The sequence below is a fragment of the Elephas maximus genome, chromosome 26 (assembly GCF_024166365.1).
Source record: "Elephas maximus indicus isolate mEleMax1 chromosome 26, mEleMax1 primary haplotype, whole genome shotgun sequence".
Classification (NCBI taxonomy): domain Eukaryota; kingdom Metazoa; phylum Chordata; class Mammalia; order Proboscidea; family Elephantidae; genus Elephas; species Elephas maximus.
The window spans coordinates 41,322,706-41,568,187 of NC_064844.1; the positions used below are offsets into that span (position 1 = coordinate 41,322,706).

The window sequence follows — 245,482 nt, forward strand, 5'->3', positions numbered from 1 at the left end:
AATTCGATTTTGATCTACCTCTCATCACAAGACTCAAAAATTTAGTTTAGATGTTGGAAGAGTTCATTTCAATTAAACAGGCTTCATCTGGGAAGCCCTTTCAGTGTGTTTACTGTGTATGGGAGGACACACAGGGGTCAGAGTTCCTGGGGTGTGAACTCCTCAAGCTAGAAACACATGATGATGTTTTGCTGACTTAGTTTTATACTGAGGTAACTTGGTTGAAGACTTGCTGGCATCTCCAAGAAATCTGGAGGCTTGTGGCCACTTGGTAGATGAGTGATTTTAAATATAGGAGCAAAATGTAGAAGTTACTGAGGTTTGTTCAGGTACTCGTTTTTCCAATAGCCAGGTTTTTTTTTAAGTAGTTTTTTAAAAATTTCCCAAAAGAGGTTGGTGGAGGGACCAGGGACATGTAAATCCTCTAAGGCGTGAGGGTTTGTACTTTTGCTCTTGAGGCTTTTTTATTATTATTATTATTATTATTATGGTGAAAATATACAGACCAAAACATTTGCCAGTATGTCCACATTTACAATTCAGTGACATTGATTATATTTGCATGTTGTGCCACCATTACCACTATCTTTTTCCAAAATATTCTACCACTATTAACATAAACTCCATGCCCCCAAACAAAAATCCCCTCTTTCCTCCTCCTTCCAAGCCCAGTAACCATTAACAATCTTTGGTTTCTATATATTCACTTATTTCATGTAAGTAAGATCATACAGTATTTGCCCTGTGAGTACTGACTTATTTCACTCAGTATAACGCTTTCAAGGTTCATCCACGTGGCATGTATCAGGACTTCATTTCTCTTTACAGCAGTAATATTTCAGTGTATGCATACAACACATTTGTTTTATCCATTGCTGTTGGGGCTTTTTGCAGGCACCTGGAAAGGCCCCTCTTCAGTTTTTCCTCCAAGGTCCTTGATGGGGTTTTACAACCTCTCCTGGACCAGATGGCTTCACTGGAGAATTCTACCAAATATTCAGAGCACAGTGTGCACCAGTACTACTCAAACTATTTCAGAACATAGAAAAAGAAGGAATACTTCCAAATTTGTTCTATGAAGCCAGCGTAATGCTGATACCAAATCCAGGCAAAGACTCCATATACCCAAAAAAGAAAATTGCAGACCAATATCTCTCCTGAATACAAATGCAAAAATTCTCAACAAAATTCTTGTTAATAGAATTCAGCATCATATCAAAAAGACAATATACCACAACCAAGTGGGATTCATACCAGGTATGCCAGTATATTTCAACATTAGAAAATCAATCAATGTATTCCAACACATAAATAAAACAGCAGAATCACATGATCATCTCGATCAATGTGGTAGAGGCATTTGATAAAGCCCAACACTCATTCCTGTTTAAAAAACCTCTCGATAAAATAGGAATAGAAGAGAAATTCCTCAACATAATAAACATCTATACCAAACCAGGAAACCCTGGTGGCATAGTGGTTAAGTGCCATGGCTGCTATCCAAAAAGGTGGGCAGTTCCACCAGGCCCTCCTTGAAAACTCTGTGGGGCAGTTCTACTCTGTCCTATTGGGTCGCTATGAGTCAGAATTGACTCGACGGCAATGGGTTTAGGTTTTTTTGGTATACAAAACCAACAGACAACATCATTCTCAATGGAGAGAGGCGCATAACATTCCCCCTGAGAACAGGAAAAAAACAAGGATGTCCTTTATCACTACTCCTATTTAACTTTGTGCTCAAGCCCTAGCTAGAGCAATAAAGTGAGAAAAAGAAACAGAGGGCATCCAAATTGTTAAGGAAGAAGTAAAACTATCCCTATTTGCAGATGAGAAGATACTATACAGAGAGAATGCAAAGGACTCCACAAGAAAACTACTGAAACTAATAGAAAGATTCATCAGAGCAGCAGGATACAAGATAAACATACAAATCTGTTGGATTCTTATACACCAATACAGAGAACTACAAAAAGGAAATCAGGAAAGCGATACCATTTATAAGAGCCCCTAAAAAAACTAATTACTTAGGAATAAATCTAACCAGGGAGATAAAAAAAAAAAAAAAAAAAACCTATAGAAAGAAAACTACAAAACACTACTGTAAGAAACCAAAAGAGATCTACATAAATGGAAAAACATACCATGCTTGTGGATCAGTAGACTCAACATTGTGAAATGTCAGTTCTACCCAAAGCAATCTACAAATACAACATAACCTCCACCCAAATACCAACAGCACTCTTTAAAGAGTTGGAAAAACTAATCATTAACTTTATATGGAAAGAAAAGAGGCCTGAGGGGAGGCGGAGCCAAGATGGCGGACTAGGCAGACGCTACCTCGGATCCCTCTTACAACAAAGACACGGAAAAACAAGTGAATCGATCACATACGTAAAAATCTACGAACCCTGAACAACAAACACAGATTTAGAGACGGAGAACGAACTAATACGGGGAAGCAGCGATTGTTTCCAGAGCCTGGAGCCAGCGTACCAGTCAGGTACGGCACAAGCACAGAGAGCGGCTCCACCCCCCTGAACTAACCCCGGGAGGGGGACCAGCCGGTTCCACGGGCGGCGTGGGACGCAGCCGGTAGGAGAAGTCCCTGGGAGGCAGTGACTGGTCTTGGAGCAGAAAGAGCAGCGTCCGAGCCGGGGTACCGTCCCGCAGGGATTTGGACTGGACGCAGGTACGGCATAAACACGGAGAGTTGCTCCACCCCCCTGAACTAACCCCGGGAAGGGGACCAGCCGGGTCGCGCCGGCGGCGTGGGACGCAGCCGGTAGGAGAAGTCCTTGGGAGGCAGCGGCTGGTATTGGAGCGGGGAGAACAGCGTCCCAGTCGGGACACTCGGTCACAGCACAAGCACAGGGACCTGCTCCACCCATCTGAACTAACCCCGGGAGGAGGCCCAACTGGTTCTCGGGGGCGGCAGGGCCACGTGGCTGGAGGGACGAGAAGTCCCCGGGAGTGCAGCGACTGATTTTGGAGTCGAGAGTGCACCGTCCCAGTAGGGGAGCCTCGACGCTGGGCGTGGGGCTGGAAGCAGAGGATCTGACCGTGACTCCAGCGGGCCAGACCCCCCGGGGGCAATCTCCACACAGCCAGCACACACAGGCGACACGCCCCGCGGGAGTCTCAGATATAATAGTCATTCCAAGCAAGACAAGCAACTCTGGCTATATTCTGAGGTCCTACTCTCCTATCTCTCTGTTCCCTCCCCCACCCTCCCCAGGCGGCTTCATTAACATCTGAATAGCCTGAGCCAGAGGAAGAACTCTGATAGGGATCTGACTGCATTTTTTTTTAGCGGATTTTCTGGAAAAACTAGTTTCCCAGTGATGGCTCGGAGACAACAATCCATATCAAACCACTTAAAGAAGCAGACCATGACAGCTTCTCCAACCCCCCAAACAAAAGAATCAAAATCTTTCCCAAATGAAGATGCAATCTTGGAATTATCAGATACAGAATATAAAAAACTAATTTACAGAATGCTTAATGATATCACAAATGAAATTAGGATAACTGCAGAAAAAGCCAAGGAACACACTGATAAAACTGTTGAAGAACTCAAAAAGATTATTCAAGAACATAGTGGAAAAATTAATAAGTTGCAAGAATCCATAGAGAGACAACATGTAGAAATCCAAAAGATTAACAATAAAATAACAGAATTAGACAATGCACTAGGAAGTCAGAGGAGCAGACTCGAGCAATTAGAATGCAGACTGGGACATCTGGAGGACCAGGGAATCGACACCAACATAGCTGAAAAAAAATCAGATAAAAGAATTTAAAAAAATGAAGAAACCCTAAGAATTATGTGGGACTCTATCAAGAAGGATCACCTGCGTGTGATTGGAGTCCCAGAACAGGGAGCGGGGACAGAAAACACAGAGAAAATAGTTGAAGAACTCCTGACACAAAACTTCCCTGACATCATGAAAGACGAAAGGATATCTATCCAAGATGCTCATCAAACCCCATTTAAGATTGATCCAAAAAGAAAAACACCAAGACATATTATCATCAAACTCACCAAAACCAAAGATAAACAGAAAATTTTAAAAGCAGCCAGGAAGAAAAGAAAGGTTTCCTTCAAGGGAGAATCAATAAGAATATGTTCTGACTACTCAGCAGAAACCATGCAGGCAAGAAGGGAAAGGGACGACATATACAGAACACTGAAGGAGAAAAACTGCCAGCCAAGGATCATATATCCAGCAAAACTCTCTCTGAAATATGAAGGCGAAATTAAGATATTTACAGACAAACACAAGTTTAGAGAATTTGCAAAAACCAAACCAAAGCTACAAGAAATACTAAAGGATATTGTTTGGTCAGAGAACCAATAATATCAGATATCAGCACAAAACAAGGTCACAAAACAGAACGTCCTGATATCAACTCAAATAGGGAAATCACAAAAACAAATTAAGATTAATTAAAAAAAAAATACACATAGCAGGGAATCATGGAAGTCAATAGGTAAAAGATCACAATAATCAAAAAGAGGGACTAAATACAGGAGGCATTGAACTGCCATATGGAGAGTGATACAAGGCGATATAGAACAATACAAGTTAGGTTTTTACTTAGAAAAATAGGGGTAAACAATAAGGTAACCACAAAAAGGTATAACAACTCTATAACTCAAGATAAAAACCAAGAAAAACGTTAACGACTCAACTAACATAAAGTCAAGCACTATGAAAATGAGGATCTCACAATTTACTAAGAAAAACGCCTCAGCACAAAAAAGTATGTGGAAAAATGAAATTGTCAACAACACACATAAAAAGGCATCAAAATGACAGCACTAAAAACTTATTTATCTATAATTACCCTGAATGTAAATAGACTAAATGCACCAATAAAGAGACAGAGAGTCACGGACTGGATAAAGAAACACGATCCATCTATATGCTGCCTACAAGAGACACACCTTAGACTTAGAGACACAAACAAACTAAAACTCAAAGGATGGAAAAAAGTATATCAAGCAAACAATAAGCAAAAAAGAAGAGGAGTAGCAATATTAATTTCTGACAAAATAGACTTTAGACTTAAATCCACCACAAAGGATAAAGAAGGACACTATATAATGATAAAAGGGACAATTGATCAGGAAGACATAACCATATTAAATATTTATGCACCCAATGACAGGGCTGCAAGATACATAAATCAAATTTTAACAGAATTGAAAAGCGAGATAGATACCTCCACAATTATAGTAGGAGACTTCAACACACCACTTTCGGAGAAGGACAGGACATCCAGTAAGAAGCTCAACAGAGACACGGAAGATCTAATTACAACAATCAACCAACTTGACCTCATTGACTTATACAGAACTCTCCACCCAACTGCTGCAAAATATACTTTTTTTTCTAGCGCACATGGAACATTCTCTAGAATAGACCACATATTAGGTCATAAAACAAATCTTTGCAGAGTCCAAAACATCGAAATATTACAAAGCATCTTCTCAGACCACAAGGCAATAAAACTAGAGATCAATAACAGAAAAACTAGGGAAAAGAAATCAAATACTTGGAAAATGAACAACACCCCTCTGAAAAAAGACTGGGTTATAGAAGACATTAAGGAGGGAATAAGGAAATTCATAGAAAGCAATGAGAATGAAAATACTTCCTATCAAAACCTCTGGGACACAGCAAAAGCAGTGCTCAGGGGCCAATTTATATCAATAAATGCACACATACAAAAAGAAGAAAGAGCCAAAATCAGAGAACTGTCCCTACAACTTGAACAAATAGAAAGTGAGCAACAAAAGAACCCATCAGGCACCAGAAGAAAACAAATAATAAAAATTAGAGCTGAACTAAATGAATTAGAGAACAAAAAAACAATTGAAAGAATTAACAAAGCCAAAAGCTGGTTCTTTGAAAAAATTAACAAAATTGATAAACCATTGGCTTGACTGACTAAAGAAAAACAGGAAAGGAAACAAATAACCGGAATAAGAAATGAGAAGGACCACATCACAACAGAACCAAATGAAATTAAAAGAATCATTTCAGATTATTATGAAAAATTGTACTCTAACAAATTTGAAAACCTAGAAAAAAATGGATGAATTCCTGGAAAAACACTACCTACCTAAACTAACACGTTCAGAAGTGAACAAATAAATAGACCCATAACAAAAAAAGAGATTGAAACGGTAATCAAAAACTCCCGACAAAAAAAAGCCCTGGCCCGGACGGCTTCACTGCAGAGTTCTACCAAACTTTCAGAGAAGAGTTAACACCACTACTACTAAAGGTATTCCAAAGCATAGAAAATGACGGAATACTACCCAACTCATTCTATGAAGGACCACCATCTCCCTGATACCAAAACCAGGTAAAGACATTACAAAAAAAGAAAATTATAGACCTATATCCCTCATGAACATTGATGCAAAAATCCTCAACAAAATTGTAGCCAATAGAATCCAACAACACATCAAAAGAATAATTCACCCTGATCAAGTGGGATTTATACCAGGTATGCAAGGCTGGTTTAATATCAGAAAAACCATTAATGTAATCCATCACATAAATAAAACAAAAGACAAAAACCACATGATCTTATCAATTGATGCAGAAAAGGCATTTGACAAAGTCCAACACCCATTTATGATAAAAACTCTTACCAAAATAGGAATTGAAGGAAAATTCCTCAACATAATAAAGGGCATCTATGCAAAGCCAACAGCCAATATCACTCTAAATGGAGAGAACCTGAAAGCATTTCCCTTGAGAACGGGAACCAGACAAGGATGCCCTTTATCACCGCTCTTATTCAACATCGTGTTGGAAGTCTTAGCCAGGGCAATTAGGCTAGACAAAGAAATAAAAGGTATCCGGATTGGCAAGGAAGAAGTAAAGTTATCACTATTTGCAGATGACATGATTATATACACAGAAAACCCTAAGGAATCCTCCAGAAAACTACTGAAACTAATAGAAGAGTTTGGCAGAGTCTCAGGTTATAAAATAAACATACAAAAATCACTTGGATTCCTCTACATCAACAAAAAGAACACCGAAGAGGAAATAACCAAATCAATACCATTCACAGTAGCCCCCAAGAAGATAAGATACTTAGGAATAAATCTTACCAAGGATGTAAAAGACCTATACAAAGAAAACTACAAAGCTCTACTACAAGAAATTCAAAAGGACATACTTAAGTGGAAAAACATACCCTGCTCATGGATAGGAAGACTTAACATAGTAAAAATGTCTATTCTACCAAAAGCCATCTATACATTTAACGCACTTCCGATCCAAATTCCAATGTCATATTTTAAGGGGATAGAGAAACAAATCACCAATTTCATATGGAAGGGAAAGAAGCCCCGGATAAGCAAAGCACTACTGAAAAAGAAGAAGAAAGTGGGAGGCCTCACCTTACCCGACTTCAGAACCTATTATACAGCCACAGTAGTCAAAACAGCCTGGTATTGGTACAACAACAGACACATAGACCAATGGAACAGAATTGAGAACCCAGACATAGATCCATCCACGTATGAGCAGCTGATATTTGACAAAGGACCAGTGTCAATTAACTGGGGAAAAGATAGCCTTTTTAACAAATGGTGCTGGCATAACTGGATATCCATTTGCAAAAAAATGAAACAGGACCCATACCTCACACCATGCACAAAAACTAACTCCAAGTGGATCAAAGACCTAAACATAAAGACTAAAACGATAAAGATCATGGAAGAAAAAATTGGGACAACCCTAGGAGCCCTAATACAAGGTATAAGCAGAATACAAAACATTACCAAAAATGATGAAGAGAAACCCGATAACTGGGAGCTCCTAAAAATCAAACACCTATGCTCATCTAAAGACTTCACCAAAAGAGTAAAAAGACCACCTACAGACTGGGAAAGAATATTCAGCTATGACATCTCCGACCAGCGCCTGATCTCTAAAATCTACATGATTCTGTCAAAACTCAACCACAAAAAGACAAACAACCCAATCAAGAAATGGGCAAAGGATATGAACACACATTTCACTAAAGAAGATATTCAGGCAGCCAACAGATACATGAGAAAATGCTCTCGATCATTAGCCATTAGAGAAATGCAAATTAAAACTACGATGAGATTCCATCTCACACCAGCAAGGCTGGCATTAATCCAAAAAACAGAAAATAATAAATGTTGGAGAGGCTGCGGAGAGATTGGAACTCTCATACACTGCTGGTGGGAATGTAAAATGGTACAACCACTTTGGAAATCTATCTGGCATTATCTTAAACAGTTAGAAATAGAACTACCATACAACCCAGAAATCCCACTCCTAGGAATATACCCTAGAGATACAAGAGCCTTCATACAAACAGATATATGCACACCCATGTTTATTGCAGCTCTGTTTACAATAGCAAAAAGTTGGAAGCAACCAAGGTGTCCATCAACGGATGAATGGGTAAATAAATTGTGGTATATTCACACAATGGAATACTACGCATCGATAAAGAACAGTGACGAATCTCTGAAACATTTCATAACATGGAGGAACCTGGAAGGCATTATGCTGAGTGAAATGAGTCAGAGGCAAAAGGACAAATATTGTATAAGACCACTATTATAAGATCTTGAGTAATAGTAAACCTGAGAAGAACACATACTTTTGTGGTTACGAGGGGGGGAGGGAGGGAGGGTGGGAGAGGGTTTTTTATTGATTAATCAGTAGACAAGAACTGCTTTAGGTGAAGGGAAAGACAACACTCAATACATGGAAGGTCAGCTCAATTGGACTGGACCAAAAGCAAAGAAGTTTCCAGGATAAAATGAATGCTTCAAAGGTCAGCGGAGCAAGCGCGGGGGTCTGGGGAACATGGTTTGCAGGGACTTCTAAGTCAATTGGCAAAATAATTCTATTATGAAATCATTCTGCATCCCACTTTGAAATGTGGCGTCTGGGGTCTTAAATGCTAACAAGCGGCCATCTAAGATGCATCAATTGGTCTCAACCCACCTGGAGCAAAGGAAAATGAAGAACACCAAGGCCACACGACAACTAAGAGCCCAAGAGACAGAAAGGGCCACATGAACCAGAGACCTACATCATCCTGAGACCAGAAGAACTAGTTGGTGCCCGGCCACAATCGATGACTGCCCTGACAGGGAGCACAGCAGAGAACCCCTGAGGGAGCAGGACATCAGTGGGATACAGACCCCAAATTCTCATAAAAAGACCAAACTTAATGGTCTGACTGAGACTGGAGGAATCCTGGCGGCCATGCTCCCCAGACCTTCAGTTGACACAGGACAGGAACCATCCCCGAAGGCAACTCATCAGAAATGAAAGGGACTGGTCAGCGGGTGGGAGAGAGACGCTGATGAAGAGTGAGCTAATTATATCAGGTGGACACTTGAGATTGTGTTGGCAACTCTTGTCTGGAGGGTGGATGGGAGGATAGAGAGAGAGGGAAGCCGGCAAAATTGTCAAGAAAGGAGAGACTGAAAGGGCTGACTCAAGAGGGGGAGAGCAAGTGGGAGTAGGGAGTGAGATGTATGTAAACTTATATGTGACAGACTGATTGGATTTGTAAACGTTCACTTGAAGCTTAATAAAAGTTATTAAAAAAAAAAAAGAGGCCTGAGATAAGTAAAGTATTATTGAAGAACAACAAAGTAGGTGGTCTCACACTACCTGACCTCAGAACCTACTGTACAGCTATTGTAGTCAAAACAGCCTGGTATTGATAAAATGATAGGCACACTCTCTAGTGGAAGAGAATAAAGAACCCAGATGTAAATCCATCCACTTACGGTCACCTGAACTGCCACAAAGGCCGTAAGTCCATTAAACAGGGAAAAGACAGTCTTTTTAACAAATGGTGCTGGCAAAACTGGATGTCTATCTGCAAAAAAAGAAACAGGACCCATACCTCACACCATATGCAAAAACTATTTCAAAATGGATTAAAGGCTAAATATAAAACCCAAAACTATAAAGACCATAGAAGAAAAAACAGGGTCAATGCTAGAGTCCCTAATACAGGGCATAAACACGATACAAACTGTAACTAACAATACATAAACAGCAGAAGATAAGCTAGATAACTGGGACCTTCTAAAAATTAAACACTTATGCTCATCAAAATAGTAAAAAGAGAACCTGCAGACTGGGAAAAAAAAGTTTTGGCGATAACAAATCCAACATAAGTCTAATCTTTAAAATATATAGGAAAATCTATCACCTCTACAGCAAAAAGGCAAATAATCCAATTAAAAGATAAGCAAAAGATGTGAACAGACCCTTCACCAAATAAGACATTCAGGTGGCTAACAGACAAATGCGGAAATGATCGAGATCACTAGTCATTAGAGAAATGCAAATCAAAACTACAATGAGATACCATCTCACGTTGACATTACTGGCAGGAACAAAACAAAACAGAAAATAACAACTGTTGGAGAGGCTGCAGGGAGCTTGGAACTCTTATGCACTGCTGGTAGGAATGTGTCATGGATTGAATTGTGTCCCCTCAAAATATGCATCAACTTGGTTAGGCCATGATTCCCAGTATTGTTTCGTTGTCCTCCATTTTGTGATTGTCATTTTATGTTAAAGAGGACTAGGGTGGCATTGTAACACCCTTACTAAAGTCATATCCCTGATCCAATGTAAAGGGAGTTTCCCTAGAGTGTGGCCTGCAACATCTTTTATGTTACAAGAGATAAAAGGAAAGTGAAGTGAGCAGAGAGTGGGGGACCTCAAACCACAAGGAAGCAGTGCCAGGAGCACAGCACATCCTTTGGACCAAGGGTTCCTGTGCAGAGAACCTCCTAGTCCACGGAAAAATTGACAAGAAGGACCTTCCTCCAGAGCTGACAGAGAGAGAAAGGCTTCTTCTGGAACCGAAACCCTGAATTTGGACTTCTAGCCTACTAGACTGTGAGAAAATTAATTTCTCTTTGTTAAAGCCACCCACTTGTGGTATTTCTGTTATAGCAGCACTACATAACTAAGACAGAATACAAAATGGTACAACCATTTTGGAAAACTATATGATGCTTCCTTAAAAAGCTAGAAATAGAAATACCATATGATCCAACAGTCCCACTCCTAGGAATGTATCCTAGAGAAATAAGAGCTGTCACGCAAATAGACATATCCACACCCATGTTCATTGCAGCATTATTCTCACTGGCAAAAAGATGGAAACAACTTAAGTGCCCATCAACAGATGAATGGATAAACAAACTATGGTACATACACACAATGGAATACTCTGCAAAAATAAAGAACAATGATGAATCTATGAAACATTTCACATCTTGGATGAAACTGGGGGGGAGGCGTTATACTGAGTGAAATAAGTCAATCACATAGGACAAATTCTATATGAAACCATTTTTATAAAAACTCATGAAAAGGTTTACACGCAGAAAGAAACAATCTTTGATGGTTACTAGGGAGAGGAGAGTGGGGAGGGAAAAACACTAACTAGACAATAGAAAAGTTGTAACTTTGGTGAAGAGTAAGACTGTACACAATACTGGGGAAATCAGCACAACTTGACCATGGAAGCTTCATAGACACATCCAAAGTCTCTAAGGGACCGAATTACTGGTCTAAGGGCTGCAGAGCATGGTTTCAGGGAATATCTAGCTCAATTGGCATAACATAGTTTATAAAGAAAATGTTCTACATCCTACTTTGGTGAGTAGCAGCTGGGGTCTCAAATGCTTGGGAGCAGCTGTCTAAGACACTCCATCTGGAGCAAGGGAGAATGAAGAAAACCAAAGACACAAGGGAAAGATTAGTCCAAAGGACTAATGGACCACAGCCTACTACAGCCTCCACCAGACTGAGTCCAGCACAACTAGATAGTGCCTGGCTACCATCACCAACTGCTCTGATGGGGATCACAATACAGGCTCCTGGACTGAGCTGAAGAAAAATGTAGAACAAAATTCATACTCACAAGAAAAGACCAGACTTACTGATCTGACACAGACTGGAGACACCCTGAGATTATGGCCCCCAGACACCCTCTTAACTCAGTACCGAAGTTACTCCTGAGGTTCATCCTTCAGGCAAAGATTAGACAGGCCCATAAAACAAAACCAGACTAAATGGGCACACCAGCTAAGGTGCAAGGACCACAAGGCAGGAGGGTATGGGAAAGATGGTAACAGGGAACTCAGGGTAGAGAAACTGAGAGCGTTGACATATGGTGCAGTCGGCAACCAATGTCACAAAACAATGTATTTTTTTTAATGAGAAACTAATTTGCTCTGTAAACCACCTAAAGTACAATAAAAAAAAGAGAAGTGGGATGACAGCAGGCTGCTCCCTGAACTCGAGGCAACCCAGGACTCAGGTAGTGGCATTCACCGCAAGGAGGGGAGCCCGAGGCTGCTGGATTCCCTTCTCGGCCCTCAAGGGCCAGTGAAGCCACAGACGTGCTGGGAACAGATGCAGCACGAGTGAGGAGATGGTGGCCGCTAAATTCTAATTCCGCTAACGATCGTGGAGGCCAGTTAGGGACCAGGCCCCTGGAAGTTTTTTGACTGAGCTCTATTTCTCGGAAACCCTGCTGAGCTTTCCTTTCTCTATCCAGGAAGCATCACTGTTGAGCGGGAGCAGGAGGCGAATTTTCTAGCAATTACCACAAGGTGGCACCAGACGCCCGTGAAAGTAATGAGGCGCTACTCTTGAGGTGGTCTCCTAAAGCTAGGAAAGGTTCAAACTCATCAAGTCAAGCCAGATTCAAAGGAGACTAGTTGAGAGATCTGCACCCACAGAAAGTTACTCTAGTGTAGGGATGAAAATAACGTGCGCAGAAAATCAGAAAAACATCTTTCTTTTTTTTTTTTTTAAGAGTTAAAGAAGTGTAGTGCAAAGGCTAACAGTCTGCAATCCCTCTCTAAAAAGAGCTGAAAGGACTTTGAAACAGAATCCCTTGTCAAGAAGGGATAAAAGCAAGTGTGGCAAGTCTGGAAGCGGAGTGGCTGGTGCGGAGGCTATTGCAGACGTTCAGATGGGAGAAAGTGGTGGTTTGTGCCAGGAAGGTAGTGGTGGTGGAGAACAGAGAGATTTTGAGCCAAGTACACATCTGACTGAGGAATTGCTGAGCTCCAAATGCAGATTTCCCTCACTCAAGGCTATGTATGGCCCCTGGACTAGATTGCCGGATAAAATACAAGAGGCCCAGTTAAATTTGAATTTCAGATAAACAACACAGAATGTTTTAGTGTAAGTACACCGCACACAATATTTGGGATATACTTATACTAAAAATTCATTCATTGTTTACCTGGGGTGTATTTTTACTTGATAATTTTGGCAACCCTATCCATGGAGGTTCAAATGCATAAAAGAGGGAAATGGAGAATATCCCAAGCCCCAGAGACCAGGAGTTCCAGCCATTTTGTGGCTCAGAACTCTTCCAAAGAAGCAGAAATGTACCTGTCTCTTTGCAGGAGGCCTAGGTTCAGGCATACTAGTTCCAGTGGGTTCATATGCACAAGACTGACTCCAAGCAGCTGTGGAGTTGCAGAGGAAGACCCCAATACATTGCTTCTCTTGCTGCATAGCCCACCAGCTACCCAAGAAGAGCCATGGACTACAAAAAAATTTACCAGGCTCTCCCTGCCCAATCTGCATCTGGTCTCTCTTATACCTTTTGAACATCTTTCTCTTTTCCTTCCTTGCACTTGGCACAATCTGTAGCTTTGTATTTTTTTGGATGACTATAGGATTAATCTCTTCCTCCCCTGCCAGTCAACTGTATGCTCTGGGAGGGCAAGGACTGTGTCCCTTGTATGACTGGTGCCTCACCTTAATACCAGAAAGATGTTCACCTATGTTGTACTGACTATGCAAAGACATTCGACTATGTGGAGCATAACAAATTATGGGTAATGTTGTGAAGAATGAGAATTCCAGAACACTTAATTACGTTCTTGAGGAATGTATACACAAATCAAGAGGCAGTCCCTCACACAGAGCAAGGGGATACTGCGTGGTTTAAAGTGAAAGGTGTGTGTCAGGGTTGTATCCTTTCACCATACCGATTCAATCTATATGCTGAGCAAATAATCTGAGAAACTGGTCTATATGAAGAAGAACTCGGCATCAGGATTGCAGGAAGGCTCAGTAACAACCTGCGATATGCAGATGACACAACCTTGCTTGCTGAAAGTGAAGAGGACTTGAAGCACTTACTGATGAAGATCAAAGACCACAGCCTTCAGGGATTACACCTCAACATAAAGAAAACAAAAATCCTCACAACTGGACCAATAAGCAACATCATGATAAATGGAGAAAACATTGAAGTTGACAAGGATTTCGTTTTACTTGGATCCACAATCAACACTCATGGAAGCAGCAATCAAGAAATCAAATGACTCGTTGCATTGGGCAAATCTGCTGCAAAAGACCTCTTTAAAGTGTTAAAAAGCAAAGATGTCACTTTAAGGACTAAGGTGCCCCTGACCCAAGCCGTGATGTTTTTAATCACCTCATATGCTATGAGTCGGAATCGACTCGACAGCACTGATTTTTTTGGGGGGTTTATGCCTGTGAAAGCTGGGCGATGAATAAGGAAGACTGAAGAAGAATTGATGCCTTTGAATTATGGTGTTGACAAAGAATATTGAATATATCAGGGACTGCCAAAAGAACTAACAAACCTGTCTTGGAAGAAGTATAGCCAGAGTGCTCCTTTGAAGCAAGGATGGTGAGACTTCATCTCACATACTTTGGACATGTTATCAGGACAGAGCAGTCCCTGAAGACAGTTATCAAGCTTCGTAGAGGGTCAGTGAAAAGAGGCAGACCTTCAATGGGACGGACTTACACAATGGCTGCAACAATGAACTCAAGCATAACAGTGATCATGAGGATGGTGCAAGACTGGGCTGTTTCATCCTGTTGTACACAGGGTCACTATGAGTCAGAAATGACTCAACGGCACCTAACAACAACCAACCCTGGCTCTTGGTAAGTATGAAAAATATACTGGTGGATGAATGAATTAAAAAAAAGGCCACAGAATACTAAGTGCATGCACTGTCCTGGCCACTCTTGCCAGGCTCAAATTCAAGTCCAACAGGCACAAGAAGACTGGCAGGCTGGTAGAACTTGGACCTTCTTTCGATTGGAGTACCTGGGCTGAACCAATGGAGATATCAAAAGAACTCTAAGAAGTGGAACTGTGTGAGGATATCTGGGAGGGCTACAGAGACAGAATTCTAAGGGCCATACCAGATATACACATCTTCCCACTCCCTTGACAACCAGCCAGGCTGGGGAAGGGAGGTAGATGACAGTGATGAGCCCAAGCCAACGCAATACAGGCAACACTTTTAAGATACCTCCATGTGTTTCCCCATCTCAACGGCTGTGTCTCTCAGTGGAACCTTCCCTGCACAGGTGCCTCCCAGTGTTTATGTACCTGAAGAAAGAGAGGAGAATCTGAGGAGGTGGCTGCTTCCAGGACTAGGATGAAATAAAGGAGAGTAACCTTAAATTTCTTTCAAAACGGTTTTATACCTTTCAGTTAGATTTATTCCTAGGCGTATGGTTTTTGCTGCTATTGTAAATTGCATTGCATTTTTTAAATTGTATTTTCTCAACGTGGCTCACACTGTCGCAGTGACTATTTTGGTGTTGTGGCTTGTTGTCCACGGGCTGCTGATTTGTAGTGCCAGGCCAACTTACCACAAGGTGTGTGTTTCAAAGCTAGGGGCAGGAGGATGGCAATTGTCTTTTGTTGTTTTCTTTTTTTTATTATTGTGCTTTAGGTGAAGGTTTACAGAGCAAATTAGTTTCTCCTTAAAAAATTAATACACATATTGTTTTGTGACATAAGTTGCCAATACCACATAGTGTCAACACACTCTCTTTCTCAACCTTGGGTTCCCCATTGCCATTAGACCAAGTTTCCTGTCTCCTCCTGCCTTCTTGTCCATGCCCCCGCACTGGTGTGCCATTTAATCTCATATAAATGGTTGAGCTATATGTATTATTGTTTGTTTTATGAGCCTGTATAATCTTTGGCTAAAGGGTGAACATCAGGAGTGACTTCAGTACTGAGTTAAAAGGATGTCCGGGGACCATACTCTCAGGGTTTCTTCAGTTTCTGTCAGACCAGTAATTCTGGTCATTTGTTATGAGTTAGAATTTTGTTCTATATTTTTCTTCAGTTCTGTTCAGGACCCTCTCTTGTGATCCCTATCAAAGCAGTAAGTGGCGGTAGCTGGGCACCAGCTGGTAGTGCTGGACTCTGTCTGGTAGAGGCTGTGGTAGTTGAGATCTGTCAGTCCTTTGGACTAATCTTTCTCTTGTGTCTTTGGTTTTCTTCATTCTCCCTGCTCCAGACAGGGTAGGACCAGTAGAGTATTTTAGATGGCTACTCGCAAGCTTCTGAGACCCCAGACACAGCACTACTTACCAAAGTAGGATGTAGAACATTTTCTTTATAAACTTTACAAATTATGTTATGCCAGATGAGCTAGATGTCCCCCAAGACCACAGTCCCCAGCCCTCAGTAACTCGGTCCCTCAGGGAGTTTGGATGTGTCCGTGATGCTGCTGCGATTTTGTCTTGGTCAAGCCATGCTGACTTCCCCACTATTGTGTGCTATCTCACCCTTCCCCAAAGTTTCCACTTATCTAACCCTGATGGCTTAGTGGCTAAGTGGCTAAGTGCTACAGCTGTTAACCAAGAGGTTGGCGGTTTGAATCCACCAGGCGCTCCTTGGAAACTCTATGGGGCAGTTCTACCCTGTCCTATTGGGTCACTATGAGTCGGAATCGACTCAATGGCAGTGGGTTTGGGTGGTTTGGTGCCATCTAGTTAGTGTTTTTCCTTCCCCTCTCCCCTCCTTGTAACCATCAAAGATTGTTTCTGTGTATAAACCTTTTCAAAGGTTTTTATATAAGTGGTTTCATACAGTATTTGTCCTTTTGTGATTGACTTACTTCACTCAGTATAATGCCATCCAGATTCATCCATGTTATGAGACTTTTCAAAGATTCATCATTGTTTTTTATCTTTGACTAGTGTTCCATTGTGTGTATGTACCGTAGTTTATCTATTCATCTGTTGATGGGCACTTAGGTTGTTTCCATCTTTTTGCATTTGTAAATAATGCTGCAGTGTATCTCTATTCATGTGATGGCTCTTATTTCTTTAGGATATATTCCTAGGAGTGGGGTTGCTGGATCATATGGTATCACTATTTCTAGCTTTTTAAGGAAGCACCTTATCATTTTCCAAATGGTTGTACCATTTTGCATTCCCACTAACAGTGCTTAAGAGATCCAATCTCTCCGTACCTTTCCAACATTTGTTATTTTCTGCTTTTTTGGTTTGTGCCAGTAATGTTGGGATGAGATGGTATCTCATTGTAGTTTTGATTTGCATTTCTCTAATGGCTAATGATCTCAAACATTTCAACATGTGTCTGTTAGCTCCCTGAATGTCTTCTTTGGTGAAGTGTCTGTTCACATCCTTTGCCCATTTTTTAATTGGATTATTTGTCTTTTTGTTGTAGAGGTGTTGGATTTAGATTTGAGAAATTAGACCTTTTTTGGATATGTCATAGCCAAAATTTTTTTCCCAGTCTGTAGGTTCTCTTTTCACTCTTTTGGTGCAATCTTTCAATGAGTGTTTACTTTTTAGAAGATCCCAGTTATCTAGCTTATCTTCTGGTGTTTATGCATTGTTATGGATTTTATCATTTTTATGCCGGGCATTAGGGCCCCTAGCATTGACCATATTTTTTCTTCTATGATCTTTATAGTTTTGGGTTTTATATTTAGGTCTTTGATCCATTTTTAATTAGTTTTTGCATATAGTGTGAGGTATGGGTTCTCTTTCATTTTTTTACAGGTGGACATCCAGTTTTGCCAGCACCATTTGTTAAAAAGACTGTCTTTTCCCCATTTAATGGACTTAGGGCCTTTGTGGGTGAATGGATTTGCATCTGGGTTCTCCATTCTGTTCCATTGGTCAGTATGTCTGTCATTGCACCAGTACCAGGCTGTTCTGACTACTATAGCTGTATAGTAGGTTTTGAGGTCAGGTAGTATGAGGCCACCTACTTTGTTGGTCTTCTTCAATAATACTTTACTTATCCCAGACCTATTTCCTTTCCATATAAAGTTAATGATTAGTTTTTCCATCTCTTTAAAGAATGCTGTTGGTATTTGGATCCAGATTACATTGTATTTGTAGATTGCTTGGATAGAATTGACATTTTCACAATGTTGAGTTTACCTATCCATGAACACGGTACGTTTTTCCATTTATATAGGTCTCTTTTGGATTCTTGCAGTAGTGTTTTGTAGTTTTCTTTCTATAGGTCTTTTATGTTCCTGGTTAGAATTATTCCTAAGTTGTTTTTTTTTTTTAGGGTTATTATAAGTGTTGTTGCTTTTCTGATTTCTTTTTCATAGTTCTCTCTATTGGTATATAGGAATCCAACTGATTTTTGTATGTTTATCCTGTATCCTGATATTCTGCTGAATTTTTCTATTAGTTCCAGTAGTTTTCTTGTGGAGTCTTTAGGATTCTCTATGTATAGTATCATATCATCTGCAAATAGGGATAGTTTTACTTCTTCCTTACCAGTTTGGATTCCCTTCATTTCTTTTTCTTACCTTATTGCTCTAGCTAGGACTTCCAGCACAATGCTAAACAGGAAAGGGCAACCTTGTCTTATTCCGGTTCTCAGGGGGAATGTTTTGAGCCTCTCTCCGTTAAGAATGATGTTGTCTGTTGGTTTTGTATAGGTACTCTTTATTATGTTGAGGAATTTCCCTTCTATACCTCTTTTATTGAGAGTTTTTATCAGGAATGAGTGTCAGATGTTATCAAATACCTTTTTAGTGTTGATTGAGATGATCATGTGATTATTTTCTTTTGTTTATGTCGTGTACTACATTGATTGATTTTCTAATGTTGAACCATCTTTGCATACCTGGTAGGAATCCTGCTTGGTTGTGGTGTATTATTTTTTTTTATATGATGCTACATTCTATTGGCTAGATTTTTGTTGAGACTTTTTTCATCTATATTCATGAAAGATATTGGTCTGTAATTTTCTTTTTTGTGTGATGTCTTTGCCTGGTTTTGGTATCAGGGTTATTCTGGCTTCATAGAATGAATTTGAAAGTATCTTTTCCTTTTCTGTGTTCTGAAACAGTTTGAGTAAGGAGTACTTGTGTAAGCTCTTCTCTGAATGTTTGGTAGAATTCTCCAGTGAATCCATTTGGGCCATAACTTTTTTTTAGCGGGGGTGGGGGAGGTTATTACCTTTTCAGTCTCTTCTTTTGGTATGGGTCTATTCAGATTTTCTACCTCAGTCTGTGTTAGTTTAGGTAGGTAGTGTGTTTCTAGGAATTTGTCCATTTCCTCTAGGTTTTCAAATTTTTTGGAGTATAATTTTTCATAGTACTCTGTTCTGATCCTTTTTATTTCAGTTGGACCTGTTGTAATGCCCCCCATTTTGTTTCTTATTTGGGTTATTTATTTCCCCTCCTATTTTTCCTTCATCAGTTTCACCAGTGGTTTTTTCGATTTTGTTGATTCTTTCAAAGAATCAGCTTTTGGTTTTGTTGATTCTTTCTGTTGTTTTCCATTCTCTGTTTCATTTATTTCTGCTCTGACCTTTATTATTTCCTTTCTTCTGTGTCTGTGGTCTTCTTCAGCTGTTCTCTTTCTATTTTTTCAAGCTGTAAAGCTGATGTTTTCATTTTGTCCCTTTCTTCTTTTTTTGACTATGAATGTATTACTATAAATTGACCTCTGAGCCCTACCTTTACTGTCCCAAATGTTTGGTTATGATGTGTTTTCATTCTTGCTTGATTCTAGGAACTTTTTTATTCTGTCTTCAATTTCTTCTATTACCCAGTGTTTTTTAAGCAAGATGTTTTTCAGTTTCCATGTATTTGTTTTGTTTTGTTTGTTTGTTTGTTTTCTTGCTCTTCCTGTTATTAATATCTACTTTTATGGTGTTGAAATCAGAGAAGATACTTTGTGTAATCTCAGCACTCTGGATTTTGTTGATAGTTGCTTTGTGGCCTAAGATGTGGTCTATTCTGGAGAATGTCCCATGTGCATTAGAAAAGAATGTACACTTTGCTGCTGTTTGGCTGAGTGTTCTATATATATCTATGAGGTCAATTTGGCTGATTGTGTCCTTTAGATCTTCTGTATCTTTGTTGAGTTTCTTTCTAAAAGTTCTCTCCTTTACCAAAAGTGGTGTGTTGAAGTCTCCTACTATTATTGCGGAACTGTGAATTTCTCTTTTCAGTGCTGTTAGAGTTTGTTTTATGTATTTTGGAACCCTGTCATTTGCTGCATACGTATTTGTTTTGGTTATGTCCTCACAGTGGATCACCCCTTTCATCGTTAGATAATGTCCTTCCTTGTCTTTTATGGTGGATTATGCCTTAAAGTCTATTTTATCTGAGATTAGTATTGTTACTCTTGCTCTTTTTTGGTTGCTGTTTGCTTGATATATTTTTTCTATCCTTTGATTTTTAATATATATATGTCTTTGTATCAAAGGTGTTTCTCTTGAGACAGCATATTGATGGATCCTGTTTTTTTATCCTTTCTTCCTTTCTGTCACTGTCTCTCTCTGTATGGGTGCATTCAAGCCATTTATGTTCAGTGTGATTATTGATAGACGTGTTTATTGCTGTCATTTTGTAGTGCTTTTTGTGTGGTACTGACGTTTTCTTTGTTCCTCTTACTCTTTTGCACTGAATTCTTTTTGTTTGTGGATTTTTTATTTTTGCTTCTTTCATTTTTGTAGATTTTGTGTTTACTGAGACTTTTTTTTTCTTCATTTCAGTGAGTAAGTTTTTTAACTTTCTTTGTGGTTACCTTGAAGTTTACCCCATCTTCCTAAGTTTAAACCAGTCTTTTATTACTTAATATTGCCTTGACTTCCTCTCCACTTGAAAGTGCTGTACCTGTATCATTTATTCCCTCTTTTGTTGTTCTGATGTTGTTGTCATTTATAGATTGATGTCTCTGGTTCCCTGTTGTAAATCTTTTAGTTTTGTTTTATCACTGAGTGTTCATTACCTAAGTTGGTATCTGGCTGATGCTGTCCTGTGTCCTACATTGAGGTTGTTGTCTGATATTGTTGGTTTTCTAACCAAAGGACTCCCTTTAATAATTCTTGTAAGTTTGGTTTGATTGTTCATTTCCCTTAATTTCTGTTTATCTGAAAATGTCCTAATTTTGCCATGATATCTGGGTGAAAGTTTTGCAAGATATATTATTCTTGGTTGGCAATTTTTTCTTTCAAGGTTTTATATATGTCATACCATTGCCTTCTTGCCTGTGTGGTTTCTGACTGATAATCAGAGCTTAGTCTCAGTGTTTCCCATTTGTATGTGACTTTTTGTTTTCCTTGAGCTGTTCTCAGGATTCTTTCTTTGTCTTTGATTTTGGGGAGTGTGATCGTGATATGTTCTGGTTACTTCTTTTGCAGTCTATCCTACATGGGGTTCATTGAGCTTCTTGGATGGTCAGCTTTTCAACTTTCATGATATGAAAGAAGTTTTCTGTCAGCAAACATTCAATGATCCTCTCTGTGTTTTCCATTTTTTCCCAGGAGGGGTGCAATTGTACCACACAGTTGTTGTGGTGATTAGGAAAATTTCACAGGTGCCCAGTACTTTCTTTTTTTTTTTTAATCTTTCTTTTTTATTATTATTTTACTTTAGATGAAGATTTACAGAACAGACTAGTTTCTCATCAAACAGTTAGTACACACATTGTTCTATGACATTGGTAAACAGCCCCATGGCATGTCAGCACTCTCCCTTCTCAGCCCTTGGTTCCCTATTACAAGCTTTCCTGTTCCCTCCTGACTTCCATTCCCTGCCCCAGCGCTGGTGCACCCTTTTATTCTTGTTTTGTTCCATGGGTCTGTTCAATCTTTGGCTGGAAGGTGAATCTCAGGAGAGACCTCATTTATTGAGCTGAAAGGGTGTCCGGGGGCCATACTCTCAGGGTTTCTCCAGTCTCTGTCTGGCCAGCAAGCCAGGTCTTCCTTTTTGAGTTAGAATTTTGTTCTACATTTTTCTTTAGCTCTCTCGAGGACCCTCTACTGTGATCCTTGTCAGAGCAGTCAGTGTGATAGTCAGGCACCATCTAGTTTTACTTGACTCAGTCTAGTGGAGGCTGTGGTGGATGTGGTTCATTAGTCCTTTGGACAAATCTTTCCTTGTATCTTTAGTTTTCTTCATTCTTCCTTGCTCCCGAAGGGGTGAGACCAGTGGAGTATCCTATATGGCCTCTCACAGGCTTTTAAGACCCCAGACACTACCCACCAAAGTAGAATGTAGAACATTTTCTTTATAAACTATGATATACCAATTTGCTAGATGTTCCCCAAGACCATGGTCCCCACAGCCCTTAGCCCAGCAATTGAGTCCCTCAGGGAGTTTAGATAAGTCTATGGAGCTACCATGACCTTGCCTTGTACAGGCTTTGCTGGCTTCCCCAGTATTGTGTACTGTCTTACTCTTTACCAAAAACCAAAAAACCCACTGCCATCGAGTCAATTCCAACTCATAGTGACCCTATAGGACAGAGTTTCCAAGGAGCTCCTGGCGGATTAGAACTGCCAACCTTTTGGTTAGCAGCCGTAGCACTTAACCTCTATGCCACCAGGGTTTCCCTCTTTACCGAAGTTTCCATTTATCTATGGTCTCTTACGTGTTTTTCCATCCCCATGACTCCCCTCTCTCGTAACCACCAAAGATTGTTTCTTTTTCTATGTAAACCTTTTCATGTGTTTTTACAGTAGTGGTCTCATACAATATTTGTCTTTTGTGATTGACTTATTTCACTCAGCATAATGCCCTCCAGATTCATCCATGTTATGTTTCACAAATTCATCATTGTTCTTTATCATTGTGTAATACTCCATTGTGTGTATGTACCACAGTTTGTTTATCCATTCAATTGTTGATGGGCATCTAGGTTGTCTCCATCTTTTTGCTGTTGTGAACAATGCTCCAGCGAACATGAGTGTGCATATGTCTATTCATGTGACAAATCTTATTTCTCTAGGATATATGCCTAGGAGTGGGATTGCTGGATCATATGGTATTTCTATTTCTAGCTTTCTAAGGAAGTGCCATATTGTTTTCCAAAATGGTTGCACTGTTTTGCATTCCCACCAGCAGTGCATAAGATCTGATCTCCCCGCAGCCTCTCCAATATTTGTTATTTCCTGTTTCATTGATTCGTGCCAGTAATGCCTGGGTGGATGGTATCTCATTGTGGTTTTGATTTGCATTTCTCTGATGGCTAGAGATCATGAGCATTTCTTCATGTGTCTTTTGGCTGCTTGAATGTCTTCTTTGGTGAAGTGTCTATTCATTTCCTTTGCCCATTTTTTAGTTGGATTACTTGTCTTTTTGTTGTAGAGGTGTTGGATTTTCTTGTCAATTTTAGAAATTAGACCTTTGTCTGATTTGTAGTAGCCAAAATTTTTTTCCCATTCTGTAGATTCTCTTTTTATTCTTTTGGTGAAGTCTTTTGATGAGCATAAGGTTTTACTTTTTAGAAGACCCCAGTTATCTAGCTTATCATCTGGAGCTTGTGTGTTGTTGATTGTGGTTTGTATCCTGTTAATGCCTTGTATTAGAACCTCTAGTGTTGATCCTATTTTTTCTTCTATGAACTTCATGGTTTGGGGCTTTATTTTAGGTCTTTGACCCATTTTGAGTTAGTTTTTGTATATGGTGTGAAGTATGGGTCCTGTTTCATTTTTTTCCACATGGACATCCAGTTTTGCCCTCACCAGTTGTTTAAAAAACTGTCTTTTCCCCATATGATGGGCTTTGGTCCCTTGTCAAAGACCAGGTGACGATAGGTGGATGGATTTACATCTGGGTTCTCGATTCTGTTCCATTGGTCAGTGTATCTGTCGTTGTACCAGTACCAGGCTGTTTTGACTACCATAGCTATATAGTAGGTTCTGAGATCAGGTAGTGTGAGTCTTACTACTTTATTTTTCTTCTTCAGTAGTGCTTTACTTATCCAGCACTTCTTCCGTTCTATATAAAGTCAGTGATAAGTTTTTCCATCTCTTTAAAGAATGTTGTTGGTATTTGAATAGGTACAGCATTTTATATGTAAATAGCTTTGGGTAGAATTGTCATTTTCACAATGTTGAGTCTACTGATCCATGAGCATGGTATGTGTCTCCATTTAAATAGATCTCTTGGTTTCTTGCAGTACTTTTTTCTAGTTTTCTTTGTATAGGTCTTTTAGGTCCCTGGTTAGATTTATTCCCAAGTATTTTATTTTTTTAGGGACTATTATAAATGGTATTGTTTTCCTGATTTCCTTTTCATCATTCTCTTTATTGGTGTATAGAAATCCAACTGATTTTTGTATGTTTACCTTGTATCCTGCTCCTCTGCTGAATTTATTAGTTCCAGTAGTTTTCTCGTGGAGTCTTTCAGGTTTTCTACTTATAGTATCATATCATTCACAAATAGGGAGAGTTTAACTTTTTCATTACCAGTTTGGATGCCCTTTATTTCTGTTCCTTGCCTTATTGCTCTCACTAGGACTTCCAACACAATGTTAAATAGGAGTGGTGATAAATGGCATCCTTGTCTTGTTTCTGCTCTCAAGGGGAATGTTTTCAGCCTCTCTCCAGTAAGAATGATGTTGGCCACTGGTTTTGCATATATGCCCTTTATTATGTTGAGAAGTTTTCCTTCTCTTCCTATTTTATTGAAAATTTTTATCAGGAATGGGTGTTAAACTTTGTAAAATGCTTTTTCTGTGTTGATTGAGACAATCGTGTGATTCTTTTCTTTCCTCTTTTCCTCTTACTTATGTGGTGGATTACACTGATTGATGTTCTAATGTTGAACCATCCTTGCATACCTTGTATGAATCCTACTTGGTCATGGTGTATTTTTTTTTATATGATGCTGAATTCTATTGGCTAGAATTTTGTTGAGAATTTTTGTATCTATATTCATAAGAGATATTGGTCTATAATTTTCTTTTTTTGTGGTGTAATTGCCTGGTTTTGGTATCACGCTTATGCTGGCCTCATAGAATGCATCACTTCCTTTTCTATGTTCTGAAATAGTTTGAGTAGTACTGGTGTAAGCTCTTCTCTGGATGTTTGGTAGAATTCTCCACTAAAGCCATCTGGGCCAGGGCTTTTTGTTGTTTGGTGTGTGTGTGTGTGTGTTTTATTGTGCTTTAAGTGAAAGTTTACAAACCAAGTCAGTCCATCATACAAAAGCTTATATATACCTTGCTTTATATACTCCTAGGCTTTCCCTCTAATGAGACAGCACACTCCTTCCCTCCACTCTTTGTTTTCATGTCTATTCGGCCAGCTTCTGACCTCCTCTGCCCTCTCATCTCTTCTCCCGACAGGAGCTGCCCACATAGTCTCATGTGTCTACTTGATCCCAGAAGCTCACTCTTCACCAGTATCATTTTCTATCCCATAGCCCAGTCCAATCCCGATCTGAAGATTTGGCTTTGGGAATGGTTCCTGTCTTGGGCTAACAGAAGGTCTGAGGACCATGACCTCTGGGGTCCTTCTAGTCTCAGTCAGACCATTAAGTCTGGCCTTTTTACGAGTGTTGGGTGTTTCTTTATATCTTTTCAATCTCTTCTCTTGTTATGGGTTTGTTCAGATTTTCAACATCACTTTGTGTTAGTTTGGGTCGGTAGTGTGTTTCTAGAGATTTGTCCATTTCGTCTAGGTTTTCAGCCCAGTACTTTCTTGAGGCAGTTCTTTTTCCAGAGACCAGGATGCCTGGCCAGAGTAAATGTGTTAGTGTGGAATGGAGTCCAGTGTTGGACTGATAGCTCACACTTCATACTGAAAGGGAACTTGGAATAGAAGTGAAAGTCTGAGAATGATCACTATGTGTCTTCAGGAAGAAACAGATCGAAAAGATTTAAAACCATTATACAGTAAAATCTGTGAAAGCCATAACCTGTGTAAGGCAGGAAACTGTCAGAGAAGGAAAACACAAATATTTTCCACTAATAGAGAGCAATACAAAAGTGGTAAGACTGCACCCTGTCAAAGGCAGAAGCTTGCAAGACCTGAAAAAACAAGACAGTCCTGAGGAGTTCCAGCTCTCACAGGTTTCACTGAATTAGTTTCCTGTGGCTGCCCTAACAAATTACCACAACATCATGACTTAAAGTGGAAAAGAGGAAGACCCGCAACAAGGTGGATTGACACAGTGGCTGCAACAATGAGCTCAAGCATAACAACGATTGTGAGGATGGCTCAGGACCGGGCAGTGTTTCATTCTGTTGTGCATAGGGTCGCTCTGAGTTGGAACTGACTCGACAGCATCGAATAACAACGTGACTGAAAACAACACAAATTTATTCTCTCACAGTTCTGAAAGTGAGATGGCTGAAATCAAGGTGTCAGCAGGGCTGAGCTCCCTCCAGAGGCTCTAGGGGAGCCTTCCTCCAGGGCCTCTCCAGCTTCTGGTGGCTGCTGGCATTCCTTGGCTTGTGACTGCATCACTTCCATCTCTGCCCCTGTGGTCATATCGACTTCTTTTCTCTGTCAAATCTTTCTGCCTCCATCTTATAAAGACCATTGTCATTGGATTTAGGCCCCACCTGCATAATACAGGATTATCTCCTCATCTCAAGGTCCTTAACTTGATCCTCTGCAAAGATCATTTTTTCCAAATAAGGTAACAGTCACAGGTTCTGGGGACGGGACATAGGCATATCATTTGGGACAATCATTCAGCCCACTACAACCATCTTAGGCTACCTCATGATGATTTCATACAATCCAAGCCCACAAGTTCCTTCGAACTGGAGCTTTTATGGTCTTCATGACAACTGGAGGGCCTCAGACCACATGTCATCTGCTGTTGCAACTGAGTGAGTCCATAAGCCCAACACAATTGAATAACAAGATCCAGCAGATAAACATTCTATTCAGCTTCTTTGAGGATTCGTTATCTTTTGCTCTTTTTGTGTACCATTAAGAAGTCATGACTTTCAGATTTATTTTATCAATTGATGTCAGCCAAAAGTCTCCTTTTGATGCTCACATTATCCCAGCTTTGGCCAGTGGAAATCCTTTTTAGATCGACTCTTATGTAATTTTTAAAGACCCAATTATTTAAAGCTTTCTTGCTTTCTGGCCCAACAAGGTGTTGGTGTTCCAGAATTATTCTATGCCTTTCAGCTACGCACATGAAATTAGCCATTGTCCCAAGAAATGTTGGCTCCTTTTGTGAGGAAAATAGCATTAGAAACCAAGATCTGGGTATTAAGTTCTATCATGGCTGTGACATCGCTACTGGGCCATTTCAGTGGAAAAAAGCCAAAAAGGAAATTACAATTTTTATTTAACATCTTATAGAGGCTTGACTTCATATTGGTATGTCCAATTGAGTTCTAAAAGTACATTGTTCCTACTCAGATTTTTTAGTCCAAAATTATCTCTCCTTTTCCCTAATCCTAAAATCTAAGTTCCTGTCTGTCATGGATTGAATTGTCCCCCCAAAATATGTCAACTTGGCTAGGTCCTTATTCCCAGTATTGTATGATTGTCTACCATTTTGTCATCTGATGTGATTTCCCTATGTGTTATAAATCCTATCACTGTGATGTAATGAGATGGATTATATTGACGAGATCTACAAGATTAGTGTCTTAAGCCAATCTCTTTTGAGATATGAAAGAGAGAAGCAAGCAGAGGGACATGGGAACATCATACCACCAAGAAAGCAGTGCCAGGAGCAGAGTGCATCCTTTGGACCTGTGCGGAGAAGCTCCCAGGCCAAGGGAAGATTGATGGCATGGGTCTTCCTCAAGAGCTGACGGAGAAAGCTGAGTGCCTTCTGGCCGAAGTTTACTGGCACAGTGGGGTGCCTCCAACTTTGGGACACTTGCCCCAGCTGGACAGAAGTGGGCAGCTTCTGGTGGCTGCCGGCATTCCTTGTCTTGTGGCTACATCACTCCATTTTCTACCTCTGTGGTTACATGAGGCCCAAGGGCCAAGAGGCCAAGGAACACAGGAAACTGAGCTGCCTCAGTCTTAAAAGGTATGGCCACGATTTCTGGGGTTTCAAAGGGGGGAGCCAGGGCCTCTGGTGTTTCTAAGGGTGGAGTTGCCACTCAGATGGTGTGCCTAAAGCCAAGGGAGCAGAGTTGTGGTCTCAGTGGGCCTGGAAGGTAGAGTTGAAGCCCAGGGCTGTGGGGTCTCCACTCAGAATTTGGAGAGTGTGGTCAATACCTAGTCTAGAGGGCAGGGCCACTGTGTAATTGGTCTCATAGAACAGAAGATTATTTGCAAAGTTTTGAGGGCTAATGTAACGCATTCTGTTGATTTGCTTGGTGCCTGTTATGCTTTCTTTCCCTCCCATTTCTCCCGTTTGTAGTGGCAATATCTACCTTGTGGCCATTGCACCATTGTATTTGGGAAGAGATGACTTGTATTCTAGATTTCACAGATGAAAAGGAATTTTTGGATTTTGGACTCGGAGTTGATTTAAGACTTTTGCTATGATATGATGGAGTGAATGTCATGCATTGAATTGTGTCCCCCCAAAATATCTGTCAGCTTGGATAAGTCATGATTCCCAGTATTGTATGATTGTCTACCATTTTGTCATCTGACATGACTTCCATATATGTTGTAAATCCTATCACTATGATGTAATGAGATGGATTAGTGTCAGTTACATTGATGAGATCTACAAGATTAGTGTCATGGATTGAAATGTGTCCCCCAAAATTATGTGTCGACTTGGTTAGGCCGTGATTCCCAGTATTGTGTGGTTGTTCTCCATTTTGTGATTGTAATTTTATGTTAAAGAGGATTGGGGTGGGATTGTAACAGCACCCTTACCCAGGTCACATCCCTGATCCATGTAAAGGGAATTTCCCTGGGTTGTGGTCTGCACCAACTTTTATCTCTCAAGAGATAAAAAGGAAAGGGACCTCATACCACCAAAGAAGCAGTGCCAGGAGCAAAGCACATCCTTTGGACCCAGGGTCCCTGCACAGAGAAACTCCTAGTCCAGGTGAAGATTGATGTGAAGGCTGACAGAGAAAGAAAGCCTTCCCCTGGAGCTGATGCACTGAATTTGGACTTTTAGCCTACTTTACTGTGAAGAAATAAATTTCTCTTTGTTAAAACCATTCACTTGTGGTATTTCTGTTATAGCAGCACTAGATGACTAAGACAATTAGTGTCTTAAGCCAATCTCTTTTCAGATATAAAAGAGAGAAGCAAGCAGAGAGATATGGGAATCTCGTACCACAAAGAAAATAGTGCTGGGAGCAGAGTATGTCCTTTGGACCTGAGGTTCCTGCGCAGAGAAGCTCCAAAGCCAAGGGAAGACTGATGACCCAGACCTTCCTGCAAAGCCAATAGAGAAAGATTTTTCCTGGCCTTGACGCCCTGAATTTGGACTGGTAGCCTACTAGACTCTAAGAATAAATTTCTCTTTGTTAAAGACATCCATTTGTGGTATTTCTATTATAGCAGCAAAAGATGACTAAGACACTATCAAAATAAACATAATTATTTCTTTGCTTTATCTGACCGTATAAGAGAATACTTCCAAAAAGGTATACACTGCCAATACAAGGAGTATAAATGCTGAATAAAGTTTTTATATTAGACTGCATACTTCTACGAATATGTAGGCAAATTCTTTGTTCTAGAGTCACTCATAGTCTCTCATACTGTGTGGCTATGTGAGAACTCATGACAGTTTCAGTTCACTTGTTTCCATTCACTTTCATTTTCAAAAGGCTGTGACCTGTCCCCATCCCACTTTCTCTGCTCTACCTTTTCATTTTTAATAGCACTTATGAACTCCCAATATGCCACAAAATTCACTTAATAATAGTAGAAAAATTGTTACTAATTATTATTATCATCTCTCCACCCTCTTCCCTGTTGGAATGTAAGCCTCATGAAAAAAATGTAAGCCTCATGAAGGCAGGAATATTTGTTCATTAAATTTTGGCAGTTGTTTTCTGAAGACAAGGCTAAGAAAGCTGGGCTTGATTTGGGGGCCAGGGGACCTCTTCCGGGTCAAGCAATAGCAAAGGCTACAAGAGATGGGCATCTCCAATGATGAGCAAAAAGGTTTCTATGTGCTCCCAGGCACCCATCCTCTCCAATACTTTCCTTCTGCCTCTCTCTTATAAGGACACTTGTCATTGGATCTAGGGCTCATTGCATTGAGTCCTGTGGGACTCAATTACAGGCTGTGAAAAAAAGCAAACCGTTAGCGCTGGATCTGGTCCCCTGGGCTTTGTAACTTATCATCTGGGAGGTTTCAAAATGCAGAGGGACGCAGGGAGCTGTATTTTGTGACTAGGGTGACCACACTCCTGATTTCCCCAGAACAGTCCCAGTTTAGAGCTATCATCCTGTCATAATTATTAATAATGCCCCTTTCACTCTTAAAAGTGTCCCAGTTTAAAGGACTGGGTGATACGGTTAAATTGATTGGAGGGGAAGAGAGGAGGTCTGGAAAGTCAGGATATAATTGCTCCAGGAGAGAGCTGATAAGCAGCTACTGAGGAGGTAGCACCTCTAATATTTGGGCTCCAGAAATGCATGTTGGGTACATGAACAGACAGTTGAATAATTGAGAGAAATTTTTATGTGCTATATGCCAGCCAGAATGGATGGGCACTGGGACCAAGTGTAATAGAGACCCAATGGGAGGAGAGCCAGGGGTCATTTCTGGGTTCTATGCCTGAGCAGTGTTTCCAGGGTGGAGAGGTAGGGAAGAAGGAAGAGGGAGAGTAATGGAGGGCATATGGTTTTTGTTTTTGCAAACCGAAAATATATATACAGTTTAGAAAAAAAATACAGTCTTCATAAAAAAGTTAAACAACACAGAAGCATACAAAATGGTGCAAAGTAAAAGATCTTCAGCAATGTGCCCACTGGAGAGAGCCCCATCCTCTGTCTGCTTGAAGCCCCACCAAGTGGAGATGGCATTGCAAGCAGTTAGATTATCCCCACTGCTGGGTTGGCTGGAAAGGGCCCCAAAGAGACAGACCAGCTCAAAGGCTTCAGAGCTGGGAGGAGGTGGGGCTAAGAAGGGAGGCAGAGGTCATGCCCACCAATCCCTTTACTCCTCAAGAAACTTCCTCCCTCTGCACCTTCCCTAACCTGGCTGTTTTCCTCACCTGATGGGAGAGGTGGGTGAATAGAGGCTTTTAGAGGTGGGTTCTGAGTTTACAGGCTGGAAGATGCCATGGACACCCTGAGTGAGCTGTCTTAAGGGAAAAAGTGTCCCAAAGGCATTTCCTATGGAGTGAGGCTCCCAGGAGAGATTCAGCAGCACCCTGACCAGGTGAGGATTTGGTCACTGCCTCAGTCAGCGGTTCTCATACAGACAGAGGCTACCCTCCAAACGCAGGCAGCCCCCAGCTGTGGAGTCCCAAGGACTCCAAGGAGAGGACTGTTACCACTCCTCCCCTGCTTGGGGTCATTCCAACTCCTCCTGACCACAGATGTCCTCCAGGGGCCTCTCTGGTTAACGTATAACACAAACCCTAAAGACCACTTTCTGGCAGGAAACAAAAAGATTACCAAGGGTGACCCCATTCCATTTTTTATTCTGCATGTTAACAATTCTACATGGGAAAGGAACACAGACAGCATCACACTTATAATTGGCATCATTTCATATTCTCATCTCATGACACACAGACATTTTACCTGCTGCCCTCAGTGTGTACACACTACTTACACTTTATAATATTTCTTGTACCCATAGTATTCGGGCATGTCTTATTTTCAGTGGGGTGTGGGCCCCCTCCAGGTCATGTACTATACAGTTTGTTGAACCAGTAACCTCTGCACAGGCACTTGACTTGAAGTGAAATCAACATCAACACCATCCTTCCTTTCCTCTTCAATGTTTCCTTGGGACAGTGGGATATCCAAGCCAACTGGTGTGTAGACTTTGATAAAAACCAACACATTGCCATCGAGTGGATCCTGTCTCACAGCAACCCTATAAGACAGAGTAGAACTGCCCCATAGGTTTTCCAAGGAGCAACTGGTGGACTCCAACTGCCGACCTTTTTGGTTAGCAGCCAAGCTCTTAACCAGGTAGTTCTTGTTAAATATTTATATCCCAGAAAAGTTGAACTAATCCTAACAGTTTCCCTACAATCCTACATGTGCTAGATTTATATATGTTTTATTTATATTTATTTTAAATATATAAATGTATTATTTATTTATTTAACAGATATGTAATTCATCCCCCATTTTACAGATAAGAAAACTGAGGACCAGAAAGATTAGGTCACTTTCCCCAGGGTTACTCAGCTAGTGAATGGCAGACCCAGGTCTAGCGGGCACATCTCCTCACCCTCAATCAGTGCTCTGTCCATCAAACCACTCTGCCTCAGATAGTTGGATCTAGAGATGGACAGGGCTGGCTCTTCTTTCTTCTGTTGCCTCTTGTCCATGAAGGAAAATAGAAATGTAGCCTTTCTCCTCATGGGTCCTGTGTTGTGCAGACCAGGTTCTCAGCTTCAACTGGGCCTTCCCCAAGCCTATTAGATCCAATCCCTGAGGAACTCCTCAGAAGACAGCACAGACATGGCACAGGGTTCTACCTCTTCCCTTCTGCAGCTGATTAACTTCTGGGGTGAATTGGTGATTTTCTGAAAAATAATTTTCATGAATATTCATTAGATGCTGGTAGCAGTAGTAAAAAAAAAAAAAATCACAACTATTTGATTAACTTTCAAGAAGTAAAAAAAGTCCAAAGACAATTCCAACCCCTAGATCATGGACTTCTGACATTTGTTGAGATTATTACCCAGTTCACTACCCAGCAGTTCCCTGGAGACCCTGCTTGGTCAGTATTCCCCTCTCTGGGACCATACCCACCAAAAGCCAAAAATATAATTCTTATAAAAAAAAAAAAATCTAAACTCCTTCCACAGGGAGCTCTGAAAACAATGCCCCGGTCTGAGATGCTCTATGTAAAGTACCTAGCACAGTCCGCATCCAGACAGTGTGCTCCTTAAGTCAGAATTCCTTCCTTACTCATATTTCATCTTCTCCCAGAGGCCCCAGTACATTGCTTTAATGTTGTAAACATGTAGACATCAACTTTTCAGAGGGACTCTCCCACCCATTGCTAGCATGCTCATCTCCACCAAGATGCTCTAGGTGTTCTACAATAGTCTCCTATGTCTTTTTCTGTCATCATTCCAAAGAGTAGCACATGGGCATAGACAAATTGGCATGATTTCCCTCCACGACAGTGCCCCAGGAGACATCAGCTTCATTAAGCCAGTCATCTTGATCCTTGTCCATTAAGAGGCAGTTGCAGGGGCTGACTTAGTGGTCATGGGCAATATCAACATGAAAAAACAACACAGCCATGGATGAGCAAGGCTCACTGAGTGGGGGTGTTAGTATGAAGCCAACTACAGTTCACTGCTGCTGGTCCAGGCAGAGTCTCAGGTCACTGACTACCTAAATCTGAACAGGTTATACCTGAATATTTTCTAAATTCTAGAGCTATGTTGTCCAATAGAAACATAATATGAACCACATATGCAACTTTAAATTTTCTAATAGCTACATTTAAGAAATAATTTTAAAGGTGAAATGAATTTAATAATATACTTTATTTAACACAATATATCCATAATGTTTTCATTTCAAGGTGCACTTAATATAAAAATATTAATAAGATATTTTACATTGCTTTTTATTTTTTTTAATTGAATCTTCGAAGTCTGTTGTGTATTTTACAGTTAAAAAGCACATCTCAGTTTGGACTAACCACATTTCAAATGCTTAATAGTCACTTAATAGTGGCTCCTGTATTGGACAGTGCATTTCTGGAGCATTAAAGTGAAGCAAACAGCGGAGTCTCAGAATTTCAAAGGCAAAAAACTGTTGTCTGACTTTTGAACAAATTTTCGAACAAGGCTCAGCTGATTTTTTTTTTTAATTGAACTTTAGATGAAGGTTTACAGAACAAGCTAGTTTCTCATCAGACAGTACACACACTGTTGTATGACATTCTCCCTTCTCAACCCTGGGTTCCCTGTTACCAGATTTCCTGTTCCCTCCTGACTCCCAGTCCCTGCCCCAGCACTGGTGTACCCCTTTAGTCTTGTTTTGTTCCATGGGCCTGTTCAATCTTTGGCTGAAGAGTGAACCTCAGAAGTGACCTCATTACTGAGCTGAAAGTGTGTCTGGGGGCCATACTCTCAGGGTTTCTCCAGTCTCTGTCACGCCATCAAGTCTGGTCTTTCCTTTTGAGTTAGAATTTTGTTCTACATTTTTCTCTAGCTCTGTCTGGGACCCTCTACTGTGATCCCTGTCAGAGCAGTCAGTGGTGGTAGCTGGGCACCATCTAGTTGTACTGGACTCAGTCTGGTGGAGGCCGTGGTAGATGTGGTCCATTAGTCCTTTGGACTAATCTTTCCCTTGTGTCTTTAGTTTTCTTCATTCTTCCTTGCTCCCAAAGGGGTGAGACCAGTGGAGTATCCTAGATGGCCACTCAAAGACTTTTAAGGCCCCAGATGCTACTTACCAAAGTAGAACGTAGAACATTTTCTTTATATACTCTGTTATGCCAATTGAGCTAGATGTTACCTGAGACCATGGTCCCCAAGGCCCCGGCCCAGCAATTTGGTCCCTCAGGGAGTTTGGATGAGTCTGTGGAGCCTCCGTGGCCATGCCTTGTACAGGTTGTGCTGGCTTCCCCAGTATTGTGTACTGTCTTACCTTTCACCAAAGTTACTGCTTATCTTTTGTCTATTAAGTGTTTTTCCATCCCCTCCCCTCCCCTCCCTCGTAATAATCAAATATTATTTCTTTTTGTATGTAAACTTTTTCATGAGTTTTTACAGTAGTGGTCTCATGCAATATTTGTCCTTTTGTGATTGACTTATTTCACTCAGCATAATGTCCTCCAGATGGATCCATATTATGAGACGCTTCACAGATCCATTGTTGTTTTTTATGGTTGAGTTTATTGCTGTCATTTGTAGTGCTTTGTGTGTGTCTGCGTGTGTGTGTGTGTGTGTGTTGCTAAAGTTTTCTTTGTTCCTCTTTCTCTCCTGTGCTGAGTTCCTTTTGTTTGTGGATTTCTTTTTCGTTTCTTTCATTTTTGTAGAATTTTTTTTCATTGAGACTTTATGTTTTTCTTCCTTATTTTGATCAGTAGGTTTATTAACTTCCTTTGTGCTTAACTTGAAATTTACCTTTGTCTTCCTAGGTAATATGTTCCTTTTATTACTTGGTATTGCCTTGCCTTCCTCTCCATTAGAAATTCTATACCTGTTTATTCTCTCTTTTATTGTTCTAGCATTGTTGTCGTTTACAGATTAACCTCTCTGGTTCCCTGTTGCAATTGTTTTGGTTTTGGATAGTCCTTGAGAGTTCATTTCCTAGGTTGGTATCTGGCTGGTACAATCTTGCATCCTAGATTCAGGCTGTGGTCTGATGTTGTTTGTTCTCAGACTGAAGGACTCCCTTTAATAATTCTTGTAAATTTGGTTTGGTTTTTACATATTCCCTTAATTTCTGTTTATCTGGAAATGTCCTAATTTCACCATCATATTTGAATGAAAGTTTTGCAGGATATATTATTCTTGGTTGGCAATTTTTTTCTTTCAAGGTTTTATAGATGTCATCCCATTGCTTTCCTGCCTGCATTGTTTCTTTGGACTAATTAGAGCTTAGTCTTATTGTTTCTCCTCTGTATGTGACTTTTTGTTTTTCTCAAGCAGCTCAAGGGATTTTTTCTTTGTCTTTGGTTTTAGCAAGTGTGATTATCATATGCCTTGGTGTTTTTCTTCTGGGGTCTATCCTATATGGGGTTCATTGAACTTCCTGGATGGTCAGCTTTTCATTATTCATGATATTAGGGAAGTTTTCTGTCAGCAATTTTTCAGTGATCCTCTCTGTGTTTTCTGTTTTCTCTCCCTGTTCTGGAACTCTGATCACTTGCAAATTTTTGCTTTTGATTGTATCTCATGTAATTCTCAGGGCTTCTTCATTTTTCTTCGTTCTTTTTCTGATTTTCCCTCCAACAGAGTTGTATCCAAGTGTTTGTCTTCAATTTTGCTGATTCTGTCTTTCATCATTTCAAACCTACTCCTCAGCCCTTCTATGACACTGTCCATTTCTGAAACCTTGTTGTTTATCTTTTGAATTTGTAATTGTTGTTTTTGTAAAATTTCTAGTTGTGAATTTATTTTTGGCGTTTTGTTCCTGTATTTTATTTATTTATTTATTTTTGGTCTATATTTTCCACGAATTTGTCTGCCTTTTCCAAAAGTTTGTCTATTTTTTCCTCATTTTTGTCTGCTTTTTGCCTCAACTCTCGGATTGCTCAGAATATTAAAGAATTGAATTCCCTGTCAGGTAGTTCTGGTTCCTTTTCTTCTACTGGAAAGTCATCTGGTGTTTTATTTTGGATCCCTACTGGACCCGTTCTGTCCTGTTTTTTTATGTTTTGATATTGTCTGCTGTCTTCAGGACATTTGGTAGTTATTTTCTTCATTTCTTGACTGTAGATTTGTTTCATCCTGCTTTTTTGTTTTATTTGGTTATGTCTAAGCAGGTGGGCTGTGCGCTCTTTGTTGTTTCCTTGTCTGTAGTCACTATAGTTTTCACCTCCTTGTCCAATGGGCACGGCCAGTTATTCAGCTATGGTGCAGCAGGGAAGGTCCAGCTGAAGGGGAGGGGCTGGGATGGGTTGTTTATGGCACATACTAGGGCTGACAGGGTGGGCCAGGAATCAGCATTGGGCTGGTTCCAGTAGGCCATACCTGTGCTGCTCGGAGGAGTGATGTTCAGTGCATGGTACAGGTAGGCAGGAAAGAGGGGGGAAGTTGTGATGTGTGGAGCTAATGGGGCATGGGAAAGAGGAGAGAGGGGAGAGAAAAACAGGAGCAAAAAACAAACAAGCAACCAAAGAGAAAAAAAAGAGTGCTAAGAGAGCTTGCCACTGGAGTGGAGAGATGAGAAACTGAGAAATGGAGAAAAGCAAAAAGTAAAGAAAAAGGGAAAAAGAAAGAAAAAAAAGTAACTAGATGAAAATTTGGAAAAGAAAAGGAAAGTCCCCAGGAGTCCTGGACTCCCACCAGTGGGGCTGCTAAGACCAGGGAAGTGGTTCCCAGGCTGCACACTATAGCCTGGCTAGAAGGGGTATAGCTGTCATACAGCACCAGGTATTCAGGAGACAGGAAAAGGAGATAAGTGTAGAGAGACAGGGACTGAGAAATGAAGACAGACGGAAAGGGAAAAAGAGAAAGAAAAGGAAAAAAAAAAAAGAAAGAAAGAAGAAAAGGAAAAAAAAAAAGAAAGAAATGCCCCCGGGGATCACACCTATGCAGCTGTGCATATTGAGGCAGTGGCTCCTAAGCCATGCAGTGCAGCCCGGTTAGAAGGGGCTCCCAAGCTGCAAACAGAAAAATAGAGCAAACAAACAAAACAGAACAAAGCAAAGCAAGGGGAAAAAAAGCCCCAGGTATCCCACCAGCATGGTGTCACAGGCCAGGGGAGTGATTCCCCAGTTGAGCGTGGCTTCACAGCCTTTCAAGAAGAAGCAAATATGGCACACGGAGCCAGGTGTTCCAGAGAAAGGATGGGGAGGAAGTAGGAGGCACAGAAGAAATCAAAAGAGATGAAGCCGTACCATCTCAGGGGCCCAACCAGTGTCGGCAGGGCGAATCCAAGCAGCCCGAGGTCAAAGCAGTTGCCTCCTGGCCAAGAGACTGTGGCTAGCTGGCAGGAAGTAGAGGAGGCCGAAGGGGTGGGGGAAGAAGAGATGGGACTAGGAAAGCATATATCACTTGTTACCAGCTAGGGCAAATCCAAACAGGATGCTGTACTTCCTAGCTGGCTGAGCCAGCACAGCCAGCCAGAAGCTTGGAGGTAGAGCAGCAGGGAGAGAATGTGGGGTGCGAAAGCATGTATTGCTGGTTACTGGGTGCTCTGTTTCCTGCTGGGAGTTCCACAAAGCTGCTGCCCGGTGCTCCCTGTCTGCCGATCCTGACCGGAGTCCAAGATGGCAGATCCGTGCTGCGTTAGCTGATGGGGCCCTCCCCACGTATCTCTCCTCGCTCTTCATCTTCTGTCAATTTCTTATTCCATTTGGTGCTTGGCTGAGTTCTCTGTCTCTTCATTTGGCACTTCAGGTTCCAGGAATGACGTTCGTCTGTGTTTTACGTAGTTTTTCGGGTCTTTGTTGCAGAGGGATGGCGTGGTGCTTCTGGTTTATGCTGCCATGTTGGCCAGGAGCCCCTCAGCTGATTTTTTTTTACATATTTGAATTAGCTTTTAACATTAAAAGCTCAGAGATTTCTCATTTAAAAAATTCTAAATTTATGGGTGTGCTTCTGAAATGGGAATATTTTGGAGCACTGGCTTACATTCTACTTAACATCATGCAACTGGGGCTGAGATACAATGGCCTTCTTTAGATGGGACATTTTTGCCAGAATCCCCACCTCTCCTCCCTATTGAATTACATTCTTTGCACTACACACTCATTGCAGGAGGGAGGAGATAGCTGCCTGCCCCCCAGAGACATCTTCACTCAAAAAACCCACTTTCTGTGAAGAACACAAGGTCATACTTGGGATGGTGCATTGAAAAATAACTTAGGACCACCTTTATGCTTGCAGTCTATTTTACAGTGGAATATGGCAAGAAGCAAGAAGAGATAGAATAAAATGAGTAACAGAAAGGAAGAAACAGTTCTGGATGAAAGTCAAGGAAGAGAAATTATATTTTAAAATGGGGAATATACACTGAGCACTATTAATATAATTTTTCTTATATACACACACATATTAAAAAACAAAAAACTGTCATCAAGTTGATTCTGACTCACAGTGACCCTATAGGACAGAGTAGAACTGCCCCACAGGGTTTCCAAGGAGCAGCTGGTGGAATTGAACTGCCAACTGTTTGGTTAGCAGCCAAGCTCTTAACAACTGCACCACCAGGGCTTCCACACAAATATATGTACTTATGTAGCACTCTGCTTCCATAAAGATTACAGCCTTAGGGAGGGAGGGAGAGGGGTATTCACTAATTAGATTGTAGGTAAGTTTTATTTTAGGTGAAGGGAAAGAAAATACACAATACAGGAGAGGTCAACACAACTAGTCTAAACCAAAAGCAAAGAAGTTTCCTGAATAAACTGAATGCTTGAAAGGCCAGCATAGCAGGGGCAGGGGGTTGAGGACCATGATTTCAGGGGACATCTAGTCAATTGGCATAATAAAATCTATTAAGAAAACATTCTGCGTCTCACTTTGAAGAGTGGTGTCTGGGGTCTTAAACACTAGCAAGCGGCCATCTAAGATGCATCAATTGGTCTCAACCCACCTGGAACAAGGAAGAATGAAGAACACCAAAGACACAAGGTAATTACGAGCCCAAGAGACAGAAAGGACCACATAAACCAGAGACTACATCAGCCTGAGACTAGAAGAACTAGATGGTGCCCAACCACAACTGATGACTGCCCTGACAGGGAACTCAACAGAGAAACCTGAGGCAGCAGGAAAGCAGTGGGATGTAGACCCCAAATTCTCATAAAAATACCTGACTTAATGGTCAGACTGGGACTGGAGGGACCCCAGAGGCCATGGTCCCCAGACCTTCTGTTAGCCCAGGACAGGAACCATTCCCAAAGCCAACTCTTCAGACAAGGATTGGGCTGGAATAGGGGATGGAAAATGATACTGGTGAAGAACGAGCTTCTTGGATCAAGGGGACACATGAGACTATGTTGGCATCTCCTGTCTGGAGGGGGGATGAGAGGGCAGAGGGGGCCAGAAGCTGCCTGAATGGACACGAGTAGTGAGAGTGGAGGGAAAAACTGTGCTGTCTCACTGGAGGGAGAGCAGTTAGGAATGTACGGCAAGGTGTATGTAAATTTTTGTATGAGAGACTGATCTGATTTGTAAACTTTCACTTAAAGCACAATAAAAATTAATTTAAAAAAAGAGAGAGATTGACTCAAGGTACACCCTACACTAATCCTGCCTCATCAACATAACAAAGATAACTCATTCACAAATGGGATTTAACCACAAGCGTAGAAATTTTTTGTAGAAGTTAGGATTTACAACACACATTTTTGAGGGACACAATTCAATCCATAACAGTGGCACATTATACAATAAGTCCTTGACATTCATAAGGGATAGGTAGGTCTCAAGACTTAAAAAAAATACAGACATTAACCTGCTATATCACCATTTTTTAAAATAATATGGTTAAACCTTTCTTAAAAGTCTATTCTAAGTCAAACTCTTTTTCATAGCCAACTATAATTTCATAGACTATCTTGTAGACATAAGGGGATAATTTAATTCTGGTATCAGGATATGCTTTGAGTCCACTGAGGGATTCTCTGAATAGTTTATCTATGTAACAAAAAGCCTTGAGCTGATAGTCACTGTACACACCACTCATGGTATTCATACATACAGTGTTTCCTTCAAAGTGGTGTTCCATGGATCTTTATTATATGAATATTTCTGGAAAAGAGATAAAATTGTTTACCTCAATAATGATTCACGAATACACATCCAGTTGTCAATGTATATGAAGAGTTAAGCCATTTTTTTTCTATTTTGTTTTACATCTTTTGAAAAATTTCAAACTCAAAGAAAAGTTGAAAGACCAGTGAAATGAATATATAAACGAATTATTAACCTACAGCCATACCAGTTCCATCTCTCTCTGTAAACACACACGTACACACCTCCCTTTTATCAAACCATCTGAAATTTGGCTGAGGACATCATGCTATTTCACCCCTAAATGTTGAGGAACAGACTTTTAATTCTGATGGAATTTCTGGATTCCATGGAGGTTGAGGTACCCACCCAAGCTATCTCCCTGAGATGATCTTTAAACCTTGAGGCTAGAGACTACTGGCCACCTTTAAGTGAAACAGTAGTCTGGCCTTGGGCATTGTGTGCTTTTATAGAATTATTAATGTGCAGTTAGTTTCGACAGATACTCCAGAGGTCAGACTAGAAAATCTGTCTTAGGGTCAATCAGTAATTACTTTAATTGTTCTTCATGACAATGCTGTATGAAATCCTTCTTGACCAAAAATTGTTTTATCAGTTCTATTCCAGTCCCCCTTCTGTAGCAATGTCAATAAGATGGGATATAAGAATCTCTGGAAATTCTTTTTTCTTTTGAATAGTTTTGATTCGTTAGTTGAAATATCATCCTGATTTGCAAACCATATATTAAATAAACTTCAACCAGCCTCTATTATAGGCTTAATATGATTTTTGTTTTAACAATTCTTCATTATGCCTCTCCCTATTATAAGGACAAGGACCCTGGTGTGCAAGGGGTTTGCAATTAGCTGCTAACATAAAGGATGTTATCCTCAGAAGAAAGGCCTGATGAACTACTCCCGTAGAGATAACAACCAAGAAAACCCTATGGAGCAGTTCTGCTCTGTAACACTTGGGGTCACCACGAGAAAGGGACTGATGGGACAACAGCCAACAATACAACCTTATCACCATTACCACACTTAAAAAATTAACACAACTTGACCAAGGCAAAGTCATAGAAGCTTTCTAGACACATCCAAATATCTTGCAGGACCGAGTTACTGTGGCTGAGGGCTGGGGACCATAGCCTTGGGGGGGACATCTAGGTCAGTTGGCATAACATAGTTCTACATCCTGTTTTGGTGAGTAGTGTCTGGGGTCTTTAAAGCTTGTGAGCAGACATCTAAGATGTATCTATTGGTCCCATCCCATCCAGAGCAAAGGAGCATTAAGAAAATCAAAGACACAAAGAAAATATTAGTCCAAAGGACTAATGGACCACATGAACAACAGCCTGAGCCCAGACGAACTAGATGGAGCCCAGGTACTACCAATGAATGCTCTGACAGGATCACGATAGAGGGTGCTGGACAGCATAGGAGAAAAATGTAGAACAAAATTCAAAGTCACAAAAAAAGACCAGACTTACTGGTCTGACAGACTGGAGGAACCCCCAAGACTACGGCCTCAGACATCCCACTAACTCAGAAGTGAAGCCACTCCCAAAGTCCACCTTTCAGCCAAAGATTAGACAGACCTATAAAACTATAACACACATGGGGAATGTGCTTCTTAGTTCAAGATGAGAGGGCAGGAAGTGAAAGGAAAACTGGAAAAATGGACATGGAGGACCCAGGGTGGAATGGGAAAGGGGGATAGTGTTGACACATTGTGGGGATTGCAACCCATGTCATGAAACAATTTGTGTATTAATTTGTGAATGAGAAACTAATCTGCTCTGTAAACTTTCACTTAAAGCACAATAAAATTAAAAAAAAAAAGATTACAGCCTTGAAAACCTTATGGGGCAATTCTATTCTGCCTTACAGGGTCGCTATGAGTCAGAATCAACTCTACTGCAACAGGTGTATACATACACACACACACATATATATATACATACACACACATATATATACACACGTGTGTGTGTATATGCCTGTTGCAGTGGAGTTGATTCTGACTCAATAGCAACCCTATAGGGCAGAATAGAATTGCCCCATATGGTTTCCAAGGCTATAATCTTTATGGAAGCAGACTACCACATCTTTCTCCTGCAGAATGGCTGGCTGGTGGATTCCAACCAATGACCTTTTGGTTTGCAACTAAGTGCTTTAACCGGTGTGCCACCAGTGCTCCACATATATGTAATTGTTGTTGTTTTTGGGTGTGATCCAGGCCATTCCGACCCATCGTGACTCTATGTACAACAGAATAAAATGCTGCCCAGTCCTGCACCATCCTCACAATCTTTGCTATATTGGAGCCCATTGTTTCAGCCACTGTCAATCCATCTTGTAACGCATCTTTCTCTTTATCACTGACCCTCTACTTTACCAAGCATGATGTCCTTCTCCAGGGACTGATCCCTCCTGAAAACATGTCCAAAGTACCTGAGACAAAGTCTCACCACCTTTGCTTCTAAGGAGCATTCTGGCTGTACTTCTCCCAAGATAGATTCGTTAGTTCTGGAATTCCATGGTATATTCAATATTCTTCGCCACCACCATAATTCAGATGCATCAATTCTTCTTCAGTCTTCCTTATTCATTGCCCAGCTTTCACATGCATATGAGGGGATTGAAAAGACCATGGCTTGGATCAGGTGCACCCTAGTCCTTAAAGTGACATTTTTGCTTTTTAACACTTTAAAAAGGTCTTTTGCAGCAGCTTTGCCCAATGCAATATGTCACCTGATTTCTTGGCTGCTGCTTCCATGGGTGTTGATTGTGGATACAAGTAAAATGAAATCCTTGACAATTTCAGGATTTTCTCCGTTTATCACTGTGTGGCTTATTGGTCCAGTTGTGAGGATTTTTGTTTTGTTTATGTCCATGTGTAATCCATAACGAAGGCTGTAGCCTTTGAACTTTATTAGCAAGTGCTTCAAGTCCTCTTCACTTGCAGCAAGCAAGGTTCTGTCATCTGCGAATCAAAAGTTGGCATCTGTCTCCAATCCAGACGCTGTATTTTTCTTCATGTACTCCAGCTTCTTGGATTATTTGCTCCACATACAGATTGAATAAGTATGTGAAAGGATACAACCCTGATGCACATCTTTCTTGATTTTAAACCATGCAGTACGCCCTTGCTCTGTTCTTGGTCTATGCACAGGTTCTGCATGAGCACAATTAAATGTTCTGGAATTTCCATTCTTCTCATAGTATCCATAATTTGTAATGATCCACACAGGCGAATGCTTTTGCATAGTCAATACAACACAAATAAACATCTTTCTGGTATTCTCTGCTTTGTGCTATAATTCATCTGACATCAGCAATGACATCCCTCATTCCACATCTTCTGAATTCAGCTTGAATTTCTAGCAGTTTCTTGTCAATGTACTGCTCCAATCACATCTGAATTATCTTCAGCAAAATTTTACTTGTGTGTGATATTAATGATATTAATTCGATAATTTCCACACTCTGCTGGATCACCTTTCTTTGGAATGGGCAGATATATGGCACTCTTCCGGTTGGTTGGCCAGGTAGCTGTCTTCCAAATTTCCTGGCGTAGATGAGTGAGCTCTTCCAGCGTTGCATTCGTTTGTTGAAACACTCAGTTGGTATTCCATCAATTCCTGGGGACTTGTTTTTCACCAATGCCTTCAGTGCAGCTTGGACTTCTTCCTTCAGAAGAAGGAAGTCAGTTCTTGATCATACGCTAACTCCTGAAGTGGTTGAACTTCGACCAACTCTTCTTTGTATAGTGACTCTGTGTATTACTTCCATCTTCTTTTGATGCTTCCTGCACTGTTCAATACTTTGCCCACGGAATCCTTCAATATTGCAACTTAAGGCTTGAATTTTTCTTCATTTCTTTCAGATTGAAAAATGTCAAGCATGTTCTTCCCTTTTGGTTTCCTAACTCCAGGTCTTTGCACATTGCATTATAAAACTTTACTTTGTCTTTTCAAGCTACCCTTTGAAATCTTCTGTTCAGCTCTTTTACTTCATCATTTTTTCCATTCACTTTAGCTACTCTACATTCAAGACTGAGTTTCAGAGTGTCTTCTGACATCTATTTTGGTCTTTTCTTTCCTTCCTGTCTTTTTAATGACTTTTTGCTTTCTTAATGTATGATGTCCTTGATGTCATCCCACAATTCATCTGGTTTTTAGTGCTCAATGTCTCAAATCTATTCTTGAGGTGGTCTCTAAATTCAGGTGGGATATACTCAAAGCAGTATTTTGGCCCTCACGGACTTGCTTTAATTTTCTTCAGCTTCAACTTGAAGTTGCACATGAGTAATTGATGGTCTGTTTCTCAGTCGGCCCTTAGCCTTGTTCTGACTGATGATATTGAGCCTCTCCACCAACTCTTTCCACAGATGTAGTTGATTTGATTTCTGTATTTCATTCGACAAGGTCCACGTATATAGTTGCCATTTATATTGTTGAAAAAGGTATTTGCAAAGAAGAAGTCATTGGTCTTGCAAAATTCTATCATGTGATCTCTGGTGTCATTTCTATCACCAAGGTCATATTTTCCAACTACCAATCCTTCTTTGTTTCCAACTTTTGATTTACAATCCCCAGTAATTATCACTGCACCTTGATTGAATGTTTGATCCATTTCAGACTGCATAAGTTGGTAAAAATCTTTAATTCCTTTATCTTTAACATTGAACAATATATATACATATATATTGTTTTCATTTACTACATACTTGGTGATAAAATCTTAAATGGAATGAAATTCTTAATGGTATATTTCAGAGTGCACCCATCACTGACTGTGAAATTGTAGATGTAGACACATGAAATGTCTAATCCATACGGATAAATTCAACACTTACAAATGCAATAGGGCTTTATGAAAAATTGTCAAGGATTTCCATTTAGCAATTTTCCATGGTTTAATTTGGAAAGATGCATAGATTTTGCAAGGATGACTGGAAATTGGCTTTCAATAGTTTGGAGGATTATCTGTAAGTAGTGCAAATGTTGAAGTACAGCTGGGAGTAGGGAGTAGGGAGATGGCAGTAGGGATGCACGGCTCCAGAAAGTGCTTGGGATTTAACGGGCACTAGTTTTTTTTTTTTTTTTTTTAGTGTCCTGGTTTTTTAGTGATTTGCTAATAGGCAGTAGAAACCTGTACATAGATCAAGACGCTGTTTTTCAGACAGAACAAGGGGATACTGCATGGCTTAAAGTCAGGAAAGGTGTGTGTCAGGGTTGTATCGTTTCATCATACTTATTCAAACTGTATGCTGAGCAAATAATCCAAGAAGATTGACTATATGAAGAAGAATGGGGCATCGGGATTGCAGGAAGATTCATTGCCAACCTGTGATATGCAGATGACACAATCTTGCTTGCTGAAAGTGAAGAGGACTTGAAGCACTTGCTGATGAAGATTAAGGACTGCAGCCTTCAGTATGGATTACACTTCAGCATAAAGAAAACAAAAGTCCTCACAACTGGACCAATAAGCAACATCATGATAAACGAAGAAAACATTGAAGTTGTCAAGGATTTTATTTTACTTGGATCTACAATCAACACCCATGCAAGCAGCAGCCAAGAAATCAAATGACACATTGGGCAAAGCTGCTGGAAAAGACCTCTTTAAAGTGTTAAAAAGCAAATATGTCACCTTGAAAACTAAGATGCACCTGATCCAAGCAATGTTGTTTTCAATCATCTCATAGGCATGGGTAAGCTGGACAATGAATAAGGAAGACCAAAGAAGAATTCACACCTTTGAACTGTGGTGTTGGCGAAGAGTACTGAATATACTATGGACTGCCAAAAGAACAAACAAATCTGTATTGGAAGAAGAACAGCCATAATGCTCCTTAGAAGCAGGATAATAACAAAACTTCATCTCACTTACTTTGGACATTGTCATGGATTGAATTATGCCCCCCCAAAAATGTGCGTATCAATTGGACTGGGCCATGATTCCGGTATTGTGTGATTTTCCTATATGTTGTAAACCCTGCCTCTATGATGTTAATGAGGGAGGTTGGGCAGCAGTTGTGTTAGTGAGGCAGGACTCAAACTACAAGACTGGGTTGTGTCTTGAGGCTATCTCCTGAGATATAAAAGAGAAAAGTGAGCTGAGAGATGGAGGGCCTCATACCACCAAGAAAGCAGTGCCAGGAGCAGAATGAGTCTTTTGGACCTGGAGTTCTTGCACAAAGAAGCTCCTAGTCTGGGGAAAGATTGATGAGAAGGCTGACAGAGAAAGAAAGCCTTCCCCTGGAGCTGACACCCTGAATTTGGACTTTTAGCCTACTTTACTGTGAAGAAATACATTTATCTTTATTAAAGCCATCCATTTGTGGTACTTCTGTTATAGCAGCACTAGATGACTAAGACAGACATGTTATCAGAAGGGACCAGTTCCTGGAGAAGGACATTAAGCTTGGTAAAGTAGAGGGTCAGCAAAAAAGAGGAAGACCCTCGAAGAGATGGATTGACACAGTGGCTGCAACAACAGGCTCAAGCATAACAATGATCATGAGGATGGCAAAGGACTGGGCTGTGTTTCATTCTGTTGTACATAGGATCACTATGAGTCGGAATCAACTCAATGACACCTAACAACAACAACAGTGATTTGCATCTCACACAGCACTGGAGAGACAGCATAGACTCAGAATAATTGTCCACTCTTAAAATCTGGGAGCAAAAACAAAACAAAAGTTAAAAGCCTTATGGAAAAGAATGCATGTAGGAACAGACACTGCAACAATGTGGAAAGGATAGTAAAAGAGAACACAGCATGAAAAGGTAGTCAAGAGTAACAGTACCTATCTGTCATGGATGAAAGTGGAGTCAGACTAAAAATTAATGAAAAGATTCACCATGCTATCATAGAATCTCTTTATCTCTGTCCTCATGTAAGCTTGGTGGTTTTCTCCAAAAGCTATTTTTAGGGTGTGGCTCCAATGCATCAGCATTTCTAAGAGTTCTCACTATTTGAAGACTCTTCGTGTGCACCTGAAATCCTATAAGGAACTCCCCTTTTACATGGTTCTTTCTTTGGCCCTTAACTGTTCTTCACTAACAAGGCGCCAGGCCTTGGGAGGATGCTAGTGCCCCTGATCCTGAGGCACAGCGGAGAACTCTGCAGAAGCTCTGAATGTGGGACAAGGAGAGGAAAAATGAAGATGTTAAGAATAGAATAGCCAGTGATTGGAGAGAAAACATGGACAACAGAGACAAGAGGGAAAATACCATACGAGAACAAAATTCCATTGCTGTCAAGTCAATCCCAATTCATGGTGACCCTGTGTGCTACAGAGTAGAACTGCTCCATAGGATTTTCTTGGCTGTAATCTTAAAAGAAGCAGATCACCAGGCCTTTCTTCTGTACTACCACTAAACTAAAAAACCAAAATCATTGCCTATGATTCTGACTTGTAGTGAAGCGACAGAGTTTCCAAGGAGTGACTGGTGGATTCAAACTGCCAACCTTTTGGTTAGCAGCCAAGGTCTTAACCACTGTACAACCAGGCTCCATAGTACCACTAGGTGGGTTCAAACCACCAGTCTTTAGGTTAGTAGTCAAATGCAAATCGTTCACACCACCTAGGGACCTACAAAGGGTAAACCCCAGATGGGGAACACTGGACTTTTCACCATGTGTGGAAAGGAAGAGATAGTGACACCCCTGAGCTAGAAATGCCTCCCTTCCATTATTATCATTTTGGATCAGTGCAGTGATTCCTCTTTTACTGCAGGGTTCCACTTCTACTTAGGGCAGAGGAGCACCTATCAGACCAGATTAAAAACTCTGACCAAAATATAAAATAAATTTGCTTAAGTCACTAGAGAGCAACCAAAAGTTGATGCTTAAAACATAGGAATGTCACTGGGTGAGTTTCCTATTTTTACAGCCCAAGCACAGGCCCCACTTGTGCCATGAGAGGTAGAAGTCTTACTGGCTTGAAGGACCAGAGGACAGAGGTTAGTGCAAACCCAGAAGTTGGAAAGTGATAGGAGAGAGCCAGAAAGGAGAATCCCCAAATTCTGCACATAAATTCTGCCCAAATCTCCATGTGACCTCTGAACTATGCAGGTGTGGGACAAACTCCAAGCAGCCCACTTAAGGTTAAAAGAACTAACAGATATCGACTGACTACTGCATGAACTATCAGAGTTTGGAATTTGTATCCATCCAAGTTAATTGCTTACTAAAACAAACGAGCAAACAAACAAAAAAATCAATATTCTTTAAAGGAGCATAACAGAATTCAAGATCTCTCCCATGTACTGATCAAAATATCCAGAACACAATCCGAAATTACCAGATATAAAAAGAATCAGGAAAATGTGATCTATACCAAAATAAAAAGTAATCAATGGAGACCAACCTTGTGATGACCTACAGGGTGAAATTTTCAAAGATTTTCAAATAGCAAACAAAGGTATAGATGAAAATTTTCTCATAATGAATGACCAAATAGAAAAATTCAGCAGTGAATATTAACTATAAAAAAGAACCAAATGGAAATTGTAGAACAGTAAAATACGATATCTGAAATCTAAAAACAAAATGCACTAGATGTCCCTAAAAGCAGATCGGTGATAACGGAAGAATCCATGAATGAGAACAGAGATTAACAGATATTATCCAATCTGAAGGATGAAAAGAAAAAAGTTTTAAAAAAATGAATAGAGCCTCAAGGATCTGTGGGGACGATATCAAAGGTCTAATATACCTGAAATTGGAGTCACAGAAAGCGAGAAGAGAATGGTACAGAAAAACTATTTGAAGAAATAATGACTGAAATTTTCCAAAATTTTGATGAAAAGTGTAGATTTATAGATTCAAGAAGCTCAACGAACCATAGCAGAATAAATGTAAAGAGAGCCACACCCAGGCACACAGTCAAACTGCTAAAAAAAAAAAAAAAGGTAATTTGAAAGCAGCAAAAGGACATATTTCACATAGGGGAACTATGTTAAAAAATGACACTGTTTTCTTAACAAAAACAACTGAGACCAGGAGATAGTTAAACAAAATTTTTTAAGTATTGAAAGAAAAAAAACTGTCAATCAAGAATTCTATATCTAGTAAAAATATCTTTCAAGGATGAAGGTAAAATAAAGACATTTTCAGATTTTAAAAATCTAAGAGAATTTGTTACCAGCAGACCCACACTACCTGACCTACTGTAAGAAGTTTTTTAGATGAAAGGGAAGCCATACCAAATGGAAACACAGATCTCAGGAAAGAAGGAAGAGCACTAGAGATAGTAGCTCTGTGGGTGACTATATTATCCATTACCCATTGCAGTCAAGTTGATTCCAACTCATAGCAACCCTGTAGGACAGAGTAGAACTGCCCCACAGGGTTTCCAAGGAGCGGCTGGTGGATTCGAACTGCCAACTTTTTAGTTAGCAGCTGAGCTCTTACCAACTATGCCCCCAGGGTCCTGGGTAACTCTATACTATCTTAAATACCTTAAAATATATATGACTATTTAAAGCAAAAATTATTGCAAGATTCTTACATTTCACCTGAAAAGATACAGTATTAGTTCTCAGTAGACTGAAAAGTTATGGACATACATGTATTCCTAGAATACCCATGAAAAAATAATATGAAGTATAATTAAAAGGTCAATAGAATAAATAAGTTTATTAGAATAAATAAAGGGTCATTAGATAAATTAAAGTGCAGTTTGAGAAAATATTTAATTAACCCAAAAAGAGGCAGAAAAGGAAGAAAAGGGGGGAAAAAAACAGATGAGAGAAATAGAAAATAAATAGTAAAATGATTAACCTAAGTCCAAATCAATCATTACATTACATGTTAATAGACTAAACACTCCAATTAAAAGGCAGACATTATGAGAATCTCTGAGAAATAAAAAAAAAAAGCATTGTTTACAGAAGGCACACTTCAAGTATAAAACACAGATTTTATATTTGAAAGATGGAAAAATACATGTCATATAAACAGTAAACAATATCAATGTCAGGACAAGGAATATTACCAGAAATAAAGAGGGACATTTTGTAATGATAAAAGACTCAGTTACTCAGGAAGACATAGCAATCATAAATGTTTATATACCTAAAACAGAGCTTCAAAATATATCAAGGAAAAATTAATATAAAGAAAAGGCAAACTAGACAAATAGTGGTGCTATAAAAAAAAAATGGTGCTATAGTTCTCAATAATTAATAGAACAACTATATAAGAAATCAGTAAGGACAAAGATGACCTGAACAACACTATCAAAATTTTTTACCTAATCAATATTTGTAAAACACTACCCTTGACAAGAAGCACTGGTGGCACAGTGGTTAAGAACTTGGCTGCTACCCAAAAAGTTGGCGATTCGAATCCACCAGCTGCTCCTTGGAAACCCTATGGGGCAGTTTCACTCTGTTCTACAAGGTTGCTATGAGCCGGAATCAACTCAACAGCTATGGGGTAAGGGGGACCTCCAACAAATGCACAATACACATACTTTAATGCTGTAGTGTGTATTGGTTCCCTGAAGTTCTTGCTGAAGGGGAATGAAGGTTCACCCTGTCCCCTGTATTTGATGCTTTTATGTTTAATGGTAAAACATTCAGACATTTAGAGTGGAACTGATTCGAGGGATGATAGTAAGCTTTATTAAAAGGGAAAACGAAATGTGTTATTAATACATGTAAAGCCTTAGAATAATATCTAGTGCTTAGAAACCTCTGCACTAGTGTTGACTAATGTTATTATGACTACCTGAAAGTACTAGAGAAAGGAGAGCTGGCTGGCATTAGGATAAGAGGGTGGAGGAATGTTCTGAAGACTGGATTACAGGGAGAATTGTTCCTCCTGTGTAAGGAGAGAAAGCAGGGCCATGCTGGTGCCACAAGAGTGATCCCCTCTGATATAAAACACCTGCAGGCTGATAAGGAACTATAAGGATGCATAGGTTGCAGGCACTTCCAGCCCTAGTTGCTTTTGAGCTGAATGCTAGTTCCCTTCTCCCAGGAGATAAATGCGATAACTGTCACACGCTGGGATGACTGGGACTTTTTTTGCGCCATTGTATGTTGTTAGGGCATGAGGGATTGGGGATGGGGAGGAGGAAAGAGGCAGCCAGATGGAACATGGAGGGAGCTGCTTTGTTTGGGGCACACAGAGCCTATGCCCATAGAGAGGGTCAGAACTGTGGTCCAGTGTCCTCAGGATTAAGATAAGAATTCTGTGCTTGGAGGAGCTGGGAAAACAGGTGGAGACAACTACCCTGGGTCCAGATTGCTCCTCCCACTCCACAGACCAAACCACAGTCCATGCCTCCCACATTCACACACACACATATACTCCTCACCTTGAGAACCAATGGGGCCATTGGCATGTGAATTGAATATACTGTGTTGGAGCATGTTATTGAATATAGCTGCTGTTAAAATTTTGGGAAGGGGCCAGGAAGGCTTGGCAGGCTGGTCCGGAAGGGTAAGACTGCACATGCCTCTTGAGATGGCAGGCATACAGGGCTGTGCAGCAGACCTGCTCTCTTGGCCAAGCTGGGTCCTGGGGACATGCAGAGGTGGCCTGCCTGGGGGTCCAGGGAGGTACTACTCCCTGGAGAAGGGAGGTTTCTCCCAGCCCTTCTGATTAGAAATGAAGTCCTATAAATGCTTTTCTCCCCTCCCTATAAATGCCTGTAAACCCACGAAACATGTGCCATGCCTGACGAAGGCCCAAACATCTGGCCGGTGTCATGCTGAAAAGAAAAAATAATGCTATTACCAAGGTGTCAGGGAGGACCACTGAGGGGCAGCAGGAGTACCGGAGCACCTGGCCCATTTTCCAGATGGAAAGCGGCACAACCACAAGGAGCAGCATGAAGCCAACAAATCCAAACAGGGCCAGTGCCAGGGGGAGGGCCTCTCCTGGAAACAGAGATAAGAAACACTTAGGAGATAACAGCAGAGACACAATCTCCAGTCCTGGGGCTCCTCAGTTTCCTGCAGTTAGCTCTACGTATTGGCCAAGAGTGCTGTTGCCAACATTGACATTTCATCTGTGCCCTAGTGATTAAAGTTACCACCATGAAAACCATTTGTCTAAAATCTAGATTAAAGGCTGTTTTCCAGAAAGCCCCAAGGAAGATTCAAATCCTTTTCTGAGGAAGGGAAGAGTATCACTTGTTAAGGAACCAGCCGTGTTAGCGTGTACCTTGGCACTGCTACCAGCAGGATGGCACAATGCCAGTCCCCAGGCAGAATGCGAGGGAGGTGCTGAAAGAGAACAGCAGGGAAGGGTGATAACCGAAAACAGAGCATACTTCACAGTTTGCTCCTGGCATTGATCCCTATTATGGAAGAAAATACTGAGTTCAGAAAACAGTCACACAATAACATATATCAAGCACCTACTGTGTGTACTGGGGCTACTAACTCCTACGGGCACTGTGCCAGGAGCTAGATGTGTATCCATCTGTTCTTCACAGCAGGAGGGAATATCCCTGCTTTCATAGGGGCAGAATCAATGTGCAGAATGGTTAAGTGACTTACCCAAGGTAGAGATGGCTTCAAAACCCATATCTGCATGGGCAAGAGCAGCGGAAAGGAGAGTTTTCAATGTGTGTCTTACACCTTTTTTTGGGGAACTATATGAATGTACTGCATATTCAAAATAATAATTAGAATTGTTAATGACTGAAAGATTATACAAAAATGTAAATAATGATGTTTGAGTAGCAGGATCATGGGGTGTGGGTGTTTTGTTCTGCTTCTTTTCAAAAGGTTTTCGAACATTGTAGACCATAAAGAATTCAAGGATTAAGTCAAACAAAAGAATTCTATAGACTCTCCATAAGGTCCCTTCCAGACAAAAGAAGCTGTGATATAAAATGGGGTGCCTCCTTACCAGGTCTGAATCTCTGGTGTCCCAGACTGCTCTCCTGCAACCCCCATTATTCACAGGCAGTAACCATCTGGTAAACCAGCCTTGGCACATCTAGCCCCAGGTCGAGAAAGCTTTCAGGGGAAAGTGCTCCAGAGGGCTGCTCAAGTGACACCCCACCCAACCCAGAGTGTACTCCTGCCTCAGGGGGAATTTTCCTCACCATGGGAGCCCACCCAGTCTTGGGGCAGGTCAGTGAGACTAAGGGAAGACCCAGAACCAAAGGAGTCCAGCAGACATCCATGCACCCACCTGGAGGGGCTGTCACCTGTTCAGGGCTCCAGGGAACCTACCTGTCCTTACCTTGCACCTCGATACATTCTGCCTGGCTGAAGGCACTGTGCCTCTCTATAGTCTTCACAAATGTCTGGGCCTTCACGCAGTACCTGGCCGCTGGCTCCATGGTTTCCAGGTGCACTGGAATGCCCCCACTCTTCACCACTTTAACATGTTCCTTTAGGAGACCAAGAAACACAGTGACTGAGGGAGGTGGGACTGGAAAGGGCAAGAAGCACCAGGCTGGAAAAGTTGCAGATCCATCCTTTCCAGGATGCATCCAGGAACATTCCTTCTCACTCTTTGGCTTATATTTATCAAGCACCTACCATGAGCCACACACTGTTCTAGGTACTGGGACACAGCAATGAACAAAACGGACAAAGTTCCTGCCCTCATGGAGCTCACATGCTGGGAGATAGACAATATATAAACACATATCAGGTGGTGATAAGTGCTATGAAGAAAATGAAGCAGGGCAAGGGGATAGAGAGTGATGGAGGGCATTATTTTAAACAGGGTGTTTAGGGAAGGCCTCTCTGACAGGGTAACATCTGGGCAGAAATCTAAAGGTCAAAACTCTGAGTCGGGGGCTTGTCATGGCCACACTGTCAAGGGAATAAGCACACAGGAGAGACTAAGTTGGTAGGCACAGTTCCCCCCTCCCTCATTCATCTGTCTACCCATCTGTCCACCCCTCCACCTCCACCCCACACCCCAAGGTTTGTGATCCAGGTCTGATCCTGTGAAGGCTTGTCTGGCCAGGCCCAGATGACTAAGGGTACATATTCCTTTCTCAGCATGAACCGTGCCAGTTGCCAAGGGTGGAGAATGGGCTCCATCCCAAAGAATCTGAGGGAGCTTCATGCACCCTGGTGCCTAGGCCCTGACCTGTCCGCACTCTACTCCATCTGCCTGGCTGGCAATGCATGTTCTACCCCTGGGCCCTGACCCAGCAGGGAAGGCACCAAATGGATGAATACTAGAAATCAGCATCAGTGACAGCCCCTGTCATATGGGCGATGGAGCACATGCTGGCACCCCAGACACTGCTATGAAATCAGGGTACCCCTGGCCCTGTCATGAAAAGGACCCAATCAGAGGCCAGCAACCTACAACCTGCAACCCGTGAGGCATGATAACATGAGCAGGACCAGTCAGATCCCTCTCCTAGGAATTCAGTCTTGGAAAGCTGAATACCTGGGGCTAGAATCAAGGACAAAAAAGAAAGAGCACGATGAAGGGAATCAGGCCTGAGAGGTCTTGAAGGCCGGGGAGCCATAGCCATAGATAAGTGAAGGAAGGAGTGATGAGGGAGCAGACCTGTGAGTGAGCAGGGCAGAGGGCCACAGAAAAAATCCAGCGGAGAGGACCCACCCACCAGAGGGAAGCAAGGCCTCCAGAGGTGAGGTCCCTGTGAAACGGGGGGTGTGCTGCAGCCTGGCTCTATGCCACCTCTGGTCATAGGTACTGTGGTAGCCCCTATTGATCCATATCAGTCCTTATAATAAAGCTTATTTGTCCTTGTGCTGACTGGAGTGGGTCTCTAGGCCTTGTCACCTTGAGCAGAAGCTCCACAGGTCTGACTGTCCCCTGGTCCCTGCTCAAGCTCCACCCCTCTGTGAGGGCTGATATCCCACCCCACCCCAGCCTGCAACAGCCTTCTCACAGGGGAGGACAGCGTCCCATTTAGGCATGTCAGGGTCCCGCCCGCTCATAATTAGACAGGTTCATTTATAAGCTGTCTCCTGGCCCACTGCCTCCACTTCTGCACCCTGTCCAGATACACACCCTCAACAGGCTTGTGCCAGCCTCACATGCTTTTGAAATTTTCTGGTTGATCTGGCACAACCTGGCCTACTGCTCCTAAACATGCCAGGGAGAGTGGCTAAGGAGATCAGTTGATGAGGGAGAAGAAATGTATTGAAAAGATGTTATAGATTCAACTAGGTTAGAGTTTAGGACAAGAAGGCAGCCCCCATACTTCAGCAGATCTGAAATGAAAAGGCTCCCAGCCAAGGCCTGAGATGGACCAAGGCAGTTCTTTGAAGAACCAGCTGGAATTGTTGACATATTCTCATTTCTCCTTTCTAGTAAGTCACCCACACCTGCTCATCCTCAGGCCACCCCAGGCAGTGAGCTTGCAGAGGCCAGCTTGCCTTGCCCACCCCTCAGAGCCTGTGCCCCCTCCTCCAAAAGCCTCAGAAAAACTGAAGCCTGGCTCAAAAGCCGGGGCAAGAAGTCTCACCTTGGTACCAGGCTCACTCTTCCAGTAGGCCACATAGAACTCAAACTGAGGCCCCAAGTCTTCCAGCAAAATAACCATGTGAAAGCCATCTTTGGTGACCTCTATCTTGGGTGGGGTAAGGATGGCTGTTGACAAGACAAGAGGAGAATCAAAGCCAGCCCCAGACAGGACTGATTTCCCTGGAACATGATGACAAAGTCATTGGTGGAAACACACCAGGCCCTGTGGAGAAGGGATAGTGTTGGTTGTACCTCCACAGCATGTGGAAACATGCACAGAAATACTATCCTGTACTCAGCAAGTACCCAGTAATTGCTTTTTTAATGATAGATGAATGAATGAAAAAAAAATGACAGACTTACTGTAATTCCCTTTTGCACCCCTTGTTTATAACAAGGAAAAGCTGGTGGCATAGTGGTTAAGAATTTTGCTGCTAACCAAAAGGTCGGCAGTTTGAAACCACGAGGTGCTCCTTGGAAACAGTTCAACTCTGTCCTATAGGATTGCTATGAGTCAGAATCAACTTGATGGCAACGGGCTTGGTTTTTTGGTTGGTCTACAATAAAGTCCTCTGTTCCTTCTCCTGGAGGCACATACACAGAAAAGTGACTGTTCAGGGAAACATTCTTTCTTTCAGTTTTAAAATTTTATAATCCAACCTCCTCTTTTTACTTTTCCTGCAGAAATTGCTCCTCACTTTGGCTCATCTAAGTGAACAGGTGCTGTTTCTTAATACTTGCCAAATACCTATGGGAACTGGGGTCTATACTGATCACAGCCATGGCCCCTTTGCCCCATTCTGTAGGGGGCATGTACATTCCTTTAGCTCACACAGATCAGTGACATGTTCTGGCTGCTGATGACTTTCAAAAATCGCAAATCAGCAGCCTATGAAGGGCCATTCTAGTCTCAGCCCAAAGATTCTTTATGTCATATTCTGACTAGGAGCTGTTGGCATGTCAGAGGGTTTTACAAATTCCAATAATCAACTCTGGAAATTACTGCACGAACATAAAGCACCATCTTTCACCTTCTTGATTCCAAACAGAGAGGCTAATAGCCCCTGTGGATACATTCCCATCAGCAGGCCAAGAACAAAAGGGCCTCCACCGGTGTTCTCTACACCCTGGTTACTGATGATGGATCCATGCTTGCCTTTCAGATTCAGATACCACAGAAGGGCCACCTTAGATTGCTGGCCTTGGCTTGGGAGGTAAGTGGGGTGTGTTTTGGGCTAGCTCCTGCTGCACTGGGGTCAGCAAACACTTGGAAGATAGGCAGTTCCTGGAGGGATTTTTCAGAGAGCAACATATTTCCCCCTTGCCTTCTTCATCAGGGGAAGAATGTGTGCCTAGGCCTTGTCACCTTAGACAGGAGCCTGGATAGGGAAAATAAGAACTTTGGAAGTCAGGGGACATCTGTGCAAAACATACTCAGTCCAGAAGTTTCATGTGACCACACAGCACCAGTAAAATTACCTCTGAAACACCTCCAGAAGGAAAAGAGATCATTGACTCCTCCATTTTTAAGTCAAGCATAGCTAGAATTGGGTCCTCTGATCTTAATCTTTACTAAGACTCCCACTGCCATCTAGGAAAATTATCTAAAGCTTCAGTTCAGAGACTATAAGACAGTGTTGGGGTAGGAACCTCTGTACTATGCACTCTACAGACTTATCTCATTTAATCCCCGCCCCCACCCCCAGCATGCTTAATGAGGTAAATGTCATTCCTGTTGTACACATGATGTAACTGAGCCTCAGAGAACGTTAAGGGACTCCCCAGAGTACACAGTTAATGGCCAGAATTTGAGCCCATTTACGTCTATGTTTCTAGCCTCCCCTGTGTGCGGCGTTTAATCCAGGGTTTTGAACCAATTCTTTCTGGTTTGATCCCCTGCTGATAATTTGCATTTCTAACAAATTCCCAGGAAGTTAAGGAACTTTTTAGAAATGCAAATTATAAGCAGGGAACTTGTTAGAAATGCTAATTCTCAGCAGGGAGTTGAACCTGAAAAGAACCAATTTGAAGTCCTGGTTTAGTCTCTGTAGTACTGGAACTCGACCACAGTTGTAGATGAGAATAACCTGGGAGATTTTTTTTAACTCCCAATAAGCAAGTCACACACCCCCCCCCAAAAAAAAATCACACACAGATTATTTAAATCAGACTGGGGGTGGGTACAAGACATCAGTGGAATTTAAAGCTCCTAAAAAAAAAAAAATTTTTTTTTTTTTTTAAGGTAACTGGGGAAACCCTGGTGGAGTAGTGGTTAAGTGCTATGGCTGCTAACCAAAGGGTTGGCAGTTCGAATCCACCAGGCACTCCTTGGAAACTCTATCGGGCAGTTCTACTCTGTCCTATAGGGTCGCTATGAGTCGGAATCGACTTGATGGCACTGGGTTTGGTTTTTGGTTTAAGGTAACTGGTGGCATAGTGGAAACCCTGGTGGTGTAGTGGCTAAGTGCTACAGCTGCTAACCCAAGGGTCGGCAGTTCAAATCCACCAGGCGCTCCTTGGAAACTCTATGGGGCAGTTCTACTCTGTCATATAGTGTCACTATGAGTTGGAATCGACTCAGCAGCAATGGGTTTTTAAGGTAACTCCAATGTACACTGAAGATTGAGAACCTCTGCTCTCAACACGGCTTCCTTTTAAGAGTAGGAAGTGCTTCTCGAGAGACACTTAAAACAGGATTTTTCACAGGTCTGGAGAGAAGTTGGGTGGCCTTTTCCAAATGCAAATGAACAGACTTAATGTCCTTAAGAATTTCTATCCCACCCAGTTGCTAACTCTACCTCCACATTTCCTGCCTTCTGATGCAGGTGCAGAGACTCCTGTTCCCCACTCCTCCTGCAGTCTTTTTAAGGTTTACGCAGTCCTTCTTATGCACAAGTTGTTACTGTGCACCTCTACCCACATAGACGCTCCCTCATCTCCATCTAGCCCAGGACTTCCTTTTCAGCAACAGCTGCCAGCCCCCAGCAATGGTCTTGACTGGGGTACCATGCTCCCTAGACCCAAAGGGTGGTGCTGGGTGCTGCATGGGCACTGCAGGCAGATCTTCAGTGCCCTCTCGTCCCCCTGAGGCTCTCCTGGTACCCAGCACTGGGATCCCACCACTTCATGGGCATTTCCCCAGCATCTGAGGGCCTGGGGAAAGGAGCCTGGGCAGAGGAGCCTGCATTCTGCACGATATTCTTTAATTGGTATCTGTCTTAGGTATCTAAAACCCACTGCCATCAAGTCAATTCTGACTCTTAGTGACTCTATAGGACATAGTAGAACTGCTCCATAGACTTTTCCAGGCTGTAAGTCTTTATGCAAGCAGACTGCCACATCCTCCTCCCATGGAGCTACTGGTTGACTCGAACCACTGTCCTTTCGGTTAGCAGCCAAGTGCTTTAACCACAGAAATACCACAAGTAGATGGCTTTAACAAAAAGAAATGTATTCTCTAATAATTTAGGAGGCTAGAAATCTGAATTCAGGATGCCAGCTCTAGGGGAAGGCTTTCTTACTCTGTCAGTTCTAGGGAAAAATCCTTGTCTCCTGTCCATTCAACATCTGTGGGCCTGGCATTCCTTGGAGATTTCCATGTGTCTTGGCATCAATCTTTCGCTGGGTCTAGGAGGTTCTCAGCACAGGGACTTCAGGTCCAAAGGACACCCTCCACTGCCAGCTCTTCTTTCTTGGTGGTCCCTAATCTCTCTGCTCACTTCTCTCTCCTTTTATCTCTTGTGAAAAAGAAAGTGTGACTCAAGCAAGGGTGTGACCTAAGTCAGGCAGTGACTTTAGTAAGGGTGTGACTCAAGATATACCCCATACTAATCCTGCCTCATTAACATATAGAGGCTTAGGATTTACAACACATAAAATGCAGGGTAATTATACAATACCACAAAATAAAGGACAATTACATCAGATCACAAAATGGAGGACAATTACACAATACTGGGAATCATGGCCTAGCCAAGTGGACACATACTTTTGGGGGACAATTGATCCTATTCCTACTTCCCCCCATCGCTCCTCATCTCTCAGGCTTTCAATTCTGGCATCCCTAAGGGCAATAATAATACCCACGAATAGTTTAGTGATTATGATAGGACAGCACTACCTTGATCATTTTCTGTATATCATCTCATGTAATTCTCACAGCCATCCAGTGAGGCAGGACCATTGCCCCTTTTACAGATGATGAGGCTGGGACCCAGCTCTCATATGGCTAAGCTGGGATTTGTACCAGATCTGTCTGCCTTCAGAGATGCCTACTTGCCCTTCAAGTCTACCTTCACCTTCCTCAGCCCCGTCCAGCTTGGGCCACCCCCAGTTTTCATCCAATCTCATATACTCCTCAGTAACCTTTTACTGATTTCATCATTGCAGATGCTGCCCAAAACCTTGCTCTACCTCCACTCCCAGGGGAGGATCTTCTCCTGCCACAATAAGAAAACAAAGGCCATCGAAGGTCCTGCCCTTGCCTTTCCTGAAGCTCCAAAGTGGTCGTGTTCTCACCCATGCCTGTCTCAGAGAAGGAACTGCCTTGCTTCTTTCCACCTCCACTCAATCCTCCACCCTGCAGCCTGAGCACCACCCCCACCATTCCGTGAAACTCCTTTCTCAAGGGCCCAATGAGGGGCCTCCTTCAGGCCCTTCCCCTTGGGCCTATTGGCAGTTCTTCTCCCCTCCATGTCCTCCTACCTGCCAAGCCTCCCACTGGTATCCTTCCTTCCACCTACTTTTTAAATCCTGAGGTTTTCCAGCACCTTGTCCTCGGTTCTCATTTTCCTCCATATCTTGTCCCTGAACAATCTCATCTGCTCCCAAGCCTTCAATTACTAACTTTGTGTTGTGTGTCTGGTCTTAATCTGAGTCCTAAGGCCTAATTTCCATATCCGTGACATGATATCTTGCAGGAACCTCAATCTCAAATAGCCCAAAGCCAAGGGCAGCTCCTTTTCCCCAAGACCTGTTGCTCCTCCTGGGTTCTCTGCCTTGAATGACATTCTCACCAACCCCAGTCAGAGGCTGGACATCATCATTAGCTATACTACTGCATCTCCTGATAGCTGGTCCCCAATCTCTCATCTTTCTAACTCAGCCACGTCTCTGAAATTTGTTCTCTCCTTTCTCTACCCTCACCAACTCCTGGGATCAGGGCCCATCTTGGCCCAGCTGGAGTGTTGCAATCCCCTCCTCACTCTTCCCCTGCCACCCAGGCTTGTCTTACTCCAGTTGACTTTCCAGATAGCAGCCAGGATGATTGCCCTGTGAAATAGACCTGGCCTAGACCCTCTCTCCTTCCATAGCTCCCCGGTATTGACTTGATCAAGCTTCACAGCATAGCTGTTCTCCACATGACTAGCTGCTTCCCTACCTCCTGCACACCCTGTTACACACTGGCCATTGCTCCTGCTCTGCCATATTTGACCATGTCTGCAGATTCTTCCTTACTTTTTTGTCAACCTTTTTCCAGATTCTATTGCAATAGAAAAGCTATTTATTTCCCAATGGCCATAGACGGACAACTGTTTTTGGTGGCTCTGTTAAATGTATAGATCATTTTGCACAAAGAGGCTGCTCATGTAGACAGTGAACATGGGGCTAATGAGGACCCCAGATGGGAGGCAGGATAAGATTCATTGAGTCTTATCAGGGTAGAAAGAAGCAGTCCTAGACCTGTTTCCCCACTTCAAGAGCATCTTTCCTTCCATGTTCCCAATGTCAGTGTCCCTGCTACAGACCCCGACAGAGACAGTCAGAAATGACTTCCAAAGTTGGAAGACATGAGGAAAGAAGTTGACAACTTTTAAAATGTACAAGTTAGGGTTATTTGTGTTCACTATACTCTGGCTTTGCAAGATTATTTTGAAGCTAAAGAGAGTCTGGAAAATCTGGGTCAACATGGTTCTGAAGGAGGGTTAGGGGGTGGAAGGAAGCGGGAAGAGTAAGAAGAAAAGTGACATACTTGAGTTTCGATTAAAGGGGTGCTCCAGGGTGCTCCAGGCTGAGGTCTGTGAGCCCAGTGTGGCTCTGACTCGGAGGTTGTACCACACAGTGGCAGTGATGTCATCAGTGATGTCACACTCAGTACTTTTGGTGGGTGAGCACCAGTGGCTGGGGATCCAGAGGTGGCTCAGGTACAAGCTCTCGTACTCCCTGACCAAGAAGAAGAAAACACAGCATCACATCAGCCCCTTCTACCCAGCCTCAATGATGGTTGTAAGAAACTGCCTTCATTCTCCTACTTTGGGAGATTCAGCAAAATAATCATTTACGCTGCACACCACTTCCTCCACTCTCTAACTATTCATTCTTCCTTATACTTACCATTACCAGACTAGGAAAACCTAGGTGTAAACATTAATCCATCCAGGTTTCTCCATCTCCATTGCCACCACCTTAATGTCGGCCACCATCATCCCTTGCCTTGCTGTGATGTCTGACCTGGCCTCCCAGCTTCCACACCTGTCATTTTTCAAACCATTCAGCACTCAGCAGATATGGCATTTCTCTCCTTAATGGCTTCCCACAGCAATTAGATTGGAGTCTGAACTCTTTCCCATGGCCTGCAAGGCTCTGGCCTCCTCTCCCACCTTTCCCCTAAGCACAATGTTCCTGTCACACTAGCCTCCTCACCATGCCTCCAACATGCTGGTCTTTTTTTGCCTTGGGACCTTTGCATTAGCTGTTCACTCTGTCTCAAATGCTCTGCTCTCACTGTTCACTAGGTTGTCTCCTCCTGTCCTTCAGATATCAGCTTAAATATAGCCTCTTCAGAGAGAACTTCCCTGACCACACAATGTTAAGGAGTCACAGAGTCAACTCTCTGTCACATCACCCTTTAGCTTCTTGCTAGCACTGATCACTATCAGAAATTAATCTAGAGCAGTGGTGCCCAAAAGAATTTTCTATGGTGACGGAAATGTTCTATACCTGCTTTGTCCAATATGGTAGCCACTAGCCATATGTAGCTACTGAGCACTTGAAATGTGGCAAATGTGTCTGGGAACAAAATTATTTTATTTTAATTAATTTACATTAGTTAAAGTGACTGCCACATAAGACAATGCAGATCTCGTGTATTTATTTCTGTATCTGTTTAGTGTTTGTCTCCTCCTTTAGATGTAAGCTCCCTGTATCCAGGAACCTTGTCTGCTGTACCTCTAAGCCCAGAAGAATGCCTACACACACAGATCCTCAGTTTGTATTTATCATTAATGAAATATACGGAGCATATTTTGTGTCCCTGTCACTCTCTAATAGCTTCAAGAACCTAGAAACCTGGAGAAGAATCAAGCCCACCTGGCCTTGGGACCAGCTGACTTTAGGGTCACATGGTTTGTTTTGGCTCCTAGGTGCAAACACATAGGAAAATGGACTTCCCCCCACTACAAAAGTATCTGAGTTTCCAATGATGCCGCCATCTCAAGTGAGAGCCAAACTCATCTCTTAAGATTTTCTTTAGCATTGGACAGCTGACTCACTGTTGAAAAGAATCTCCATCAAAATGTGTTTATAAACATTTCTGTTCCCGGAGAGGTCATTGTCAAATCTAGAGAACAATTTCCTATGCCTCTTCAACTCTCCCAATGCCCATAGAGAGGGTGCACATCATTGGAGATATTCTATCCCTGGGTTCGCAAAGCCTCCCTGAGCCCAGGGTGTGGGCTGTGCCTCCAGTAACCAACTGTTATCTAAGGGAGTGCAATTAAAAAAAATAAAACTTACCCCTGGTACTCAACAAAATAGTGTATTGTTTCTTCAGGCACAATCACAGGGCTCCATGTCAAGAGATGCTTCATGTTGGTTGAGTGTACAGAGAGGTCCTGAGGGGCAGGAAGAACAGCCACTCCATCTGTGATGGAGAGGCAGACAGGCTGACAGGTGAGCTCAGATTGAGGGAATGTCACAACTTCAGATTAGTGTCTAATGAAAGGCTTCACATGTTTATGAACCAGCAATAGCCCTAGCTCCAACACACGTGTGCTATGCTAAATTTTGTTACCATCCTCATTGTAATTCTGACTTTGGTGTGATAAAGCAATGGCGTATTAACATTAATAATTTAAGAAAAAAAAAACAATAGCTGCTAATATTTATCGAGCACTTACCATGTTCTATCTAGACGATGGGCTAAATCGTTACACAATTACCTCATTTCATCCTTTTAACCATGCTGGGAGGTAAGGGCTATTATTCTCTCTGTTGCACTAATGAGGAAACTGAGGCACATTGTTTATGACTCTTATGTTAGATGACCTGCACCCAGGCCTTGACTCTGCCACTTACTATGTGACTTTAAGCAAGTTGCATAAACCTGAGCCTCCCACCCCACGCAGGCTCCTGCCAGCTTCTCATCATCTCTCTCTCCTTCTACTGCCATCCTCAGGTACTAAAACACATTTCCTTCATGTCTCCCAACAAGGCTGAATGGGGCATCAGCTTCCAGCTGGGAGGTGCAGGCTCAGGCCTGCTGTGGAGGGAGCACAGTCAAAAAGGGCACCAAGCCATTTCAGAGACTCCACCCGGGAAGACTGCAGGCCCCTGAGCCAACCCGGAGCACAGGCATCTGCCTCATAGGTGCACACATTGTGTCCAGAGCATGCACGTAATAGGTCTACGGTTTGAACACAGAATGAAAGAGGCCTGTGAAGCCAAATCTACTCTCCCGAGGACTTTGGGTAGCCCTGGGGTCATCCTCCCAACCAGCCCCAGGGGGCAGTCTGGCCCCTCTCCATGGTTCTTCTCTTTCCTTGTTCACATGTTCCTCTTCTAATGCTCAACACCTGCCTCCCTTTGCTGTTACTGTCACAGCGATAACATCGACAGCACCCTGTGTTGTGGAGCTGGGGCCCTCGCCTAGGGCCTTTCATCTCCAAGTCTGTTTCCAAATTGGCACCTGCTGCTCATTATCAGGCCCTGCAACCTTGAGGGGATGAGGGGCTGCTGGAGATACCTTTTCTGACTCCCCTGCCTCTTCTTCAATGTAGGACCTTGGTGACTACCTCCATTTTTCCTTCAGCATCTGTAAGCCTGCATATGAGGAAACACCTGGGGCACCCACAAGGGAGGCTTCCTGCCTTCCCCACCCCTAACCTCACAATTACCCAAAGGATGGAAAGGAAAAGGGCCAGCTGAAAGGGTGGCGTAGCATGGGAGGATGGGGTATGGGCCTCCCTGACATCCTTCCTCTAGTAAACTATGCCAAACATTTCTCTCAAGCAGCTGTTTGGGAAGTGTGAAGCTATTAAAGCATGAGGGACCCTGGCTTCTGACCAGACACCAAGCCCAGTCAAGGCATGCAGAGCAACCAAAGAGCCCGGCCCTTTTTCTGATCCCACAGGCCTTGGCTGAGAGTCTTGAATCCTCTGTTTTTTTCTCTTCCAGCTCATTCCACACCTGGTTACAATCTCTCTACCCCTTTCCCTTTCAAGTCAGCTAAGGGAGCTGCTACAGCCAAATTGCTAGTTCCTTCCTCTCCCGCTCCCTCCTACCTGCAAACACCAAAGATTCTCTCCACTATCACTCCTCCGGGTACCAAACACGGTTTGCTTCCCCAGCTGCTCTCCTCCAGCCTTGAACTTGGCATCACGTCTCCCGAGTGGGGCCTGGAACACAGGACAATTTGCCTCCTTCCTTTCCATGAGTTATTTTTTATTTACTGAAACTTCCTTGGCCCCTAATTTCTTCAAGCTCTGTGGCATACTCTCTGCTCCCCCACTCTGCCACCTTCCCATCCCACTTCAGATATCTGATTCCTCCCTTGCAGGGCTGTGGTGAGGACCATCATAGCCATACATATAAAACAACAGGCACAAATCCTGTAAGAGAGACCTTGGTGCTATCCTACCTTTCCTCAAGCCACCCCAAATGGGTAACTGATCAGGGCCGTTACCCACAGTCTGCTACTTTAAGGAGTTCCATGCTATGGGGGCTGGGCTGAGACTGGGGAGGTAGACAGGGCAGTATATGTCCCTCTTTTTTTTTTTTTAACTTTGAATTATAAAAATTTCAAGCATATTCAAAAGTAAACAGGCTAATATAAGAATCTTTATGTGCTCTGGCGGCAAAGTGGTTAAGAGCTTGGCTCTTAACCAAAAGATCAGCAGTTCAGATCCACCAGCCACTCCTTGGAAACCCTATGGGGTGGCTATGAGTCGGAATTGACTCCACGGCAACAGGTATATGTGCCCATAGGAACCCTGGTAGCACAATGGTTAAGAGCTCAGCTGCTAACCAAAATGTCCGCAGTCTGGACTTTTTAAGAATTTGAGTTTTGTCCTACAATTTTCTCCCATTCTATCAGGATCCATCTATTGTGGCCCTGGTCAGAATGGTAGGTAGCGGTAGCCAGGGCACCATCTAATTCTTCTGGTTTCAGGGTAGATGAGGCTGTGGTGGGCATAGGTTAATAGCTGTGTAAACTAGGTTTTTTTTTCTGAGACTTTTATTTCCTTCTTTCTCTGTTGCTCCTAACGAGTAGAGACCCTGGATTGTTTTGAAGAAAATCCCTGTCATGTTGTTGTTGTTAGGTGCCCTCAAATCAGTTCTAATGCATAGTGACCCTATGTACCACAGAACGAAATGCTGCCCAGTCCTGCACCATTCTTACAATCATTGTTATGTTTGAGCCCATTTTTGTAGCCGCTGTGTCAATCCATCTCGCTGAGGGTCTTACTTTTTTCTGCTGACCTTGTACTTTACCAAGCATAATGTCCTTCTCCAGGGACTAATCCCTTCTGACAACATGTCCAAAGTACGTAAGACACAGTCTTGCCATCCTTGCTTCTAAGGAGCACGGTGGTTGTACTTCTCTTAAGACAGATCTGTTGGTTCTTTTGGCAGTCCGTGGTATATTCAATATTCTTCACCAACACAATTCAAAGGCATCAATTCTTCTTCAATCTTCCTTATTGATTGTCCAGGTTTCACATGCATATGCTGCTATTGAAAATATCATGGCTTGGGTCAGGTGTACCTTAGATTTCAAGGTGATGTCTTTGCTTTCGAACACTTTAAAGAGGTCCTTTGCAGCAGATTTGCCCAATGCAATGAGTCTTTTGATTTCTTGACTGCTGCTTCCATGGGTGTTGATTGTGAATCCAAATAAAATGAAATCCTTGACAACTTCAATCTTTTCTTCATTTATCATGATGTGGCTTATTGGCCCAGTTGTAATGATTTTTGTTTTCTTTATGTTGAGGTGTAATCCATACTAAAGGCTGTGGTCTTTGATCTTCATCACTAAGTGCTTCAAGTCCTCTTCACTTTCAGCAAGCAAGCATAAAGTAAGTTGATAATGAGTCTTCCTCCAATCCTGATTCCCTGTTCTTCTTCTAGAGTCCAACATTTCGGATTGTTTGCTCAGCACACAGATGAACAGATATGGTGAAAGGATAAAACCCTGATGCACACCTCTCCTGACTTTAAACCACTCAGTATCCCCTTGTTCCTTTGAACAACTGCCTCTTGGTCTATGTACAGGTTCTTCATGAGCACAATTAAGTGTTCTGGAGTTCCCATCCTTCACAGTGTTATCCATAATTTGTTATGATCCACACAGTCAAATGCCTTTGCATAGTCGGTAAAACACAGGTAAACATCTTTCTGGTATTCTCTGCTTTCAACCAGGATCCATCTGACATCAAATCTATCCCTGGTTCCACGTCCTCTTCTGAATCTGGCCTGAATTTCTGGCAGTTCCCTGTCTGTATACTGCTGCAGCCGCTTTTGAATGATCTTCAGCAAAATTTTACTTGCTTGTGATATTAATGGTATTGTTCGATAATTTCCACATTTATTTGGATCACCTTTCTTGGCAACAGGCATAAACATGGATCTCTTCCAGTCAGTTGGCCAGGTAGCTGTCTTCCAAATTTCTTGGCATAGATGAGCGAGCACTTTCAGCACTGCATCCATTTGCTGAAACATCTCAACTGATATTCCGTCAATTCCTGGAGCCTTGTTTTTCAGTGGTGCCTTCAGTGCAGCTTGGACTTCTTCCTTCAGTACCATCGGTTCCTGCTCATATGCTTCCTCTTGAAATGGTATAATGACTCTGTGTATTCCTTCCACCTTCACTGTTGCAACTCAAGGCTTGCATTTTTTCTTCAGTTCTTTCAGGTTGAGAGATGTTGAGCACGTTCTTCTCTTTGGGTTTTCTATCTCCAGCTCTTTGCACATGTCATAATAATACCCTACTTTGTCTTCTCGAGCTGCCCTTTGAAATCTTCTCTTCAGGTCTTTTACTTCATCATTTCTTCCCTTTGCTTTAGCTGCTCAACGTTCAAGAGCAAGTTTCAGAGTCTCCTCTGACATCCATCCTGGCCTTTTCTTTCTTTCCTGTCTTTTCAATGACCTCTTGCTTTCTTCATGTATGATGTCCTTGATGTCATTCCACAACTCATCTGGTCTTGAGTCATTAGTGTTCAACGCATCAACTCTATTCTTGAGATGGTCTCTAAATTCAGGTGACAGATACTCAAAGTTGTACTTTGGCTCTTGTGGGCTTGCTCTGATTTCCCTCAGTTTCAACTTGAACTTGCATATGAGCAATTGACGGTCTGTTGCACAGTCGGACCCTGGCATTGTTCTGACTGATGATATCGAGTTTTTCCATCGTCTCTTTCCATAGATGTAGTCAATTTGATTCCTGTGTGTTCCATCTGGCGAGGTCCATGTGTATAGTTGCCATTTATGTTGGTGAAAACAGGTATTTGCAATGAAGAAGTCATTGGTCTTGCAAAAGTCAATCGTGATCCCTGGCATCATTTTTATCACTAAGGCCGTATTTTCCAACTACTTGTCCTTCTTCTTTTTTTCCAACTTTCACATTCCAATCACCAGTAATTATCAATGCATCCTGATTGCATGTTCTATCAATTTCAGACTACAAAAGGTGGTAAAAATCTTCAGTTTCTTCATCTTTGGCCTTAGTGGTTGGTGCATAAATTTGAATAATAGTTGTATTAACTGGTTTTCCTTGTAGGCATATGGATATTGTCCTATCACTGACAGCTTTGTACTTCAGGATAGATCTTGAAATGTTCTTTTTGACGATGAATGCAATATCGTTCCTTTTCAAGTTGTCATTCCTAGCATAGCAGACTATATGATTGTCCAATTCAAAATGGCCAATACCAGTCCATTTCAGCTCAGTAATGCCTAGGATATTGATGTTTATGAGTCCCATTTCATTTTTGACTATTTCCAGTTTTCCTAGATTCATATTTTGTACATACCAGGTTCCGATTATTAATGGATGTTTGCAGCTGTTTCTTCTCATTTTGAGTCCTGCCACATCAGCAAATGAAGGTCTTGAAAGCTTAACCCCACCCACATCATTAAGGTCAACTCTACTTTGAGGAGGCAGTTCTTCCCCAGTCATCTTTTGAGTGCCTTCTAACCTGGGGAGCTCATCTTCTGGCACTATATCAGACAATGTCACACTACTTTTTATAAGGTTTTCATTGGCTAATTCTTTTCAGAAGTAGATCGCCAGATCATTCTTCCTAGTCTTAGTCTGGAAGCTCAGCTGAAACCTGTCCTCCTTGGGTGACCCTGCTGGTATCTGAATACCAGTGGCGTAGCTCCCAGCATCACAGCAACACATAAGCCTCCACAGTATGAGAAACTGACAGACACATGGGGGGACATATTATTAGACTTTTCAAAATAGAACCATAGCCATAAAACACATCTCAACAAATTTAGAATAGAAATCATATAGAGTATGTTCTTTGGCCATAATGGAATAAAACTAGAAATCAATAACAAAGACAATAGGAAAATCTCTAAATACATAAAAATTAAACACTACACATCTAAATAACCCATGGGTCAAAGAGGGTACCTCAAAGAAAATTTTAAAAAATACGTCAAGCTGAATGAAAATGAAAACATAACATGTCAAAAAACTATCTAAAGCAGTGCTGAAAGGGATATTTAAGGTACTAAATATCAACATTAGAAATGAGGAAAGGTCTCAAATCAGCAATCTAAGTTCATACCTCAAGAACCTAATAAAAGAAGAGCAAAATAAACCCAAACCAAACAGAAAGAATAAATCAGTGAAATAGGAAAACAATATAGAAAATTAATGAAACAAAGAACTAGTTCTTCAAAATAAAACTGATAAGCCTCTAGCAAGACTGACAAAAACAAAAAGAGAGAAGAAACAAATCAGTATCAGGAAGGAAATAGGGAATATCATCATAAATCCTTCAGCCATTAAAAAGATATAAAGAAAATCTAAGAATAACTTTATACTCATAAGCTGAATAACTTAGAAGAAGGGACCAATTCTTCAAAAACCACAAACTACCAAAATTCACCCATGATGAAATAGATAATCTGAATAGTCCTATAACCATTAAAGAAACTGAAAAGCTACCAAAAACAAATCTTCAGGCCAAGATGTTTTCATTGGTAAAATTTGGTTTCACCTTGTAGAATTCGGAGAATTCTACCAAACATTTAAAAAAGAATTAACACCAATTCACAATATCTTCCAGGAAGTGGAAGAGAGGGGAACACTTTTGAACTTATTTTATCACGTCATTATAAAATATAAAATAAAACTACAGACCGTTATCTCTCATTAACTTAGACACAAAAATCTTCAAAATATTAGCAAACCGGATCCAACAATGCATAAAAGGACTTATACACCATGACTGTCATGGACTGAATTATGTCTCCCCAAAAATGTGTGTATCAGTTTGGCTGGGCCATGATTCCCAGTATTGTGTGGTTGTCCTCCATTTTGTGATTGTAATTTTATGTTATAGAGGATTAGGGTGGAATTGTAATACCTTTTTTTTTTTTTACCCAGGTCACCTTCCTGATCCAATGTAAAGGGAGTTTCCCTGGGGTGTGGCCTGCACCATCTTTTACCTCTCAAGAGATAAAAAGGAAAATGAAGCAAGCAGAGAGGTGGAGACCTCATACCACCAAGAAAGCAGCACCAGGAGCAGAGCACGTCCTTTGGACCTGAGATTCCTGCGCTGAGATGCTCCTAAACTAAGGGAAGACTGATGACAAGGACCTTCCTCCAGAGTCAACAGAGAGAGAAAGCCTTCCCCTGGATTCAGACTTCTAGCCTAATGGACTGTGAGAGAATAATCTCTTTGTTAAAGCCATCCACTTGCAGTATTTCTGTTATAGCAGCACTAGATGACTAAGACAATGACCAAGTGAGATTTATTCCAGGTATGCAAAGCTGGTTCAACTTTTGAAAATCAATTAATATAACCCACCATATAAGCGAGTTAAAGAAAAAAATCATATGTTCAAATCAATTGACATGGAAAAAAATCATTTTACACAATCGACTCGGCAACAGGTTTTTTTTTTTTTTAAATCATTTTATGATTTAAAAAAACCCTCTGAGAAAGTTAAGAATAGAGGAGAATTACCTCAACTTGAGAAAACAAAACACATCTACAAAAATCCTATAGCTATCATCATACTTGATGGTGAAAAACTGAATGTTTTCCCTTTAAGATTGGGAATAAGGCAAGGATGTCCACTCTTACCATTCTTATTTCAACATAGTACTTGAAGTTCTAGTCAGTGCAGTAAGGCAAGAAAAAGAAGTAAAAAGGCACATAGATTGGGAAGGAAAAAATAAAACTGTCCCTATTTGCAGATGACATGTCTACAAACCATGGCACCAAGAAATCTACAAAAAACTCCTGGAAATGATTAAATGGGTTCAGCAAGATCACAGGACACAAGATAAATATAAAAAATTAATTGTATATCTATAAACTAGTAATAAACACATGTACACAAATCTAAAATACAATACCATTAACAATTACTGAAAAGAATAAAATACTTAAGTGTAAATCTAACAAAACATATACAGAACTTGTGTATTGACAACTACACAGTGCTGGTGAAAGAAATCAAATATCTAAATAAATAGGCATACTGTGTTCATGGATTGGAAGACTCAACACAGCAAAGATGTAAATTGTCCCCAAATTGATACAAAGGTTTAATGCAATTCCTTTCAAGATCCCAGCAAGGTTTTTTGTAGATACAGATAAGCTTTTTCTGAAATACATATGAAAAGATAAATAAACTAGAATAGCTAAAACAATTTTGAAAAAGAAGACTAACGTGGATGGAATCAGTCTTCTAAATTCCAAGACTGACATAATCAAGACTGTTATATTGGCAAAGTGATACACACAGAGATCAATGCAACATAACAGAGATCACAGAAATATACTACATGAACATGGTCAGCTGATTTTTATGCTAAAGTCAGTTCAGTGGAGGAAGGGTAGGTTTTTCAACAAATAATACTGGAGCAATTGGATATTAGTAGGCAAAAACAAACAAAAATGACCCTCAACCTAAACTCACACCGTATGCAAGCATTAACTCAAAATGGATCATAGACTTGATGTGGAATTAAAAAATATAAAACTTTAAGAAGGAAATATAGGGTGAAAATTTTCAGAGCTAGGCAGAGTTCTTAGAGTTAACATCAAAAGCAAGATTCATAAAAGGAAATATTGATAACCTGGACTTCATCAAAATTAGAAATTTTTGCTCTCTGAAAGACCCTATTAAGAGGATGAGAAGGTAAGCTATAGACTGGGAGAAAATGTTTGCACACCACGTTATCTGACAAAGGATTTGCATCTAAGATAAAAGTACTCTCCAAGCTCAACAGTAAAAAAGTGTAGAATCCAATTAGAAAATGCGCAAGACATAAAGAGACATTTCAATGAAGAGGATACACAGATGGCAAATGAGCACATGAAAACATGTTCAATATCTTTAGCTATTAGGAAAATGCAAAATTAAAACCAAAATGAGATGTCACTATACACTTAACAGAATGCCTTAAATAAGAGTGACAACACCAAATGTTGGCGAGGATGCAAAGAAATGGAATTACTCCATACATTGTTAATGGGAATATAAAATGGTATAGCCACTCTGGAAAACAGCTTGGCAGTTTCTCGTAAAATTAAACACACATTTTCCATACAATCCAGAAATTGCACTTTTGGGCTTTTATCCCAAAGAAATGAAAACTTATATCACACAAAATCTGCCCACGAATGTTCATAGCAGCTTTATTTATAATACCCAAACTGGAATCAGCTCGGATGTTCTTCAACAGGTGAATGGTTAAACAAAATCCATGCCGTGGAATACTATTACTCAGCAATAAAAATGGAGCGGCTTGCATGAATCTCCAAGAAATTATGCTGAGTAACAAAAGTTAATTAGCACTTGTGTGACCCTTATCTCCTACTATAGAGAAGTTTCAAATCTAACTCCATTATGAGTTAATCCCAAAAGGCTACATACCGTATGATTACGTTATACAACATTTTTTGAATGTGGTTGCCAGGGATTAGCAATGGGAGTGGGGTTGGGAAGCAGGAGGGAGATGTATGTGGTTATAAAAAGACAACAGGAGGGATAGTTGTACTGATGGATTTGTTTAGTATCTTAACTGTAGTAGATACATGAACACACACACACAAACACATATGAATACAAGTAAAATTGGGGAAATTTAAGATGGATATATTATATTAATGATGTCAATATCCTGGTTTTGATATTATACTATTCCCAACACCAGTTTTGGGGAAAATTGGGCAAAGTGTACAAGGGCTTTATTATTTCTTACAAACCACATGTGAATCTACAATTATCTCAATGAAAAGTTCAATTAAAATAATACAACCATATGTCATCACACCTAAAAAAACACTAATTTTGAATATTTGGATAGCAAGATGTATTTTAAAATATGATAGCATAAAACCAAACACAATGAAATACACCTCAGAAAAATGTAAAGCTTTACAATTAGATCCAGTCAATTGTGCAGATTAAGGGGGAACTGGCTCAGCAGCAGATCACAGGCCACAACTGAGGTCTTGGGACATGACGATCAGAGCAGACTAACCACTCACTAAGGCTTTAAGCCACACACTCTGAGACTGAGTTACTGGGTACATCTTTCTTCATGAGGGGGCACACAGGCAGGAAAACAGCAAAGGATGTTCCGTCATTTGGTTGGCTACAACACGTTAATGCAATAATTAGCACTTGTGTGACCCTCATCTCCTACTGTAGAGAAGTTTCAAATCTAACTCCATTATAAGCAAAATATTTAGTTTCACATCTGTATTGAAATGAAATGTGCTTCTTTCTGAGCTACAGGCAACACCTCTGATGTTTTAATGCTATTCGTCCAGTGTGTCCCAAATTTCATCTTTGCTTTGCTTATGTTTATGTAGCACACATGCTTTCAGTGTGAGACGGATAAACAACAATGACCATAAACTACTAGCGTAACACAGAAAGTGTCATGGCATTGTAAGATTGGTGGAGCGGGGCATTTTATGCCAGGATGCCAAATAGGAAATGACTCTTCAAGATAGAAAATGTATTTTCAGCTCAGATTACAGGCTGAAAGTGATTCTATCCACCCACAAAGGGTTTTTAAAAACCCTTCAGTTGTTAGAGCAGGCTGATTGTGGCCCTGAGAACACAAAGAGAAAGAACACCTTTGTTATCCACGCAGCATTCTCATTAACAAGAAATGTCATCAATCAGCCAGGAGCAAGGTGTATTGAAGTCAAATATCTGAAGAAACCGATTAATAAATACTCTACCTGAGGGTAAATGAAGGAACCCTGGTAGCACAGTGGTTAAAGGGCTCAGCTGCTAACTGAAAGTTTGGCAGTTCAAACCCACCAGTCATTCCGAGGAAGAACAATTTACAACTTCTATAACAATTTACAGCCATCCTTGGCAAGGTCAAGGAAGCGCCATAGACACATCCAAACCCCCTGAGGGAACTAAATGCTGGGCTGAAGGCTTTGGGGACCATGGTCTCAGAGAACATCTAGCTCTATTGGCATAACACAGTTTATAAAGAAAATGTTCTACCTTCTACTTTGGTGGGAAAATATGCTGGCGTAGTGGTTAACCAAAAGGTTGGCAGTTTGAATCCACCTGGCGCTCCTTGGAAACTATGGAGCAGTTCTACTCTGTCATATAGGGTCACAATGAGTCGGAATCGACTCAACGACAGTAGGTTTGGTTTGGTTTTGGTTTCTGCTTTGGTAAGTAACATCTGGGGTCTTAAATGCTTGTGAGTGGCCATCTAAGATACTCCACAGGTTTCAGCCCACTGGAACAAGGATAATGAAGAAAACCAAACATACAAGGGAAAGATTAGTCCAAAGGACTAATGGACCACAGCTACCACAGCCTCCACCAGACTGAGTCTAACACAAAGACGTGGTGTCCAGCTACCACCACTGACTGCTCAGGCAGGGATCAGAGTAGAGGGTCCTGGACAGAGCTGGAGAAAAACATAGAATGAAATTCTATCTCACAAAAAAGGCCAGACTTACTGGCCTAACAGAGTAGAAAAACCTGAGAGTATGGGCCCCAGACATTGCTTTTTTATTTTTTTTTAATTTTTTTTTGATTGTGCTTTAAGTGAAAGTTTACAAACCAAGTCAGTCTCTCGTACAAAAATTTATATTCACCTTGCTATGTACTCCTAGTTGCAATTCCCCTGATGAGACAGCACATTCCTTCACTCTGTATTCCCCGTGTCCATTCAGCCAGCTTCTGTCCCCCTCTACCTTCTCATCTCCCCTCCAGACAGGAGCTGCCCACATAGTCTCATGTGCCTACTTGAGCCAAGAAGCTCATGCCTCACCAGTATCATTTTCTATCTTATAGTCTAGTCCAATCTCTATCTGAAGAGTTGGTTTTGGGAATGGAACCAGCCTTGGGCTAACAGAAGGTCTGGGGACCATGACCTCCAGGGTCCTTCTACTCTCAGTTAGACCATTAAGTCTGGTCTTTTTACAAGAATTTGAGGTCTGCATCCCACTGCTCCCCTGCTCCCTCAGGGTTTCTCTGTTGTTTCCTGTCAGGGCAGCCATTGGGTTGTGGCCAGGCACCATCTAGTTCTTCTGAATTCAGGCTAATGTAGTCTCTGGTTTATGTGGCCCTTCTGCCTCTTGGGGTCATAATTACCTTGTGTCTTTGGTGTTCTTCATTCTCCTTTGCTACATATGGGCTGAGACCAATTGATGCATCTTAGACGGCCACTTGCTAGCGTTTAAGAACCCAGACACCACTCTCCAAAGTAGGAGGCAGAATGTTTTCTTAATAGATTTTATTATGCCAATTGATCTAGTTGTCCCCATGAACCATGGTGCCCAGGCCCCCATTCCTGCTACTCTGGCTTTCAAAGCATTTGATTTCTTCAGGAAATTTCTTAGCTTTTGGTTTAGTCCAGTTGTGATGACCTCTCCTGTATTGTGTTGTCTTTCCCTTCACCTAAAATAGTTCTTGTCTACTATCTAATTAGTGACTACTCCCTCCTTTTCTCCTTCCCAACCCTCGTAACCATCAAAGAATATTTCCTTCTCTGTTTAAACTATTTCTTGAGTTCTTATAATAGTGGTCTCATACAATATTTGTCCTTTTGCAACTGACTAATTTGACTCAGCAAAATGCCTTCCACATTCCTCCACGTTATGAAAAGTTTCACGGATTCATTGTTGTTCTTTATCAATGCGTAGTATTCCATTGTGTGAATATACCATAATTTATCTATTCATCCATTAATGGGCACCTTGATTGCTTACGTCTTTTTATTACTGTAAGCAGTGCTGCAATGAACATGGGTGTGCATATATCTGTTCATGTAAAGGCTCTTACTTGTCTAGGATATATTCCAAGGAGTTGGATTACTGGATCGCATGGTACTTCTATTTCTAGCTTTTTAAGAAAGCACCAAATTGATTTCCAAAGTGGTTGTACCATTTTACATTCCCACTAGCAGTGTATAAGTGTTCATCTCTCCACAACCTCTCCACCATTTATTATTTGGTGTTTTTTGGGTTAATGCCAGCCTTGTTGGAGTGAGTTGGAATCTCACTGTAGTTTTGAATTGCATTTCTCTAATGGCTAATGATTGTGAACATTTCCTCATGTATCTCTTATCTGCCTGAATGTCTTCTTTGATGAAGTGTCTGTTCACACCCTTTGCCAATTTTTTAATTGGGTTATTTCTCTTTTTGTTGTTGACTTCTTGCAGTATCATGTAGATTTTAGAGATCAGACGCTGATCGGGAATGTCATAGCTAAAAATTTTTGTCAGTCTGTAGGTAATCTTTTTACTCTTTTGGTTAAGCCTTTGGATGAGCATAGATGTTTGATTTTTAGGAGCTCCCAGTTATCTAGTTTCTCTTCTGATGTTTGTGCATTGTTAGTACTGTTTTGTATACTGTTTATGCCATGTATTAGGGCTCCTATCATTGTCACTATTTTTTCTTCCATGATCTTTATTATCATTTTAGATTGTATATTTAGGTCTTTGATCCATTTTCAGTTAGTTTTTGTGCATGGTGTGAGGTATGGGTCTTGTTTCATTTTTTTTTTCAGGTGGATATCCAATTATGCCAGCACCATTTGTTAGAGAGACTGTCTTTTCCCCCATTTAATGGAGTTTGGGCCTTTGTCAAATATCAGCTGCTCATATGTGGATGGATTTATTTCTGGATTTTCAATTCTGTTCCATTGGTCTATGTAACTGTTGTACCAGTACCAGAATGTCTTGACTACTGTGGCAGTATAATATGTTCTAAAATCAGGTAGTGTGAGGCCTCCCAGTTTGTTCTTCTTTTTCAGTAATGCTTTACTTATTGGGGCCTCTTTCCCTTCCATGTGAAGTTGGTGATTTGTTTCTCCATCTCATTTAAAAATGCCCTTGGAATTTGGATTGGAATTCCATTGTAACCATAGATCGCTTTTGGTAGAACAGACATTTTTACAATGTTGAGTCTTCCCACCCATGAGCAAGGTATGTTTTGACACTTATGTAGGTTTCTTTTGGTTTCTTGCGGTAGCGTCTTTAGGTTTCTTTCTATAGGTCTTTTGCATCTGTGGTGAGATTTATTCCTAAGTATTTTATATTCTCGGGGGCTACCGTAAACGTTATTGATTTGGTGATTTTGTCTTCATCGTTCTCTTTGTTGGTGTAGAGGAATCCAACTGATTTTAGTATGTTTATCTTGTACCCTAATACTTTGCTGAACTCTTCTATTAGTTTCAGTAGTTTTCCTGAGGATTCTTTAGGGTTTTCTGTGTATAAGATCATGTCATCTGCAAATAGAGATACTTTTACTTCTTCCTTACCAATCTGGATGACCTTTATTTCTTTATCTAGCCTAATAGCTCTGGCTAGGACCTCCAGCACAATGTTGAATAAGAGTGGTGAAAAAGGGCACCCTTGTCTGGTTCCCATTCTCAAGGGCAATGCTTTCAGACTCTCTCCATTTAGGGTGATGTTGGCTGTTGCCTTTTTATAAATGCCCTTTATTATTTTGAGGAATTTTCCTCCTATTCCTATTTTGCTGAGAGTTTTTTTTGTCATGAATGGTGTTGAACTTTGTAAAATCCTTTTGTGCATCCATTGATAAGATCATGTGGTCCTTTTGTTTTATTTATGTGATGGGTTACATTGATTGTTTTTCTAATGTTGACCCATCCCTGCACACCTGGTTGAATCCAGGTTGGTCATGGTGAATTTTTTTTTTTTATGTTGTTGAATTCTATTGGCTAGAATTTTGTTGAGAATTTTACATCTAAGTTCGTGAAGGATAATAATATAGGTCTGTAATTTTCTTTTTTTGTGGTGTCTTTTTTTTTTTTTTTTACCTGGTTTTGGTATCAGGGTTATGCTGGCTTTGTAGAATGAGTTTGTGAGTATTCCATCCTTTTCTATGCTCTGAAATACCTTTAGTAGTAGTGGTGTTAACTCCTCTCTAAAAGTTTGGTAGAACTCTCCAGTGAAGCCATTCAGGCCAGGGCTTTTTTTGTTGTTGTTGGGAGTTTTTTAATTGCCTTTTCTATCTCTTCTTTTGGTTTGGGTTTATTTAGTTGTTCTACTCTGTTTGTGTTTAATTTAGGTAGGTAGTGTGTTCTTAGGAATTCATCTATTTCTTCTAGGTTTTCAAATTTGTTAGAGTATAATTTTTCTCAGTAATCTGATATGATTCTTTTAATTTCAGTTGGGTCTGTTGTAATATCACCCATCTCATTTCTTTTTCAGGTTATTTGCTTCCTCTCCTGTTTTTCTTTTGTCAGTTTGGCCAATGGTTTATCAATTTTGTTAATTTTTTCAAAGAACCAGCTTTTGGTCTTGTTAAATCTTTCAATTATTTTTCTGTTCTCTATGTCATTTAATTCTGCTCTAATTTTTATTATTTGCTTTCTTCTGGAGCATGAGGGATTCTTTTGTTGCTCTGTCTCTGTTCAAGTTGTAAGGATAATTCTTTGACTTTGACCCTTCCTTCTATTTGTATGTGTGCATTTATTGCTATAAATTTTCCTCTGAGCACTGCTTTCACCGTGTCCCAAAGGTTCTGATAGGAAGTGTTTTCATTCTCATTGGACACTATGAATTTCTTTATCCCATCCTTAATTTCTTCTACAACCCAGTCATTTTTGAGCAGGGTGTTTTTCAGTTTCCAAGTATTTGATTTCTTTTCCCTGATTTTTCTGTTATTGATTTCTACTTCTATGGCTTTGTGGTCAGAGAAGATGCTTTGTAATATTCCGATGTTTTGGATTCTGTTAGGCTTGCTTTATGATCTAATATGTGGTCTATTCTAGAGAATGTTCCATGTGCACTAAAAGGAAAGTATACTTGGCTGCTGTTGGGTGGAGTGTTCTGTATATGTCTACGAGGTCAAGTTGGTTGATCGTGGCATTTAGATCTTCCGTGTCTTTATTGAGCGTCTTTCTGGATGTCCTGTCCTTCACCGAAAGTGGTGTGCTGAAGTCTCCTACTATTATTGCGGAGCTCTCTATCTCACTTTTCAGTGCTGTTAGAGTTTGTTTTATGTATCTTGAAGCCCTGTCATTGGGTGCGTAAATATTTAGAATGGTTATATCCTTCTGGTATTTTGTCCCTTTAATCATTTTATAGTGTCTTTCCTTATTCTTTGTGTTGGATATAACTTTAAAGTCTATCTTGGCAGAAATTAATATTGCCACTTCTCCTCTTTTTTGAGTGTTGTTTGCTTGACATATTTTTTCCCCCATTCTTTGACTTTTTGTTTGTTTGTGTCTGTAAGTCTAAGGTATGTCTCTTGGAGGCAGCATATAGATGGATCGTGTTTTTTTTTAATCCATTCTGCCACTCTCTGTCTCTTTATTGGTGCATTTAGTCCATTTACATTCAGCGTAATTATGGATAAGTATGTGTTTAATGCTGTCATTTTGTTGTCTTTTTTTGTGTTGTTGACAGTTTCTTTTTTCCACTTAATTTTTTGTGCTGACTAGTTTATCTTTATATATTGTCTTTTCCTCTTAGCTGTTGTTGATTTTATTTTTGCTCAGTCTTTATGTTTTTCTTGTATTTTATTTTGATGTGTAGGATTGTTAGTCTTTGTGCTTACCTTAATATTTACCCCTATTTTTCTGAGTTTATACCTTACTTTTATTTCTTTATGTCACTTTGACTTCATCTCTGTATGAAAGATATATGACTACATTAAAAAAAAAACAAAAACATTTTTTTAGTCCCTTTTTATTGATTTGATGTTGTCATCTTTTATGTAATGCCATCACTGTTTCTCTTTTTTGAGCATTTTTTTTATCTTGATTTGTTTTTGTGAGTTCCTTATCTGGGTTGACATCTGGTTGTTCTGTCCTGAGTTGTAGTCTTGGGTTGATATCGGATATTATTAATTTTCTAACCAGAGAACTCCGTTTAGTATTTCTTGTAGTTTTGGTTTGGTTTTTACAAATTCAGTAAACCTCTGTTTATCCGGAAATGTCCTACTTTCACCTTCATATTTGAGAGACAGTTTTGCTGGATATATAATTCTTGGCTGGCAATTTTTTTCCTTCAGTCCTCTGTATATGTCATCCCATTGCCTTCTTGCCTGCATGGCTTCTGCTGAGTTGACTGAGCTTATTCTTATTGACTCTCCTTTGTAGGTGACTTTTCGTTTAGCCCTAGCCACTCTTAAAATTCTCTCTTTATCTTTGGTTTTGGTATGTTTGATGATAATATGCCTTGGTATCTTTCTTTTGAGATCTACGTTATATGGGGTTTGATGGGCATCCTGAATAGATATCTTCTCATCTTTCATGATATCAGGGAAGTTTTCTAATGACAAATCTTCAACAATTCTCCCTATATTTTCTGTTATCCCTCCCTGTTCTGGTACTCCAGTCACTCATAGGTTATTTCTCTTGATAGAGTCCCACATGATTCTTACGGTTTCTTCATTTTTTTTTTTAATTCTTTTATCTGATTTTTCTTCAAATATATTGGTGCCAAGTGTTTTACCTTCAATCTCAGTAATTCTGCCCTCTATTTCCTCAATTCTGCTCCTCTGACTTTCTATTGAGTTGTCTAATTCTGTGATTTTATTGTTAATCTTCTGAATTTTTTATTACGGTCTCTCTATGGACTCTTGCAGCCTATAAATTTTTCATTATGTTCTTGAATAACCTTTTCAATTTCTTCAGCTGCTTTATCTTTGTGTTCCTTAGACTGTTTTGCATTTTGCCTGATCTCGTTTCTGGTCTCTTAAACAGTTCTGTGTACTAATCTTTTTTATTCTATATCTGGTAATTCCAGGAAGACATCTTCATACAGAAGATTCCTTGATTCTTTGTTATGAGAGCTTGTTGAAGCAATCGTGGTCTGCTTCTTTATGTGATTTGATATTGTTTTCTCAAAGCCATCTATAAGTTATTTATTAGTTTATTTTGTTTGCTTACTGTATCCTAGCTTTTTGCTTTGTTTTGTTTTGATATGCCCAAATAGGCTGCTTGAGTGAGCTATCTTGATCATTTGTGCCTTTGAAGCTCTAACAGCCTGTTACCAGATGCCTAGAGGTTTTACCAGGTATATGAGTCTAGGAGTTCATTCACTTTTATTGTATGGATTCAGCTCAGGTGTCCCAGTAGTTGGCCACCAAGTGTGTGGTATAGGCTCTGTCCTACAGTCTTAGAGGGGCAAGGGTGATCATTGTAGGCACAGGTATCTGGTTGCAGCAGGGGGTCACTCTCTGAATAAGGCAGGGGGCTGACAATAGTCCCCCAATTTTTGTGAGGAAAGTGTGTCCCTGTTCCCTAGAGTGCACAAGTGGTGTGTTCTGCAGCCTGACCATGGGCACCCAATGCTTTTGGTTTAGGGACTGGGAGGCACCACTTAACCCTGGAACCCTGTTGCAGGTGGCTAGGTGATGTGGGTGGAGCCACCAGTCCTCAGGCCCCTGATGTGGGTAGGTGAAGACCCTGTTTAATAGGCAAAGCGGTGTCAAACATCAAAAACCCACCTGTCCACCGCACAGCCGAAATGGTAGTATTCAGACCTCAAGCACATACACTGTTGCAGTCTGCCAACAAGCGCTTATTCTCCTGAAATGGGCCCACACTGGTCTATGCAGTGGTGAAAGGTATTCAACGTCCACAGACCATTTGTGCCTGGACAGAAGCCACTTCTGTCCTGAGTTCCCCAGCTTAGTTCAGCTGGCAGATTATCTTTTCCCCAAACTGTTAACTTATTCCTTCTCTAAGGCTGGGAAAATGGCTCAGGGCATGCAGCAGGACCTATCTCAGGCCCTGGGAAATCAACAGCCACTGAAGCCAGCTTGGGGGCTGGGGGCATGGTAAAATAAATGCAAGTACTTAGCTTTTGCCGAGTGCACTGTTCTTCTCTGGTTCTGGAGGTGTGAGTAGACTGTGCAGCTCACTGTCTCTCCCTGAGGAAACCACATCCCAAATGCTACCACCAGCCCCTCTGTGGGCACTCCAGGGGATAGTGCCTGAGGGTTCCCACTGAGTCAGATCTGGCAACTCCTCACCACTTCTGAACCATCTCTCCTTCTCCCTGCCACTCAGTCCAATTTCCTAACTTTGCCTTTGATGTTCAGGGATCCTAGTTTGTCACATATATAATCATTTCACTTGGTTTTTTTTTTGGGGGGGGAGTCTTTATTGTAAGAAGGATCACCAGAAGCATCCAACTACTCTGCCATCTTGGCTCAGCCTCCCCGGACACACTTTTAGCTCCGTAATGAAGTCACTCCTGAGGTTCACCCTTCAGCCAAAGATTGGACAGGCCCAGAAAAAAAAAGTGACTAAGTGGGCACACCAGCCCAGGGCAAAGACTAGAAGGCAGGAGGGGACAGAAAAGCTGGTAATAGGGAACCCAAGGTCAAGAAGGGAGAGTGTTGACATGTTGTGGGGTTGGTAACCAATGTCACAAAACAATACGTGTACTAATTGTTTAAGAAGAAGTTAGCTTGTTCTGTAAACCTTCATCGAGTACAATAATTAAAAAGAAAGAAAGATGAGAAGAACCTACCTTCTTAATTAAAAAAAAATGAGATCAGAGAATCAGTTTGGGAGGTGGAAGTCAAGTGGAACACAACTGTCACTTTTTAATGGAATTATGAGGATAAAAACCAGACTGAAAGGATCAAAGATAAACCTGGTTAAAAGAAATATGGAAATGGCAGTGTTGACTGATGTCAGAGAAAGTAGAACAAGAAAAGAAAAGACATGGGCATTAACTGTTATTACTCTATGTATTCTTCAGTGCAGGCTTAGATATAGACACATGAATAAAAGAAATATGACAGTTTTAAAAAATTTTACAGCCTTGGAAACCCTATGGGGTAGTTCTGCCCTGTCCTATAGGGTCACTATGAGTAGGAATTGATTCGATGGCAGCGGGTTTGCTTTGGTTTGGTATGAGGTAAATGTACAAATGCAAAAATAAAAAATATAGTGAGGGGAAAAGGAAAGCAAGCTGGAAGTATTTACAGGAAAGACATATGGGTCACAGTGAAAACCAAAATGAAACCAAACTGATTGTCATGGAGTTGATTCCGACTAATAGCAACCCCATAGGATAGAGTAGAACCTCTGCATAAGGTTTCCAAGGCTGTAGTCCTTATGGAAGCAGATTGCTACATCTTTCTCCTATGAAACCACTGGCCGTTTCCAACCACCAACCCTTCAGTTAGCAGCTGAGTACTTAAACCACTGTGCCGCCAAGGCTCCTTATGGGCACATGGACCAAAAAAAAAAAAAAAAAGCCAAACCCGTTGCCTTCAAGTCAATTCTGACTCATAGCGATCCTATGGGACACAGTAGAACTGCCCTGTAGGGTTTCCATGGAGTGGCTGGTGGATTCAAACTACTGACTTTTTGGTTAGCAGCTGCACCACCAGAACTCTGGCCACAGTGAGGAGGGTACAAAATCTGGAAGAATTATTTCCTCAGCCATACTGGTCGAGGGTTCTCACCAGAGCTAGAGAGAGATACTGGAATCCGCTGTATAATTTTTGGTTCCTTGTGAGGATTTATTCTTTTGTTACCACAGAGAATCATACTATCATTTTCATTCTAGGAGCCAACTCATGTACCTCAATAAGGCCCATGGGATAGAGCTAGTGATGGTTAAGATTGTGTGTCAACTGGGCTGGGCCATGATTCTCGGTGTTCATATGTGATCGCTCCCATGATGGGATCTTCTGTGAGTAGTCAATCAGTTGAAAGGGAATTTCCTTGGGGGTACAGCCTGCATCAGAATATAAGCATTTTGGCTTTTTGCCCTCTTTGGATCCTGTGGCTGCCTCCTGTTCATCTGACCTCCGGTTCTTGGGACTTGAGCTATCAGTTTATCTGCCATTCTTGGAATTCCTTGACCTTCATAGCCTGTGAGTAGATCACTGCTCTCCGATCTGCCGATCTTGGGTTCACCAGCCCCTGAAGCTATGTGAATCAGGAGAAGCCTTGCAGTCTTACCAATCTTGGGATTGGTCGATCTCCACAACCTGTGAGCAAGAGCCCTGCTCTCTGACCTACCAATCTTGGGCCCATCAGCCCCTGCGGCTACGTGAATTGAGAGAAGCCTCTATCTTGATCAACGGACTTGGGGCATTCTAGCCTCTATAATCGTGAGAGCCATTTCTTTGATATAAATCTCTCTTTATATGTATATTTATATGCTTTACAGGTTTTGCTTCTTTAGAAAGCCCAGCTTAAGACAGAACTCGTCCAATGGTGCTTCCAGCTGAGACTTGAGCTGGATTACGTGCCCTGACTATTAAGATTCTGATGCTTAGTGTGGGCAAAACTAGCTAAGCAATACCTTTTCCAGAGGACTGAACTGACAACCCTGATCTCTCTCTCAAGGTGTATTAGTTTTCTATTGCTGCTGTAACAAACTATCACAAATTTAGCAGCTTAAAACAGCATAAATTTATTCTCTTACAGTTCTGTAGGTCAGAAGTCTGACATGGATCTCACTGGCCTGGAATGAAGGTGTTAGCAGGGCTGTGTACCTACTCGAGGCTCTGATAATCTGTTTCTTTTCCATTTCCACCTTCTAGAGGCCACCAACCTTCCTTGCTCATAGCCATCTTCCTCCATCTTCAAAGGCAGCAATGGCTTCTAGAGTTCTTTCATACTTCGAATTTCTCCTGCTGCTTCTTCCGTCATTCCATTTCTCTTTCTCTCTCAAATGCAGCCAGGAAATATTCTCAGCTTTTAAGAACTTATGTGATAATCTAAGATAATTGCCCCATCTCAATGTCCCCCGACATCAATCACATATGCAAAGTGCCTTCCACCACGTAATGTAACATATTCATAGGTTCCAGGGATTAGGGGGTAGACATCTTTAATCCAAAAAACCCATTGCCATTGTGTCGATTCTGACTTATAGCAACCCTACAGGACAGAGTAGAACTGCCCCATAGGGTTTCCAAGGAGTGACTGGTGAATTCGAACTGCTAACCTTTTGGTTAGCAACTGAGCTCTTAACCACTGCACTACCAGGGCTCCAATCTTCAGGGGGCCATTATTTTGCCTACCACATGGGGTTCGCACTACAGGGGATATTTGTTGAACTTAACTATTCTTTCCAGGCTTTCTCTATAGCTGCTTCCCCCACAAGGTCAACTGTCACCACCCCTCATTTGGGTTCTCCCCCATCTTTGCCTCGACAGCCCTTACGGCAAATAGATCCGATAAGGCATTACCATCTTCTTTCTTACCTTTACTTTGTCCCTCCTCCCTCTTTCTGGTCTGATTTAATGTCTCAGTTTCTTCTGCAGAGAAGTACAAAGAGCACAGGCTCTGGAGTCAGGCAAACCAGAGTCAAACCCCAATTCCATCACACTAGCTGTGTGTACTTTGGGCAAATACTTAACCTCTCTAAGGCTCTGTTTTCTAGTGTGTAAAATGGGAATAATATCACCTAAGCTGCAGGACTGATGTGAGACATCAAGAGAACATTTTGTTAACCTAGAGTACAGTATGTACTCAGAAATGGCAGTTGTGATTGTTCTTGTTATATTATTATTATTATCAGTACTGGGAATCAGTTTCCTGAATCACACACTGATTGAAAGGGACAGGGCAAAGCAAATGATTTCTATAAAAGAGAGCAACACCTCTACCCATTTTTCCAGGACTATAGATGGAATTAAAAACTCCTAAGGTAACCCTGGTAGCTTAGTGGTTAAGGTAGGCAGTTTGAATTACACCAGGTGCTCCTTGGAAACTCTGTGGGGCAGTTCTACTCTGTCCTATAGGGTCACTATGAGTTGGAATCGACTAGAGGCAATGTTTTTTTTTTAATGGGTTATAGATTAATAGAAGTCCACTTAGGATTTGCAGGATTTTATTACAGGCACCTACACAATTAAGAGGAAATAGTCAAAATTGCATTTATCTACTGGCACTACCATCTGTTTAAGTTACCAACAGATAATAATAGCTAACACTTGGAGGAGCACATTGAAGTCTTCAAAGTGGTTTTGTTTACATCATCTCATTTAAACACCCACAGCCCTCAGAAAGGCTATTATGACCATTTCACGGATGAAGAAACTGAAGTTATATGACTTAGTCACTGAGCTAGTAAGTGATAAAGCCCAAACTCACACATAGGTCCTTCTGGCTCCAAAATCCTTGTGGTTTTTACTAAGTCACACTGGTTTTTTGTTTTGTTTTCTTTGCAAGATGCCAGAAGGGCACATTCACCTCCTGGTCTGTTTGGAATAGGAGTTTTCAGGAAAAAGCTTAAAAGTCTGGTCTGCCTAATTGAAGAAAATGTCAGGCTAAAAAATGCTGGCCTTTTTCCTTCTCATTCAGCCTCCCCATCTTTTCCCATTGGCTGAGTGGAGGAATCTTTCTGTGGTGACTTGTTTGCCTCACCAACTAATCAAACAACTAACTAATCAACCAACCAGCATGCTTAGCCAGAGTACATGGGGCCAACCATCTGGTCAGAGGTCTGAGAAGTGTCTTGTCATGGATTAAATTGTGTCCCCCAAAAATATCTGTCAACTTGGCTAGGTTATGATTCCCAGTATTGTATGATTGTCTACCATGATTGTCATCTGATGTGATTTCTCTATGTGTTGTAAATCCTATCACTATAATGTACTGAGATGGATTGGTAACAGTTATATTGATGAGATCTACAGCTTTAGATAGTGTCTTGAGCCAATCTCCTTTGAGATATGGGGGAAAGAGTCGAGCAGAGAGACAGGAGAGCTCTTATACCACCAACAAAGCAGTGCCAGGAACACAGCACATTCTTGGTGCCTGCACAGAGAAGCTCCTAGGCCCGGGCAGGGGGCGGGGGGGTGGAGATTGATGCCATAGACCTTCCTCCAGAGCTGACAGAGAAAAAGCCTTTCTACAGAGCTGATGCCCTAAATTTGGACTTGTAGCCTACTAGACTGTGAGAGAATAAATTTCTCTTTGTTAAAGCCATCCACTTGTGGTATTTCTAGTATAGCAGCACTAGATGATCAAGACAGGTCTGTAAGAGAAGAGACCCACTTGGAATGGTGATGGAGGATGGGCTTGTGACGGGGAAGGAAACTGAGAATGGGACATCCAGTGGGAAATTACCACAAAGGCCAAGAGAGGAAATGCAGGTGAAACATGCCAACTGTGAAGATAGCTGTTCCCTGCAGTTGATTTTTTTTTTTTTCCAAGAAGTAGTAAGAAGCTTCTTAGTTCAGTCAAATACATGAGACCAAATGGGCCGCTCCTGTCCGGAGGCAGGATAAGGGTGAAGGCACAAGTCTTGTGTTAACAACAATTTTAGGAAACTCGACAATAGTTTGGACAAAAGAATATCTAAATAGTTTTTTAAATTCTAAATTTGGGGTCTGAATTTGGGAGACAGAATTAAGAATAGTTGCTAGAGGGGACAAAATATGTTCTTAAGGATATAAAGACAAGAAATATTTACAGCAACTCTTATAAAATACAAAGTATTAAACAAATGATATTAGGAAATTAATTTTTTTAAAGTAAGGAATATTTTAGACAGGCGTGTCAAAAAAAGCATCAAGAGTTTACAGGATAATTTGATGACAAAAAGGAAGCTCTACTAATCTAAGTATGAAAAAAATATAGTCATTTTACATAAAATGACCAAGCTTTTAACTTCTTGTACTTTTAGAAACCCTGGTGGCATAGTGGTTAAGTGCTACGGCTGCTAACCAAGAGGTCGGCAGTTCGAATCTGCCAGGCGCTTCTTGGAAACTCTATCGGGCAGTTCTACTCTGTCCTATAGGGTCACTAGGAGTTGGAATTGACTCGACAGCAGTGGGTTTGGTTTGGTTTTTGGTTTCTTTTACTTACTATATGTTCATGTAACAATGTTCAGCATAGGATTTATTAATATTTTTTTACATGTATGTATTTAGGCATATACAGAGATATAAATTTGCAAATAATTCATATATATTTAAAGCTTATTTGTATATTTCTTTCAAATGTAATTAACTCATCAGCATATCAAATTAAACAATGCGTATATCATATTAAATTTACCATCTGCATAAACTGCAATACCTTTCTTAATGAGCAGAAAATTATAACCTTTATTTTTATATCTATTTGTATTTTCTCTAATTATTGTGCTTCATATAATTAACTATTTATGTTAATTATCATCTTTAACCAAAGTAGCCAAATTTTCTTTTCTCTAGACAAAAAGAAAACCAGATAATAGAAAAGCAAGAACTGTATAGCTTTTTTTTGCTATGAATACTTATTTTAATAATTTCAACGAGAAAAAAATGAATAGATAAGTAATATACAAATAAAAAAGTAAGTAGTAAGAAGTAGAGTTGAATAAACATAGGGTGGGGTCTGGGCAATGAGAAAGAAACAGCACAATTTGGACATCATGGGATAGGAATTTAGAGTCGTGAAGTTTTTTTGATTGTTTTTTTATCGTATTTAAGATAAAGGTTTACAGAGCAAACTAATTTCTCATAAAACAATTAACACACATATTGTTTTGTGACATTGGTTGCCAACCCCACGACATGTCAACACTCTCCCCTTCTCAACCTTGGGTTTCCCCATTACTAGCTTTCCTGTCCCCTCCTGCCTTCTCGTCCTTACCCCTGGGCTGGTGTGCCCCTTTAGTCTCGTTTTGTTTTATTGGCCTGTCTAATCTTTGGCTGAAGGGTGAACCTCAGGGTGACCTATAAGGGTGTCTGGCGGCCATACTCTCGGGGTTTCTCCAGTCTCTGTCAGACCAGTAAGTCTGGTCTTTTTTTCTTTTTTGTGAGTTAGAATTTTGTTCTACATTTTTCTCCAGCTCTGTCCAGGACCCTCGATTATGATCCCTGTCACAGCAGTCAGTGGTGGTAGCCAGGCACCATCTAGTTGTGTTGGACACAGTGTGGTGGAGGCTGTGGCAGTTATGGTTCATTAGTACTTTGGACTAATCTTTCCCTTGTGTCTTTGGTTTTCTTCATTCTGCCTTGTTCCAGATGGGGTGAGACCAGTGGAGTATCTTAGATGGTCACTCACAAGCTTTTAAGACCCGAGACACTACTCACCAAAGTAGAATGTAGAATATTTTCTTTATAAACTATATTATGCCAATTGTGCTAGACGTTCCCCAAGACCACAGTCCCCTGCGAAGTTTTTTGATCTAGGAAGGGGCACCATAAATTTGAAGTTGAAGCCAGTTTCAAGCATTTGCAATTGCCTCAGCACTAATATGTTGCCTGACTTAAACTAATTAGAATAATTAGTTCTCAGTATTTTTTTTTTTTTTAAAGGCAGAAAGCTGCCATGAGACCTGAGACTCCCATGAATGCCTGCACTCTGGAGTATTAAAATTAGAAATTTCTCTTAAACTTGATTTGACATAAAGAAACATCAAAGGCTAAAGAGCTGTGATTTTGGAATCATAAAATAGGCAGGTACAAGCAGCCTGGAGTGGAGTAAAGACAATTATGTAACTTCACCTACTGGGAAAGTGCCCCGAACTGATTATTTTAAAATGCTAGGGAAGGCCTGACTGCTACATTTTCTTCAGACCAGGAGAGGAGAGGAATCCAATTTTTACAAATTTTGTACCCAATATTAAGCCTGCAAATTATACCTTTATAAAAAAAAAATTTTTTTTTTAATGTGTATTTTGTTATAGTTTTTAATCATTTCATTTTAACCTGTCCTGCTTACAGTTAACATCTCCAAGGCACATACAGGAAGACCAAGATACCTACATTTCACCAGATAATGAGATAAATAACAAAATGCATGGAGCTGTGCTAACCTTTGAATATTCATTTTGATGCCTTACCTTTCTAGGTTTCAAAACAGAATACAGTCTTTTTCTTTTCTTTTGGAGGTAGGAATGGGGGTTTAGGAGCTGAGGAACACTTTTTTTAAAAAAACAGACTCACATGTTCTATACATATATTTCAACCCTAAACCCTAGGAAAGTATTTTCAGCTTTTTAACCTGTATTTGAATCCCGGGCTATTGGCTATCTTCTAATTTATCCTTACCTGTGAACAAAGACGGAATCAAGGCGTACAGAAACCATATGATGAGACTTGTTGAGATTTCTTCTAGAATCATCCTGAGGGTCTGTTTATGATGGACTCAGCTTGGCCCAGAACATTGTTTCCTGCTGGGATGAGGCATCCTGTCCATCCCAGCCATCCTTGCCTCAGAACACCAATATTGGGGCTGACCTGAGTCATAGTGGAGCCTGAATTGTTCCAGAAAGAGCAGCCAGCCCAAACAGCCCAGAAGGGGCGGGCAGTACAGCACTCTTCTCTGGACAAGCCCAGATGTTGCATCAGTGGGAGTGGCCTAACAGAGTTCCAGAGAAAAGGTAACTCAGGGAGCCTGAAAATCTGCCTGGGGGAGACACCCAGACCTCAGGCCCTGGGTGGAGGGAAGGATCCTGGATGCCCACAGAGATCCTGCTTGGCAGGGAGCAGGCAGGATTATCTTCCCAAGCCCTCGTGCTAGCTCTCCTCTTCCAAATCTTTCTCATACAAGTTCATTCAGGATGGCTACTGATTAACTCACTTTGATAATAGATAATCACTTCAGAAAAAAGTAGAGATATTAAAAAAAAAATTAATAGCTTTTAAGAAGTTGGGAAATGAGGAAGAATACATAGTTTTTCTTGAATTTGCAAGAAGAAAATCTGAAAGGAGATATAATAACAAGATTGGTTACCTCAAGGCAGAGGGAGTGTGAATTGGTAAGGTGGAGCAAAGGAATAAGAACAAGACTTTTCACTGAATATCTCAATTACTGAACCATGTAGATGTATTATTGAAAATTAACACCAATTAAAAAAAAATTAGAAAACCTTATGATAGAGTTTTGACCCTTGAAATGTTAGCTTTTTAAGGGTTCTAGATACTCAACATGTGTAAATGCAAGAGTGGAAATGTCATGGGATTTAGAGTGCAGAGTATTTTTTTCTGATTTTTTTTTAAATAGTGCTTTAGATGATTTTTTTTTTAGATGAAGGTTTAGAAAACAAATTAGTTTGTCATTAAACAATTAATACACATATTCTTTTGTGACATTAGTTGCAAACTCCACATCACGTCAACACTTTCCCCTTCTCAACCTTGGGTTCCCCATTTCCATTTGTCCAGCTTTTTTGTCCCCTCTTGAATTCTCATCCTTGCCCCTGGGCTGGCGTGCCTATTTAGTATTATTGTTTGTTTTATGGGCCTGTCTATTCTTTGGCTGAAGGGTGAACCTCAGGATTGATCTCAGTACTGAGTTAAAAGGGTGTCCGGTGGCCATACTCTCAGGGTTTCTCCAGTCTCTGACAGAGCAGTAAGTCTGTTTTCTTTTTGTTTTTTTTTTAGTTAGAATTTTGTTCTACATTTTTCTTCAGCTCTGTCCAGGACCGTATATAGTGATCACTATCAAAGCAGTCCGCAGTGGTAGCTGGGTACCATCTAGTTGTGCTGGATGGACTCAGTCTGGCGGAGGCTGCAGTAGTTGTGGTCCATTAGTCCTTTGGACTAATCTTTCCCTTCTGTCTTTGATTTTCTTCATTCTCCCTTGCTCCAGATGGGTGAGACCAGTGGAGTATCTTAGATGGCCACTCACAAGCTTTAAAGACTCCAGATGCTACTCACCAAAGTAGGATGTAGAACATTTTCTTTATAAACTATGTTATGCCAATTAAGCTAGATGTCCCCTGAGACCTCTGTCCCCAGCCCTCAGCCCAGTAATTTGGTCTCTCAGGGAGTTTAGATGTATATGAAGTTTCCATGTCCTTGCCTTAGTTCAAGTTGTGCTGATCTCTCCAGGGTTGTGTACTGTTTTACCCTTTACCAAAGTTACCACTTATCTATTGTCTATTTAGTGTTTTTCCCTCCCCAGTCCTCTCCTCCCTTGTAACCATCAGAGATTGTTTCTTTTTGTGTGAAAACCTTTTCAAAAGTCTTTATAATATGGTCTCAGATAATATTTATCCTTCTGTGATTGACTTATTTCATTCAGCGTAATGCCCTTCAAATTCATCTATGTTGTTAGATGTTTCACAGATTCATCATTGTTTATCATTGCATAGTATTCCGTTGTGTGTATGTTCCATAGTTGGTTTATCCATTCATCTGTTGGGCACTTAGGTCTTTTCCATCTTTTTGTTGTTGTGAATAATGCTGCGATTAATATGGGTGTGCATATCTCTATTCGTGTGACAGCTCTTATTTCTCTAGGATATATTCCTAGGGGTGGGGTTGCTGGATCGTATAATATTACTATTTTAGCTTTTAAGGAAGCACCATATCATTTTCCAAAATCGTTCTACCAATTTGCATTCCCACCAGTAGCACAAGTTCCAAACTCCTCGCAACCTCTCCAACATTTTCTATTTTCTGTTTTTTTGATTCATGCCAGTAATGTCGGGGTAAGATGGTATCTCATTGTAGTTTGATTTGCATCGCTCTAACGGCTAGTGATCACGAGCATTTCTTCATGTGTCTGTTAGGTGCCTGAATGTCTTCTTTGGTGAACTCTCTGTTCATATCCTTTGCCCATTTTTAATTGGATTACTCATCTTTTTGTTGTAGAGGTATTGGATTTTCCTACAGATTTTAGAGATTAGACCTTTGTTGGATTTGTCATAGCCAAAAATTTTTTCCCAGTCTGTAGGCTCTCTTTTTACTCTTTTGGTGAAGACTTTTGATGAGCATAAGTGTTTAATTTTTAGAAGATTCCAGTTATCTAGCTTATCTTCTGATGTTTATGTATTGTTAATTATGGTTTGAATCTTGTTCATCTTGTTCATGCCATAAGTTGGAATCAACTTGAAGGCAACGAGTTTTTTATTAGGGCCTCTAGCGTTAACCCTATTTTTACTTCTATGATCTTTATAGCTTTTGGTTTTATATTTTCATCTTTGATCCATTTTGAATTAGTTTTGTGTATAGTGTGAGGTTGCTATGAGTTGGAATCGACTCGACAGCACTGGGCTTGGTTTGGTGTTTTTATAGTGTGAGGTATGGGCCCTGTTTCATTTTTTTGCAGATGAACTTCCAGTTTTGCCAGCACCATTGGTTAGAGACTATCTTTACCCCATTTGATGGACTTTGGGCCTTTGTCAAAGATCAGGTGACTATAGGTGAATGGATTTACACCTGGGTTCTCAATTTTGTTCCATTTGTCAATGTGTCTGTCGTTGAACCAGTACCAGGCTGTTTTAACTATCATAGCTGTATAGTAGGTTCCGAGGTCAGGTAGTGCGAGTCCTCCTACTTTCTTCTTACTTATCCAGGGCTTCTTCCCTCCATATAAAGTTAAAGATTAGCTTTTCCATCTCTTTAAAGGATGCTGTTGGTGTCTGTATTGGGACTGCATTGTATTCATAGATTGCTTCGGGTAGAATTGACATTTTCACAATGTAGAGTCTACCTATCCATTAGTATAGTATGTTTTTCCATTTATATAAGTCTCTTTTGGTTTCTTGCAGTACTGTTTTGTAGTTTTCTTTGTACAGGTCTTCTACTTCCGTGGTTAGATTTATTCCTAAGTATTTTATTTTTTAAGGGCTATTATAAATGGCATTTCTTTCCTGATTTCCTTTTTGTAGTTCTCTTTATTGGCGTATAGGAATCCAACTGATTTTTGTATGTTTATTTTGTATCCTGCTATTCTGCTGAATCTATTAATTCCAGTAGTTTTCTCGTGGAGTACTTTGGATTTTCTCTGTATAGGATCTTATCATCTGCAAATAGGGACAGTTTTACTTCTTCATTATCATTTCAATGCCCTTTATTTCTTTTTCTTGCCTTATTGCTCTAGCTAGGACTTCCAGCACAATGTTAAATAGGAGTGGTGATAAAAGGCATCCTTGTCTTGTTCCTGTTCTCAAGGGGAATGTTTTCAGCCTCTTTCCATTAAGAATGATGTTGGCCGTTGTTGGTTTTGTATAGCTGCCCTTTATTATGCTGAGAAATTTCCCTTCTATACCTATTTGAGTTTTTTTTTTTTTTTAATCAGGAATGTGCATTGGACTTTGTAGAATCCCTTTTATATGTCAATGGAAATGATCATGTGATTCTTTGCTTTTATTTATGTGGTGGATTACGTTGACTGATTTTTCTAATGCTGAACCGTCCTTACATACCTGGTACGAATCCTACTTGGTCATGGTGTATTATTTTTTTGATACGATCCTGAATTCTATTGCCAAGAATTGTGTTGAGAATTTTTGCATCTATATTCGTGAAAGATATTGGTCTGTAATTTTCTTTTATTGTGGTGTGTTTGTCTGGTTTTAGTATCAGGGTTATGATGGCTTCATAGAATGAATTTGGAAGTGTCCTTTCTTTTTCTATGTTCTGAAATAGTTTGAGTAGTACTGGTGTAAGCTCTTCTCTGAATTTTTGGTAGAATTCTTCAGTGAAGCCATCTGGGCCAGAGCTTTTGTTGTTGTTGTTGGGAGTTTTTTTAATTACCTTTTCAATCTCTTCTTCTCTTATGGGTCTATTCAGATTTTCAACATCATTTTGTGTTAGTTTGGATAAGTAGTGTGTTTCTAAAATTTGCCCGTTTCTTCTGAGTTTTCAAATTTGTTGAAGTATAGTTTTTCATAATAGTGTTATGATCCTTTTTATTTTAGTTGGATCTGTTTTAATGCCCCCCATTTCATTTCTTATTGTGGTTATTTGCTTCCTCTCCTGTTTTTCTTTTGTCATTTTGCCCAGTGGTTTGTTGATTTTGTTGATCCTTTCAAAGAACGAACTTTTGGTTTTGATGATTCTTTCTACTGTTTTTCTAAACTCTATTTCCTTTATTTCTTCTCTGATCTTTAGTATTCCTTTTCTTCTGGTGGCTGTGGGCTTCTTTTGCTGTTCTATTTGTTTGAGTTGTGCAGCCAATGTGTTGATTTTTTCTCTTCTTTTTTGATGTATGCATCTGTTGCTATAAATTGACCTCTGAGCACTGCCTTGGCTGTGTCCCAAAGGTTTTGGTATGATGTATTTTCATTCTTGTTTGATTCTAGGAATTTTTTTTTTATTTCATCTTTGATTTCTTCTATTACCCAGTGATTTTTAAGCAGGATGTTATTCAGTTTCCATGTAATTGATTTTTTTCCTTGCTCTTCTTGGTGTTAATTTCTACTTTGAAGGCATTGTGTTCAGAAAAGATACTTTGTATTATCTCAAGGTTTTGGATTTTGTTCTGGGTTGCTTTGTGGCCAAAGATGTGGTCTATTCTGGAGAATGTTCCACGTGCATTGGAAAAGAATGTGTACTTTGTGGCTGTTGTTTGGAGTGTTCTATATATGTCTATGAGTTCAAGTTGGCTGATTGCGTCCTTTAGCTCTTCTGTATCTTGTTGAGTTTCTTTCTTGATCTTCTGTCTTTAACGAGAATGATGTGTTGAAGTCTCCTACTATTATTGTGGAACTGTCGATTTCTCTTTTCAGTGCTGTTAGAGTTTGTTTTATGTATTTCGGAACCCTGTCATGGGGTGCATAGATATTTATTATGGTTATGTCTTCATGATGGCCTGTCCCTTTAATCATTATGTAGTGCCCTTCTTTGTCTTTACGGTGGATTTTATTTTAAAGTCTATTTTATCTGAGATTAGTATTGCCACTCCTGCTTTTTCTTGGTAGTTATTTGCTTGATTTTTTTTTCCATCCTTTGATTTTTAATAAATTTACATCTTTGTTTCTAAGGTGTGTCTCTTGTAGACAGCATATTGATGACTCTTGTTTTTTATCCATTCTGTCACTGTCTGTTTATGGGTACATTTAAGCCATTTACATTCAGCATAATTATCAATAGGTGTGAGTTTACTGCTGTCATTTTGTGGTGCTGATGTTTTCCTTGTTGCTCCTGTTTTTGTGGATTCTTTTTTATTTCTTTTGTCTTTGTAGATTTTTTGTTTACTGAGACTTTGTTTTTCTTCTTTATTTTGATGAGTAGGTTTTTTAACTTTCTTTGTGGTTACCTTGAAATTTACCCTTATCTTCCTAGGTCTGAACAAGTCTATTATTACTTGGTGTCTTAGTCATCTAGTGCTGCTATAACAGAAATACCACAAGTAGGTGGCTTTAACAAAGAAAAATTTATTTTCTCACAGTCTAGTAGGCTAGATGTCCAAATTCAGGGCATCAGCTCCAGGGGAGAGCTTTCTCTCTGTTGGCTCCGGAGGAAGGTCCTTCTCATCAATCTTCCCCTGGATCAGAAGCTTCTCCGTGCAGGAATCCCAGGTCCAAAGGATGTGCTCTGCTCCCAGTGCTTCTTTCTTGGTGGTATGACTTCCCCAACTCTCTGCTTGCTTCCCTTTCCTTTTTAATCTCTTGTGAGATAAAAGGTGGTGCAGGCCACAACTCCCTTTACATTGGATCAGAAATGTGACCCGGGTAAGGGTGTTACAATCCCACCCTAATCCTCTTTAACATAAAATTACAGTCACAAAATGGAGGACAACCACACAATACTAGAAATCATTGCCCAGCCAAAGTGACACACACATTTTTGGGGGGACATAATTCAATCCATGACACTTGGTATCACTATGCCTTCCTCTCCATTAGAACGTTCTATACCTACACTGTTTATCCCCTCTTTTATTGTTCTGATGTTGTTGTCATTTACAGATTAACCTCTCTAGTTCTTTTTTGTAAATCTTTTGGTGTCAAATAGTCCTTGAGAGTTCATTTTCTAGGTTGGTATCTGGCTGGTGTGGTTTTGCATCCTAGATTCAGGCTGTCACCTGATGTTTGTTCTCAAACCGAAGGACTCCCTGTAATAATTCCTGTAAGTTTAGTTTGGTTTTTTACATATTCCCTTAATTTCTGTTTATCTGGAAATGTCCTAATTTCACCATCATATTCGAGTGAGAGTTTTGCAGGATATATTATTCTTGGTTGGCAATTTTTTTCTTTCAAGGCTTTATATGTGTCATCCCATTGACTACTTGCCTGCATGGTTTTTGCCAAGTAATCAGAGCTTAGTCTTTTTTCCCCTCTGTATGTGACTTTTTCTTTTTCTCGAGCTGCTGTCAGGATTCTTTCTTTGTCTTTGGTTTTAGCTAGTGTGATTAGTGATATGTTTTGGTTATTTTCTCTTGGGGTCTATCCTATATGGGGTTGGTTGAGCTTCTTGGATAGTCAGTTTTTCATCTTTCATGATACTAGAAAAATTTTCTGTCAGCAATTCTTCAGTGATCCTCTCTGTGTTTTCCATTTTCTCTCCTTGTTCTGGAACCCTGATCACTCACAAATTTTTGCTTCTGATTGTACTCCACGTCATTCTCAGGGTTTCTTCCTTCCTTTTTCTGATTTTTCCTCAAAAAAAAGTGGTAGCCATATATTTGTCTTCAATTCCACTGATCCTGTCTTCTGTTGTTTCAAACCTGCTCCTTAGACCTTCTATGACACTGCCCATTTCTGAAACCTTGTTGTTTATCTTTTGAATCTCTAATTGTTGTTTTTGTATGATTTCTTGTCGTTAATTTATTTTGGCATTTTGTTCCTGTATTATTTTCCTGAATTCTTCCACTGTTTTGTCTGTCTTGTCCATGATTTTGTCTCCCTTTTCCATGAATTTGTCTATTTTTTCCTCATTTTTTCTGAGTTTTGCTTCAACTGTTGGATAGCTCTGAATATTAGAGATTCAAAATCCCTATTAGGTATTTCCAGTGTCTTTTCTTCTACTGGACAGTCAACTGTTGCTTTATTTTGTACGCCTACTAAAACAACCTTGTCCTTTTTAAAATATTGTCTTGACATTGTTTTGATATTCTCTGTTTTCTCTGGGACATTCAGTAGTTATTTTCTCAGTTTATTTATTGTAGATTTGTTTGTTTCATCCTATTTTTTGTTTGTTTTATTTGGTTATGTCTGAGCAGACGGACTGGGCATTCTTTGTCATTTGCTCATCTGTGTGCACAATACTTTTCACCTTCTTGTTCAATGGACAGGGCCAGCTGCTCAGCTAAGGTGCAGCAGGGCAGGTCCAGCTAAAGGGGAGGGGCTGGAATGGGTTGTTTGTGGCACATACTGTGGCCAACAAGGTGGGCTAGGGGTCAGTGCAAGTCAGGTTATGGTAGGCCGTGGTTGTGCTGCTTGGGGATGCGATGTTCAGCTCACAGCGCAGATAGGCAGGAGGGAGGCAGGAGGTTGTGGTGAGTGGAGCTAAGTTGGGTATGGGAAAGAAGAGAAAGAGGGGCCAAAAAAAAAAAAAAAGTGGAGTCTGCCACAGGAGTGGAGAGACGAGAAACTGAGTAATGAAGAAAAACAAAAAGGAAAAATGAAAAAGAGAAAAACATAAATAAATAAAAATTAAAGAAAAAAAAAGAAAGAAATGCCTCTAGGGGTCCCACCAGTAACCAGGGAAGTGGCTCCCAGGCCTTGAGGCACAACCCATCTAGAAGGGGCAGAGATGGAACACAGCACCAGGTATTCAGGACAGGAAAAGAGGGAAAGTAAAGAGAAATGAGAAACTGAGAAATGAAGAAAAACAAAAGGAAAATTGAAAAATAAAAAGAGAGGAAAAAAAAGAAGAAAGGCCCCTAGGGAAGCTACCAATGCTGCTGTGCAGATCGGGGAAGTGGCTCCCAAGCCATGCAGTACAGCCTGGCTGAAAGGGGCAGAGATGACACACAGTGCCGTGTATTCAGGAGACAGGAAAGAAGGTAAGTAGAGAGAAATGAAGAAAAGGAAAAAAAAAATCATAATAAAAAGAGAGGCCCCAGGGATGCCACAGTATAGCTGCACAGACTGGGGAAGTGACTCCCAAGCCTCACAGTACAGCCTGGCTAGAAGGACAGAGATGGCACACAGTGCCAAGTATTCAGGAGACAGGAAAAGAAGGTAAGTAGAGAGAGATGAGAAACTGAGAAATGAAGAAAAACAAAAAGGAAAAGGAATCAAAATAAATGTCCCCAGGAATCCCAGCGGCATGGCTGTGCAGTCTGGGAAAATGGCTCCCCAGTTGTGCAGTACAGCCTGACTAGAAGGGGCAGAGATGGCATAAAGCATCAGGTATTCAGGAGACATGAAAAGAAGTTAAGAGTGATGAGAAACTGAGAAATAAAGAAAGACAAAAAGGGAAAAAAAGAAAAAATGTATGTATGTATATATATATATATATAAATTAAAAAGAAAAGAATGCCTCCAGGGATCCCACCAATGCAGCTGCACAGACCGGGGCAGTGGTTCCCAAGGCGTGCAGTACAGCCTGGTTAGAAGGGACGGAGATGACACACAGCACCAGGTATTCAGGAGACAGGAAAAGAAGGTAGAGAGAGACAACAAATCAAGAAATGAAGAAAAACAAAAAGGCAAAAAGAGAAAACAAACGAACATAAAAGGCCTCAGGGATCCCACCAGCATGGCAGCCAGACTGAGAAAGCAGTTCCCTAGCCGAATGGTGCTTCACAGCCTCTCAAGAAGAACCAAAGATGGCACATGGAGCTACGTGTTTGAGAGGAAGGAAGAGGAGGAGGTGAGAGGCAAGGAAGAATCCAAAAGAAGCCGAAAAATGCAACACAGGCAACAACAACAACAACAAATGGCATTGAACGAGCTGACCAGTGAGGTCGGGGCAAATCCAAGCAACACGGAACCAGCACCTCCCAGCCGAATGACAGCAGCTGATTGGGGAGTAGCAGAAGCTGAGCAGGGAGAATAAGGGTAGGGGATGGGAAAGCGTATATCGCTGGTGACTGGGTGCTCTGTCTACTGCTGGGAGTTCCGTGAAGCTCCTTTCCTGTACTTCCTGTCTGCTGATCTCCAACAGGAGTCCAAGATGGTGAATCTGTGCTGTTAGCTGATAGGGGACCTCCACTCCTATGTCTCCTCTCTCTCTGTTCTCTGTCAGCTTCTTATTCCATTCAGTGCATGGTTGACTTCTCCATCTCTTCATTTGACACTTAGGGTTCCAGGATTGATGTTTGTCTCTGTTTTACTGAGTTTTTTGAGTCTTTGCTGTGGGGGGATGGTGCGGTGCTTCTGTCTATAGTGCTATATTGGCTCTGCCTCTTCCTGCTTCAATTTCAGTTAGTGTCTCCCTTTAATAATTCTTGTAAGTTTGGTTTGGTTTTACATATTCCCTTAATGTCAGCCTAGCGGTACAGCAAAGCCTGCCAAAAATGGAGGTTGGTGCATAGGGCAAGGTGGGTGGAAGAAAAGAAAGGAAGGGAGGGAGAAGAAATAACAGCAACAAGAAAAAAACAAAAAATAAATTAAAAAAATGGTGGTGAGGTTGGTGCAGACCCCCAGAGGCCACATGCAGTGACTCTCCAGCTGAGTGGTGCAGCATAGCCCCTTGAGAATTGCAAGTGCAATGCACAGGGCTGTGTGCATGGGAGAAGGGAAAAGAAGGGAAGGAGACAGAAAAAAAAAAAGAAAAAAGAAAACAAACAAAAAAAATCAGCCCATCAAGAAGGAGAGGGGATGGCAAATGGGGCTAGCTGGGTGGGAGAAAGGAAAGGAAGGAAGAGAGAGAGAGAGAAGCAACAACAACAAAATGCCAAAACAAACAAAAAAATGGTGCTGAAGGGGCCAACTGGTGGCGGTGGGGCGGACCCTGGTACAGTGAGCTCGTGTCTCTCCAGCCAGGGTACCATGGTACATTGGAAATCAGTGGAGGCCACGTAGAGGGAAGGGTGAGGGTGAGAAAGGATGTATCCCTGGTTACCAGGTGCTCTGTCTCCTGTCAGGAGCTCTGTGAAGTTGCCTTCCCATACTCCCTGTTTGTGGTCTTTGGTGACAGGTCCAAGATGGTGAATCCAGGTGGCAGTGAGCTAATATCTCTCTGGTGGAGTGACTGAGGTCTGTTGGAAAGTGGCGGAGGCCTTGTACAGGTAAGAAGGGTGGGGGGTGGGAAAGCATGTATCCCTGGTTACTGGGTGCTCTGTCTCCTGTCGGTAACTTCGTGAAGCTGCCTTCCTGTACTCCCTGTCTGCGTTTTTTGTTAGCCATAGTCCAAGATGGTGAATCCATGCCATGTTAGCTGGTAGGGGACCTCGACTCCTTAGCTCTCCTCATTCTCTGTTCTCTGTCAGTTTCTTATTCCACTCAGTGCTTGATCAAGTTCTTTATTCCTTCATTTGATGCTTAGGGTTCCAGGATTGACATTTGTTATGTTTTATTCAGTTTTTTGGGGTCTTTGCTGAAGAGGGATGGCATGGTGCTTCCATCTATACTACCATGTTGGCTCTGCCACACACTTGCTGTATTAACAACTCTAAATAAATTACGGTAATTTTCTTTTTCCTCATTAAATATTACATGAATGCATAGGACATACCACATTGAGATGTAACATTAAAGATGAGGTCCTTCTCAGAATTTTTCAATATGACTGGAAGGGTTAAAACTAGACCTTAACTATGGCTTCATGGTACTCAATCCCTCTGTCACCTGACAGAGACTCATTTGCTCCAACTAGCCAGCCCTTTGCTGGCTGCCTCTCTTTGACTACTAAATGAGCAAAGAAAAGGTTTCCAGTGGAGGTACCTACTGGAGGGTGATAGTTAAAAGTATGGGCTCTGGAGTCAGACTTTGCATCCAGGCTCTGCTACTTAATATGTTTCTTTAGGCAAGTCTGTTTTTTAATTTATTTTGCTGGTTGAGAACAGACATAGCAAAACATACACCAATTCAACTATTTCTACTTGTACAATTTAGTGACACTGATTACATTCTCCGAGTTGTACAACCATTCTCATCCTCCTTTTCTGAGTAGTCCCTCCCCCATTAACATAAATTCACTGCTCCCTAAGGTTCCTATGTAATCTTTCAAGTTGCCATTGTCACTTTGATCTCATATAGTTTTTAAAAAAGCATAATGCTCAAACCAAAAACCCATCCAAACCATTGTTGTTGAGTCGATTCCAACTCATAGTGACCCTATAGGACAGAGTAGAACTGCCCTATAGGGTTTCCAAAGAGCAGCTGTTGGGTTCAAACTGCCAGCCTTTTGGTTAGCAGTCGAGTTCTTAACCACTGCGCCACCACGGCTCCAGGTAATCCTCAAAACACTTTTTTTTTTTTTTTACTAGTTAAACTAAACTATTGTTTGGTTTTAAGAATAATTCAGGAGATATATTTGGTTTAAGCTTTAAAGACTATCTCAGGGCAATAATTTCAGGGGTTCTTCCAGTCTCCATAGCTCCAGAAAGTTTGGAGTCCATGAGAATCTGAAATTATATTCTGTATTTTCCTGCATTTGATTCAGGATTCTTCTATAGAATCTTTGATCAAAATGTTCAGTAATGGTAACCAGACATCACCCAGCTCTGGTCTTATGGCAAAGGAGGCAGTTGTTCGTGGATATAATTTGCTGCATATTCCATATCCTCCTCCTATTCCTGACTCTTCTTCCTCTGTTGCTCCAGGCAAATAGAGACTTATTGTTGTGCCTTGGATGGCCTCTTGCAAGCTTTTAAGAGCCCAGGTCCTACATTGAACTAGAAGGTAGAACGAAAGCACTAAACAGGTTATTAGGCCAATTAACTGGGATGTCCCATGAAACCATGATCATAAACCTACAAACCAAGGAACCAAATCCCATGAGGTGTTTGGTTGTACATAAGCCTTAGGCAAGTCTTTTAAACTATCGGCCTAGGGTCCTCATCTGTAGATTAGGGACAATCATAATAGTACCTAACAGATAGGCTGTTGTGAAGACTAAATGAGATGTTACAATCAGAACAGGGCCTGGCATAAAGTATACAGTAAACCTTAGCTGTTTATCTTTTTACTACACCATTTGCAAGAATACTTGGTGCATAGTCTCCTTCAGCCTAACACTGAGTCAGTAGCCACAACTATGTCCAGACCTCTGGTCACAAGCTACTTGGACACAATCTCTCACTGCTCCCCTGGCTTCTGATCCTGGCTCACCTCACCTCTGGATCTGAGCACACCCCAATTTGTTAGTGTTTGACATGCCAGACTGCAGGCAGCAGTGGATTTAGGAGTGAGGAATCAAGAAGCCAACACTAAGACAACAAAGGAAGACTGGGGACAGATGTTGAGGCCAAGCATGTATGAAGCACTCCAAGTTGGGCCTTGCAAAGTAAGATTTAATTCCCTACTTTTCAGATGAGGACACAGGGCTCAGAGAAATTGAGAGCTTTGCTGTAGATCTCAGAGATGGAGACAGGAATTCCAACTGAGGTCTGCCTAACTGCAAATGCTTTCCACCCACCTTACTACCTTCCAGCTAGCATCAAAGGAGGACTCACAATGTGTTTAAGGGACACAGACTTGTGAGTGATCCATATTAGCAAAAGCTTTAAAAAACAGGCAAACAAGTTGGCATTCTAAGGATGTAAACATTTAGATTTGGGTTGGAGGAGGTGCCTTCATAGTTCAGCATTCCTTCTGGAAGAATGACATGAGCGCATCCAAGGATGTAAAGGTTGAGGGGAAGACAAATTGAACTAGAGGATGAAAACAAAAGGGTAAATAAAGAGAGAAAATGGAATAGAGAAAGGATAAGGCTCATTTAACTATGCTGTGGTGGAGGAAGGAGAGTTTTTCATGAGATCGGTGGTGAGTTCCACTGGGTGTGGGTCCCTGTCAAGATGCCCCTGTCCAGTGCTGCCATGCTCTGACAAGGGAGTACCACCTGCCAACCCTTCCCAAGCAAGGAATCTCTGTCCTCGGCTATGTACACCTCAAAGGACATTGATGGGTAATGCCACCTGCCTGTCATAGTTTTTGAGCAACAGTCCCTCTCAGGCCTGCTTCAAGACCTACTGAAGAACTCAGACCCATGCCCCTGGGTGAGGAATACTGGATGGCTGTCTCACCCTTGCCGGGACACCCCTGACTCTGATCTTGCTTTCCTTCTCTGGCTTTGAGGTACTTCTCTTTCTATACTATCTCATCAACTGGTTGTGATCTCTCGTCTATGCAATATACTTGATCTTTGAGGTTGTGCGTCAACTTGGCTGGGTCATGATTCTCAGTGGTTTGGCAGTTACGATGTATTTTGGCAATCATATAATGATGTAATCACCTCCATGATGGGATCTGATACGTGATCAACTCCATGATGCGATCTGCTGTGAGTAGCCAATGAGTTGAAAGGGAGTTGCCTTGGGAGTGTGGCCTGCATTCAATATATGTGGCCTTTCTAGCAAAGCTCGCTGGCTTTTTGCTGTGCTCTCTCGATCCTGCATTCAGCTCGTCGGCATCTGACCTCCAGCTCTTGGGACTTGGGCCAGCAGCTTGCTGTCTATCTGCCAGTCTCGGATTCATCAGCCTTTGCAGCTGTAAGCCAGTAGTCTGCCGTCTGACCTGTGGATCTTCGGTTTGTCAGTCCCTGTGGCTATGTGAGTTAGGAGATGCCTCCAGCCTAACACTTGACCCACAGACTTGGGACTTGCCAGCCTCTATAAACGTGTGAGTTATTTCCTTTAGATAAATCTCTATGTATATGTAACATATGCATAGAGATTTATCTATATGTATCACTTCACTGGTTTAGCTTCTCTAGAGTACCCAGCTTAAGACACATGCCAACCCTAAACTACCCTCCATTGTTCCAAAGAGTTGGAGGATTGTCCACGTCTGAAGACAAACTGCTGGTAGAATGGACCAATTTTCTATCACAAGCACAGTCTAGAAATTGAGTTTTTCTCCTATTACACTATTTGCCATTTGTCTTAGTCATCTAGTGCTGCAATAACAGAAATACCACAAGGGGACGGCTTTAACAAAGACAAATTTATTTCTTCACAGTAAAGTAGGCTAAAAGTCCAAATTCGGGGTGTCAACTTCAGGGGAAGACTTCCTCTCTGTGTCACCCTTCTCATCAATGTTCCCCCAGACTAGAAGCTTCTCCACACAGGGACCCCAAGTCCAAAGGATGTGCTCTGCTCCCAGCACTGCTTTCTTGGTGGTATGAGGTCCCCCTGTCTCTCTGCTTGCTTCTATCTTTTCTATCTCAAGAGATTGCCTCAAGACACAATCCAATCCTGTAGATTGAGTCCTTCCTCACTAACACAGCTGCCACCCATCCTCCCTCATTAATATCATAGAGGCAGGATTTACAACATATAGGAATATCATACAATACCAGGAATCAGAGTCCAGCCAAACTGATACGCACGTTTTTTGGGGGACATAATTTAATCCATGACACCATTTAAATAATTATGGAAGGAAAGGTATTAGCAAGCAAATACAAAGATCTTTACGGAAAGAAGATAGAGGCAGTAGGTAGTGATGGGGAGGTTGATAGTTAAAGAGACTTCTAAGCTCTGTGCCCTGCAGGGCCAGGACTAGAATAAGGAGTGCCGCCTAGGGTGCAAATGTGAGGAGTTAACTCTTAGGTTCATGCAAGTGTAGGGTACCCTGGTGACACTGCACAGACCACATAGTCAGCTGCTCCATTACAATACCTCTCCCTTGCCCTGTTAATCACAGAATAACTCCCTTCCCTTTGCATCAAGATTCCTAAATATCTATGTCCTGTGTTTTAGCATATCTGACATTTAGTTAAACAGTACTGTCCTAATGACCAAAAGTGTCACTTTGATTCGGAATTGACTTGACAGAAACAGGTTTGGGGTTTTTTGGGGCCTACTGTAACCTACTGTCTCAAGTTCCTATTTTTTTTTTCCTGGAAATAACACAGGGAATATAAATAGTGGAATTCCCCTTGTTCCTTAGACTCTTCTAACTCCTGCTTTCACTAGATCTGCTCTAAGTGTAATTTTAAACACTTTTCAATTGTCAGGGCTCCTACATCCCTTTCGCCTCCCATGAACATATTTTAGTTTGTCAACTTCCTCCCTAATGCTTGTCTGGCCACCAGTGCACAGCACAGGGAATTTAACCTTCCTTGACGTCAATTTTTTCCTTAGGGTGTGATCAATTAAAACCCTTTAAGCAGGCCAAACTATGCTCCTTCCAGTAGTTAGGAATTTTTTTCTATGTGACATCCCCCAACAACTCCTCTTATGATGGAGAATCAGGCTTTATTTAGAATATTGCTTTGTAGTTAAGAGTGCCATGTTTATATTAAATAAACACTATTTTATTCATTTTTAAAATCTGAAGACCAGAAGCAATTTTCTGTAATAGTGAAGATCTTGAACATAATTTTTAAAAGGATTTTGGTTGCTACATTTTCAATCACTAAAACCAAAACCAAACCCACTGCCGTCAAATTGATTCCAACTCATGGAGACCCTATAGGACAGTGTAGAACTGCCCCATAGGGTTTCCAAGGAGCACCTGGTGGATTTGAACTGCCAACATTTTGGTTAGCAGACCTAGCTCTTAATTATACCACCAGGGTTTCCTTTCAATCACCGGTAAGTAACTAATCCTAGTCATCAGTGACTAGGAGCACACAATATGCTTAAGGGTCAAATTTACCAGAGGCCCCTTGTGATCATCCTATATAAAATAATACCCTCTTCTCCATTTGGCATTGCATCACTAGAAATGTAAGTTCTATGAGAGTTCTGTCCATTTTGTCCACTGTTACATAGCTAGAGTAGAACAGTGACTGACACTTGGGCAATCAAATATTTGAAGTAAGTTGGTTGAAAGAATGGATGAACAAAAATCTCCAAAAGCTACTTAAATGTGCAGAGACATAATTATATATATAGCTATAACAGTTCAAGAAATATTTTTTTCATCTTGACACCAACCCATAATTTGACCTGATGAAATCAAGGTCTGTTTTCTGTAACTTCCCCTTATTTACAATCTAGAAATAACAAGTTTGTTTGGCACAACTTCCATTTAGAGAACACACGCTTATTCAGGTATCGCTATTTTTTTTCCCAAGGGCTCAAAAAATATATATTTAATAACCATTCCTGCATTTACCCTAAAATAGACAACACTTAACAATCTTGTTCTGAAATCCACGTTTTGTTCTCCATAATTTCCCAATGGTTATCTGCCAAGTTTTTTCATAGTTTAAGATGTAAACTGCCTGAGCTCAGAGATATATTTAAAGCAGCTAAATATCTCTACCTTAGATGTCTATCTTAAAATGTCTATTTATAATGTTTTTCCTGTTTAAAGGTCATTATCATTCCATGAGGTACAAGAAAACATGGCAAGAGGAAACTGAGTACCTTGGCTTTTTCTTTGTCTTCTGTTAATTCTGCAAGATCATTTCCAGATAATGAGACCAGCCTTCCCTGAGTTTTAAAAGTACTTGAATGCACTGAAACATTTAAAAATAATTCACTCAGTCCAGCAGGGAAATTAAATGTTTGTGCTAAGCCATTGCAGGCATTGTCAATTCTGAAAAATTTGAGATAATGAAAATGCTCTGGCCTGGCAAAACATATTCTCAAAAAGACACTTTAGCTTAAAACATCTGCCTCTGTAGACATAGCCAATGATAATAAACTCTCCTCCTCCTGCTCCTCAGAACTCTACCAAGTCTAATTTAGGTTCTCCTCATTAAACAAACAAGTGTACAGCATATGGTATATACTTTCAGATCAAAAGAACACTTCATTAACAAATTAGAAAAATATATTTCAGCTCCTCAGTCACTTAGATCATGTCACAGCAAGAAACTAGGCTGTGGAATATGCATAGTACACTAGTCAAGTGTTCAGATGATCAGAGTTGAGTCATGTAAACTTGCCAAACTGATAAAACCAGCTTATCAGAAGAAGGAAACCGTCATGTCGAGGACTAAGGTGAGCCTAACCCGGGCCATGATATTTTCAATAGCCTCACATGCATGTGAAAGCTGGACAATGAATAAGGAAGACTGAAGAATTGATGCCTTTGAATTATGGTGCTGGAGAAGAATACTGAATATACCATGGACTGCCAGAAGAACAAACAGGTCTGTCTTGGAAGACATACAGCCAGAGGGCTCCTTGGAAGCAAGGACACCGAGACTTCGTCTCACATACTTTAGATGGGTTATCAGCAGGGACCAGTCCCTGGAGAAGGACATCATGCTTAGTGGAGGGTCAGTGAAAAAGAGTATGACCCTCGACGAGATGGACTGACACAGTGGCTGCAACAATGGTCTCAAGCATAACCGCTGTGAGGTTGGTGCAGGACTAGGCAGTGTTTTGTTCTGTTGTACACAGGGTCGCTGAGTTGGGAGTGACTCGGCGGCACCTAACAACAAACAGCAGCAGCATCAGAAGGAATAAGCCAATATTTCCTACCTTGAAACAGAATCAAATGGTTTTCCTGAGAATCTGCAATTTGGCATTTTTGAAAGTCCACCTGATAACTGTTCAGAACATGAGGATATCATCTGTCTTGTATCAAATATCCTTTAAGGAAAAAATGACCTCAGCTGTGAAGCAACTTAGAAGCAGTTGAAAGCTCTATATAAATGCAAAATTACACAGGACCCCCTTATCTTCTAGCAAAGTACTAAAATGGAAAAGTTAAAAATATGCTGTAATGCTACACTCCTTATTTATTGATTTGGACATGCATCTGAAGTATTTCTGAAACGGTTTCCAGATTCCAAACTGTTACAGGAAAAGTACAGAGTAACAGTGACTGTATTTGGAGATATGAATTAGAAGGATAAGGGTTGGGAGACTTTTTTACACTGCTTGAAATTTTTTTCCATATGCACTGATAAAAATAAAGGGAACATCCAGCTGATTATGGCATTGTGGGAATTTAACTCCAGTATTGTTATCTTCTCACTTTTCAAGGGAAACCAGAAGTCTGAATTTTATGCGAAGTCCTCAATTTTAAAATGTTGACTAGACAACTAATTCCAACACCTGTCAGTTTGTCATACTGTGGTCGCTGCATGTTGCCATGATGCTGGAAGCTATACCACTGGTATTTCAAATATCAGCGGGATCCCCTGATATTTGGACAGGCTTCAGTGGAGCTTCTAGACTAAAACAGACTAGGAAGGCCTGGCAATCTACTTCCAAAAATTAGCCAATGAAAGCCTTATGGACCACAACAGAACACTGACTAACTCACTTGCTTTGGACACATCATCAGGAGGGATCACTCACTAAAAGAGAACATCATCTTTGGTAAAGAACAGGGCCAACAAAAGTGTGGGAGACCCTCGGTGAGATGGATTGGCACAAGAGCTGCCAACAATGGACATGAACATGCCAGCAAATGTAAGTATGACACAGGACCAGACAATGTTTGATTCTGTTTGTTGTACATAAGGTCGTCATGAGTCACAGTTGACAGCAGCTAATAGAAACAAAATTTTTAAAGCACTGTGTGGGTCAAACAATATTTCTATATATAAGGAATCTGGTTGTGCCCTGAATAAGGCACCTGGCCAAGAGATGGGGGTGAAATTCAGACTTCCCTAAAGAGGAAGGGGGATGGGTCTGCCTGTAGGAGACCTAATTCTCACAAAGGTACTAAACAGAAAGCAGTGGCCCTGCTTCTTTGCAACCTCTCATCCAAATGATAGAATTAGAGCTTTAAAGCTGAATATAATTTATGTACCACATACCTACAACCCATTGCCTTCAGGTCAATTCCAACTCAAAGAAACCCTACAGGACAGAGTAGGATTGCCCTATAGCATTTCCAAGATGGGGCTGGTAGATTCGAACTGCCAACCTTTTGGTTAGCAGCCAAGCTTTTAAACACTATGCCACCAGGGCTCCACATACCTAACAAGGATGAACACATTCTAACCACCCAAGTTGCTCATCTGCTAGGACTTATACTTCCAGTAATGGCAATGGATTGTACTCAGCCTTCCCATTTAGTGGAATTATCCATGAAACACTGTCTTTTAAGATTGCTAGGTGCCCATCTGCAAAAAAATAAAACGACCCATACCTCACACCATGCACAAAAACTAACTCAAAATGGATCAAACACCTAAATATAAAATCTAAAATGATAAAGATCATGGAAGAAAAAATAGGGACAACACTAGGAGCCCTAATACATGGCACAAACAGTATATAAAACATTACTAACAATGCAGAACAGAAACTAGATAACTGGGAGCTCCTAAAAATCAAAACACCTATGCTCATCCAAAGACTTCACCAAAAGAGTATACAGATTACCCACAGACTGAGAAAAAGTTTTTAGCTATGACGTTTCCAATCAGCATCTGATCTCTAAAATCTACATGATACTGCAAAAACTCAGCTACAAAAAGACAAATAACCCAATTAAAACATGGGCAAAGGATATGAACAGGAACTTCACTAAAGAAGACATTCACATAGCTAACAAATACATGAGGAAATGCTCACGATCAGTAGCAGTTAGAGAAATGCAAATCAAAACTACAGTTAGATTTCATCTCACCCCAACAAGGCTGGCATTAATCCAAAAAACACCAAATAATAAATGAAGAGGTTGTGGAGAGACACTTATACACTGCTGTTGGGAATGTAAAATTGTACAACCACTTTGGAAATTGATTTAGTGCTTCCTCAAAAAACTAGAAATAGAATTACTATATGATCCAACAATCTCCTTGGAATATATCCTAGAGAATTAAGAGCCTTTACATGAACAGATAAATGCACACCCATGTTCACTGCAGCACTGTTTACAACAGCAAAAAGATGGAAGCAACCAAGGTGCCCATCAACAGATGAATGGGTAAATATGGTATATTCACACAATGGAATACTACACATCAATAAAGAGCAATGACGAATCTGTGAAACATTTCATAACATGGAGGAATCTGGAAGGCATTACACTGAGTGAAATTAGTCAGCTGCAAAAGGACAAATATTGCGTAAGACCACTATTAGAGTAACTGGAGAAATAGTTTAAACGGAGAAAATATTCTTTGATGGTTACGAGAGTGGGGAGGGATGGAGGGAGGGGCAGGGGTTTTCACTAATTAGATAGCAGATGAGAATTATTTTAGGTGAAGGGAAAGACAACAAACAATACAGGAGAGGTCACCACAACCGGACTAAACTAAAAGCAAAGAAGTTTCCTAAATAAACAAAATGCTTCAAAGGCCAGCGTAGCAGGGGCGGGGGTTTGAGGACCACGGTTTCAGGGGACATCTAAGTCAACTGGCATAATAAAATCTATCAAGAAAACATTCTGCATCCCAATTTGGAGAGTGCCTTCTGGGGTCTTAAACGCTAACAAGGGGCCATCTAAGATGCATCAATTAGTCTCAACCCACCTAGAGTAAAGAAGAATGAAGAACACCAAAGACACAAGGTAATTATGAGCCCAAGAGACAGAAAGGACCACATGAACTAGAGACTACATCAGCCTGAGACCAAAAGAACTAGATGGTGCCTGGCTACAATCAATGACTGCCCTGACAGGGAACACAACAGACAACCCCTGAGGGAGCAGGAGAGCAGAGCAATGCAGACCCCAAATTCTCATAAAAAGACCAGACTGAGATTAGTCTGACTGAGACTAGAAGGACCTCAGTGGTCATGGCCCCTATACCTTCTGTTAGCCCAAGACAGGAACCATTCCCAAAGCCAACTCTTCAGACAGGGATTGAACTGGACTATGGGGTAGAAAATGATACTGGTGAAGAATGAGCTTCTTCGACACATGAGATTATGCTGGCATCTCCTGTCTGGAGGGGAGATGAGAGAGCAGTGGGGGTCAGAAGCTGGCCAAGCGGACATGTAAATAGCAAGTGGAGGGAAGGACTGTGCTGTCTCATTAGGTGGAGAGCAATTAGGAACATATAGAGAGGTTTACATAAATTTCTGTATGAGAGACTGACTTGATTTGTAAACTTTCACTTCAAGCACAATTAAAAAAAAAAAGTGCTAAGTGCACGTTACTGTGTTTAGTGATATATATGTGTGAGTATATATTCAGCTGAACCCTAAGAATTTATGACCAAATTAGATACAGCAGCAATTGCTTTTTTGTTATTAAGTTTACATAAAGTTCTAAAAAGCCTTCTTCCAGATTTTGAAGTTATTTGTAGAAGTGGGTTGTATGGGGGTTGTGTATGTGTGTTATATAAATTTAAATTGCTAGCTAATCATCTCTTCCTATGTGAAAGAAAACCTAATACTGCTCTTCCCCAGGACTCTCCAGTGTCATGATAAAGAGAGCTCTGGGCTGGGAAAAAAAGGGAATTTATTCTTTTGTTCTTATTCTAATGTTACCTAGCTATGCAGGTGTTTTCTAAGATTGTTCTAGTTCTTAAGAGAACTGCCTCAAGTAAAGTCTATGCTAATAAAAGCAGCCATGGGTGTAAGGATTGATTTAAGATTGTTAAAAATTGATAAAATCTTGCAGAAGTACAAAATTAAGTAGTTCCCAGTGAGGTTTTCATCTCATAAGAGCACACAATAGATATTGTCACACATGGGCTTTCTGGGAGTTCTCTAGCTATAATCTAATTATGACACAGAAATATGCATTCAGCTTCCAGTGGGTACTCTATTCCTAGCTACTTTCTCAAAATCATGCTCTATTAACATCAGGTCAGTAGGATTTGCTATAAATAACTCATGTCCGTGATACAAAGCAGTAATTGCTGGTTTTTTACAAGCCAGTCGTAAGTCTTCATATGGAAGGCTGGGGTGGGGGGGGGTACCATGAGGAGATGGCGCAAAAGAAACATCGTTAAAAGTTTGTTAAAACTTAAATAAAAAGACGTTTACTACCTAGTCTTTTACAACCACTTTAAAACTTCCTTCTCCAATTTATATTCATGTAATTTCACAGCAAAAAAAGGTAAGCATACAGGACTTTTTATTTCCATTTAACTTATCTATTAATAATTACCTTTATAAAAAAAGTGGCACTGAGTTAAAAAGGTAATGAGTATGAACTAAAAGGCTTTAAAAGCAGATGTAATGAAGATTTGTACATCAATGTCTTCACTGTATTTGCTGACTCCTGTTGCTTAATGCAAGAAACCAAGGCTGCCACCCAGTGGCAATGTAAATCTTTAAATGATTTTAAGATTTGAAGAATAAAAAAAAAAAAACTCATGAATTAGACAACTTCAATTTTAACATCAGTAATTCTGGGGTATTAAATGTTTTATAACATATCAAAGGACAGAAATATTACTATGTTTAGGTAACACTGGGAAAATTTTTAAGAGATCATATGACTTCCTACCATTTACTAAGTTTTATGGTTTTAGGAAGTATTTCCAAAAAAAAATTGGAAGTTACTTTGCTTAAATTTAAATCTTCAGAATTAAATTTCAAAATGAGGGAAAAAGTGAGCTGTAACCGTAAAATACGTGTTCTCTTCTGTGACCAACAGAAGTGGATTCAATACTTTACAGTGACTTCTCATTCATACACCCAAAATCCTGTTTCGTGAACAAAACATAATAGATAGACCTGTAAAAATAAGATTTAAAAAATAATATAATTTTTGCTAATCATGAGCACATCTCATCTTTCCCTCAGGTACCGGGGTATTTAAGAAAAATACATCAATTTTAATGTCCTAGCCAAGAAATCTGACAGTTGAATGGAGGACATGAAAATAGGAAATAGTAGGCCTGATACTTAAAATGATGTTTAAAAAGTAAAACAAGTATCACTTCACCTCCTATTTTCCCCCAAACTCGGTGATGGCTTATTTCACATTGGCACAAACATAGCATGTCCTAATACAAGATGCTTTGGTAAAGTAACACTAAAAAAGAAAGAAGAAAAAAACACACTAGAGCATCCACTTACAGTTTGAAAAGCTAAATATCTGAGACTGCTTTGTTCTCCTGAATAGCCAGATGAAACAGAAGCACCAAAAAAATTCTTAAGAATTCAGTGATTTTGTTTCCAACAGTTGTCAATTAAAATTGTACAAGATGTTTTCCAACCTACATCCAATCTGTTTTTACTTTACCTTGAAAACAATGAATGGATTTTTTAAAATAATGGCATATACAACATAATGTGGTATTTACAAAGATCTGTGACAAATACAATGCCTGAAAATAATTTCTATTTTTTCATTTATTATTGCTATTCAGTCACAGAAGAGATGAACACTCTCCAAGGTTTTTATTTTAGCGTATGTCATATATTGATATAAGAATTTTATATGAAGGAAAACCATGTGGAACAACCAATTAAAAGGATGCCCTTGCAAGGAAATAAAGGAAAGGCAATAAATTCTTCCATGTAAAGACTTCTGATTTGCATTTTTTGATTTTTTCAAAATACAAAACCTTAATATTAGAAGCAAAGAGAAAAACGGTAAAGAAGAAAACCCTAAAGCAGACTAAGTAATTGCTTTATGCAGTTGCTCTGCATACACAGTACATGTGCATGTGCTGAGTTATAATAAAAATATGTATGTATTATATAGTCAATTCTCATACAGCGTTAGAAACAGTAATATCCAATCAAGCATGACTGAACTGACATTTTCTCCGTCTTCAATTATATGACAAATTAAAGCTGTGTGGCAGTCATTTCTGGTCAGCAACATCATGATAAATGCTTGACAAGATATAATTTTTCTCCTTGTTCGCTTGTAAAAATTGGTGCTTTTTTGTAATGTTCTACAAGTTCTTCCATGGTGCTGAATTTTCGCTGCCCAATGCAGTAGACAGTCTCTTTCAGCTGGACTTTAAAATGCTTGTTTTTCCCCTGTGCTTTTAGTGAAACTGAGAAATCATTTGGCTAAAAGAGAAAAAACATCTACGGTAAGCATTTTGAAAGGTATCTATTAGCATTTTTATATTAAACTATTAATAAGAAGAGCTAAAATTTGACCACTTACTAAGTACTAAAAAAAAAAAAAAAATAGACACTGCTAAATTATTTACATAGATTATCTCTTTTACTCATCAAAACAAACACATTTTACAGGTAAGAAAACTGAGGCTCAGAGAAGATAACTTGCCCAAGATCATCCATCTAGTTAACAAGAGAGCTAGGATTCAAACCCAAGCAGTCGGACTCCAGAGTCTAACTAACATGCTCTACAAAACACTACAGCAAATCCTTTATTTTAACATTTGAAGGACAGAACTACCTGCTCCAGTTAAGATTGCTGGGAAAACAAGTGAGAAAATCCAAGATCCTTTTCAATTCATAGTGAGTAGTTGCTGTCTTAAAGATAATACTCTGAATTCTCATAAAGGACACACAGATGAGAATTAATCTAAATCCTAATGAGGAATCACAAACTCAAATGCCTACCAAAAAAAAAAAAAAAACCCCAAACCCCATTGCCGTTGAGTGGATTCTGACTCATATCATAGTGACCCTACAGGACAGAGTAGAACTGCCCCATAGGGTTTCCAAGGAGCACCTGGTAGATTTGAACTGCCAACCTTTTGGTAAGCAGCCGAGCTCTTAACCACTGTGTCACCAGGGCTCCCAAATGCCTATAAGGGTGAGAAAAATTAAATAAGTGAGAATAGGAGTCAGGCTGGATGGACATGGGGAACATCAGTGCATAGCTACCCTAAGGGAGGTGGTCACTTCTCAGCTGTGATTGTTGCCTTATGGGAATATAAGCTCAATGTTGCAGGTTCCTATTTTACAAAGAAGTCTGAATTTTTAATAATATTCCAATATTTCAGTGTTGCCAATGAATTCAAATGTTTAAAAAAAAATGTGCAAGACAAACAAAATATGCCCATGTGAGACCCCTACACTAAAGATTATAATGCTGAAAAGAATAGTATATTTTGGCTAATATCTATGCTTAACTACTCAAAAGAAATGATACTGTATTCAAGCTACTTTCTTAGGTGTTTTTGGTTTTTTTAACCTAACATTCTACTAAATAGTCTCTATCAACCCCAGAAGCCTCTTTCTATGCAGTTACTCTCAAAGTTTCAAACAGTGAGCTTTTTTTGGATAAACATCCCATATTTACATGGTTACTTTTTTACCACCCATTCTAAGGTCAGTCTGTTTCTAAACCCCTCTGCCCACTGCTTGCCCTGGAAAGTAAGGGCTACCTCAGGCATTTAGCAGAAAATGGATCTAATCACTTGTTCCTTCCATCAACCACTTGTTCTTCTGGGGGGTTAGGTACAGGCTCCATTTTCCTGACTTTCACATCTCAATCTCTCTCAAAGACTGTGACTGTCTGTCTCATACCCACACCACACGGAGACAGGTTTTCTTCTCTTTTTCAACCTTTTGTAAATTATACATTCACTTCTGTACACAAAACCAGTATTAATAATGATTTGGTAAGTGAAAAAGTAGTGATATTCTTTATGCAAAAAAAGGCCATACACAGTCCCCAGTCCCCAAAAGACCTCATATGGCTATACTGATATTCAATTTTTACGGTTTTATAGTTTTGTTTTACCTTTAATCTACCCATATAATTTACATTTTTTAAATTGAATTTTAGATGAAAGTTTACAGAGCAAACTAGCTTCTCATCCAACAGTTAGTACACATATTGTTTTATGACATGGGTTACCAAGCCCACAACATGTCAACACTCTCCCTGCTTGACCCTGGGTTCCCTATTACCAGCTTTCCTGTCCCCTCCTGTCTTCTAGTCCTTGCCCCTGGGTTGATGTGCCCCTTTAGTCTTGTTCTGTTTTATGGGCCTATCTAATCTTTGGCTGATGGATGAACCTCAGGAGTGACTTCGTTACTGAGCTAAAAGGGTGTCCAGGGGCCATACTCTTGGGATTTCTCCAGTCTTTGTCAGGCCAGTAAGTCTGATCTTTTTTTGTGAGTTAGAATTTTATTCTACATTTTCCAGCTCTGTCTGGGACCTTCTACTGTGATCCCTATCAGAGCAATCCCAATAATTTACCTTTTATTGCAAATTCGTTTCAAATATATTAAGTGTTAAGATAGGTTTTTGAGGCATATAATAAAAGTGCTTTCTAGTTTCCAAACAACCAATTTATGAAGAAATTTAAAGATCACTTTTTTTTTTAGGGACTTCCTGTATTATAAAAACTGTTGTTGTTAGCTGCTGTCAAGTCAGCTTCAACTCATGGGGCATTATATATAACAGAACACTGCCCTGTCCTTCACCATCTTCATGATTGCTGGTATATTAGAAGGACTAGAGTAATTACACTCTTACACGTCGCATACAATATGCAATTTAAGGATTGTTTTTCCAGTTTAGTTTACTGTACCATTCTACTCTCAATGAAGAATCGATGTCCAATTTTCTCCATTTTTCAGTTTAATGCAACAGAAAATATTTCAGGAATGCAAAACCAACAGAGCTAGACGAGGCCATATCTAGTGTAGAATGCCAGGACAAAATTTTATTCAAAATAAATACTTTTGGAAACAACATTGACTTTAGCTTACTAGCTGACTGACTTTAGAGAGGAGTCCCTACATGGCAAACAGAATGTGCTCAGCTGCTAACCAAAAGGGTGAAGGTTCAAGTCCACCCAGGGGCACCTTAGAAAAAGGGCCTGGCAATCTACTTCTGGAAAATCAGCCACTGAAAAGCCTATGGAGTGCTCTGATACGCATGGGGTTATCATGAGTCAGAATCAACTTGATGGCGACTGGTAACTTTAAGTACGCCACACTTAACCTCTCTAACCCTCTATTTTTTTTAATACTCAGAGCACTGTTTTCATTTACCTTTGTAAACCAACTTACCGAAGATTCACTATCACGAATGAGGAAATCCCCTTCGTGCCCTCTTTCATTCAATGCTATTTCTGCTTGATGCCTGGTGACTTTACCATAATACCATGGGTTGCCAGCAAACTTTCCGGTGAGTGAGGGCCTAATGTAGTCACACTGTGGAGGTGATGGTTCCAAACCTGAGGTTAATGGATTATTCTGCATAATGGTAACATAGTTTTTTGGCACCAGACCAATCATTCCATTGATCTTCCTGCATTTCCACCACTCGGGGTCATTTTCTGGTTTTTCAATAACATCCATTACATCTCCTTTTTCAAAATTAAGTTCTTCATCATTGGACGAGCTGAATGGGTAAAGAGCCTGTACCACATGCAACACTTGCCCAGTATTTAGGTTACTGACGACAGCTGCTAATTTCTCTGACAGGGAACCCACATGGTCACCCAAAGGACTATCACCTTCTTCAGTTACATAGTTTGAAGGGAACCATCCAACTTGTCCATTGTAGCTTCCTCTCCACCACCCATCACTACATTTCTCCATGACAATCACCTTCGTGCCTTTTATCAAAGATAACTCATCTTCTCTCTCAGCCATGTAGTTAAATTTCACATAAGCAGGCATGTTGAGGTCATAGAGACGTTCTCCTGCGTCAACAAAGCTGTCATCAGCAGGAGATGCAGAGTCTGGCACACTAGGTTTTCTTTTCACTTTTCCAATGCCTGTTTAAATAAAAAGGGGGAATGAGAAAAGAACATAAAACAATGATTACCAAAAAAAAAAAGTCATCATTAAAAAAGGATCTATGTGCATATTTTTTTAAGCCTTTGTACTTAACAAATTTTTATGTGGTATATTGCTTTGGAAATATGATGCAAATTCTCTTTTCATACTCAAATAAGGACTTAATTTCAGTTATTATATGACAGTTTACCTACTCATCTTTTCTCTTACTCAAGTCCCTGAAATAACTACATAATCATATAGTAACATTGTTCTAAATTAATGAATTTTCTCTTAAGTGAAATATAGATTATTTCTGCCATATTTACAATCTATGTATACAAAGGCACTCCTAACTCCATACTCCTGTCTTCATTTATTAACCTAGATTCTGCAATTAGCTATATGGAAATAAAACAATAACTTAAATTATAATTTGATGTACAATATTGTACTCATGTCTGGGTACTCTTTCCATTTGCCTTTTTAATTCTCAGATCTAGGCTTTGGAGTGCTCACACATCCCGATTTTAAAACCTACTACAAAGCTAAGCTACAGTAATCAATACAGTGTAATACCAGCATAAAGGTTAGACATACAGACCAATGGAATAGAACTGAGAGTTTCCTGAAATAAACCTATACATAGATGGTCAATTGATTTTCAACAAGGGTGCCATGACCATCATTCAATGGGGAAAGAATGGTCACTTCAACAAGTGGTGTTTGGATAATTTGATCTCTACATGCAAAAGAATGAAGTTGGACTCTTACCTCACACTGTAATACTAAAATCAACCCAAAATGGATCAAATACTAAATGTAAGAGCTAAAACCATGAATGTCTTACAAGAAAACATAGGAGTAAATCTTTTTTTTTAAAAATAATGAGTAAATCTTTATGACTTTGAGTTTGGCAATGGATTCTTACATATGACACCAAAAGCACAAGCAACAAAACAAAAAATAGATAAAACATCATCAAAATTAAAAACTTTTGTTTATCAATGGACACTATGAAAAAAGTAAAAAGACCATCTACAGAACTGGGAGAAGATCTTTGCAAATCGTATACCTCGTTAGGGTCTAGTATCCAGAAATAAAGAACTCTTAGAAGTCAACAACAAAAAGACAAACAACCCAATTTAAAAAATGGGCAAAGGACTTGAACAGACATTTCTCCAAAAAAAAGATACACAAATAGCCAACAAGCACATGAAAAGAGGTTCAACATCATTAGTCATCAGGGAAACGCTAATCAATGATATACCACTTCACAATGTTAAAATGGCCATTAAAAAAAAGGAAAATAACAAGTGTTGGTGAGGATACAGAGAAATTGAGACCCTCATTTAATGTTGGTAGTAATGTAAAATGGTGCTGTCGCTATGGAAAACAGACTGGCAGTTCCTCAAAAACATACAATTACTATATTACCCAGCAATCCACTCCTAGGTATATATCCAAAAGAACTAAAAACAGGGACTCCAACAAATGTTTGCACACAAATATTCATAGTAGGACTATTCACAAAAGCCAAAGGGTGGAAACGACCTAAATGTCCACCAACAGAGGAATGCATAAACAAATTGTGACTATATACATACAGTGGAATATTATTCAGCCATAAAAAGGATAAAGTATTGATACATGCTACAACATGGATGACCCTTGAAAACTTTATGCTAAGTGAAAAAAGCCAGACATAAAAGGTCACCTAATGTATGCTTCTATTTATATGAATATTCAGAATAGGTAAACCCATAAGGACAGCAGATTGGTGGCTGCCAGGGGCTGGAGGAAGGAGGAAATATAGAGTAACTGCTTAGTAGGCACGGGATTTCCTTTTGGGCTAATGAAAATGTTTTAGAACTAGATAATGATTACACAACATTGTTAAAGTACTAGATACCACTGAATTGTACACTTTAAAGTGGTTAATCTTATGTTACGTGAATTTTACCTCAATAAAAAGCTTTTTTTAAGTTCCACATCAAATCCTTAGAGTCATCTTACCATACCTGCTCACTGCCAACACTTTCATTCCCACTATTCCAGCTCTAGTTCAGGACTGTTATGTCATGCCGGAGTCTCCACTAACTTCCTAACTAGTCTCCTTATCAATCCAATCTCTCCTGGCTTCAAACCCTCATCACTATCAACCAGTCTAATCTTCCTATAAATACAACTTCAACCACATTTTTCCACTGCTCAAAAGCAACAGTGACTCTTCACTGCCTAAGAGATGAAGAGAAATATCTGCATAGAATCTAGGGCCCTATCTATATTGTCCTCAGCCTTCCTTTCCAGGATTATTACATGGAATATTGAAAAAAGCATAGGCCTTGGAATCGGGCCATTGTTATCACTTACTAGCTGTGTTATCTTGAGCAAGCTTTTTCACTTTTCTGAGCTCAGAAATGGAATTTACCTCATGAGAATTATGTGAATTAAAAAAAATAAAGCTCATAGTACATATCATAAATGTTTTTTAAAAAGCATCTTTCTACAATACCTGCATCAAATCTACCCTAGATTCTAATAAAAATGAGCTACTTGAAATTCCCAGAATGTGTCCACTTTCCTGACTCATTTTCCCCCCAAAACCATATCATGTCTTCCAAATCATAAATTCCACCTTTCAAAAATACCCATTCAAAAAGTACTATCACAAATAACAACTTATTTATTATCTTATTAATCTTCCTGATCCATGTTTCTCAACATTCTTAATTTCCCACCTCTATTTTTTTTTTTTATCCCTAGGGATAACGTAAGCTCTCCTTTCTTAAAAAATCCTATTATCATTTTGTACATCTGAGGTACTTGTCATTATAGCTTTTGCTGTATTTGTCTTCTAAGCCCACTTACTATAGCATAAGCTTCCAGAGGGGCATGTTCTACATCTCACTGAACTTTTGCATTTCCTATAGCACCTAGAACTGTGCACACAGCAGATACTCAATAAATGTTTGCTCAATTCACTAAAATTGAATATAAAAAGAAATTTAAACCTCAAAATAAAGACTTGTCCCACATTATTTTTAAATTCTGAAAAAGATAAAAACAAATTAAAAATTATGAATAAAAGGAAGAAAGAATTTTTGGACATCAAGTCCCGGAGGGCTGGCGGGGCTGGGGGGGGGAACACCCAAAACTATATGTTTTAATCCTAAAGCCCAGAAATATTTCAGGGAACAAACATAACCTTAGAAAATTTGTTGTCTATGCAACACAAAGCCCTCTCTGCTCTCTTTTAAACATTTCTTCAGCCTTACACCTACTTTTCCCTGACACATTGATGCGCAACTAAAGCTACAGCCGTATCAAGCTCCTTAGTCACCAAACACCCTGTGCCTTTACACATGATGCTCTTCTGCTTCAAACACTGCTCATCCTCACTGAAGACTCAGACCAGTATCTTGTCCTCACTGAAGATCTCTCTTCCTAAAACAGTTGATGAACGTATTTCTACTATAACACTCAACACTGTGTATAACATTGTTTCCTTGAGTTCAAACACCATTTTCTTAATCATCTATCTTCAGTGCCTGGCCCATTCGAAATGTTCCATTAATGTTTACCATGTTTGTGACTGAACAAATATATAGGTAAACAAATATTCCTAGTCAGAAGATTGTACTATTCTCCAGCTTACAATTCTTTGAGAAGGGCCAGTTTATTGCCCTTTGTTTCTATTCCTAGAAAATGGTCCTTCCAATCTCCTGCTATCAGTGAGATGCTGTTGTTGTTGTCAGCTGCCTACATGTCGGCCCCTTACTAGTGGTGACCCCACGCACAATGAAATGAAACATTGCCCAGTCTTGCGCCATCCCCATGATCAGTTGCAGATTGGACCATTGTGATCCATAGGGTTTTCACTGGCTAATTTTTGGAAGTAGGTCTCCAGACCTTTCTCCCTAGTCTGTTTTAGTCTGGATTTTCCACCAAAACTTTTTCAGCATTATAGCAACACATCCTGCTGATGGACAGGTAGTGACTGAACATAAGGTACACTGGCCAGGAGTTGAATCCAGGTCTTCTGCAATCAATGAGATAGCAGATGCAAAAGTACTTTACAAAGTTATACAAATGTAAAGTATTAGTATCTCTTAGTTTCTGAATTATGTTACAAACACCAACAATTAGCTCCACAATGGTCTCGCTCAGATCAAATTATTATCTTTTTAAAAATCTTTCCAACCTCACAGTTAGTTCACTACCATCTTCTTCATCCCAATTAGTCCCTCTGAATCAACTCCCTCTAATTCACTGCTCATCTGACTTTAACTTTTCTGCTCTTTAGTCATAAAGGGTCCAGTAGAAAAACTCTAACAAAAGAAATCCCAAGTCTGAATTTTAGTTCTGCTACTTACTGGTTGTGTGATTTTAGTAAAGTGATTTAATCTTCTCTGAACTCCAGTTTGTTTGTAAAATGGTGAGGTGTAGTACCTACCTCATAAAATTTTTGTACATTATTTTTAAAAGTGTATATGTAAAGCACTTAGCACAGTGCACATAGCAGGTATTCAATAAGTGATATTACTTTCCTAGCTCCTGGTGCACTTTTCAAAATTACTCAAACCTTTATTATTCCATTGCATACCTAGACCTGGCTGGCATTGGAAAGGGGTGGTAAATCCTCCCTCTGCTCTAAACACCACAGATAAGAGAAGGGGCACAACTTTGAGGCAGTCACTTTCATCTTTACCTTTTTTAAGAAATTGTTAATAAAGTTTCCAAACTCCCCATCATTCTTATCCATTAATCTTAGTTCTCTCTTAGCGCAGCACTGTTTCTTAAACAGAACAATACATTAAGACACCTCAAAAGCTTTTACAAACCTGGTTAAGCACTGTGAATATTCCATCTTGACAAGATAGTTGTTCTCTTCCTGAGGCAAATCTTTTTCCAACCCTGGTTGTACAGTGGTTAGGAGCTATGGCTGCTAACCAAAAGGCTGGCAGTTCAAATCCACCAGCTGCTCCTTGGAAATGCTATGGGGTAGTTCTATAGGAAACTGTCTTATAGGGTTGTTATAAATTGGAATCAACTCAATAGCAATGGGTCTAATTCCTTAATGAACTGTAATTCTGTTCATTGTTCTTTTTCTCCAAAACTAGTTTCTCCTTCATGGATTTTCCCTGATTTCTACGACACATGTAAGGCTGTTCAGTTGTTTACCAGGACTATAAGACTTTTAGGGTTAGAAGGGACTTTCCGGGACCATCTAGTCTTGCTCAACTCATTGCTTTACAAATAAGAAACAGGAAATCAGGAAAGTTTAGTTATATACCCTAGGAACTAAGGAATTCCAACTCAACAAACATATGTTCTTTCCATTTAAACTTTTGTATTTTCATCTATCTGAAATAAAATACATAATTGATTTTTATTATTGTTTTATAAAAAAAATTGTGTTCTTTTGCATTTAAGGCTATTCTTTTGGCTACCACACCAGGAGCAAATATGCTGTTTCTTCCACTTTCTATGTCCATTCAGGGAGTAGATGGTTGAGTAGCCTGTGTCTACTTGGACAAGATGACCAGCAAAATAAATATAAGTTTGGGGGGTGCTGTAGGAATTCAGGAAAGTGATAGTTTCATTACAAATCTCAAAATCCTGAGCTTCAGTCTACAGATGCAATTAAAATTAACTATCAACTTGCTAGAATTCAACAGAAAGAATGATAGTTTTATCACTGTATTGATAAGATGATATACTGAATCACTGTATCAATGATACAACATACTCTTTTTATACCATTTCTGGCTGATTTTTGGTCAACATCACTTATAACCAAACCTAGAAATGAAACTTACCGTTATTATTAATAATAACTAACACCTGTCCCCAGCCTTCTTACCATGAGAGTTAATGATGTGTGATGGCTTACAGTAAAAATATGTTAACAAATGAATAAAACAAATGTTAAAAAACAAATGAATATAATTAAGTTCTCTAAAAGGAAAACTAAGCAAACTTTCTGAAAATGGAAACACAAAACTCTGAAAAAATTAACAACTTCCAAAAAGAGATATTCCAGAGAGACCGACCTGGCCACCAAAGCTAACTAAAACAAAGGACAGTTTTCATATTACAATTACAACATTCTTTTTCAACAAAGTACTTGCTCCTTTTCCATTTTGCCCTATTCCCTGTAATCTTTCGAGAGGTTATTCTTTGCTTCCTTAGATTCCTTATGCATAAGGGACTTCTACAATTCCTCTGTTCATTTTTATAGAAATACCACGCAACTGCTCAAGGAGATCAAATCAAGTCCACTACCATAAGATCATAAAAAGGCTGTCAGCAGACACAGATTAAACCAAAACCAAACCAAACCCATTGCTGTCAAGTCAATTCCAACGCATGGCGACCCTACAGGGCAGAACAGAACTGCCCCATAGAGTTTCCAAGCAGTATCTGGCGGATTCGAACCTTTTGGTTAGCAGCCATAGCTCTTAACTGCTACGCTACCAGGGCTTCCAGACACAGATTAGTCTCTTGTAAATTAGTATTAATATTACTTTATGAATCCCAAGAATTCACTATTTTCTTTTAATGTTTTTATTTTCTATGTACATAACTGCTCTCAGAACTCACTTCAAATATCTAATCTCAGGCACACCAAAATAGCAGTTTCTAGCAATCTTACATTGATTAAATCCAAATTCTTTTTCCTACTGACACCTTTATTAAATCCTATCTTTTATATTGTTCTAAAATTTAAGTGATAAGTACTAAAACAATGTCATATGAATTCATAGGATGAAGATGAAGGAATGCATTCACTCAATCCTTTCCCTCCTAATGTTTTTAGTATGTTTATAATTCATTTAATTCACTTCATATGTCTGTGTTAAGTTGAAGTTAGTAAATTAAAACTAAAACTGCATCAAATCCAAACTGTTTCTATCTTTTTCCTATTTGTTAAGCATTCATACTAAAACATTTAAAAATTATTTTACTTATCAAAAGTCAAAACAAATATTATTTGACATATCACCTATTCATAAACAACATAAAACATCAGCTTATATAAAAAGCCACCAGGTTCTCTGCAATGGGATTTTTCCTTTAAATTCACAAAGGAAAAAATCTAATTCAAAAAGCACAGTAAGAAAACTATGGATTTAACAAATAGATTGACTTACTGAAAAAATCTTTAAAGATGTTTAACAAGTCCATTTTGAATAAAAATCCAGTGTTCTCTTTGTCAGTTTGTTACAAAGCTCTGGATAATTTTCAGTGAGCTTCCTGGTCTGTTCTACAACACTGAAACTTCCCACACCCAGTCCATGTGACTTGGCCCACACCCAGGCAATAAAAACTTTTTCTGTGGCTTCTCTCTTTTCAAAAAAGTATTCCAAACAAGTATAGCATGATGGTCACAAATGTGACCTATTATTATTCAGACTTATTTTGGAAGAAGCACTTGAAGCATACACTTTTTTAATAGTTAAAAATATATTTTAGCATTCATTCTTTTGTTTACTCCTTAACTTTCAAACAATGCTTCTACCAGCACAATCACTGCAAAACAAATTCATTAATTGCACGGGACATTTAAGTTACCAAAAAGGGGTACAGAAATTCTGAGAAAGAGAAGGCCGACTCATGCAAAAGTTAGATTAAAATCATCACTATAGAAACCCAGAGACTACAGCCCTAAGACACTCTTCTGACCTGGAACTAAAGCCATTCCTTCAGAACACCTTTCAGCCAAACAATAGACAGGCCCATAAAATAAACCCGAACACCCAAGAGGAATGTGTTCCTTAGAACAATCAATTATACAAGATCAAAAGGATACCTGCCTAAAAGTAAAGACAAAAAGGCAGGAAGGGGTAGAAAATCTGATGAAGGAAATGGGCAACCCAGTGCTAGAAAAGGGGAGAGTGCTGACACATGATGGGGAATACAACCAATGTCATGGAACACTTTATGTACAAACTATCAAACGGGAAACTAATTTGCTCTGTAAACTTTCACCTAAAGCACAATAAAAAAAATTTTTTAAATCGTCATTATACAGGTTAACCATATAATCCATAACTTAAAATAGAATGTTCCTAAACACCCTGGAGGTGTTTAGGAACAGTAGGTAGGTAGCAGTAACTGCAATACAGTAATAAAGTTAACAAAGATTTTCTAAAACTTGAATATATAAAAAGATGTGCTAAAACTGTCTCAATATCAGAAAATAGTAATTAAAGTTTGTTAAGAGTATTAACAAATAATTGTAATTTGGCTTTTTAAAAAGGTACATGCAATAGTATCTACAATTGGGATTATTTCTTCTTTGCTTGATAACGTTAGTTTTTTTTTTTTTTTTTTCTATCTTTTGTTAATAACTGTCACATTTGCTCCAGTCCTGGGATACAAGTATCCTTTTTAAAAGGAACAAACAAATCTAGATATGGCCCTAGTCCCTTCTATGCTTTTATCGCTATCATGAGACAGAGCCCCCACAGCGCTGTATTCTTCCTCCACTACAGTGTTGTACTGAAAAATCATTTCCTTTGTTGGGCTCCTCCAACCCCCAGCTTTGCTTATGCTTGGAGATTGTATGTAAATCCCATTGCACCTGTGTAGTATGATTAAGAAATTTGCTGACATAACTTAAAAGAACTCCTTACTTCTAATCTCCTTTAAAAGAGTAACTTGCCTGCCAGCCCTTACTGAGCAGTCTTGGTGGTGGTGGTGCCCGTGGCGGCGGCAGTGGCAGCGGCAGCGGCAGCAGCAGCGGCAGCAGCAGCGGCAGCAGCGACCGGCTCCATTTCCTTGTATAACAAAATAAAGGTGCCTTCCTTTCTCCCATCTTGATCTCTCGTTTATTGGCTAATATAAGTCATGCCAACCACAAACCTGGGGTTTCTACCTGGTAACATTTCTGACAAGCCAGCCAGGAGCCATCTGCTCGGTTCCTTAGATGGGAAAGACTGTCTCCAATGACTAGCGCCACCAGATTTCTCCTGGAGACCTTATACCAAAAAAAAAAAAAAAAAACCAAACCCAGTGCCGTGGAGTCAATTCCGACTCATAGCGACCCTACGGCAGCTCTCAAAGTGGATCCCCCCCAAGGATCCAAACGATGGCTCTGCGAGAGACACTAAACACACCTGGGTTATTTGGTAAGTGCCTAGGTAAGGCCTTAGAAGATGCCAAGAAGAGGGAGAAATTGACCATTGAGGGCATTAGGAATCTGAGGTTATTTGGTAAGTAACAGGGTAATTCTTAAGTAAGGCCTTAGCAGAGTTCCAAAAAGCGGGAGAAACTGACCACTGAGGGCATGAAGAATCTGAGGTTATTTGGTAAACAACAGGGTAATTCCTAGGTTAAGGCCTTAGAAGAGTCCCAAGAAGCAGGAGGAATTGACCACTGAGGGCATAAAATGCTAAGGTACCTGTTAAATTGGTGCACTAGATTAGGCTGTGTGAATGTGTAAGTCTGTGTACCCTGAGAATGGGGAACGTTCAAGGGATCCTGGAATGCAGCCTGCTAAGATGGATCCTTAAGAGGTGGGCACAGAGACTCGGACAGACATGGCTCTCGCAGCATGCCTATCCCTTTCCTACTTTTGCCTCTTTAAACATATACCAAATAAAACATTTCTTTTTGGTTTTACTAAAACTTTGTGGTGTTTCCACCCTACAAGAGTTAATGATGTAGCCGCTGCAGGGATTCTAAAACCAGGAATCCAGTCAATCTCGAGAAGACCTGGACTGCGGAGCAGAAGCAGGCAAAAAGAGAGGTCCTACCTTCTGGACCCAAGCATTGGCACTCCATGCCCCTTCAACACCAGTGGGATGAGTGCTCTCAGAAGACGAGCCTTTGCTTATTCTTTTTCTCATGTTTTCTTTGGCATATTTGTTTGAAAACCCAGTTGTTTGATTAAGGAGAATCTTAGGTTTTTGCTTCATCGTTTAAGACTGATATCTAATAATTCTTGGTGAGTGCAGTTTAGGTCCAGATTTGGGAGTTTAAAACCTCAAAGAGGTAATTCTATTTTCAAAGAGCTCTGAGCCACTATAAGCTGAAAAAATTCAGGCACGGGTCAACCAGTAAAACCCATTAGGATGGTCACTGGTACTCATCATGAGTGTTAAAGACTCCGGTGACTGGATATGATGGTTGCGAGACAGGCTAGAGCGCTAGGCTGCCTGCCACCCACAAGCAAACTCTCACGCAATGAAGGTACACATTGGTCTAAGCAAAACACTGTCGAAGCCCCACGGCATTCCTTGTTAGGTAGGGTTCTTTTTGTGACTCAGCCAAAACCTGGAAAATAGTGTTTTGTTTTGCCAAACTTGTGGGGTGGGGGAGGTAGCAGCTCCCAACCTCTTTTGCCAAATTCTCAGGGGTGGTGGCAGTTCCTGACCTGTGTTATGAAATTTACAGGGAGAAATGGCAGCACCATACCTGTTTTATGATACAGTTTCTCAATGAAGGATCACAATAGTATTCCTCCATCTGACGCTCTGGCAAGTTAATAAGTTTTATCTAAAACCTGTTATTTCCGTTGAATTGAGTCGATCTTAGTAAAAATTGCTATACTTACTTAAAGAAACTAGAATCCCCATATCCTTGTTTTGTATAGTATTCTTTGGTAAGTTTATGTGGTCCTTCTGTCTTGTTTTGATCTGAGAGCTTGCTTCTGGTCTAGAGCATTGTGTCTAAGTTTCTGTCTTGTATCAGGTTAGAGGCTATGGCTGAGAACTGCTGGTTTTTTTTTTTTTTTTTTTTTTAAGGCTTAGAACCTCAGTTCTTTCCTCATCAAGAAAAACTGTCTTGTGTCTGTCTTATGATTTAGATTTTTAGTTGCCACACTGAAGAACTTTATGTTTAAGTCACTCTTAAAAGTAAAACCTAAGTAACTTAAGCTAGATAGTATATGAAATGTGTTTTATATAAGGAAAAAAACATTTCTCTTAAAATAAAACTAGCAGTTCCAGAATGGGTAAAAGAAAAAAAAAAAAAAAAGACATAGGACAAGCCTGGAATAAAAAAAAAAAAGGCTAGCCAAGAACTGATGGATTCATTTACAAAACTGCTGAAGAGTTTTGGTATTTACTGGGTAGACAGCCTTTCAAATATCTAGATCAATTTAAACATATGTAAATAAATCAGAATGGCCTAATCTTGTCTTCTACCATGAGTCAAAATAGGGAGGGTGGAGCAACATCAAGATTCCCTGGTCCCCAGTCCCCAAGGTCATAATGCTTCAAGAAGTTTACTATAGTTATCAGAAATTGGGTGGATCTCAATCATAAAAAGAATTGTAAACAAGTTCTCTCTATTGTAGGGAAATTTTAAGAAGCCAGAAAAATAGAAATCACAATGAGACACACCTGAAATGGCCTGGGAAAATGTTTCCAACCCTAGTCAGACACTTAAGGTTATATCCATATGAATGAATTGGTCAACTGACCAGAGGCTGTGATTTCGAAAGCCAGTTGATAAAATTTTTAAGGGCTAAAATCTGGTTGGAAAACTATGAGAAATAGTAAAAGTTGAATGAAAACTTAAAATGTTTGAAAAGACTTTCTTTCAACAACAGTTATGTTTTATGGTATACAGGCAAATTCTAAAACCTTTTAGGTAACTTACTGACATTAAATTGTGTTGATAAATATTTGTCATAATTTAAGCTTATATGATCTTGCTTTTTATGCCACAAGAGAAAGGATATATATATATATGTGTGTGTGTGTATATCTGGGTATGATAATGAGTTCATTTTTGCCATTTAAAGGAATGCACTACAAGAGGTATGTTAACAAAGACAATGTTTAAGAGGTTTATTAAAAAGAAATTTACTTGACAGGGTCAAAACTTTATCTGACTAAAGTTAAATGGTTTAATTTATGAGATTTTTAGGAGCTTTAAAGTTAAAATATAAAGCAAAGAATTGGGTTTCTTCCTGTTAAAATAACCAAATTTTTTTTGATTGCTAAGTTTAAGGGTTAATTTATTCTTCGTGTAATCTGTCTCAAAGACAAAGGTTCAGTCTCTCGTTAGAATAAGATTCCTGAGCTGAAAACAAAGCCACATGGTTTTAGGGGGGAAAAAAAGCTAAGGATTTTACTTTAAAATCTTTGGTTAAATAACTTCAGTATTGTTCCACGGTCACCTACAATAAAACTCCTGACAACTCTGAAACTTCATGGAAAGCCACAAAAAACTTTTTTAAAGGAAAGCACTAAAAAGTTTTATTTAATAAATTATATTGAATGTGTTGTCAAAAAAAAAAAAAAGCAAAAAAGGCATGATTCTCTCTGGGTTAAAATTTGTGTGTATTTCCTCTTGTGTTTTTGCCAAATATTAGAGAGAAAACACATAATATTATGTCATAATTTTATTATTATTTCTAACTTGGTCGCAACTTTATCAAAGCCGATGGTTTTGTTTGGGAATTCACATCATTTACCTATGAAGTTTGTTTTTATTACTATGCAGGTATAGGAAACCAAAACCAAACCCAGTGCTGCTGAGTCGATTCCGACTCATAATACCACCAGGCTTTCCGATGATGAGATGATTATGAATCTTGGTATAGTCTTGCTATATCCTGACTATATGGTATTATGCCGCAAGATTATTATGTATTATATCTGAAGCTCTTTTAAAAATACGGTTAATGATTATACTTAGAAATATTTTTATCTAAAGTTTTTTTTTTTAAATGGTTTTATTTGGCCTTTACTCTTTGTAACTAATTTCTCTCAGGTCTTTCACTATAAAAGTATTATTCTTATAAATTAATCACGACCATATTAAGTTTTGTCATCTATAGTAAGTTTTTACTTTGCTGATTTGCTGAAAATGTTTGACCAAAATATCTCAAAAAGATGGACTATATTGTACTTGCAAAAAGGTCTGTGACGAGGCTGAATAAAATTTCCAGAACTCTAATGTAGAAGCTGGTGGATTCACAGACTATAGCCAATCCAGAATCACATGGAACAAAAATTAACTAAATACAACTGAGTAAAAAAATACTATGGGTTTTATGCAGGAACACTGCTGATGTTTTAATATCCTACTTTCTGGATATAAGAAGCTATTTTCCTTTCTCCTGAATTATTTAACAAATGGGTTTAGATATTTTAAGTCTTGAATTAGGTCTCTCATGAAAACAGTTTTGGGACACTTCTGCTTCTGCGAAAGTGACCCATGACTGTTAATAGAGTAGACCAAGGAGGGGCAGCTTGCTCTCGAGAACACTTAGCATGTTTTAAACAAATTAACTGAAGATCTCCAACAGGATAGGTCCATCCTATATCACCTTGTTAATCATGTGGTCTCTAATGAAAATCTGGTGGTCACATGTGAATTTTTTCTATAACTTCTGTTTCCTGTAGACAAACTTTGTGTGTGGTGAATTCAACTACACTGGTTTTAAACGATCCCTTTCCAACTGACAGTGAGTTTATGTGGGCAATCTCGTTTAGATTCCTGTTGAATGCAAAGGCAATGTACTTTGAGAATTTTAAGATTACCTTTAGATACCATAGTAATGATGCTCGTAAATACTGAAAAGGTAATGTTAAATTGTTACACACTATAAAACGAGAGTCAAAAAGAAACCCACTGGTTTAACACTCAGGGTATGGTTGGTAGCTGTAACTCCTAGTTATGGTATAGCTGAATTGGAGAAATCTTTAAGAAATTTATCAATCATTATGGGGCAAATAACAGATGAAGTTGCTAATGAGATAAAAACACAACAGTAATCTGACCTCATTAGCCAAGCTGACCTCATTAGCCAAGGTGACATAAGATAACAAAATAGCCTTGAATTTTTATAAGAGTATAAGGAAGTGTAGTCTGTGCTATAGCAAATACCTCTTGTTGCATTTGGACAAATAACACAGGAGAAGTACAACAGGATATACACAGAATTAAACAGCAAGCTACTTGGTTACATACTGTAACACCCTTACAAACACCAGATTTATTTGGTTGGTTACCATCAGGAATAAGTACGTAGGCTAGATCACTACTGCAAGGGATAGCAGTCTGCATTCTGACAGTATTAGGCATAATAAAATTCATCTTCTACTGTCTTACACACCTAAAAGGGCAAAAGAAGGCCTCGGACTAAAATGTTGATGTATATTGAGTCTGCTGACTTCAGCAACTGCGAATGACACATCACTCTTACTTAAGATCCTGGTGAAGAACCAGCACTGTGAGTTTAAACAGCCTGCCATAGCCGCCATCTCTAAAGGCTTGACTAAGTCCAGGTATTAATATCTCCAGTCTCCAATCAAATAAAAAAAAGAATGACTTAGGAGATAATATTGGAGCCATTATTCCCAGTCCTTGAGCATAAATAATGTGACCCAGCTGGAGCTGGACTCAAAAAGACTCATGAAGATATAACAACTGGGCCCTGAGGTCTAAAGACAATAGCTAAGACAATCTGGGAAAAAAAAGAGTCTCTTTTAGGGAGACAATCACATAAACAGGGCATAAAAGCTACTCTTTTTCTTTTTAGTCAGTTATAAACCAACAAGAAGTCAGTAGCCACAATGAAAGGCCCAGGTCCAATATTTGCCCCTCCATGAAAATATGCCAAACAATTCTGAGTCTGGCTATTGTTCACAATGGACACGGGTCTCGAATGACCAATGTCCAAAAAGAAATGGGAGGAGTGAGACAGAGCCTCCACAGTACTGTATTCTTTACCTGGCTTCCTCCCCTAAGGTGTTGTATTACAAAATTATTTCCTTTGCTGGGCTTCTCTGATCCCTAGCTTTGTATTTGAATCCTGCTTTTACTTGGAGGTTATATGTAAACCCCTTTGTGCTGTGTAGTATGATTAAGAATGTTGTTGAGGTAACTTGTATGAACTCCCTATTTGTAAACCTCTTTAAGTAACTTGCCTACCTGCCCTTGGTGAGCAGTCTTGGTGGCAGCAGCTCCAACTGACTCCATTTACTTGTACAATGAAATAAAGGTGCTTTTCCTGTTCTCCCACCTTGGTCTCTCGTTTATTGGCCAATGTGAGTCATGCCAGCACGAGCCTGGGGTTTCCACCCAGTCACAATCAGACATATTTTCTTGATAAAAGTCACCTTAATTTTCCCCAATACCACTAACCAACATGTTTTGAACAAATATCCAATATTTATAAATCAGAAGTCTTCCTGATTCTAACTCTGATCTCTTCAACTGTTCAAGGAAAACTTTTTTGATTTGTCTTCCATTCAAGAACCATTAAAAATAATGGTCTTATTTAAAAAACCTTAAAATCTAAAGAGGAAAAAAAAAAAAACAGTTACCCTGATACAGTGGTCAAACGTCACGGCGAAAATTTATATTGACAACTCTCTACCATATCACCTTTAGAATACTGGAAAATGTTTTTAGCTTGGAAACCAATATTCTAGTATTTAAATTCTGGCATTCTTACTTTTTGAATTGTATTTTAGCTTTTGCTGTTTAAAATTGGTGAAAACCATTAAATATTTGTCTTCTACTGCTGGCAATTAAAATGACAGTCTAGAATAACAGTCATGTTGAGTAAGAAATAAGAATTAATGTAAAGCAGTTAGTCAATAATATTTCATATCTGTCACATTGTTCCCAAATTATTTTTGCAAGGAGAAGTTTTACTTTCTTTTCTACATATATGTAAAGTACCAGTAAGTTGAAATTCTGTTCCTCCCAATTCCTTCCTGTTAGCTAAAAAGGACTTTAATTAAAAAAAAAGAGGCCAGTCTTCCCGTGTGCATTTCCTTCCTTCCTATCAGCTCAGCCAAACCCATGGGGAAGCAGGCTTCACTGTTTTTGGCCCTAATACAGGGCCTCTAAAAAAAACAATGCTTTCTATGTACTTAGAGAAAGAACCAAACCCACTGCCATCAAGTCGATTCTGCCTCATAGCAACCCTACAGGACAGAGTAGGCCTGCCACATAAGGTTTCCAAGGCTGTAAACTTTACGGAAGGAAACAGACTGCCACATTGTTTTCCCATGAAGTGGTTGGTGGGTTTGAACCACTAACCACCACAGCTCCTCTACAAGAAGAAAGAAGGTAAAAAAAGAGAAACAAAGTGGGAAAGAGATCAGCTCTGCACATGCTGATCTATAGTTATGATCCACGGTTTAAAACTCTTATCAAATAAAAGAACAAAATGATGGTTTGTTTTTAAAAACTGAAATTCAGAATGTAACCTGTTAGATGTTAAAATACAGCAATATGCCATTATAAATAAGCTGCCTTGATGCCAAGGAGGCAATAGTGTATCTCTCTTATGCATCCTTGCCTCAAGTAGAGGCAGAATTTGCCTATAAGTCTCTGTCTTAGTTATCAAATGCCTCAATAACACAAATATCACAAGTGGGTGGCTTTAACCAACAGAAATTTACTTTCTCACAGTTTAGGCCAGAAGTCTGAACTCGGAGCATGCGCTCTAGGGGAAGATTCCCTCTGTCTGCTCTGTGGAAAAAATCTTTGTCCCAGCTTCTGCAACTAGCCATCCTTTGAGTACCTGGGCTTGTAGACTCTTCACATAGTGTTGGTCTTACCCATGTCTACTTCCTTCTTTGCCTAATCTGTTCTTCTACATCTCGGAAGTGAAGGGTTTAAGACACACCCTACACTGATATGGCCTCACTAACATAATTAAGAAAGCCCTATTCCCAAATGGGATTATATCCATAATTATAGGGATTAGGATTTACAACACATCTTTTGGTGGGATGTAACTCAATCCATAACAGCCTCTAAACTCTAATAGGCAGTCATAGTTCTAACAGTCCCTGCTAGAAGGTTAATTAGTTCTGCTAATTAACACCACTCTGGCTTGACCCTTGAACTCAGGCCAGATTTGCCTGCCTAGACTTACAGAAACTGCCATGACCTTCACCGGTTTCTTGGCTTCAACATCCACCATGGGACAAACCTACCTTGCCTTGCTAGAACCCCAATTCCTGATCTTTTCAAACCAATTTTGACCCACTGCTACCAAAATTTTATACAAAGAACTAAGCTCTGGAATCCATTTACAAGAAAGCTGTTTTTGTTTTTTGTTTTTAATACAAAAACAACTTACCTAACGTATCCTTTAGATTTTTTACAATAGATGCTTTCCGAGCACTGTTTTTCCTTTCCACATAGTTAGAAGGCACAAAACCTGTTTTATTCATGGAATTTCGGACTCGCCACCAGGACTTAGAATCATCCAGAAGCCACAATCTTTCATTCTTCTTAATGTCCAGCTCTTGTTCTTGTTGGGCCACATAATCAAATTTGGCTACTACCACCACTTCTTCTGCCATCTTTCAGCAGCTTCAGCACTGTAAACATACAGAAAATATTTTCACTTAAGATTATAGTAGCAGTCTACTTGTTTTTCATGAGACATACCTAAAAATCTTAGGACATTAAATGAATGAAAGCAAAAATACAGAAGAAAAAAATAAGGGAAGGAAAACCTAAACGGAGCCCAGACTTTGGGAAAGCTGAGGAAGATAGAACTTGCAGGCCACAGTACAAGAGAAGAGGAAGCTACATGAAGGAAGAGTTTCAGAAATCTGCATGAGGCTCCTTGAGTCTTTGGCTGAATACTGATTTGTTAATGCATAAAGTCAAATCTTATGGAGCTGGGCTAAGAACAACTTCCAGGGAAAGAATAACTGCTAGAGAACTACAAAGTGAACAATTATAGGAGCTAACAGAAGGCCCCCCAACGTGTCTGTCAGTTTGTCGTCCTGTGGGGGCTTGCGTGTTGCTGTGATGCTGGAAGCTATACCGGCGGTATTCAGATACCAGCAGGGTCACCCGTGGAGGACAGGTTTCAGCTAAGCTTCCAGACTAAGATAGCAGACTAGGAAGAAGGACTCAGCAGTATAATTCTGAAAACTATTAGCCAGTAAAAACCTTATGAATAGCAGCAGAACACTGTCTGATATAGTGCTGGGAGATGAGCCCCCCAGGTTGGAAGGCACTCGAAAGATGACTGGGGAAGAACTGCCTCCTCAAAGTAGAGTTGACCTTAATGACATGGATGGAGTTAAGTTTTCGGGACCTTCATTTGCTGATGTGGCACAACTCAAAATGAGAAGAAACAGCTGCAAACATCCATTAATAATCATAACCTGGAATATACGAAGTACGAATCTTGGAAAACTAGAAATTGTCAAAAATGAAATGGAACGCATAAACATCGATATCCTAGGCATTAGTGAACTAAAATGGACTGGTATTGGCCATTTTGAATCAGACAATCATATAGTCTACTATGTTGGGAATGACAAGTTGAAGAGGAATGGTGTTGCATTCATCGTCAAAAAGAACATTTCAAGATCTATCCTGAAGTACAATGCTGTCAGTGATAGAATAATATCCATATGCCTACAAGGAAGACCAGTTAATACGACTATTATTCAAATATACGCACCAACCACTAGGGCCAAAGATGAAGAAATAGAAGATTTTTATCAGCTGCTGCAGTCTAAAATTGATCGAATATGCAATCAAGATGCATTGATAATTACTGGCGATTTTAATGCGGAAGTTGGAAACAAAGAAGGATCAATAGTTGGAAAATATGGCCTTGGTGACAGAAACAATGCTGGAGATTGAATGATAGAATTTTGTAAGACCAACGACTTCTTCATTGCAAATACCTTCTTTCACCAACATAAACAGTGACTATACACATGGACCTCGCCAGATGGAGCACACAGAAATCAAATTGACTACATCTGTGGAAAGAGAGGATGGAAAAGCTCATTATCATCAGTCAGAACAAGGCTAGGGGGCTGACTGTGGAATAAACCATCATCAATTGCTCATATGCAAGTTCAAGTTGAAACTGAAGAAAATCAGAGCAAGTCCACGAGAGCCAAAATATGACCTTGAGTATATCCCACCTGAATTTAGAGACCATCTGAAGAACAGATTTGATGCATTGAACATTGATGACCGAAAACTGGACAAGTTGTGGAAACACATCAAGGACATCATCCATGAAGAAAGCAAGAGGTCATTGAAAAGAGAGGAAAGAAAGAAAAGACCAAGATGAACGTCAGAGGAGACTCTGAAACTTGCTCTTGAACATCGAGCAGCTAAAGCAAAAGGAAGAATCAACGAAGTAAAAGAACTGAACAGAGGATTTCAAAGGGCAGCTCGAGAAGACAAAGTAAAGTATTATAATGACGTGCAAAGAGCTGGAAATGGAAAACCAAAAGGGAAGAACATGCTCGGCGTTTCTCAAGCTGAAAGAATTGAAGAAAAAATTCAAGCCTCGAGTTGCAAAAGTGAAGGATTCTATGGGGGGAACTATTAAACGATGCAGGAGGCATCAAAAGAAGATGGAAGGAATATACAGAGTCTTTATACCAAAAAGAATTAGTCGATGCTCAACCATTTCAAGAGGTAGCATATGATCAGGAACCGATGGTACTGAAGGAAGAAGTCCAAGCTGCCCTGAAGGCATTGGTGAAAAACAAGGCTCCAGGAATTGATGGAATATCAACTGAGATGTTTCAACAAACAGATGCAGCACTGGAGGTGCTCACTCGTCTATGCCAAGAAATATGGAAGACAGCTTCCTGGCCAACTGACTGGAAGAGATCCATGTTTATGCCTATTCCCAAGAAAGGTGATCCAACCGAATATGGAAATTATAGAACGATATCGTTAATATCACACGCAAGCAAAATTTCACTGAAGATCATTGAAAAACTGCTGCAGCAATATATAAACAGGGAACTGCCAGAAACAGGAATATCATTGCTGATGTCAGATGGATCCTGGCTGAAAGCAGAAAATACCAGAAGGATGTTTACCTGTGTTTTATTGACTATGCAAAGGCATTCGACTGTGTGGATCATAACAAATTATGGATAACATTGTGAAGAATGGGAATTCCAGAACACTTACCTGTGCTCACAAGGAACCTGTCCACAGATCAAGAGGCAGTTGTTCAGACAAAACAAGGGGATACTGATTCATTTAAAGTCAGGAAAGGTGTGCGTCAGGGTTGTATTCTTTCACCATACCTATTTAATCTGTATGCTGAGCAAATAATCCGAGAAGCTGGACTATATGAAGATGAACAGGGCATCACGTTTGGAGGAAGACTCATTAACAACCTGCATTATGCAGATGACACAACCTTGCTTGCTGAAAGTGAAGAGGGCTTGAACACTTACTCATGAAGATCCAAGATCATAGCCTTCAGTATGGACTGTACCTCAACATAGAAAAAAAACAAAAATCCTCACAACTGGACCAATGAGCAACATCATGATTAACATAGAAAAGACTGAAGTTGTCAAGGATTTCATTTTACTTGGATTCACAATCAACACCCATGGTAGCAGCAGTCAAAAAATCAAAAGACCGATTGCATTGGGTAAATCTGCTGCAAAGGACCTCTTTAAAGTGTTGAAGAGCAAAGATGTCACCTTGAAGACTAAGGTGCGCCTGACCCAAGCCATGGTATTTTCGATCGCATCATACACATGTGAAAGCTGGACAATGAATAAGGAAGATTGAAGAAGAACTGATGCCTTTGAATTTTGGTTTTGGCGGAGAATATTGACTATACTATGGATTGCCAGAAGAACGAATAAATCTGTCTTAGAAGAAGTAAAACTAGAATGCTCCTTAGAAGCGGGGATGGCAAGACTGCGTCTTACATACTTTGAACATGTCAGGAAGTATCAGTGTCTGGAGAGGGACATCATGCTTGGGAAAGTACAGGGTCAGGGGAAAAGAGGAAGACCCTCAACAAGGTGGATTGACACAGTGACTGCCACAATGGGCTCAAGCATAACAACAATTGTGAGGATGGCGCAGGACCTGGCAGTGTTTTGTTCTGTTGTGCACTGGGTCGCTATGAGTCGGAGCTGACTCGATGGCATCTAACAACAACAACAGAAGGCCATGAATTGTTTGACTTCTCATCAGCCAGAATAGAGAAGCCACTGTGAACACACAGAGCATTCAGCAGAGACCTCAAAAAAGACATGGCTTAATGGGGCTGAAGAGCCCCACAGAGCCCTAGTACTATAAACAAGTTTAAAAAAATTCTTGAAAGGACCAAACTGACCCACACATAATTTAACTGTCTACTAGAACAAACTCCAACACTCTTTAAAGGGAGACAACAAAATTCAGACACACAACACAAAATTCTCCATGCTCTCTCTCCCCTAAAATAACCAAAACCATTGCCGTCGAGTTGATTCTGACTCATGGTGACTCTATATGCCCAGGCTCCAATAAAAAACTAGTAGATATGCCAATAAGCAGGAAAACATGGCCCAAAAAGGGAGGGTGGGGAGGAGATTAAAACAATTATGTGCTCAATGATATAAGGGAAAGCATGAAGACAGAGACACGGAAGATTCAGAAAAAGAAGCAAATTGAACAAAATGAACAAATATCCCATGCAGAAGAATTCCAAACAATTTATGTAGGAACTCCCCTACAAAAAGATGGCACATAATTCCTTCCCCTTTAAGGGAAGACTGTGCAGTGATATCCTTCAAAGAGTACAATATGGAAAGGGAGGTGGTAACTTTCCAGTGGAAAAATCTGATGAACACTATCTCAGCCAGGTAATCAATGTTAACATTAACAGTGACACATCATGTTGACCGTATATACCCTTAATATGACGTGATGAGAATAACACTATATCTCCATGGTCTTCCTCTACAAAACTTACATAATCCCTCTAATCATTGGAAAAAAAAAAAAAAAATCAGATGAATAAAAACTGAGGTAAAAAAAAAATTTTTTTTTTTTTTTACCTAACCAATATTCCTCAAAACAGTCAAGGTCACTAACAACAAGTAAAATGTGAGAGGCTGTCCTGGCCAAAAGTTGCCTAAGGAGACATGATGACTAAATTTAATATACTTTTCTGGATGGGCTGCTGAACAGAAAAAGGATACTAGATAAAATTAAGGAAATCTGCATAATGTATGAACTTTAGTTAATCAAAACACAAAACCAAAAAACAGACAAACACTAATGAAAAGAATGTTGGTATAGCTATATTAACATCATACAAAATGACTTTAAGACAAAAACCATTACTAGCAAGAAAAAACTTCACTACACAATGATAAAAGGTTCTATTCAATAGTCTAAGCTTATATTACCTAATAGCATAGTTTCAAAATAAACAGATGAATAGAACCACATGGAGAAATTAGCAAATCCGTTGTTACAGATGATAAGTTTTAACATACCTCTGTAATAAGAAGATCAAGGAGGCAAAAAACATTAGTAAGGATACAGAAGAACTGACACCAAAAACGGTAAGTTGAATCTAATAAATATATAAAAACATTACTTCCAACAATTAGAGAATATAAATGGCACGTATACAAAAATCGATCCAATGCTAGGCCATAAAGAAAGTGTTAACCTTGCATGTAATTGGTAACCTAGAACCATATTCTCTGACAACAAAATAGCTTTTAAAAATATATTTTTTATTGTGGTAAAATATATATAACACAAAATTTGCCGTTTTAACTACTTTTAAGTGTACAATTCAGTGGCACTAACTGCATTCACAGTTATAGTACAACCATCACCAATACCATTTACAAACCTTTTTTTAATTAGTATTTATTGTGCTTTTGGTTAAAGCCTACACAGCAAAATAGGTTCACGTTTAACAATTTCTATATATATTGTTCAGTGATACTGGTTACGTTTTTCATAATATATCAGCATTCTCATTATTTCTATCCTGGTTGTTCTGTTTCCATTTATCTACCTTCCCTGACTCTCAAACTTGCTCTTGAACGTAGAGCAGCTAAAGCAAATGGAAGAAATTATGAAGTAAAAGAGCTAAGCAGAAGATTTCAAAGGCCATGAGATAATGTAGAATATTATAATGAGCGAAGATCTGGAGTTAGAAAACCAAAAGGGAAGAACACACTTGACCTTTCTCAAGCTGAAAGAAGTGAAGAAAAAATTTTAGTCTCCAGTTACAATTCTGAAGGATTCTATGGGCAAAATATTGAATGATAGAGGAAGCATCAAAAGAAAATGGAAGGAATTCAGTCACTGTACCAAAGATAAGTGGTCAACATTCAACCTTTTCAGGAGGTAGCATATGATCAAGAACCAACGATACTGTAGGAAGAGGTCCTAGCTGCACTGAAGGCACTGGTGAAAAAACAAAGCTCCAGGAACTGATGGAGTATCAACTGAGACGTTTCAACAAATGCAACGCTGAAGGTGCTCACTTGTCTATGCCAAGAAATCTGGAAGACAGCTACCTGGCCAATTGACTGAAAGAGATTCATATTTATGCCTATTCCCAAGAAAAGTGATCCAACAGAATGTGGAAATTATCGAACATTTATCATTAACTCCCCCACGTGTCTTTGGGCAAATCTGCTGCAGAAGATCTCTTTAAAGTGTTGAAAAGCAAAGACATCACCTTGAAGAATAAGGTGCATCTGACCCAAGCTATGGTATTTTCAATAGCATCACACACATACAAAAGCCAGACAATGAATAAGCAAGACAGAAAAAGAATTGACGTCTTTGAATTATGGTGTTGGCAAAGACTGCCAAAAGAACGAACAAATCTGTCTTAGAAGAAGTACAACCAGAATGCTCCTTAGAAGCAAGGCTGGAGAGACTACGTCTTAAATACTTTGGACATGTTGTCAGGAGAGATCAGTCAGTCCCTAAAGAAGGACATCATGCTTGGTAAACTACAGGATCAACGAAAAAGAGCAAGACCTTCAAAGACACGGATTGACACAGTGGCTGCAACAACGAGCTCGAGTATAAGTGGGCATGGCACGGGACCAAGCGGTGTTTCATTCTGTTGTACACAGGGTAGCTATGAGTCAGAACCAATTCGACAGCACCTTACAACAACATCCTTAATTATCACATGCAAGTAAAACTTTGCTAAAAATTATTCAAAAGCAGTTGCAGCAGTACATCGACAGGGAACTGCTAGTAATTCAAGCCAGATTCAGAAGAGGACGTGCAACAAGGGATATCACTGCTGATGTCACATAGATCTTGGCTGAAAGCAGAGTATCCCATTGACTAGTTTATGGAGTCTTTGGTTTCCTTCTTTCTCCTTTATTCTGGACAAGCAGAGACTAATAGTTGTATCTTAGATGACCATTAACCATTTCCAAAACTTTTTCATCACCCAAACAGAAGCTCTACACTCGTTAATTCCCTCCCCACTGTCTCCTCCCCTCGGCCCCCAGTAACCTCTAATCTACTTTCTGTCTCTATGTATTTACCTATACTATTAGATATTTGATATGAGTAGAATCCTATGTGTCTGGCTTATTTAGATTATTGTTTTAAATGCTCATCCATATTGAAGTAGTATGCATCAGGACTTCATTATTTTTTATGAATGAATAACAATTCATTGTATGTATATGCCACATTTTGTTATTCATTCAACTACTGACAGACACTTAAGTTGCTTCTATCTTTTCGCTACTGGGGATATTGAACATTGGCACACAAGTATGCGTTTAAGTCCCTGCTTTCAATTGTTTGGGAAATACAATTAGGAGTGGAATTGCTGGGGAATATGGTTAATAGTATGTTTAATTTTCTGAGGAGCCACCAGACTGTTTTAACACAGTGGCTAAACCATTTTATACTGCCATGAGCAATGTATAAGTAATTCCTCCACATTCTCACCAGTTCTTGTTTTCTGTTTTGTTTTTTAAATAGCCATCTAGTATGGACTGAACTGTATCCCCCAAAAATATGTGTCAACTTGGCTAGGCCATGGTTCCCAGTACTGTGTGACTGTCCACCATTTTGTAATCTGATGTGGTTTTCCTATGTATTGTAAATCCTACCTCTCTGATGTTGATGAGGCAGGATTAAAGGTAGTTATGTTATAAGGCAAGACTCGATCTGTTAAGATTAGGTTGTATTTTGAGACATAAAAGAGAGAAGTGAGCAGAGAGACAGAGAGAACTCATGCCACCAAGAATGAAGAACCAGGAGGGAAGTGTGGTTTTTGGACCCGGGGTTCCTGCACTGAGAAGTTCTTAGTCCAGGGGAAGATTCATGATAAGCATCTTCCCCTGGAGCCCACAGAGACAGAAAGCCTTCCTCTGGAGCTGGCATCCTGAATTTGGACTTCTAGGCTCTAGGCTGTGAGAGAATAAATTTCTTTGTTAAAGTTGCCCACTTGTGATATTTCTGTTACAGCAGCACTAGATAACTGAGACAGATTTGGTACCGAAGAGAGTAAGGTGCTGTTTTAACAGATACCTAAAGTGTGGAAGCAGTTTTGAAAGTGTGAATGGATGGAGGCTGGACAAGTTTTAAAGTGCCTAAAAGCCTAGATTGCCTTGAAGACGTTATTGGCGGAATTATGGCAGACGATTCTGGTGAGGACTCAGAAGGAAGTGAGGAGAGGACAGTTGTTACACTAGAGATGCCACAGACAGTGAGCGGCAGCAGCAGAACCAGGAGACGAGCACAAGACAGCGATGGAGCTGACCCAAGGAGAGAGTGAGCTGAGTGTCTTTGCGCAGGAGGCTTGCTGGAAGAGTGGGGTGACCCAGGGCACTTATTGATGGAGCAAGGCTTGCTGACACATGGAGCAAGAGAGCTGAGTGCCTTCCTGCTAAAGTTAACTGGTAGAGTGGGGTACCTCTAGGCACTTATCTAGGGATCTAAAGAGCTTTGGAACTCTTAGCCCAGCAGGGCAAATGCAGGCTGCCCAAAAGGCCGAAAGGCCAAAGAACCAGGAAGCAGAAGCTGAAGGGACCAGGAACACAAGAAGCAGAGCTGCCTCAGTCTCAAAGCATGTGGTCATTACCTCTGGGGTCTCAAAGGGTGGAGCCATGACCTCTGGGGCTTCAAAGGGTGAGGCCACAGCCTCCTAGGTTTCAAAGAGTCAGATATTCACCAACTTGGTTCTAGAGTGTGGAGCTGCCTTCCCCAAGTGTCAGTTGGATGGGGCTGGATCCACTGTCCAAAGCTGAGTAGGTGGGGCTGCCATGCCCAATGGGCAGAGGAATGGGGCCTGTCAGGGCTGAGGGTGTAGAGTCACCACTCAGATGGACTAGGAAAATGGGGCCGCCCAAATTCAGGGAAGCAGAGTCACCGTTCCAGTGGACCTAGAAGGCAAAGCTGAAGCCCAGAGCCAAGGTGCCTCCACTCAGGATGCAGAGGGTGTGGCCAATACCTGCAGTCTGGGGGGAAGGGCCATTGTCTGAAGGGTCTCAGAGAACACAGGATTATTTTCAACCCTTGAAGGACAATGTAATGTGTTCTGCTGACTTGTTTGGTGCCTGTTGTTCCTTCTTTCCCTCCAATTTCTCCCATTTTTACGGAAATGTCTAGCTTGTGCCTACCTGTTGCACCATTGTACTTTGGAAGCAGATAACTTGTATTCTAGATTTCACAGATGAAGAGGAATTTTTGGATTTTGGACTTGGAGCTGATTTAAGGCTTTTGTATGATGAGGTGAATGTATTTTACATGTAGAAAGGACATGAATTTGGGGGGGCCAAAAGGTAGAATGTCATGAATTGTGTCCAAACAAAATGTGTGTCAACTTGGCTAAGCCATGATTCCCAGTACTGTTTGATCATCCACCATTTTGTCATCTGATATGATTTTCCTATGTTTGTAAATCCTACCTCTGTGATGCTGATGAGGTAGGATTAGAGGCAGTTATGTTAATGAGGCAGACTCAATCTACAAGATTAGGTTGTATTTTCAGTCAATTTCTTTTGACATATGAAAGAAAAAATGAGCAAACAGATAGGGGGACCTTATGCAACCAAAAATGAAGAATCGGGGGAAGGATGCCCTTTGGACTCAGGGTCTCTACACTGAAAGGCTCCTAGATCAAGGGAAGATTGATGACAAGGACCTTCCTTCAGAGCTGACAGAAAGAGAAAGCCTTCCCCTGGAGCTGGCATTCTGAATTCGAACTTTTAGCCTCCTAGGCTGTGAGAAAATAATTGCTCTTTGCTAAAGCCATCTACCCAGAAAACCCAGTGCCGTCGAGTCGTTGTGGTATTTCTGTTATAGCAAACCAAAAAAAACAAACCCACTGCCGTCCAATCGATTCCGACTCATAGTGACCCTATAGGACAGAGTAGAACGGCCTGATAGAGTTTCCAAAGAGCGCCTGGCAGATTTGAACCGCCAACCTCTTGGTTAGCAGCCATAGCACTTAACCACTACACCATCAGCGTTTCTTCTGTTACAGCAGCACTACATAACTGAGACGCCATCCTAGTGGGTATAAACTGGCATCTGATTATGGTTTTGAATAGCATTTCCCCAATGACTAACGAGGTTAAGCATCTTTTTCATACCACTGTTGGCCATTTGGGTATCTTCTGTAATGTCTATTCAAGTCTATCTTACGATAGGCTCTCTAGGGAAGTAAAACCAGTAAAGCATACAAATACATACATAGAGAGAGATTTACATCAAGGAAACACCTCACGTGATTGTAGAGTCTGGAACGTACCAAGTCCGTGGATCAGGATAGAGATTTCTCCTGATTCACGAAGTCACAGGGGCTGGTGAACCTGCGATCAGCAGGTCAGAGAGCAGGGCTCTTGCTCACAGGCTGTGAAGGTTGATGAATCCCGTGATCGGCAGGCAAGGCCCCAAGGCTTCTCCTGATTCACACAGCTGCAGGGGCTGGTAAACCCAAGATCAGCAGATCGGAGAGTACGACTCTTGCTCACAGGCTGTGAATATCGACGAATCCCAAGATCAACAGGAAAGCTGCTAGCTAGAGTCCCAAGAACCAGAGGTTAGACAAACGAGAGGCAGCTGAGAGATCCAGAACCAGCTAAAAGCCTTGGCAAGGCAAGCAGGAAGGAAGTAGGCAGCAGAGGGCAGAGGGATGAAGGCTGAAGGGGCAATGAGCCGCCACAGGCCCTGCCCCTGCCAGTACCACACAGCAGATTCCATCATGGGGGTGGATCACATATCATATTTCAACAGGGAAAATCATCACAACATTATACAACTGCCAAAACACTGAGAATCATGGCCCAGCCAAGTTGACACACAATCCTAACCATCCCAGTCCACCTCTTGTCAACTTGGCACCCGTAAACATCTCCCCAAACCATACATAATCTCTGAATAAAGGCAATTACAAAGTCATACGTACGCCTAACATGATACAACTAACACACATACAACCAAAAACACACTAACCCTGTTTACATCTTATATTTTCGAAGTGAACAAAAATATCTGATGCACACATACAAAGCAGAAATACTCGTGACAATTACCGTCCTAGTTTCTGCAACTGCTCATGTGGCCATAATTGGTATTTAGAGCTACCTTCTTCCACAACAAATTCCATCTTCCCTTTGCCTTCAGCAAGCACCTCAGTTGGCCATGGTACTCTGCCTGGTGGGGTGACCCAAACCTTCATTCCTGAAGGGTCTGGGCCATTTGTAGTCATGTCAGAATTGGGTTGCTCTAGTTTCCCGTTGACTTTAATCACAGGGCATGGTTGTACTAAGAGATGCCCAAAGGGATCTCCTGCATTCCATACTCTTCTTTACCTCTGTTATGTAATATCAATCTGATTTCCTCTTGGTAATCAGGATTAACCACGCCAGCCAGTATGGTAACTCCCTTCTTTGTCTGTTGCTCCAGAGGCATAAGGCACCCAAAGTGGCCAGGTGGCATTCTTAGCTTCCAGTTCAATGGACTCAATGATGTGTCTCCAGGTGGGAGCATTCCTCCCTTTGGAACTAAGACCTCTAGACCTACAGAGCATGAGGTGGCAGGGACAGGAAGCAAAAATCTTGTGAGTGGGTCACTAGGGATAACAGTGACTGGTGCCACTCCCATTTCTACCTCTTCATTCCTGGAATCATGAATCCTGGCTACAGTAGCAACAGCACCATATACTGGACGCTGGTTTAGAGCATACACAACCTCCTGAAGAACACTGCTCCAATCCTGCAAGGCACTACGACCTAGCTGGCACTGTAGTTGTGTCTTTGAGAGACCACTCCATCATATCAAGCCAGCTGCTTCAGCATGATAGGGAACACGGTAATACCAGTGAATTCCATAAGCATGGGCTCACTGCCACACTTCATTTGCTGTGAAGTGAGTCCCTTGATATGAGGCAATGCTGTGTGAGATACTGTGATGGTGGATAAGACATTCTGTAAGTCCACAGATGCTAGTTTTGGCAGAAGCACTGCATGCAGGGAAGGCAAATCCATATGCAGAGTAAGTATCTACTCCAGTAAGGACAAAACGCTGCCCTTTCCTTGATGGAAGTGGTCCAATGTAATCAACTTGCTACGAGATTGCTAGCTGATCACCTCGAGGGATGGTGCCATATCAGGGACTTTCTCTGCTGCTGGCAGATTGGGCACTCAGCAGTGGCTATAGCCAAGGCGGCCTAGGTGAGTGGAAGTCCATGTTGCTGGGCCCATGCATAACCTCCACCCCTGCCACTGTGGCCACTTTGCTCATGAGCCCATTAAGCAATGATGGGAGTAGCTGGGGAAAGAGGATCACTAGTTTCCACAGAACGCATCCTATCCACTTGATTATTAAAATCTTCCTGTGCTGAGGTCACCCTTTGGTGAGCATTCACGAGACAAATATCTTCACTTCTTTGGCCCATTCAGAGAGGTCTGTTCACATATCTCTTCCCCATAAATCCTTGTCTCCAATTTTCCAATCATGTTTCTTCCAAGTCCCTGACCATCTAGCCAAACCAATGGCCACAGCCCATGAATCTGTATGTAATCGCACATCTGGCCATTTCTCCTTCCAAGCAAAGTGAACAACCAGGTGCGCTGCTCAAAGTTCTGTGCATTGGGAGAATTTCCATTCACCACTGTCCTTCAGGGAGGTCTCAGAAAGGGGCTGTAGTGCTGCTGCTGTCCACTTTTGAGTGGTGCCTGCATATCACGCAGAACCATCTGTAAACCAGGCACGGGTTTTCTCTTCTTCAATCAACTGATCATAAGGAACTCCCCATGAGGCTGCAGGTGCAGACTGGCAGATGGGTGGTAATGTGACAGGAGTGGAGATCATGGGCATTTGGGCCACTTCCTCATGAAACTTACTTGTGCCTTCAAGTCTGGCTCAGGCCCAATCTCATACATACCACTTCCATCTCATGATGGAATGCTGCTGTGCACATCCAACTTTATGACTCTGTGGGTCAGATAACACCCAGTTCACGATGGAAAGCTCAGGCCGCGTGGTGACTTGGTGTCCCATAGTTGAGCATTCAGTTTCTACTTAGGCCCAGTAACAAGCCAAAATCTGTTTCTCAAAAGGAGAGTAGTTATCTGCAGAAAATGGCAGGGCTTTGCTCCAAAATCCTAAGGGACTGCATTGTGATTCACCAGTAGGGGCCTGCCAAAGACTCTAAACAGCATCTCTATCTGCCACAGATACTTCAAGCACCATAGGATCAGCTGGATCGTATGGCCCCAGTGGCAGGGCAGCTTGTACAGCAGCCTGAACCTGTTGTAGAGCCTTCTCTTGTTCTGGGCCCCACTCAAAATTAGCAGCTTTTTTAGTCACTTCATAAACAGGCTGGAGTAGCACACCCAAATGAGGAATATGTTGCCTCTAAAATCCGAAGAGGCTGACTAGGCACTGTGCTTCCTTTTTAGTTGTGGAAGCAGCCAGATGGAATAACTTATCCTTCACTTTAGAAGGAGTGTCTTGACATGCTCCACACCACTGGACCCCTAGGAATTTCACTGAGGTGGAGGGTGCCTGAATTTTTGTGGGATTAATACCCTACTGTCTAGCATGCAAATGTTTTACCAATAAGTCCAGAATCATTGACACTTCTCCCTTACTAGGTCAAATCAGCATAATGTCATCAATTTAATGGACCAGTGTGACATCTTGTGGAACAGAAAGGCAATCAAGGTCCCTGGGGACTAAACTATAACATACAGCGAGAGCTGTTGTAGCCCTGAGGTAAAAAAGTTAAGGTGTACTGCTGGCCTTGCCAGCGAAGGCAAACTGTTTCTGGTGAACCTCTGAAACAGGTATGGAAACAGGCTGTGAAAATCAATGAAACCCAAGATCGGCAAGTAAGCCGCCAGCTCAAGTCCCAAGAACCAGAGGTCAGACGAACAAGAGGCAGAATCCAGAACCAGCCAAAGGCTTGGCAAGGCTGGTACCACTCAGCATATTCCATTATAGGGGTGATCACAACATTATACAACTGCCAAAACACTGAGAATCATGGCCCAGCCAAGTTAACACACAATCATAACTACCACAAGGTCCTCTGCCCATTTTTTAATAGGGTTGTCGTTTTGCTGTTGAAAAAAATCTATATATTCTGGATGTTGTTGTTGTTAGGTGCTGCAGAGTTGGTTCTGACTCATAGCTACCCTATGCACAACAAAATGAAACACTGCCCGGTCCTGTGCCATCATTATAATTGTTGTTATGTTTGAGCTCATTGTTGCAGCCATTGTATCAATCCACATTGTTGAGGGTCTTCCTCTTTTCCACTGACCCTGTACTCTGCCAAGCATGACATCCTTCTCCAGGGACTGTTCCCTCCTGACAACATGTCCAAAGTATGTAAGACACAGTCTCACCATCCTTGCTCCTAAGGAGTATTCTGGTTGTACTTCTTCCAAGACAGATTCGTTCGTTCTTTTGGCAGTCCATAGTATATCCAATATTCTTTGCCAACACCACAATTCAAAGGCATCAATTCTTCCTCGGTCTTCCTTACTCATTGTCCAGCTTTCACATGCATATGATGCAACTGAAAATACCATGGCTTGGGTCAGGCGCACCTTAGTCTTCAGGGTGACATCTTTGCTCTTCAACACTTTAGGGAGGTCCTATTTGTATTTCTTCCTACTGTGTAGGCTGTCACTTCACTTTACTGGTAATATTCTTTGATACACAGAAGTTTTAAATTTGTTGAAGTCCAATGTATCTATTTTTTTGTTTTGATGCTCATCATTTGTTGTCATATCTAAGAATACATTGCCAAATCCAAGGTCATGAATATTCACCCCCATACTTTCTTTTAAGAGTTTTATAGTTTTACCTCTTACATTTAGGTCATTGATCTATTTTGAGGTAGTTTTTGTGTATGATGTAGGGTAAGGGCCAACTTCATTCTTTTGCATGTGGAAATCCAATTGTCCCAGCACCACTTGTTGAAAAGACTATTTTTTCCACACTGAATGAACTTGGCACCCTTGTCAAAAATCAGCTGGCCAAAGATGCAGGGGTTTATTTCAGGACTCTCAATTAATTCTGTTCTATTAGTCTTTGTGTCTATCCTTATGCCAGTACCACACCGTTTTGATTACTGTAGCTTTGTAGTAAGTTTTGAAATCAGGAAATTTAAGTCTTCCAGTTTTGTTTTCTTTTTTTCAAGATTGTTTTGGCTATTCAAGGCCTCTTGCAATTCCACATGAATTTTAGTAGCAGCTTCTCCATTTATGGGGGAAAAAAAAAGGTCTGTTGGAATTTTGGTACACACTGTGTTGAATCTGCATCACTTTGGAAAGTGCTGACATCTTAACAAAAATAAATCTTCCTAGCTAAGGGAAGCAAGAGGAAGTCTCACCACTCTAGTTTCTAAGGAACATTCCATTTTTATTTCTTCAAGGCTGATTTGTTCGTTCTTCTGGCAGTCCACAGTACATTCAATATTCTTCTCCAGCACCACCATTCAAATGCGTCAATTCTTCCTCTGTCTTCCTTTTTCATAGTCCAGGTTTCACATGCATATGAAGCAGTGGAAAATTTAAAGGGAAGACTTTTGCATCAGATTTGCCCAATGTAATATCTTATTTAATTTCTTGACCAGTGCTTCCATGTACATCGATTGTGGATCCAAGCAGAATGAAATCATTGTAAACTTCATATTCTTTTGCAGTTATCATGTTATTTTTATTAGTCTGGTTGTGTGAATTTTTGTTTTCTTCACGTTCAGGCATAATCCATACTGACAGCTGCTGACTTATCAGTAAGTGCTTTAAGTAGTCTTTGTTTTTGGCAAGCAAGGTTGTGTCATTTGCATATTGTGGGCTGTTAACACGTCTTCCTCCAATCTTGATGCCACGTTCTTCTTCATATAGTCCAGCTCCTCAGATCAACTCTACTGTACGCCTTTTCAATTTTGAAGCACGTACTATCCCCTTGTTCTGTTCAAACTGCCTCTTGATCCATGTACAGGTTCCGCATGAACACAACTATGTGTTATGCAATTTCTATTCTTCATAATGTTATCCTTAATTTGTCATAAATGCCTTTTTGTAGTCAGTAAACCACAGGTAAATATCTTCATGGTATTCTCAACTTTCAGCCAAGATCCATCTGACAACAGCAATAATACCACATCCCCTTCTGAATCCAGCTTGAACTTCTGGCAGTTCCCATCAATGTATGCCTGCAGTCATTCTTTAATTTTCTTCAGAAGAATTCTGCTCTCATGTGATATTGTTAAATAATTTCTGCATTCCGTTTGATCATCTTTCTTTGGAATGGGCACCAACATGGATCTCTTCCATTCAGTCGGCTAGGTAGAGGTCTTCCAAATTTTTTCACATACATCAATAAACGCTTCCAGTGTAACTTTGTTTTTCATCAGTGCTTTCAGTTCTGCTTCAACTTCTTTAGTTCCAGGAGTTCTTGATCATATGCTACCTCCTGAAATGGTTGAGCATCAATTATTTTCGGTATAGTATTCTGTGCATTCAACTTCTTTTGATGAGTCCCATGTCATTCAACTTTTTGCTCACAGAATCCTTCAGTAGTGCAACTCAATGTTTAAGTTTTCTCTTCAGTTCTTTTGGCTTGAGAAATGCCCATTGTGTTCTTCCCTTTTGGTTTTCTAACTCCAAGTTTTTGCACATTTCATCATCACACTGCTTCACCTTGTCTTCTCAAGACATCCTTTGGAATCTCCTGTTCAGTTCTTTTCATCGTTTCTTCTGTTCACTTTAGCTGTTTTGTGCTTGAGGGCAAGTTTCAGAGTCTCTTCTGACATCCATTTTGGTCTTTTCCTTCCTCCCTGTCTTTTTAATAATAACCTTTTTTTACTTTCTTCATCTATGATGTCCCACAACTCTTCTGGTCTTTGGGTCATTAGTGTTCAGTGCATCAAATATATTCTTGAAATCGTCTCTAAATTCAGGCAGGATGTACTCAGGGTCATACTTTGGCTCTTGTGGACTTGCTTTTTGTCTAGTTTCAACTTGAACTAGTATATAAGCAATTGATAGCCTGTTCTGCAGTTGGCTCCTGGCTTTGTCTTGACTGATGCTGAGCTTCTCCATCATCTTTCTACAGGTACAATTGATTTGACTCCTGTCTAATGTGTATACTCATCAACTGTGTTGTTGGAAAAAAAAAAAAAAAAGTACAGCAAAACCTGCAAAAGCGGGAACCTCTGTGAGGCAGAAACCTGTCAGAGAAGGAAAACTCAAATATCTTCCACTAATAGGGTTTTAGTCATCTAGTACTGCTATAACAGAAATACCACAAGTGGACAGTTTTAACAAAGAGAACTTTATTTCCTTACACCAGTAGGCGAAAAGTCCAAGTGCAGGGAGTCAGCTCCAGGGGAAGGCTTTCTCTGTCAGCCTTCTAATCAATCTTCCCCCAGACTAGGAGTTTCTCCACGCAGGGACCCCAGGTCCAAATGAAACACTCTGCTCCCAGCACTGATTTCTTGGTGGTGTGAGGTCCCCCACTCTCTGCTCACTTCCTTTTTATCTCTTGTAAGATAAAAGGTGGTGCAGGCCACACCCCACGGAAACTCCCTTGGCACTAGATCAGGGATATGACTTTAGTAAGGCACAACCTAATCCTCTTTAACATAAAATTACAATCACAAAATGGAGGGCAACCACACAATACTAGGAATCATGGCCTAACCAAGAGGACACATATTTTCGGGGGACACAATTCAATCCACGACAAATAGTGAAAGAAAACTGGCAAGACTCACCCTGACAAAGGTGGAAAACCTGCAAGACCTGGAAAAGCAGGGCAGTCCCACTGAATACTGATTCTCACAAATTTCACTGTATTTCCAAAAAAGTACTCTCATGTGATCTCCAATGTCACTTCCCTCACCAAGGCTGTATTTTCCAACTACTGATAATTCTTCTTTGTTTCCAACTTTAGCATTCCAGTTACCAGTAATTATCAATGCATCTTGATTGCACAATTAATTTCAGACTGCAGCAAGTTATAAAAAATCTTCTGTTTCTTCATCACATTCATGTTGGTGCATAAATCTGAATAACCGTCGTATTAACTGGTCTTTGTAGGTGTATGGTTATTAACCTATCACTAGCGACAGTGTTGTAATTCTGCTGGCACACACAGTGGAATGTTGGCTTTATTTAAACAGCCCATTGTTCCTTGCTTCCTTTTAGCCAAACGGACTCAATTTAATTTATATAAATTAAAGAAGAAGCGATTCCACTATACTTTGATTCTGCCCAGAACCTTGGTTGTAAAGGTTGTCAATTACTATGTTTCCAACTATATTCATGGTACCTGCACTTGAATGTTCCCAGGCCCTACTCCTCCCTTCAGTAACTAGATTCCTGTCCTATCGTCTCTGAGTCCTTGTATCTGGCAATTGAACCCTAAAAGCCTCCCAAACCAGCGAACCATTCCTACCTGACATCAAGTGTTGATTCCCTTTACAGCACCTGAGCTATTTCGATCCCCACTGACTGCCTGTCCTTGATTATACCAACATCATGGACCTTGAACTTGACATCAATCCCAGTCTACAGAATTCACATCCTGCTTGCCTTTTCCTCCTGGGCTTATTTCCTGATCGCAGATTTGTTTTTCAAATACAGCTCCACTCCCATTCCCAAACTGAACCTAAACACATTCATTGATCATACTCCTACTGGCCTTTCCTAATCTGGTTATCACAAGAATCGTACCCAAATCAAAGTTAAACAGCTCAATCACTTCAATGTGTCACTAAGGACAACATGGAATTTACTGTTCTAGAGATCTTTATAAATTACACCCATTCTTCACTTATTGACATGGTTAGGTTCCAAAGACCAGGTCATTATAAGAAAATGGGCATTATCCAAAAATGGAGGATGATCACAACAGATTACAAAATGGAGGATGACTATATCATTACATAACTGCCAAATTACATCACACATAACTGCCAAACCACTGAGAATCATGGCCCAGCCAAGTTGACACATAAACCTTAACCATCACAGCCAGCATTACTCTCGCGTCAGCATTCATCACTGTTGGATGTACGTTGTTAATGTGCAAAATAGTTGGATATCTTACTACCGTTGTAAATCGAAATGTTGGATGACAAGTGTGATGGTTAAGGTTGTGTATCAACTTGGCTGGATCATGAGTCTCAGTGGTTTGGCAGTTATATACTGATGTAGTTTGGCAGTTATGAAATGATAAAATTTGGCAGTTATGTAATGCCGTAGGCATCCTACATTTTGTGATCTGATGTAGTTATTTCTCCATTTTGTAATCTGATGTGAGCAGTCAATCAATTGAAAAGGAAGTTTCCTTGGGGGTATGGCCTGCACCCAATATATATGGATTTCTGACAAAGCTCACTCGCTTGCTCTGGATCCTGCATCCAGCTCATCATCATCTGACCTCCGGTTCTTGGGACATAAGCCAGCAGCCTGCCGTATTGCCTGCCAATCTTGGGTTTGTCAGCCTCTGCAGCTATGTGAGTCAAGTGAAGCCTACAGCCTGATGCCTCAAAAATGGACTTGGGCAATTGGCAAAATAATTCTATTATGAAAACACTCTGCATCCCACTTTGAAATGTGGCGTCTGGGGTCTTAAATGCTAACAAGCGGCCACCTAAGATGCATCAATTGGTCTCAACCCACCTGGAGCAAAGGAGAATGAAGAACACCAAGGTCACACGACAACTAAGAGCCCAAGAGACAGAAAGGGCCACATGAACCAGAGACCTACATCATCCTGAGACCAGAAGAACTAGTTGGCGCCCAGCCACAATCGATGACTGACCTGACAGGGAGCACAACAGAGAACCCCTGAGGGAGCAGGAGATCAGTAGGATGCAGACCCCAAACTCTCATAAAAAGACCATACTTAATGGTCTGACTGAGACTAGAGGAATCCCGGCGGGCATGGTCCCCAAACTTTCTGTTGGCACAGGACGGGAACCATCCCCGAAGACAACTCATCAGACATGAAAGGGACTGGACAGTGGGTGGGAGAGAGATGCTGATGAAGAGTAAGCTAATAATATCAGGTGGACACTTGAGACTGTGTTGGCATCTCCTGCCTGGAAGGGGATGGGAGGACAGAGAGTGGGAAGCTGGCAAAATTGTCACGAAAGGAGAGACTGGAAGGGCTGACTCATTAGAGGGAGAGCAAGTGGGAGTACGGAGTAAGATGTATGTAAACTTATAAGTGACAGACTGACTTGAATTGTAAACGTTCACTTGAAGCTCAATAAAAGTTAATAAAAAAAAAAATGGACTTGGGACTTGCCAGCCTTTACAACCACATGAACCATTTCCTTGAGATAAATATATACATACACGTGTGCGCGCGCACACACACACACACACACACACACACACACACTTCACACACACTGGTTTTGCTTTTCTAGAGAATCCAGCATAAGAAAATAAGATAGTTAATAGGTGAGGAGTCAGTGTATACCACTCACCATGATTGGAAAAGGATCAGCAGTTTAACTGGAGAACATTTGATACCTTAAGATCAGAGCTCTTCACACCCTCACAAAGGTTGGGAGTTGTCTATACACAGGAATATTTACTGAATGCCCATTATTTAGGTATTATCCTAAGCATTCCTCTCACGATAATCCTTTGAAGTATTATCCTCACTTTACAAAGTATGAGGCAAAACCTAAGAAATTAAATAACTTTTAAATTTTGAAAAATATGTGTGGACACTAACACACAAATGCATGTACTTTTCCCTTCCCCAGAGTTCATGTACTTTCTAATACCATGCTGTCTCTTAAAGACCAGAGAAGAGTACATGTGTCATAAAAAGCATGGAAACCATCAGTGACTGTCAAACTTATTGGTCTCAAGACCCTTTACATCCTTAAAAACTATTGAGGACCTCAGAAAGATTTAGTTTATGTGGGTTATATCTATAAATACTTATCACGTTAGAAATTAAAACAAAAATTTTTGAACATTCATCATTTATTATATCATATTAATTCAGGAAACCCTGGTAGCATAGCAGTTAAGAGCTATGGCTGCTAACCAAAAGGTCGGCAGTTCGAATCCACCAGGCGCTGCTGGAAACCGTATGGGGCAGTTCTACTCTGTCCTATAGGGTTCCTATGAGTCAGAATTGACTCGACGGTAATGGGATTGGGTTTGGGTGTGGGTTATTAATTCAACATATTTTAACACAATGCATTTTTATGAAAATAATTATATTGTCCAAAACAAAAAAATGAGGGAAAAGAGTAGCATTATTTTACATTTTTGTGGATGTTTTTAATGTCTGACTTAATAGAAAACAGGTAAATTCTCATATCTGTTTCTTCATTTAAATGTGTTGCAATACATTGTTTTAGTTGAAGTACATGAAAACTCGGCCTCACACAGATACGTAGCTGGAAAAAGGAAGAGTACTTTAAGAGTCTTTTCAGAAACTGTGGATATTCTTTTTTGATACTACACCAAAACTTAACAAGTGATAATTAATTAAATATTAGTTGTAATGTGGAATCTGAAAAACCGTATGAATATACTTTTCGTACTGTTAGGTTATAATTAATTGGACTAAGAACTTTTAATTCCAAGGCTGATAGAAGTAAGCCGACTGCAGCCTTTCTCTCCTACTGTTTACAACTAAAATCTCTGGGGAGAGGGGAGGGATATGGATATATATCCGTTCTATATATATATATATAAACAACTGCCTGCAAACTCTGAAAAGCAAATAATAGCAGAAAACTGGGGAGAATATCAAAATTTGAAAAAAAGACCAATGCAATAGTGATAATTTATCTTCTGTTCCCCCCGACTCCACCACCATGTTTTATTCTTGGCTTTGACAAAAAGGCAGGCAGAATAGAGAACTGTGTGACAGGCACAGTCATGAAAAAAAAAAAACTTCTAGAAAAGTTCACCCAGCCAAAAAACCAGGAAAAAGGGCTCTTGAAAGCCAGAGAGTATAAGTTAAATCCCTGTTCCCCGCCCCCACCCTATTCCAAGGCCAGCCCCCCAGTTGTGGATCTGCACTTTTCGCCACAATGGCGAAGGGGCACGTGCATTTTCGAAAATGATATGGCATTTCCTTAAAAAACTGGAAATAGAAATACCTTATGATCCAGCAATCCCACTCCTAAGAATATATGCTAGAGAAATAAGAGCCATCACACGAATAGACATATGCACAACCATATTCATTTGCAGCAGTGTTTACAAGAGCAAAAAGATGGAAAAAACCTAGGTGCAAATCAACAGCTAAATGGATAAACAAACTATGGTACATACACACAATGGCAAAGATTAAGAACAACGATGACTCTCTGAAACATCTCACAACATGGATGAATCTTGAGGGCATTATGCTGAGTGAAATAAGTCAATCACAAAATGACAAATATTGTATGAGACCACTACTGTAAAAACTCTTGAAAAGGTTTACGCACAAAAAGAAATAATCTTTGATGGTTATGAGGGAGTGGAAAGGTGGGAGAGAAAAACAAACAGACAAGTGGTAACTTTGGTGAAGGGTAAGACACTATATAACACCGGGGAAGCAAGAACAACTTGTCCAAGGCAAGGTCATGGAAGCTCCACAGACACATCCAAGCCTCCCTGAGGGACCAAATTACTGGGCTGAGGGCTGTGGGGATCATGGTCTTGGGGAACATCCCGCACAACTGGCTTAACAGAAAACTGGCATTAACACAAGAAAACATTCTACATTCTACTTTGGTGAGTAGCATATGGGGTCTTAAAAGCTTGTGAGCAGCCATCTAAGATGCTCTACTGCTCTCACCCCATCTGGAGCAAGGGAGAATCAAGAAAACCAAAGACACAAGGGAAAAATTAGTCCAAAGGACTAATGGACCACAACTACCACAGCCTCCACCAGACTGAGTCCACCACAACTACATGGTGCCTGGCTACCACCACTGACTACTATGACAGAGACCACTATACGGGGTCCTGGACAGAGCCGGAGAAACCCTGAGTATATGGATCCTGGACACCCTTACAGCTCAGAAATGAAATCACACTTGAGGTTCACCCTTCAGTCTGATGCATAAAACAAAACAAGACTAAATGGGCAGAGCAGCCCAGGAACAAAGACAAGAAGGCAAGACGGGACAGAAAAGCTGGTAATGGGGAACCCAAGGGCGAGAAGGGAGACTGCTGACATGTCGTGGGGCTGGCAACCAATGTCACAAAACAATATGTATACTAATTATTTAATGAGAAACTAGTTTGCTCTGTAAACATCATCTAAAGCGCAATTAAAAAAATAAAAGTTAAAAAAAAAAAAAGACCCATACACTGGAATTATCAAAGAGCAGTTATAATAACCATGGTAAACTGAACACTCTTAAAACAAGCGGAAAGGTAAATCTCATCCGAGAAAGCTATGAAATAGAATCAAATGGAAATTTTAGAACTAAAAACCATAATCTATATTTGAAATAAAAACTGGAAAGGCTGAATAGCCAAATCAAGTTAATATATGTACTAGTTTCCTATGGTTGCTGTAACAAATTACTACAAAATAGGTGGCTTAAAACAACGAAAGTTTATTCTCTCAGAGTTCCGGAGACCAGAAGTAGGAAATCAAGGTGTCAGCAGGACCATACTACTTCTGAAGGCTCTAGGGAGAATTCATACTTTGACTATTTCAGCTTTTGGTGTCTAACAGCATTCCTTAATTTTTGGCTACAACTCTCCAGTCTGTCATCATTGGTCATATTGCATCCTCCCCTCTCTATCAAATTTTCCTTTGACACACTCATAAAAGAACACTGTTATTGGATTTAGGGTCCACTCAGATAATAGGAAAGTGCCTCCTCTCAAAAATCCTTACTGATCTTAATCACATCTTTTGTCACATATGGTAATGTTCACTCTTCTACCATGTAAGATAATGTTCACAGCTTTGAGGGATTAGGACATAGTTGTGTCTGTTTGGGGACCACCATTCAGCACACTATAATAAAGGAAAGACTGAGAAAATGTGAACAGAGATCAGTAAAAATTACCCAATCTGAAGAACTCAGAAGATAAATTTGGGGGACAAGGGGAAGAACAGAGCTTACAACTAATGGGACAATATCAAAAAGGCTACTATTTATGTCTTTGAAATTACCAAACAAGAGAAAGAGATTGGTGTGGAAGAAAGATATTTCAAGAAATAATGGAGGCAGGGCCAAGATGGCAGAGTAGTCAGACGCTTCCTGTGGACCCTCTTAGGACAAAGACCCCCAAAAACAAGTCAATTGATTATATAACAATCTAGGACCCCTGAACATCAAAAGCAAAGTTAAAGAATCGGACTCAGCAAGAGGGGGAGAGAGAGAGATGGTTCAGAAGCAGCAAGGAGTTTCCAGATCTGACAGGAGCAGGCACCCCGAAGGCTAAATCCACTGGCGCAAGCAGAGTGAGATAAGCGGTGGTGTTTTGGAAGCGTTTTCTACATCGGGAGAGACCAAGAAGCAGAGAGTCTGCTCACGCCTCCAGAATCAGCGAAAAGTGACCCTCAATCGACAGTAGGTAAGTACATGCATCTAACCTACCGCATCAATTAAAAATACCCCTTTGGGTCTTAAATGCTAGCAAGCAGCCATCTAAGATGCATCCATTGGTCTCAACCCACCTAGAGCAAAGGAGAATGAAGAACACCAAAGACACAAGGTAATTATGAGCCAAAGAGACAGAAAGGGCCACATAAACCAGAGACTACATCAGCCTGAGCCCAGAAGAACTAGATGGTGCCCAGCTACAACCAATGACTGCCCTGACAGGGAATACAACAGACAACCCCTGAGGGAGCAGGAGAGCAGTGGGATGCAGATCCCAATTTCTCATAAAAAGACCAGGCTTAATGGTCTGACTGAGACTAGAAGGACCCCAAAGGTAATGGTCCCCAGACCTTCTGTTAGCTCAAGACAGGAACCATTCCCAAAGCCAACTCTTCAGACAGATTGGACTGGACAACGAGACAGAAAATGATACTGGTGAAGAATGAGCTTCTTGGATCAAGTAGACACATGAGACTAAGGCAGCATCTTCTCTCTGGAGAGATGAGATGGCAGAGGGGATCAGAAGCTGGCCAAATGGACACGAAAAGGGAGTGTGGAGGGAAGGAGTGTGCTGTCTCATTAGGGGGAGAGCAACTAGGAGTATACAGCAAGGTGTACATAAGTTTTTGTATGAGAGACTGACTTGATTTGTGAACTTTCACTTACACAATAAGCACAATAAAAAAAAAAAATCACCAAAGACGTTCATTAAAAATACAGATATGTGTAGCCGTTGTGGAAAAGTCTAGCAGGTTTTCAAAAAGTTAAACATAGAATTACCATATGACCCAGCAATTCCATCCTAGGCATATACCCAAAAGAAGTGAAAATAGGAACTCAAACAGACACCTGTACACTAATTATATTAGTTATAATTGCTCAAAGGTGGAAACAACTCCAGTGTCATCAGCAGATGAATGGATAAACAAAATGTGGTATATCCATACAATGGAATATTACTAAACCAAAAAGAGAAATGAAGATCTGATACATACTATGACACAGATGAACCTTGAAAACATTATGCTGAGTGAAATAAGTCAAACAGAATAGGACAAATATTGTAATGACCCCAGTTTTACGGAATAGCTTGAATAGGCAAATGCATATAAATCAAAGTTTATTAGTGGTTACCACATAATAATGGTTGAAATGGAAAATGTTTTGTTAAATGAATTACACCACAATAAAAATGAAGAAGAAAAAAAAAAAACCCTTTGGGAAAAACCTCTCTATCACATACCTGCTTCCTTCCCGCTCTGCACTGGGTCCCAGCCGGTTTCATCCCTGGGCTGGAATTAGGACCTGTCATATGCCCAGAGCCATTCTCCCAGCCTTGAAGAGGGAACATATTAACAAACAGGGAAAAAATGATCTGCTGGCTCCCATAAGCCAGAAACTCAGGGCAGAAACAGCTCCTTTGCCTACTCACAGGCGTAAGGGGTCCACAAATTTTGAATGCCTTTAGCCCCTGCATAGACCTGTGTGGGCCCATTTCAACAGCATAGGCCTTCATTAGCACAATACAACAGGGTATATACCCGAACTCTAACTTCAGCTATTTCAGCTATACAGTGGAGAGACAGGTTTGTGACATCTGACACTGCTCTGCCTATTAAGTAGGGTCCTTACCTATCCACATCAGAGGTCTGAGAACCAGTGGCTTAACCCACTGCACCTAGCCACCTGCAACAGGGATCCAAGAATAACTGACACCTCCCAGTCCTTACAGCCAACAGCACTGGGTGCCCACAGTCCAGCTGCAAAACCCATCCATTTAAATGCTCTAGGTTTTTTAGGGAACAGGGACAAGCTTTCCTCACAGACACATGGCAGCTGTCAGCTCGCTGCCTTGCTCAGCATGTGACGGCCTACTGTAGCCAGAAACCTATGAATACACCAATCATCCCTGCTGCTCTAGGATCATAGGTGAGAGCCTGCACCACACACTTGAAGACCAACTACCTGGACACCTGAGCTGAATCCATACAAGAAAACTTAACGGACTCCTGGGCTCACATACCTAGTAATAACTCTAATCACCTGATCAGAGGACGGTAGACCTCCAAAGGTGCCAATAATTAGAACAGCTCACTCAAACAGCCTATTTCAGTAAATCAGAACAAGAAGCTACAAAACAGCAAGCATAAAATAAATACAATAACTTACTGATGCCTCAGAAACAACAGTCAATACCAATCACATAAAGAGGCAGATCAGGATGGCTTCAACAAGCTCCCAAAACAAAGAATCAAGAAATCTTCCAGATGAAGAGCATTTCCTAGAATTACCAGAGGTAGAATACAAAAGATTAATATACAGAACTCTTCAAGATATCAGGAAGATCAGGCAAAATGCACAACGAGCCAAGCAGAACAAAGACAAAGCAAGTGAAGAGCTTAAGATTAGAGAAAAGCATAATGACAGATTTAATAGGCTGCAAGGATCCACAGAGAGACAGCAAACAGAAATCCAGAAGATTAAAGATAAAATTTCAGAGTTAAACAACTTAATAGAAAGTCATAGGACAGAACTGAGGCAACGGAAGTCAGAATTAGTAAGGCTGAAGATAAAACATTTGACACCAACATATTTGAGAAAAAATCAGATAAAACAATTTAAAAAATGAAGAAACTCTAAGAATTACGTGGGACTCTATCAAGAGGAATAACCTATGAGTGATTGGAGTACCAGAACAGGGGGGGATAACAGAAAATACAGAGAGAATTGTTGAAGATTTGCTGGCAGAAAACTTCCTGATACTGTGAAAGATGAGAAGATATCTATCCAAGATGCTCATCAAACCCCACACAATGTAGATCTCAAAAGAAAATCATCAAGACATAATCAACTTGCCAAAACCAAAAATAAAGACAGAATTTTAAGAGCAGCTAGGGATAAACAAAAAGTCACCTACAAAATAGAGTCAGTAAGACTAAGCTCAGATTACACAACAGAAACCACATAGGCAAGGCAACGGGATGACATATACAATGACTTGAAAGATAAAAATTGCCAGCCAAGAATTACATACCCAGCAAAACTGTCTCTCAAATGTGAAGGCAAAATTATGACATTTCCAGATAAATGGAAGTTTAGGGAACTTGCAAAAATCAAATCAAAATTACAAGAAATACTAAAGGGAGTCTCCTGGTTAGAAAATTAATAACATCAGATAGCAACCCAAGACTAGAACACAACCAGATATCAACCCAGATAGGGAAATCACAAAAATAAATCAAAGCTTACTTGCTGAAAACAGGGAAAAAGAGACATCATTATGTAAAAGATGACAACGTTAAAACAAAAGAGAGGGACTAAAAAATGTAGTCACAGATCTCTCATATGGAGAAGTCAAGGCAATATAAAGAAATAAAAGGTTTGTTTAAACTGAGAAAAAGGGGGGTAAATATTAAGGTAACCGCAAAGGAAAGTAACAATCCTACACATTGAAATAAAAAACAAGAAAAACATAAAGAGTTGCCAAAAACAAAATCAACAACAATGAAAAAGAGGAAAAGAAAAACAACTCTGCACAGAAAATTAAGTGGAACAAACTGTCAACAACACACACACACACACACAAAATCACATCAAAATGACAGCACTAAATTCATACCTATCAATAATTGTGCTGAATGTAAATGAACTAAATGCACCAATAAAGAGACAGAGTGGCAGAACGGATTAAAAAAAAAAACAGGATTCGTCTAAATGCTGCCTACAAGAGACACATCTTAAAGACACAAACTAGAACTTAAAGAATGGAAAAAAAAAAATACCAAGCAAACAACAGGAGTGACAATATTAATTTCTGACAAAACAGACTTCAAAGTAAAATCCACCACAAAGGATAATGAAGGATACTATATAATTATGAAAGAGTCAATATGCCAGGAGGATATAACTATAATAAATATTTATGCATCCAACGACAGGGCTCAAATACATAAAACAAACACTAACAGCATTGAAAAGAGAGATAGACAGCTCCACATAACAGTAGGAGACTTCAACACACCACTTTAGGTAAAGGACAGAACATCCAGAAAGAATCTCAATGAAGACATGGAAGATATAAATGCCACAATCAACCAACCTGCCCTCACAGACATATGCAGACATATGCAGAATGCTCCACCCAACAGCAGCCAACTATGCTTCCTTTTCCAACACACACGGACCATGAATTAGGCCACAAAGCAAGTCTTAACAGAATCCAAACCATCAAAACATTACAAAGCATCTTTTCCAACCATAAAGACATTAAAAGTAGAAATCAATAACAGAAAAAGCAAAGAAAAAAAATCAAACACATGGAAACTGAACAACACCTTTATCAAAAAACTACTGTGTTACAGAAGAAATTAAGAACGGAATAGAGAAATTCATACACCTAAATGAGAATGAAAACGCATCCTACCAAACCTTTTAGGGCACAGCAAAAGCAGCACTGAGGAGCAGATTTACAGTAATAAATGCACACATCCAAAAAGAAGTGCCAAAATCAAAGAATTTTCCCTACAACTCGAACAAACAGAAAAAGAAAAGCAAAAGAAGCCCTGGGGCACCAGAAGAAAGCAAGTAACAAAAATTGAAACAGAATTAAATGAAATAGAGAATACAAAACAACTGAAAGAGTTAGCAAGACTAAGAGCTGGTTCTTTGAAAAGATCAACACAATGGATAAACCACTGGGCAAACCGAAGAAAGAAAAATAGGAGAGGAAGCAAATAACCCGAACAAGAAATGAGAGGGGCGATATCAAAACAGACCCAACTGAAATTAAAAGAATCATAACAGAATACTATGAAAAACATAACTCTAACAAATACAAAAACCCGGAGGAAATGGACAAATTTCTAGAAACACAGTACCTACCTAAACTAACACAAACAGAGGTAGAACAACTAAATAAACCTGTAACAAAAGAAAACATTGAAAAGGTAATTAAAAAACACCCAACAAAAAAAGTTGTGGCCCTGATGACTTCACTGGAGAATTCTACCAAGCTTTCATTTTTTTTTTTTTTTTTTTTCAGAGAAGAGCTAACACCACTACAAGTATTTAAGAATACAGGAAAAGATGGAACACTCCCAAATTCATTCTATGAAGCCAGCATAACCCTGATACCAAAACCAGGTAAAGACACCACAAAAAAAAGAAAATTACAGACCTATATCCCTCATGAACTTAGACTCAAAAATTCTCAACAAAATTCTAGCCAACAGAATTCAACAATATATCAAAAAAAAATTCAAAATGACCAAGTGGGATTCATACCATGTATGCAGGGATGGTTCAATGTTAGAAAAACAATTAATGTAACCCATCGTATAAATAAAAGACAAGAACCACATGGCCTTATCAACTGATGCGGAAAAGGCATTTGACAAAGTCCAATACCTTTTCATGACAAAAACTCTCGGCAAAATAGGAATAGAAGGAAAATTCCTCAACATAATAAAGGGCATTTATACAAAGCCAACAGCCAACATCATCCTAAATGGAGAGAGTCTGAAAGTATTAGCCTTGGGAATGGGAACCAGACAAGGATGTCCCTTATCACCACCCTTATTCAATATTGTGCTGGAGGTCCTAGCCAGAGCAATTAGGCTAGATAAAGAAAGGGCATCCAAATTGGTAAGGAAAAAAAAAAAAAATCTCTAGTTGCAGGTGATGTGATCTTATACACAGAAAACCAAAAGGAATCCATAAGAAAACTACTGAAACTAATAGAAGAGTTCAGCAGAGTATTAGGATACAAGACAAACATAAAATAATCAGTTGGATTCCTCTACACCAACAAAAAGAATGTCAAAGAGGAAATCGCCAAATCAATACCATTTACAATAGCCCTGAAGAAGATAAAATACTTAGAAATAAATCTAACCAGGAACGTAAAAGACCTATACAAATAAAACTACAAGACACTAAGTGGAAAAACATACCTTGCTCATGGATAGGAAGACTCAACATTGTGAAAATGTCTATTCTTCCCAAAGCAATCTACAGATACAATGCAATCCAGATCCAAATTCCAATGGCACTTTTTAATGAGATGGAGAAACAAATCACCAACTTCAAATGAGAAGGGAAGAGGTCCCAGATAAGTAAAGCATTACTGAAAAAGAACAAAGTGGGAGGCCTCACACTACCTGATTTTACAACATATTATGCTGCCAAGGTAGTCAAAATAGCCTGGTACTGGTGGTACAACAACAGATACATAGACCAATGGAACAGAATTGAGAATCCAGACATAAATCTATCCACGTATGAGCAGCCGATATTTGACAAAGGCCCAAAGCCTGTTAAATGGGGAAAAGGCAGTCTTTTAACAAATGGCGCTGGCATATCCATCTGCAAAAAAATGAAATGAGACCCATACCTCATACCATGCACAAAAACAAACTCAAAATGGATCAAAGGCCTAAACATAAAGTTTAAAACAATAAAGATCATGGAAGAAAAAATAAGGACAATGCTAGGAGCCCTAAAACATGGCATAAACAGTATACAAAACATTACTAACAATGTACAAACACCAGAAGAGAAACTAGGTAGCTGTGAGCTCCTAAAAATCAAAACACTTATGCTCATCCACAAACCTCACCGAAAGAGTAAAAAGGCAACCTACAGACTGGGAAAAATTTTTTGGCTATGACAAACCTGATCAGCATCTAATCTCTAAAATCTACAAAATACTGCAAAACCTCAACAAGAAAAAGACAAATAACTCAGGTAAAAAGTGGGCAAAGGATATGAACAGGCACTTCAATGAAGAAGACATTCAGGCAGCTAACAGATACATGAGGCCATTAGAGAAACGCAAATCAAAACTACAATGAGGTATCATCTCACCCCAACGAGGCTGGCAGTAATCCAAAAATCACAAAATAATAAATGCTGGAGAGGTTGTTTAGAGACTGGAACACTTATACACTGCTGGTGGGAATGTGAAATGGTACAACCACTTTGGAAATCAATTTGACGTTTTCTTCAAAAGCTAGAAATAGAACTACCATCTGATCCAGCAATCTCAATCTTTGCAGTATATCCTGAGAAATAAGAGCCCTCACACGAATACATACTTGCACACCCATGTTCACTGCAGCACTGTTCACAATAGCAAAAAGATGGAAACAACCTAGGTGCCCATCAACGGATGACCAGATAAACAAATTACGGTATATTCGCACAATGGAATACTATGAAACAATAAACAATGATGAATTCATGAAATATCTCAACAGGAATGAATCTGGAAGGCATTACGCTCAGCGAAATTAGTCGCAAAAGGACTAACTATTGTATGAGACTACTATTACAAGAACTCACGAAAATGTTTAAACACAGAAGAAAACATTCTTTGATGGTTATGAGGGTGGAGAGGGGTATTCACCAATTAGATAGTAGATGAGAATTATTTTAGGTGGAGAGAAAGACAACACTCAATAGAGGGAAAGTCAGCATAAATGGACTAATTCAAAAGCTAAGAAGTTTCCTGAACACAACCAAACACTTTGAGGGATACAGTAGCAGAGGCAAGTATCTGGGGACCATGGTTTCAGGGGACATCTAGGTCAACTGGCATAACAAAATGTATTAAGAAAATGTTCTGCATCCCACTTTGGTGAGTGGCAGCTAGGTCTTAAAAGCTAGGAAGCAGCCATCTAAGATGCATCAACTGGTCCCAACCTACCTGGAGTAAGGAGAATGAAGAACACTAAAGACACGAAAATATGAGCTCAAGAAACAGAAAGGGCCACATAAACCAGAGGCTCCATCAGCCTGAGACCAGAAGAACCAGATGGTGACTGACTACCACCAATGACTGCCCTGACAGGGATCAGAAAGTCCCTGATGAAGCAGGAGATAAGTAGGGCAGACTTAATGGTCTGAGACTGGCGGGGCCCCAGAGAATATGGGTTCCAGGCTCTTGTTAGCCCAAAACTAAAAACATTCCTGAAGCCAACTTTTCAGACAAAAATTAGACTGGACTATAAGACATAAAATGATACTGGTGAGGAGTGTGCATCTTAGGTCAAGTAGACGCATGAAACTAAGTGGACAACAACTGTATGGAGGTGAGATAAGAAGGCAGAGGGGGACACAAGCCGGTTAATGGACACAGGAAATACAGGGTGGAAAGGAGGAATGTGCTGTCTCATTATAGAGAGAGCAACTAGGGTCACATAACCATGTGTGCATAAGTTTTCATATGAGAAACTGACAAGAATTGTAAGCTTTCACTTAAAGCACAATAAAAAATAAGTACATAACTAAAAGAAAGAATGGCTGAAATTTTCTTAAGGTTGGTGAAAGACATTAATTTATAGATTCAAGTAACAAGTGTGGAAGTAGAATAAGAATAAATACATAAGCTAATGAAACAGAAACTAGAATCCAGAAATAAACATACATCCCTGGTCAATTATTTACATTTGAAAAGAAGAATCTCAAATTAATAATGTAATTCCACATTAAGAAACTATAAAAGAAGAGCACGTTAAACTCAAAACAAGCAGAAATATATAATAAAGACTGGAAATCAATGAAATCAAACACAGAACAGTAATGGAAAAATCAGTGACACCAAAAGATATTCCTTGAAAAGATCAATAAAATTATAATTCACTAGCCAGAATGACCAAGAAAAGACAAATTACTAATGTCAGAAATAAAAGAATTTACTATAGACCCAATGACATTAAAAGGATAATAATGAAAAACTAAAAAAGCCCTGGGGTACAGTGGTTAAGCACTAGGCTGCTAAACTACTGCTAACCAAAAGGTCAGTTAGCGGTAGAAGGATGTGGCAGTCAGCTTCCGTAAAGATTACAGCCTTGGAAACCCTATGGGGCAGTTCTACTCTGTCCTAAAGCATTACTATGGGACAGAATCGACTCGAGGGCAATGGGTTTGGGCTTTTTTGGACGGGAGGGGGGTTATGAAAAACTCTATAATTGTAAATTCAAAAACTTAATTGAAATGTAACAATTTCTTGAAAAACAGAAACTACCACAATTCACTCAAGATGAAATATATAACCAGGATAATCCTATACCTGAGAAAATCTCTCATCAAACTGGGCAAAGAAGAAAAATTTCTTTAAAAGGATCTCCAAAACACAGCTTCAGCTTAACAGCATATATAATGGTGAAAGACGATGCTTCCCCTAAGGCTGTAAAGAATAAAAGGATGTTTGCCCTTTCTATTCCTATTTAGCTTCAAACTTGAAGTCATAGCAAGTGCAATAAAGCCAGAAAAGATAAAATAGAAGGTATATAAATTGGAAAAAACAAAGTAAAGCTTTCTCTATTCACAAACAACATTATTGTCTACATAAAAAATTCTATGCAATCTACAAAAAAAGTTTTTAATACTAATAAATGATTTTAGCTAGGTAGCAGAATACAAGTTTATAAAAACCTATTTTACTTCCATATGCTAGCAATACACAAGTAAAAAAAATTCTTTTCATTCCAGTGCCATTTACAACGATCCCCCCCCCCAAAATGAATGTTTCTAAGATACAGCTAACAAAATACCTGTAGGACTTATATGCTAAAAACTACAAAACACTGATTAAAGAAATATATCTTATGGTGAGAGAGAGAAACTCTGCCCATAGACTGGAACACTCAGTATTGTTAAGATGGCAATTCTCCCAAAAATGGCCTATAAATACAACACAATTCCAATCAAAATCCCAGCAGAATATTTTCTAGAAATCAACAAGTTGACTCTCAAGTTTATATGGAAAGGAAAGGAACCACAACAGCCAAAACAATTTTTAAAAACAGAGTTGGAGGACTTACATTACCTGATACCTTAATATAAAGTTATTAATAACTGACACAGTGCAGTACTGGCAAAAGGCTAGACGCCCAGGCCAATGAGACAGAATATGGTCAACTGATTTCTGTCAGATGTGTGATGACAATTCAATGCAGGACAGCCCTTTCAACAAATGGTACTGAAACAATTCACTATCCATATGCAAAAAAAGGAAACTAAACCTTATGTCTTATACAAAATCTAACTCTCAACAGTTGACAGACTTACATGTAAAATGTTAAACTATAAAACTTTTAAGAGAAAATCTTTGTCCTTGGCTGGACAAAAAGTTCTTAGATATAACACCAAAAGCACTCTTCATGAAAGAAAAAAAAAATTGATAAATTAGACTTTATCAAAGTTAAACATTTTCCCCTGAGAAAGAGACTGATGAGGACTAAAAGGCAAGTCGGACTGGGTGAAAGTAATTGCAAATCACACATCAGACACAGGACTTGTATCAAGAATATAAAACCAAAACCAAAGCCATTGCCGTCGAATCAATTCCGACTCATAGCGACCCTATAGAAAAGAGTAGGAATGCCTGGTGGACTCGAACTGATGACCTTTTGGGTAGCAGCCATAGCACTTAACCACTACACCACCAGGGTTTCCATCAAGAACATATGTATCAAAAACATAAACTACTCCCAAAATTCAACAATTAGAAAACAAGCAACCCAACTAAAAAATGGGTAAAATATCAGAACAGATATTTCTCCAAAGAAGATAAACTGACGGCATACAACCACATGAAAAGACCCTTAACATTAGTGAAATGCAAACTTAAACGACCAAATGATACCACTACAGGGAGGCAGAGCAAAGATGGCGGAATAGACAGACATTTCCAGCGAGTCCTCTATACAACAAAGACCCGAAAAAAAACAAGTGAAACGAGTATATTTGTGAGAAGCTGGGAGCCCTGAGCATCAAAGGCAAGTTTAGACAAGGAACTGAGGGGCAGGGGGAGGAAGAGATCGTTCAGAAGTGGAGAAGAGTTACTGGACCTGATCACGAGGAACCCTAAGACACCATTCCCGAAGCGGTAGAGACGGCGGCAGGCTGGTACTAGCGTTTGGCTGCAGTTTCCTCAGGGAGAAGCAGCCAACCACACGGCCTACTCACACCTCTGGAACCTAAGGAGAAGGGTGCTCTCGGCAAAAGCTAAGTACTTGCATATATTTTACTACTCCCCACCCCCCAACCCCCAAGCCGGCTTCTGCAGCTGAATCCCTGGGCCTGAGATAGACCCTGGTGAGCACCTAAAGACGTCCTCCCAGCCCTGGGAAAGGAGGAAATTTCCAATTCGGGAGAAAAGAGAATTCGCTAGCTCCATTAACTGGGGAAGCTCAGGACAGAAGCGGCTCCTGTCCAAGCATAAACTGTCCGTGGACCTTAAGCACCTTTCGCTTCCGCGTGGACCTGTGTGGGCCTATTTCGGGAGAATAGGCCCTTGTTGGCAAACTCCAACCATTTCAGCAGTGCGGTGGAAAGGTGGGTATTTGATGTTTGACATTGCTTTGCCTATTAAACAAGGTCCTCACCTACTCACATCAGGGACCTAAGGACGGGTAGCTCCACTCAGGTCAACCAGCCACCCGTGACAGGGATCCAAAGGTAACTGGTACCTCCCAGTCCTTATAACCAAAAAATCTGGATGCCCATGGTCCCTCCGCAGAACCCATCCACCAGCAGAGTATAGGGAACAGAGACCCCTGTTCCTCAAAGACACTTGAGGGTTGGTTCTGAGCTCCCTGCCTTGTTCAGAGCATGACCCCCTGCTGCAATCAGATACTGGTATATACACCAATTACCCCTGCCCTCTAAGACTGTAGGACAGAGCCTATACCATGCACTTGATGATCAGCTACCTGGAAACCTGAGCTGAATTCATACAAGAAAACTGAATGGACTCCTAGACTGATATACCTCATAACAGCTCTAGCCAGCTGGGGACAAGACACCAGAGCTCCAAAGGTGAAAATAAACAAGCTAGCTCATTCAAGCAACCCACAGGGGTATACCAAAACAAAGCAGCTACGACACAGTAAGCAAGCATAAACTAATACAATAACTTATACATGGCTTGGAGACAACAGTCAATATCAAGTCACATGAAGAAACACACCATGATCACCTCAACAGGCTCTCAAAACAAAGAATCCAGGGATCTTCTAGATGAAAGAGCATTCATGGAATTACCAGAGCCAGAATACAGAAGTTTAATATACAGAACCCTTCAAGACATCAGGAAGGAAATGAGGCAATACGCAGAACAAGCCAAGGAACACACAGATAAAGCAACTGAAGAAATTAGAAAGATTATTCAGGAACATAATGGAAAGTTTAATAAGCTGGAAAAATCTGTAGACAGACAGCAATCAGAAACTCAGACAATTAAGAATGAAATTACAGAAGGAGACAACTAAATAGAAAGTCAGAGGAGCAGAATTGAGCAAGTAGAAGCTAGAATTTCTGCACTAGAAGATAAATCACTTCGCAGTAATACATTTGAAAAAAAATCAGATAAAAGAATTTTAAAAAATGAAGAAACTTTAAGAATCGTGTGGGACACTATCAAGAGAAATAACCTACGAGTGGTTGGAGTACCACAACAGGGAGGGATAACAGAAAATACAGAGAAAATTGTTCAAGATTTGTTGGCAGAAAACTTCCCTGGTAATGTAAAAGATGAGAAGATATCTATCCAATATGCTCATCAAACTCCACAAAAGGTAGATGTTAAAACAAAGTCAACAAGACATACTATAATCAAACTTGCCAAAACCAAAGATAAAGAGAGAATTATAAGAGCAGCGAGGGAGAAACGAAAAGTCACCTACAAAGGAGAGCCAATAAGAAGAAGCTCAGACTACTTGGCAGAAATCATGCAGGCAAGAAGGCAATGGGATGACATATTTAAAACACTGAAGAAAAAAAACTGCCTGCCAAGAATCATATATCCAGCAAAACTGTCTCTTAAATATGAAGGTGAAATTAAGACATTTCCAGATAAACACAAGTTTAGGGAATTTGTAAAAACAAAACCAAAACTACAAGAAATGCTAAAGGGAGTCCTTTGGTTAGAAAATCAATAATATCAGGTATTAATGCAAGACTAGAACACTGCGCAGGGCAACCAAAAGTCAACCCAGACAAGGAAATCCAAAAACACAAAGCATGAGATAATACACTTATTTAGTACATATTTTAAAAGTATAAACAAGAGATTTGGTGGAAAGCCTCACCATTACTAATTATATTTCTCCAGCTATCCAGTTTTTTACACAAGTGGTACTGTTCTGTCCACATTTGCTTACGTTGTTTTCTTCTGTATAATATCTTAGCTTTTCACAATTAATACATAAAAATACATATTTTATGCTTGTAAAGTTTTCCGTTACAGAGGGAATATAATTTTATTTATCCAATTTTATTTTGATGGACATTTAGGCCAGTCTTTTACAGTTCACCAACAATGCGTCGGTTTATAACCTGACACATACCTCATATAATTTCACGCATATCTGAATATCAGTAGGATAAATTCCTAGAAGTAAAATTGCATAGGGGAAGTTATAAACTAAATTCATTTTAACATTTATTTCTCCCTTGTAAATCTTTTGTCTTTCAAGTCCATTGTTCGGTCTCCCTGTTAAGAATGTCCCTTATTATTTTGTTCATATATTCTGTAGGCCTTTTAAATAGTAGGTCCCCAGCTTTTTCCCAGTTGTAATCCCTGTGCCTGGAGGTCATCTTGTGTGAGCATCTCTGATGATTTTCTTCACACTTTCTTTCTCCTTTAAACCTAGGCTGTGTTCATAATTTAGCAATATTAGTAAGATTATTGATTGCTTTCACTTCCATGATAATATAACGGCTTCTTGCTTTTTAGACAATATAAAATGTAATATCCTTCAGATTATAGAATGGTGATATATTCTTCATATGATCGTGGATTAGTTTATTGTAATTCAAAGAGTAATAGTAAGTAAAATTTTGTTATACTTGACAATAATAGGATAAGGAGTAATGCTTTGTAATGCCTTGCATTAAATGTTTTTGAAGAAATATAATTTTACTTGAAATTTTTTTGAGAACAGAATTCTTCCTTCTTTTTGCACTCAGTCCTTGGTTTAGTGCCTTCTTACACTAACAAGTACTTAGTAAGCATTTGTTGAATGAATAAAGTGCATGAATTTTGTCATGCACAGAACTTTGTGCCTTTGTAGTTATTTTATGTTTTCCCATATTGGTGGTGTATCCTATCCAGCATTGGATAGGATAAGATGGCATTTTATTTGACTTATACTTTCAAGAAAAATCTTGATTTTAAGTAGCCTTTATTTCTGACTAATATGTAATTTTTTATTTTCTGAAGGTTGGATTTTTATCCGTGTTGTTTCATTAATAAGAGTATTCAGCAATTAAAATTACTTTTAATGATAGCAGTAGAGTTTAAGAAATTGAATAAAACAAAATTATGAATTGCCTTGTTATTTTGTTTTACTTAAAGCATACTGAAGCCTGGCTAGTTGGGGATTTTGTTCTCCTGTCCTTGTTTACTGAGATTTATACGTCTCACCCAAACTTCCGGAGTTAGTCACTTGGGTATTGTCACCTTGCTGATTTTTATCAGAAACAGGAAACTGTTAAGTTCTGTGTTAAAGTACAGCAGATACTATAATTGTGTGAGAGATTTCCCTTAAGAAATTTGTTTCTATCACTAGCTAATTCCATAATATTTCCTCCAAATATAACTACTGGCTTGCCCAAAGGAGTCATGTTTACCATGACCAATATACATAGCAAAGAGTACCCTCCTGTAGAATTCACAGATCAGGCACAATATGGTTGATAAAGTGATTTGACAAAGTTAGTCTCATTATTCTATAGCTAAACCTAATGAATTCATAAAAGTAGTTTGGGAAAATTTGTTTTAGGTGTTCAGCTTAGTATTATTCATTTACTTAAAAAAAAAAGAAAAATTTTCTTTTTTTCTAAAGATTCCTAAAGTAGACCTTTTTGGGGATCCATAAGGCCAAAGAAGAGCCCTGGTGTCACAGTGGTTAAAGCGATTGACTGCTAACTGAAAGGGAGAAGGATGTGGCCGTCTGCTTCCATAGAGATTTACAGCCCTGGAAGCCCTATGGGGTAACTATGAGTCGGAATCGACTCGAAGGCAGTGGGTGGTTTATAAGGCCAAAACTATTCATAGTATTGAGATGTTATTTTCCTTTTTCATTTTGGAGTTTCTAATAGATACATGAAATGTGATGATATAATCTACCAGCATTTGGAAGATCTGCAGAACTCACTGAATGTATGTTATGTAATGATACAAAATCACGCCTGGGTAGAAAAGGTCCATTTACTGTATTTAAGACAGATCAATGAATGCTTTTGTACTCTCTGACTCTCTCAAAGCTATTTAATGGATGTGTAGTGGTATCATTTTTTTTTTAAATAATTTTTATTGTGCTTTAAGTGAAACTTTACAAATCAAGTTAGTCTCTCACACAAAAACCCATATACACCTTGCTACACCCTCCCAATTACTTCCCCCCTAACGAGACAGCCCACTCTCTGTCTCCACTCTCTCTTTTCGTGTCCATTTCGCCAGCTTCTAACCCCCTCCACCCTTCTCATCTCCCCTCCAGGCAAGAGATGTCAACATAGTCTCAAGTGTCCACCTGATCCAAGAAGCTCACTCCTCACCAGCATGCCTCTCTAACCCATTGTCCAGTCCAATCCATGTCTGAAGAGTTGGCTTCGGGAATGGTTCCTGTCCTGGGCTAACAGAAGGTCTGGGGGCCATGACCACTGGGGTCCTTCCGGCCTCAGTCAGACCATTAAGTCTGATCTTATGAAAATTTGGGGTCTGCATCCCACTGCTCTCCTGCTCCCTAAGGGGTTCTCTGTTTTGTTTCCTGTCGGGGCAGTCATCACTTGTAGCTGGGCACCATCTAGTTCTTCTGGCCTCAGGATGATGTAGTCTCTGGTTCATATAGCCCTTTCTGTCTCTTGGGGTCATAATTGCCTTGTGTCCTTGGTGTTCTTCATTCTCCTTTGATCCAGGTGGGTTGAGACCAATTGATGCATCTTAGATGGCTGCTTGCTAGCATTTAAGACCCCAGACACCACACTTCAAAGTGGGATGCAGAATGTTTTCGTAATAGATTTTATTATGCCAGTTGACTTAGATGTCCCCTGAAACCATGGTCCCCAGACCCCTGCCCCTGCTACTCTGGCCTTGGAAACATTCAGTTTATTCAGGAAATTTCTTTCTTTTGGTTTAGTCCAATTGTGCTGACCTCCCCTGTATTGTGTGCTGTCTTTCCCTTCACCTAAAGTAATTCTTACCTATATCTAATTAGTGGATGCGCCTCTCCCACCCTCCCTCCTCTCGTAACCACAAAAGAATGTTTTCTTCTCAGTTTAAACTATTTCTTGAGTTCTTATAATAATGGTCTTATACAATATTTGTCCTTTTGCAGCTGACTAATTTCACTCAGCAGGATGCCTTCCAGGTTCCTCCATGTTATGAAATGTTTCACAGATTCCTCACTGTTCTTTATTGATGTGTAGCATTCCATTGTGTGAATTTACCATAATTTATTTATCCATTCATCCATTGATGGGCACCTTGGTTGCTTCCATATTTCTGCTATTATAAATAGTGCTGCAGTAAACATGGGTGTGCATGTATCTGTTCCTGTAAAGGCTCTTATTTCTCTAGGATATATATTCCAAGGAGTGGGATTGCTGGATCGTATGGAGCTCTATTTCTAGCTTTTTAAGGAAGCGACAAATCAATTTCCAAAGTGGTGGTACCATTTGAAATTCCCACCAGCAGTGTAGAAGTGTTCCAATCTCTCCACAGCCTCTCCACCATTTATTATTTTGTGTTTTTTGGATTAATGCCAGCCTCGTTGGAGTGAGATGAAATGTCATTGTAGTTTTGATCTGCATTTCTCTAATGGCTAGTGATCGTGAACATTTCTCCATATATGTTAGCTACATGAACGTCTTCTTTAGTGAAGTGTCTATTTATATATTTTGCCCATTTTTTAATTGGGTTATTTGTCTTTTTGCAGTTGAGTTTTTGCAGTATCATGTAGATTTTAGAGATCAGGCACTGATCAGAAGTGTCATAGCTAAAAACTTTTTCCTAGTCTGTAGGTAATCTTTTGGGGAAGTCTTTGGATGAGCATAGGTGTTCGATTCTTAGGAGCTCCCAGTTATCTAGTTTTTCTTCTGCATTCTTTATAATGTTTTGTATACTGTTTATGCCATGTATTAGGGCTCCTAACATTGTTCCTATTTTTTCTTCCATGATCTTTATCATTTAAAATTTTATGTTTAGGTCTTTCATCCATTTTGAGTTAGATTTTGTGCATGGAGTGAGGTGTGGGTCTTGTTTCCTTTTTTTTGCAGATGGATATCCAGTTTTGCCAGCACCATTTGTTAAAAAGACTGTCTTTTCCCCATTTAACTGTTTTGGGACCTTTGTCAAATATCGGTTGCTCGTATGTGCATGGATTTTTGTTTGGATTCTCAGTTCTGTTCTATTGGTCCACATATCTGTTGTTGTACCAGATGTTATTTTCCTGCCTGGAGGGGAGATGAGAGGGTGGAGGGGGTCAGAAGCTGGTGAAATGGACACGAAAAGAGACAGTAGAGGGAGGGAGCGTGCTGAGTAATTGAGAGTATGTAGCAAGGTGTATAGAAGTTTCTATGTGAGAGACTGACTTGATTTGTGAACTTTCACTTAAAGCACAATAAAAATATAAAGAATGAGAAATCATGACTGCCCTGGAAGCTAAAACAATGGAGCCATGCCTTAAAATTTTAAGTGAAAATCATTTTCTACCTAGAATTTCACATATATCCAAACTACCAATCAAGTATGAGAATAGAATGAAGTCATTTTTGGACATGCATTCTCAAAAAGTTACTTCCTATATCTTTGTTCAGGAAACAACTGGAAGACCCAAGACACACTCCACCAAAACAAAGAAAGGAAGACACGGATCCAGGAGCAACAGAACCAATGACGAGCAGCAAGAGAGAATTTCCAGGATGCCAGCAAAGAGAAATCTATCTCTGAAGCAGGTCTCGAAAAAATAGTCCAAGTTGGAGTAGGATTCCAGGAAAAAGGGAGAAAAATTGATAAGAATATCTGACAGATATGACCATCTGAAAAATTAAACAAAAAATTAAAATTGCCAGAGGCGTAGGAAGGCTTATCCATTTGTTCAAAGAAAGTAAAAAATAAGGCCTTTATAAAGTTTAAGAAAAATTAAGAAGTTACACAGGAAAGAAAGTCTAATCATAGGATGTAGGTCAGCGATAAATAACACTTACATGGTTACATGGCCATAATGATGAAAACACTGACTCAAGAGAATGGGACCAAGAAAGATAGGCTAAGAAAATGAATGTCCTCATTTATCTTACCAGTAAATAGATAATGCCTAAATTTAATGAATCAAGGGAGACTATAGACATATTATTCATATACATATATAAGAAAACACAAAGAAGAAACTGCTAAAAAAGTTTAAAGTAATTACCCTTTGAGGTAAGGGGGAGAAAAGCAGAGGAGGGGGAGAGCAAAGGACTGCTATTTTTGTTATAAGCCTCTTAGCATTATTAGACATTTTTAACTATGTTCATATATTTTTTTCATATATGTTATTTTGATGAATTTTTGAAAATCTCAACAACCCCTTAAAAAACAAAAGTAAGTCAGTTAAAATATTGAGTAGCAGACATTTAAGCTATATCAGCATTCCTTCTCTCTTCTTTTAGTAATAGTATTTCAATTTCCTTCAGAGGAACAATCCCTGCCATCCTCAATCCTCCCCTCCCCTCCCAATTCTATTTCTACATTCTTCAAGTGGAGTTCCACCAATTCAGGGGTAGAATATGCAATTGTCCATGACCAGTCAGAGTATTAAATTTCCTTCCTTCTTATAACTAATTCAAGAATGAGCTTAAAATTAAAATCTAAGTTGTTCATTCAGAGTGACTCCTGGGATGTATATAACAGCTACTAGGAAGACATCCTCTTTTTTCCCACTGCACTTGAACCTGAGAGCACGTAGACTTAGACTAGACGTCACTATGCAGAATTTGACAAAGAAGCTGAAAGACCGGATTCCACCTTTTCATTCCTCCAAATCCAAAAAATATCATTTTGATAAGATCAAAACTTATCTTTTTGGTAAAACAAAACAAAAAAGACAGGCTCAACATATAAGATAATAGGTACCTGGACTGACTAAAAGGTACTGAGTTTAAAAGACAAAAGAAAAAAAAAAAAACACCTTACCAGAAACAAGACTTCAAATGGGAAAAAATGAACAAAAACAAGGATAAATGAGACAGAGATTAAGGAAACCTTAAACGCTGGCAATTACAGACTTTCCCAAATTTAACGACTGTGTGTGTGTTTATATATTTAGCTACCTCTGCTGGGCCAACAAAACCACCTAGATTTTCACTTTATAAGCTCTTAGTTCCCAGAATCCTCTATAATAACAACCAATTTTTAAATTAATATAAAAGCAAATGGCATGCCTTGAACTCAAAGGCTTAAGAAACAAAAACTATACAGAGGTGGGGCCAAAACAGTGCAGCAGTCAGATGCTTCCTGCGGTCCCTCTTACAACAAAGACCTGAAAAAACAAGTGAATAGATTATATATGACAATCTAGAAGCCTTGAACATCAAATGCAAAGTTGAGGAATCAGACTGAGTAGCACAGGGAGGGAGAAATGGTTCAGAAGCAGTGAGGAATTGCCAGACCTGACCTGGCAGGAACCAGCACCCTCCAGGCTGGATCACCTAGCATGCACAGTGAGGCAAGCAGTGGTGCTCGGAATGCATTTTCAACACTGGGAGAGACCCAGCAGCAGATACTCTACTAAAGCCTCCAAAACCAGTGAAAAGCAGCACTCAATTTGCACAAGATAAGTACATGCACAGTTCTGGGGAAGCCAGCACAACTCCTACAAGGCAAGGTCATGGAAGCTCCACAGATAATCCAAACTCCCTAAGGGACCTAACTGCTGGGTTGGGAAATGTGGGGACCATGGCCCAGGGAATATCTAGCTCAAATGGCATAGCATAGTTTATAAAGAAAATGGTCTACATTCTTCTTTGGTGAGTAGCGTCTGGGGTCTTAAAAGCCTGTGAGAGGCCATCTAGGATACTCCACTGGTCTAACTCACCTCTTTGGGAGCGAGGGAAAATGATGAAAACTGAAGACACAAGGCAAAGATTAGTCCAAAGGACTAATGGACCACAACTGCCACGGCATCCACCACACTGAGTCCAGCATAACCAGATGGTGCCCAGCTACCACCACTGGCTGTTCTGATAGGGATCATAAAAGAGGGTCCTGGACAGAGCTGGAGAAAAACAGGACAAAACTCTAACTCACACACAAAAAAAAGACCAGACTTACTGGCCTTACAGACACTGGATAAACCCTGAGCATATGGCCCCAGAACACCCTTTTGGCTCAATAATGAAGTCAGTCCCAATGTTCACCTTTCTATCAAAGATTAGACAGGCTCATAAAATGAGACTAAAGGGGTACACTAGCCTACAGGCAAGGACTAAAAGGCAGGAAAGTTTGTAATAGGGAACCGAAGGTCAAGAAGGAAGAGTGTTTAAGTGTCACGGGGCTGTTAACCAATGTCATAAAACAGTATGTGTACGATTTAATAAGAAACTAGTTTTGTTCTATAAACCTCCATCTAAAGTACTATAAATTGAAAAAAACAAAAAGACAAGCAAATGTGTCTAACCTATTGCAGAGATCAAAAAACACCCCTTTTGGGAAGAACCTCTCTCCCATTTAACGTCCCCTCCCCGCTCTGCACCAGGTCTGGGACGGCTTCATCGACTATGGATCCCTTGGACCAGAAAGACCTGTCATGCACCATGAGCCATTCTCCCAGCTTTGGAGAGGGAACAAATTAACAGACAGGAAAAATAATCTGCCAGCTCCCCTAGCTGGAAACTCAGGGAATACACACAGTCCCTTTGCCTAGGCACAGGCACAAAGGGTCCACGGACTTTGAATGCCTTTCACCACTGCACAGGCCTGTGTGGGCCCACTTCAACAGTGCAGGCCCTCATTAGCAAAGTACAACAGGATATATACCTGAAGCCTATTTTCAACTGTATCAACTATAAGGTGGAGTAGCGGATTCATGATATCTGACACCTCTATGCCCATTAAGCAGGGACCTAACCTACCCACATCAGGGGCCTGAGGACTGGTGGCTTGACCCACTCCACCTAGCCACCCACAGCTGGGGTCCAAGAATAATTGGTGCCTCTTAGTCCTTACAGCCAATAGCATTGAATGTCCATAGTCCAGCTGCAAAACCTACCCACCTACACGCTCTAGGGAACAGGGACACGCTTTCCTCAGAAACACTCAGCAGCAGCCATGAGCCCCCTGCCTTGCTCAGCATGTGACCTCCTACTCCAGCCAGGTACCTGTGCCTACTCCTATCACCTCTGTCGGTCTAGGACTGTAGGCGAGAGCCTGCACCGCACACCTGGTGACCAACTTCCCTGGACACCTAAGCTGAATCCATACAAAAAAAGTAAACAGACTCCTGGGCTCACATACCTAGTAACAGCTCTAACCACCTGATGAACAGGACGTGAGAGCTTCAAAGGTGCCAAAAATCAAACTAGCTCACATGACTAGCCTATTTGGGCATATCAAAACGAAACAAGAAGCTAGGACACAGTAAGAAAAAATAAAATAAATAAATATAACAACTTACTGATGGCTTGCAGACAAGTCAGTATCAAATCACATAAAGAGGCAGCCCATGATGGCTTCAGCAAGTAACCAAAACAAAGAATCAAGAAACCTTCTGGAGGAAGATAACTTCTTTGAGTTACCAGAGGTAGAATTCAAAAGATTAATATACAGAGCTCTCCAACAAGAGATCAGGAAGGAGATCTGGCAAAACGCAGAACAAGCCAAGGAACACACAGATAAGACAACAGAGGAACGCTAAAAAAGTTATATAAAAGCATACTGACAAATTTAACAGGCTGCAAGAATCCACAGAGAGACAGCAAACAGAAACCCAGATTAACAATAAACTTTCAGAATTAGACAACTCAATAGGAAGTCATAAAAGCACAACTGAGGCAGTGGAAATCAGAATTAGTGAGATTGAAGATAAAGCACTTGGCACCAATACATCTGAAGAAAAATCCGATAAAAGAATTTTTAAAAAATGAAGAAACCCTAAGAATCATGTGGGACTCTGTCAAGAGAAATAACCTACGAGTGACTGGAGTACCAGAACAGAGAAGGAGAACAGAAAATACAGAGAGAATTGTTGAAGATTTCTTGGCAGAAAACTTGCCTAATATCGTGAAAGATGAGAAGATATCTATCAAAGAAGCTCATCAAATTCCACACAAGGTAAATCCCAAAAGAAAGTCACCAACACGTATTATTATCAAACTTGCCAAAACCAAAGATAAAGAGAGAATTTTAAGAGTGGTTAGGGATAAACAAAAAGTCACCTACAAAGGAGAGTCAATAAGACTACCCTCGGACTACTCAGTAGAAACCATGCAGGCAAGAACACAATGGGATGACATACATAAAATTTTGAAGGAAAAAAATTGCCAGCCAAGATTATACATCCAGCAAAACTGTCGCTCAAATATGATGGCAAAATTAGGGCATCTCCAGATAAAGAAGAAAAAGTATAATCATTCCTAGAAAGGTAGGCCAGGTATCGGGTATAAAACAGGCAGATCCAGAGACACAACAGAACAAGTTTACACCCCCTAGTTCTGAGACAGAGGCTGTGCATTCTGGTTTAACTCCTCTAGCATAGGGTATGCCAAAAATGGAAACCATTAATATTTGGGGAAGAGCTTAATGATACATGTGTCAACCATTCTGGAGGTTCTGGGAAATAAAAATTATCATCCTGACACATGAAAGCACGGCCTTTATTCAGTCTACAGTGATTCTAATCCCTAAGTGCTGGGGAAAAAGAACCCTCATAAAGAAAGAAACCAGTTCTGACCTAAGGGAAAACCCCAAAATCAAACCCATTGCCATGCAGTCAATTCCAACTTAAAGCAACCCTACAGGACAAGGCAGAACGATCCCTTAAGGTTTCCAAGGTGTGCGTAGTAGATTCGAACTGCCGATCTTTTGCTTAGCAGCCAAGCTCTTAACTACTGTGCCACTAAGGTTCCCAGGGAAGTGATGAATCCATGCTCATAGATAAAAAGGCAGTCAGAAACTAGAGATTAGAGACCATGACAGTAAAAGATTTAGGTTATCCCTTACTTACCTGTCACTATACCTCGAAGGGTGGTTAAGAGCTACAGCTGCTTCTAATATTTTTTTAAAAACTAATTTGAAAAATATTTAGTGATTCAATTATTAAATCAATTATACAGTCAGCACTGACGCAAGGGCAACTGTTTTTGTTTTGTTTTATGGATACTTGCAGAGATAGGTCAAGAAATGTACATATGAAAAGTCCGTAAGGTTGTATACAATATATGTATCTTTTGGCAAAAAAAACCTTTTGCTATTATAAACAAGCACATGTGTGGGGTAAAGGATTTAACTTTACCCAAAGTAAGATAGACCTTGCCCTTGGTTCCTGAGAAATAATCCTTGGAATAACCAGGGTGCCTTGGTCTGAGATTTCTAGGGCACACCTGAGGATTGATACTGGTGAGTGGTAGCTGGCCAAACCAGAAAAAACACATTCACCTGGGAGGCCAGTATCAACTAGTCACAAGAGGCATAATTTAGCTTATCATTCAGGACTGACCAATAAAAGCCCTGAACACGGAGGCTGAGAGAGCTTCTTGGTTGGTGAAGGGAGGAGGATGCACAACTCTTTGAGACACAGGAGCTCCATATCAGGAACTGTCTGAGGCCCTGCCATTGCATGCCGGGAGGAACAACATCATTATTAAGATAGGAACAATATTCTAGAAGAGTCTACATTATAAACTGTTGTCTTTCTTGTTTACCACTGAATCACCAGTTCTAACATATTACTCACACAAAGATCTGAAGACTTACACAAATGCCACACAGGGATGTGATACCTGTGACAATGAAGATAATATTTCTACTTTGTTACAAGACATAAGGCTGAGTTATGCGCAGGAAGAGAAGTAAAGAAAAAATATATAAAAAACAAAAACCTAGAAGTCTGGATACCAGTAGCTCCAAATATAGGACAATAATCAAAACAGATAAAAATAAATTTAGCTCATTTATATTAAGACAGAGATTTCTAGTACAGCTGCTTACAACAGACAACTAACACATTAACAGAAAAATACTGAAAACAGATGAACAAAAAGTATTTTGGCCAACATTAACATTAAAAAGGTGATACAGCAATTTTATAACCACAGAAAACAATTATAAGGCAATAGTCACAGGTATGGAGAGGTGTAATATATAGTAACAAAAGCAATAATACACTAGGAAAATAGATAAAGACCTTAAACATACCCCACTCTGAAGATGAATAAAGTGTACAATTAAAATAAAAAATTATTCTTCAACGACTACATGACACAATAATTTACTTATATGAGAAACAGATCAGAAATGCAAACATCAGTAAGGATATATAAACCTTGAGTCACAAAATTAAGTATTACTAATTTAAAAAAAAACAAATTTATTTTCAACTACACATTTTCAAATACTGATCATCTATTCTTTGTATCACAAAGGAAGATGCCCCCTTCCAAAAAAAGTAATATACCTAAGACCAAATTCTCTGACCACGATATAATGTTGAAATCATTAAGAAAACGTTTTTTAAAAACTTTGGAAACCGAAAAATGCACTCTTCAATGATAGATTGAAAAGAAAATTCACAATAGGAAATCATGAAAATAAAAACTAATGATAAAATTACTACCAAAATATGGGATTCCAGCAATGGAAAAATTTAGGAAAAAAAATGTTGTTGTTGTTAAGTGCCGCCGAGTCGGTTCCTACTCATAGCGACCCTATGCACAACAGAACAAAACACTGCCCAGTCTTAGCCATCCTTACAATCATTGTTATGCTTGAGCTCACTGTTGCAGCCACTGTGTCAATCCACCTCCTTGAGGGTCTTCCTCTTCTCTGCTGACCCTGTACTCTGTCAAGCATGATGTCCTTCTCCAGGGACTGATCCCTCCTGACAACATGTCCAAAGTATGTAAGACGCAGTCTCGCCATCCTTGCTTCTAAGGAGCATTCTGGTTGTACTTCTAAGACAGATTCGTTCTTTTGACAGTCCATGCTATATTCAATATTCTTCGCCAACACTACAATTCAAAGCCGTCAATTCTTCTTTGGTCTTCCATATTAATTGTGCAGCTTTCACATGCGTATGATACGATTGAAAATACCATGGCTTCGGTCAGACGCACCTTAGTCTTCAAGGTGATATCTTTGCTCTTTAACACTTTAAAGAGGTCCTTTGCAGCAGATTTACCCAATGCAATGTGTCTTTTGATTTCTTGACTGCTGCTTCCATGGGTGTTCATTGTAGATCTAGGTAAAATGAAATCCTTGACAACTTCAATCTTTTCTCCGTTTATCATGATGTTGCTCACTGGTCCAGTTGTGAGGACTTTTGTTTTCTTTACGTTGAGGTGCAATCCATATTGAAGGCTATGGTCTTTGATTGTCATTAGCAAGTGCTTCAAGTTCTCTTCACTTTCAGCGAGCAAGGCTGTGTCATCTGCATAACGCAGGTTGTTAATAAGTCTTCCTCCAATCCTGATGCCCTGTTCCTCTTCATATAGTCCAGCTTCTCGGATTATTTGCTCAGCATACAGATTGACTAGATACGGTGAAAGAACACAACCCTGACACACACCTCTCCTGACTTTAAAACAATCAGTGTCCCCTTGTTCTGTCCGAACAGCTGCCTCTTGATCTATGTAAAGGTTCCTCATGAGCACAATTAAGTGTTCTGGAATTCCCATTCTTCACAATGTTATCCATAATTTGGTATGACCCACACAGTTGAATGCCTTCGCATAGTCAATAAAACACAGGTAAATATCCTTCTAGTGCTCTCTGCTTTCATCCAGGATCCATCTGACATCAGCAGTGATATTCCTGGTTCCACATCCTCTTCTGAAACTGGCCTGAATTTCTGGCAGCTCCCTGTCAATATACTGCTGCAGCCATTTTTGAATGATCTTCAGTGAAATTTTGCTTACATGTAATATTAATGACATTGTTCTATAACTCCCACATTCAGTTGGATCACCTTTCTTGGGAATAGGCATAAATATGGCTCTCTTCCAGTCAGTTGGCCAGGAAGCTGTCTTCCATTATTTCTTGGTATAGACAAGTGAGCACCTCCAGCGCTGCATCTGTTTGTTGAAACATCTCAATTGATATTCCATCAATTCCTGGAGCCTTGTTTTTCGCCAATGCCTTCAGAGCACCTTGGACTTCCTCCTTCAGTACCATCGGTTCCTGATCATATGCCACCTCTTGAAATGGCTGAATATCGACTAATTCTTTTTGGTATAATGACTCTGTATATTCTTTCCATCTTCTTTTGATGCTTCCTGTGCCGTTTAATATTTTCCCCATGGAATCCTTCAGTATCGCAACTTGAGGCTTGAATTTTTTCTTCAGTTCTTTCAGCTTGAGAAACGCCAAGCATGTTCTTCCCTTTTGGTTTTCCATCTCCAGCTCTTTGCATGTGTCATTATAATACTTTGTCTTCTCGAGCCGCCCTTTGAAATCTTCTGTTTAGTTCTTTTACTTCATCAATTCTTCCTTTTGCTTTAGCTGCTCGATGTTCGAGAGCAAGTTTCAGAGTCTCCTCTGACATCCATCTTGGTCTTTTCTTTCTTTTCTGTCTTTTCAATGACCTCTTGCTTTCTTCATGTATGATGTCCTTGATGTCATTCTACAACTTGTCTAGTCTTCGGTCACTAGTTCTCAATGCGTCAAATCTATTCTTTAGATGGTCTCTAAATTCAGGTGGGATATTCTCAAGGTCATATTTTGGTTCTCTTGGGCTTCCTCAGATTTTCTTCAGTTTCAGCTTGAACTTGCATATGAGCATTGTTCCACAGTTGGCTCCTGGCCTTGTTCTGACTGATGATATGAGCAATTGATGGTTTGTTCCACAGTTGGCTCCTGGCCTTGTTCTGACTGATGATATTGAGCTTTTCCATTGTCTCTTTCCACAGATGTAGTCAGTTTGATTTCTGTGTGTTCCATCTGGTGAGGTCAATGTGTACAGTCGCCGTTTATGTCGGTGAAAGTAGGTCTTCGCAATGAAGAAGTTGTTGGTCTTGCAAAGTTCTATCACTCGATCTCCGACATTGTCTATTGCCAAGACCATATTTTCAAACTACTGATCCTTTTTTGTTTCCAGCTTTCACACTCCAATCACCAGTAATTACCAATGCATCTTGACTGCATGTTCGATCAATTTCAGACTGCAGCAGTTGATAAAAATCTTCTATTTCTTCATCTCTGGCCCTAGTGGTTGGTGCATAAATTTGAATAATAGTCATATTAACTGGTCTTCCTTGTAGGCATGTGGATATTATCCCATCACTGATAGCACTGTACTTCAGGATAGATCTTGAAATGTTCCTTTTGATGATGAATGCAACGCCATTCCTCTTCAAGTTGTCATTCTCAGCATAGTGGACTATACGATTGTCTGATCTGAAATGGCCAGTACCAGTCCATTTCAGCTCACTAATGCATAGGATAGGAAAAAAAGAAAATACAACAAAATACCAAAATGAACAATTAGAAATCATACAAAAACAGCAATTAGGAATCCAAAAGATAACCAACAAAACTTCAGAAAGGAACGTCGCAATAGAAGGTTGTTAAGAGTAAATTTGAAACAATGGAAGACAGGATCAGCAAAATTGAAGACAAATTCTTGGATACAACTTTAAGAACTACTTGGGATAAAATGAATAGCAAAAATTTGCGTGTGACCGGAGTTCCAGAACACGGGGTAAAAACGGAAAACACAGAGAGGATCATCGACTTGTTGACAGAAATATGTTCTAATATCACAAATGATGAAAAGCTGACCATCCAAGAAGCTCAACAAACCCCATATAAAACAGAAACTAAGGGAGTCACCAAGTCATATCATAATCACACTCAACCAAAACCAAAGAATAAAGAATCCTGAAAGCTGTTCAAGAAAAGTGAAAAATCACTTACAAAGGGAAAACAGTAAGACAAAGCTCTCATTACTTGGCAGACGCTATGTGAGCAAGAACGAAAAAGGATGACATCTATAAAACCTTGAAAGAAAAAAAATGCCAACCAAGAATAATAAATCCTGCAAAACCCTCACTCAAACATCATGGCAAAATTGGGACAGTTTCAGATAGACAGAAATTAAGGGATTACATGAAAACCAAACTTAAAGAATCCTTAAAGGGAGTCCTATGATTAGAGAGGAAACCCTGGTGGTGTAGTGGTTAAGGGTTATGTCTGCTAACCAAAATGTGGGCAGTTCAAATTCATCAGGCACTCCTTGTAAACCCTATGGGGCAGTTCTACTCTGTCCTCTAGGGTCGCTACAAATAGGAATCAACTCGAAGGCAATGGGTTTGGTTTAGTTTTGGGTTGTCATTAGACAACCTGAATCTGGGAAACATGACAGTGGTGTCAGCCAGATACCATCCTAGGTAATGTAGCATCAAGAATAAAAAAACTAAAAGATTTACAACAAGGAACCACAGACATCAGTCTGTAAAAGACAACAATGTCAGAACAATAAAAGAGGGAATAAACAGTGTAGGAACTTTCAAACGGAGAGGAAGTCACAGTGATATCAAGTAATAAACGTCTGGTTCAAACTTAAGAAGTTGGAGGTAAAGTTCAAGGTAACCACAAAGGAAAGTAACAAACCTACTCATCAAAATAAAGAAGAAAAACAAAGTCTCAGTAAACACAAAATCTACAAAAAAAAAAATTCCACAAACAAAAGAAACTCAGCACAGAAGAGTAAGAGGAACAAAGAAAATGTGAGCACCACACACACACAAAAGGCACTACAACATGAGCGCAAAGAACTCACACCTATTGATAAACGCGCTGAACGTAAGTAGTTTACATAGACCCGTAAAGAGACAGAGACTAACAGGATGGATTAAAAAACAGGACCCATTGATATGCTGTCTACAAGAGATGCACCTTAAAACAAAGGCAAAAATATAATAAAAATCAAAGAATGGAAAAAATATACACCAAGCAAACAGCAACCAGAAAAGGGCAGGAGTGGATATGAATCTCAGATAAAATAGACTTTAAAGGAAAAATCCAACATAAATGACACGGAAGGACACATAATGATAAAAAGGACAATGCACCATGAGGACATAACCGTAATAAATATCTACTCACCCAAGGACAGGGCTCCAAAATACATAAAACAAACTCCAACAGCACTGAAAAGCAAAACTGACAGTTCCACAATAATAGTAGGAGACTTCAACACACCATTCTCAGTAAAGGACAGAACATCTAGAAAGAAACTCAACAAAAGATACAGATCTAAGGCCCACAATCAACCAACTTGACCTCACAGGTATATACAGAACGCTCCACCCAATGGCAGCAAAGTATACATTCTTTCCCAACGCACATGAAACATTCTATAGAATACACCACATCTTAGGCCACAGAGCAATCCTCAAAAAAATCCAAAACACTGAGATAATATAAAGCATCTTCTCTGATCACAACACCATAAAAGTAGAAATTAAGAACCAGAATGGCAACGGAAAAAAATCAAATACATGGAAACTAAGTAACACCCTGCTTAAAAATCAATGGTAAATAGAAGAAATCAAAGATGGAATTAAAAAAATTCCTAGAATCAAATGAGAAGGAAAACACATCATGCTAAAACCTTTGGGACACAAAAAAGGCAGTGCTCAATAGCAATAAACGCACACATCAAAAAAGAAGAAAGGAATAAAATCAAAACATTAGATTTGCAACTCAGACAACAGCAGAAGAAGCCCACAGCCACCAGAAGAAAGGAAATAATAAAATCAGAGCAGAAATAAATGAAATAGAGAATAGAAAAACGATAGAATCAACAAAACCAAAAGTTGGTTCTTTGAAAGGATCAACAAAATCAACAAACATTACAACAGACTCAACCGAACTAAAAAGAATTATAAGAGAGCACGATGAAAAACAGTACTCCAACAAATCTGAAAACCTAGAGGAATGGGCAAATTTCTACGAACACACTACCTACCCAAACTAACAAAAACTAAGGTAGAAAATCTAAAAGACCATAACGAGAGAAGTGATTGAAAAGATAATTTAAAAAAACAAAAACCTCCCAACAAATAAAAGTCCTGGCTCAAACGGCTTCACTGAAGAATTCTACCAAACGTTCAGAGAAAAGCCTGCACAGTACTTCTCAAACTACTTTAGAACATAGAAAAGGAAGGGACACTTACTTCCAAATTCATTCTATGAAGCCAGAATAACCCTGAAACCAAAACCAGGCAAAGATGCCACAAAAAAAGAGAAAATTACAGGCCAGTATCTCTCATGATTATAGATGCAAAAATTCTCAACAAAATTCTAGCCAACAGAACTCAGCATCATATCAAAAAAATAATACACCACGACCAAGTGGGACTCATAACAGGTATGCGTGGATGGTTCACCTTTAAAAAATCAACGAAATCTACCACAGAAATAAAAGAAAGGAATTGCATGATCATCTCAATCAATGTAAAAAAGGCAGTTGATAGAGTCCAACACCCATTCTTGACAGAAGCTCTCAATAAAATAGGAATAGAAAGGAAATTCCTCAACATAATAAACAGCGTCTATACAACACCTTATACACCAACAGCCAACATCATTTTCAATGGAGAGAGGCTGAAAACATTCCCCTGAGAACAGGAACAAGACATGGATGCCCTTTATCACTCCTCCTATTTAACATTGTGAGGGAAGTCCTAGCTAGAGCAACAAGGCAATAAAAGAAATAAAGGGCATCGAAATTTGAAATGAAGAAGTAAAACTATCCCTATTTATGGATAATATGACATTATATGTAGAAAACCCAAAAGACGCCACAAGAAAACTACTGGAACTAATAGAAAGATTCAGCAGAGCACCACAATACAAGGTGTTGTTACATGCCACTGAGTGGCTTCTGATTCATAGCTACCCTATGTACGACAGAACGAAACCCTGGCTGGACCTGTGCCATTCTCATGATCACTGTTCTGTTTGAGCCCATTGTTGCAGCCACTGTGTCAAGCTTCAATGCTAATGTCATGTTCTTCTTCACATAGTCCAGCTTCTTGGATTATCTGCTCAGCATACAGATTGAATAAATATGGTGAAAGGATACAACCTTGACACACATCCTTCCTGACTTTAAACCACACAGTATCCCCCTGTTATGTTCAAACGACTGTCTCCTGATCTATATACAGGTTCCTGATGAGTACAATCAAGCATTCTGGGATTCCCATTCTTTACAATGTTATCCATAATTTGTTATGATACACACGGTCAAATGCCACAGTCAATAAACCACATATAAACATCCTTCTGGTATTCTCTGCTTTCAGCCAGGATCCATCTGACACTAGCAATGACATCCCCAGTTCTAGGTCCTCTTCCAAATCCAGCTTGAATTTCTTGCAGTTCCCTGTCGATGTACTGATGCAACCACTTCTGAATAATCTTCAGCAAAGTTTTACTTGCATGTGATAATTAATGATACTGTTCGATAATTTCCACCTTTGGTTAGATCACCTTTCTTTGGAAGAGGCATAAATATGGGTCTCTTCCAGTCCATTGACTAGGTAGCCATCTTCCAAACTTCTTGGCATAGATAAGTGAGCACTTCCAGCACTACATCCATTTATTGAAACATCTCAATTGGTATTCCGTCAATTCCCGGGGCCTTGTTTTTCACCAATGTCTTCAGTGAAGCCTGGACTTCTTCCTTCAGTACCATCGGCTCTTGACCATATACTACCTCCTAAAATGGTTGATTGTCGACCAATTCTTTTTGGTACCAAAAAAAAAAAAAAAACCAAACCCACTGCCATCAAGTCGATTCCGACTCATAGCGACCCTGTAGGACAGAGTAGAACCCCCCCATAGAGTTCCCAAGGAGCGCCTGGTGGATTCAAATTGCCAGTGCTTTGGTTAGCAGCTGTAGCATTTAACCACTACGCCACCAGGGTTTCCCTTTTTGGTACAGTGACTCTATACTCCTCCAATCTACTTTTGATCCTTCCTGCATTGTTCAGTATTTTGCAAATAGAATCCTTCACTACGGCAACTCGAGACTTGAAATTCTTCTTTAGTTCCTTTAAGCTTGACAAATTCTGAGCGAGTTCTTCCCTTTTAGTTTTCTCACTCCGGGTCTTTGCACATGTCACTAAAATAATTTACTTTGTCTTCCTGAGCTGCCCTTTGTTCTGCCGACTGCAGAACAGACCATCAATTGCTCATATGAAAACTGAAGCTGAAGAAAATCAGAACAAGTCCACAATAGCCATAGTACGACCTTGACTATAACCCACCCAATAGCCATAGTAAGACCTTGAGTATATTCCGCCTAAATTTAGAGACCATCTCAAGAACAGATTTGACACAGTGAACACCAATCACTGAAGAACAGACGAGTTGTGGAATAACATCAAGGACATCATACATGAAGAAAGCAAAAGGTCATTAAAAAGACAGGAAAGAAAGAAAAGACCAAAATGGATGTGTGAAGAGACTCTGAAACTTGATCTTTAACTTAGAGTAGCTAAAGTGAATAGAAGAAATGATGAAGTAAAAAAGCTGAAGAGAAGGATACAAGATAAACATACAAAAATCCGATTCCTATACACCAATAAAAAGAATTACAAAAACAAAGTCAGAAAACCAATACCATTTATAATAGCCCCTAAAAAAGTAAAATACTTAGGAATAAATCTAACCAGGGACATAACAGACCTACACAAAGAAAACTACAAAACTCTACTGCAAAAAACCAAAAGTGGCCTACATAAATGGAAAAACATACCATACTCGTGGATAGGTAGACTCAACATCGTGAAAATTTCAGTTCTACCCAAAGCAATCTACAAATACAATGCAATCCTGCTCCAAATACTACCAGTATTCTTTAATGATGGTAAAACTATTCATTAACTTAATATGCAAGAGAAAGAGGCCTCAAACAAGTAAAGCGTTACTGAAGAACAGCAAAGTAGGAGACCTCGCACTCCCTGACCTCAGAACCCACTGTACCGCTACAGTAGTCAAAACGGCATGGGTACTGGTACAACAACAGACACACTGACCAATGGAACAGAATCAAGAACCCAGATGTAAACCTACCGACCTTCAGTCACCTGATCTTTGACAAAGCCCTAAGTCAATTAAAAGGAGAAAAACCTAAACCAAACCAAACCCACTGCCATTGAGTCAATTCCAACTCACAGCAACCCTTTTGGATAGAGAGTAGAACTGCCCCACAGGCTTTTCAAGGAGCAGCTGATGGATTCGATCTGCTGACCTTTGGGTCAGCGGCCACCAGGGCTCCAAATGGGTAAAAGACAGTCTTTTTAACAAATGTTGCTGTAAAACTGGATGTCCATCTGTTAAAAAAAAAAAAAAATTAAACAGGACCCATACCTCATACTGTACACAAAAACTAATTCAAAATCTATCAAAGGTCTAAATATGAAATCCAAAACTAGAAAAAATAGGGTCAATGCTAGGGGCCCTAATACACAGTATAAATAGGATACAAATCATAATTAATACACAAACACCAGAAGACAAGCAAGATAACTGGGATATTCACAAAATTAAATGCTTATGCTCATCAAAAGACTTCACCAAAAGAGTAAAAAGAAAACAGACTGAGAAAAAAAATTTGGCTATGACATCTGATAAAGGTCTAATCTCTAAAATCTACAGGAAAATCCAACACCTCTACAGCAAAAAGACAAATAATCCAATAAAAAATGGGCAAAGGAAGTGAACAGACACTTGACCAAAGAAGACATTTTTTTTAACAGACACATGAGGAAATGCTCGAGATCATTAGGCATTAGAGAAATGCAAATCAAAACTGTAATGAGATACCACCTCACCCCAACATTACCAGCACAAATAAAATTAAAACATAAAAAAATAACAAATGTTGGAGAGGCTGCTGGAAGACTACAACTCTTCTGCACTGCTGGTGGGAATGCAAAATGGTACAATCATTTTGGAAAACAATATGGCACTTCCTTTTAAAGCTAGAAACAGAAATACCATACAATCCAGCAACCCCACTCCTGAGAACATATCCTACAGAAACAAGATTCATCACGCAAATAGACATATGCACAACCACGTTCGCTGCAGCATTTTTCACAATGGCAAAAAGATGGAAACAACCTAAGTGTCCACCAACAGAAAAATGGATAAACTATGGTACACAGTGGAATAAATATTATGCAATGATAAAGAACAATGATGAATCTGTGAGACATCTCACAACATGGATGAATCTGGAGGGCATTATGTCGAGTGAAATAAGCCAATTACAAAATGAAAAATATTGTACGAAACCACTATTATAAAAACTCCTGAAAAGTTTTACGTAGTGAATGAAACAATCTTTGATGGTTATGAGAGAGGGGAAGGGTAGGGAGGGAAAAACACTAACAAGACAATAGATTAAGTGTTAAGTTTCGTGAAAGGTAAGACAGTATACCATACTGGGGAAGTCAGTACAACTTGCCCAAGGAAAAGCCGTAAAAGCATCACAGACACATCCAAACTCCCTGAGGGAGCCAGTTACTGGGCTAAGGGCTGGGGGCCATGGTCCTGGGGGACATCTAGCTCAAATGACATTAACATAGTTTATAAAGAAAATGTTCTACATCCTACTTTGGTGAGTAGCTATAGCTTTTGGCTCAGAAGGCTTGATCACTTCTGGCTCCTCATGCTGATGGACCAGCAGGCAAACTGCACTAGCAGTGATAACTGACCCTGATAATCATTAGGAGTTATTGTACACAATGGGGGTAAAGAGTACTCTGTCTGGAGCTCAGGGAATTTGTTTGGTATTTTCATGCTTGGTGATATGGTAAACGGAAAACATGGCAACCATGGCCTAAAAACAGTAAAGAAATTAAGCACTCAGATCCTTTAAGGATGAAAGTCTAGAGATCACAAGTACCTAGACTAGTTGAAGTGCTAGCCAAGGATACGGAAATGTACAATGAGTGATAAAAGAGGAAAATGATGAATATCGATTCCAGCCTCAACACCAATTGTACGAGCAAGGATTCCAGCTTGTATCACTAACCCTTTTTATATTTTCACTGAAGAGAGTGCAGCTTTCAATCTGAAAGATTCAGTGATGGATTAGATTGAACACAGAGTCCAAGGAGATCTGAGCAGAGCAAGAGATACATCATATTGGAAGTCTTTTATACCTCATCTTCATGTTCTCGGCCTCTCCTTTGATTCTCCTTCGGTATAAAAAATTACCACAAGCTTAGTGACTAAAAACAACCCAAATTTATTACCTTACAGTTCTAGAGATCCAAAGTCTGAAATGAGTCTTAACAGGGAGGGTTTAGCCCTCAAAGCCAGCATTCCTTCTGGAGGCTCTAGGGGAGAGTCTGTGCCTGCATCATTTTGACCTCTGCTTCTACTGTCATACTTTTCTTGAATTGACACTCCTGCCTCCCTCCTGTAGGAATGCTTGTGACTACACTGGGCCTATCCAGGTAATCCAGGATAACCTCCCTATCTAAAGGCCCAGTAACCTTAATCAAAAGTCCCTTTTGCCACATGAAGTATTATAGTCACAAGTTTTGGGGATTAGGGCATGGGCATCTTTGATGGGTCCACTATTCTGCCTATAATTCTAGCTATTAAAAAAAAAACAAACTCATTACTGTCGAGTCAATTCTGATTCACAGTGACCCTACAGGAGAGAGCAGAACTGCCTCATAAGGTTTCTAAGATTGTAAGTCTTTACAGAAGCAGACTGCCACATCTTTCTCCTCAAGAGCGGCTATAACTATAACCCAGACTGGATAGCTAAGGCTCATAGTTCCAAGTAGGCTTTGACTCACAAGTATTCACTGTTACTTCTCTTGCTTTCTGCCCTGGGGCTTCTTTGAGGCCATGAAGTGGGACACCCCTGGGAGGTCACTTGGTACGCTCCTGTGTAGTCCAAAAGTTGAAGAGGGAAGAAGAAAGAATTTACATCCCGCTGGGGCAACCCTCTGTAAAGGAGATCTGCTGGTACAGTGGTTAAAGTATTCAGCTGCTAACCGAAAGGTCGGCGATCGGAATCCACCAGTCGAATCAACTCAACGGCAGCGGGTTTGGGGGCAACCCTCAACTGATGGAGAACAAGAGCTGATATATGAAGGTTATCTGTCCGTCTATGAGTAGACAGTTCCAAGAAGCATCTAGATCCTCAGAAATTCCCGTTGGAATTGAGTCTTCATTGCCACAGCAATGAATAACTCGATAACACGTTCTTGTATTGGGTTTTGCTTCTTTTCTTCTTTCATTCCTCCTAGTCCCTTGCTAAGGATACCTGGTGGCACAGTGCTTAAAGTACTCAGCTACTAACCAGGTTGGTGGCTGGAACCCACCAGCCACTCTTCAGGAGAAAGATGTGGCAGTCTGCTTCAGTAAGGATTACAACTTTGGAAAACATATGGGGCAGTTCCACTCTCAATCTATTGCAATCAACTTGACGACAAAAAAGGGTAATCCCTTGGCTTTTGTTCCTTGGGATCAATCCCCCCCAAAATTATCTGTACACAAGTTTGTGTTTTCAGAGGGCATAAGGGGAAGACTGTTAAGACAGTCAGGTAAAGAGATTTAGACACAGAAAATGGAAACACGATTTAATAAAATACGTGATATACACATACTAGGGTATCTGAGTTTCATCAATTTTAAAATGACTCACATGATTCCCTATAGTTCCTTTTAGCTCTAAACTTTTATGATACAATGAATAAACAGTGTTAAAAGACTGGTGAAAGGGGACAGCAGAAACACAGAATTCTGAGATTATCAGTGTTTTAGTAATCTAGTGTCGCTATAACATAAATACCACAAGTGGACGGCTTTAACAAAGAGAAATTTATTCTCGCACAGTCTAGTAGGCTACAAGTCCAAATTCAGGGTGTCAACTCCAGGGAAAGGCTTTCTCTGCTGGCTCTGGAGGAAGATCTGTCTTCAATCTTCCCTTGGTCTAGGAGCTTCTCCATGCAGGAACCTCAGGTCCAAAGGACACACTCTGCTCCTGGCACTGTTTTCTTAGTGGTATGAGGTCCCATGTCTTTCTGCTTGCTTTTCTCTTTTATATCTCAAAAAAGACTGGCTTAAGACATTATCTAATTTTGTAGATCTCATCAATATAACTGCCACTTAACCATCTCATTACATCATATGACAGGATTTATAACACATAGGGAAACCATATCAGATGACAAAATGGTAGACAATCTTACAATACTGGGAATCATAACCTAACCCAGTTGACACATATTTTGGGGGGACACAATTCAATCCACGACAATCAGCAAAGAGGTCAGCCAGGGAAATTGATGACATAAGCCAGTCAGAAGATAATGAGGTCACAAATAGAGTGACAGCAGAGAATACAGAGTTAGAAAAAAGAAGTTTCAAAAGAAAAGTCACAGAGAATTTGGAACTCTCATATACTGCTTGTGGGAACGTAAAATGTTACAACCACTTGGGAAAAGAGTTGGCAGTTCCTTAAAAGGCTAAGTATACAGTCACCATATAACCCAGCAATTCCACTCCTAGGTATCTGCCCAAAAGAAGTAAAAACAAGTACTTGCACATATATGTTCATACCAGCGTTATTCAAATTAGCCCAAAAAAGACAACAGTCCAAATGTCCAACAACTGATGGATAAAAAAATGTGGTATATCCATACAATGGAATATTATTCAACAATAAAAAGAAATACTGATACATGCTATAACATGGATGAACCTTGAAAACACTGTGCTAAATGAAAGAAGCCAGTCACATATGACCACATATTGCATGATTCCATTTATATGATATGTCCAAAATGGGCAAATCTGTAGAGACAGAAAGTAGATTAGTGGTTGCCTAGGGCTGGCGCTAGGGGGAAGATTAGGGAGTGATGACAAAGTGGGTGTGGGGTATCTTTTGGGGATGATAAAGTGCTCTCAAATTGATTGTGGTGATGATTGCACAACTCTGTGAATATCTAACAGCCACTGAATTGTATACTTTAAATGAGTGAATTGTATGGTATATGAATTATATCTTAATAAGGCTGTTTGGGGGAAAAAAAACAAAACAAAACCCAGAGGCAGGATCAAGATGGCAGAGTAGTCAGACACTTTCTGTGGTCCCTCTTACAACAAAGACCTGAAAAAACAAGTGAATCAATTATATATGCCAATCTAGGAGTCATGAACATCAAAGATAAACGTGAGGAGTCAGACTGACCAATAGCATGAGGGAGAGACAGTTCAGAACAGCAAAGATTTGCCAGATCTGACCTGGCTGGCACCAGCACCCTGCAGGTTGGATTGGTTGGTGCATGTGGGCTGAGGCAAGCAATAGTACTTGGGACACATTTTTCACATTGGGAGAAACTGAGCAGCAGAGAGTCTGCTCAAGCCTCCTGAAGCAGGCAGAAGCGGCTCTGAATCGGTGAAAGATAAGTACCCTGCAAAAAAAAAAAAACAAAACCTTCCACCCTTTGGGAAGTACCTCTCTCCCATTTACCTGCCCCCTCCCCACTCTGCTCTGATCCTGGTCTGGATTCAGTGACTGCTACACCCCCTAGGCCAGAGGTAGGACCCATCACGCACCCTGAGCCATCCTCCAGGCTTTGGAAAGGGAACTAACAAACAGGAAAAAATAATCTGTCAGCTGCCTAGCCGGGAAATCAGGGAACACACAGCCCCTTTGCCTAGGCACAGGCATAACAGGTCCATGGACTTTGAATGCCTTTCACCCCTGCACAGACCTGTGTGGGCCCATTTCAATGGTGTAGGCCCTCATTAGCAAAGTACAACAGGACACATACCTGAAGCCTATTTTCAACTGAATCTGTTATAAGGGAGAGTGGCAGATTCATGACATTTGACACCACTCTGCCCATTAAGCAGGGTCCTCAACTACCCACATCAGGGGTCTGAGGACTGGTGGCACCACCAACATTACCCAGCCACCCAAGCCAGGGGTCCAAGAATAAGTGGTGCCTTCCAGTCCTTACAGCCAACAGCACCGGGTACCCAGAGTCTGGGTGTAAAACGCACAAACCTACATGCTCTAGAGAACAAGGACATGCCTCCCACCCGGACAGTGGCAGCCGCCAGCCCCTGCCTTGCTCAGCACGTGACCCCCTACTGCAGCCAGATACCTGTACCTACTCCAGCCACCACTGCTCGTCTAGGACTGGAGGTAAGAGCCTGCACCACACACTCGTTGACTGACAACCTGGACACCTGAGCTAAATCCACACAGGAAAAGTAAACAGACTCCTGGGCCCACAAACCTAGTAACAGCTCTAACCACCTGGTGACAGGACATGAGTTTCAAAGACACCAACAATCGAACCAGCTCACAAGACAAAGCAAGAAGCTAGGACACAGTAAGCAGCCATAAATAAACATAATAACTTATTGATGGCTTGGAGACAACAATCAATATAAAATCACATAAAGAGGCAGACCATGGTGGCTTCAGCAAGCAACCAAAACAAAGAACCAAGAAACCTTCCAAAGGAAGAGAACTTCTTGAAATTACTGGAGGTAGAATTCAAAAGATTAATATACAGAACTCTTCAAGTGATCAGGAAGATCAGGGAAAACGCATACCAAGCCAAGGAACATACAAAGCAACAGAAGAACTTCAGAAGGTTATGCAAGAGCATAATGACAAATTTAACAGGCTGCAAGAATTCACAACAAACAGAAATCTAAAAAACTAACAATAAAATTTAGAATTAGACAGCTTAATAGAAAATCACAGGAGCAGAACTGAGGCAATTAAAGTCAAAATTAGTGAGATTGAAGATAAAGCACTCGACACCAACTTATTTCAAGGAAAATCAGAGAAAAGAATTTTTAAAAATGAAGAAAGAACTATGTGGGGCTTTATCAAGAGGAATAACCTACGAGTGACAGGAGTACCAGAACGGGGGAGATAACAAAAAATATACAGAGAATTGTTGAAGATTTGTTGGCAGAGAACTTCCCTGATATTGTGAAAGATGAGACAATATCGATCCAAGAAACTCATCAAAACCCACACAAGGTAGATCCCAAAAGAAAATCACCAAGACGCATTATAATCAAACTTGCCAAAACCAAAGACAGAGAATTTTCAGAGCAGCTAGGGATAAACAAAAAGTCATCTACAAAGGAGAGTCAATAAGGCTAAACTCTGACTACTCAGCAGAAACCACGCAGGCAAAAAGGCAACAGGATGACATATATAAAGCCTTGAAGGAGAAAAATTGCCAGCCAAGAATTACATATCCAGCAAACCTGATGGTGAAATTAGGGCATTTCCAGGTAAACAGAAGTTTAGGGAGTCTGTAAAAATCAAACCAAAATTACAAGAAATACTAAAGGGAGTCCTCCAGTTAGAAAATCAATAACATTAGATTAAAAAAAAAAAAAAAAACCCAATGACTAAATGAAATTGCAAAATACACAGGAATGACTAACGGGTATGTTTTGCTGTTGGTAAGAATTTGTTCCTACTCCCTTTGTTTGTAGAATCCTACAAGCAAAACCAATACTCATAAATAATAATCCTGATAAAGCCATCAAAAGTTCTCAATTACCAAGGAAATATTAAGATGTTTTCCAGGATGCAGTACTTTCTTAAAAGAAAGAAAAGGAGTCTAATTTTTAAATGTTTAATAATAAGCAGAAAATTCTGGCTTTAACTGATCTCTCATTAACTAGAATACCTCATCCTCTGACGGGTTCCATTAATAAAGTGTAACTACTGTTGTTAGCTGCTGCTGAGTCAGCACCCATCTCATCCAAGAAAGCTCCCTCTTAGCCTTGTATTAATGGCTCTCATTTATTTGGGGACGGAATCATGTGGCATCTACATGCAAAAACTGGAATTTCTCAGTGTACTATCCATAAACAAGTTAAACTAACGAGAAAAAAAAGTCAGGTGCTCAAAGAAGCTGGTGCTAACTTGACGTATTATTAACCTGTGCTCCTATTTTAAATACACCTTCATTTCATGTTAATGCTAAAAAGGAACGTACTCAATTTAAACTACTTTAAAAGACAATGCTGTTAAAAGGGCAGCTGCACTATAAATGCTTCCGGAATAAGAAACAGTAATAGGATGTGGTTAAGATGCATGACCAGAACAGATGAACTACCATTGTACTGCTATGATTTTATATGCTTTCAGATCAGAAAATTCCTACTCAAAAATTTCAAGATTAATTTATAAAAGTTATCTCTATGTAGGCTTTTAGTATTTTAACTTACTGTAACATTCAAAAAACAATACATCTCTTGAGAAATGTTGCCATAACAAGCCTAGGAGCCTTTTCTCCCTCCTCAAACTCCTTAACCTCGATGACTAGATGTACTGTCACTTCAGAAATGTTCATTGGACACTCTGTATGCAGAGCAACTCAAGTAACTTGTCCAAGGTCATAGCTACAAAGTGGAAGAGCCAATTCCTGACTAACTTCCAAAGCTATACTCTCCTTTTGTAATTTTTATTATGGAAAATTTTAAATAAGCATTAAAGAAGGAACAAACCCCCTAAAATCCATCATCCTGCTACAACAATCATTAACTCATGGCCACTTGTTCTGTCTATATTCCCACTCACTACAGCTACCCCACTGAATTGCTTTAAAGCAAAATCCTTTTTTATTCATAACTATTTCAATATATATCTCTAAAAGATAAGAATTCAAAGCTATACTCTCTATCATTCTCATTAAACTATACTGTCTCACAGAGAAGGCCCAAGGTACACTCTGGCCTCAAACTACTTTAAGAAAAGTAACATTTCAGAACATAGAAATGTATATCACAAGGAACAGCCATACTAGAGGCAGCGGAGCTAACCACTCCTATTCCCTAAAGCTCTTTTCTGCTGGTTTCCTTAATACTACAATAAATTGGTTCTCCTCCTCTCTCCACACCTACTCCTGGTTTCCATTTCAGGATCTTCTTTCTCCTCCCCTTGAACCATCTGTTCTTCTCAAAATATACCCTCTGTTTGATAACTCATCTATTTTTATGGCTTCATCTTATCACCTCTAGTCTATTGACTCCCAAGTCTGTAGTTCCAATTGTGTTCTCTAACCCACATTACGTTCGTCAACATTTCTACTTAAATGTCTTGCTAGCTCCTCTAAGTCATTTTGTATCAATCCTAACATCATCTCCAAAATTCAGCTCTTCTGTCCTTTTCACTTGATCTCTGTTAATCACAAACCACTACATTAGCATTCTGAGACACTGGTAGTTAAGTGGTAATAATTTTCAACTACCATGCAGGAGGAGACCCACGTTTGATCACCAGTCAACGCTGCTCATGCGCAGCCACCACGTGTCTGTCAGTGGAGCCTTGTGTGCTACTATGATACTGAACAGGCTTCAGCACAGCTTCCAAACTAAGGAAGACTAGGAAGAAACGCCTGGTGATCTACTTCCTAAAATCAGCCATGAAAACCCCATGGATCACAACAGTCCAATCTGCAACTGATCATCAGGATGGCACAGGACAGAGCAACGTTTCATTCCATTGTGCATGCAGTCACCATGAGTCAGGGGCCAACTTAATGGTAGCTAATAACATCTTTCCCCTCACCTAGACTCTCCTTAGGTCAAACACCAACTGGTTTTGATTCTTCCTTTGAAATATCTCTTGTTCATCCTCTTCTGTTTCATTGCCACTGCTACCACTAAAACCCAAGCCCCTCAGCAATTCACCTAAATTACTAAATCTTGGTTATATTTACTTTCTCCAGTCTCTCCACTTCAATCTGTTTTGTATAATACTCATGCATTTATATCACATATTTAGTGAACGAGGGAAGTGTGCTAAGCAATGGCTGGGTGCTGAAAATACAACAGTGAGCAAAACAGACATTTCTTTCTAGCAGAGGACACAGGTTAAGCAAACAAGAAAATTTTGAATAAAATAATTACAGATTTTGGTAAATTCTGTGACAGATATAAACCCAATAAGAAGGCTGGTCTAAAAGGAGTGAACTTAAAATGAGACTTGAAGGATGAAAAGGAGGCAGCCGTGTAAATACTTGAAGTAGAGTGTTCTAAGCAAAGCAAACTGCAAAGCACACAGGTTGTAGGAGGGAAAAAGTTTGGCATGTTATAGGAAATGGCTAGAGAATAAGGGGAAAAGCAGTACAAGATGATGCTGGAACAACAAACATAGGTGAGGTCATGAAGGAGTTTAGATTTTATTTTATATATGATAAGAAGTCATTAAAGGGGAAGTTCTAATCCAAAATACAACATCACAGAGACTGCTAGTATGTATTACTACCTGCATTCTCCTGTGTCTTCAGCATGCTGCTCTCCTGTATTTCCCAGTCCCCCTGTAGTTAGATGCACATTAATACCTATACTCTCCTCTGCATCTTTAACATGCCGCTACACTGTATTTCCTGGCCCCCTGCAGCTAGGTGGAATCCTGTGATGCATTTCTGACCAATGGAATGTGTGTGAAAGTGATATATATATGCCACTTCCAGCCTGGACCCTAAAATCTTCTTCCACACTCTCTTCCCCTTTCAAGACAACCTCAGAAGCCATATGCTGATGATAGTAGTGATATGAAAAGACAAAGAGCCTGTGTACCTGAGTGGCTGCATGAAGCAGAAGTTACCTCTCCCAACACACACCCACATATTGAACGTGAGAAAGCATATAAACTCACATGAAAAAGTATATAAACTCCCACTGTGTTAAACCACTGAGATCTGTTGTATATTAGAGCTGTTAGCCTATATGACTAATACAGAAAGCTTTAAAAACATTTTTCTGGCTGCTGTGTGAAGAATGAGTTAAAAGGAAAGAAAAGAGTAGAAGACAACAAGAAGCCAAGTGAAAAGATGATGGTAGCTTAGATATGAGTGGTGTAGTAACTGTGTAGACAGAGGACAGAAGAATTCAGGATATATTTGGAGGTAGAATAGACACGAATTGCTGATGGACTGGGATAGGGACGGGGTAAGGAAAGGAATCAGGCATGAAACCTGACTTTTAGCTACTGGGTGATGGCAACGCCATTTAATGGAATGACAAAGGCTGAAAAATGAACAAATTTGGGGGCTGTGGTTTAAGGGTGAGGGAATCAAGAAATTTGCTTGGTCGTGTTAAATTCAAGATACCTATGAGATATCCAAATAGCAGTATCAAAGAAACAGCTCAATATGTGGCATACTGTATTTTCCAAAGATGTACACAATACTATTTCCCATCTACTTCTTACATGTTCTCCTTACAATGTGATTTAGACCCCACCTCGCAATGTGAAGACGGTCAACATTCCTTCCCTTTAATCTGTGTAGGATTATTAGTATGGCAGAAGTAAAGTTATATGACTTCCGAGGCTGTCATAAAAGATGTTACAGTTTGTGCTTGACACTTTAGTGATACTTGCTCTTGGAGCCTAGCCACCATGCTGTGTGGAGGCCCGAACAGTTCACACAGAAATCCACACGCAGATGAACGAAGGCCCCTGACCCAGACACAGCTAAACTCCCAGCCAACCATTTAACACCAACTTGCCAACCATGCGAGCAAGCCATCTTAAAAGTGAATCCCTCCAGCCACCAATCAGCTACTCCAAAAGATGTCACATAAAAAAGACAATCCATCCTCATCCAAACCCTGACCAAACTGCAGATCTGTGAGTTAAAAAAAAAAAATGTTGTTGTAAATCACTCAGTTTTGGAGTGGTTTTTATACAGGATAGATAACAAATATATGACTTCAGAGCTCAGGGCAGGGATTTTGTCTGGATGCATAAATTTGTGACTCTACCACAAATATCAATATTATTTAAAATCACAGCATCTAACAAGATCATCTAATGGATTTATAATAGAGAAATAGTTCCATGATGAAGCTCTAAAACTCCAGTACAAAGTAAGCAAATACAAGCTATGTACTTGTCACTGATTCAACCCCAACCTCTTTGCCAAATGCCTAAATCTCCTCTCAATATATATGTTGTTAAGTCACTGCCCAGTCAATTCCAACTCATGATGACCCCATGTGTTAGAGAACTGCTCCATAGGGTTTCTTGGCTGTAATCTTAAAGGAAGTAGATCACCAGGCCTATCATCAGGCCCTGAGTGTGTTCAAAGCAGGGCTTCGAACTGGTTCTTCCTGGTTCAGTCACGGCTGAGGAAGCAAATCCAGAACAGGCAAAATTACAGGTTGAAGCCCTGCTAGAACTCTCATTTTCCTCTTAGAAAAAACGAGGGCAGTACATGTGTCGCACAGCAACCAAATCTATTGCCTATAGGATTTTCAGCAGTCAGAAACAGCAGCATCCCACTCAAAAGATGGGGAGCAACCATGCCACTATGAATGTGTGTTGCCCTCCACAGTCCTGCCAATAATCGAATCTCATGTATCAGGCTCCTGAAAGGGCTCACTATGCCTCTTCTGAGTCCCTCATTACAGGGCTCTGACCCATAATTTTTTCCATTCTGGTCACCGTTCTGGATCGCCCAAATTGAAAAAATTGGGGTCTGCTCTGGGTTTGTTTCACTGGTCATGAATGAACCTCTTCCAACTGGTTCAAAGCCCTGGTTCAAAGCACCTTTAAGTTAACAGATGAGCACAAATCGTTTGCATGACCTAGGGACTTCTTAAATATGTAAACAGCAAGTATTCTGGCAATTTTATCATAAAACTTTACCAGGGCCTTCTGACCTGTTCAAATCTGAATCTGCTGCTCTTCATACCTGGTTATCAGCTACTATTCAGAGAATTCCCTTTACTATTACCTAAGGATCCCATTTGCCTTTCTTGAATGGGACTGTTTCCTATGTACTTTGCCTTTCTCTTTCATCGAGGTTTACTCTCTCGTTCTGGTGAGTGAAGAAAATCACATGATAGTTTCCCAGAAAAGGAAGTAAGGCAGAGAAATTTCTGGAGACCTTGGAGTCTTAAAATATCTTCATACTATATTTATGGTTAATTAATAACTTGGCTGGGTAAAGAATTCTCAGAAATTATTTTCCCTTAGATTTTGAAGACATTGTTCACTTTCTTCTAACTTATGGGCTTGCAGCTGAGAATACTGAATATCTGTAATATGGCCCATTTTTCTCTCTGGAATTTTATTATTATGAAATTCCATGATGACATGCCTTAGTTATCTGTGTGTGCTGGTTATTATGCCATTGTTTTTCAGCTTCAAACCCACTCTTTCCATGCTTTGTAATGTTGAAACTGTTCTGGTGCGCTGTCGAGTCAATTCTGACTCAGAGAGAACCTAAAGGACAGAGTAGAACTGCCCCATAGGGTTTTCAAGGCTGTAATCTTTATGGGAGCACATCTCCAGGTCTTTTTTCCCAAGGAGCTGCCAGTGAGTTAAAACCGCTGACCTACAGATTAGCAACCGAGCACTTATCACTGTGCAACCAAACTAAAAAAAAAGCAAACCCGCTGATGTCTACTGAATTCCAACTCATAGCAACCCTATAGGACAGAGGAGAACTGCCCAATAGGGTTTCCAAGGCTATAAATCTTTATGGAAGCAGACTGCCACATCTTTCTCCTGCAGAGAGGCTGGTGGGTTTGAACTATCAAGCTTTTGGTTAGCAGCTGAGCACTTTAACCACTGTGACACCACCAGGGACTAGAAAACCCTGTGAACTACTTTTCTCCTTTGTTAGTTGACAACCTGTTAGGCTCTGCCTGTTGGGGGCACTAGAAAGACACTGGAAGAATGGAGGAAGGAAAGAGGAACATAACTGAAATTAGTATCAATAGACTGGGTCATCATTAACCATCTTCTCTCTGGAACTACCACTGGTTCCAGCAGCAACAGGTGGTTTCCCAGTTAGTGGCTTTTTGCTTTTTGTGTCTTTCTTGGCATTCCCAGAACCAGCCTCATCAGGTCACCTAAAGATACCTTCAACCCCTGAACCAGGCATAGATCCAGGATTCAACTCATCAGACCCCTCTCCAAACTTCTAAATTATAATCCCAGTGTCTTCTTTTTGTTCTCCCAGACCTAGGGCTGGCAATTACTCCCTGCAGTTACTATCTCTGTGATGCCTGAGTGTTCATTATAACCTTTTCATTCCCCCAATTATCTGGTTAAACAATATTTTATATTAAATTGTTAAAATGAGTGGTGTGGTCTCCATTTTCCTGACTAGACACTGAGCCAATGTGTCAGTTTGGGGAAAATTTCCACAGACAGTTGGAAAAAAATCTGTATTCTGCAGGTGTTGGATGAAACAAACCAAACCCCTTTCTGTAGTGTTGATTCTAGCTCATAGCAACCCTACAGGACAGGGCAGAACTTCCCCATACGGTTTCTCAGGCTGTAAATCTTTACAGAAACAGACTGCCACATCTTTCTCCCACGGAGTGGCTGGTGGGTTCAAACTGCTGACCTTTTGGTTAGCAGCTGAACACTTTAACCACTGCGGTACCAGGGTTCCCCTGTTGGGTGAAAAGTTCTATGCATATCAATTGTGCTGGTTAAGATTGTGTGACAATTTGGCTGGGCCATGATTCTCAGTGTTTTGGTAGTTGTATAATGTTATGATCACTTCCCTGTTGAAATCTGATATGTGATCACCCCCATGATGGAATCTGCTGAATAGTACCAGCAGGGGCGGGGCCCATGGCAGCTCACTGCCTCCTCAGCATTCATCTCTCCGCCCTCTGCCACCTACTTCCTTCCTGCTCACCCTGACAAGGTTTTTTGGCTTGTTCTGGATCCTGAAGCTGCCTCTTGTTCGTCTGACCTCCAGTTCTTGGGACTTGAGCTAGCAGCTTACCTGCTGATCTTGGGGTTTGTCAATCTTCACAGCCTGTGAGCAAGAATTTTGCTCTCTGACCTGCCGATCTTGGGTTCGCCAGCCCCTGCAGCTACATGAATCAGGGAAAGCCTTGCGGTCTTGCCTGCCAATCTTGGGATTTGTTAACCTTCACAGCCTGTGAGCAAGAGCCCTACTCTCTAACCAGCCAATCTTGGGTTCACCAGCCCCTGCAGCTATGTAAATCAGGAGAAACCTCTATCCTGATCCATGGACTTAGGATGTTTCAGCCTCTATAATTGCATGAGCTATTTCCTTGATATAAATCTATGCATATATTAACACACTTTACTGGTTTTGCTTCTCTAGAGAAACCAGCCTAAAACACAATTATATTCATTTGTTAATCATGTTGCTCAAATCTTGTATATTCTTTTGACTTTGTGTATTTACTGCTCTACCAATTACTCAGTGAGGTATGCTAAAACATTCCTTAAGCTTACAGGTTTTTTCAGTTTTTCTTTTAGTTTTGTCAATTTTTTGCCTACAAGATTGGTGAAGATTTAAAAAAATGATAATGCAGAATTAATAAAAATTATTTGTTGGCAAAGTCATAAATTGGTAAGCTTTTTCTGAAGAGCAGTTTGGCAACAGCAACATTTTAAATATCTGTGTCTTTGAACCCAGTTATTTTTTATGTCTACAAATTGATTTGGGGAGGGGCAAGAATCAAACAAGTTCTTAATGTCCATGACATGGACTGACTTGTGTCCCTCAAAAATATGTGTCAACTGGGCTAGGCAATGATTCCCAGAATTGTGTGGGTGTTCACCATTTTGTCATCTGATGGGATTTTCCTATGTGTTGTAAATCCTACCTCTATGATGCTAATAAGGCAGGATTAGAGGCAGTTATGCTAATGAGACAGGACTCTGACTACAACCTACAAGATTAGGCTGTGTCTTAAATCAATCTCTTTTGAGATACAAAAGAGAGACGTGAGCAGAGAAACAAGGGGACCTGAGGTGTATGCCAGGAGAATAGCGTGTCCTTTGGACCCAGGGTCCCTGCACTGAAAAGCTTCTAGTACAGGGGAATATTGATGACAAGGATCTTCCCCCAGAGCCAAAAGAGAGAGAAAGCCTTCCCCTGCAGCTGGTGCCCTGAATTCAGACTTCTAGCCTGTGAGAGAATAAATTTTTCTTTGTTAAAGCCACCCACTTGTAGTATTTCTGTTACAACAGCACTAGATAACTAAGTCAGAACTTGGTACCGAACAGAATAGGGTACTGCTTTAACGGATACCCAAAATGTGGAAGCGGTTTTGAAACTGAATGGATAGAGGCTAGAAGAGTTTTAAAGTGCCTAACAGTAAAAGCCTAGACTGCCTTGAAGAGACTGTTAATGGAATTATAGACATCTAAGACAATTCTGGTGAGGACTCAGAAGGAAGTGGGAACTATAACACCAAAGAGAGCACATGTGGCGAAAAGCAGCAGTAGAAAAGTGGCAGCAGCAAAACCAGGAGACCATCAAGAGACAGTGCTGGAGCCAACCCACAGAGTGAGAGAGCTGAGGGACTTTGGCAGGACGCTTCCTGGCAGAGTGGGGTTCCTCCGAGCACTTACTGGTGGAGCTAGGCTTGCCAAACCACAAGAGCTGAGTGCCTTCTGGTTGAAGTTTACTAGCGGAGTGGTGTGCCTGCAGGCACTTATCTGTGAAACTAAAGAGCTGATGCCCTGAATTCAGACTTCTAGGCTCCTAAGCTATGAGAGCATAAATTTCTGTTTGTTAAAGCCACCCCCTTGTGGTATTTCTGCTATAGTAGCACTAGATAACTAAGGCAGTACATCAGACAATGCACTTAGCAGTTACATGCATTCATTGTCATTGAAGGCTTATATTAATCCACTGATTAGGTATTATCCCCATATTACAGATGAGAAAAATGAGGCTAAGAGAGGCCTGCTGTTGTTAGGTGCCATCAAGTCAGTTCCAACTCAGAGCCACCCCTTGTTCAAAAGAAAGAAACACTGCCTGGTCCTGTGCCTTTCTCACAATCATTTTAACGCTCAAGCCCACTGTGGACCCACTGTGTCAATCTACCTCACTGCAGATCTTCCTCTATTGCACTGACCCTCAACAAAACATGATGTCTTTCTCCAAGGACTGATCCCTCCTGATGGCATGTCCAAAGTATGTGAGATGTAGTCTCACCATCCTTGATTCTAAGGAGGATTCTGGCTGTACTTCTCCCAAGAAAGATTTCTTTGTTCTTTTTGCTGTCCATGGTATAATCAATATTCTTCACCAACACTGTAATTCAAAGGCGTCAATTCTTCAGTCGTCCTTATTCATTGTCCAGCTTTCACATGCATGTGAGGCGACTGAAAACACCATGGCCTGGACCAGGTGCACCTCAGTCCTCAAAGTGACATCTTTGCTTTTTAACACTTTAAAGAGGTCTTTTGCAGCAGAACTGCCCAATGCAATACGTTGTTTGATTTCTTGACTACTGCTTCCATGGGTGTGGGTTGTAGATCCAAGTAAAGTGAAATCCTTGACAACTTCAACCTTTTCGCCATTTATCATGATGTTGCTTACTGGTCCAGTTGTGAGGATTTTTGTTTTATGTTGAGGTGTAATCCATACTGAAGGCTATAGTCTCTGATCTTCATCAGTTAAGTGCTTCAAGTCCCCTTCACCTTCAGCAAGCAAGGTTGTGTCATCTGCATAATGCAGGTTCATAATGAGTCTTCCTCCAATCCTGATGCCATGTTCTTCTTCACATGGTACAGCTTCTCAGATTATTTCCTCAGCATACAGATAGAATAAGCAGGGGAAAAGGATACAGCCCCGACACACACCTTTCTTGACTTTAAACCACACAGTATCCCCATGTTCTGTTCGAACAACTGCCTCTTGACCTGTGTACAGGTTCCTCATGAGCACAATTAGGTGTTCTGGAATTCCCATTCTTCCCAAGGTTATCCACAATTTGTTATGATCCACACAGTCAAATGCCTTTGCACGGTCAATAAAGCACAGGAAAACATCTTTCTGGTATTCTCTGCTTTCAGCCGAGATCCATCTGACATCAGCAATGATATCCCTGATTCCACATCCCCTTCTGAATCCAGCTTAAATTTCTGGCAGTTCCCTGTCAATGTACTGCTGCAGCCACTTGTGAATGACCTTCACCAAAACTTTACCTGCTTAGCGAAGTCTAAGCCCAAATTACTATTAAGTGGAAATTAAACAGCCTGACTCCAGACCTATAGGTCTGTATGTACTGACATAGAAAGATGTTCATAAAAGCCAATTTTGCTATTTGTTTTGATCTCTTATATTAGCGGTTTATGCCTACTTTAATTCTCTCAGACTGATAGGGGGAAACATGAAATATACGTGCGTATATGCAGGCATGAGTATACACACACACACATCTATACGTATATTACTGCTGTGATGTCATTACTTGGATCTAATACTAGCCTGAAAAACATGCGATGTTTAGAGAAAAGGCACGTGGAACAGTTCCTAGCCAGATACGATTTGTTCCTCTGCCTATCCAACTACAAAAAATGCTAACGAAAATGGCTCATTTAGGAGGCAGGGGCAAGATGGTGAAGTACTCAGAAGCTTCAAGTGATCCCTCTTACAACAAAGACCCGTAAAAAAACAAGTGAAACGATTATATATATGACATGCTAGAAGCCCTAAACATCAAAGGCAAAGTCAGAAAACGGACTGAGAGGCAGGGGAAGGGAGGGATGGTTCAGAAGCAGAGAGGAGTTGCTGGACCTAAGTGGGAACGGGAGCCGGCATCCCTCAGGCACAATCCCCTGGAGCAACCGCTGCAGGGGTGGCGGTACATTTCAAGGCACAGATTCCGTAGGGAGAGTGAACAAGCTGCACATTCTACTCACACCTCTGGAACCCGTGAAGAGCAACACTCTTGGCAAAAGCTAACCACTTGCATTTATTTTACAGTGCCCCTAGCCCCCAAGCCGGCTTCAGTGGCTGTCACTTTCCCCGGGACCGAGATATATTCTGCTGCACACCCTGAGCCATTCTTCCGGCCTTGGAGAAGGGAAAAATTAACAATTGGTGGAAAAGATAATCTGCCAGCTCCACTAAGCTGGGGAGCTCAGCACAGAAGCGGCTCCTGTCTAAGCACAAACGGTCCATGGACTTTGAATACCTTTCACCCTGGACCTGTGTGGGCCCAGTTCAGGAGAACAGGCCCTTATTGGCACACTGTAAACTGTTTCAGCTGTGTGGTGGAGCCGTGGGTATTTGACATTTGACACTGCTTTGCCTATTAAACAGGGCCCTCACCTACACACATCAGGGGCCCAAGGACTGGTGGCTCCACCTGTGTCACCTACCCACCTATGGCACAGGTCCAAGGATAACTGTACCTCCCAATCCTTACAACCAAAAGCACTGGATACCCGGTCCACCTGCAGAACCCACCCGCCTGTGTGCTGTAGGGAACAGGGACACGCTTTCATCACAGACACTCGGGGGATGGTTGTCAGCACCCTGCCGGGTTCACAGCATGAACCCCTGGTGCAACCAGATACCTGTGCCCACACCAATCACCCCTGCCCCTCTATGACTGTAGAACAGAGCCTGTACCACACCCTTGATGATCAACTACCTGGACATCTGAGCTAAATCCATACAAGAACAGTGAATGGACTTGTAGGCTCATGTACCTGGTAACAGCTCTAGCCATCTGGTGACAGGACGTTAGAACTTCCAAGGCACAAAAAATCAGGCCAGCTCATTTGATCATCCTATCTGGGCATATCAAAACAAAACAAACCAAGAAGCTAGGATACAGTAAGCAAATATAAAATAATACAATAACTTACAGATGGCTCGAAAACAAAAGTCAATATCAAATCATATGAAGAAGCAGACCATGATGGCTTCAACAAGCTTCCAAAACAAAGAATCAAAGAATCTTCTAGATGAATAGGTCTTCCTAGAATTACAAGATGCAGAATCCAAAGAATAATACACAGAACTCTTCAAGGCATCAGGAAAGAGATAGGGCAAAACGCAGAACAAGCCAAGGAACACACAGATAAAAGAGTTTAAGAAAACAAAAAGCTTATTCAAGAATGCAATGAAAAATTTAATAGACTGCAAGAATCCACAGAGAGAAAGCAATCAAAAACTCAGAAGATTAACAATAATACTAGAGAATTAGACAACTCAAATGAACATCAGAGAATTGAGGAAATAAAAGGTAGAATTAGTGAGATTGAAAATAAAACACTTGGAGCCAATATATAAAAGAAAAATCAGATAAAAGAATTTAAAAAAATGAAGAAACCCTAAGAATCCTGTGAGACTTTATCAAAAGAAATGACCTATGAGTGCGGGACACCGGAAAATACAGAGAGAATTGCTGAAAATTTATTGGCAGAAAATTCTTCTGATATCATGAAAGATGAAAGGTATCTACCCAAGATGCTCATCGAACTCCACATAAGGTAGATCTTAAAAGAAAGCCACCAAGACATACTATAATCAAGCTTGCCAAAACCAAAGATAAAGAGAGAATTTTAAGAGCAGCCAGGTATAAACAAAAAGTCACCTACAATGGAGAGTCAATAAGAATAAGCTTGGTACTCGGCAGAAATCATGCAGGCAAAAGGCAATAGGACGAATTATGTAAAGCACTCAAGGAAAAAAATTGCCAGCCAAGAATCATATATCCACCAAAACTGTTTCTCAAATATGAAGGCAAAATTAGGACATTTCCAGATAAACAAAAGTTGAGGGAATCTGTAGAAACTAAACCAAAACTACAATAAATACTAAAGGGAGTCCTCTGGTTAGAAAATCAATAAAATCAGCTATCAACCCAAGACTAGAACACAGGACAGGGCAACCAAATGTCAACCCAGATAGGGAAATCACAACAATAAACCAAGATAAAAAAAAAAAAAAAAAGTCCAAACACGGAAATAGTGATGTCATTATGTAAAAGATGACAACATTACAACAATAAAGAGGAACTAAAAAATGTACTCATAGATCTTTCATATGGAGAGGAAGACAAGGCAACATAAAGAAAAAAGTTAGGTTTAAACTTAGAAAAGTAGGGATATATATTAACGTAACCACAAAGGAGAATAACAATCCTACACATCAAAATAAAATACAAGAAAAACATAAAAGCTCAGTAAAAATAAAATCAAAAACAACAAATAAGAGGAAAAGACAATATGTACACTAGCCAGCACAAAAAATTAAGTGGGAAAAAGAAACTGTCAACAACACACAAAAAAAACACATCAAAATGACAGCACTAAGAGCTCCTACCTACCCATAATTTCACTAAATGTAAATGGACTAAATGCACCAAGAAAGAGTGGCAAAATGGATTAAAAAACACACAATCCATCTATATACTGCCTACAAGAGACATACCTTAGACTTAAAGACACAAACTGAAACTGAAAGGATGGGAAAATATATATCAAGCGAGCACCAATAAAAAAAAAAAGAGATGGCAATATTTATTTCTGAAAACACAGATTTTAAAGTTAAATCTACCACAAAGGATAAGGAACGACACTATACAATGATTAAAGGGACAACATACAAGGAGGATATAACCGTATTAAATCTTTACGCACCCAATAACAGGGCTTTAAGATACATAAACTCTACCAGGATTAAAAAGTGAGAACAATACTACGAGACTTCAACACACCACTTTTGATGAAGGACAGGACATCCAGAAAGAAGTTCAATAAAGGCACGGAAGATCTAAACACCACAATCAACCACCTTGACCTCATAGACATACACAGAACACTCCATGCAACAGCAACCAAATAGACTTTCTTTTCCAGCACACACGGAACATTCTCTAGAATGGACCACATATTAGGGTCATAAAGCAAGCCTTAGCAGAATCCAAAATATCAAAATACTACAAAGCTTCTTCTCTAACCACAAGGCCATCAAAGTAGAAATCAATGACAGAAAAAGCAGGGAAAAGAAATCAAATAGTTGGAAAATGAACAATACCCTGCTCATAAATAACTGCGTTATAGAAGAAATTAAGGATGGAATAAAGAATTTAATAGAATCTAATGAGAATGAAAAAACTTCTTAGCACAACCTTTGGGACACAGCTAAAGCAGTAGTCAGAGGTCAATTTATATCAATAAACGCACACATACAAAAAGAATGGCCAAAATCAAAGAATTATCCCTACAACTTAAACAAATAGAAAGAGAGCAACAAAAGAAACCCTCATGCACCAGAAGAAACCAAATAATAAAAACTAGAGCAGAATGAAATAAAATAGAGTACAGAAAAACAACTGAAAGAGCGAACAAGAGCAAAAGCTGGTTCTTTGAAAAAATTAACAAAATTGATAAACCATTCGCCAAACTGACAAAAGAAAAACAGGAAAGCAAGCAAATAACACAAGTAAGACATGAGATGGGTGATATCACAACAGACCCAACTGAAATTAAAAGAATCATATCAGATTACTATGAAAAATTGTACTTTCACATTTTTGAAAACCTAGCAGAAATGGATAAATTTCTAGAAACACAATACCTATCTAAACTAACACCAACAGAAGTAGAACAACTGAATAAACCCATTACAAAAGAAGAGATTGAAAAGGTAATTAAAAAGATCCCCCCCCCAAAAAAAGCCATGGCCCGGACGGCTTCAGTGGAGAGTTCTACCAAACTTTCAGAGAAGAGTTAACACCACTACTACACAGGTATTTCAGAGCATAGAAAAGAATGGACTACTTCCAAACTCATCCTATGAAGCCAGCATATCCCTGATACCAAAACCAGGTAAACACACCACAAAAAAAGAAAATTACAGATCTATATCCCTCACGAACTTAGAAGCAAAAATCCTCAACAAAATTCCAGCCCATCGGATTCAATAACATATCAAAAAGATAATTCAACGTGACCAAGTGAGATTTATATAACATGTGCAGGGATGGTTCAACAATAGAAAAACAATGTAATCAATCACATAAATACAACAAAAGACAAGAACCACACAATCTTATCAAATGATGCAGAAAATACATTTGACAAAGTCCAACACCCATTCATGATAAAAACTCTCAGCAAAATAGGAATAGAAGGGAAATTCCGCACCATAATAAAGTGCATTTATACAACGTCAACAGCCAACATCATCCTAAGTGGAGAGGGTCTGAAAGCATTTCCCTTGAGAACAGGAGCCAGATAAGGATGGCCTTTATCATCACTCTTATTCAACATTGTACCGGAGGTCCTAAACCAAAAACCAAACCCAGTGCCGCTGAGTCGATTCCAACTCATAGCTGGAGGTCCTAGCCAGAACTATTAGGCTAAATAAAGAAATAAAGGGCATCCAGAATGGTAAAGAAGAACTAAAAGTATCTCTATTTGCAGATGACATGATCTTACACACAGAAAACCCTAAAGAAACCTCAAGAGAACTACCGAAACTAATAGAAGATTTCAGCAAAGTATCAGCATACAAGATAAACATACAAAAAGCGGTTGGATTCCTCTACAAAAACAAAGAGGAAATCACCAAATCAATACCATTTACAGTAGCCCCCAAGAAGATAAAATACTTAGGAATAAATCTAACCAGAGACGTAAAAGACCTATACAAAGAAAACCACAGAACACTACAGTAAGAAACCAAAAGAGAGCTACATAAGTGGAAAAGCATACCTTGCTCGTGGGTAGGAACACTCAACATTGCAAAAATGTCTATTCTACCAAAAGCAATCTATAGACAAATTTCAATTCTGATCCAAATTCCAACATTTTTTAACGTGACGGAGAAACAAATCGCGAACTTCATATGGAAGGGCAAGACACCCCGGATAAGTAAAGAAAAACAAAGTGGGATGCCTCACACTACCTGATTTTAGAACGTATTATACTGCCACAGTAGTCAAAACAGCCTCATACTGGTACAACAAAAGATACATAGACCAAGGAAATAGAATTGAGAATCCAGACATAAATCCATCCACATATGAGCAGCTGATATTTGACAAAGGCCCAAAGTCAGTTAAATGGGGAAAAGATAGTCTCTTTAACAAACAGTGCTGCCATAACTGCTTATCTATCTGCAAAAAGTGAAACAAGGCCCATACTTCACACACCATGCAAAAAAACTAACTCAAAATGGATCAAACACCTAAATATACAATCTAAAACAATAAAGATCATGGAAGAAAAAACAGGGACAACACTAGGAGCCCTAATACATGGCATGAACAGTATACAAAACATTACTAACAATGCACAAACAACCAGAACAGAAACTAGAATACTGGGAGGGCCTAAGAATCAAACACCTATGCTCATCCAAAGACTTCACCAAAACAATAAAAAGATTACCTACAGATTGGGAAAAAGGTTTTAGCTGTGATATTCCCAATCAGCGTCTGATCTCTAAAATCTGTATGATACTGCAAAAACTCAACTACAAAAAGACAATTCACCCAATTACAAAATGGGCAAAGTATATGAACAGGCACTTCACTAAAGACGACATTCAGACGGCTAACAGATACACGAGGAAATGCTCACCATCATGAACCATTAGAGAAACGCAAATCAAAACTACAATGAGATTCCATCTCACTCCAACAAGGCTGGCATTAATCCAAAAAACACAAAATATTAATGTTGGAGAGGTTGTGGAAAGACTAGAACACTTATACACTGCTGGTGGTGATCTAAAACAGTATGACCACTTTGGAAATCGATCTGGTGTTTCCTTAAGAAACTAGAAAGAGAATAACCATAGGATCCAGCAATCCCACTCCTTGGAATATACCCTAGAGAAATAAGAGCCTTTACACAAACAGATATATGCACACCCATGTTTATTGCAGCACTGTTTACAATAGCAAAAAGATGGAAGGAACCAAGGAGCCCATGAACAGATGAATGCATAAATAAATTACGGTATATTCACAAAATGGAATACTATGCATCGATAAAGAACAGTGATGAATCCGTGAAACATTTCATAACATGGAGGAATCTGGAAGGCATTATGCTGAGTGAAACTAGTTACAAAGGAAAAATATTGTATAAGACTACTATCAGAAAAACTGAAGAAATAGTTTAAACAGAAAGAAAATATTATTTGATGGTTACGAGAGTAGGGAGGGAGGAAGGCAGGGAGAGGGGTTTTCACTAATTAGATAGTAGGTAAGAATGACGTTAGGTGTAGGGAAATACAACACAATACAGGTGAGGTCAGCACAACTGGACTAAACTAAAAGCAAATAAGTTTCCTGAATAAACTGAATGCTTCGAAGGCCAATGTAGCAGGGGCAGGGCTTTGGGGACCATGGTTTCAGGGGATATCTAAGTCAATTGGCATAATAAAATCTATTAAGAAAGCATTCTGCATTTCACTTTGGAGAGTGGCTTCTGGGGTCTTAAACGCTAGCAAGCGGCCATCTAAGATGCATCAATTGGTCTCAACCCACCTGGAGCAAAGGAGGATGAAGAACGCCAAAGACACAATGTAATTATGAGTCCAAGATACAGAAAGGACCACATAAACCAGAGGCTACATCAGCCTGAGGCCAGAAGAACTAAATGGTGCCTGGCTATAACCGATGACTGTCCTGACAGGGAACACAACAGAGAACCCCTGAGGGAGCAGGAGAGCAGTGGGATGCAGATCCCAAATTCTCATAAAAAGACCAAACTTAATGGTCTGACTGAGGCTAGAAGGACCCCGGAGGTCATGGTCCCCAGACCTTCTGTTATCCCAAGACTAGAACCATTCCCAAAGCCAACTCTTCAGACAGGGATTGGACTGGACTCCCAAAACCCAGCGCTATGGGATAGAAAACGATACTGGTGAAGAGTGAGCTTCTTGGATCAAGCAGACACATGAGACTGCGTGGGTAGCTCCTGTCTGGAGGCAAGATGAGAGGGCAGAGGGGGTCAGAAGATGGCCGAATGGACAAAAAAATTGAGAGTGGAGGGAAGGAGTGTGCTGTCTCATTAGCGGGAGAGCAAGTAGGTGTATACAGCAAGGTGTATATAAATTTTTGCATGAGAGACTGACTTGATTTGTAAACTTTCACTAAAAGCACAATAAAAATTTTTAAAAAGAAAACATTCTGCATCCCACTTTGGAGAGCGGCATCAGGAGTCTTAAACAGTAGCAAGCGGCCATCTAAGATGTATCAATTGATCTAGAGTCACCTGGAGCAAAGGAGAATGAAGAATACCAAAGACACAAGGTAATTATGAGCCCAAGAGATAGAAAGGGCCACATAAACCAGAGGCTATATCAGCCTGAGACCAGAAGAACTAGATGGTGCCCAGCTACAACCTGATGACTGCCCTGACAGGAACACAACAGAGACTCCCTGATGGAGCAGGAGACCAGTGGGACGTAGACCTCAAATTCTCATAAAAAGACCAGACTTAATGGTCTGACTACAACTATAAGGACCCTGGCCTTCTGTTAGCACAAGACAGGAACCATTCCCAAAGCCATCTCTGCAGACAGGGATTGGATTGGACTATGGGATAGAAAAATGACACTGGTGAGGAGTGAGCTTCTTGGCTCAAGTAGACACATGAGACTATGTGGGCAGCTCCTGTCTGGTGGGGAGGTAAGAAGGCAGAGGGGGACAAAAGCTGTTTCATTAGGGGGAGAGCAACTAGGAGTATAGCCAGGTGTATATAAATTTTTGTATGAGACACTGACTTGATATGTAAACTTTCCCTAAAAGCACAATAAAATCAAAAAATAAAATAATGATTCATTTAAAATATGATTTGCGGCTGTTCTTTCGGATGGATCTACATCTGTCCCTTTCACCATTTTTCAAAGTATATGAGCCCCTATCTGCATTTAGATGATGAGACAAAGAATATACATATTATGTGTTCTGTTATTTATTCCTTTAATATTTTGCTTTCCCAAGTCTTCAAGATTTTACATTAAACAAAGTATCCCTCTGATCTCTCTGACCATAGAGTATATCCTACCAAGTCTTACTTGTAATTCCCAATGACAAGTACTAAAGTGAAATAAATCACTTCAGGAAATTCCAAGACTACAAATTACAGCTTCGAATAGGAGTAAAAGTAGACGTAGCCTGGGAACAGCTCTATTAAAGGAAACCAAAAAATTTCTAACAAGGATAGGGTAGGCAAACCTCTTCTATAAAAGGCCAGTGTAGTGGGTTAAATGTGCCCCCCCACCCCCACCTTAAAAAAACATCGAAATTGGTATGTTCACCTAGATCCTGAGAATGCAACCTTATTTGGAATAAGGGCCTTTGCAAAAGGAACTGAGGTAAAGATCTCGAGATGAGATCATCCTAAATTAGGGTGAGCCTTAAATTCAATGATGGATGTCCTTATAAGAAAAAGAAAAGGATAGAACACATGTGAAGACTAAGGCAGAGATTAGTGATGTGTTTCGAACAAGCCAAGGAACGCCGAGAATTGTTGAGAGCCACCTGAAGCTAAGTGAGTCATGGAACATGTTTTCCGTCAGAGCCTTCAGAAGGACCCAACACTGCTGACACCTTCATTTCAGACTTCTGGCCTCCAGAAACATGACAGAATGTATTTCTGTTGTTTTAAGTCTCTTAGTTTGTAGTAATTTGTTATGGCAGCCCTAGGAAACTAATACGGTTACACTGAAAATATTCTAGGTTTTGAGAATCATACACAGCCTTGGTTACACTGCCTTCTTTTTCTCCTTCTTTTTAATCCTTTAAAATGGAAAATCTAATCATAGCTTGTTACTGTCAGCTACCATCTAGTCAGCCCCCAACTCATGGCAACACCATGCACAACAGGGTCAGACCACTGTGATCCACAGAGTTTTTACTGGCTGATTTTAGGAAAGAGACCACCAGGTCCTTCTTCCTAGTCTGTCTCAGTGTGGAAGCTCCACTGAAACCTGTTTTTACCATCAATAGCAACATGCAAGTGTCCACTGACAGAAGAGTGCTGGCTGTGCTTGAGGTAGACTGGTCAGGAATCAAACCCAGGTCCTCCCACAAGACAGCCAAGAATTCTACCACCAAACCACCATTGCCCTTATACTTAGCTTAAACCAAAATAAAAAACTACCAAATCCATTGCCATTAAGTAGATTCCAACTCCCAGAGGCCCTATAGGACAGAATAAGGTAGAACTACCCCATAAGGTTTCCAAGGCTGTAAATCTTTATGGGATCAGACTGCCATATCTTTCTCCTATGGAACAGCTGGTATGTTTGAACTGCTGACATTTTAGTTAGCAGCCAAGCACTTTAACTACTATGCCACCAGGGCTCCTTATTCTTAGCTTAGGGCAGTACAAATATGTTTTTTTGAGGGTTCAAGTTAAAAGTGAATTTAATACATAACGGATTTTTTTTCTAATAAATTAACCCACAGGTGCAAAATATATAGGGAAGTAGACAACAGCAACAAAATCTTGGAAGCTAAAAGACAGACAATTGGTAACTCATTCAGCAGGCTCAAGAAAGGTTAAAAACCCAATTTAAACTTTGATTCTCAAAATATTCAGGAACTGGCAACAGCTGATACTGCTTTAATTGGGAGGAAAAAGAATCCAGTTCCCATTAAGTCCATGCTGATTCGTAGTGACCCCATGTGTGTGAGAGTAGAAATGTACTCCATAAGGTTGTCAATGCTGATTTTTCAGAAGTAAATCACCATACCTTTCTTCCACAGTACCTCTGGGTGAACCCAAACCTCCAACCTAATCTTTCAGTTAGCAACCGAGCACATTAGCCGTTTGCACCAGCCAGGGACCCATGAACTAGGAGAAATCCACTGCCGTCGAATCAATTCTGACTCACAGAGACTCCACAGAAGACAGCAGGACTTCCCATATGGTTTACAAGATGGTAAATCTTCACGGAAGCAGACTGCCTCATCTTTCTCCTGCGGAGCAGCTGGTGGGTTTGAACTGCCAACCTTTCGGTTAGCAGCTGAGTGCTTAACCACTGTACCACCAGGGCTCCTTGAACTGGCAGAAACCAAAAAAAAAAAAAACCCGTTGCTGTTGAGATGATTCCAACTCATTAGCAACTTTATAGGACAAAGCAGAAGCACAGGGCTTCCAAGGAGCGGTTAGTGGATTCGAACTGCTGACCTTTCGGTTAGCAGCCAACTGCTTAACCACTGTGCCACTAGGGCTCTTGAACTGGGAGAAGAGGTGTTAAAAAAGGAAGGCTAGGTGAAAGCTGTCTAAGAAGCTGTTAAATCCTTAGGGATTTCCTCTCCAACTCTAACTGCTGATTGGCTACTCCACTATCACTGACAAAAAGTCTATTGGTTTATTATTTGGAAAAAGTTAAAGAAAAAAAAAATCATCAGATTAATTAATCAGTAATTAAGGGTCTGAATAGTCAACCAATAAAAGTGGAAGAATCCAGCCCCTTATGTCCAAAAACTGGTGGCAAAACCTTTAGCCTTCAAGCAAACTTAGGTTTTCCACATGAACCCAACCCTAGAGGTTACTGGATATCAGGGTTTTCGCAAGAAAAAAAAAAAGAGCTCACTTAGATTACTATGCAGTGAAGGTCAAAGTCTCTCTGATCCCATCAGGTATTCTTGCCTTTTAACTGTCACCCAAGCATTACAGACATCTGAAGCCTACAACATAAAAGTTAGAGACTAAAATAAATGGAGAAAAACAACTTAGAGGAAACAGACTCTGCAAGAAGAAAAAAAATTATCATCTATACCCTCAGAAATTACGGAGGATAATCCTTGAATAAGAACAGGATACTATTAAAAAAGGAAATTTTAAGAACATAAAAGAACTCTTTGGAAATCAAAGTATTGACAGCAAAATGAAAAAATTCGGCAGAAAGCTTAGGAAATAGTGTTAAGGAAAACACCCATATAACATAGAGCAAAAAAAACAGGAAATGAAAACGAGAAGAAAAAAAAATTACAGGACTACCCTAGGAAGTCCAACCAAATAAGAGAAGTTTCAGAAAGAAAAGAAGAAATCAATGAAATAATTCAGTAATATTTCCCAGAACTGATGAACATTTTTTATCCAGGAATGCACATGAAAATAGATACACACCAGGTCATGTACTGAAATTTCGGAATACAGGAAATAGAGAAATTCAGAAAGGGAAAAAAATATTATATATAGGGTCAGGAATCAGAACGTCTTCAGAATTCTCCAAAGAATCACAGCCAGAAAACAAGGAGTCGATGCCTTCAAAATTCTGAAGGAAACTTACTTCCAACCTACAATTCAATACCTAACCAAATCAAGTGGGAAAGCCAAAAAAAAAAGTTTTCCACAAATATGAGATCTCAGCCTTTCATACTGTGGAATATACTGCATCAAATGGAGGGACTAAACCAAACCAAAAACCAAACCCGTTGCCATTGAGTCGATTCCGACTCATAGCAACCCTATGGATAAACCAAGGGGGGGGAAAAAAAAAACTATGATTACAGGGAATAGATTTAACACAGGAGAAGGGCAAAGGGAATCACCAGTTTTACAGTAAAGGGCAAAATCCCAGAAAAACTATGTACCAGCTCTAGAAGGCAGCTTCAAAAGCTGGTAGTCAAGGACAGTACAATTCTTTTTCCATGTATACATACCCAAAAGAATGAGTGTGTACGCCCACAAAAAGCCTTGTACACGAATGTCACTAGCAACTTTATTCACAATAACTAAAAGCTGTAAACAAACCAAATGTCCATCAACTGTGAATTTAAAAAAAGAAAGTAGGACCATAGTTTTAAGAAAATAATGTGCACCTTCTACATTTGTTTGCCAATCGCCCCCGCCACACCCCCAGGCAAAGTATTTTCATAAGCATAATATGCAAATTTTCTTGCAGCAACAAGTAAGCAAAACTGGCATAACTGTGCTTCCAAAACTACCTCATGGGGGAGAAGGAGCCGTTGGCAAAGAATCATACAAGGTGCATGTTATTTGCATAAAAATTCAGTATATTCATCAAACAGAATACTACCAGCAGCGAAAAAGAGCCAATTACTGCTGCACCAAAGACCATGGATGCATCTCCCAAACAGTGTTAAACAAAAGTAGCTGTCCATAAAAGAGTACAAACTGTATGATTCCATTTATGTAAGCTCAAGAATGGATAAAACTAATCTCAAGTGATACAGGAAACCCTGGTGGTGCAGTGGTTAAGTGCTATGGCTGCTAACAAAAGGGTCTGCAGCTCGAATCAGCCAGGCGGTCCTTGGAAACTCTATGGGGCAGTTCTACTCTGTCCTACAGGGTTGCTATCAGTCAGAATCGACTCAACGGCACTGCGTTTGTTTTTTGTTTTTTTTTTTGGTTTACAGCGATAGAGATCAGAATAGTAGTTATCTTTGGGGACAGAGGTTAAAGGTACTGTCTCAGAGGGAACATGAGAAAGCCTTTCTGTGGAGCTGGAAATGTTCTGTGTCTTGATGTGGGTAATGGATGTTTACCAATGTAATATGGGGCAGTTCTACTCCATCCTATAGGGTCGCTATGAGTCAGAATCGACTCGACGGCACTGGGTTACCAATGTAATGGGAGTCCCTAGGTGATGCAATAAACTAACTGAAAGATTGAAGGTTGGAGCCCACCCAGAGGCACTTCGGAAACAAGGCCTGGCAACCTACTTCTGAAAAAAATTAGCCATTGAAAATCCTATGGATCACAGTTCTACTCTGCCACACATGGGTCACCATGAGTAGAAAAGAACTCAGCAGCAACCTTTTTTTTTATACTGGTACAAATATAAAAATTCAGAGCTACACATTTAAAATTTGTACACTTTGCAATAGAAAAGTTTTAAGAATACTCTCTATAAGCAAATTTTTTTTAAGAAATTAACGGTATTTTCAAGTGGATTTCACAATAGGAATGCATCAAAAGGAAAAAAATTAAGTCTCATAGACAAAGATCGTTATTTCAGGGTTATTTATAATAGCAGGAAAGGAGGGAGGAAGAGAGGGAGAGGAGGAGGGAAGAGGGAAGAACATTTAATGAGTGTCATGCCAACCCTGAATTTCTCTTCTTTGAAATAAAATTACTTCGCTTTTTTTCTGTTACTCATTTTTTTTTTTTTTCATAGCAAACCCAATACTAATTAACCTAATGGAGCCATCTGCCCGAGGGAAGAGTACGTTCATGAACACCAAAGCAAAAAAAAAAAAAACCTCAAAGAGTAACCTATCTGGGATGTGGTAAAAGAGTGACGAGAGATGCCACAAGTAGGTAAAAACCAAATCACACAAGGCTGTATAGACTGTTTTAAGAATATGGACAAGAAATGAAAAGATACATAGAAAATTACAAGTAACTCATTTCTTAGAGCAGCAGAATTACGAGGGTAAAGGGTTGTACGGTAAATATTCTAAAATGTTTCTAAAAACTAAAAACTCTTATTATTCAAGATGCGGAACAAAGAACTTGGTTTGGCCTTTGTCTTTGGTTTTCTGAAAATAACTCTTGGAATTTGCCAGCAATCAAGGCGCCTTTATGTGCAAAAGTAGTAGGAGCACCAAAGACCACACCTAGGATTAACTTCAGGAAGGCAGGCAGGCATGACTGCAATCAATCATGCATATTCATTGCTCCATTGATCATAATAAGGTAAGCAAGGCCCTGATAAAGGACCGTGCACAGGTCAGTAAAGGCTGGGACTGGGAAATTCCTCGGAGCTTCCAGATTGAGGATGCACGCAAGAGGACAACGAGCCTCTGAGGAAAGGAAGCTCCACAAGGAGATCCCCTCTTGACCTCACCTGTGCATCTTTTCCTGTATATCCTTTTTGTTTTCATATCCTTTCTCTGTTGAATTTAAGAAAGCCCTTCCCCAGGAGCTGGTGAGTCCCTGCAATAAACTATTGAACCTGAGTAGTGGGGCCAGCAGGTCTGGAGTACATGTAAACTCTCTAACTTGCAACTGGTCTGAGGTGGGGGTCATATGAACTCCCTAATTTGAGAATGACCCCCAAGGTCCTACCCCCTAGAGTAACGGAAAGGGCTGTATGGAGTAGAGGATCTGGACTGACCAGGGAAGGGAAACTAAGATTTCCCCAGACTGAGTAATCCGACTCATACACACACACCAGACTGAGACTGAGTAAAAAAAAAAATTGGTGTCAAAAGAAGTGGGATCCAATGCAATGACTTCCAACTCAGGGAAGCACGGTGTTTTGGAGGAGAAAAAGATAAGCAGATGAGAGATTATGGATGGTTACTTCGGTCAATGTTACTCATAAATAAAAGTAAGCTGCTTTCTGTAAATAAACAGCTTTCATTTGCCAATCAGACTAGATGGACATAACATACACGAAGTGGTTGATGCCACTGGCTAAAATCCTCATCCTAGGAGTCACAGCTGCTTAGAATTTGAGACAACATGTGCATTCAACACACAAGAACATATAGTACCTGGAAGTGATCAAGCATTCCCAAGGGAAATCTTCCAATGCCTTCTTAAATTAATAAAATGTAATATAGCTACAATACTTTAAAATTTAAAGTCCTATTAAATTCTGTGCTATATCCACTAATTTAGTTGATCTACACAGCAACGTGATTTGGAAATAAATGCTGAAAATTCAGGATGGCTGAGTCTTGAAAAATAATAAAACTTTTTCGATGCATCCATTCTTGGAAATTACATCTTTAAAAGAAACATATTCTCACTGCTTGCTTTACTCAATCTGTTCGAACAAAAACAGCAATAATTCATACCATACTTACATTCAATCCAGCAAACCTTAAGTACAGTTTCAGGAATAAGGAACAAAAGAATCAATGTTTCACAGTGTATTTTAGCTGATAATTTAACTAAATAAAAACAGGCCATTATAAACCATCCAGAATTTTCAAAAATTAAATGAAAAAGTTTCTAACCCGGTTCAGACCAAAAGAACAAGCATTTCCTCCAGGGTTATTTCACCTGGTATGCTACCTGTCTTCCACCATTCAACTCTTGCTGCATACATGTAAGAAAAATGCCAAGGAACCCCTATTCTACTTTTACTAGCAGAAGATTTAGAGCTAAGAGAAAAAATATGAGGAATAAATTACATAAAAGCTCTACAATTCCCCAAAATGGTACAGATGATTTTCAGAATGTTTTGCTCAATAATCACATGTACTGCTGGTTCCTCAAGATGAAAAAGATGCCAAAAGTAGCCAAATGCATATTGTGTTACTATATTAAAACACACAAAAAAAGAACATTTAGCTAAGACTGTTACATAATAAGCCCTTGAGTTTCCTTCATTACATTCTTCACACCTATTTTCAAGGCCTCCAAAGAATCATTCTTTATCAAAAGCATCAAACTGAATGCCAGCAGCAAAACACGTAAGGGATTCACTTCACAATGGGTTCAAAGGACTCAGTTGTCGAGATGACAGTATTATTTTCACTGATACTGTTAATATGTCCAACAAGCATAGAAAAAGACTATGAAGACTTTTTAGTTAACTGTTTAAATGACTTGAACAATTCAAGTCATGAAGGCGCCCCTAAGCTGGAGAAGTTTTGAATCTATAAGGCATAAACACACAAAATGTGAAGTAAATGTGAGGCAAATAACACAAAATGACGTAAGAGATGAGAGGTAGTATGATTTCACAAAGAGTGCACACAATTTAAGATACCAAGGTTTGTGTCTCACCTTGGCCATCATCCGAGCTGTGTGAATTTAAGTTATTGTGTATGGACTTCAGTTTCCTTGTCTCTAAAACAGAAGGTTGGATTCCAACATACTCTACATCCCTTCCAGCAATAATGTTCTATGGTAACATGATAAAGTCCAAAAATCAAGAGAATAATAAAATAGAGGTTGTGGGTTGAAGAAAAGCATCAACACAGGGATAGAAAGGTCTAGAAGGCTGTACTGCAAGACCAAAGACAGAACTGAAATTTTTTCTTCATTTGTTACTTGAATAATTTAGAGGAAAAAACATTTTTAAAGAATACACAGGATATGTATAGACATTTAGTCTCAACAGATACGATATGAAGGTAGAGAAGTACAAAGTCAGAAAGAGAGACTGGTTTAGTTAGGGTGGACAGTTCCCATAAAGTGCTGTCACTAAAAAAAATAGGTTTTGACCAAATTCACAGGGTTAAGAAATCTGCACTATGTAGATAACAGGGAGCTTTTGCTGGTTTCTGAGTAGTGAGGGATGTGATTAAAGAATTTTTTTTTTTTTTTTAAGATTAAGGCAGCAGGCCAGACAAACTGAGTAGAGAGAAAAAGTGTATCAACTAAGTTAAAAGCTAGTGAGTAAGCCAGAGATAAAAATTAAAATAGGGTAGGAATGGAAAGGGACATCTGAATTAAAAAAAAAAAAAAAAAGACCAACAAAAATCGGCCAGTATTAAGGCAAGGTCATGGAAACTCTATGGACACATACAAACTCCCTGAGGGACCAAACTGCTGGGCTGAGGGCTGTGGGGACCATGGTCTCAGGGAATATCTAGCTCAATTGGCATAACATAGTTTATAAAGAAAATGTTCTATATTCTACCGTGGTGAATAGCATCTGGGGTCTTAAAAGCCTGTGAATGGCCATCTAGGATACTCCACTGGTCTCATCCCTTCAGAAGCAAGGAATAATGAAGAGAACTAAAGATACAAGGAAAAGGTTAGTCCAAAGGACTAATGGACCACTTCTACCACAGCCTCCACCAGACTGAGTCCAGTACAACTAGATGGTACCTGGCTACCACCAATGACTGCTCTGAAGGGTATCACAATAGAGAGTCCCATACAGAGCTAGAGAAAAATGTAGAACAAAATTCTAAACCAAAAAGAAAGAGCAGACTTGCTGGCCTGACAGAGACTGGAGAAACCCTGAAGAGTATGGTCCCTGGACACCCTATCAGCTCAGTAACGAAGTCACTCCTGAGGTTTACCCTTCAGCCAAAGATTGGACTCGTAAAAAACCTGTTGCCATCAAGTCAATTCCAACTCATAGTGACCCTATAGGACAGAGTAGAGCTGCCCCATAGAGTTTCCAAGGAGCGCCAGGCAGATTTGAACTGCTGACATTTAGGTTAGCAGCCATAGAATACTTAACCACTATGCCACCAGGGTTTCCAATAACAATTGGACAGGCCCATAAAACAAAAAAAGACAAAAGGGACACACCAGCCCTAGGGCAAGGACTAGAAGGCAGGAGGGGACAAGAAAGCTGGTAATAGGGAACCTAAGGTTGAGAATGGAGAGTGTTAACATGTTGCAGGGTGGTTAACCAATGTAATAAAATAATATGTGTACTGTTTAACAAGAAACTAGTTTGTTCTGCAAAACCTACATCTAAAGTACAATAAAAAGAGAAAAGAAATGGCCAATATTAAATTGTGTGGATAGAGGAAATCAAAGATGAAACCAAGGTTTGTACCTGGGTAACTGAAAGCATGGCAATGTCACCAAAAGAAAATATACAGATAAGGAATTAGTTTTGAAAGGAAGACTGTATTCTATCTTTGACAGTTAATTTGAAGTGAGGAACATCCAGACAGAATTGTTGCTTTAAACAATCTTTAAATACTGGTTTTGGCCCTTTATCAGTTGTCCTCCTAAAATAGCACAGCAAAGAATTTATGATGAATTTGTTAAATGGTTAGTGATTTCAAGAGTTTCCTTCTGTGCTACAGAATGGATGGAGCTTGAAGACATTATGCTGAGCAAAATAAGCCAATCACAAAAGGGCAAATATTGCATGAACTCCCATAAAAAATGAGAAAAGGCAAATGTATAGAGAATAAAGTTTATTAGTGCTTACCAGAGGTGGGAGGGAGGGGAGAAAGGTGGGGTTAACCGTGATGTAAAAATCACATTAACTAAGGGTAGGGTTGCATAGCTGATTATTGTAATTGCTGTCAATAAGGTATACACCTAAAAAAGTTGAATTGGCAGATGTGTGATATATTTACAATGACAAAGAAAAAAAAAAACAGTAGCTGCTGAGGTCACTTACATACAACCAAACACCTCGTGGGATTAAGTTCCTTGGTTTGGAGGTTTAGGGTCATGGTTTCATGGGACATCCCAGTTAGTTGGCCTAATAACATATTTAGTGCTTCTGTTCTACCTCCTAGTTCTTTCTGCAGTGCCTGGGGTCTTAAAAGCTTGCAAGCAGCCATCTGAGGCATAACAAGTGGTCTCTGTTCACCTGGAGCAACAGAGGAAGCAGATTCAGGAAGAGGAGGAGAATATGGAATTTGTGGCTAACGTCTCCTTTACCATGAGGCCAGAAGAACTGGATGGTGCCTGGCTACCATTATTGACCATTTCGATTACAGAGTCCATAGAAGAACCCTGATTAAAAGGGAGAAATGCAGAACAGAATTTCAAGTTCTCATGGACTCTAGACTTTCTGGGCCCATGGATGGTGGATGAGCTCCTGTAACTAATGACCTGAGATAACCTCTAAACCTTAAATCAAAAATATTCCCTGAAGTCATCTTAAAACCAAACAATAGTTTAACTAGTAAAAAAAAAAAAAAAAAGTCTGCCTTGAACATTATGCTCTTTTAAGAACTATCTATATATGGGATCAAACTGGAAAGATTAGATAGGAACCTTAGGGGGCAGTGAGTTTATGTTAACAAAGTAACAACTCAGAAAAGGTGGGTGAGAATGGCTAAAGAATGTAATCAATGCAACTAAATTGTATATGTAGAAACAGCTGAATTGGTGTGTGTTTTGCTGTGTATATTCTCAACAACAACAAAATAAAATTTAGAAGAAAAAAGTTTCCTTCTACTAAATAGCATTTAGTTTTCTGTTGTAGGCAGAAGAGAACTTTTGGCATTTTTCCATATTATAAAGGTAAGTTGTAAAAACTATGACTTATGAAACTATGATACAAAAAATTGAATTGCATCTGTATTTACAAAATCAAGTATTTCTGAAAAGCGATTTATAACAATAATCACATCAAATCTACCTTGAGCTTTAGAAGAAAAGTTCTCAAAAGTTCAAAGTAAAAATAAGAAACCCAGAGTCATAACCTAGAGGCATTCAATGTCTAACAATACATTCCATGTATGCTACAGGTTTTGCATGGACCTCAAAGCATTGAGAAGATCTGGACTAAAAGGTAATGCACAAAGGAATAAAGGAAATAATTAAAAACTATTAAAAAGGAAATAATCAAGATCAAAGCAAAAATAAATGAAAATAGAAAAACAATAGAATCAAGACCAGAAGTTCATTCTTTGAGAGGATCAATAAAACTGACAAACCACTGGCCAAACTGACAAAGGAAAAAAATGAGAAGATGCAGATAAAAAAAAAAATAAGAAATGAAATGGGTGACATTACAACAGAACCAACAGAGATAAAAAAGGATAACAGATTATTATGAAAAATTGTATTCCATCAAATTTGAAAACCTAGAGGAAATGGACAAATTTCTAGAAACACACTCCCCACCTAAACTAACATAAATTTAGAAAAAAAAAAAAACCAAACCCGTTGCCGTTGAGTCAATTCCGACTCATAGCGACCCTGTAGGACAAAAGAGAACTGCCCCACAGTTTCCAAGGAGCGCCTGGTGGATTCGACTACCGACCTTTTGGTTAGTAGCTGTAGGACTTAACCACTACGCCACATACTACACACAAATAGAGATAGAAATTTTGAACCGACTCACAATAAAAGAAGAAATTGAAGATGTCATTAAAAAAAAAAAAACTCTGAAAAAAGAAAAAAAAAGCCCCAGGCCAGACAGCTTCCCTGGAGAATTCTACCAAACATTCAAAGAAGAGTTGAAACCAATTCTACTCATATTATTCCAGAACACAGAAAAGGAAGGAATACTTCCTAACTAATTCTATGAAGCCAGCATAACCTTGATACCAAAGCCAGGCAAACCTACCACTAAAAAAGAAAATTACAGCATTCTCTTTGATCACAATGCCATAAAAGTAGAAATCAATAACAGGAAGAGCAAGGACAAAAAATCAAATACATGGAAACTCATGACACCTTGCTTAAAAATAACTGGGTAGAAGAAGAAATCAAAGAGGGAATAAAAAATTCCCAGAATCAAATGAGAATGAAAACACATCATACCAAAACCTCTTGGACACAGCCAAGGCAGTGCTCAGAGGTCAATTTATAGCAATAAACACACACACACACACACACACACACACACACACACACACAAATTAGACCAATATCCCTCATGAATACAGACACAAAAATTCTCTGCAAAATTCTATCAAACAGAACTCAAAAGCATATCAAAAACACCATACATCATGATCGAGTGGGATTCATACCATGAATGCAGGGAAGGTTCAACATTCGAAAATCAATCAACATTATTCATCACATAAATGAAACAAAAAGAATCACATCATCATCTCAATCAACGCAGAAGAGTCATTTGATAAAACCCAGCACACTTTCCCAATAAAAACTCTCAGCAAAATAGGAGTGTTAAGGAAAGAAAATTCCTTAACATTTTTAAGGGCATACATGCAAAAATAAGAGCCAGCATTATTCCCAATGAAAAAAGACTGAGAGCATTCCCTTGAGAATGGAAATGAGCTAAGGATGCCCTTTATCATCACTCTTACTCATTATTGTACTGGAAGTTCTAGCTAGGGCAATAAAGCAAGAAAGGGAAATAAAGAGTATCCAAATTGGAAAGGAAGAAGTACACTATCCCTATTCAAAGATGACATGATCCTATACATAAAAAATCCCAGAGACTCAGTAAGAAAGTTACTGTACCTAATATAAGGATTTAGCAAAGTGGCAAGGTACAAGATCAACACACAAAAATGAGTTGGGTTCCTCTACACCAACAAGGAGGACTCCTAAAAGGAAATCAAGAAAACAATACCATTTATAATAGCCCTTAAAAGGATAAAATACCTAGGAAGAAGCCTAACTAAGGACGTAACAGACTTATACAAGGAAAACTATCAAACACTACGGCAAGAAACTAAAAGAAACCTACATAAATGGAAAAACATTCAATGTTCATGGAATGGAAGACTTAACATTGTGAAAGTGTCAATACTACCCAAAGCAATCTACAGCTATAATGCAATCCCAACCCAAATCCCAACAACATTCTCAAATGAAATGGAAAAACTAATCTCCAACTTTATATGGAAAGGAAAAACCCAAATCAAACCCTCTGCCATCGAGTCAATGCCTACTCACATATCTATAGATGGCTTTTGACAGTACTCACATTTTTACAATGTTACATCTTCCAATCTATGAGCATGGTATTTCATATCAAAAGAAAAGAGGCCCCAAATAGCTAAAGCAATATTGAAGAAGAACAAGGTAGGAGGACTCACACCTCCTGATCTCAAAACTTACTGTACAGCCACAGCCATGAAAACAACCTGGTACTGGTTCAATGACAGGCACATACACCAATGGACCAGAATTGAGAAGTAAATCCATCCATCCATGGGCAGCTGATCTTTGACAAAAGTTCAAAGTCCATCCAACAGGGAAAACACTGTCTCTTTAACCAGGGATGGATTATCTAATAAGCAAGGTACACATGGGTTTACTTGTGCTTACTTGCTAATCTGTAATGCACAATTTCACCTATTTTTCACCACATCATGTGGCGAAACCCATGTGAAATTGTGCATTGCAGATTAGTATGTAAACACAATTAAGCCCCTGCATACCCTCTTTACTGGTTAATCCACCCTGCCTTTAAAAAATGGTGCTAACAAAATTGGATCTCCATAAGCAGAAAAATCAATCAGGATCCATACCTCACACCAGTCACAAAAGCTAACTCAAAATGGATCAAAGACCTAAATGTTAAAGCTAAAACTATGAAGTTCCTGGAAGATAACATAGGGTCAAAAAAAACCAGGGGACCTAATTTTCAGCATAAATAGCCCATCAAACAAAACTAACAATGCACAACTGGGACCTACTAAAAACTAAATACATATGCTCAACAAAAGACTTTACCAAGAGAGAAAAAAGAGAACCTGCAGACTAAGAAAAAATCTTTGGCAATGACATATCTAATAAGGGTCTCATCTCTAAAATACACAGAAAACTTCAACAACAAAAAGACAATCCAATCAAAAAATGAGCAAAGAACATGAACAGACACTTTACCAAAGAGGACATTCAGGCAGCCAACAAATATATGAAAAGATGTTCATGATCGTTAGCCATTAAAACCAAACAAAAAAAACCCATTGCTGTCGAGTTGATTCTGACTCACAGCAACCCCACAGGACAGAGCAGAACTTCCCCCACAGGGTTTCCAAGGAGCGGCTGGTGGATTCAAACTGCTGACCTTTTTGTTAGCAACCAAGCTCTTAACCTGCACCACCAGGGCTCCACTAGAGAGACGCAAATCAAAATCACAATGAGATACCATCTCATCCCTGCAAAAATGGCAATGATCAAAAAAAAGAGAACAAATGCTGGTGAGATTGTGGCGGGACTGGTGCTCTCATACATTGCTGGTGGGATTGTAAAATGGTACAACCTCTATAGAAAAAAGTACGGCATTTCCTCAGAAAGTAGAAAAAGAAATACCTTATGATCCAGCAATCCCACTCCTAGGTAAAGATCCTAGAGATATAAGAGCAATGATACAAATAGACATATGCACACCTACGTTCACTGCAGCATTATTCACGATAGCAAAAAGATTGAAACAACCTAAGTGTCCATCAACAGATGAATGGATAAACAAATTGCACTACATACATACAATGGAATACTATGCAACCATAAAGAATAATGAGTCCGTGAAACACAATGTGGATGCATCTGGAGGACATTATGCTAAATGAAATAAGACAGTCACAAAAAAAGACAAATATTATATGGTCTCGCTATTATAAAAAGTCAAGAACAGATAAACACACAAAAAGCAAAGCTCTTTAATGGTTAACAGGGATGGGAGGGAGAGGGAAAGGGAATCACTTTCTAGACAATAGACACTTGCTACTTTTGGTGAGAGGAAAGACAATCCCAAACATGGGTGAAGTCTACCCAACTTGACCAAGGTAAATAAATAAGAAGTACATGAGCAAAAGGGACAATTTTAGTAAACGTTATATACAATTTTGCAACAACAGTGAACAAAGCAAAAAAATACACGTGTGGTTACGTAGGTAGCTGTTTTAGTCATCTAGTGTGTTGTAACAGAAATAACACAAGTGGATGGCTTTAACAAAGAGTTTATTTTCTCACTGTAAAGTAGGCTAAAAGTCCAAATTCAGAGTGTCAGCTCCAGGACATTTTCTCTCTCTGTCGGCCTTCTCATCAATCTTCCCCTGAGAAGGTGCTTCTCAGCGCAGGGACCCCAGGTCTAAAAGATGTGCTCTTCTCCCGGCACTGCTTTCTTGGTGGTATAAGGTCCCCCTGTCTCTCTGCTCCCTTCTTTCTTTTATATCTCAAGAGATTGCCTCAAGATACAATCCAATCTTCAGATTGAGTCCTGCCTCACTAACACAACTGCTGCCCATCCTTCCTCATTAACATCACAGAGGCAGGATTTACATCATACGGGAAAATCACACAACACCAGGAATCAAGGCCTAGCCAAACTGATACACACATTTTTGGGGGGACATAATTCAATCCATGACAGCAGCTATAGATGCATTATGTGTTTAGGAAAGCATACTCAAGTAAATGTACGTGCAGGTACAGGTGTATCTGTAGGCATAGGTATATACACGTTTGTGTGTGCTGCATATATAAAAAATATATAGCCACATATATATCCACATATGAAACAAACCAGGAGCCCTGGTGGCACAGTGGTTAAGAGCTCAGGCTGCTAACCAAAAGGATGACAGTTCAAATCTATCAGCCACTCCTTGGAAACCCTATTGGGCTGTTCTACTCTGTCCTATAGGGTCACTTTGAGTCGGCATCAACTGACGGCAATGGAGTTCTTTTGGTTTTTCTAAAAACAAACCACATGGGGGCACGGTTACAAAGGCGTCAAAGGGCTTAGGGCCATACTCTTGGGGGACAATTTAGTCAACTGGCGTAACATAGTTCACAGAGATGACGTTAGTATCTGGGATCTTAAAAGCTTTTTAGTAGCCATCGAAGACACAACTATGGGTCTCTAAAACCCTTTGAACTTGGAACTGAAGCTTTTTCTGCAGGTCACCTTTCAGCCAAATAACAGGTTGGCTTATAAAATAAACAGTATGACACATGAGTAATGTGCTCCCTTAAACAATTAACTATATGAGACCAAACGGTCAACTTTTAACCAAAAGCAAAGATGAGTAGGCAAGTAGAGGAAGGGAAGCTAGATCAAAGGAAACAGAACAAACAATGGAATACTTAGGATGCTGACACATTGTAAAAACTATAACCAATGGCAGGGAACAATTTGTATAAAAATTGTTAAAGGGGAACCTAATTTGTTCCGCAAAATTTCACCTAAAACACAGTATTTAAAAAAAAAGAAGGAATTGAACTATTTATTGCGCTACTATCAATTTGTGAAACACTCCTAGTTTAAAACTGCATACTATTTACAATTACAAGACGGAAAAAAAATTCTTCTTGGATTATTTCCCCATTTATTTCACCTCACTGAAGGTTGTGATTTTAAGCACAGTGCTTTTCAGATGTCTGATAAATCGTTAACGATGGGTTTTTCATAATCTATCAACATAACGTTTAAAAGAGAGTATCTCTTGCAACACGCGTTTAGACCAGACAGTAAGCGTCTTTTGTGCCCCACCCCCAACCTCCGCAATCATGGGGTTAGAAAATTCTCAAGCTCAATTATTTCCTTCCTAACTCCTATGGCTTCTCACCTAAAATAACGGGTAGAATGAATTAAGGTGACTTCAGTACGTCAGCTCGACTTTGGGCGCCTATGTTATGGTTCTCAGCTCCCAAACAAAACCCCGCTTCCAGAGCTTCTAACGCCGAATTCAACTTTTATGGAAACAAATAAAAGGCTACACAACCAAGCTATCAAGATAATTTTTTTAGCGGATATATTACAACTGAAGTCAAAAGCTTAAAGCCCAAGCAATCGCATACGAAACCTAAAACAGGTTCATGCGATTTTTTTTTTATCCACGTTTCCCGAGAAAGACGACGACCGGGGGGGTGGGGGAGGGGGTTGCAGAGGGCGCGTCCAGAAGATGTCCACCCTCAGCCCTGGGCACGGCTCCCTGTCCTTCCCTTCTCCGCCGTGTCCCTGTCTTCCCCGCGTCGGTTACGCACACAACGGGCAACAAGATTTTTTCAGAAGAAAAATAAGACACGGAAGGGAGCGCGCCGCACACCGACCTCAAAGCCTCGCAGGCGCTCACCCCGGCGCGACGCCCCGGAGGCGGGCAGCGAGGCCGCGGGGCCGCGGGGCCCGACGGTGGCGCGGAGTCGGGTGCAAACGCCCCGGCCGGGCCTAGCTGCCTCCCCGCCCCCTCCGGCTCTGCCCGCTCCGGGCCGGCAGACGGCGCCCCCGGAGGTAACTTCACTGGGGAAGAGGAAGCGACGCAGTGAGTAACCAGCTACGTGGACCGACAGGGGAAATGAAACTGTGTACGTGTCCACCTGCCGGCAAGGCTGCCTCACCTTTCCTCTGCCGGCCCGGGCGGCTCCGGCTCACCTGACGATCGCAGCTGGACGACACGGCGGCCGCCGCGATGGCCGTTACGGCACGAGGCCTGCGCTCCTCCGCGGGTCGGTCTCGGAGAGGGGCGGGGCGGGGCGCGCGGCCGGCGGGCGGGCGGCCGGCGGGCGGGCGAGGCGGGGCGCTGACTGGCCCCGAGGCGATGGGCGTTGTGCGCGGGCGAAAGAAGGCCCTCTCGGCCCAATCTGATAGGCTCAGTCCCCTTCCCTCCCTCCCCTGCCTCGGTAGCAATCGGTGCGGCGCTGGGATTGGGCAGACTCCCCTATCAATCAGGCGCTGTCCCGGCAGCGGAGTGAGCTGAGGCTGAGAGGCGGGGAAGAGCAGACGTTACGAATCCTATTTTCAAACTCTTTTTCTGCACGCCGAACTTCTCGAATGACGACTTTAAGTCTCCCTCCTCAGCGCCGCAGGTACGACCCCACAGCAAATATGACGGCTTCCCGAGTTTAGACCAAAGCGACAAAAAAACAAAAAGGCCAGGAAACGAGGACCTGGGAGAAAAATGTAAGCCACATGCTTACGTTTGAGCCATAGACCGGGTCTTGGGGCCTTCCAAGTGCCCTGGTGCGCAGGCTGCTTCCAGTCTCGGCTGCAGTAGCCGTGCTATGAAGGCAGTGACCTGAGTGAGCTGCCATTCTTAGCGGCCCTGCCCCAGCCATCTGCTGGGTGGTTAATAAATTAGCTCTTCCCCACGCCGGCACTGCAAAACTCCATAGCCTGCCTTCCCTTCCTAACTGTCTATGTGGCTTAGTTTACTTTCCCTCCTTGGGGAAACCTGCAGGGCTAGGTACCTTTCTCCGAACACAGGTACTTTCCCCATCAGAACTGTTGAAATAGTTTGCCCGTATCCTTACCTAAGCTGTAAGCTCCATTAGGTCAGGAACCATGTCAGTGTTTGTTCCGATTTCACCCAGTGCCTAGCATGTGATAGATGGGCAATACATAATTAAAGCATTAATACATCTTCTCCCTCCTCCTTTAATCCTGGCCTTGACTATAAATCCTGAGTCCACAGTAATTATCAGTATTTAACCGTTCAACTTCAAAATGATTCCTGTGAGCGCTGATGGATGCATGTGGTTTGCCTGCCATATGTAGGATCACAGGATCAAGCACAAATCACCTATGACCCCTTCCTGGCTTCAAGTTGGCTGAGGCAAGAAGACCATGTAACTCAGCAACAGCTACACTATGTCTACATCCCATTATTAGCATCCAAAATGAAGAAAGCAAGTAAATTTTGGATTCATTCTAAGGGTCTAAATAACTTTGCGTATTTTATCCTGGCTTTCTTTTTGTTTTTTAGTTTATTTACTGTGCTTTAGATGAAAGTTTACAAATCAAGTCAGTCTCTCATACAAAAAGTTACACACACCTCACCAGTATCATTGTCTGTCTTATAGTCCAGTCCAACCCCTGTCTGTAGAGTTGGCTTTGGGAATGGTTCCAACCTTGGGCTAACAAAGGGTCCGGGGACCCTGACAGGGTCCCTCTAGTCTCAGTCAGGCCATTAAGCCTGGTCTTTTTATGAGAATTTGAGATCTGCATCCCACTGTTCGCTTGCTCCATCAGGGATTCTCTGTTGTGTGCCCTGCCAGGGCAGTCATCGGTGGTAGCCGGGCACCATCTAGTTCTTCCATTCTCAGGTTGATGGAGTCTCTGGTTTATGTGGCCCTTTCTGTCTCTTGGTCTCATCTTTACCACATGTTTTTGGTGTTCTTCATTCTCCTTTGCTCCAAGTAGGTTGAGACCAATTGATGTATCTTAGATGGCCGCTTGCTAGCATTTAAGACTCCAGATGCCTCTCACCAAAGTGGGATGCAGAAAGTTTTCTTCACACATTTTGTTATATCATGGCTTTCTTATTGGTTGATACATCTTACAAAGTCTGTAGGTTGAGATATTATATTCATTTTTGCAGCTGGAGATATGATTTGTCCAGAGCTTAACATGATTTATCCATAACCACACAGTGAACTGTTGGCAGACCAGACTCAACTCAATTCTTGTTACATATTTAACACGTGATGCAGAAAGAGGTGTGAATAAAAATAAAAAATAAAAAAATACTAAGGTAAAATATAGTCCTTGCCTTCAAGTGGCTTATACTACCTGAAGTGGGGAAGATAATTCTAGAAAATTATGCTGAAGTCATAAAATTGGATTTTATTTTGTAAGGCAATCTGTATTTTGAATGGGCCAGTAATGTCTTCACAAGATTTTGATCCAGATCTCTCGACTTCTACTGCTCTTTACCACCTATTCAAGCAATATAAGAAGCAATTGCAAGGAAGAGAGACCTTAAAACTGCTTTTTCACAAAAGGGTTTCAGTTCCCTGTGAACATGTTTTTTTTCTTTTAATGTTCCTTCTTTAATCTCCCTCATTACTCATTCTTCCCAGGAACTCTCAAAAAAAAAAAAAAACTCAAGATACATATGGAAAAGAGGAATCAAAAAGGAAAAATAAGGAAACATCAATAAAAGAAGAAAGCATAGGATGGAAGGGTAGATAGAAAAATTATGTGTGAAATTCCAGTATGGCATACTTAAAAGGAATGGAGTCCAAATTCTCATAGGGTGGGAATTGCCCCAGAGACTTTCTTTCACACATTCTGTCTCTTCAATTTCTAAACATAAATATGTACATGGGGGCTTCTTCCTCTTTTACAGTGGAACTCAAAACCAAAAGTAAAAATCATCCTTGCTGATCAGTACTGAGTGGACCAGGGACTAGCCAGAATCAGGCAACAACAAAATTTAGGTCAAGACAAATGACCTACACACTGGAGGTGAAGTTTGGGATTTGGGTAGCTAACCTGTTTCTGGGAATAAAAACATGCAGGCAACTCACTTCATTAATTCCCAAAAGGATTTGGGAAGACAAGAAATGGAAAAATGAGCCTCTACGTCTCAAGGCCTTCCCCAGGAAAGTATTTATAATTTATACTTAGAAGTGACTATAGAGAATAATCTGGTTTAATATCACTGTCAGGCAGGAATGTTTAGAACAAAAAAGCCCTAACTCTAATCAAGAGGTAACTAATTAATCATAGGGTCAACTATAAAGTATCCAAATTAGTCAGTGGACCCTGGTAACTAAACCTAATTTCTGGATTGAGTATTATTAGACTTTTATGGGAATTCATTCAACAAAGATTTATCGAGGGTCCACTTTGGTAAGCACTACAATAGGTTTTAGAGATCTAAAGATCTGTCCCTATCTTCAAGGAGCTCAATCCAATTTTGGAAAATGAGATTCAAACTGGTATTTATCATTAATATAATAAAGACAATAGATATAGACAGGGATGTTAAACCAGAGGGAGACGGAAGTTGTGTGGTTAGGCTAGTCCATCAATTAATCTAGGGAAAAAAGAGAAGGGCTTTCCAGGTAGAGAGGCCTGCATGGGGGGAAAAAAAAAAGCCACTAAACAGTAGTAGATTATTGCTGGAGCAGAGTGACTAGGCATGCAAGCAATAGCCAGGTCCTGGAAAACCATGGGTGACAAATTAAAGACTTTATCCTGTAGGCAACGAGAAACAAAAGGTTTTCTTTCAGCATATAAAGCAAGTACTTTGTCATTCTGTTGTTTTCTGGCTTCCATTATTTCCGATGTGAAGTAGCTGTAATTTTTATCATTGTTTCTCAATATCTCAAATCTTTTTCTCTGGCTGCTCTGAGGATTTTTTTCTTTATCTCTGTTTATCAGAAGTTAAACTATGATATTTCTAGGTATGGTTTTCTTTGTACCTATCCTGCTTGGGGCTCACTGAGTTCCCTGGATCTGTGGTTGCTTTTTTTTTTTTTTTTTTAATCAAATTTGAAAAGTACTGGCCAGTAGTTCTTCAAAAAATTTTTCCGCCTCATTCTCTCTCTTTCTTTTTCTAGGACTACAGTTACACTTATGCTGGACCTCTTAATATTTAGTACAGGTTTATTCAGGCTCTGTTTTTGTTTTTTAACTTTTTTTTTCTTTCTCTGATACAATTTGGATAATTTCTATTGAAAGCCAGTGTCCTGTAATCCCTGAAAAAAAAAATTTTTTTATTGTGCTTTCAGTAAGAGTTTACAAATCAAGTCAGTCTTTCATACAAAAATTTATATACGCCTTGCTACGTATGCATTGTAAAATAACATACTCCTAGTTGCTCTCTCTGTAATGAGACAGCATGCTCCTTCTCTCTGCCCTGCATCCCTGAAAAATTTTGAATGTTGACATTGTCCCAAAGCATAAACCAAAACCAAACCTGTTGCCATCAAGTTGATTACAACTCATAGCAACCATAGCACAGCAGTCAGGAAAACAGAAATCACAGCATGTTACAACAGAGAGGATTTAGTATTGGGTGTTGATGGACTAAAAAATCAAAAAGGGGACACTGAGAAAGCTCAGAGGGGGTAAACGTACAGAGCAGCTACCACCCCTACAGCTAGTGAAAAAGGGGAAGAGGTTGGATGATCAGGTCTCAGAAGCTCAGAGTAATGACCCTACTGAGCTGGCACTCAGACCCCTGTGGAAGGGATGCTGTCCACCTAGACCTATTACGTATGAAAGGCATATGGGTAAGGTTAGTTTGGTGGAGAAGAGGTGCCAAAAGAAGCTCAAGGCTGGAGCCAATTGCTGCTGCTGGAACAGAGGGCTTATTGCTGGGTTAACAGTGACAGGAACTGCAAGCAAGCAGAAAAAAGGAATTCCCTTCTCCCTTTCTCCTGCCTTCCAGTTATCTCTAATGCCCTTTATTAGTGGAACCTAGTGAGACACCAGTTGGCATAGGAAAAGTCTTTGCAAAGTCTAAGCCATAATAAAGTCACAGAGGGAAGCATAGAAGGATGAACTGGGAACTGAAAGACAATACCTTAATAACCAGTATCATATCAACATTTGTGCTAAATTAGTAAGAATGGCCCAAATTTAGCAAGTGCCACTTTATTGATAGGATTTTTTTTTTTTTAAGAATCTCAGGATACCATGTCATATCAATTTTCTGGTGTACTCTGATTACTACTAGTATCTTTTTCAGTGGTAAGGAGTACCTTTATTATAGCTCACACGTATGTTGTTGTTGTTAGGTGCCGTCGAGTCGGTTCCAACTCATAGCGACCCTGTGCACAACAGAATGAAACACTGCCCGGTCCTGCGCCATCCTTACAATCGTTGTTATGCTTGAGCTCATTGTTGCAGCCACTGTGTCAATCCACCTTGTTGAGGGTCTTCCTCTTTTCCACTGACCCTGTACTCTGCCAAGCATGATGTCCTTCTCCAGGGACTGATCCCTCCTGACAACATGTCCAAAGTATGTAAGACGCAGTCTCGCTATCCTTGCCTCTAAGGAGCATTCTGGCTGCACTTCTTCCAAGACAGATTTGTTCATTCTTTTGGCAGTCCATGATATATTCAATATTCTTCGCCAACATCACAATTCAAAGGCATCAACTCTTCTTCGGTCTTCCTTATTCATTGTCCAGCTTTCACATGCATATGATGTGATTGAAAATACCATGGCTTGGGTCGGGCGCACCTTAGTCTTCAGAGTGACATCTTTGCTCTTCAACACTTTGAAGAGGTCCTTTGCAGCAGATTTGCCCAATGCAATGCGTCTTTTGATTTCTTGACTGCTGCTTCCATGGCTGTTGATTGTGGATCCAAGTAAAATGAAATCCTTGACAACTTCAATCTTTTCTCCCCTTATCATGATGTTGCTCATTGGTCCAGTTTTGAGGATTTTTGTTTTCTTTATGTTCAGGTGTAATCCATACTGAAGACTGTGGTCTTTGATCTTCATTAGTAAGTGCTTCAAGTCCTCTTCACTTTCAACAAGCAAGGTTGTGTCATCTGCATAACGCAGGTTATTAATGAGTCTTCCTCCAATGCTGATGCCCTGTTCTTCGTATAGTCGAGCTTCTCAGATTATTTGTTCAGTATACAGATTAAATAGGTATGGTGAAAGAATACAACCCTGACGCACACCTTTCCTGACTTTAAACCAATCAGTATCCCCTTGTTCTATCCGAACAACTGCCTCTTGATCTATCTAAAGATTCCTCATGAGCAAAATTAAATGTTCTGGAATTCCCATTCTTCGCGGTGTTATCCATAGTTTGTTATGATCCACACAGTCGAATGCCTTTTCATAGTCAGTAAAACACAGGTAAACATCCTTCTGGTATTCTCTGCTTTCAGCCAGGATCCATCTGACATCAGCAATGATATCCGTGGTTCCACGACAGTTCCCTGTCGATATACTGCTACAGCCGTTTTTGAATGATCTTCAGCAAAATTTTGCTTGCCTGTGATATTGATGATATTGTTCTATAATTTCCACATTCAGTTGGATCACCTTTCTTGGGAATAGGCATAAATATGGATCTCTTCCAGTCAGTTGGCCAGGAAGCTGTCTTCTATATTTCTTGGCATAGACGAGTGAGCACCTCCAGTGCTGCATCTATTTGTTGAAACATCTCAATTGATATTCCATCAATTCCTGCAGCCTTGTTTTTCACCAGTGCCTTCAGAGCAGCTTGGACTTCTTCCTTCAGTACCATCGGTTCCTGATCATATGCCATTTCTTGAAATGGTTGAATATCGACTAATTCTTTTTGGTATAATGACTCTGTGTATTCCTTCCATCTTCTTTTGATGCGTCCTGTGTCGTTTAATATTTTCCCTATGGAATCCTTCACTATTGCAGCTCGAGGCTTGAATTTTTTCTTCAGTTCTTTCAGCTTGAGAAACGCTGAGCGTGTTCTTCCCTTTTGGTTTTCCATCTCCAGCTCTTTGCACATATCGTTATAATACTTTACTTTGTCTTCTCGAGCTTCCAGCATCACAGCAACACACAAGCCCTCACAGTATGACAAACTGACAGACACGTGGGGGCTCATACATATAAAAAAAAAAAAAATTTTTTTTCCACACATATAAAAAATCATAAACGA

The 245,482-nt window shown here is 40.1% G+C and overlaps 2 protein-coding genes and 1 pseudogene across 4 annotated transcripts; all 3 read right to left on the reverse strand.

The window, feature by feature from the left end:
- Positions 1 to 32,489: 32,489 nt before the first annotated feature.
- On the reverse strand, positions 32,490 to 91,460 carry IL20RB (interleukin 20 receptor subunit beta). Its single transcript, XM_049870489.1, has 7 exons — positions 90,922 to 91,460; positions 63,758 to 63,884; positions 61,995 to 62,185; positions 56,025 to 56,149; positions 53,804 to 53,954; positions 52,343 to 52,485; positions 32,490 to 32,723 (listed from the first exon to the last, which is right to left on the reverse strand). Exons 1-7 carry the CDS (start codon positions 90,992 to 90,994, stop codon positions 32,616 to 32,618), a joined length of 918 nt encoding a protein of 305 aa, XP_049726446.1. The 5' UTR covers positions 90,995 to 91,460; the 3' UTR covers positions 32,490 to 32,615.
- Positions 91,461 to 114,804: 23,344 nt separating this feature from the next.
- Positions 114,805 to 238,642, reverse strand: NCK1 (NCK adaptor protein 1). Of its 3 annotated transcripts, none has more exons than XM_049870488.1 (4): positions 238,521 to 238,642; positions 136,161 to 136,404; positions 118,379 to 119,091; positions 114,805 to 115,447 (listed from the first exon to the last, which is right to left on the reverse strand). In XM_049870488.1, exons 2-4 carry the CDS (start codon positions 136,384 to 136,386, stop codon positions 115,253 to 115,255), a joined length of 1,134 nt encoding a protein of 377 aa, XP_049726445.1. In that variant the 5' UTR covers positions 136,387 to 136,404; positions 238,521 to 238,642; the 3' UTR covers positions 114,805 to 115,252. The 3 variants fall into 3 exon arrangements, with proteins under 3 accessions (XP_049726445.1, XP_049726443.1, XP_049726444.1); XM_049870486.1 differs by having other exon boundaries at positions 238,487 to 238,642; XM_049870487.1 differs by having other exon boundaries at positions 238,202 to 238,642.
- Positions 142,068 to 153,040, reverse strand: LOC126067946 (uncharacterized; annotated as a pseudogene).
- Positions 238,643 to 245,482: the final 6,840 nt, after the last annotated feature.

Bases quoted from the DNA above. Each gene is read 5' to 3' on its own strand.
- IL20RB (XM_049870489.1), bottom strand. From the start codon at position 90,994: ATGATTCTAGAAGAAATCTCAACAAGTCTCATCATATGGTTTCTGTAC. The intron at 62,186-63,757 runs GTAAGTTTTATT...CTTCTTGGTCAG, and splicing joins TATTTTGTTGAGTACCAGGG to GGAGTACGAGAGCTTGTACC. The intron at 56,150-61,994 runs GTATGTCACTTT...TCTTGTCAACAG, and splicing joins CCCCTTTAATCGAAACTCAA to CCATCCTTACCCCACCCAAG.
- NCK1 (XM_049870488.1), bottom strand. From the start codon at position 136,386: ATGGCAGAAGAAGTGGTGGTAGTAGCCAAATTTGATTATGTGGCCCAA. The intron at 119,092-136,160 runs GTAAGTTGTTTT...TTATTTAAACAG, and splicing joins AAATCTAAAGGATACGTTAG to GCATTGGAAAAGTGAAAAGA. The intron at 115,448-118,378 runs GTAAGTTGGTTT...TTTCTCTTTTAG, and splicing joins TTCGTGATAGTGAATCTTCG to CCAAATGATTTCTCAGTTTC.